The sequence below is a fragment of the Manacus vitellinus genome, unplaced genomic scaffold, assembly GCF_001715985.3.
Source record: "Manacus vitellinus isolate BGI_N305 unplaced genomic scaffold, ASM171598v3 scaffold_23_pilon, whole genome shotgun sequence".
NCBI lineage: Eukaryota > Metazoa > Chordata > Aves > Passeriformes > Pipridae > Manacus > Manacus vitellinus.
In genome coordinates this window covers 10647429-10911957 of record NW_021939718.1, presented here as the reverse complement: position 1 = coordinate 10911957, position 264529 = coordinate 10647429, and the positions used below count along the sequence as shown (strand labels likewise).

At 37.8% G+C, this 264529-nt stretch overlaps 1 protein-coding gene across 1 annotated transcript; it reads right to left on the bottom strand.

The window, feature by feature from the left end:
• Positions 1–26173: 26173 nt before the first annotated feature.
• EDIL3 (EGF like repeats and discoidin domains 3) lies at positions 26174–250416 on the bottom strand. Its single transcript, XM_008923074.2, has 11 exons — positions 250165–250416; positions 186542–186670; positions 158023–158052; positions 136849–136977; positions 118385–118498; positions 94154–94335; positions 77680–77835; positions 76464–76608; positions 71584–71768; positions 36865–37020; positions 26174–26586 (listed from the first exon to the last, which is right to left on the bottom strand). Exons 1-11 carry the CDS (start codon positions 250229–250231, stop codon positions 26437–26439), a joined length of 1443 nt encoding a protein of 480 aa, XP_008921322.1. The 5' UTR covers positions 250232–250416; the 3' UTR covers positions 26174–26436.
• Between the last annotated feature and the right edge of the window lie 14113 nt (positions 250417–264529).

Here is a 264529-nt window from a genome sequence, read left to right as displayed (position 1 = left end):
TGTCATGGTAGAGATAGTTGTGATCATGTGTATAATGTGATATGGTATTTATTTGTACAGTCATTGTAATATATTCCCTTTCCCCCACTTTGAGTCTGGTGTGTTTTGTCTGGAAAAACCCATCTCACATTAGGTTGAGATGTGGGAGGGGGGACGGAGCTAGGGAATTGGATTTTGGGGTTATCTCAAACCATGACAACTGGGTGTACTGGAATATGGGAGTGGAATCCACACAATCTGTCTCCCCCAGTAGTTAATTTTATGACCACTATTTCAATTAACATTATTTTAGCTGCTTTGTTTATGTGTTGGGAGTTTTGGAGTGTTTTTTGGGTTCAGGAATTGGTTGTGGGAAGAAGGATATTCCCATGTGATAAAGGAACACATTATTGCATTCATACCCCTCAAAAAATTGCCTGCAATTTTTTCCTGATTACTTATGTGGCTGTTGTGAGCATGAGGTTTGATTACAAATAAAGAAAATTATGCCACCATATTTTATTTGCATAAAATATATCAAAACATCTCATTTAAGTGAATGATCTCTTGTAGGAGAAGCTATATATTGAGATTATTTTCTAGTAGCTTAGAAGGTATTTTTGTAGAATTTATATACTCTATACAATTGATAGTTGTAAGAAAAAGAGCTGCTTTCATGCCTTTTCTTTTTTTGGCTAAGCCTAAAAATCTCAGCTGTCATACTAAGGTAAACACTACAAAATATGCCTTAGAATGCAGTGCAATTTTCTCTGTACCTTTACTGTATTGACTTTTCAGAGAAAAAAAAAAAGCAACTTGCATAGGACATGGTTAATTAAAAAAAAAATAGAAGGAAAAGACATATAGGTGAGAAGAAGGTTTTTGAAAGCACCAAGTACTGGCCTTAGTCTACTCCCACTGGAAATGTTATTGACTTAAGTGGATGTTGAGTGATGCCAGCATTCATATAGCTCATATATTTTTTTATTTTTCTATTCTATTTTTCTTTTTTTTCTCCTTTTTTTTTTTTTTCTTGTGAAGAACTATGGTTACCAGCTGTAATAAAGGAACATAAAATTGCACTTGAAAATCTAGTAAACGAGGTGAACCGTGAGATGCTACAGCATTGTGTATTTCAAATTCTGCTGCATGTGATGGGGGTGCAACTGGTCATGTCATGCTATAGTTCATAAAAAAAGTGGTTATTTACAAGCCAATTATGTTTCTTTTTGGTTGACTGCACTAAAAACCTTTCTGTAAGAAGTTCCTCAACTTCAGTACAGAAGTCATACAGGGCAAATTTTGTCTGACTCAAAGAGATTTGGTGTTTAGCAACTGTAAAACAGAGCTTAAGTAGAGTACTTTGGAATAACTTACGAAACAGTAGAAGTCCCATGTCCTGCTTTTAAAATGATGTATATTTCAAAGATCAAATCTCAAGACAGTCAGAGGAACTTCTAACCCATTTCATGGCTATGAAAAACTTCCAACAGCAGCTTACGATTCTGGCTTGTTTTTTCAAAAGCTGCATAACATACCCCACATTTGAAACCCTTATTCCAGTTCATATTGTGGTATTGCCTTGCCAAATGGCTCATGTGTGTCTTTGCAGAGCTAAGAGCAGGTTGAACTCTCTTAATTACGCGCATTTATTATTTACACTGCAATCAGCATTTCGGAAGTCTGCAGAAATATTCCGAATATGCATATTTGTGAAAGAATGGTAACATTTCTATATTTTCAACATTTCTGTATTTCCAAGTATTTAAATACTGTAATTTCATCATTGTCCCTTTCTCCTTCTTGTATTTGTCTATTTTCCTTTTTTCACCAATGGAATATTCTTTTACAGTAGGCTTCTGGGTCCTTCTCTTTCAAAAATATACTTTTCACTTTTTTAAATTCAAACTATCATCAAACCTTTTTTAAGCCTTCATTTAAACACCATTTAGCAGTAAGCCCATTCAAACTGTGCTTTCCATGTTGCAATTATCTCAATCGTTTCCAGACTATTCAATCATTTTCCCAATCATATGTGTTTGCAGCAAGGCTGATTCAAACACATAGTCACACACGGAGCTAAAAAAATTTTTTCCTTCTCACACAATTTTTGTTTTCGTTGCTTATTCATCAGGCTAGGCACTGTTTGCCCCTCTGGGCTTCCAAAATAATGGCTGTGCTCTAATGGTAACAGGACCCACAGGTCTGCTGCAAGGTCACTTTGTTGCTGGCGATGTTTCCTGCCTTTGGATGAGACATAATGCACACTGTGTGAACCACCAGGTGATCCAAATTCATTGATATATTATTTGCTACTTCACAAGTGCTGTTGCTTTTTTTGATATCTTTTATTACCTTTTTACTTTTCTATCTTTTTTTCCTTTTTTAGTATTTTTCTTTCATAAGCATTGCTGAGGAGGCTGAGTGCATTTATAGTTTTCTTGGTCCTTCTTTCCATGGTCCTTATTGGTCAGTTAGTTGGATCCTCTGCTCCACTGCACTGCTATTGATGAGCCAAGACACACAACCGCCTTGAGCCACATTTTATTCTTCCAGAGGATAAATCCACAATTTTTTTCTAAAAGTGATTGCTGAGCTCCTTCATTAATCCATTAAACTACCTTAATATTGGGCTGGATTTTTATTGTACTATTGCCAATTACCATACAGCAAACTCCTTAGTGGTTTTGGAGGTTTCTCAAATCACCTTGATTTTCCATGATTTCCAGAAAACAAATTTTACCAAAAATTACTAGAAAAAATACTTTTTATCATTAACTACACTAGTATTCTTTCAGTGTCTATCAGTGATTCTTGGCTTTTGTCTTGGAATGGTCAGTTTTAATCTCCTTGGAACATTATAATTCCTCTTCCTCAAATCCTTTTTTTTTTTTCTGTTTAAGGTCACAGAGACCTCTGTAAAGAAATAAAGGAGAGGTCACATTCTTAAGTTTTATATTATCTGATTTTTGAAATCTAAAATTAATGTAATATTAATGCCTACTTAATGTGCTATTCATTAATAAAAACGAATTTTTATTATGCATTAATTTAATATTAATTATTGCCTCAGGAAGTTGTAGCTGATACTTCTGTGCCTAGAGGGGTATAGTTATGTTTAATTCAAACTCTACCCCCCCCAAGCTGGACTTACAGAATTTTCTGCACAACTTCTCTAAGATGCACCTCTGTGAAAGATACACGTCCTGTGAAGACACTTGGACCTGCTGAGGTAATTGGGCTCGAAAACCACACTAGTTCCCAACCAGCAGTAACAGAGTGATTCCTGAACTTGTGGGAAACACCCCATAATGCAAAATTATTCCTTTTATTTCTGTAGAAGAATGGAATTACCTGGTAAAGTCCCAGCAACTTTGTTTCTTACAGAATCATAGAATCACAGAATGGTTTGAATTGGAAGGGGCCTTAAAGAACGTGTTGTTCCAACCTCCCCACTGTCCATTCTGGTGTTTGTTTATTTAAAAAAAAATTAAGATGTAATTAATATTTTTATTGTTATGATTTGCTGGAAAATGGAAAATACTAATGCCTACAGGCAACTTTTTAGAGTCATGCTTCCTGTTTTGTTATCAAGTCCTAGTAATTAATCTTAATCTTAATAATTCAAAATTGCTATTGCATCTTTTGCATATAGTAATTTGTAGAAGATAAGTCATGTATATTTTTATTTAATGATGCCATGTAATTGAAAGGGATCTTTTCCTCCATATTCCTCCTTGAGGAAAAAAAATTAAATATATTTGTAAGGGGTAGGTTTTCTTCCTAAGGATTTTGAGTGCTCCAACGAGCATCTGAAAATTAAGGATATTCTTTACTATGCACAAGAGTTGAGTGGAATTTATTCCTGTGTTGTTGACCACCAAAAGACTGAGGCATTTGTCAGCCCAGAAATTTGCTTGCAGAGGATGTATGTTGTGAATACAGCATTACCTATTTGAAGTGCTTATAAATAACGGCATCTTGTGTTTCTTTTTGTGTTGCAGTGGAAAACAGACTGAAATCCGTATCCACTGGTTTGGTCATAGACATTTAAAATTATGTATTATATCCCTTTAGCCTGAAAACTTTACATGTCTGGCCAAAGAGAAATAGATAACATAGAAGCTCAAGGAGAAGGAATGTAGTAGCAGAAAATATCTACTAATGTTTAAAACTCCTTATTAACAAAGATAGGGGATTTGTTCTAGTGTTTTATCAGATCCCAAATACAGCAAGACAAATAGTTATTCTTTAGTGAAATATTCCATTAGAAATATTCCACAATACATTTACTTTTTCATATACGCGTACACATTTTACAGCCTCTAAGATTTTACCAGTGGCCTCTGCTAATGTTTTGGTTTGGTTTGGTTTTTTTTGCCACAGTTGATGATGTCAGTTTAACAGAATTTAATATGATATAGTGTAATTGCTGCTTGTGTGGGAGATAAAACAAAAATGTGCACAAAAATGGCAAAATCTGGAATAAATGAGGGGAGTAATGGATTGTGTTCCTGGCAACTTTCTATGGTAAACAAGTTTGTGAAGGACAAGATATATCTGAAATGTGAGATTTCAAAAGAGCAACATTGTTGGTCACATTGACATGGGCAAGTTAATCATTGGTGTTATTAACAGTATTCTCTTTATGCTTTACAGCTGTGTATTTTCAGATTTCACCAGGATAACAAAAGCATTGCTTTTCACAACTATTGTATTATTACAAAAAAACCCCCTGAAATTCTGAAAACTCTGAATTGTCAAGACATTGCAATTATCTGAGCAATGAGCAATAATAATATCAACTTTCCTGTCCTTTTACTGTTAGCTGTCATGAGAATAAAGAGTGAATATGCTGGGTTTTGGAGGAGAATGTAAACAAGGGGCAATCAAGTTTAAAATGAAAGACTACAATTATACTTCTTTTTATATCTCAATTTTTCTTTGCATAGGGACTGGAAGATATTTTTAAAGTCATCTTTTAACTACTATTATTTTGGTCCCTTTCATAATACATTTTAAAGCTTGAATCTCATAATTTTCTTCCTTCTATTCTGCCATCCCACTGAAGCTACATGGTATAAATCACAGACTAATGTGAAATGAACTTGTAAGTTGGTACGTAATAGGCAATTTCTTTATATCTGCTGAAGTAGTTCACATGGGCTGATAAATACATTATACTGAATATGTGCAAGTGGCTTTTGAAGAATGCAAATTCAGAAATTTCTGGAGAAGTTTAAACTCTTGACATTCAGTGTTCTGTGAAGACACAGGACTTTGGGCCTGGATTATTTTGTTTGTTTTGTGTTTGTTTTCCTGGTGATAAAGCCACTGCATAAAAATGAATTTATGTAGTATCTCCCAGGGTGTTTTCACAGCAACAATATCGCCTTGGTGATGAATTCTCATGAATTTCAGGCACATCACAGTGAGACACTGTTAGTGATTAATTACCTCCAGGGAGCCAAGGAGCTCAAAAATGAACATGGCAATCCAGAAAACATTGGTCACTTTCTGTTGTGTTGATGCTCAGTACATTCAGTGAAATGCTCTTTGGAAATGCTTGGAGAAAAAAATCAGTAAAATAACAATAAGGATTTCTTCTTTGTTTCTACTCAGAGACACGGATAAAGACAGTCACCTACATGATGAGAAGAAACCCAAAGACTTATAGGCTTAAAATACAAGTCATATTTGTTGTGACCTTCAGTCCATTTATATCTTTTGGCAGATCTGTTCCCTACTATGCCCTGACTGGCCCAGTCTTGAAGATGCCAGTTATTATTTCCTTTGAAAGGTTATATTTCACCTTACTCAGCATGCAGGAAGCCATTAATAATTGTATGAATATTTCTGATTTGTTTATGAAATCTAATGGTGGTTATTAATGCCAGACAAGGTGAAAAACCTGCAGCAGAAAAGGAGCTGTTTTCCAGAGGTAGCTATATAACCAGGTTTGGGTTGGAAGGGACACTGATGCCTCAGAACTTTTTGACTTTTTTAACTTTTGTAAATTTTAGAAGTAGTTGTGTAGTGAATGTAGATTTTAATGTAGCTGTATTATATCCCTTACCCTTAACATAGTAGTTACCCCACTCCTTATCAATCCTTCTAAATTCCTTATCTTGTTCAAACTTCCCTCAAGGTAGACCTTCTTTCTGTTTAAGAACATTTGCAACCTGGCTTGAACAACAAGATACATCATAGTCAAAGCATCCTTCAAAACTCAGAACTTTGGAGGAGCTCCAAGGGCTGGATGTGCTGTGATGAAGAGGAAGATGGGGAAGAGGGGGTCCCAGAGCCCCTAACTCAATTTCTAGAGGGATGTGCCAGGGGGAGGATCTGGGAGAGTGGATAGATCTGGGATTGGTTGGGATAATACCTTAAATTGTGGAACCTCCTGGACATGGGCATGAAGGTCATGTGTATTCCCCGGGCCTCAGGCCTAAGATTAAAAGACCTACTCTCTTTATCTTATCTCCTACATTAAATTGACCAGGAGCCTTTTTTTTCTCTGCAGTCTCTTAAAACAACACCTTAAAGATCATCATACCATTCCACCCCCCTTCGATGGACAGGGACACCTCCCACTATCCCTGCAAGCTCCAAGCTCCATCCAACCTGGCCTTAGACACTTCCAGGGATGAGGCAGCCACAGCTTCTCTGGACAACCTGTGTCAGGGCCTCACCACCCTCACAGCCAAGAATTCCTTCCCAATATCCCATCTAACCCTGCCTTCTTTCACTTTTTAATGTAACCTCATCTGTGGTCGCAGTATGGGTGAGCCTGAGGTAGAGTGTATAACTAGGTGGTTGCACAGAAAGATAGCTACATTACATTAAATGAGAATTATTTCATGTGTTCAGCCTTTAAGAAAAGGAAATTACCTACTTCCTTTGACTTATGTTGTCCTTTTGAGGCCATTTTTGAAATTTATCAGGACAGTGGGTTTTTTAATCTCTAGTTTGTAGTGGATGATTAGTCACAGATGGACCATTGGCATGAAAAAAATCAGGAAAGGTGTGCATTAGCAAGTACAGAATTCAATAATGCAAAGAAGTGTATCATATGATTGTATGTAAAGAATTTAGTGAAGTATTTCATACAATAGCTGTTAAGATTTGCCCTGAAAAATATAATTCAGGTCAGTTGGGAAAATCACGAAGAGAAAATTACCAGAGGATCACTAAAAATGCCATGATAAACAGTAGTGTTCTGGGATGTTGGAAGGTTGCTATTTGGATATCAAAAGGATTAATACTTATTGTCAAACAGAAAAATATGCACTGTGTTCCCTTATAAGATTCTATGCAATTTTTTTTCTCCCTTGTATTTATACAGCACATATTTGTGTGATATTGCGTTGCAAAGCCATCCCAGTGGCTGGAAGGTGCTGTCCAAAGTAGGTAAACCTTCTGGCTTAGCAGCAATTTATCAATAGGTAAATGGTTTCATGTTTATTTTCCTTCTGAAGCTACTTCTGTCTGTCAAAAACATGACTTTGACAGCAATTAGCACAGTGCCATCAGTGAAAACTACCCTCTCCTTTGTAATATTGAAGCCTTGTCTTTGGCTCTGACAATAAAACTAAAAGTAATCCTCTGCTTCTGACAAAACCCATCTCATGGGATTATATGTGAAAACAGAGCAGGTATACTTTGCTGGTTCCTCTGTGTGTAAAGCAAGTCACCACAGTTGGCAAGTGACAACTTTTTAAAAGCTTTTAAAATATCCCCACAGCTACTTCTGTCTGAATGGACTGATTATTCATTACTGCAGATTTTATAATTTTTCTTAGACTGAGACAGTTTAATTTTATCTGTTGGGAACAGTGAGGAAAACAGAAACAACCCACCCACTGGAACCAGCAGAAGCACTCTGAGGATGATGGAACATAGAACAGTACAGTATGTATGGTCAGGTGGTTTAATGATACAGTTTTGTTATGTCATGATAATTAGTGTCACTTGCATGAAGGCTCATCCTTAAAATATATCGATTTACCCAGAGATGTTCTGCTTCAATGGTACTCTTAAGGACAGCTGTGAGTAACAACAAAGGAAAAACATGTTTGAGCTGGATGGATATTCAGACAGATGGACAGACAGGTGATTTACATGAGCGTATAATATATAAGTTGGGTCCTACTCATTAAAGAAGGAATTACAAAAAGAGAGGTGGTGAATCATTTCTGGTGTTGTGTGGCTGACATCAAAACCAAGTCTCCCCCCACTGCACTCACTGTGCTGCCCATGGGATCATTACCTTCGTGATTCAATGTTCACTTCTCTTTCCATCTTGAATTCCTTATGTAATCAGTTTTGTTAATCTCAGTCTTTCTTCTGTCCCCATTGCCAGTAGTTAGGAAGGCACCTGCACACCCAAGAATAATTTCACCAAAGTAGGGTTATTTCTCATCATCTGAGGATCTGTCAACACTGTTCCTTAGATTTGTTACACCCAGATATTCAAGTTGTAGAAAACAATCATGACCAGCAGCCTTTCCATTTTCATGCTGCAACAGGATAACAGAGGAGCTTTACACCTGATTCTGTGCTGACATACTACCAAAACTACTAGCAAAGTGTGAAGTGAAAAGTGGTTTTAATTTTAAGAAGCTCGGCAAGGGGCAAGGGACATGGTTCACTGTCATCAACAGCAGGGACATAATCTTTGTGGGACAAGAAAGCTGTCAAAATATCTAGGTTTTTACTTCATCCTTCATCGTGATAAGGTGAAAAGGGTTTTACAGAAAAGTACACAATGCACTTAAGCCTTTCAGTAGGTTTGCAGAAGTTTAACAGCCTGGTACAATCACAAGGTTTCACCTGCAGGCAAACACCCTCAAGGTCTTTTACCACCTCCAGTCCTCCTTTGTACCTGGAAAAACATGATGCCACATGCTGTGATGAGCTCCAGCAGAAAACAGAAGCCATCCTGCAAATCCTTCTCAGTCTTAAAAGATTTTTACTGAATCCAAATAAATACACTTTTTGATTGCAACTGCTTTGTGCAGGCAGGACCTTTTCTCTTTCTATTACTTTGGCTAAAATATGCTCTGGCATTTTTGTATCTTGTCCAGAATGCAGAAAAAAATTACTGAAAGAAAGATGCTCCCTTTGAGAATGGAAAATATAAAGCATGTGACAGAGAATACAAAGATGTAAATGACTTTACATGGATGAATGAACTGGAGAGCCATATCTTTTACCCTCATGTCATAGACTTATTCATCATCTATAAAATAATTTTAGTGATAAAACCATTAATCTAATGAATTCATATCATTGCAATCATATCCATATAATTACTATTCAAAATCCCACTGTATTGAAATTCCAACATTCCCCTCATCCCTTTTATTTTTATTTTTCTCCACCTCTACTTGCCTATAGTTCTAAATTGTACACTTATCTCCCAAAAAGATTTTAAAAGCATAATGTATTCATGTAAAAGGAGATCATATTGACAATTGAAAGGATCTCTTGAATTGCATCTCTTCCAGTAGTCTCATTCAAGCTGTGCTGCATCATTTCTTTGTCAAAGAACAAGCAGTGCATAGTGTGTCTTCTGAGCTCCTTGTCCTTAGAGGCTGGGGAGAATAAAGCAAAGTGAACTCTAATACCATAAAGATTTCAAGGTAAACATATTTAGCAATTACCCTCAACATTAGGCAGGAAAGATCAAGCAAAACTAACCCATTCTCCAAACCAGAAATTCAATCTCGCTAAAACAAAAGCAAACAAACATAAACCTGCCTTTATTCTTTCCTCTGCTGTCCACATGGCCATTTTCTGTCTGGAAAAGGGAAATATCAGAAGGAAAATATCAGCATAACATTAAAATAGTGCCAGTGAAGCCTGCTCAGTTAGAACCTGATGTAAAACTGTTCCAAGTTAAGGGACTATTAAACTCAATACTATTAAAACACTAAGAGAAGCTCAGTTTTTCTTAAACCAATGCCAGAGGCTGTGCATTGCTATCATGGTATTTTGACAGATACACATCAGTCCCAGTCTCTCATGGCTCCCACAGCAACTCAATGGCAAAACCACATTTTCTTTGAGCCGATGGAAGTTCCTACAGCTGGTATTTTAGGAATTCCAGGTGTAACTGGGAGCTTGCAGCCACAGGGGCAGTAGATGTGTGTCAGGACCCTGCATTGTGCATGAAGGTCACTTCTCTTTGCCTGCCCATTGTACTTTGGGTGTGGTTTGTCATCGGATTCAGGGTGATAGTGTTGTCAGCAAACCCACAATTTTCCTCCCAAACCTGTCATTTCCAAGGCTCTGTGTTGTCCTAAGACAGAGGTGAAAAATTTATATGTTAATATGGATATTTTTGAAGGAAGCTCTTGTAAAGAACAAACATACTTGTTTTGCAGGACTAACCTTGAGCTACTCAGTTTTTTTATATACAGTCTGTTTAAATAAGATTTATAGTCTCACTGTTTGTGGCTATATTTGGACAATGCTACGTATATAAAGTTAAGTGCTTATAAGCTATTAATTTCAAAACCTTCCATTAATTAGGAAAAGTCTGAAGGTGGACATACATTGTCTAAAACAGGTAAGTCAGCCAGAGTCAGCATTTACACCTTTGCCTTCTTAATACTATTTAATAAAAGGGTTTATAGTTGTGCATCTAAGGTGACACATATCTATCAGTCCAAACTCTTTGCAAATTTAGAATCCATAGATCTCTCAGACAACTGTGATGTTCACTAAATTGGTACATGTTCTTGTTGTTGACTTCACAACCTATGCATTCCCTTTCCATGAAGAAATTTGATTTTGTGCTAATTTTTTTTTTTTAGTACTCACCTTCATACTGGATTACTTGTGTTTGAAATGACCTGGCTCAAGTCTCTATTATATTAGTTAAATCATGTTATAAAAACCATTGAATTAAAGGTCTCCTGTGCATTTGTTTGATGACTTGAGGTTTTGAGGAAGCAGTTATCCATTGTACTTCCTGAATCACTTCTGTTTTGAAGGAGTCACTAAGTTAATTTATGCTTTTAAAACTGCTGTTCAGTCTAGCAGCTGCAGAGAAGGTCAAGGGAGGTAAATTTGTGTTTCTCAAGCTGTAGGGCTTCTGAGAAAGCCTGGGTCACTCACTACTGCCAGTCCAAGCTAAGCATAATGGCCTCCTGCCTCCTGCCTCAGAGAACCTGGCAGTGCCACACACCTCAGGAGAATGAAACACACTCTCTGTCATGCACTCTGAGGTATGAATTGGCAGCCACTTGGGATGTAGCTGGATTTGCCTTAGAATGAAACCCTCTGAAGTAAAATAGCTTAACTGCTTTTCATCAATAATTACACCTGCCATGTCATCATCATCATCATCATGGCTAGGCTTTGCAAACGAAGATTTGGAAAGGGCACTACCCACGTTTGTTGCAAGCGCGTTGGTGGCTAAAAAGGCCAATACGAGATAGACACGTCTGGTTGCAAAAGGCACAGCAGAAAGACTCCTTAGGTGGTATATTCTGCCATGTAAATCAGGGCCTACTGATGCAAGGCAGATGTACAACATTTTTCTTACCAGTGGAGCCCTCAGAATAACAAAGAAGCTGCCTGTCCTGTGTGGGTTGACTTTTCTTCCTTTTGGTGTGACATTTGTGTCCTGCCCAAACTCAAACTAACAGGTTGGTAACATGGTCAATAAAGTCTTCAATTTCCACCTCCGTAGCTGGAACTTGTCGTGCCCACATGGACCAACCAGTCTGGGTGCTGAGAACATTTTCCTAATCACCAGCCTAAAGTTTAATTTGCTTAATAGATCCCTATTTTTCTGAGAATCCCACAGCCTTCACAAATTGTCCATTTCATGACAGAGGACTTTCTGGCCCTGCCTCCCCCCTGAGTTTATGCCTGTATTTGTGAAAGTTCGACTGACGTGGTCCGAAGGGGGGATGGGACACAAGGAAGGTTTCAAGCAGAGTTCTTTATTCAGGCGTGCCCACTCTCCTTTTATCCACTCGGGAGCGGAACAAGCCAGACCATAGGGCGGAGCATGAGACCGACAAGCAGAGGGACAAACCAGCATAGGGACACCGGCAAAAGGGGGAGGAGTGGGGGCAAACTCATGGCAAGCCTGAGCTTGTCCAGGCTGTGCACTGTGCAGTTTGAACACAACAAAACCACATAATAACAGCAAAGTCCACATGACAAAGTCCCTCAATCGCTGCAGGCTTCTCTCCACGCCCAGAACTGTTCCCATCATGAATCGTGTTCCCTCACATGCAACTGTGCATGAAAATATTAAGCAAATGATGCTAGACATTTTCTACACTTTGAAGGGAAACGTTTTCAGCCAGTCATGTGGGAATACTTCAATATTTAATAATAAAAAAAAGTATGTAGTATTGGAAATAATGAAATGTAACAAATGCTGACTGTTTCTGGGTTAAGCTTCTCTTCTGAGGAGGGTTTTTCCTCGTGACTCCAGAACAATAGATTGTGTAAAGACTAAAATAGTCAAAAATAAAATATACACTTCATTATTATTTAGGTAGAGCTTGAATTTACTGAAATGGAGTAGCACTTGGTTGTATTAAAAATATATTTGAAACAAGGGGAAAAGAGTTCATGTTGAACACATACTTTCTCCAAAGAAGTCTTCAGTATTTTTATGCGAAATACCCAGACACCTCTGAAAATGATTTGATTAATAATAATGATTAGAAGAGGAATATAAGAATCTGAACTTATTTTTTCCCCTAGTTTCTATTATTAATCATGTAAAACTTTGCCTGTAGAAATTAACCTTGAGAAGATGTTTTTAAGTGCTTTTCATGGTGCATTGACTATTTCTTTATTTCTTTTCTTTTTTTCAAATAATGGACATAATTTTATGAGCTGCATTTCACATATCTTATAAAGAACAAAATACTGCCTCGATTAGAGACTCGAGCTACAAAAAGACTAGTGTTCAGCATTCCTTGTCTTCCTTCAGGCTGTGAGGATAAGGCACAACCTCTCTCCTGATGGTAATTGTTTTCTGCATTTATCACATTCATTTTTCTTCTCTCTCAAAATATGGCTGCATAAGGATGGAAGAATAGGAATGACTTCGATAAGAGGGACTGAGTAAGCCTTGTCCTGAAACATCACATGGCATTCCACGAAACTGTAAGTGTTAGCCGTCTGCATAATATCTGACTGGAAAATGTTAGACTTTATGAATTTAAACTACATCACAGAAAGTGAAAGAAAGATCTGAATACATGTTTTATTTTTTATTAGTACATTTGAATGATGCATCACTCCAAGGTAATATTCTCAGGAAAAAATATGGTTCTAGAATCACAGAATCTCAGAATTGTTTGGGTTGGAAGGGACCTTCAACATTATCTTGTACCACCCACTGCCATGGGCAGGGGCACCTTCCACTAGACCAGGTTGCTCCAAGCCCTGTCCAACCTGACCTTGAACACTTCCAAGGATGGGGAGTCTATAATCTCTCTGGGAAACCTGTGCCAGGACCTCACCACCTTTACACCAAAGACTTTCTTCCTAATTTATAATCTAAATCTACTCTTCTTCATATTAAGGCAAATCCCCCCTTATTCAATCATTGTGTACCACTGTGACTCTCCAGGATCCTTTTAGGTGCTGTAAGGCTGCTATAAGGTGATACCTAATAGTTCCACTTCCTTAATTCCTGCTTAATTTGTATTAGGATCAACAAACACTATTTAGGGACCACAACACATTAAAACACTTCAACATGTACTGAATTTGAGATACAAGCTAATGGAATGAGGACAGAAAACAAAGTGGGACAAAACAGACCACTCTATCCACAGGTGAACACAGAGCTGATGGCACTGCAGAGGCTAGTGGAAAAAGACCTGTATGTCTCTGAGGGTGTCCTAGGTGTGGCAAAAATCCTGATCTAAACAATGCACAAGCAGAGAAAGGCTGAGTTTGATGGTGAAGTCCAAGCAAAAGGGACACCTACAGATGTGCAAAATACATATTTGACTGTATTTCAGAATCAGTTGGGTTTTAGATGGTGACTTGCACTCTTCACTTATGAGACCAAGGCAGGTACCACAATGGAGGAATAACTCATAAGTCCTCTTTCCTCATGTGATGGGCTGAATCTGCTCACAGCTTCACTGACACCAGGGGATCTGTTTTGCTGTGTTGTCAGGGTTTTGGTTTGGGTCTCCTCAGTGCCCTTGGGGTGTTCCATTTGGGCCCTCTGCAGAGAGAAGGGGTGGTCATCTCCCTCCAGGGCAGATTTCCCTCTTTCCTCTGTCATGGCTCTTGAGGAGGATTAGGAAGGGTGTTGTGAGTGTGCCTCCATCCCCCCTGCTCTCTGTTGGGTCAGTCACACACCCGCCCATTCTGTGCCACATACTGTGGAAAGAAAGAGGCATCATCAAAGCTATAGGGACATGGGAGAAAACCCCTTAAAAAGCTTGTGCTCAGTTGCCACCTTCCCTGAGAACAGTTTATGGAAAGTCCTCTCTCTGGTTTGCAGACAAATCTGATGGTTTTCTTTGTGTCTTGTGTTCTCACCATGTATCTATTGACTGCTTTTTTTTTAAGGATTCACATTGCAAAGCCAAACAGCGTTTCCTAGGTAAATAAGCAAAGTAACACAGAACGTATTAGCATATACTGATTTTTCATTATACTGAAAATTAACTCTCTGGTCTTTTGTTTCATTGTCAGCTGCAAGGAATAATTAGCGCCAGACAAAGATGTAGTGCCCCTGTAAGGAGCAGTGCAGCTGAGATCTCATGTCTCATTTGCAATTATGACTAAGGCAACAGTATCACACAGCAGGCTAAGATCCTGCATAATTAGTTAAGAGACTTCAGTGTAATAAGAATAGAAAAAAGGTAATGGTGAAGATGCAGGCAAGGATGCCAGTCATGCAGCTGTTTCTGCTTCTGCACAGTGCAGTCTGTGCAGGAGTCTCATGCAAATCTGTGCACCTACCTGTGATTAAAGTCCATCACATATGCACACACATCTGTGGTGAAAATGCCTCTGGAAAAATGCATCTGGAAAAAAAATGCCTCTTACCTCCTGCTTCTCAAATAAATCTCAAATTCTGGCTTGCACATTCACTTTTTTCTCTTCCTTCTACTCCTCCACCCCTTAACTTTGGGTTAATAAAAGCTGTGAATTAGTATTCAGAGGAATGATCTTTCCTATTCTCAAAGCAACCAATTCCACTGCATGTATTCAGATTATCTCACAATGAAAACAGATAAAGAAGAGGCCCCTGTGGAATAGTTGAGACTTGTATTAAAACAACACCGACATTTGAAATAATTTTAGCCAGACTTGTGTCATATGAATTAGTCTTCCAAGGAGGTTGGGTATAAAATTAATTTTGTTTAAGTTAGTTAAGGGTAACACAACTGTTCAAAGCCAGACCACACTTCTCAGAGACTGGAAAACCTGGAGAGTCACAGAAGTCCTGGGAAATTTAGTTCAGATAAATATCTACCCTTTTCCCTTCCTGTCCCTCTACAATGAATATTCAGTCCCAGTAACTTGGATAAAAATTGGTAAAACCAAATTTGCTGTTGCATAAACTTGAAGCAGCATTTTTGAACAGGAGATGCTGACTCTGCCCATGCTATTTTTGGCAGTGATGTTCATAGTTCATAGAGCCTCATGGTTGAAACAGCTGCATGCAGGGGCCACTCAATCCTCCCCTCGTCTCCTTCCACCTTCAGTTTCTGTGTGTTCTGAACCACAAAGAGAATGGCAAGTCTATATCATGGGCCGTGTCAGAGATTCTGAGGCAAAGTGGGAGCTGGAGTCATCCTCAGAGTGACTTTGCCAGCACTGCTTACTTGGTCCTAAAATCTCTGCCTGGACTCCTACTGATGGGAGCTCAGTTACTGCTGCACAGCCAGGGAAGGACAGCTGGAACCTCTCCTTTCTCCATTGTTAAAGTGCAAGCACAAGGATCTGTGTTAGATCTACTGGGATCAGGCCTGGTCCATCACCATTTTACTGTAGAGATAAAGGGAAGGACTCTTATTTGGGGAAGAAGATAAAAAGGGATGGTTATCAAAGTGATTGTCCTCAATGTTCCCTGGTTTGAAGTCATGATACACTGGCTAGGAAAGCAAATCCAGACTGTCTTGAGGCAGTAAAACAATCCTAATAAGTCTTTGCCTGTTGTTCCATCAAAACAGTGCTTTGCTGCATTTCAGGAAATAGTCTGGTCTGCAAAAGTGTCAATACTTTCAGTTGATTCACTGTGACATTGGAATACAAACAAAAAGATCATCACTATGTACAGAGACCTCACAATAAGAGAAAAAAGGCAGCTCTGGCAGATTCCTCAGTAGTAAACCAACAAACTGTGTACCAATGGAGGTTTTTACAGGGCAGTGCAAGACAATTTATCCGTCATTTGTAAAAGATGTCAGGTGAGAACTAGGGAGTGTTCATTTGATCCCTGGTGGTACAGAGCTGTTGCATGTGTGCCTGAAAGGAGCATGGCACCCATCAGAAACTGCAGCACCTCCCATACTGGAACATTATTCACACATTTCACTTTCCTTCAGCCTAAACAAGGTCCTTAGTTTTGTGAAATGGTTGCTTGACATCAAGGTGTTGACTGACCATTTACTGGGCTGGTGGTATCAAGGATGTTTCAAGTAGCCCTTCTATTTAGTACAATGAGAATAGTAGAGCAACACTCGACATCTTGTTGTGGACTTTTGGCAGTCCATTATCTGACTTCAGGAGTGTGTTAGTCCATTCAGGCAGTCTAAATGCTTGGCAGACACAAATACAAACAGAAAGCAACCCATTGGAGAAGAAATTAACTGCAAATGCCTGTGGTAGGGGCTGGGGAAAAGATTGTTGAATGTTTAAAAATGCTCAAGCAGTTTCAGTTGAAGTGAAGTCTTTTATGCCACAGAGGGATTAACTAGGACATGTTTACTGAGCCATTTCTGTTCCTCACTCTGTGGTTACAGATGCAAACTGTGCACGCCATTCAGTCAGCTCAGCTGTCGCACTGGGACCGGGCAAATTTTCCTTCCAACCTCATCACACCTTCTTCTTCGGCTGCTCTGGTTTGGAAGTCTGGTTTCTGACTCCCAGAAATATTTAGGGAATGCAACCGTTATGGTTAAAACATGTTTTCAGTGAAAAGTCATTTGTGAATAGATGGGTCTCATTCCCACAGCTGAACAACACTTTCTGTTATGTCTCAGAAACTGGAAAGGAATGGGAAAGGTGGAGGAGCCAATGCAGATGGTGAGTGATGTGCTATATATGTGAATTGTATAAATATTGGGTCAGATTCTTCTGGAAGCCACTTGGACTCCTGAATGTCTTTGTGAACAAGAAAGCCTTACTTATTATGGTCACTGGGCAATGATAGCTTTTTTAATGAACCACTTGCAAATCTCTCAGTAAAGGGAAAAATGGCTTTAAAACACGGAAGCACTTCTGACTTTCAAGCACTACTGCCTGTTTCCATGTGAAAAAAACATCACTTCCCTGTGAGCCTCTAAACCAAGATATCTGTGGACAAACTTTTTAGCAGGGCCTGGTATGACTGGACAAGGGGCAGTGGTTTTAAACTGAAAGAGGGTCAATTTATATTAGATATAAGCCTGAAGTTTTTTACAATGAAGGTGGTTAAACACTGAAAGGGGTTGGTCAGAGAGAGATGGTGGCTGCACCATCTTTGAAAAGGTTGGTTGGACGAAACTCTTACCAACCTGATCTAGTTCAAGATGCCCTTGCTCATGGCAGGAGACTGGACTGGATAACCTTTAAAAGTTCCTTCCCAGTCAAACTATTCTTTGATTCTATGGTAACAAACCAGGGACATAAATAAAATACCTACAAACAAGCACCCTTCCCCTCATCTCTACTTATTTTTGCTTAAATGGAAGAAAATTATATTGGCATACATAAGAAGAAGAGCTAGATTAGGTTGATGAGCCTAATTACCATCCTTGGAATGCTCCTCTTTGTTCTCTGTATTCCCAGATGTAATATGATATATATAGAGCTCTGACATGTAGAAAGTGCACACACATATATATATTTATATAAATATATACACACACTATATTTATATAAGCACTGCATGCTTTATTTGCTCAGTAAAAAATTCTCCACTAGTGTCTTTTCTGAAGTAGCTGTGAATCTGTTTTATTCACATGAGTCACATGTAATAAAGAAATTTCTCCAAGTCAAAAATAGTGAAGGCACATCCTTCGAGAGAAAAATAGAACAGATGTAAAAAGTGAGGAGAGAAGATTCAGACAGATTATTTCTCAGTGTGCATAATTCTGGATGCCAAAATAACATATGTTTTGCATTTAAAGTTGTGTTGGGTTGACTACAAACATCAACCAAGCCCCATACAGCTGCTGGCTTACTCTCTTCCACAGGCAGGAAAGGGTAGAGAATAGGAAGATGAAAATTACATCAGTTGCTCTTCCCTTGTTCACAAATGCTGTAACCCCATTGTAGAAAGTCGCCAATATGATGGATAGTGTCTTAGTTTGCTAGTTCCCTCACAGCCTGCATCCTGTCAGATCCAATGGACTTGTGCACCTTCAGATTCCTTAAATGGCCTCAAGTACGTAGTTCTTCAGTCCCTGCCTTCACCTTCTGCAACTCAGGCAGCATAATTGAAGCACTTCTTGGTGAAGATCAAGGCAAAAAAATTTTGAGTACCTCAGCCTTCTCCATATCCTGAATCTCTTGCTTTCTTCCAGAGTGGAGCCAAATTTTCACTGGTTTTCCTTTTACCAACAACATACCTATAGAAACTTTTCTTATTGCCTTTAATGTCCCTGGATGGATTTGATTCTACCAGGATTTTAGCTTTCCTAACCTGATTCTGGCTGCCTGGACAATTTCTCTATGTTTTTCCCAGACTACCTGTGATTGTTTCACTCTCTACAGGCTTTCTTTTTTTGTTTTGAGTTGGTCCAGGAGCTCCTTGTCCATTCACACAGGCCCTCCTCCCTGAGGGTCTTGAACTTCACCATTTTGTTGTCCCTGCAGCCCAAGCTGCCCTTGAGCTTCATATTCCTCACCAGCCACTCCTGGTAGGTTTAAATTAGATGCTGAGAAGAAATTCTTCCCTGTGAGGGTGGTGAGGCCCTGACACTGGTTGCCCAAAAAAACTGTGGCTGGCCCATCCGTAGAAGTGTCCAAGACCCTTGGATGGCTCTTAGAGCAACCTGGGTTAGTGGAAGGTGTCCCTGCCCATGGCAGGACGTGGAACTGGATGGGATTTAAGGTTCCTCCCAACCTATGATTCCATGATTCTATACTGGGGTGGATTAAGACTTCCATGAAGACCAAGGCTTGTGAATATGAGGCTGCTCCTGTCTATAGAGGGTGTCATCTACTCAGATTTCCCATAGTCTGCAGCATATCCCTGTCCTTGCCCTCCCTTTATTCCTGACCCACAAGCTCTCAGTCAGCTCCTCCTCCATCCCCAGGTACAGCTCCATGAACCAGCTCCAGCTGGTCTCTGGCGTATCGGGTGACACCCCCTCCTTGTCTCCCTTTCTTGTCCCTCCTAAAGAGCCTGTGTCCTTCCATTCCAACACTCCAGTCGCAGGAGCCATCACACCACATCTCTGTGGTGCCAGTAAGGTCAAAGCTCTGCAGATGTGCACATATCTCCATCTCCTCTTGTTTATTCCCCACTCCCCATGTGTCATCATAGGGACATTTAGTCTGGGTCCCCACTGAAGCTGTTTCACTGACCAGAGTGGCTGGAATTCCCTTGTCCCTTGGGGAAATCCCCTTCAGGTGCTCTTCTGCTGATCTATCAACCCTGCTCAGGCTCTGGGCATCTCTTACTGGCACTGGCATCAAAATGGTCAGAGTGGGATGGATTGAGGTTCCCCTTCCCCAGAAACTTTAGAAGGACAAATCAGTCCCAGCCAGACCTTGTACAAGTCCATTGTGCATCGATCTGTGGTGTCTAAATCATATTATCTGACACTTTCACAAGAAAATAACATGTATCACTTTTTAAGGGGCCTTTTATCCCACTTCAATGGATCACATACATATTTTATGTCCAGCAGTTTTTGTACTTGATTGCATTTATCGTGGCCAAGGCAATATATTTCTCCACAACTCCTACTGACCTCTCACAGCATCCTGGAAAACAAACACATCTTAAAATGTTCATTTAGTCTGCTTTTGATTTTTCAGTTGAATGCAAATGGCTAGTGACCTTTCCTACCATCTTTTGAGGGCTGATTTCCTTCATGTAGTCAGAAATGTGCCTGCTGACCTGATGTGTCCAATGTGTGGCCTCAAATAACCACAACCCATCAGCGAGACCAAGACTTGTCTCCATGTTCTTACATTCAGAGGAATTTAAATATATATACATTTACAGCTCACCAGGCACTGATACATGCATCATTGAAAGATAATTTGCAATAAATGTAATTATAATGTTACACAACAAAGCTTTTTGCAAATCTTTTTTTTTTTATATTCTTAATCTAGAGCAGTCTTTTGCATCCTAAAGTATCTCTCTATTAAGAAAATTATGCAAATTAAAAAGACGTTGGATCAGTAAAATTATCTTCTATTTTCATTCATTCATTCATGGTTGGCTTCGCGAATGAAGACTTGAGAAGGATTCTATCCATTCTTGCTACAAGCACACTGATGGCTAAAAAGGCCAATGAGAGATAGACAAATCCGTTTGCATAAGGCACAGCAGAAAGACTCCTTAGGTGGTATCGGCAAGACAAGGTTATTTCTGCATTGTCTTTTCTCCTTGAGAATGATCCTGCATGCGTTCTCAAAAGAAGCAGCAGCGTTATGAATAGTGTGTCTCCCTGTCTCCCAATTGGAGGCCAGAGTAGACCAGTTATGTTGATCAATATGGCCAAGGCTGAGATGTTGTTTCAGGGAGTCCTTGTATCTCCTCTTCGGGGCTCCTCTCATGCAGCAGCCAGTGGCAAGTTCACCATAAAGCAAGATCTTAGGGAGGTGGTGGTCCTTCATCCTTGAGATGTGTCCTGTCCAATGCAGCTGTGTTCTCAGCAACATGGCCTCAATACTCGTAACTGCTGCCTTTTCAAGAACAGATGTATTGGTCACATAATCTGACCAGTAGATGTTTAGGATTGTACGGAGGCAGTGTTGATGGAAGCGTTCTGGGAGTCACAGGTGGTGGCGGTAGATGACCCATGATTCGGATCCATATAGAAGAGTAGAGAGCACAATGGCTCTGTAAACACTGATCTTTGTACTTTTCTTCAAGTGTTTATTACACTAAACTCTTTTATGGAGTTTTCCAAAAGCTCTATATGCCTTTGCTAACCTGTTGTCTATCTCTTTGTCAATCTTACCATCCGAGGAGATGATGCTTCCCAGATAGTCCTATTTTAAAATTGCCTTCTCTTTTTATCCATTTTGCTTTTAAGAAGTGATCACAGGTCACTTAGTGATCACTAAGTGAACAGACTGGTCTCCTGCTGTTTGAATCTAAGGTACAAAGCAAGTGTCATTGTGTTTACCACAGAAGCATCAAGGACTACTTCTTTCACAATGATGTAGAGTGTTGATATGCATGTCAATCCCTTGAGCTCATTAGCAGCAGGTATGTGAGGGTGGGCATTGATAAATAGTTGCTATTCTGAAGAGGATTACTAATTATTTTCTCTCACTGTCTCCTCTAGAATTCCTGGGGTTATATGTTATGGAGAATGAGAGAAAAAAACACTTTTCAATTCTCCAGGAAAACTCCCCATGTTTCATGAAACAGCCATAATTTACAATTAAAAGTCAGAAGGGTTCAAGATGCATATTTTCAGAAATTTATGGCTGAAGTGCTAATATTCATCCATCATTCTCCAAAAGTACTCCTTTTCTTTTTTGTGTATGCAGTGTTATTTTTTTATTTTTATTACTGTCAGAAGTTGGAAAAACTGCAGTTCTGTGACTCTTCTGTAGAAAGACAATATGTTGTTTTGAGTGTTGGCAGACACTGTCACCAGTGCATGGTTGTGAGGGGTTTTTGTCTCTAAAAGACCATTTTTAGTGAAAGGGCACAAGTATGTCTATGTATGGGCTTATTCCAGGAGTCAACCACTGAAGCTCCATCTCCTTTAAGTAAAAAAAAAAAAAAAATATTTAAATTTGGGCATGAATGCCTTTCCATGTACCACTTTAACTGCTAGGTTTCTTCAGAAATTGAAATGACATAGTTAACTAGCCCAGGAAATTTTGGGAAGCAGGCTGCACAGCAAAGAAAAGAGAAGAGAGGCAGAGGCATGAGCAAGAAACATCCCTATTTTGGCATCTCGTAGCAGGTTTGGGCTGCAGCTCTTCTTTGTCTTCTCAGAAATTAATTTGCCTATGCAGGAGTGGAGAAGAGAAGATAACCACTGATGAATACCCGGAAATTTGACTTACAGGAAATGAAATTGTCACTTTACATTTCTGGTGCTCATTCAGAGAGAGGTAAGACAGGGGGAAAAAAAGTATTTTTATGCTCATTGAAACCTTTGCTCTTTTATGTGGAAGACCAAAGGGAACCCACTGAAGTGAGCACAGCACCACCGTTGATTTTTTCAAGAAACAAACTTACCCACCGCCAAGGTCCCACTAATGAAAACAGGAAAATGCCACGTTGTATCTCTACTCTGCATTTGCAGCCAGTGATGCTAAGTTGTATCTCCTTCAAGGTACTGCAACATAAGTGCTTCAAAAAACGACCTCATTTTTCAAAAGTTTTATTGTTAAGTTTGAAGACTAGACAAGGTCGTACTGGTTTTACATCGCTCCACGTGATTTAAGTATATACAAAACCACTTGAATATCACACAGCTTGAAAGGTTTCAAAGGTCATTGTGTCCGAGATACTTCTGTACTTACTGACACATCAGAAGCCAGCACTGAATATTATAGTTCATATTTGTTGTATAGCAAAGATACACTCATCCTTAAGTCTTCAAAACTGAGACTTAATTTGTATGCAGCCATTCCAAAAGAGAAAGTCAACCCCAAAACCGGAGCCAGTTAATGTGATGAGCCTCTAACACAGATAAAACAGAGCTTTATTTCCCAGGCTATAAACGTAGCACATTACCCAGCTACATGAAGGTGAAGCCTACCTACAAATACTTAACTGGTTCGGGGTGAAATTTAATTAGGAAAACATTTTTAGTCTTGTTCAGTGTCATTGTTACAACTAATGCAGAAGTCAAGGATCACATCAGAGCATTTCTCCAGCCCCTCTTAAAGGGACATGCACTATCCTGCACCTCTGGTTTTGTGATGCTGGTTGCTTTCACTGGGAGAGAACAGTCATGTTAATTTATAACTTGTCCCCTATGGCGATGGTGTTCTGCTCACCTAGGACACAAAATAAAATTGAAGGGAAAAAGTTTTATTTTGGACCATAATCTAATTCTTATCTGTTGTGCTAAATCTCAAGTATTTCATGTAAACCACGAGTTATTTCAGACTTAGGCTGCTGGTACTGGGAGTAGATTTGGTACTATGGCTGCACAATGCCATTCCAAGAAAGCTTTTTGGTAGCTGAGGAATAATGTCACGTAGGTTGAAATTGTAAGGGGATCACATGTATGATTCTTTTGTAAATTATCACAGAGTGTTATCACAAGGTATGTAGGATGTGAAGACTGCTGGTAGGTGAGAGCTGGCACAGGACATCAGGATGAAAATATTCAACACTGAATTAATACAAAATAAAATTACTATGTTACATACCATGACAACTCTACATGCAGATGAAGGGATAACAATTAAATTACTAAACGAAGAAAGACTAATTCAAAACCAAAACTGAAGTCACAAAGGATAAAACAAACAAACAAACAAATCACTTAAGAACACAGAAAAAAATTTCAAAATAACAGTAACACAAGTCGTTAAATGAGGGAGCCTAATTTTCTGAAATGGCCTTCTGTTTTTTGGATACAGTCGACTAGAGAAATAGCTACATGCTATTCTTCATATCTGTAATTAAATTCAGGGTCAATTACTCTCCCATAATAGGAAAATGCCTTTGAATCTCTTTAAGAATGGTGTGTGCCTTTAAGAGATATATATTACTAATTTTTTTAATTTTTATTTTTTCTTAGAGCTTAAAGTGCAAAAATGGGGCAGTAGGTAATTTGGGGATAAACTTGTCCTCCATTATTCAGATTTTTTTGCTGGTTAGAAGCACCACCATGATTGACTTTCTCTTTAAAATCGCTCATTATGCTTGAAGACCACTCCATATATACATCATTAAGGAACGCTGTTAACACAGTCACAAACAAGACAGTAACAGTCTAGTGGCTTTTGTTATGCAGCACAAAGTAAAAAATAAAGAACAAACTTAGCAGTGTTGCACAGGACCTCAACATTTCTTACACATACTTTTACCTTTACAGGACTCTTCTTTAGAAGTCTTTAAATGTCTAAGCCTTATAAAATAAATACTTGTATAAATACAGTTTAAGGATTAAGTCATTTTATAGAGGCAGGGTGTTCTGTTCGCTAAAATGTGACAGTTTAAATGACACTATCAGAAAACCGCCACCAATATATCCCCAATTCTTGTATGTAAAATTCCTGGCTGCTATTCTGGAGTCTTTCACAGTTCAATGGATAATATATATTTAGTCTGTGGTGGAGAATGTGTGATTAAATGCAGGTTTTTTTGAAATCCAAACCATTTTGTGTCCAAGGTAAACTTTGCACTTTGCAGACTGTGGGCCAGCTAGCTGTTGGCCTGGGAAGCAATGCCCAGGTTCATACTTCAGAATTTTGGTGAGAATGTAACAGTGACAGAAAGGATAAGTCCAGTGACATTTGCTAAAACATGCAGCTGCATCTCTCTCTCTCTCTTCCTCTCATTCTCTCTCTCCATATCAGCATGTTATGAAATTAAAAGGTTGGCAGTAATCACAAATGCTGTTATTTCAGGTAAGAAATAAAAAGGTCCCTGGCCCATTGTCTCAGGACTTTTTTTTTTTTTTAGACTTAGGTGATACTTTGACATAGTCACAGAACACTTTATTCTAAGGAAACTCGGATTGCTCTTCAAAGGTTGGCATTGTTACCTCCATCGAGAGGGGAAACTGAGTCATAAGGGAGAACACCCCTACTGCTGCTCCATTTTTTCTTCTAAAAGCTACTAAAATTTTAAAGTGGGGTTGCTATAACACTGCTAAAACAGCGTAGCATGTGCAAAGCATTTCTGTAGATGGGGCATGGTGAGGCATGGTAGAAACCAACCTCCTCGTGTGGCTCACTGGTGTGTGTCTGAAAGGACTTTTGTAGGAGTGGAGGGTGACAAGGGCCAAGGTTTTCTAAGCACTCCTACGACACCTCTCGCCTTCTGGGAGGAAGGCTGTGACCTTAAGAAGAGCACATGGAGAGCATTTTCCTGGAATTAAGGGAATCATTCCTCTTGTGTGTCTTTTAGCGCCTGGTTCCTTCACCACATTTTCCTCCTCACAGAAATTCGGGGGGATTCTGAAAAGCAGTAACTGGGCAGGCAGCTTTGTGTAGGGCTGTGTGGTCACCCCTGGGCAAGTAATGAAATGGGATTTCTGATGCACCATGTGCCTTTACCTATATGGGCACCGAAGATGAGACACCACAAGTAGCATGGTGTCTCATTTCTGCCTCCTTGAAAAAGCACATCTCAAGCAAAATTGAATAAACTTTGGCAAATTCATTAATTTCATAATACACTGAGAGCAGATTTGGTTACATATGCAAACAGGTGACCTCTGACAAGGAAAACAACATCAGCAGTGATACTAAACAGAAAAGATGGAGGTCATGTTCTATAGCATGCAAAATAGAGGAGGAAAATGGGGCTAATCAGGAAAACACTCTAAGTGTATGGACTCTGCTGTCCAGATGAAAGTGATGAAAGGTAGCTTGTAACACCACAGGTACTGCGCTCTACAGTACCAAGGAGTATCTTCCAAAATATATATCATAAGTACTGACAGTGTTTGATAGGCACAATTACTATAATGCAGTCATCCCCAAGTAAACTTATTGCTAAAAGCTGCAGTATCACTTTTTGCAAGTAAGATGACAGTATGATTTATGGAGAACTTGTCAGCCCAATGTTCCTAAAGCTGCAAACAAGAGTTGTCACACCATTTCTCTTCCCTTGTAAAAAGGATGCTGCTGTTTGGTTGGTTTTTTTCCCTTAATACATTTCAACTGGTGTGAACAACTCAAAGGAAAACTAGGAGGATAATTCCACAGCAGAAGGGATAAGACTAACAGATTTCAAGGACAAAATTGGATTGGATCACTTAAAGGGCAGGCTTAGACCTCCGTGCGAAAGACAGTTAGCGGCCTACCATAAAATGAGCGAGCACTTGGTTCATGGAACACCGACTCAGCATCCTACAGGCTTTGCACTGTTTCCTCCACAGAGGGACCCTCGGTGGCAGTGGGACCCTCTCAGTTCTCAGCTGTGCAGCCCAGCAGCTCTGACCGCAGTGTGATCCGGCCGTACCATGACCAAGGCAGGATCCGCACGTGCCGCGCATGGATCGGTGGGTCGATGACGTTCTTGCGGTGTGTGTCATTGTCAAAGTTCCCCTGGAACACCTGAAGGGAGGCAACAAGGAGATTTAGGAGTGCGTGGGCTGAGGAATAGCCCCTGATGCACCCATGGGCATTGCTCTGCAATCAACTTTTATCATCTGTGCATTGAACTTAAGTTTTAAATAGACAGAGACAAGGTTTAGATGGGATATTAGGAAGGAATTCTTCCCTGTGGGGATGGTGACACCCTGGCACAGGTTGCCCAGAAGAGCTGTGGCTGCCCCAACCCTGAAAGTGTCTAAGGCCAGGTTGGACGGGGCTTGGAGCAACCTAGGCTAATGTAAGATGTCATTGCCCACAGCACAGGGTGGGACTGGATGAGTTTTAAGGTCCCTTCCAATCCAAGCCTGTGATTCTATGAAATGATGCTGCAAAGAGCACCCGCCTTTACTAAGACTTTGGGATTCCATGGCATGTAATGACACACTGTGGCAGATACAAGCTTTTGATTCACAGAATCTCAGAATATTCTGAGTTGGAAGGGACCCACAAGGATCATCAAGTCCAATCCTCAGCCCTGCACAGGACCATCCCAAAGAGTTACACCATGTGACCCAGAGTATCATCCAAACACTTCTTGAGCTCTGTCAGCCTTGATGCTGTGATCATTGCCCTGGGGAGCCTGTTCAGGCCCAACCACCCTCTGAGGGAAGAACTCTTTCCATGATATCCAACCTAACCCTCCCCTTACACAACTTCAGGCCATTCCCTTGGATCCTGTCACTGGTCTCCACAGAGAAGAGATCAATGCCTGCCCCTCCTTGATTCAAAGCTTAATCTACTGCCAACACTCAGGGCCTGGCCCAAAATTTACATAAAATTCATTAACATTTAAAAAATTAAATGTCTTTCTACTTGGCATTTGTATCATCTCAAATTAATCTCAGGAGATCATGTTATTGTTTCCAAGAAAATAACAATAATTAAAATTAAGAAGAAATTTATTGTATCACTTATGAATGGATGTAACTACACAAAGCCTTTGTAAAGTTGGTGATTATCAAGGATACTCTTCTCATGTCAAGCAAAAGTCAGCAGATGAATTAAGGGCATTTGGTTGTGATCAAATTAAAAAATCCTAGCATAGTACAGGGCATGTTATGATCTTATTTCCACTAGTATTGTTTAAGCAACACATGAGTTCCCAAACTTCTGTCTGTGTTAAATCAGTGCCAGATTTTTCCCCCTGACAGATACTATTTAAATTCAAAGGCCATAACACCAATTTTTGGCAAAATGATCAGATTATCCCCTTGGGTTATTTTCAGTTTTTATGGGAAGTGTTTATTCTCTTAAAATGTCAGCCAATTCACTTCTCATTGGTAAAAAGTGAGTCTGGTGGCTTTTTAACTTGAAACAAATGGCTGTTGTTTGCACCATGCAGAGAAGAATATATGGACCTCCTGGAGGTGTGCTTATATGACTGAATTAATGCAGAATTACAACTTTCCTAGAAGTTCTTGGGAAAATGTTACAGTTTGAGTTCAGAAGAGGCTGATCTACTATTTTAGCCCTTTTGTAACATGTTTACACAGCTTCTGATCTCTATGCTGCACGTCTTATTTGAATTTTGGAAGCCTCCCTCAGTGTTATAAATTTAGCACCCCAAATGAAACATGTGCCCTCCATTAGTGATGCTCTTTCACAAGTGATGAATTCCCCTTCTTGTCTGGCATCTCACTAACATGGAGATGGGAGCATTAAAATATGTAGCAGTTCAGATAAGATGGATAAAATTGCAGAGAGACTGACCACAGAAACACCAGTGTTGTGACTCTAAGGAGAAAAAATATCTATTTACCACAGAAAAAATTGTTTTCTGCCTGAGTACAGTGTTGATTGCATAAATCAGCTGGAGCCTGAGCTAACAGGGTTGCACCTGAAGTTGAGTTTCATCTGTAGCATACAATAAAAGGCAGTAAGCTCATTATTAAAATTACGGAGTGGCAACCCCCCAGCATCCCCAGCTAGGAAAGCTTGAAAATAGTTTTTTTTATATATATGTCACTTCTTGCACATGCATGTGATATATCTGTTGATATTTTTTACCAAGCTAGATGATAAGCAATGCATAAATACAGACAGTTCTTGCTGCAGAACTACTGGAAACTAATTTTATTCACTACTTCATTCCCCCTATGGAAGATGCATTTCAAAGATAGTATTTAAATGAAGGCTTAGGAAAAAAAAAAAAAAGTGGTTTACCAGGAGAACCTCTTTACAGCCCCAGTATTCATATCATAATATAGCTATGCAAAATGAATAAAATTATGTAATGCAAGCCCAGCAACAAATTCACCTGAAGAAGATAGGATTATATAATTTACTTACAGCAGGAAAACAAGAACTAAATTTTATTTTTAGCTTATACATAACTTCATTACCACTTGAATTCAAACTCATCTGTTTCAGAGGTTACTTTTATGCAAATATGAGATTCACTTTCCCTCAATATTCAAATCTGGTTTCAGGGAATAACTAAATGTGCTAGATCAGAGAACAGATTTCAGGGAAATAAATTTACCAGAAAGAGAGGGAAGCTTTGTCAGCATCGACCAATGTGATCAGCCGATATATAACATTCTAAGACAAACGTACTGGATTTTTTTGCTGAGGCCAAATGGCAAATTTTTCTAAGGAAAAAAAAATTTTTGTCACTTTTTATTTTGTTTCAGCCTCAATTCACTAATGGAGTGAAGGAACTTGGAAAGAGTAGGGAGGACTAAGGACAAAACATGACATCTGACATCAAAAAAAAACTATTTGTGTAGCCAAAAGTAACTTTATATTGCTTTATGCCCAAACAGTCAATTCTAAATAAACCACCTAAGCAATTGAAAGCTCTTGAAGAGCTGGTACCTCTCAATGACCACTCCTCAAATTTGTTTCTGAGTAGTTTTTTCGGGATACACTACCTCTGAAGACTGTAATGATTTACCAACATTTGAGAAGCTGATGTTTGAATTACAACATACAGCTGTATGTAAAAATATGCTCACTGACAAAAAAAAAAAAAAAGAAAAAAAGAAGGTGACTGAATAAAGTACAGAATGTGAGTTATTAATGCGTAAGAGCATAAAAACAGCGAAAAATCTTCATTTTGAGCTCTGTGTTGGTGCAGATCTGCTCCTGCCTTATCCCAAATGGCAAATAAATAGAGAGAAGCATCAAGACAGCCACAAGCACTGAAGAATGTCCTTTTGCAAATTATTAAACAGATAAGTCCCTTCAGCCTGAAAGGAGATATTATAGATGTCTATAAAACCCTAAGTGGTGTGAGGAAAACAGACAGTAGGTAATATTGCACTGTCCTCTTGTAATGACAGTAGGGTCATCCTGGGCCACCCAAAGGTCACAGTTCCCCATTCAACACATAATTAAACAGTGGCACAACTCTCACAGCCTTTAACTACTGTTAAAGATCAGATAAACTGTGAGGGGCAAAGCCAGCAGGGGCTAGTAAGGACACAGATAAAAAAAAAAAAAAAGCCAGAAGCTGGGAAAGTGCACCAGGGAAGCATAACAGCCCTACTATTTAAATTTTCTGGTATCTGCTACAGGATGCTCCTTCCTTTGGACAGAGCTTCAGCTTCCTCCCAGTCAGTGACTCTACACATTGCAAGGTACATTTTTTTGGTAAAAATGGACTAAAAATCTCCTGGTTTTTGACACTTCTGTTGTAGAATGTTACAGATTTTATACTGGCTATATCTATTTATGTCAGTCGCATATTTAAAAGGCGTAACTTGCTAAAACATTTACTCAGCAGCTGCAGCAATTTTACACATACAGACCCCACATCCATGTGTAGCTCCGCTGTAGTTTAGTCTCTTACAGCTGTTATTAAAAGAAAAAACATAAAAAATGCATCTGTTGTGCTTTTAAATATGATAACTTAATTCATGATCATTTTATGCAAAAGAGAATGAAAACCTGGAAAATAGGTACTGATACTCTCTGCCAAAAAAAAAAAGGATTTCTGAATTATAAGCAATTCTTGTTTATACTTGTGTCCAACAAGAAATTTGAATGTCTTGACTTCAAACATTCACTGAGATTTTTCAACAGAACTGTTTTATGGCATCAGCAGTAAATCCAAATACTGACAGTGTAAGTTGATTAGAATTTAAAAAAGAAAACTATTCTATGTTTTAAGACAGAATAATTTAGGGAAAATATCTGAAGACTACCAGATTGAGAAAAGTGGAATTTATCACCACTGATGTTTGGTTTGCTCCAAACTTGTATTTAGGGCACATCCACAGGACCTGTTAATAGGTGGCTGTAGCGGGTGAAATAGTTTGTGGCTCTGTGCCAGTGGATGTTCACAGAGGATGAAAATTCAGAGAACCTGATTCTCCAAAGACAGCCTTTCTGGAGCTCATATCTCACAGAAACTTGTATTTACATGAAATGTCTTCATCACCCGTAGCGTTACTGGTTCCTGCTATTTATAATAATGGCTGAGTTGAGACTGAATAATGAGCTCTGAGATGGTAAAGTCACTATGTTGTCTGCTTTAGCTTAACCATATTTTTCACTCTGAGCAGAATATTTTAAACATCTCATGGAGCAGTTAATCCTGCCCATATTAGAAGAAGATTGTTTTATAAAGTGTCTACACCTGACTTTGGAGTTTACTTCAGTGCAGAACATCTCAGTGTTCATATAAATAAAGGGGACATTATTCATTTAAAATGTAAAAAGAATTTGCATGAAAAGCAATTTCTGACAGCCATATTCCTTTTACTTTAGCAACATTTTATATTTCATTACTATTCACCAAAGAAGACTTGCTTAAGCAAGGGAAGGAATCTGCAGATTTGAGGAGTCCAATTAGTTACTTTGAAATTTTTTGCTGCTGGTGGAGTGACCTTTTCACCACCTTTCCACAGGTGGACTACACAAAGCGAAAGAGGTGTTGATTCCTCACCAGAAACAGAGCTACTGTTTATAGGGATATTACATCCCTTGGAAGATGCTTTCCACAGTAAAAGACTGGTGAAGGATTTTTTAATAGACATATATAGATATATAAACACACACATGTAAGTGTGTGCATATGTATTTTGGAGTGCTTAAGAGAAGAAAAAAGTCATCCTTTCCCTCCGTTGTTATACATAAAGTGTATTTATATATGATACACATGATTATATATTACATGACCTTTATTATTTCTTGAGGTTCAGAATAGATACAAGTAGATAAAACCTTTAAACTTATGAAACATATTATCACATTCTTCCTATCTTTCCCATTTAATCTACGTACTGATGGTAATAAAATGGGAATTTAGTCCACTGTTCATAGTTTATAGGAGGTTCAAAGTCAAAAAGAGAAATATTTTGAAGATCAACGTGTCCCCCCCCCAGAAATTCAAGGTAGACTGTTTATATGAGCATTTTGTCTTCCCTCAGCTCTTGGTGTGGTATGAGGGAGACAGATACCTAGAATGAGTATAGCAAGGTTGTCATCTGTCAGAAATCATCTTATTACTGCTGAAAATTATAGAAGTCATTTGCAATTTAAATCAGTGCAGAAAAAAGTCACTTAGAATAGAAATTACAAGTATTACTGTAAATAATAGTATTAAATAGTAATAATAACAATATTGCTAAAACAAAAGCCCCTACCTGTGCCAAGTATGTAGATTATATGTAGGAATGAAATCTACCAGTGTAAACCAGGTATTAAATAATTAAACAACATCAGAAAAACCATTAGCAAATCTAGCAGGAAGACTTTTTAATTTGACATGATCTAACTTTCCATTTGTAAGTAGGTTCCTGTCTTCTATTTCTCTGGCAATATAATGCACATACAAAAGCATATAACTTATAACTAATTCCATCACTCTGTACCCAAATCCAGTGGCCATTTGCATACTGGATATTGTCTACCTGTAGCTAATTGCACTGTTGATGGCTGATGATGACTGACAATGATGCAGACTGCCAGACTCCTTTAGGCTACTTTCAAATGTTCTCATCTTCCTGTAAAAAACAGCCTTTGAAATGCCATTTGACACTGCGGCTGGCCTTGAGTTACCTGCAGCAGGATGTGCAATTTATAAATCACATGTGGAATGTGAATTTAAAAAAAAAAAAGAGGTCAGATTTGGGTTGGATGTCCTTAGCTTTGGAAGCATAGTGAGCTACTGACCTCTAGTTGAGAAAAATAAGATAGCTATTAGCTCTGGTCCTGTTTCTAAAATATATTTTCTTCCTGTGTGACAGCCTGCAACATAGTTTATTTTACTTCTTCGAGGCAACAGGCAAAGCTTTCATATTTTTCCAGGCAACTCATTCAAACCATTTAAAATGAATGAGAAAGGCTTCATTTTCTAAAGTCATATATTTTTTTTATGCACCAGTAAAACTTTTGTCTGTACTCACAGAAATTCAGCACAGATGTGAAATGAAATGACTGGCCATTAAAACAGCAGAAGCCAAACAGGGGCTGGAGGGGACATTGTTCTTGGAGCAGCTTTTCCATTTGAAATGGTGCAAAGAAGAAAACTGAACACTGTATTTACTTCTCCTCTAAACCACTATTTTGTTACAGACTGATCAAAGACACAGGCTGCACACAGTGTGCAAGATACAATATTTTATGCATTTATACAAATATATATACAAGATACAATATATTGTATTTTACACAATATAATACGAGAGACCAATACTTGTTTTTCCTTTGTAAAATCACATCACAAATGATGAAGAGGGAAAAGGGAACAACCTCAGGAATTCAGTGAGGTCTCTTGATATGTAGGACTCATCCTATAAACTGAGGAATAGTGAGATGCTCAGCACCAGACAGGATTAAGTTCTCAGCTCTTACTTAAATGCATTAAAATCACAATATTCATCCACAAATCATTATTGCCAGCCTATGAATATCTCCCTAATTTCTGTGTCTGGGACTTTAAAAATAAGGTTTTTGGGTTGTTTGTTTGGTTTGTTTTTTTTTCCCATCCTGTCTTCCTTTTCCTGAAATGTTTTGGAACCACCTTTCTCCAAAATTTTTGGATGATTATACAAGGATGACAGGATGAGTATAGAATGAGTAAATCACCTGCAGAAGAAATAAGGAATCTGTACATTCTATCCGTCATAGAACAAATCAAGACGTTCAGTTAATAAATAGAAGCTAATGAGGGTGAAGTATGAATAATTTATGCTCGCTGTTTTTGATAGTTGTCAGTATCTACCTTTTACCTCCCTTCTGTATCTCCTGAATACAAATGAAACATTTCACAACAGTTTCACTTTGCTGCAAAAACTTGGTTTCTTCTACAGTGTTCCTGCATTTGGGAACAAATCTTGTGTCTCACCTTAAGATAAGGAAATTATTGTGGATCCTGTGTGAAGATGACACTGTCAGATAGGACCAGTGATGCTATTTCTCCCCAGATTCTCATGGGTGAGGTACAGCATTGCTGTGGTTTGGTGTCTGACTAGGAGGGTTTGCTGGGTTAAATGGACTCCTTTCCCCTGGCCAAGGAAATTTATGTACTCTCAGTAATGAAATGGACAATGGAAATTGATTTACTTGCTATGAGTACAGACGTGATCAAGCTTGTTCCCATTTCAAAAGGTGAGATCAAATTTCGGAGTGGTCTTGGCAAATTGGAGAAAGAACAATATTGCAATTTAATAATGATGAGTAGCAAGCCAAACCTTAGGAAGTCATAACCAATGTCACAGGTTATGGAGAATGATGGAACAGGCAGTAGTTCTGTGCTAAAGATTGCACCAAGTTTGTGAAAACACACTTCAGGAAAAGCTGCTCCAATCAGAATACAAAATAATGATCTGATGTTGAGAAAATAAACACTTTGAGGGAAGACTGAAAGAAAAAGGATTGATTTTTCCCCAAGAACAAACTAAGAAGAAATAGGTTAAAGTATTCCAGCCAAAACAAACTGGAAAAATTAAGATAAAATCAGTCTTTTCTGTCCTCTGAGGGTAGGGTTGCTGTGAGGGGGATAAGCCACTTTCCACCTTTAAGGATATTTAAATACTGGAGTTGTCTGTTTACATTGTAGAATTTTCATCAATATCTGTTTCTGTGAACATATTAAATAATAATCTGATGGAAAATAGTGCAGGATATGAGTCTTACATGAGGTCAAGGACAAATAATTGAATTAAGCCTTAGCTCTAGAATTGAACAGACTTATTTCCCAAATTCACTCACTTCTGTAATGTCTGCCATCAGACTTTTGACTTTTTCAGACTTTTGTGATATGGGAAAAATTAAAAATAGCAAAGATATTCTAGATTTGTGTTTCTGTATCAAAGACCTAGGTCTTGACTCTTACTAAATGATATTTCTTTCCTTTGTACAAATTTAGATTCAGGAATGCTAACTTCTACTTTCCAACAAAGTGTATTTGGTCTTATTCTGCTGTTAATTGCTCTTGATCTGTTAAAGAATCATGATAATGTGCATCTATTTTACTCTTAGGGATGTTAATTAATATAGGATGTGATATGTTTTAATGGGAGAATGATTGAGAGTTTTCCATTGTTCCTAACAGAATATGTGTATAGTAGTTAACAACACAGATGATGACGAAAACAAAAGAATTTGGTTGCTTTGGGAAATGGTACAAACTAGTGTAGACTGGAACAGTGGTGTTAAGTCAGAGTGCATTTTCTTTTAGATTTGGATGCATGTTTTTCCTTTACAATAAAATGAGTGCAATCGTTCACTAACAAAAGTTTGGCTTGGAGAAGACCTTTCACAGTAGAACATTCCCTTCTCTTTTTAAATTACAGGGAGTTAAAATAGGATGCGAACAAAGCACTGAAGTGACTATTTGTCATTTATATTGAATGTATTTATGGAATTCCTATGAAAGGTGAGCTGTTTGTTTTCAATTTTTATCTGATAACCAATTATATCAGAGACATCAATAATCATCAGTGTCAGGACCTTCTAAACTGAAAGTCCTGGCTAAAACAACTGATTTGGTTTTCCATATTAAAACGCCTTAGAATTTCACAGGGAAAAATGTCAGTGTGAGTTAAAACCACAGTGACTTGACATTTGGCTCTTAAGTGGGACTTTACAGATCAGGCACCCATCATCTTTGGGTGATAATCTTACAAACATAACTTGACAATGCAGATAGGGACGTACTGCTATGTACATATTTAACCCAATAGTTTAGGACATTTTCCCCCAATAAATATGTATATATTTGATCAATCATTTAAAATCAGAGAAATTTAGAAGGTGCAGTGGTCTAAACCCTTATCATTAGATCTCCTTGTACTCACACAACACATGTCAATACATACCAAAAGCTTTCTCACTACTTAAAAAAAATTAATTTAATTGACCAATGCGGTGGATATGATTTTGTTTTTCTGAAGAATCTTTACTTATATTAAAAAATACAAGTGTAAATGGGAACATTTATCAACCTGAATACCCAGATTTGAGAAGTTATCAGACATATCAGCCATCTGGTATTTCAATAAATGGACCTCCTGTTTCAATAAGACATAACCCCACTAAGATAACTAATAAATAATTCACATTTTGTCAGCTTGCTTAACTTTCCCTTAAGCGATGCATATGCTGTAATATTTTTCTTAACACATGATATTGTGAATTGAGGTACTTGCAGTATGAAAGTGTTATGCAGTTTAAAGCAAAGGTATAATGAATAAGGAAAGTTAAATGTTTCCAGGTAAATCAATCAGCAAACCTATACTTTCCCTATGCTGCTCATTAAACATTGGCAAAGGAAGTTGTGAAACTTTTTAAAATGCTTTTATTCATTTAACAGTGTAATAAAAATAATATTTTCATTGGTTATTTGAAACCCATTAATTTCGAGAAAGAAAAAATCAGTCCAAAATGGTTACAGGTAATGAGGTACACTAAAGATGTGCTTCACAAAAAATACTGAAAATAGTGCATGGTTACTAAAATTTGCACTCAAACACTGTTTCTGAATATACAAATAAACTTCCATTTACACACCTTCCCCTTTGGAGTTAAATAAAGAAATAATTCCAATAAATGGAGAACTGCAAAGTTTTATGTCCCATATTTAATAGCATTAAGTCAGGTGCATTGCACTGATAGGTGTAATATTGCTGCACTGTGAATGTCATGGTGTTATATGATTCTTTTTTTATCCACCTTGACTTTTATCTGTGGGATCCCATGCAAATGGAACCCCATAAACCAGGCAGTGTGCAATAACCTACAGACTGTGGGGTCAACACAACCCAAATACCAATTTTCTCTGTGCTTTACCTTATCCTTCTTCTGCTTCTCATCTTGGTATATTTTCCAGTGCTCCCCATCATTGCTGTAGGCAAGCTTGTAGGACCCCACAAACTGGACATGACCGAAATCTTTAGCTCCCTGGGTAATGATCCCAGTGATTTTTGTAGGGACGAGCAGGTCGACCTGAATGGAACAGAAATAAACAAAATAGAGGAGAATGTCATTAGAATAGCTTCTGTTTGCAGTCTGACCTTACACCACACCAAAGCAAAATGGTGCAGCTTTCACCATGGCTCTCCCACAGAAAGTAATTTTCCTCCTCCAAGCTCTAAGTCAACCGATTTATTTTATTTTTCATTTTTTTGTACTTATTGTTTTTACTACCTAATGGCACAACAGAGCTAACCTCATGCCACTTTGTAGTGTGTTGAGTGTCATACACGGTCCCAACAAAACAGCGAGCACCACTGGGAATGATGTGTAACTAAAAAGTGTTCCCACGTGCTCCCAATAATCAGATTCCCCAAGTGCCTTTCAATTTCCTTTACAGACCCAGAGCCCATGCCTTACTAAGTTTTCTAAAATATCTACTATCATGCTTCTTTTCCTGCTGAAATTTCTTCTTTCCTTATGCTTTTCTTTCTTTTTTATCTCGAGACCTCAAACTTTCTCATTCCTTGATTTTCAATTTTTTTTTTGAGTTCTTTATTTTGTAATCTTAGCACAAGACTTTTAAAAATGCAAGGCAGGAATCCTAAACTCTAATAAAATCTTAGCTTCCAAGTACCTTTCGTATGGGTCAGCCAATCTGTAATCAGTTTTTTTGAGCCAGAACCAAAACCGGATATAACAGATTTGGGTCAGATGCCTTGGATTAAAATGATCAAGGAAAAGAATACAATAACAGAAGTAAATTGACCTATTAATGTATTTTCAGAGGAAGAATGAAGAGCTGAATTCCCTATCAACACTGACATTTTCTTGAAATGTGAGAGTATAACTTAGGTTTCCTTCTGTGTCCCCTAGAAATGTGGCAAGCCAATAAAAAAAAAGAAAAAAAAAGGTAGATTTATTTCAAACAATAAATGGTTGTGAAGCAGCTGGTATTTTTAATACTGTCCATTAAATCTGGCAAGAGAGACTAACAGTAAAAATATTACAGAAAAATGAGAGGAGGGCTAAATTCCTTGAGAAGAAGATTAATATGTTTATACAGAAAAAAAATACTAAAAAGAGAATGTGAAGAAATTAAAAATCTCTGACTGATCCAAATGCTGAAGATCCAGTGTTGGATTTTTTGGAAGCAGCCTGATCTGGTGGAAGGTGTCCCTGTCCATGACAGGGGGTGGAATGGGATGAGCTTTAAGGTCCCTCCAATCCAAACCATTCTGTGATTCTATGATGCTATAAAGAAGAAAACACAGAAAAGTGTAAGAGTGCATTTATAAGAACAGAAGAGGAAAAAATGACTCTTTGGAGCAATCAGACAGAGATCCCAACATTTGACCAAAGAGTAGAAAATAATGAGTAGTAAATCCTTTTAAGAAAAGAAGTAACTTAAAAATATTGGATACTGAGATACCACAACCTTAACCAGAAAATGTCAGTGTCCATAGATGTCTCAAGAATTTTGGTTTTACCAGAATGAACTAATTTATTGCCCTCTGGTAGGAGCACTGTTGCTCAGGAGAGCACCCTAGGATACGAGGAAAGTATCTTTGGGAGGCAAAACTCTTTTTGTGTTCTCTCTGTTCAATGGAGAGAGAGAGAGAAGAACTCTCTCAGAGCAGTAGTCAGTTTTGGATGCTTTCATGGATGGCCTGATAGGACTTCTTTCTTTCTATAAGGAGTGCAGCAGGGCTTGGTTCTGCAGCCTAAATATGTCTCTGGGAAATGAACACTGCTAATTAGTATAAGTCTTTCATAAATTAATAAACATCAGGTTTCCAGACCTTCCTTCCAAATATTTTGGAGTTTGAATGAATAGTCTGTTTTTCAAAAAAAACCCCAACCCCAGCCTGATCTGGTAAGAAATCACTAATTGGTCAACACTTTCAGGTAGCTTTTGAACTAAACCTTTGAGAGTCAACTTCAGGTTATCTTTATAAATAATTTAGACATTAGCATTTTACAAGTGTAACCTCCTTTTAGCAGAGAATGCTTCTTGTACTAAAAGTCAATGTCTCTTCTGTTAACTTGAAAAAATGCCTCCACAAAACCAGTTGTTTATTTTTAAAATGCTGAAAGTAAGCTGGAAGGATTTCACAAATATTTAACATGGCCATGACACTTGGAGTATTTCTCATTGAAATTCAGAACAGGGAGAAAAAAAAATTCTCATTAAGATTCAGGGGATTCCAAAGGTAAAATCACAATAAATCTCTATTATCACATGATCTAGTGTTAATAAAAATGTCCTACTAATGATTGTTTTGTGCTTATAGGACATATCCATTGGCCTTGTACTCTTGTTCAGGAAAATGATGTGGGAAGCTGGAAGGTAATTTAGCATATGCTCAGTGTTTTTCAAAAAGACTTATATAGGACTATGTAGAATATATGTGTGTGTGTATTATATTAAAAAAAATGTGAAAGAAAAAAGTAGTATGAAAAGATAGACTCTGTTCCAGGTCTTGACAATACAGACAATACCTGTTACTTGAGATGGAGGAACAGAATAAGGGATATAGCACCACCTTCTCCTTCTCATATTTTAGCACCCTTATTTACTAATTTATTCATAAGATGATGTGAAGCTTTCAAGCCACAAAGATCATTATTAACCCAGTATTAAATAAATACAGTTTTTGCTCTGTTGCTTTATTACCTTCTACAAATGGTTAACATTCTTTTTTTTCATTCTGTTCATTGAAACTACTTTAGAACAGAAAGGTGAGAAGAATTTACACCATTTGTAGGCAAAACATCTGCATTAAAGTAGCTTAAATGAAAGTCATAACTTCCCATCAGGACACAGAACACATTTATTCAGTTAGTGCAGATTGCAAGTAACAGACAATCAAACAAATTACTGGGGAGAGAAGTTGAATTAACACACAACCACTATGTATTCTTCAGAGTTGAATGTGATTAGGATTAGAATGTGACTCTCGGTTTTTCAATGCAGCAGAATTTAGAATAAGGTAGAGGCAATTAGTCTGCAACTGATAGGATCATTACCTCCTTACAAGAAGAACCATGGTTTACAGTTAATGTACGTTTCTACAAGGAGCTGATCAAAATGCAGTTTAACATCTTGTGTCTGAAAGAACCCTCTCAGGCTATAACTATTCCCTTTTCCCACCTTGTTTCAGATATTACAGATGATTCTGTGTGATTTGGAGGAGAATTAATTTAAAGAATGTACAAAGATAAATCCACCTGACTGTGAAACATTTTTAACGAACCACTGCCTGGATGTGCAGCATGAACCCCATGTCTGTGCAGTTAGATGTGTAGTGATGAGTACTTGTACTGGAAATAGGTCTTCTGGATCAGGAGAAACAACCCTTCTGTTGCCCAGAGAAGCTGTGTTTGTCCTATCCCTGGCCTGGAAGTGTCCAAGGTCAGATTGGCCAGGGCTTGGAGCAGCCTGGGATAGTGGAAATTGTCCCTGTTCATGGCAGTGGGCGGGACTGGATGGGCTTTTTAAGGTCCCTTTCCACCCAAAATGTCTTGCAATTCCATGATTATGAAAACAGTCACATGCAAGCCTTGCCTAGTCCAGAGCTAATCAACCATAACTCTCAGAACTCGAAGTACAAACAGTAACTTAACACTGCCAAGTCCACCACTAAACCATGTCCCTAAGCACCATAGCTACACAGCTTTTAAATCCCTCCAGGATGGTGAACTCTTGTTCCAGCACTTTACCACCCTTTCAGTGAAGAATTTTTCCCTGATCCAACATGACCCTCCCCTGGCACAGCTTGAGGTTGTTTCCTCTGGTCCTGTCCCCTGTTCCTTGGGAGCAGAGCCTGCTCGCCCCTGCCCCAGCACCCCCCCCAATGCCACCCTCCCATCAGGGAGTTGTGGAGAGTGAGAAGATCCCCCTTGAGACTCCTCTTCTCCAGACTGAGACCCCCCAGCTCCCTCAGCTGCTCGTCATCAGACTTGCAGTCTAGGAGAGCACATGAATAATAAGCCCTGTGTGGACAGGACCCAGGAGAAGAAATGAGCATCTTTCATGAGGTCATGTGTGGAAGGTGAAGAACCAGACAGCTCACACAGTCTCTCCTGGAAACAGAGCCATGCTGCAATTCTGGCTTAGGAGAAGACAAGCCTCAAGAAGGCACAAATGGCAGAAGTTTCCATGACCTCACATATTAATGGGGGGTTTAGATAAGGTCATAGAATTCCAGAAGGCTGGGTTGGAAGGGAACTTAAAACTCATCCCTTTCCAACTCCCTGCCATGGGCAGGGACACCTTCCACTAGACCAGGTTGCTCCAAGCCTGGTCCAACCTGGCCTTGGACACTTACAAGGCAGCAACAACAGAAGAAAGGACCCCAAGTATACAGAGAGCACCAGACCTATTTCACAGTGAAGATAATGGTGAAATGGCTCACTTGACCTTCAGCTGTTCATCTCTTCATTTTAGGATTATTTAAAATGCTCATTTTACTCCTCTCCTTATACAGATAATTATGTTGCTGCTTCCAGTACAGCTAATTCTATGCTCAGCTTCTCTTGTTATTTTAGAGGTGCCATTTTTTTCAACAGGTTTTCTTTTATTTTACCTTTCTGATTTTGTAGACTTTTTTTTTTTTTTAAATCACTTGTCAGATAACATTGATGAATTCTGGGTAGCTGTACTGTACTTGGCCAATAGAAAAGCACCAGGATCAAAAATAAAAAACTTGGTCCAACACAAAGTGGGAAAACTATTGGTTGCTTAAGGCTCTTACCCTTAAGAAATTGAATGTCTCACCCTTAAGAAATTGAAAAAAAAGAAGATTGGCCTAGTCTCCAGCAGCTAATTCACCAAGGTCCAGATCACCAACATCACATATGCTGGTCTTGCAATGAGGTCTGAGATATTTTGGGATGCTGAAGATAATGGCAGGGAGTCATGGATGGGAACCTGAATCCCACCAAGAGAGTCCAATGTACTTAACAGGTAAACAACCTGTGCTGAGCAGGTTATTCACTGTCTATTTAAGACCTCATGATTCCCTTGATTTTTCGAAGGGCAAACTGGCGCACTCAGAGAGTTGCCACCTGCACCCAAGCCTAAGAAAAGGAGGGGCAGGATTGCAGTGTCTGCATCATAAAGGCCAGAAAGGCAACTCTCCTTATCTTATTGCATCAGATGGAAGTACTTTACATTCTCCTCCATGCCCAGACTCTGGAGATACAGGAAAATCAGTGATGGCACAGTAAGGCTTCCTGCAGATGTGCAACATATATGTTTCTAACAATGTTTCAGCAGCATTTCCTGTTTGCAAACTGTGGAGCTCAGCATTTCAGGCTGTGTTCCAAATGCTCATATTAAAAACAAAACCATCAAAGGCAAAGCCAACCCAAACAATTATATGGCTAATTTCATCTAAAAACTTTGAAGGAAAAAAAACCCCAAGCAACTATATGCTCCTTGTAGAGAAATCTAATTTTCATCACAACTTCTTACATAGGAAGGTTTTTTTAGTATAGTCACCTAAATATACACTACTAGGGTAAATATTTATTAATACAACCTGAAAAAATTACAAGAAGAAATTAAGTTTGAGACAAAAGGAATTATTCTAGAAGAAGTCATAATAATTTGATTGAAAGAAGCATTTTGTTCAATATTCTGCTATACAGGATTTTAATGCTTTCTGGGTAAAATAAATTAAAAAAAAGTACGATTTATTTGCATTTAATTGGGTCTGTATTAGCTAACATATGTTTAAAATTAAACTTTTCATGAACCCAGGTAGACGTGGGTTGTTTTCAGACAAAATAAGACTGGAGTGTCATTCTTTTTATTCTTTAAAAATGTGGTATGTGTTTTCCTGGCTTTTTTTTTTCATTTAAGATTAGACCTTCAGCATGATTTTAACACTGTGTCTCTATATTCTTAATGTCTCTAGTCCTTTAGGGTAAGATAATAAATACTGCTCCTATTTTCTTATTACTCTTAATTGTTTTTCCCTCTGAATGACTTTATGGCTGCAGTAACTGCACTAAAGAAATAGGTTAAAAGAATACCATGTGCCATCAGCTGTCTGCAATTCAATTTAAAAGTGATAAATTGGAGAGTGAACCCTGTTTGAAATCTTCATGGACCATAAAAAGTATCTCTTAGGCCAACATGCTGAAAATTTTGGAATGAAACACACAACCAAGCTGACAAGTCACTTGATTTCCGCAAGCAACTTCTTGAGTAGCAGCTACTTCTTGAAGAGTACAGATTGTGTGAATCCTTCATTAGTTTATTTATAACTTAGTTATCTCTGTTATATAGATATTACAAGAAAAGGAGGGAAAAACTTCAGTTGAATTGCTATAGGATTTTTTCATCATTTTAGTAAAAATTCAGTCAAATCAGATGTATATGATAACCATGTGGCCATTTTTAGAGCAGTATTTGCTTCTTTCAGAGCAAGTTTTCATTACTACATTTTACTAAGCCCTGAAAAATCATATTTCATTGATATTTCAATGAAAAAAAAAGGCAAAAAGAAAATTTTAGCCTTAAGGTCTGGATTTTCAAAAATGCCTAGGGGAATCGTCATCCATTTCCTATGTGAACTCACGGCGCTGAGATTCTGAGGTTGTGTCAGCAGCCTGGTAAATCCTGCCTGCAGCTCACATAAGATAATACTGTTTTCATACCCATCCTACAAACCAGAGTAACTCCTGTGGGTCTTGGTAACTCTCACAACTTATCAGGGAGTACCAATATTCCCAAGGGAAATGGTAGTACCAGGCTTGTTCAGGTCTGAAGTAAAAGAAAATTCAGAATTTTGAAATTACAACATCAGTGATGATTAAATCTACAACCTTCCCTCCTGACACTGAATATTTCACATCTATGCACAGAAGTATTTTCACTGTAAATATGATTAGAGGATTTTTGTAGAGATGTCATAGTTGACTGCACCACTAATAAAACAGCATCAATCTCTCTGTCTGCTACGAAATATTCAAAGCTTATCAGTCCTTGAGGATGCTAGAGGATTTAAACTTTTAATTTTTAAAATTTAAAAAATTAAATTACCAGTGATTAAGCAGGTCTAGACATCTGGTGGAGCTAAAAGAAGCCTTTGAGCTGCATTAGTACACTCCAATACTTGACAAAATCTGGAACAATGGTCTGTGTTAGGTCAATCAATTTTCTTATGGAAAAGTCAAGGACAGAACAATACTTAGCCATTAAAATAAAGCAGAGAGAAAAAAATATGAATAGATCATGAGTAGTTCCTGACACAACATGCTGATGGTGTTCTGCTGCTTTTCTGTCAAACACTATTACCAGCAGTGCAGTGCAATTCACTAATCCCAGTACCTAGTTATGAATAGAAATAGATAAGGTAATAGGAAAAAAAATTAATTTACATTCAGTTCTCTATGTAACAGTAAAAAAACAAAAGAAAAAATTGCAAAAAATTGCCCTCGAAATAAAAAAAATTGCATAAAAATGGATGACAGTAAGAAGTAGCTTTCAGGAGTGTAATTTCTTGAAGACCTGATTTAGAGTAGTTCTTGCTGTGCTGACAATAATAGTGAGAAGTTTTGATCAAATGTGTTGGTTATGAGTAAAAATAAACCAGAAAAGAACAATTAAAACAGTAAAAAAAATTAGCTATTTACTTTTTTTGCTTTTCTCTCCCCTAATATATGAGTAAGAAATATGCTGAGATGCTAGATGGGCATGCTCTACTCTCTTCAGACATAGAGAAGAGCAAGATAATTCTGTTACCTCTCCTTATTTTACTAAAATATATCTCAAGTGGATGAGGAAATTTATCAGTAAGATTGACTGTGTGCCAGTTCTGTGGGCTCAGTCCCAGTGTAGATTCCTTAATTTTCTGCTAAGGACCCCTGCAGGGAACCTTGAATGCTGGAGTGGGTAAAAGAGTAGGAAAATACTGGCTAAAATAGAGAGAAGAAAATTTGGAATATAAGCAGGGAAAATGGGGTTTATTTAACAGTAAATTTCAGAATGACATTTAATAGCCAGAAATGTGAAGAGTGAGTTAACATTTTATAACAATGCTTCAAAAAACAGCCAGGAGAAATATAGGTATCTCTGGTTTCATTTGTCTTGAGGTTTTGGTAGATTATGGGTTTTAAGCTGAAATCAAAGGCTGGTGATGCAATGTCTGGGAAAACAAAAATCCATCCCTACAAATGAAATACTGGAACTTCTGCTCGGTCTTCAGTAGGGAGGATAATGTGACACTTTTTATTGGAGGGCTGATAGATATCTTTGTAAAAATGTTGGGATCATAAATGGGCTCACCTACACATGAGCAGCTCATTTTGGTTTATAAAATGAAAAATAATGGCAATATGGAAGTTCATTATTTACCTGGTTGTTTTTTTTTTCCTCAGGCAATTAATCATGTTGCAAATATTTTCTGGAGCAAATAAAAATGTCCCAATAATCTATGAGTATCTGGGCTGTAGATCAACAAATAAACTGGAGACAGGCTGGCACACAAGATACTATAAAGCAACTCATAATTAATATAACTACTGAACTGTTGAAATACTAACTAAAACCTGCCTGTAAGCAAAGTTAAATCTGCCTAGAAGATAAGAGGGGTTAAGGCTGAAAGTTCCTCCTTGGCTGTAAAAGCTCAGACTGCATAACTCTTACTTTCACAGGAAATGCAGCCAAGACAGCGTCATTCAGCCATTCTTTTTAGGAATGACTTTGCCCATCTCTCAGCAGGGATTATTATACATAACCTGTGTGGTCGGGGGAAACAGTTTTTCCCCCTGAAGTTATAAAATGGTAAATCCCCAGGGGGTGGTGACCCTTGAAGATTTTTAGCCAACGAGCGCTTCTGCAAAATATAAACATATCACACTTAGACGGGAGAAGAAAGTAGTTGTAGTTTTGTTGAGAGAGGTGGTCATGTTCTGAGGCCGTGAGAAGAAAGGGTAGGAGCCCCCCTGGGGGGCTATGGCCCCCCCCAGCCCCGTCTGGGGGGCTGCAGGGACTTGGAACAGTGTAAAACTGGGCTAAGTACCTGTAGCTAGAAAGCTAAAGAAGTTTTCTCCACTGTAAGAAGCAGCAGGAGCAGCGTCCAGAGAGCGGTGGCAGAGAGACAGAAGAGATAAGGAGCAGTAAACAGCATCCAGTCAAGGAAGACACAGAGTTGGTCAAGAGAGAAAGAGAGCCAGCAGCAGAGAGAGCGAGCAAGATTAAGCTCTACAGAGAGAGACAGAGTTCTGCGGTAAGAACTGAATCAAAAACCCCCAAACTCCTTTTGTGACCTTTCCTAAGTAGAGAGGATGGACTCCTACTGAATGGAAGTCCTAAAACCGCAGCAGCACTGCAGAAAAGAGCTGAAAAGCTCAGAGAAGGAATGTGGAGGGGGTGACCTTGGCCCCCCCGCTGCCTGAGATAGAGCACAGAGCTCTGCAAAGGGGCTTGAATCCCCTGAAGATACAGACCGTCACGAAGACCCCTGAGCTTTGTTGATATGACCGTGGTGAGACGACCTTGTCCGGGTGAATGTAGCCCATGGAAGAAGACCCTCGCTTGAAGACGAGTGGCTGAGGGGCTTGGATACCCCCTCGTGAGTACTGGCAGAGATCCAGCTACAGCTGCTGCATAGAAGAGAGAGACAGAGAACCTGCTGCCTTAGAGCCATTGCTGCTCTGAGAGTGGAAAGGATCTTTCCATCTTCCCTCCTGGACTTTTATTTGGAGGGGAGAAGAGATTTGATCCATTGTAAATACTTTTATGTCATGGTAGAGATAGTTAAGGTTGTATATAATGTATTGTAGTATTTATTTTGTACAGTCATTGTAATATATAATCCCTTTCCCCCATTTTGAGTCTCGTGTGGTGTCTGGAAAAACCATCTCACACTGGGTTGAGATGTGGGAGGGGGTTTGGACTAGGGAATTGGATTTTGGGGCTCTCAAACCATGACAACTTGTTTCATACAGCTATGCTGCTGTAGCTATAAGCCAAAAATGTCAACATTGTGATACTAGACTTTGGAAACAACAGGAAACTGCTAAGTTTAATTTTTTTTTTTCATTGCGTGTTCCCCTCTGAAATGTTAGGACAAGCTTTTAATTCCAGTGATACACTGTTAATAACCAGCAGAAATGCACAAAATCAGTGCACTACAGTGTAGAAATTGGTTTTGGTTTTTTTTAGCTAGAGAAGTATTTTTCCAGGCTTACAGAAGAAATCAGGTTTCTTTTCCCTTTTAGGCTAAATGGCTTGGCACTTCTGAGGTGATAATCTCATAATGTACTTGCTTGAATACAATTAAAAGGTCTATTAATCTTCATTCTGCAGGACATAAGAAAGATTATCTGTTATTAGTCAAAAGGACACCCTGGAGCCCCTATTACTGAGCTTCGCAAACAGACCTCTGGTCAAAACAAGACTGGGCTACTGGCAGGACAGATCCAACCCTGGAACTCAGCTCCGCCTTTGATCTGACACAGATATATTTCCCTGGCTTTCAAAACACCCTGTAAGGGCTTATCTGCTGTTCACCAACTGCGGAGCCTGTGGAGAGCACAAGGCATGACTGATTTATGGGATTAATGCTCTGCTAAAACTGTTGGCCAGGCCTGGAGTTAAATGGTAAAATATTTTCCTGTTCCCTAGAGTTAAAAAGAAAATAAACAAGTCACTATATACTGTCATAAATAAATAAATAAATAAATAAATAAATAAATCCACATAAGAAAAACAAAAACCAAGCAACTAAACAAGCAAAACCACCAACTCCCTCCAAAACAAAACAAACAAGCAAGCAAGCAAGCAAGCAAAAAAAAAAATCAGCTAAAAAAACCCAACCCAAACGAAACAATAAAACCTCAATATCCTGAGAGATGAAAGATGAAGAAGTTTTTTTTCAAAGAGTTGATCAACACGTTGACCATTAGGTCTGACTGGCCCAGGTGCACTTTCTGTTCCAGGTAATGAAAAAAAGAAGGTCCATGTGAATGGACTTCTAAATGTTCCAGATAAAAGTAACAACTGAATAACTTTTATTACCACTTTTAATATAAATTCCATTCTAAAGCTTCATGACAGAAGTTCCACAAAAAATGATTGACTGGGACTTATCACAGGAATTTTCAACAAGAAACTTGGATTGAATTAACTTCCAAACAGTTCAACCCAAAATTTTGAACTCGAACGCACTGATGTTCTAGCAGTTAATTCAAACTGCACTATATTGAATTAAATATTAAATAAAGCTGATCTGTGACCAGAGCTTTAGTATTCAGAAGTGATAAAAAATCGATTTGTCTCTGAAATGTGAATGTTAGTTTTCACAAAATTAAGTGGTTGACCATTTCAGTAGTAGAATGCATTTCTATTGGAAGTTCAAAATGATCTATAACGTTTTTCATTATCAGAAGGACAGGTATAAAAGTAAAAATATGAACTCTGAAGTATCTTGAATTTCGTGGCAAAACCTAAAATGCTGCATTTTCACTTAGGATGTTTTTCATCTCTTTTCATACAAATGAGAAGAGACCATTGAAAGATTTGTAATTTTTTATAGAAATGACGGCTATTCCTTTCTTTGTATTATTGAACAATTAATCAAAGGGGGGCTTTAGTGCAAAGGTAACAAGGTAAATCAATGGAGACAAGTAACTACCTAACCTTATCTGGACTTTTCTAAGTCTGAAAAAGAAAACAACACAGAAGAGGGGAGGTTTGTGGACATGGAGCATAGTGTTTGAAGTTATGTCTATTTTGGAATTAAGTATCTCTGCTTATGCCTCAGTAGACCATTTTCATTAGGAAGAGAACTGATTGACTGTGAATGGCCCCTATAACTCATATTAGCCCTGGATATTGTTTTTAAAATTATTTTTTCTTCTGTTTTGTAAAATTAAAACACTCTTTTTGCACTCTAACCCATGACGAAACATAAAAAGAACACACATAAAAAGTCCACACAAAGAACACTGGTCTAACCACTTTCAGGGTTATAGAAAAAAAAGAGACTGTGTTTTTTACAACTTAAACACAACCTGGAGCAAGTTCCTACATATAAAGCCTCTAAAAGCCCTTCTGGAATACATAGAATGGACTCAAAGGCTGTTAATGGCCCTATATTGAGATGACACCTGAAAGTTTCTGTTGTAGATATGTTAAAAGTATGAAACAATATTACCACCATTTCCAGTATAAATAACTATATGTATGTTCCAATCATCATTGCTGCTTTCTACGTTTAACATAATATTTAGGTAACAGCAAATTATAGGCCATGTTCTCACTGAGCACGCTAGTAAAACCCATTTATTTTTCAATATATGAAGAGTGCCAAAGATTCCTCAGGAGTATTTTGGCTAAAACTAATTGCAACAACTAACATATTTGAAAAAGAAGAATACAATTGGGGTTTTTTTTTGAAACAAAGACAACAAAAGAGAAATGTATAGCTACGGCTGCAAAGGCATAAACAATCCTTGCAAAAACATAACTGCGTCCTAAAAATAAACAAGGTTGGATCCCAAAGAAACTAATATCTGAAGCAGAGTATTTGCAAATGCTATATTTGCACATACCACACAACCCCTACTGACACCTGGTACAGCTCACAAGGAACTGTACACGCTACAAAGAGTGAGGTTTGCTCTGCTGTAAAACAGCAAAAAGATAGGAGATGATAAATTATTAACAAAGTTGAAATCTTAAAAGTTTTTAACAGCAACACACAGAGAAGTCTATGAAATCATAGCTTTAAGAAATCTGAAAAAACATATTTTCAGCTCGGGTAATGCATTTTTCTTGCAGATCCATCAGATATTTCTTCCCTTTATTTGTTTTTCTCTCGTGTTCTTAATGTTGCTTTCTCAAAGATTAATCTTTTAAATGGTTTCTGCAGCCCTTGCTCTGCCAGGTGGATGTAAATCTAATTAACTAAAACCCAGTGTTTACCATCAAGGAATCTGCATCGTTTTGAAAAGCAAATATTTCAGTCAATCAAAATTTTCAAAATCAGAATTTTTCAGTCAACTTTAAAGCATGTGGGAAATGTTGTGACACATCCACTTTCATCTGTGGGGGGTCAAAATTTTATTTTAGATGTATAACTCAGAGAAATAAATTTGAATAAATTTGCACGTACCAGCAAAAAGTCCAAATAAAAACATGCCTGAATGTAGATTAACTTCTAATAGAAATCAAAGAACTACACTGTCTGGTAGACAGAAACAAAAGATCTTTGTTTTTTTTGCTGCAGCAGACTGTCTGTTAAGGAGTGTTTTTCATCAAGAATTCAAGTAAAAAGTTATATTTTCTCCACTGCCTTTAAGTAGATGTTTCGCACTCATGCATTGCAGCTCCATGGAGTGGACTGTTCCCTAAGTATTTGCTCTGTAGGCAGCAGAAAATATACCTCTATTATTATAACACAAATCAGCAATAATTCTTGACTTGAAGCAGATTATTGTGCTTATATCAGATGGCTCAATGAAAAAACATAATTTTCAAATTTGCTACAGCATCCAATAGTGAAAATGTTTGTTTTTCTCATAGAAAACTGTATTTCAAAAAGCACAGGCATTAATAGAAAATTCATATATTTTGAGCAGCAGCTTCTTTAATATTTTTCCTCACTGACTGATTCCCAGCAAGTCTTTGCAGAAATGTCTTGCTGCCTGCCTTGCCTTTAACTGTTCACCAAGGCTGCACCCAAAGGGAATATGTCTGCTGTGTTTTCCCCAAATGTCACATTAAACTAATCAGCTTTAAGGGCTTTGTGGAATTGAGGGTGGATATTCTGCTTAGAGCAAGCACTGCACTGTGTTTCAGCTGGGATTAAATGGTATCTTTGTTTTAGGCACAAAACACACACAAAAAGGGGCTGGTTAACCTCTTGCACTTGTGCTAATGGAGTTATCCCCATAAGCTTCAGCAAAAACCCTGGCTACAGGTGCACAGGTACATGCATTAGAGTTCCTGAGTTCACAAGAAGTGAATTTGACCTCTTCTATCATGGGCCAGGATTCTCACCCCAAAATACAGATCATCCTCCAAGACTACTGAGTTGGGTATTTCAGTCCTTTTAAGCTGCAAAGCCACTCATGAGGCAGATAAAGATTATTCCTACAGATACTTTTGGTTTTAACAACAGGGGAGGTTTAGATTAGATATAAGGAAAAATTTCTTCCCTGAAAGGGCTGCCCAGGACAGGGATGGAGTCCCCATCCCTGGAGGGATTTAAAAGCTGTGTAGATGTCACACCTGAGGACATGGGGCAGTGGTAGCCTTGACAGTGCTGGGGGAACTGTTGGACTCAATGATCTCAGATCTCTTTTCTGACCTAAATGATTCCATGACTCTATATACCCTTAAGGTTTACCCTGATTTAGAAGTACTTTGTGACTTTCCATGGTAAATGGTCCATATTCTGAACAAGAGAAACAGGGAAGACTGGTAAAACAGAGAAAGTATCTATTACAAAAAGCATTCTTTTCTCAATACAAATTGAATAGCCTGTTCAAAGTAGTGGTTTTATTTGTAATATTGTGGAGCAAGCAAATAATTTCTAAATTAACAACAAACAAAACCATGACGATATACTAATTATCAGTATTTCCAGAATTAGTAATCAGGTTGTATGCAATCAGGTTGTATGCACAAGAGCATAAAAGTCAGAGGATAAATCAGAGAGGAACATTCATGCTTTTAAAGTTATCTTTTCTGCATTCCCTACTTCCATTTTTGATGACACACTCAACTCCAAAACAGAACCTGAAAGAAAAGTAGATTCATTTTCTGTGTATAAATAACTCACATTTGAAATGGACAGTGGCTTTTTAGAAAGGAAATAAAAAAATCCCCCAAACGATCCCTTCCATTTTCTTGAGACATCTCACAGAAAGCTTCATTGACTGGGATGGCAGTGAAATGATCTGCAAGCAGTAGTCTGACTGTATTTTGATTGCACAGAAGCCAACTGGGGTCTTTACACTTGCAGGGTTTTTGAAAGAGCTTTTGTTTGGAATGTTGTAAGATGGCACCTACTCTTGACAGCAGGTGGGAAGAGCACCCTGTAAAGACTCTTGAGCTGTCTACAGCTCAAAACATCACAGATGTGAGTGGTATAGGGAACACAGTTCAGTCCTGACACTACACAAATGACTCATGCAGAGTGGATTACTATAAAAATATTCCTATTTATTTCTAATCTATATCTATAGATACATGTGCACACACAGAGGTATATATACTTAAATATGCAGAAATATATATGTAAAACTTAGGCAATTTTTGCTTAATGGTTTTCCTAATCTGAGAAGTTGCTCTTTGTGCTTTCTCCCCAGAATATCCCTTAATTCAGTTTTCCATCAAAATTCTAAACTATTTGCACACTAAGACTAATCCCTAACACAGCACTCTGTGTCCCTATGCCAGGGTGAAATAGATAGGGATTTTTAAATGTATTTATATATATGTATATACATATAGGAGTATAAATGTATTTATGATAAATTTAAGTGCGATCAGTGAAAATAAATAGAAGAAGAAGAGCAAGTTTTAAAAAGAAAAACGTTGCTGAAAGCAAGTAGGAAAAGTTATTTTCTTACAGTAGAGGAAATCAAAGTCTAGGAGACAGTATGAAAAAATGGGAATAAAATTCTGTGGGATGGTGTGCCTGATGTATCTGGGGCAGCTATAGAAAAGAGTTTACATCCATAGCATGAGAAGTTCCAGTTTCATTTTGGTGCCAAGGACATTTTGGAAGATATTAGGTCCCTAATATTTTTTGCCAAAGCCATGAGAAATGTTAAAAACATGCATTTAAATTATTTTTTGTTTTTATTTTGAAGTGATGCTTCCTCCTGTAAGTTCTGGATGAATACTTTGCATAGGCACAAGCTTTTTAACTATTCCTGTATTTTCCAGTACTAGGATCAATAATTGAGCCATAGAGCTTCACTGTGGAAAACACCTTCTGAAGAACATCCACAAAGGCAGTTTCTAGCCCTGAGCAGACAGGTGACACCTCCCCTGACAAGTCCAAGCCATTCTGTGAGTTAACAGTTCAATATTACTAGAAGCCAACAATCACCTGTCAGTGCAGCTCCATTTCTCCATTTCCTCAATTATTTTCATTTTTGACTTACATTTGAAAGTCCTTCAAAGCAAATCTACGAGCAATAGCCTGTACTAGCCTGTACTAGCCCACCAGGAATCATAGAATCAACCAGGTTGGAAGGGACCTATGAGATCATCAAGTCCAACCCTTGATCTACTATTGCCATGGTTCCTAGACCATGGTACTAAGTGACACATCCAGTCTCATCTTAAAAACCTTCAGGGATGGAGAATGCACCACTTCCCTGGGCAGCCCATTCCAATGCCTGATTACCCTCTCTGTAAAGAATTTCTTCCTAATATCTAATTTAAACCTCCCCTGGCACAGCTTAAGACCATGCCCTCTTGTCCTACTGATAGCTGCCTGTGAGAGGAGACCAACCCCCACCTGGCTACAACCTCCTTTCAGGGAGTTGTAGAGAGTGAGGAGGTCTCCTCTGAGCCTCCTCTTCTCCAGGCTGAACAGCCCCAGCTCCCTCAGCCTCTCCTCATAGGACTTGTGCTCGAGTCCCTTCACCAGCCTCGTTGCTCTTCTCTGGACCTGCTCCAGCACCTCAATATCCTTCCTGAACTGAGGGGCCCAGAACTGGACACAGCACTCCAGGTGAGGCCTCACCAGTGCTGAGTACAGGGGAAGAATCACTTCCCTGGTCCTGTTGGCCACACTGTTCCTGATCCAGGCCAGGATGCCATTGGCCTTCTTGGCCACCTGGGCACACTGCTGGCTCATGTTCAGCTTCCTGTCAATCCAAACAGGTAAGGACCTGGTAAGGTCCCTCTCTGTCTGGCTGCTCTCCAGCCACTCTGTGCCCAGCCTGTAGCACTGCAGGGGGTTGTTGTGGTCAAAGTGCAGGACCCAGCACTTGGCCTTGTTGAACCTCATCCCGTTGGAATCAGCCCAAGTCTCTCTATCCAGGTCCTGTATCCCTGAAAGCAGGGGATACTTGCCAAATTAAGAACATGATCTACCTGTTTATCACAGAAAACATATCAGTTGGCCACATAAGGAATATCTATGTTCTCTACACACCTTGCCCCAGCTGCATTCTCACTGATGCATGCAAGTGATATGCTATTTATTATGCACATCACCACTTTCTTAAATATTTTTGGAATATTATAGGAATAGCCTTCTTTTATCACTGATTCCTGTGCCAGTTTACATGTCCTTACTCTTATAAACAAGTATACTGACTTTTCTGAAACTTAACACACATATTTTAGGTCAAAATAAGACAAAGAAGACTCCATAAATTTTAACCGGGCACTGAAATTGCCTTTAGACTGTTGATAAGTGCACTGTTACACATAAGTTACATTCCGTGCATCTTAAATTTACCACCACAACTGTTAAGAAGTATATTGCATATGGAACACCGTGTTTTATTTGTGCATAATTTCTCAGGCAGAATATCAGAGGAGTCAGGCTTATTTCTATACAGCAGATGAAATGTAATGATCCTGGAGAAATACGGAACTAACCTTTCTGAGGAGAAACCCTGAATTAAAATAAATGAGATGAGACTTGCCAGTACTTTTTATGTACTACATTAACATAGAGCTCTGTAATATATATATTTTTATCTGCACAAACTTCAGGAGCTGAGCCTTTTCTAAACAGGATATCAAATCAATACGAAGCAACGTGACATATGGTTTTCTCTTCCTAAATGCTACTAATGTTACCTTTACTAAACTACACCCTAGTTTTTCTAAAGGTATTTCTGCATGCAAGCAAACAAGATTCATAGCTATATACACAATCCAACTTTAGCTGATGTGCTGCCAGACCAATTCTAAGAAATTGCAATTTCATCCACTGCAAACTAGAAACAGTAGCACTTCAAAGTTGTACCTATATCAACTATACTTTAGGTTGCAAGGAACCATGAGACATGAACCATTTTCTGCCTTTTGCAGAGCTTAAATTAGTGTGGTTTTCACAGGCTCTAAAGGGGAATGCATTGTGTCCCACTCCCAGTTCCCAAAAGCACACAAATTAGCCTTGCACTTCTCTTGTTCCACTGCCTGGAACAAGGCTGGGAGCTGTTGCAGCAGCTACACCACCAGTTACAGGCAAAAACTATGAAGGTTAAGCTTCCTACAGCTGCTCAATTGGGAGTATTCTCATCAGACTGTCTGTTTAATAATTTGTTTCCAAAACTGTTTTATTAATGAAAGGTAGCTGTGCAAAATCCTAGCCCTCTTTGTCCATATTGCAGTCTGCTTAGTTATGTTAAAAAATAAACTGTGATTTTTTTTTTTTAATCCCTGAAAAGTAAAACCAGCAGAATACTTCTTAAAGGAAAGCAATTTTAAAGTGCTATTCACTATTTTTGACTTACTGCTTCAAATTTAACTTATAATATGTTCATCAGCATAAACTATCCCACAGAGATCTGATTATTAAAGCACTCACTTGAATTTAAACATAGATTAGAAATATGTTGACACAGCCAGAGATTAAATACATAAGACTGCATTTGATCATTAAAGTAACAAACTTAAATACAAAGGGAAATAAATTATGATGTAACATGCTGCAATTGGTTTGCCTGATATTAAAATTACTTGTGTCGGAGTAGTTAGTGCTGAAACTTCTCTGGTTTCATAATTTTGCCCCTATTTTTGATGTATAAATGCTAAATAGATATGGATACAGTATATTTAAAGTTTTGACTGACACAAATCTGCACCAAATGTCAGCATCACTGAGATGGATGAAGTGATGGGAGGCAAAAGGACAGTTGGTAAAGATGTGTAAAATGCAAACCTTTATCCTTTTAAGGGGATAAAACATGCACAAGAAAATTAAATTGGGATGTTGACAACACAATTATCTGTTTCAAGACACCACAGTTCTCTTAATATGAATTATTTTTCAAGGTAGTCAGGCTGTACTGGATATTTCTGTAGTACAGCTCACTTAACTTCTAAGTTAACATGAGTCTGGCACCTGTGTCACAGGAAATTGGAAAAATGTTTAAAAGATCGTGCCTTTTTTTTCTTGAAAGTGACATACTTACATTATAAAATCAATATGCATCTCAGGATACCCTTATCAGCTTGCTAAATCCCACAATTTTAGCATAGTAGACAGTAGTGGAAAGGTGTGGATTACAGCTATTGAGCCAGATCTCCCCATGAATTTGAAAAGAAATCCAGATGCCATTAGTGACATTACCACCCCAGGGTAATTCTGATTTAATTTTTATTCTGGCAGTGTGACCAGTGCATGACCGCAATGTACCATCCAATCTAAAGTGCTGCTTCAGATCAATGAATCTGAACACCATATAGAGCTTCAGATGGATTCTGCAGAAACAACAGTCAACATTTCAGCTCTTGTGATGCAGCTAATCAAGTGCAGCTCTTCAGGTCTTGCAACACATTTCATGTTAAATATGTATGAAACTCAGTGAAAATAAAATGAAATGCATTGATGATGTTATTATGACAGGTTAAATATTTCTGCAAGTGTTTGAAGGTTTGGGGTTTTTTAATTATTTTTATATATACATGTAATTTTAATTGATAATTGTTTTGCTTGGACGTGTTCAAGACCAGGTTGGACAGGGCTTGGAGCAACCTGAGCTAATGGAAGGTGTTCCTGCCCATGGCAGGGGTGTGGGATGACGTGATCTTTAAGGTCCCTTCCAACCCAAACCATTCTGTGATTCCATGATTCTATGAAATTTGTAAAAATGTATAATTGCACAAATATGTACTAATTTGGAAACCTGCACAACAATTAGCACAAAATAAATATGAGGAAAATATAAAGTTATAAAGTAAGTTATCTAAACAGGCATTCAAATATTAATTTGCTGCATCCATGCAGTATCCATTGAGCCACTGTACAAAGTGAACCATCACAGGGTGGTGGGGGGGAAACCAGACCTAGAAAAAGTATATCTTATAGGCAACATTTCCTCTTCCTTCAGGCGATGACAGGAACAAACAATGCAGAAACGCTTGCTCTTTGGTGAGTGGACAAGTTCTTATTTCTATGCCAGTTTCCCAATGCTTCTCATGTTCCCTATAATGTTCCCTCAGAGCAGTCTGTATTGTTATGATGCAGTGTCAAGCATTTAGGGTTTCCTTACAACATCTTAGCTCAAATCACTCATTTTTCTTACTTACTGAAAGCTTCAGCTAGTACAAAGCTCTTTCATCTTGAGCAGAGTGGAAAATCTTTCAGCTTCTGTACAAGCAAGAGACTCCTGTGAGCTCTCACAAAAAAATACTGAAGCTCTCTTTGCGTGAAGTTACCCTTAAGTACCTTGCTACAGTGCTCACGTTTCTGAATACACTCAGCTATGCTTCCTGCGATGCCTGTAATCCAACACTAAATCCTGTGTATCATCCTTATCTGTATAGTGTGTTCTGACAAACACATTTTAATGTAACAAACAGGTGAATTTGGTGGTTTTGATACTAAGAAACTCATGCAGACCATGAGTTGAGGAATCAGTTTTAACTCCCTATTTTGTTCCCCTGCTAACATTTATAGTGGATATAGCCAGTTATGGTCTATGCCTTGGTTGTTTACTCATCAATGTGCTGCAAACATGTTTGGATGTTGCAGTAAATTAAGCTTTTTGTACATAGCTTGTTATCAGCATCTTACCTATTCCCTAATAATTCAATTTAATAGTCTAATAATTTAAAACAGGCTGAACACTAACATCATTTGTATAAAAAGCTGCTGTCAGTACTTTTAAAATTTCACTGACCATCAGAAGCACTTCCAAATTCTTCTGTGAAAAACTATCTTTTGTCAATTTGCACAATAATTTTCTGTTCCTTTATGAAGTGTAAACCCCTCTGTGCAGTTTTGCTTAGTAACAGAAAGAATATTGTGAAGATCATTTGTCACCAGCACATATAACGGTAATTTAAGAGTTTAGAAATATTGATAATGAAACTAATTAGGTAATAACAATAAATGTGTCACTGTCCTGGCTACTTGCTTAATTGCTATGTATATAATTCATCGTATGGTGAAGGTATTTCGGCTATATAATGGAAAATACAGCACAGAGCTTGAAAGGAAGTATGTAGACATCCAAAGAGGAAGACATAAACACAGAGGATTTATAAGATATAAGGAAGCCCCTTGTCCACTGGCCAGTGCCCGAGGGACCTTTTTAGTTCAGTGATGCGGATGAAAACAGTAGATCTGCTAAAATCAAGTTCCAAATACCTCGTGCTATCTGTCCACACAACCAGGTTATCTGATTTCCAGGACCTGGATTTTCTCCGTTTCCCAAGGGATAACTGGAAAAGGCATGTGTTAACTTCAGGACGTGGTATGATGGTGGCCCAATACCATTCTTAACACTGAAATTATTGTGTAGGGATATATTTTGGGTTATTAGCCTAAAAATAACAAAAAAAAATCAGTTGGATAGTTATATTAAAATGACTTCAAGTAAAAATACTGAATGGTAAGTTGGGAGGAGACTTTTTTTCTTAAAGGTAAGGTCCTAAACAAAGCTAACCACGTCAACCCAGCAGAGTCAATGGAGACAACAGGATATTCATTTTTTATCTCCCAGAGGCATTTCAGGAAACAAGCAATTGCTCTTTGACTCTGTTTAAGTGAGACTAGGGAGGTGGAATGCCAATAACTTCTTTAGATTTGGCTAAACAGATTTATGAAAAATGCAGACACACCTGTGCACACTAAAGAATCATACAAAAATGAGCTTTTTACAGGATTATAAACCAGGAAACATCCCACCGAAAACCAGAGCAACAGTTGCAGGATATGATGTTGCAGAAATAAACCTGAAAGCTCTATAAAACTTGAGTGGCATCCAAAAATTAGTCTTGTGACACTATTCCAGAGTCAATCCCATTATGACAGCACAGTGGAGAAAACTATTTTGATTGTCGAGACTACACATGTGCCTCAAATTTGGTTTGATACACTGAGCACTTACTTCCAGCTAAATGAAAGAGGTATTTTTGAAATCAATTCTGCTAACAATGGAATTGCACAGATGTCTAAAAAAACCCAACCAAAAAAAAATACAAAAGGCAAAATATATGCATAAATGTGTGTATATATATATGCATAAATGTATATATATATACACACGTATATATTCATACTAACATATTATTCATTCATACATATATATACACACACATATATACATATACATACATATATGTATATACACATGTATTCTTCATTCATTTTTCAGATAAGGGAGTTTCTTGAGCCTCAGTTATTCTGTCCATTTAGCAATTTTTCTAATGGGTCTCTTCCTATCAGAACTGGATGAGATCGTGTCCAGTCTCCCCATGAATTCAAATCATCTTCTCACAGCCACAGAATCATTTGCTGGAGTTTCTCTGGTCTGTCATGGGCTGTGTAAAACCAACCCCTAAAACCTGACTGTTAATATTCTCTAGTTCCTGTTGTACTTCTCCTATCCATGCACAATAGGTAGTGCCTCATTATTGACTTACAGGCAGTACAGAGAAGAAAAGAAGGAGCAGAAAGCATGAAATTCCTAAATCCTGAGTTCATAGAGGCTGTAGGTGGCAGGTGGCATGGACTATCAGCACTGTAGTGAGCTCAATGCTAGCTCTTAATGTGAATATACTCTCTTTTATTTGTATAAAACTCTACCTGCTAATCTTCTGTGACCCCACACAATTCTTATATTGTGAGAAATGCTGCATACTGCATTCCAAACCAACTCTTATTCCGTATTCTTCCCTGATTTTTTTTGTTATGATACATACAGGAAACTTAGAAGATTTGACTGAGAATGAAAAAAACCCCACACATGAACACACACTAGCTGGCTACTTCTACCTCTGCTAATAGTAGACATTGTTTATGTTGAATATTGACCTTCCTGTAAAAAGCCCAACATTTTTTGTAATATGTTAGTTAATGGCAGTTCCTGAGCTGTAAAAATCCTCCAAAATAGCTCCCACAGCAATGTGACCCTGAAGATGGTGTGATAAACTAATTAATGTAACAAAATGACCAAACTACCTGCCTTTTTGTTTTAACCCCTGCTACATGACAGCTAGAATCAAGTGTAGTTCAGCAAAGAGATCTGTATTTTTACAAGCGATGCCTTTTTAGAGTCATGGCATTGAATTTCTTTTTATGCACTTCCCTTTAATCTGTGAAATAATGCGATGACACAATGCAAGGTGACAGATGATCAAATTGTCTAGAAAGCTCCTTGCAGAGTCTCTATTTCAGTTTTAAAGACCACATTGACTAAATGGCTCAAGTGCCATGCTAAAATGAGATTTACAGATCTCTGTAAAACTAAGGAACAGATTATATTTGAATAATTAATTTTAATGTTTTCATTTGTTTTCTTGCATATTAAAGTTTAACTTGCTTATATCTTTTAATGGAAGAAATAAAATTTTCCCACAATCCAGTTCGTGCTTTAGCCAAAATAAAAAGGAAAGACTCCTGCAATGTGTGAGGACTGCAATGCAAATTGGTTAGCCACAATTTCCACCTTCCAAGTGAGATACCATAATAGATGACAGATTTTTTTTTTTAAATCCACAGCGGTGGATGTTACTCAACATGACAGCATTTATTTCCAATTGCTCCATTTTCCCCTGAATGCTATTATTCCACTTGAAATTTAACTTTTCAGAGGGTCAAAAAATTACAGTGCTGAGGTCCTTCTCTACCCATCCTCTCTTGCTGTAATAGAGGGTGTCATTATTGTTTCATTGAAACTAAAAACAGATAACTTTTTATGGCATTTTACCAGAAGAGTGCAATGCAATCAGAAAATCGAAAAAATTATAGTGGAAAAAAATGTGCATCTGCAGAGATATAAAGTAACTCAGACATGCAAAATTCTTAAAAGACCCTTCCTTCATTCTCTTGTATTTTGTCTATGGTATATATTTTAAATGGAAAATTACATTAGAATTACAAAAAAAGATCATGTTGCTCATATATGTAGAATCAGATTCCCTTAGCAACACAAAATTGCATACAGTAGGGTGGGGAATAAAGAAAATAAAGGGAGTAATGTTAAGACTCTCTAATAATAACCCCCAAATAACTCTTAAGTTCTCATAAAAGAGAGATTTAATCTTTAATATCCAAAGACTCTCTAGGACTATAAATTATTGCTGTGAACCTTGGAAAACAAGACTTCTAAGCTCCTCTCAAATAAAAAACAACCCCTCTGATGTATTTCAGAACACAAAGCAAATCCTACTGTGGTCCTGCAATTTATATATGTGTACATTTGGGGGATGTGAAAAGAACAAATGGTTTGGGACAGATGCTGTGAAAAATGGTTAAGCTAATAACTAAAGAGGCAGCTGTTTTACAGCAGCTCTAAGGTGTATTTTGAGTAAAGTGGTCCTCCCAGTGGAGGCAGACCTGCAGGAAAGAAGCAGGCAAGCTTGTCTAAGGAGCAAAATGAATGTGCAATTTGGTTTTTTTAATCACCACGCAACCCTCTATCAATAGTCACCTTCCACTATCCCAGGTTGCTCCAAGCCCTGTACAACCTGGCCTTGGACACTTTCAGGGATTCCAGGGGCAGCCACAGCTTCTCTGGGCAATGTGTGCCAGGACCTCACCACTCTCACAGACAATAATTCTTTTACAATATCCCATCCAACCCTGCCCTCTGGTAGTGGGAAACCATTCCCCCTTGTCCTGTCACTCCATCCCTTGTCCAAAGTCCCTCTCTAGCTCTCTTGTAGCTTCTTTAGGCACTGGAAGGGAGTTCATTAACCACAAGGTCTTCAAAAAGCATCCTGTTAGGTTTTTCTTAACGCTCCTTAGCTGAAAACAGTTATAAGTCTCGTTACCTCTTAACAAGGATGACTCATTAGGATGGGCCTAAATATTTTTACTTTTGCCATTGGAAAATGCAGATCTGTGTTTTCTTTATGAAGGTGTTTTCTTTTCACTAGCTATATATAGAATTAATTTCTAATTGTGAAAATATTTTTCTACTTAATTATACAACAAAGAAAGGTTGGCTTGAAATAGAATTAATATATCTTGTGGTTAATTAAACATGAAGCTTCCAAGGAGATCACTCCAACAACAAAAGCAATTAAGCCTTGGTTATGTATAGCACATAATTAAGCAGGAAGTTCTTGTAATCCCAAGGACCAACTTTTCAAGCATGTATTCCTTTGAAATAACTTATTTTCTGTCTTGTTTTAAAGAAAACTATCAAATTTAAGTATAAACACTGCCAACTCAGGTATCTCCTCAGCTATGTCCTAATGTCACATATGAATTATAGATTAAAAAATATTGCTCTGTTCTGAATTAAATTGCCTCCATTTCTGTCTTTATGCCTGTTGATTGAGTGAGTAGATTTACACAGAGACACAAGCCCAAAAAACAGTAGGAATGTCCTGATGAAAGCCTGTTTTGATACTCTATATTACAAGTCTCAAGGTGCTCTTGAATGAGACCCAGATAATTGGAGAAATGTTTAGTTGCAATGTTTTCATGTCTGTGGAGATTTCCCTTTCAGATTCTTTCTCACCTCCTCTGCTCAGATTTGTCTTTCATGTCATGGTTTCTGACAGGGAAACTGCTCTTTCGTTACTTGAAAATGGAGCAGGATGAATGTTATTAAGCAGACTGGAAAGAGAGTCTCACACAGAACGTTGCTGTCGAGACACATCTGAGTTAACATGGAACCCAAAACTAAAAAAAAAGACAAATATTCTGCGGGGACCAAAACTAGACTATGAATAGGGTGCTATTAGGGAAAAACACATGATGAAACCAACAAGTAGGTTAAGATTCAGAAACAGCAAAAGAAATGTTCAGATTTACTTTAATGTGCTGAGATAAAGTGTTCAATTTTTCTGCTTACTGCTAAGCAAATGTCAGCCTGGTTAAGCACATTTTCCCCTCCTCTGAAGAAGCCTGAAATGTAGTTTGTTGCCTTCTAATTTGGATTAATCTGAAGTTCCTTTGCCACCACTCCTTCTTTGTGTTTAAATCTTAATTTCATTATTTACTTAGCTAAAAGATACAACCTCTGTTCCCCATTTGCCATGCTAGGAACCAATCTGTTTCTATGTACTTTATGTAGGAAACAGAAAAAGTGAAGAGCAAATTTTGAAAAAAGATGTTCAGAAGTCACCTAGGATCTCACAATAAAGCTTCACTTTTGTTCTCAAAGTAGCATAAAAAGAATGCAGAATCGAGTCTTATTCAGTGAAGAATAGCTTTCCTTGACTTTTGTATATTTTACTTACAAGATCTTGACAGCTACTTGAAGAAAATATTAAGTATCTTGCTTAGTCAAGAAGTAATATTTGGGAAAAAAAGCTCAGGGCTAATAAAATATCACATTCTGGTTAATAAAGCACTAAGCTCTTGGAAAACAAAACTAGATTCAGTTCCACTCCATTGCTTCACTCTCACCGTGCACTGACTTTTGCCTCATCTGTACTTCCATCAAGTATTTTTTGCTACTTAAAGATACTTGATCTTGACAAGATTGCCTTGCTTCTCTCCATCATCTGTATTTTCTTTGTCATCCTTTTTTCTTGTCAAGACTCAAAGTATTGTAAGGAAACAACTGTGACCACTTGTGCTTGAGTCTAAAACTAATTCAGAGGTAGCTATGAAAACAACAAGCACTTTTATTAGGAAAAAGTGGATGCTATTTTGAAACATTGCCATGGAAGAAAAGGGCATGAATAAGAAACAGATTTGCACACTTTTTTCTTCTATATTCCTACCTAGACAATTTTGTAGCTATTTCATTACTTTAAGGGAGGGCAAGGAAAATACACTTTAGTTTCAAAAATAGACACAGAACATTATTTCAAACCAGTGAAAATGATAGCTTGGTAAAACAGGCAGGCATTTAAAACAGTGGAAAACTAATGTCTTTCCATTAAAATTTCATGGGTGGTGTTCTCAGAAGATGCTGCTACTGGCATCAAGCAATATCAAAATTTCCACTATAAATACACAGCAATAAAAAAACTCAATTCAGACTCAGATCCTGTGTACATCAAAGTTCAGAAAAACCAGGGACTTTTTGCTTATACTCCCAGATTTTCTAGAGTGAGATCAAAACCTGTTATTGTAATAGGAAATGGGTCATTACTCAATTTAACTGACATTTGCAGGGGAGTGATACACAGAGAAAAACTGCAAGTCAGTAAGGAAACTGACAGTATCCTCTTGCAATTCTTTAGAGCTAGTTTCCTGTTTATGGAAACTTCTCAAGTAATTTTTCTTAGTGATGATGAATTTCTTATGTCTCAAAGACAGGTTCTGAAGCACTGGTTCAGCTCCTTAGATTTTACTGAGGGTTTAACAGAAAGAGTATGGAATATAATCCAATGAACAGACTTTGTGCAATACAACATTTTCCTCCCACAAAATCTTAACCACAGCTAATTTACAGGTGAGATAGAGTCCTTCCTTTGTACCTGTCCATGGTTTAGTGGAAGTGCTGGGTCGATAGTTGTACTTGATGATCTTAAAAGTCTTTTCCAACCTTGACAATTCTATGATTCTATGAAGGTGACATCATACAAATTTTGATCACAGGATATAGAGATACTGTATCTATCTTATACCTATTTCCTGGACATCTTGCAACAAAGAGCTCTTGTAGTCTGCCTGTCCTTCTAATAATCTCTTTGTATTTTGCCAGAGTAAAATCAATGATTCTACTGAGGCTCCAGACTTTGCTACCTAAATGATATAATACAGCCTAAATAAAGCATTGAAAAGGCAAAATAACTCAAGATTTTATGCTGTCTTATTTAATTTCAGGGCTTAAATTCAATTACTACTATAAACATTTCCATAAAATGAATTGCAGAAGAAAGCTTTGCAAAGTCAAAAGCAATTTAGAAAGGGCAAAGCTGAAATGCATAATTTAGTTACATTATTAATGTGAATAATGTATTTAACTTGAAATGATTTAGCGGGAAAAATGGGGTTAAAGTGTGACCTCTGAAATGGCCATCAAATGCTGCTGGAAGATAACTGAGAGTAGGCATACAACTTCTGTGAGATATGTTTTTGTTAGTAGTCTTAAAAACACATTGGCAATATGCAGACAATTAAAAAAAAGATGAAAAAAAGCTTGCTGATTATCTTGAGCTGCATGCTGTCTTAAAAACAAATAGTGACCATCTAGTTTCAAAATTAAGTCTATGGTTTATGGGCACGTGAAGAAGTGAATGAAGAGACCTGTTTGGCATTCTAGCCTAGGTAGTGCAAAATCAGTAAATTCAGCAGTGTGAAGTTTAGAAGTGGGCATCACTCTTTATCTGCTTTTGTCTTTGACTCAGAATTCTTTGACCATTACTACCTTATTCCACTACAGGTTTCTTTTAATAAGAAAATTTATCTATAGTGAGTTTCTGGCAAAATATGGGAAAGAAAATACTAAAGTATCAATAATTTTTTCCCAATCTGCCTTGAGGTGTTGCTGTATCCTGTGAACTATCAGATTGTGAATAGAGTATCACCCTGTGAAACTACTCAAACCAAGGACCCAAATTAAATCCTTCAAGAAGAAATGACTGCTGCCTTGCCAAGGACAGGAAGAAAAGGAAGGTGATTTTGCAGTGAAGAGGTAACATGACCAGTGTTGACTGTAAAGATCTTTCCGTATTCCAATAAAAAGCACAAAGGGAGGTCGATTTCTGCACAACTTCCTTTCTGTCATCTGAAGTCTGAGAATATTAAAATTGTGAGAAATTCTGATAAAAAACCAGTACCAACTCTTCATCTGGAGAACCAGAGACAACTTTTATTACTGTTCCACTAAAGGACATGGATTCCTTTCCTGACCTGTTGGTGATGGCTGTGGTTTATTGCAGCTGCAGAGAAATACATGTCCTTCGTTTAAAATCTAAGTTCACATCTCCTACAGAACACTGTATCTTCCCAAGACTAGTCAGGATGAATGTCTTAGCAGTCCAAGCAAGAAGTCATGCAGTTACCTCATCATGTTAATTACTAGATTGGTCTTAAATGAACATTTCATCCTATTCCAATTTTCTGTCTTCCAAGTCAATATTTAATTAAGTTGTTTTTAAGCATTTTCTGGAGGGCTTTTTTGTTGTTGATTTTGAGTTGGTTTTTTTTTGTTGTTTTTTTGTGGGTTTTTTTTCTGCTGTTGTTTGTTTGTTTGTTTTTCTTTTTTCCCTCCAGAGTGTGGGGGTGTAGTGGGTTTCTGTGGCTGGGTTTTGGTAGCCAGGGGGGCTACAGGGGTAGCTTCTGTTAGAAGCTGCTAGAGGCTTCCCTGGTCCCATGGAGCCAATGCCAGACGGCTCCAGGATGGACTTCCTGCCACTGGCCAAGGCCGAGCCAATCAGGAGTAATAGTAATGACTCTGTGATAACATATTTAAGAACATAAGGTTGTTGAGCAGAAAGAATTCCAGCCAGGGAAGAGCGGAGTGAGAACACGAGAACAACAATGTAGACACCAAGGTCAGTGCAGGAGGGGCAGGAGGTGCTCCAGGTGCTGGTGCTGAGGCTCCTGTGGCTTGTGGTGCAGACCACGGTGGAGCAGCTGTGCCCCTGCAGCCCATGGAGGGCCATTGGGGTGCAGAGACCCACCTGCAGCCCATGGAGGAGCCCATGCTGGAGCAGGTGGATGCATGAAGGAGGCTGTGATCTTGTGGGAGGCCTAAGATGCAGCAGGGTCCTGCTGGAGACCTGCAGCCAGTGGAGAGGGAAACCCACGCTGGAGCAGGTTTTTCATGGGTAGGACTTGTGGCCCTTATGGGGGACCCACAGTGGAGCAGCTCATTCATGAAGACTACACCCCATGGAGGAGTGACCCACAGGACAGCAGTCTGGGAAGAACTGTTGCCTGAGGGATGGACTCATGCTGGAGAGGTCCATCAAGGACTGTCTCCCATGGAAGGGACTCCACAGGAGCAGGGGAAGGACTCCTCTCCCTGAGCAGCAGCAGAAACAACAACTGACCATAACCCCCATTCCCCGTCCCCCTGCACTGCTAGGGAGGAGGAGGGAGAAGGTGTTTTTTAAGACTATTTCTCAGTCTTTGCCTCTTATCCTGTTAGTAATAAATTTAAGTACAATCCCTACTTCGAGTCTGTTTTGCCCATGAAGTAATCAGTAACTGACCTCTCCCAGCTGTTATCTCAACTCGTGAATCCTTAGTTGATTTTTTTCTCTCTCCTCTGTCCGGTTGCAGAGAGCGAGCGAGCGAGTGGTTTTAGTAGGTTCCTGGCATCTGGCCAGGGTCACCCACTACAGTGTGTTAAAACAATTTAAGCTGGTGGCCAGACTTAAATCACTTATTTGACTACTTTAAACAGTACTGGTAGTAATATGTGCTTTGCTAATGACACAATTCAAAAGATAATTAAACAATCCACAGAATTTTCTCATTAGGAGTTGTTTTCATAATTTAGGAATCAATATAGTGATTTCCTATATAAAAACCCTCTAAAATTCTTTACGAATAAACAGGTTAATGCAGCAAAAAGGAGGAAAAAGAGTCAGGTGCAGTAACAGACAAGAAGCAAATACCATGAGAAAGAGGAAACAATATTTTTAGGCACAGAGTTAACACCTATCATTAAAATAAGCTCAGCTAACCAATACTAGATGAAAAATAACCTTCTCTTCCAATAGTTAAAAAAGGAAATATTCACCTTCTGTAACTTTCCTCATTCAAAAATTTGTGTCCTAGCTTAAAATAATTGTCCATCTCTCTCTGTGGCTGACAGAGTAAAGACCCATTTTCAGTCCTGTAAAGTCCTCTCTAAAAAACCCAAAACAAACTGACAAGAAGCTGGGTCTGGCTCAACATTTTAACAACCTTCTCATTTGATCACTTAGAAGCTTAAACACTGTAAATAAGTGATAGAAAATGAACATGAGTAGATCCAATGATGGCATGATAAAGATGGCTTCGTAAATGTATAACAAAAAGAGGATAATTATTTGGAATATAATTTTGCCTTTGTTTTCAAACAAGAGGTATTTTGATGTAAAAAAAGATGGTTGTGTATTAAACTGAAAGACTAATTTGATTGCAGCACTGAGACAATTCTTTTCCAATGGCGTAGATGAAAAAATCTCAGTAATATTGTCTAATACTGGAGTTTAGGTTGGCAGGAAAATACCCAACCCAAATCTATTTTACTGCTGGCAATCATAACATTTTTAAAATGAGTAGGTATGACGATTGCTTTGCCTATTTTCAAACAATCTGTTATCTTTATCAGCAATTGTTTTTTTCTCTTAACAGTGCTTAGCTGATCCCATCACACACAATCAGCAGAAGAAACATTAGATTATGATGTTGCTGTTGCCCTCAAAAACCCACCATATCACCAGTTTTAAGATAAACTACAACAAAACTGTTGTACTATCGTAAAGTTGGGACTAGGATAACACACAAAACAATATATGTAAAGAAGATGGTGGAGGGGGGAGAAGAAAATTAAGAGTAGAGTGGATATGGGTTTGGAGGAAAATGTTAACTCTTTTGGATGACAGTCTGGGCTAGGAAAATGAGATATGGAATGGCAAAAATCCATTTACAAGAGCAGTCTCCAAGCATCTGAAAGATCAGTAGCATTTATTTTCAATAATCTTTATAGACTCAGTGCCTCATTTTTGGGCTTAAGGTAGAAAGTTCTGTAACACTTCCTTTAATGTCAAATACTGAAGAAATGGGGAGTGAGGTAACCACATGGAATAACAGTCCTGGATTGTGTCCAGAAGGAGCCTAAGCACTCCAAAACCTAGCAGCATCATCTTTAAAAAAAGAACAAGAGTGTCTTTGAGGAAGCATGTGGGGGAATTCATCCCCAGTTTACAACTGAGCTACCATTTTGGTCATCTCATTTATTTAACTTTCCCTTCATATCAAAAAAATACTTTCTTCCATCACTAGTGATAGTGTTTGGGGTAAAGGAGTATTGTCTAGGGAATCTGGAATTTGCAGAGCCTAGGTCAAAACAGATTTTCAACAACTGCAGCACCAATACAGGCGAGTATTCTTCTTGTGCCTGAAAATGCACGGTCCGTGCATGGAGACACAAAATACTTCATATTCCCACCTCGGAAGCTGAATTATGAATGCATCGACCGAAACTCCTTTAAAACAAAAAGCCTACTTGCTAATAGCTGCATTTTAAAATACATGGAGGACTCAGTGTTTTCCTTTTTGGTAGAAAACTGAGTAAAAGAATCACAACTCATGACAGAGAAGAATTTGTCTCTAGTGCAAGTGGCATTTAAGCATGACGCAAACATCACCTCTCAGCAACCATTATCACAGCAGGTGCCCTGAGATATATGTCAGCTTTTAAACAGAGGAATAATAGATAGCAGAGACATTTAGGCAAGGATATCTCCCAAAAATTGTTAGTGAGAACAGATCTTTTCAAGCTGTCCATATAACACAACAGTAATTTTTAAAGGCAGTCAGTAGGCTTTTATCCAACTTTATAGTCTTTCTAGTTAAAATTATAAAATATAAACCAAGAAAGACATGTGGAGAACACTCAAAAGGCATGGAAAGCTAACGCAGTAGATATCATATTACTAGGCCAGCTACTTTAGCAAAATCCAGAAATCTGGGTTAAATACCTTATTTTAAGCCTATTTTAGGATACCATGGAATCACTACTGGGCTAATTCCTTGCAATATGTAATGGCTGAGGGAACACGGCATACAGATAAGTTTGCTTCCACCTGCTTTTTCTTACAGATGTGTTTTGATTAAACTCTGTAGAAACAGCATGATGATAAATTTTCAGTCAATGTGTTAAAAGGTTGTAATACAAACCACTGTGTTTTAAGGAAAAAAAACACACCCAAACAAACAAAAAAACAGAGAACTACCAACAAAGAGAACAAAAAGGAACCAACGAATTCAAATGATAGACATGTCTCTGTTATAGAATCATTACTTACACTTGAAGCATGTGAGACCATCTTTACCCATGGACTAAACTGAGAAGAAGCAGCCTACAGTAGAAGCTAATGACCAGCTTAAGCACTGAAAAAACAAGTAGTTTTAGCATCTTTTGGGGTTTGGTTTTTTTTCAAAGAAGTGTTAGGATCCTCTGAAATATCATTATGCAGAATGATCTTCAGGAAAAGGTAAATTGCTCATATTCCTGCAAAGTTACTGAACTGAGTACAGAGCCATATGACAAATTAACTAAAAGATGAGTATTTCTTCACAGCTTCCTTTTTGACCAGAAAATAAGTAGTATTCCTGACACTTCAAGGACACAGAGATTGTGCAAGTGCTCAGATTAAATTTGTAGGTTCAGATTAATTCAAATATATCAAGACTTAGAACAGTATGAAGAATTTTAGAATATAAGGATTAACTCTACAGGCCCTTGCCATCTGTACTTAATTAAAAACCCACTGTTACCCATAGGAGCAAGAACACACAGCAGGAAATTTCTGTCGAGTCTCTGTACACCCTTGGTTTCCCCGATGAGGCTAAATATGAGACAACTGTCTCTCTTTCATGTGGAGAATAATTTCATCCGCTTTTCCACCATAAAACACAAAAATAAATTTTTCCTTTTCTTCAGAAGTTTCTAACTGCTGTTTCAACAAGCTGCTCTAAAAAAAGCTTTTGGTAAATTCCAGGATCTTCAGTTAAACAGACGAGGCAACTGCTGCTTCCTCTCTGCAAAATGTTGTAAACTTGGGAGAAAAAAAAATAGTAATAGCGTTCCTGACTTGCTTAGCAACTGTAGGTAGAAAAGCTAATATGTCATAATTTATATGTGGAAAGATTGCAAGGGGTTCGTAGCCATGTCTAGTGCTATTGAGGCTTCCCACCGAGAACTGCACTGCAAACTGGCAGCTGACTGAAAACACTGCCATCTTCCACAGTTCAAAAAATGTAAATGTGTCACTGACTGGTCAAATAGGCTTCCACACCAGTGATTTATTGCAATTTCTCACATTAGTGACTTGTATAAATCACTCTCGGGCTGAAAACAACCCCATGCACAGTTTTATAATGAATTTGTGTGCTGAATCAGCCTTTCTGGCCCCAGTTGTGTCAGGAGGTGGTTTTGAGCAGCCTCAGTTAGACAAAGATAATTTCTATGAGCAGGATTTGCTAGGGTGCAAAAAGCTGAAAGTAAACACACTTTTCCAAGGAGCTTTGGAAGTACAGAAGGGAAGAAAAGAAAATTAGTGCCTCTCAACAAAAGAGGAAAATTCAGTGAAACAGATCTGCAACTACTGTTTTTGTTCATTAAAAAAGGAAAATTTGTGGCTACTGGGGAGAGTAGAGGCATCCCCCTAGCAGTGTTTTCTGCAACTGTGGTATCAGAGACATGAAGATCAATTGGGCTTCCTATATGTGGCAGAGTTAGGATGGTTACACTCAGAAACAGAAGAATATGGATATAACCCTAAACCAGAGAACCGTCCCCATACCTGAAACACAAAGGAGACAAATATTTGGGAAAATACGCATGAAACTTTACCTGCAGCCACTGTGACTGGTCGTTGTGGCCTGAGGTCCAGGCATTAACCTTGCCTTGCTTGTCCAGCCGGGCCTTCCTGGGCTCCCAAGCAAACATGTCCATGTTGAGCGTACGGAAAACACTGGAGGCAGTGATTTGAAAGTCCTGTATGTGTCCTGATTTCATCCCTAGGGGCTCAGAGCAACCTGCAACAGCAAGATAAGGTCAGGGGCACTATCTACTTATCTCTGTGAGTGGTTTAGATTTTTCTGTTGTGGAAAAAAACCCTGCAGTTCTCAAAGAAAAGGATTTAATCAAGACTATTGTTGAAGGAACAAATAAATGAAAAATAGCCAAATTGAGGCACTTTATTTCAACAATTGCTTGGGTGAGTCAAAACTAAGATAGAGAATTCAACTTATCTTATCCTGGCACAAATTTATGAAGACAAACAAACTGAAAAGACAATTTTGTCTCTGCTTATCTTGCTTTTATTTTCCCATTCAGCAGCTTCCTACTGTTCCCCTTGTTCAGCTTGATATTCTCATGCTTTTATGTCACCCTGCTTCAACCATGTGTTTGTCTACTGAAGAAATATTAATTTTTCATGAAGCCACTGCTGAAGTAAAATGTTAACAATACTGAGATTTTTTACACCTCTAAATTACTTGACATCTGGTTAAAATTCTAGAAAGCACAAAAACCTACTGAAGGAGCGGAAGGCCACAGAAAAACAACTGTGAAGGACGAAGAATAGTTGGAAATTATAACTTAAGAGAAATCAAGAGTTAATGGTTTATTTGTTTGTGGACATCCCACATAATTGAATTATTTTGGTTGTAGCAAAATATAGATCTTAGGCTTCTCCTTTCTCTGTTCTCCATGAAAACAGGAAAAAAAAATCTGTTTTCTCATTTTAGTCAAAGACTCTACATTGTGTTTCTCCCATAGGTTTAAAACACAGAATTAAGTGGAATTATGAAAAGATTCAATCAGGAATTTAAGACCATAGGCCCTTCATAGGCGGCTAACAGCAGGAGCAAATACACGTTACTAGAGACACATAATGTTAACATTATGTTAACATCTTTAATGCAGTATGTCCTGTATTTAAATTTTGAATATTGATGTTTTGTATTAAATTTTTTAAAAAGTCAAACAAAGAAATTAGAAATGTGAGAAAACGCAGTTAAATTTTTTTAAAAAAACCCAGTCTTTCAGAACTGATTCTCAGTGTACAAATGAAATTGCACAGCCTTGTCTGTAGAATGGACTGCCTAGTTCAAAACAACAACAAAACAATTTTCCTGGGAGTAGGAGGGAGCAATTGATAATACAAATGAGACAGATTAATCTATTGCTTTAGAAAAGGACTTTCCTTATTATTAAATTCTGAAGTATCACTCCAGGATCACAAGGGCTGTCAGCAGAGATGTTTCATCCCAGGAACCTGAAGGAGGCTCCTGACACAAAAACAGGGGCTGTCAAAGTTGTGTTTCAGTGCTGGCCCAAACCATCAAAAATAGTTCTATCTTTTCTGAGCACTATTATTGATCTATGAAACAACAGCTGTGTCTGCCTGTGCATGCGTGCATGAATTAATGGGATTTTACACTTGCCTGCCTCCTCCGTGGCCCCAGAGGGAGTGGGAAGACAGTTGTTAAAGGTAACAGGAGAAACTGAGAAGAGCAACAGGAACCAGAAGAGACAAACATGATGCACATGGGTGGCAGTAAAATGCCTTGGTGCTGTGTCACAGAGAGCAACAGCACACCCTGTCTTTTCCCAACTTCAACAGCAGTAGACAATGACAATTTGGATGGTCTACTTTGTGTCTACAGACAGTTATATCTCACAGAAATGCAATTACAATAATGCTTATGTTTTCCCAGGACATCTCCTCCTCACTGGAGGAGGAGGAGATCTTTCAATCTTTCAATTTGCTTTGCCATGTCCCTGTGACATGACAATTCAATTTCCACTCACACTTTTGCCACCTGTTAAAGTTTGTGAGAGCTCATGCAGGCATACTTATGGCTTATGCCCAGTGGAGCATCTTAGCTAAGAATGTTTGAGATGCTTTGGATATCTCCATCTGTGATAAATTATACCTGATACCTCTGTATGTTTAATTCTATCTAGTTTTATCTTATTATACTTCTTATTTGGTCTGGCTTGGGGAAACAGAAGCAGGGGATTAATGAGGATGAGTATGGATTAGCATCTGAAAATTGAAAGAATTCAATTCTTTCAATTTTGTAGTGTGTGGATTGTTGACTCTCCCAAGGGTACAATCTTTTACTCTTCAGCCTGAATTCTGTACCATGACCTTAATCTAGCTCTTCTTTCAAGAAAACTCAAACCCTCGAAGGAAATCTTAAATATTCAATGTAATGAAGGCAAGCTCACAGAGGGATGTGCTTGCAAAGGTCTGCATACATCTCATCTTCGACAAAAATTCACATAGTATTGGCAAAAGCAGCATATGTCAATTATTTGAGGGCAAAGGTGAATTTGTTTTGATTAATACTGTGATATTTTTCTTTTCTAAAAATTGAGAGATTTTACAATTTTTCTTCATGTTAATGAATCATAGAATGGCCTGGCTTGGAACGGATCTTAAAGCTCATCCAGTTCCAACCCCCTGCCAAAGGCAAGGACACCTTCCACTAGACCAGGTTGCTCAGAGTCCCATCCAACCTGGCCTTGATATAATGACCATAGGATTCCTTTTCAGATTAGATAGTGCTGAGGACAAACAAGGAAAGGGGAATGTGGTATTAAATGCAGGTGTTACGAAGTCCCCTTTTGTGTGAGCTTTGTGTAAATGGTACCTATAAATACTGTCAAGACAGAGAAACAGTTACCAGGGAACAACATGCCCAAAGAAAATGAAAGTTACACACTCAGGAGATGCTGTGGGTATCACAAGGGTGTTCAAGTTCTTGGGACCAACACCCCTCTGCAAGAATTGAGAAAGCCAAAACACCAAGAGTTGGCTGAATTGGTGCATAGGCACTAACATACATGATTATTAATAGCATTTGGTAGGGACTGCTTGCATGGACATGGATGTTTGAATTTGTGACTGAATCCATGAGTAAGCAACTGTGTTGTGCGAACAGTGATCTGTTTTTAAAACAGCAGCTTCATGCCGCAGCTATTAATAACAGCTTAATGAATAAAGGCATTCTAATAAACAGTAGCTGTGATCTGTTTCTCTCCTCACATCAATACTCTATGTAGGGAAGGGAATTTAGGACACAGAGATGTGCAAAACACAAGCGAGGCAGGAACACAAGGCCATGAAAATTAATGTCTAATTTATTGATGGCCAACTCCACTAGCATTGATTGTGGTTTTCAATAAGGTCTGACTGTGGGTCCTCGTGAGTAAATCTATTTATGAGACTAAAGCAGATTGTATTGAATATTTTGTTGAAGTTTGTCCTAAAAAAGAATTAGTTTTTATGATGATCTGGTGCTTCAAGTCTCCCTCTGTTCAGCAGTGACCCCCTCCTCTAACACCAGGACATGTTAAAGAAGCCAGAGCTCTCAAAATGCTTTTCTGTCCAAGACAGGCCACCTGGAATTATGAGCAAATTAGTCTCTATAATTCTACTCTTCTTTCAGTAAGGCTGAAATTGTTCTGCTGAGCGCTGGCTGCCCACAGTTTTAAGAAATGATGACCTTGAAACTGTTAGGACACCACTGAAATGAATTCACTGCAGTGGCTTTCACAGTTCTTTGAGCAAAACAATTCCTGGTCATTCTGGCAAGGACTTACTCTAAATTGTGGTTCCAGAAATGGAAGACATAAAAAAATAAATCTAATAGACTAAAGCAGCTAGACAGAAATTTCTATTTACTTTTAAACCTATCTGTATTGGAAAAGGGCTACACTGAGATTAATGTATTAACTTTTCATTTCTGAATCTGGTTTTGATGCCACTAGAGGACTGAGAATTATTTAACTCCAGCTGTTTTGATGTATCATTCGTGAACTGGATGACTATTGTTTGTACAGTAAGCAGGCAGCCACATAAAAATCATTCCTAAATGAATTCAGTGGAGTGTTCCTACCAGTAAAAGGTTTATCTCTTGAAAAATATAAAAAATTTACATGCTTTACTGAATTTGTAAGAGAACACGGTTCATGTAGAAAGTGGCTGGAGGTCAGGCTTTACATTTCAGACCCACTCTACGAATCTTAAGAGGGTTTATATTGGCTCCAATTGTTCATTACTTTTAGCTGCAAGATGCAATCCCTGCTCCTGCTAAATCCACAGAACAAATCCAAACTGAAATCTTGATTAAAGCAGCCCAGTCAAATGTTTCTTGTTGCACTTTGAGTGGTCCTAGAAGGCAGTGGAAGTATGTTTGTCCCCTGGAGGGTGTCACAGAGCACACTGGTGGTGTCACCCAGAAGCTAGGAGGAATTAATTACCCATGTCAGGTTCGATCCCTGCTGCTCCAATGTACAGCCAGCTCTAGAGTCTCAGGAACCATTTTCAACCCTTTGTTTAGGCTGTGCTGAGTGCACCTTTGAGTTAGAGACTCCCTGTCTCGCGGTCTGCTCGGTGTGGGACATTACGAGTACTGATATCCATTGACACTCACTAAAACTGTCATAAACGAGCTTGTCTAGGTCACGTATGACTGGAGGTGCACAGAAAAATTTACCAAGCGTTATTAGCTTGACACAACATTGCCTTACTACTCTTACTGCCCTACTGTTGTCACTGACGTCGCTTAGCTAAGTGTTGCTGGTTGTATAACGCACAGAAAAAGAGGTGAGTAACTGTGTGGACAAACAGGCACAAACGAAACTACGTTTCACTAGGGACAAAACAAGTGCACAGTTTAGACCTGCCCGGTGCTTGACGACTGCAGGAACCCCACCTGTGAGTTCACAGCCCAGGAGCTCCATTCTCAGTGTGCAGTGCCTCCTGCACACCTGAGGGTACAGCCGAATGTACTGGGACTTGATGGGTGGGGTGAAGGAGTTGGTGTAAGGGGTGTTGTTGTCCACATTCCCACGGAACACCTGTGACGAAATAGCACACTCACAAAAACATGCCAGGAGGATTGATGGACGTTCAGTTAATTTTCATGTCTCAAAAGCGTCTGTTTTGACTGCCCCTGCAAACTTTTCCCAAATAGCAGCTGTTTCAGCATCTCTAGCGCCCGATACAAGTTTTTAAGCAAAATGTCCTGCCTTTGAGTCACATCATGACATCTTTAAACCAGGGCTTCTATCTTGTCAGTCCCAGAAGCTGAAGCTATTAATGCAACTAAATTATGCCTTCTTCTCTAATTAGTGTATTAAATAGTCTCAATTCAATCTGGCCTGCAATTATTTACGCTGATTGGCATTTATTTTTTTCCCCCTCAAGTTCAAGAACATGATCCAGCTCTCGCTGAAGTGACTGTAACCCTCCCACTGATCACAGGGGGTGCTGAATTAAACCTATCAGCATTCTTCTATTCACTCCTCACTCTAACCAGATATCCTTGTACTGTGTTTTCTTCCCTCATTATATACCTCCTCACACAGCATTTTAATTTCCTAATAGAGAAGCTATGTGTAATGCTTCACAGTGCATTAGTTCTATGTAAACTTACACAGTAAAGGGGTTTTTTTGCTCCTTTGTATGCATGACTCCATCAAAAATAATTGGTAACTGTAAACTGTATACGCACACATCCCACTGGATGATACGTTTGTGCAGCACAGAGATTAGCATTGATGAATGGGTTCTATGTGTTCAAGGGTTAATGCTAATCTGCCATTGTAATAAAACTAAATTGAAAACAGAGTAATGAGTAATTACTGGTAAACTAATTAAAATGAAAATCAGTTAAGTGTAATAAACAGGATTATTCTAGCTTGGGGAAATAGTATTTATAAAACCATCAATTAAAGTATAAGAAATTCTTAGCAAACAGAAAATGTAAATTTGTTGATGCTATTTTTTTTTTTAATTCAGAGAAAAATAATGATAATGAAACCTATATCATACTTCCAGGCAATTAGGCTTATGTAACACTGACGCCTCATACTTCTAAAGGCAGCTAAAACATAAGAGATATTCAGATACAGATGACTTAATCTTACCATATCTTCCTTTGTGCCTTTTACTTTGTACATTGTCCAAGAATTCCCATCATTACTGTATGCAATTTTATAAGATTTTACGTATTCTGGACTCCCAAGCCTCTTGGCACCTTGAGTTATAACTCCAGTGACTCGCATCTTCTTCTGCAGGTTTATCTGAAATAACAGTACATTTTCATCACTAAGCATCTGAGAGGCACAATTCTGATCCTTGATTCTTTTGATTCTTCTTTTCTTTCCTTTCTTAAATGACAGAAAAAAGCATAGCTGTATCATTTAAATTACTGTTTTTATACTTGCATTAATTCCTTTTGTCTTTCATTAATTTGATGCACAAATGCACACAATGAATGGAAAAAACTGAACTAAAAGCCTGGACTATGCTTATTTCATGTGTATGTGTACACATATATATATACATATATTGTGGTTATACAGAATATTATTGGTGAATTACTGGGATATTGCTATATATATTTCCTTCCTGAAAAATAAATGCAATAAAGTGATAATTTACCAAAGGCTGCATCTTCTGATCTATTAGAAGCCAATTTACAATACCATACAAAAGATCCTAAGTTAAATTCAGGCAAAATTTCTTTGTGACAGTGAAGATACATGGAAGTTCTGAAAGCAAAGAAGTATACTTTTTCTTGATTCTCACTGAAAATTCATATATCTACAGATCAAGGTTGTAATGCTAATCTTAAAACAGTCAATAGCAAAATATCAATCAGTGGATGTAAACATGCCCTGTGTACTTGTCTGAGCCGATGGCAATACTTTGAAGGACAAAATAAAGATGTTCAGAATCAACAAATGAAGAGTTCAACAGTATTCCACCAACCTTAATTTTGACTTCTTTATCCACCTATGGACATGGTAAGTCAACTATATTCCCCAAAAGTTCAGAATGTGGTATTCAAACCAAAAAATGTTGTCACTGTCAGCCTCGTCCCTGTGATGGAGCCAATCGGTGGCAGCTGCACTTCTACCCCTCGTGGGCAGCTGAGATCTGCAACTTTTGCACCAAATAAAGCTTAACAAAGAGCTGTCACATCATGAGAGCTGAGTGAAGGTGTGTGATAAGAGGAGGTGAATGGAAATACTGGAGAGCAAACAACTGGGCCCAGGTAAATAATGATTGAACAGCATTAGCACTCCAAATGTCCAAACATCCTCCTCCAAATGAGTCTTATCTCTGCTCCCCAATTAGTGAAGCTGGTCCAGTGCAATCACCACTGTTGGGAATAGCAGTCCCAGCACAGGCAGATGGGGACTTGGAGACAGATCAGGTATCTGCTGTCCAAACACCTTAACCTCTTTATTCTTTGCAGTGTGGTCTGAAGACTTTCTTCCCCTTGGCAATATAATCTAACCTCTATTAAGGATACAAGATTACCAGACTTCAGTGTTTCAATATCTCACTGTGCACACAGTGGGAAACAGGAGGAAGTCTGGCTATTTCTCTGCGGCTTCTCTGAAATAGTTGGCTTTTGGTGTAGTTTTATCATAGCTCTCCCCATAAGAAATTAATAAACACTCATAAACCTTCTGAAAAACAATGCTTATTTTCGAGGTTTAGACTCACTGAGAGAGGAAAAGCTTCCTATTTAAGATCAGATTTTTTTACAGGATCTTTCCCACAGGCTAGGGAAAGCTGAGGAACATTTTCAGTTCTAGTGAGGAGAATGGACTCATGCCAGGATTTTAGACAGGTATAAATTAGAAGAGATCCATGACTTTTTACAGTCTTGGAAACCTTCTTTTCCCTAGTTACTGGTCTCCCAGGGGGGAAAGCAAACCCAAACAAATATGTTATATTTGTAAAAGGACAGCTATAGAGACTATCAGTCCCATAACTACATAAAAAATATATTTAACATGGAATAGTAAACAGTTAAAGATTTATGGAAGTCTCTTATGCATATTTCACTCTCTATATGGAATTTCAGAATATTAATAAATAGGTAAGTAGACCAATTTTTCATGCATTTACAAAATTGCTAATAATGAAGTGAATACCATCTCCAAAAATAAATTAGAAAGCACACTCAAACAGAAACCAGCCATTGATTATTTGCTGACTGATAGTAACTTCACATTTCACTTAATTGGAAAAGGAAGATATCACGCAACACCAAATAAATTTTCTGTGATCCAGTGATGCATTTAACTAATATTCTTTCAGCTTAACCACAAACTTTTCTTTTTCCAGATGATAACCTTGGGGAGTTTTTTCGGATGAGAACTTATGGGGATTCTTTTCCCTCTTGTTCACCCATAGAGAGTAATTTTGTAATGAAACCATGGCTTTAACAACTGGATGATCTATTCCCACACTGGCTCCTTTCCACACCCCAGTCTCCACATCCAATGCACAAGAAATAAACCACTGCACTTCAGAAGCAAAACAACGACAAAAAAAACCCCACCCAAAAGTAATCTGTCAAAGAGTTTCACACTGTAGTTGAAACTCTAAAAAAAAAAAAAGTCATACTGAATGAAGGGAAGATTTGGCCAGATAATCATGCAAATGAAAGAAAAAAAATCTAATTTTTAAATAATCATTTAATATACATCCGGATAAACATACAAAGAGAACCTTTCTTTTCACAGGAATTCTTGATCAGTACCCATCCTCCAAGGAAAATCCCAGTGAAGGAGGTGTGTGAAATGCTTCCAGATACCTTTGGTTTGCTTATATAGAAGTCCCCACTAGACTAATGTCATGTTCGTGGTAGCTCTGGTAGCTCCTTTCAGTGCATACAGATACACCAGGAATTAACTGTCCCTTTGGGTCTTTGGGTTCTTTTATGTGTTTTAAATTTTTCAAGCCAGAGCACAGTAAAAATTGCAATATTACAACTGTGGCAATGACTACAATGAAGCAGGTGATGAAATCTTTCTTACTTAATGTACTTCTGTAGGAAGCTGTGAAGAAATATGAACTACCTTTTTTAGCAGTGAAAGGTTTTCCAAAGTTGTTTTCCTGTGGCCATTGAGAAGAAAAACAGATTCAGATAGAAAGTCATATATTTTAATTACACGGGTGACTGTGTTTTAAAACAAAGAGGTGAAAGTCACCAGGACAAGAATAAGAGCTTAACATATCTTTTCAGAAAAGGTAATAGCTTATTTACTTGTTAAGGATCCTTTATCATTACCTAAATGAACAGGACAAAAATCAAGGATGATGGAAGATCAATAGTGTTTTGAGAGGTTTACCCCAGTAATTCAGGCAGTAATGCACAGTAAAGACATTGTAAGAAGAAGATACTTGCATAGACATTTGAAGAATCTACTTAAAGAAAATAAAGAAGAAAGAAAAATAAGAGTCTGATCACTTTTATCAGCCCTACTTAAAATTTAGGGTTATTTTGAGAGCAATGAATTCGGACTTGACACTTGACCTCTGTTCATGGACCCCTGTTCAAGCAACAGCTCAGAGGAGTCTCCTGCGTCCAGTAACTTCCACGGGACCTAATTCACCCAAGAGTGCAGGGTGTGACCAAGAACTGGGGAATAAAATCAACTCCCATTAATTTAAGAAGTCCCTGAAATGTCTTCAATTCTCGTTCCTTTCAGCCAGCCCAATCCTCCCAACTCAGTGATTAGACAACTTTGACAATCCCAGCAGGTTACAGAGTCATGGTCTTTCCCAAAAGGAGGAGAAAAAGTAACCAGTGAGCCATGTTTACTGCTGTCAGCACTGATTCTATAGGATTAATTATCTATTAGCCAATTTTCAATGGTATAGTAATGTTTTTGACTGCAATGCACCATTTTCAAAGGCAATTCAGAGCCAGTCCTGCAAATCTGTATTTGTGTGTGCAGCTTGACTTGTAGCTGGGACTAAATGTGGAAGCTTGTTTTCTCTAAAGAATCCAAAGGAGTCCAAAAACAGAGACCATGAATAACTTCTCAGTGTGCTTAACAAACCTCAGAACTGTAAAAAAAAAAAAGACAAAATTCACTGTCATAATATGTGAATGAAACAGAACAGTAGGGATTAGGGACAGGGCAGGTGGAAGATGTTCATCCCCCTCTTCAATTTGCGGTCAAATATCAGCATATTCAGTTTGCAGAAGCTATATACTTGACAAAAAAAATAAAAACCCCACCCAGTTGCACCTCTCTTATCTATATGATTACGTAATGGAGAGAAGAGGGATGAGAAGACAGAGTGCCTCTAGGAAGAAATCCTATCTGATGCGCCTGTACAGAATACATAACCATTTTCCCCTCATCCGTTATCACGCTGTTAGTAACAACACCACTAACACCTCATATGAAACAGGTTTGTCTGAAGTAATCCATAAGAGCAAGCTTGCTAGAAATGCTCAAATTAAAACCTTCATGAAACCTTGGGTCTTTGAGACTTAATATGTAGTTTTACATTCATAAACAGAATACATTTTATGGAGAACTAGGGTGTTTACCTGTTTCAGTTATGAGATAGAATAGCATTACCATAAATAATTTGCCACCTTTTCTAGCACAAAGTAAATATATTTTTACTGCTACTCACCATTACTCCTACAAAAATAAGGTTGAATAAGAAATCAAGGTTATACTGGCATTAAAACAACCTTTCCCCGATGATCTCATCAGTTTTTGAAGGACTGAAGTTTAATTTTTTGTCTCCTTTTTTTTTTAAAAGTCATAATTCTGATAAGGTTAGATAGAAAGCACCCATGGAAGTATTTTGTGGTGAAATATAGGAACACTTGCCAATAGAAATGTTTATAATAAACTCAGGACAGGAACAACCTGAGAAAATTCCTTCAATATTGCGAAATTCAGTGTGTCTTAAAGCTCCCTCTCATGCTTCCTTATCAATCTCCAAGCTCTGGAGCCCCTGAACAGGGCTGAATGTTGCTGTTTCACCCTAATGCCACGTTAGGAACTGCAGAGTTGGACTTGTACGTGATAAGGAGTGGGGAGGTAGCAGCAGGTCACTTACTATTGACTCCCCTGTTGCAAAGTCCTGCTGACACCCGAGCACAAGGTATTCATCTATCTTGCCTGTTTGTGGCTTTTTGATACTCTCCTAATCAGCACCGTCAGCAGAGCTGCTCTGAATTTAGTTGAGGGCATTAACGCAGTCAGTACAGTGGCAGTGATACATGTTTTAACTAGAGCCCAGCTCAGCTAACACAGTGATTTATCCATGGTAGCACCACAGTTGTTGCTGACATGCTGGAAGGAGGACAACTACACGGAGAAAAGCCAACATGTTTTACCTTTTAATGTTCACAGTGCAATGTAAAGTATTGACTTCTCATAGCCTAGGAGAACTAACAGGGTCATTTGCTACAAATAATAATTCCTAATGTGACTGTGGAATTGTACCTGAGGAAAAACAAATTAAATACTTTAATATATATTTACTTTATATAAATATTTTACTGTGTATATTTATAATATATATACTTAATATATAAATACTTTAAAGAAAAGTTTCTGATCCCAAACGATTTTGTGTCATTTAAGTGGATGTGAGTCCAGCAAAGTCTTTTCATAACTTTGCTATTAGATCCTCTGCAAACTCATCCTCCTGATGGTGTTGTTTTCAGTCTGTCACACCTCAAGGTAATAACAAACACAACTTTACTGTACTCAACCACATCTCAGCCCCAGTCAACCCCCTAAAAGCCACTCATCACCTTTGCCATCTTCAACAAGACTTATTTACATACTTCAAATTAGGCATGCTGAATCAGAGACGCAAATTGACCCACTAATTTAATTTGTCTCTCTGTGAAAAGATCAGAATATAGGTTAAACCCTGCTTGTATGGAAAAGAAAAATATAAAGCTTTTTGGCCCATGCAATGCTAATGTGGAGGAACATATGTTATGGGAATTATCAAAAAACACCTATTTCATTTTCCTTTTGTTGAGAACTTTCAATTTATGCCTCAGAGAGCTTACATAATTAGACAGAATAAAAACTGCTTAGTCCATTGCTTCTTCCTATTAAGCCATTATTTTAGTCCCCATAGGTAGTTGTTATGAATGCAATTAACTGGATGACATGAATTATTCAAATACTGGCATGTGGAGACTGTCATCTCAAGAAGAGGTCCATAATCAATCTCTTGTCTTTCAGAGGTTTATAGCCCTGCAAAATTTCATCTTATTTACAAGATATTGATTAAATGAGTATTAACTATCTAAAATTTAAGGTCAGCTAAGAAACACCAAGGTCGTTTATCGCTAGTATTAGTTTCTTCATATAATTTTAACTTATGGATACTCTTCTTGTCTTTGGCATGCTAATGTCTCCTGGAAAGAATTTCCCAAGAATGTCTATAATACTTCTTAAAGAATCAGTCCAAGAATATGTAAATAAGAATGTCTGAAAATATCTGTATGTATTTCCCCTTGTAAAATAGCTTTGATCAATAGGATTTAGAAGACAGGATGTCAGACTCAGGTCACAGAAACAAACAGATACTTTTCTTTTAATGCTACATGAAACCCCCCTTCTTCAGGGAAAAGAAGTGAATTCATGAGGTACAATATTAAAATCACAATGAAAATGGTTGTGCAATAATTTTAAATATCAGAGGTACTTTCTCTAACATACTTTCCATCTACTTTTATGGTACTTTGGCAGATGCGTTCTGCTGACAACTCTGGTGACAAATAACACCTTCTCTCAAAGCTAAAATGGACAACTGAAAAAACTTCCAAATCTGATTTCACTGGGCTTCATCTAGGTCCTATGAACCTTCTTAGACCAAGAAATTATAGAATTATAGAATTATTAATGTTTGAAAAGACATCCAATGTATTGATTAAATGAATAATAACTATCTGAAATCTAAGCTTAGCTAAGAAACACCAAGGCTGTTTACTGCTATAATTAGTTTCTTCATATACTTTGAACTTGTGAATACTCTTCCTGTCTCTGGAATGCTAATGTCTTCTGGAAAGAATTTCCTCAAAATGTCTAGAAGACTTCTAAAAGAGTCAGTTCCTCCTAAAGAATCTTAAAGAATAGGGCCCCTCTGAACCTCCTTTTCCTCAGACTGAACCCCTCCATGTCCCTCAGGTAAGTAAGCAGATGGTAAGTAAGGAGGAAATGTGCCAGAAAATGACAAGTCTGTTGCACAGATGAAGAAATTATCTGCTTCAGTTTTGAAAGATGGGGGCTAAAGCAAAAACTGAAATAGCATGGAACATGCAGGAGTTCAGAGTTCCCTGTCCATGTAAGATCCCTACTGTGAGACAGCATTGCGCATTCCCAGCTTATCTCAACACAGTGGGAAACTACTTAGTTCCTCAACCAGAATAAACTCAGCAAGTGATAATAGTGCTCCCAAATGGTGCACAACCTGTATTAAAATACACAACTTTACTCCCTTTTTTCCATGGTCAAAGTCATCCTAATGAATGTTTACTTATTTAAAATTGTCTTTTCCAATAAGCCTGGTCACCACAGCAGCCTATTATCCTTGCCCATACCACCCTTTTGCTTTTCCCATATATCTGTAAGTGTCTTTTCTAGTCACTGTTGGGTTTTTTGGTTGTCAGTTTATAAAGGATGCTGAAGTTGCAGATGTAATTAGTACTTCTGACTGAGATGGGAATGCTACACATAATTAGGACTGTTAAGACTGTGCCCACAACACAACAAAATTTGTGGGAGAAAGACAAGTGGCAAAGCAAGAGTGTATGAAAACAATCCTTCCCACATATATTGCCATCTTTGAGAATAATCTGTTAGTTGCTATGAGACTGGTTGTGCAGGGAGAGAGGCCAAGGTTTGAGATGGACACAAGAGAAGTGACGAGTTAGATCAGTAAGCACACAGGGGACAGATGGTTTTGTGACAGATTAAAAGATTATGCCACTCAAACAATTTCTCCATCCTCAGATGTTACAGAGCACAAAAGGTTGGCTCAGATGATGAATGTCTCCTGAATCTTGTGTAAAGTACTTGGCTGAGTATTTGTTGAATAATGACAAACATACTCATAAAATATTTTTCATTGTCTTTTGTAATTAAGAATCAAAGGACAAAAGAAATTAATTTCTCTATCTATTGTCTATAACTAAAAGTTACCCTTCCATGAGACTTCCCTTATTTCTCTATGTATTTTTCCTCAAAATTCTTCCTACAGAAATTGTCAGGGAAAAGATTAGATTGAAAACATGAAACATTTCTTGGTTTTGTGATAGACAATTTTTGAAAAGTCTCTTTGAAAGACTCAAGGCTTGAACAATGTCTTTTTATCTAAACCACTCATGGAAGAATAATGTTCTAAGAGTATAAGACTAAAATATGCTCCTATTTTTCAGTCCATAGAACTGATGATTGACTGAAATTAAGTGGCTTTGAGATGACAAACACACACTGCCATTTCCAGGGGAGGCCAAGAGCATGAGTTTACTTTAGCAGAGAAGGACCTGGGGGTCCTGGTGGACAACCAACTGTCCCTGCCCAGCCACAAGTCCTTATGGCTAAGAAGGCCAGTGGGATGTTGGGGTGCACTGGGAAGAAAATTTCCAGCAGATCAGGGATGACTCTGCTGAAGCAGGGAGGTGGTCCCTTCCAGCCTGATCCATTCTGGGATTCTGTATATAGATGTCTTGTACCACACCAAAAAAAAAATTCTAATATACTGTCATATGATTTAACTTTTTCTTGAACTTTTGTTTCCTGAACCTAAGCTATAATGAGGTAGCTTGAAACAGCATTTTTCTAGAAGTCAAGTCTAGCAGGAAAGTAACTAAGAGTTACTTTGCTCAGCCAGTTTTGAAAGGGACTGTTTAGAAGATGACCTGTTTGACTATCATCTATCAACATGGTATCATCTTTCAGATTTAGATCCTGTCCCCAAAACAGGGGGACTCTGATCCTCATACAGCACCACCACATACGTGCTGGGGCATCCATTTTTACTGATGCAAGAAACCAGGTGGAGACACACTTGTTCATTTCAGTGTGTTACCACTTTCTGGTTTGGTTGTTTTTAATATCAGGATGGCAAATGTGGGAAAAAAAAAGTATTTAGCTGAAATGGATGGTGTCACAGATGCAGGAAATAATGTGTTTAAAGGTCCTGTTGCTTCAGCCCTTCATCCACATTACAGGGAGTAATTAAGGAGAGCTGGTACACGGGGTGACAGAGCACATGATGGATGTGTTCACAACAGCATCAAATCTCAGTTGCAATGGGGATGCTGACTCTGAACTGACTGATTTTGTGTACCTGAAACTTCAATCAAAAGTTGTTTGAATATGTCTGTGCATGGGTATTTGTGTGTACGAGGAATGAAACTGGGAGATATGATATGAAATAGATATCAAGATATAGGACTCCAGGGAGTTTATGGATGATTACACTAAGAAATAGGTTCCCCGTCCTTTTTGTTTTCTCTCCTTCTTTGAGTACATAAATTATATTTTTGGCCTGTAAGCTAAGTGTGCAGATACTGAGAGCAGACATTGGTATTGAGTTCAGTGAAGTCACTGAATTTATGGCAGGCTTTGGTTAGCTGACCACCTCTTCTAACTCCTGCAGTTCAAAGATGGGATAGTGTGATAGTTTTCACCCTAGGCCTTCCTGGAGACCAGCTTGTAACCAGGAAGGAACAAGGGTAGCGACCAAGAAAGTATTGGGTATAAATAAGGTGTAGATAAGAGAGCTCGCTCTCTTCTCTTCTGGCAAGGTTCAAGAACGGTAGATCTCTTCATGGTCTTGCTTATCTGAAGTTGAGGCCTGTATCGACTGCTGTTGTCTGCCACGCATGAGGGGAGAGTGCTGGGCCGCGGTCTGGCTGTCCTGCTTTCTCAAGAGAAGTGATGAGATTTTGCCAGTTCTTTAGTCTGCTGGTTACTGGGTTTTTAGATTGTGCATACCTGCTTTGTTTCTGTCCCTTTTCATCCTTTTTTTGTCGTTTTTTTCCCTTCTCTGTTCCTCTCTTCCCTTTCAGGAAGCTATTTGGGGTTTCTGGGGTTATAGGTACATAGTATTCTCACTGTATATATCTATTTTATATGTAATATATATGTATATTGCTATAGTTTGGATGTTTGATTTTTTTTTTCCCCTCTCTGGGAAGCCAGGCTCTGTTGTTGAGTTTTGGAGACTTGGTGACAAGCCAGCTCTAAACTTGCACAGATAGTTTTGAGAGAAGTCAACTGCACTTGCATTATTAGTTTCTGTTCTCTACTGTCAAGGGCTTTCAGGGACTTACTGACACTCTTCAATATCCTCCAAGGAAATTCTTCAATGATATTAAGTCAAATATTGGAGTATTGACAAAAAACTTTTAACAGTTTTTTCAGCGTTTAACTTAGCAGGTGAAGTCTTCCTATGTGGTGGGCATCACTATACGCAATGACTCTGACATTGTGTGTCATAAGGTTCACTGGCCACATTATACCAAGATGAGAGCTATATTAAGTAATATTAAACATTTAAGCTGTGACAACAGGTATTTTTGGAGGCTGATACAACAGTACTCATGAACACAGAAATGAACTTTGACAAAATGAATGGTTTGACAGATGGTAGTTTGCTTAGAGCTCTCATCAACAGATGTCTGAATGAATGTTCTGCAAGACCTCTGTGTATTTTCGGTTTTATCATTTCATTAGCAAATGGCTATCACCTGGTGTATACTTGCTCTTTGGAAGCTCTTGATGAGGAAGCTGTTAATCTTTTTTTCCTTGCCTTTTTTTTTAGATTAAAAAAACACCCAGTACTTTATGGCTTCCTGCTTGAGGGTAACAATGATGGAACCTAGAAAGTTTCTATTACAAGTACTTTTTTTTTGTGTTACACTAGTTATGATTAGGTTGGTGATATTCATAGTCACAGATCTAATTATACCATGGGACTGCAAGCCCCAAAATTGTGAGGCTGAGCACCAGAAGTGGAATTGAAACCAAAAGTGGTGTGGAGACAGTTGTGTAAAAACCAAAATAAGACAGAATAAAAATATAAATCTACCTACCAGAAATAATATTACAGTATATTTAGGCTTTTTTAAAAAAAGCGTTGACAGTAATCACGTCAAAAAACCAAAACCAAAAAAGAAACCAACTAAACAGAAAAACAACAAACCCACAAACAATAACAACAAAACACTAAATAAAGTAATTCTAAATTAGGCAGAAGTTTTGGAAATATTTTGCCCTGAAGCTGCTGGAGTAGATTCCTTTCCATCCCAGATCACCTGTTTTTATTAACAATCTCTGCAGGAAGATTATTTACTTACAGTTTCAAGAAACACGGTGAAAAAGTTTTATTTAAACTGTGAAAAATTATTGAAAAAAGCAAAAAATATTATTTACAACAAGTGCAATGAGCAGGTAAAAGTAAATGAACACAATGTGTTTTATTTTGGAATGGAATGCAAATATATTGAAATTACCAATTAGAAGTTAGACACCTTTTTGATCAAACTATTGTATCTCAGAATATAAAGTTTCATCTGAAACTCAGCACATAGTTTTAGAAAAGCCATTTAGGTAATAAATTAGAAAAAGGCAAGAATTAGAATGCTGTTTTCATATATTCTAAATAAGACTTCTAGATTTCCCTTTTGAAATTACATTTGACTTTTAAAAACTGACCCTAGAAAAGAACAAAAATGTGAAATAGACCTGGAAAGGGATGAATTCTTGGAGGAGAAAAAAATCCCAAACTCAATTATTTTGGATATTCTTGTATTCAATAAAAACTAGAGGAAAAAAGCTAACTACTCAACCTGAACTAACTTTACTTCCCCTTTTTGATTCTGCAACCAAACCAAGCAGTCCAGCTGTTTTGTAAATGAGTCCTTCTACTTATCAAAATAATAAAATAAATGTTTGAATATTTTGTTTAAAAACCCATTCGTAATCACACTGATGTCTCTAGAGAAAGAGTTTATGCTATTTTAATGAAAGATAACAAAATAGATTTCTTATTATTCTATTTAATAACTAACATTTGTATCCAACAGTCTCCCACAACAGTTCAGGTGTTCAATCACATCTCTTACACAATGGCAGGGTACACTGTAGTAAGTGCATTTTCTTAATATTCTCTAAATGTAGGGTGTGCTCAAATCTGCGGTGGCTGTGGGTTAACACCTTGTAAAAACAATTTCCATGTCCAAAAGACCACAAAATACTTAAAAAGAAGAGGTGGTAGTCTCTTAAAAAAAACCAAAACAAACAAAAAACCCCACCCTATAGGCAGGGATCCTCTTCACGATTCATGATTTTGGATATGATACAGACATAACAGAATCAACAATCCTGACCATGGAGATATCTATTCTGATTCATACTGCCTTAAATAAAAAAAAAAAAATAATATAAAAACAAAGATGTGTGCAAGGAATAAGTAGGGATGAAGTGAAATCAGGATGAAACAAACCAACATATTTTAAAGCCACAAATGCAAAAGGATAAAAGAGAAAAGAGAAAATGCTGCTTTTAAAAAAAGAGTTGACAAAAATGACTCATTACTGGACAAGGTAAAGTGACCATTTTGGTTATATTTCAGGACAAAGTAATGAAAAATAATGAGGCCAGACAAGGCCTAGAAAGAAGGTAGAGAGTTAAAATCAGAATATAGGTATAAACAAGAGCACAAAGAATTTGCCAATACTTAGCTAGGATGTACTGCCAGAACTTAGAGATTAGGTGGTACTGTGCACTGGAAGAATGCACACACACCTAACTTAAGTAAGATAAGGGGCGAAATGGGGGCTTGGGTCTAAGAATCTTGCAAAATTCACCATGGAGTCTGCCAAAACCAAGAAAGTTGAAAAGATCATGAAGATGATGGAGGCTGGGCCAGGGCCTCATAAGGATGAAGAACAGGAACGACCCTCCTAGATTCTCCCTAAATTGAAGACCACACCACAGACTCCGCCTAGACTCCGCCTATTATGAATATTATAACTAGATGTTGCAATTATATGAATATGTATGTAAATATGTTGCAATCACTCGTAAAAATTGTAAAAAATCCTGTAATTTCACCGGGAAGGTGGAGCGGTTTTTCCAGGACAACCTGACCGTTCCCCGGGCACTCCGGAGGCCCGTGAAATAAACATACCTCGCTACTTAAGGCTACAAACTTTGTCTCTAAGCAGTTTTTCTGTTCATGCCTTTCTGGGGGCAAAATATTGGCATCAATAAAAGCACGGGATTTTAATACCACTAAGAAAGTGGTAAGCAGAACACAGGTGCTGTTTTATTCCAGCCAAATTGTGAGGAGAAACAGAGGCCAGCAGAACTTTAAAAGGCAGGTATGACTGACTTTAATTTTCTTTTGAAACCATGGACATTGACCCTTTAAATCACAAGCCAATTACAAGCATTGTAGTGCCATTACTAATTACATTCTGAGAGTGTAAATTTAAAATGGTAATTTCAATTTTCAGTTCATTGGGAGAATGCAGGAAAATGAAATTGAATACTAATTCATGTATATCAGACACCTGAAAGATTAGAGCAAAAAAGCTATGCACTTATTACAAGTGAGTTTTAAGCAAAGCACTCAAACCTTTTATTTGCCAGGCTGCATATAAATAAAGAAATTAAATGATAAAGAAAATTGATAATGATGGATCAAGGCAAAAATAGCTACAGACCTGCACATAATCATACTTTGCCTGACTTTGCCAATTATACACAGTTTCCCCTAGAATTTATCTAGCACTGGAAACTACAAGAACAGGTTATTGCTTCAGGTTCACTAAGCTAAATGTTCATTTACATTTCCCAAAAAGAGACTTTCTGATTTTGTAACTTTTCCCACTTTATCTCTGCCAAACATGTACACCATTTTTCATGCTTTCCTGTGGACCAGCTTCTTTGTCACTGGGAGCAGCACGGAAAAGATCCATGTGCAGGCTGCTCACAGTAGGGTCTGGGGAGGAGCTGGTGACAGCATAAAGTAAAAACTCAAGTAGGTACTTGTCAGAGGTTTTTTTCTCCCACCAGACCAGAAGGAAGATAGCTGGTAATTTAGCCCAAATCAAGAGCGGGTTGACTGTTTTGCAACCCTCCACAAACGTTGATGAAGTGTCTCCCTGGCTACCACAGAACCTGTGCAAAAACAAGTTGTAGGATTTCTGCTTCTCCTCTTCCCTCAACAGAAACTGTTCATCCACATAAGGGTCAGGCAGTTTTTGTCTCTTAGAGCTCATTTTATGCTTGAAGAACAGTTCTCTGATGTAAAGAATTACTATGCAGTGTATAAAGTGTGAGTGTGTGGAGCTCTGTTCCCTTGCCAAATCAAAACAGGGTTCCTGCAGAACACTAAAAAGCCCTTTTTTCCCTACAAGTATAATTCCCCTAAAAATTCCATATTTTATGGTCCCAGGTGTTTTAAAGAGAAAAGTCTTCAGAAATGGAAAGAAAGAAATCCTGTTAAGATTTAAAGCTCTCTTCTGAAATTACAGAGTACTTTTAATTTTGCTGGGAACTAAAAAAAAAATAAAAAATAAAAATAGAAAAAATATTTGGCAGGTTTTGTGAAAATTATAGACCAAGTTTATTATGCAAGAAAAGTGAGAAGAAAAAAAAGGAACTGCTTGTTGCTTAGAATACATTAATCATACCACTTAACGCTTCTAGAAAATCCTTACACACTATAGTTGTCAAAATTACAGAATAACCTGTATGGAATAGGGATTACTTAGATTTGATCCATTGACTCCAAAAAAAAAAGAACAAATTGTTCAGATCTGATGCCGTGGGCTGAGATTTATAGACACATTTTCTCCATCAGCCCAGTGTCCCTCCCAGGTAAGAGGAAAGGGAAGATTTTCCTGGGAGCAAAGCCCAAGGCAGACCCAAGTCTGGTTTGGATACACACCTGCACAGGGGTCTGGGAGCTGCCTCCACTGTGGGTTGCGGCTTTGACGAGTGTAAACATCAGTAGAAGCGTGAGACCATCAGACATGCCCATCCAGTTCATCTCCCAGAAAAAGATGAAGTTCAGTGCTAAATGATTTTGAATTTTTTTCCCCAGCTCATTTAATAAAGCCCATTCTCTAAAGAAGCCCAAAAGCTACTGTAATGCTGACATTTTCATTATCCATTAAAGTCACATTAGCTTTCTGCTCCTGCGGAAATAATTCTGTCTGAGTCCCTTAGCCTTACTTTTTCCAGTTCTTTCTCAATGTATAAATTTTAGACTTCCTAACCCCTCTGGTCTTTACGGATGAAAACTGACTTAAGATACATTGAAGGGCCTTTGTGTTTTCACTCTGCAATAAATAACAAATAGTAACACTGGCTTTGTTTTCCAGAACTGACAAAATTCAGCACTCTCATCACCCCAGTTCCAGAAAACTTCATCAAACAGCACTTTGTGTCTGCTCTCCAAACGAGAAAAATGAACAGGTAATCCCTTGTGCTTTTTCCCCAGAGCCGCTCAGGAAAAATCATGAGTGGTAGTCAGGACAAAAACTTGAATGTGACAAATATTATGACATGCTCATAAAGGTAACTTGGAGTAGAGTGTGTCTGACACACCTGAGAGACATTATGGACAGTTCAACTTAGTGCTGACAGACAAGATGCTCAAATACCATGTTTAGCTAAATCCTATGTTCACCGGAAGGGAAGCATCCTCTTCACGTATCGACGATCCCAATTAATGCAAAAGGTTTTCCCTTAAGTATCTAACTTACTAACCTTTATTAACCAACAGCTGAAATTGCCAAAGCTTAGGCCAATTCATATATCATGAAAACCTCATAAAAGCAAAGAGCTACAGCAATCACTAGATAATCATTATCTTCATTAAAATACTGCCACAGGACTTCATATTCACTGCTTCCACTGAAATAATTTGTTGGGCACAGAGAAATCCAGTTCACAGTGAGGGTACCGCCATTTGAATCATTCCAGCAATAACACCCTTGAGTGGGAATGAGAAAATCTGTATTTTTCAGCCCCATGGATGTGGCTGAACTAACAGCTGTTCCAGCCTTAATTAAAACACTTCTTGTTACTTCCATTACGATGCAGATGATACTTAACCTGTGTACCCAGCGCAGCTCAGCAGAGAGGACCAGCTCTTCCTGCAGGCTCTGGTACAGCCAAAACCACATTAAAGCTCTCTAGAAAGATGCCCACAGAAGACTGCACATATCAAGACATCTGCACCGTGAGATATTGCTGTGATATGCTTCTAAGGACCCAACTACTAAATGTAACATCTGTGGAAAGTAGCTTCTTTGAAAGCAGCCTTTATAAACCTGCTTTCCCCATTTAGAGCCACAAAGGAACACATGCACATTTTTAAATAAAAAGATTCGTGCTTTTGTAAAATCAAGATTATCACTGTTTTGCAACTAAATAGTCCCTTTTAGCCTAGGCCACGTTTCTGACAGTGAATAAGAATCTAGCTGTTCATTAACCACTTGTCTTCATCAGTTTCTTAAGTGACACTGGCAATTGAGTCAAGGAGATTTTTTTCCCCCTCAGCTCCATCTGTTACCTGAATCCATGGCCATCTGTCATTCTCTGCAGCAGTCCAGGCATTCACAAGACCCTTCTTATTAAGCCGTGCATAGTATGGGTACCATTTCTGGAGGCCAAAAAGAGCTCGATGGGTGGATGATGCAGTGATTTGTTGGTTTGACACAATCCCTCCTTCTATCCCTAGCGGGCCAGAGCATCCTGCAAATGCAAAAGGAAAAAAGAAATGAATGCAACTCAAATGATCAACTCTTCTGAGCCCCAAGTGGCTGTAATTGCAATAGCATAGAAATAGATCCAAAAAGTCATGCCAAACACACCTTAGAAGGAATTTAAAATACTCAACTAATCTTGTTTTTGCAGAAATTAAAAAAAAAATGTAAAAAATACTTCTGGTAATTAACTGTTCTCCTTGTAAAATTAATGTAATGGATTAAGCTTTTAGTTTGCTCTATCTGAAGAGTTGAGAGTTTGAGTTTTGTGGACACAATTAAAAAAACCAATCCTCAGATTCAAATATTGAAATGATTGCTAAAAGCAAATTTAAAATTCTGCAATTACTGCCAAGTTCCATATTGCTGCTCTTGTCCCAGAGGTTAGCATTTAGCCAACATACCACAAATTGTTATTGCTGGGTTTTTTTAGAAATAGGAAACTAGACACATTATTGTTCAGTTACACCAAAAATATTTAACAGTCTTATACATTTAATCAGCAAACACTAAGTGTGTACTTGACTGTAATGTCCCGGTGTTCATAATTTCATGTGTGGTATTCATCATTAATTTATTCACCAGAAATACTTGTAGACATAAGATTTTAGAAAATCAAGATAATTCTGCTAACATTGTTTTCTGAAGCCACTCCATTTGAGTACAGGAAGAAAAACACTCAGTTATTGTGAACAATCCAAACTGAGAAAATGTTGAAAATTCATTGTATACAAATTTATTGTCAGTCTATCTACTATTCAACACCCCCAACCAGTTCCAAGTAAATGAGATTTTTCTTTACTCAATTCCAATGCAGAATCTAAAGAGAAGGTAAATTCAGGAATTATTCTGGCATCCAATATTTGTCTGTTGTCCAAAAGATCTTCTGCTTTGTAGGTCAACTGCACTTTGTCAATTTTTGGTACCACATGACAGATGTTTACCCACATTTCAGATCTCCTCAGGAACCTTGCAGTGTTTCACCTCAAGTAGTACCCAAGAATGAACTCTGAAATGCCCATGTGGGTAGAAAGTCACAAATAATTTAATTCCTCATTAATTTAAAGGCACAGAGAAGAAAAAGTGACTGTTGCAATTTGCTCCTCTTGCCAGGGAGACAGTGCAGGGAGCCACTGGTAGCACAGTCCCCAGGTACTGTGTGTCACTGGTGATGGAGAAAAATATAAACTAAACTGACGTTTTAAGCTGATTGTGGAGGAAGTGCCATGAACAAGCACTTACTGGTGCTTTGAAAAAAGGTAAACCAAACCTCCCATAAGGGTGGGGTTCAGGGTGTGATCCTTCAACGTAAAGCCTGGATAAAACTTCCAGGATATTCCTAAATGAAATCCTGGCCCCACTGAAATTAATGACTGACTTGCACCACACTGTGATTTCACACATATTTTTAACATTCCATGAAGCTGGGCTAGAATCTACTCTTCTTTATCAGCCAACAATAAAGGCTTTGCATGCAGCACTTGACTAATAATGGTGCTCAGAACATGACAACACACAGCTCTCTCCCATTGCTGTGCCAGGTGTGCAGTAGTGCCACAAGAAAACAAATCCTTTGTCACCAGCACAGGCAGGCTCAATATAGAGTGTATTCAAAAAGCCCATATATGTTGGAAAAGTGTTATTCGTCATTGTATTTTCATCACGCTGTTACTTAAGAACTGAAAGACCTATTCCAAGTCTTAGCTCTGCCTCTGAAATATTTCCATTGAAGTAGAACAAAATTCTTTGGCATATGAACTGCTATATCTGCTCGCAAGTCAGAGGTAAACAACTTTAGTTTTTTAAGGAAAGTGTATATCTTCAAAAGTTTCCTGTATTTACTTATTAAAATACCCTTGCTATTCCATAATGGAAAAGAAATGCACACAGATGTGTCTATGTGTATGTGCAGCCCACAACGCACACAGGATACATGTATGAAATTAACCACCCTTAACAGCTGCAGTCATAGATTGATAATTATTAAAAAACAGAGATGTGAGAAAGCAGGAGAGGTCTCCAAGGGGACATTAAAAAGGAGACGTTGAAGGTGTTAGGTGTGTTAGTTAGTACATCTCTTGTTTGAGATGCATTAAAAATTTTTTGAAAAGTGTGAAATCCTTACAAGAGAAAGTTGAATTTTCCTTTCCAAATTGAAGGCAGTTTAATTACCAAGTACAGCACTTAACTCTTACTTTGACCATATATGCTCAGAAGTGTTTATCTTCCTTATCATTAAGAGGATTATTCCTGAAATTCAAAGCAAATCTCTACCTTCAGGGAATAGGCACTTCATTGTACAAGCTCCTTATTTTCATTGCAGCTCCAGTCATGGTTTGTCATGTTTGTGACTTTTTCAATGTGAGTTAAACACAAAATTTACCACTCTTAAAAGTTACAACCACCACGTTAGAGATATTTTGGTGTTCAGTTCAGGCATTACAACATGTGATGTGTAGGAAGTACGAGACTGGATAATAATTTCTAAACAATATTATAATTATAAGTACATTTCTTAAATCAGAACTTTTTGGTATTTTTTAAATTTATTCAACAACCAGGACTTCAGCAGAAGTTTTATTAGGATACTGTGAGTAAGCTCTACCACTGTTATACATGCCCCTTTACTCATCCTTTAGGTCTTTATTTGAATCAGACAGTATTCAGCAAGAAAACCTTTCAATTTACTTTATTTTATCAGTTAAAATGAAATATTGAACACATTTTTGGATAGTCAAATACCACAGCAAATGGACTTCTCTTAGCCATATGCTCATTAATTTCTTCCAAATACTGCACTAGATTAGCAAGTCATTCTTTCTTCTTATAAAAACTCTAATGGGGCTACTACTCTTTAAATTTGCAAGAAATTCACCTTTCCTGAAAACTCTCAGATGAATGACTTATCTCTGGTTCCATCAAATGTTTTATCTGTAAAGGACTGGTTACAGACTAGGTTCTGCATAAGATATTAAATTTCAGACACAAACAATACTTATCTTCAAGTTAAGGTATCAATTATTTCTCTAAGTGTTTAAGAGCTGTGATATACCATTGACCACTAACAATGAAGAAAACAAGCAATGACAGCTTTTTCAGATTGTTTCTTTTTTAAGGAAAACTGAGATGCATATTTTAAGCAAGTACAGCTGGATTATATTTTATTGTTATATCCCTACTTCTATTAAATCCATAGTTCATTTAACAAAAGTCATGACAGCTTGACAAATAATAGTATCACTAAAGTTTGCAATTTAGACTGGTCAACATTAGTTACTAAATAAAAAAGCCCATTTTTATTAGTTAATGCTGACACATTGGAGTATGACAATACACTTGATGCAAGAAAGATTAAAAAAAATAAATTAAAAAGCAATAAAAAGCTGCCTGACAGGTTCATTATACAGATTCACAAGGAAGATTTTGTCATCTGGAACTTTTGTTTAAGTGTCATTAAAAAGCAAGATACTAACTCATGTAATACTGGTTTTAATCCCACAGTGACAATTACTCTTATGCACTAAATAAAACACCTTTAAGGCTTCTCCTGTTCTCATCAAACACAATTTACTTTATATCCTATATCCATAAAAACTCACTGTCCATGGAGGTAACAGAATGCAAAGATATCAACAACTAAGTGAATGGGAGTGGATCCAGGGAATGATGGGAAAAGCTAATAACATGGGAAAAGTTAATAACATAGGAAAAGTGAATCTTTCCAGTTCTCCTAAGATTCCCCACCAACTCACATGAAGACAGCAATGGTTATAAACCTGCCTTGAAGGATTCTTATACAATCTCAAACTTAATTAGGTCTAGAAACATCATGTACCATTTGGCACTACAAAAAAATTGATTTTTAGTCCAGATTTCACTTGTAGGCTGAGAGTATGGGAATCAAACAGCTCCCCAGACAGAGGATGAGTTCTATGTTTCCACTCTGATCTCTGACAATAATAAATCCCTCTAGTTGAACAATAATATTGGTGTAAAAGGAAGCAGAAGATGACAGTCAGCTTACTGTGTTTTACATTGATATCTCCTCAGGAGAAAATTGAAATAGGGAAATAAGTAATTGAATCTCTCTCTTTATTGTGAAAAGACAAAGCCTTTTATGATAAAGAGTTACTACATTAAGAGATAATAAGCAGAAAGTGCTGGGTAAACATGAGTATGTTCAATTTGAACTTTTACATTTATGTCAGTCCACAAACTAAGCAAAACCTCCAAATGGTTTAAAAATTGCTTGAAAATGTGAGGATTATGCCTCTGCAAACAGAATGAAAAGACTTCTCATTACTGATGGCGAAACATGCCTGATTTCACAGCAAGAATATATTGCTTTTCATTCCCTCAGTTGGTCAGCCTCCAGCCAATATCACCAAAACAAACAGATGCAAAATTGAAGGCAGGTGGAAAACAAATCTTCTTTAGACATCTGCAATCATGCCTTCCTCCCAGCACCTAGTTTTCTGGAATGAGACTACTCTGGCTGTGCTTGGCATGGCCTGGTGACGGTGTTGAATGCAGCTTTTGACAATGGGATTACAGATGACCTCTAGTACAACAGTAATTCATGCTGCCCCCACCATGCCATCCCAGCCTCCTTTTTCTTCTTGTTCCTCCTGCAAGGATGCACACATCCTCGCCCAGTTTGTTCTGTCAAGGATAGCTGTTCTCACTTAACAGTGAGTTTGACTCTTAGGAGCTGGGTAGGTGGATATAGACAGGGGATTAACAGTCTGTTATCAAAGTGCCCACCAATATGCAATAGGATGTTCTTGCAGGGCTTGTTTTTCCACAACCATGATGTGATAATACTAAAATCTTTTTTATAAATCCTAAGTAAAGTGCTTTTGCAGGGAGATGGTCGGATACACACTTTTAGTAACATGACGGTTCCTGGTTGCCAACTCTACCACTGAACAATTGGATTACTCATGACCACAGACATTGCATTAATTAATGCTGATATATGCATAAACTAAACATACAATCTAGTCTTCAACCTATTTCTTCTGTATCTTTCACACAGAGACTTCAGCTTTCTGTCCATAAGCATTTTCTCACACTGGGATTCACCTCCCTCTGATGGACATTCAGAAGGATTTTCTATCTTGAGTAAGTGTGCAAAAAAAATTATGTTTCCAACATAGAACAAAAACATATGGTGATGATAGCTCAGACAGTGAAAGCAGATTATGTCTTTTTTAAACAATGTTGTGATTGAAATAAGAGGGTAGTTATTCAGGACTGATTTGCTTAGTTCTAGTTTGGTAGGATGGATAGGATTGCAAATTCCCCACCAAAACACACAGGGATTAATGTTGGGGAACTGCAACCTACAGCACAGTTGAAAAAGGGACCTATACAGCAGGAGTAAAATTAAAGGAAGATACAGCTTCTGAAGAAACTGAAGACTACTTAAACTGAAGACTACTTGAAGCTGGAAAAACACAATGGGAGAACCATTACTTGATGCTTGTCCATGTTCTTACACTCATTCATCAAGCATTTACTTCTGATCACTGTCTAAGACAGGACTCTTGGACTGTTACCAGACCAAGCATGGTTATTTCTACACTCAAAAAGAAGGTTACATCTAAAACCTCATATCTGTAAAGCTGTAATCAGAAAAATCACAATTTTTAAAGTATTTCTACATGAAGTGATTGTTTTTGTGTTGAGCTCTGTCATGTTGATGTTACTGTCATCATCCTCAGGCATGTTCAAAATGCTTTTAATGGAGCTGGCCTGAGAAGACTCACAGAATGAACACATGCTGTTTGTGTGTCCCTATCTGAGAAAACCACAGCATCAAACCGCCTGGAAAAGTCTCTATCCAAAGAAACATGAATTACATTACAGCCACACCATTCTGACAAATGTTTACTGAATACCTTTTTTTGAAATGATCCAGTAGTGAACATTCAACAACCCCATTTGGTGTTTGAGTAAGTCCAACCTGAATCCTTCTTACTTCATTTGTTATTTCTTGTCCTGATTCTCTGAATGTGGACAAAAATGTCCTCTTAAAATAGCTTAGAGTATGTGTCTCCTGTCGTACTCTCTGATTTACCTGGGGGATGCCAAAAAGTCACAACTTAGACCAAGTACATGATGTAGCACCAGCTGTGAACTATCACAATTCTCCTTGCTCTGTGGGTTACTGGCTAGCTGGAGGCACAACCCAGCATTCAACAATTTACTGATACACATTACCTTTATTTTATTTTGTTGCTAAGCAGCAAATATGAATTTTTGCAAGAAAAAAATATTTTTTTGTAGCGAGGACTTTAATTTCCCAAACTCTGCTTCTGAACTCTCATAGAGAAATACTTCAATCTTTATGTGAAAAATTATTTTGACCTTTAAAGTTGGCACTGTGAAAAATAACATTTCTACCATGTTGGAGTATTGACATTAACCATCGACATAACTCATAGTCACTTAAATACTACTAAAATTAATCAGAATAAAAGAAATTATGGGGCAACACTGAAAAAACCAAACCTCCTCACAAGAATGAAACTGCATTCATTTTATAGAAGGTAAATTCATAGTAGTTTTCAAGTCACCCTGTAAAGTAATTGCCATACTTACACACTTCAGGGATGACAGACACAGAAACCAGAGCTCCTAATTGCCACATAAGAGTAACTAATTATTATTATTTTTATCTTAGGTTGCAATGACATGACAAGATATGTGATTCTGAATTCTGATTTTTTGGTGGATCTGGACTTTGGCAGAGTCCTATGAGTGGAGGAGATTTGGGCAGCTGTGGATCTATTAATTACCACCTTTATTTCTAATGATTACAAATGGTTATGGCACAGGCTACAGCCAATTAACCATTTAAGCACAACTTGGGCATTTAAAAACAAAATTAGGAACAAAACTGGATTTAAAAATAATCTTCTTTATTTGCTGCTGCTGAACCCTGTACTGGCCATGCACTTCTCCCCTCCCTAGGTATGGACAGAAGTATTTCTTCAAAGAATACAAGAAAACTCAACAGCTTTCCAGCTCCTTTAGGAAATTTGTTATTTAGACACAGTGTTCTGAGAAAGTTTAACCTGACTTCAGGAGAGTTGCAGACAACTTCTTTCAAAGTTTCTTGGTTTTGTATTTACATTCACATGTCTTTAGTGATGTGTAGGTTTCTTTTTTGTTGTTGTTTATGGAGCATGTAACAAAAACAAAAGCTTATCTATGTGGAAAATGTAGTGTATCCTCTCCTACCCCTAAGTTCACTCCAAAGGACTTGTTTGTTTTTGATTTTTTTTGACATAAAGCAGCACTACTACAAAAATTCATGATTTTAACCTAAAGTAGCTAAGCAGCTACAGCCGTTTTGAAGGTAGCTCATGACACATGCATCCATATGCTCGATGATTGCTCCCTGTGAAACCTGCCTGTTAGAAAAAGCAACTCTGGAAAAAAACAAAACCCAAACCCAAACCTTGTCTTGGAAGGGAGACTGAAACAGCAAGATATAGTCACACTGAAAGACAATCTTCATTTTTGTAGGAGGTCTACAATGGCAATCAGTGGGATTACAGCACCAGTGTAATTAGTATTCCTGCTAGCCTGCCTGATAATGAGCATGTTCATTTGCCAGGAGAAGAGTATGTGCTTTTCAAGAGGCAGTTCTTATTTTGCTGCCTAGAGATGTTCTTTCTGTCTCTGTGGTTTGGCACTGTTTGTTTTTTTCCCCCCTTTAAGAACACCAACTGTTTCTAGAAATGATAATATTACTTTTTGCAAGATGTGTTCATTGAAATTGCTTAAAAATTACCAGTGGCACTAACATGAATTCTATATTACAATGAATTCTACATTACATGTTCTTCAGAAAGAAGGAAAAAGATGGGAATATCCTACAATATATTGCTGAAGTGATGTGCTAAATATGAGCTATATCCACAATACTGGACACAAACTGCATGCAAATGACTGTTATTTAAATCTGACTACACAGAAACAGACGCTCTTATGGTCTCTAAAGCTGTTTCCATCTTATTCTACAACACATCTAACTTTTTAGTAACTGGAAATTCAAATATCTGCATTTAGATCTTGTTCCTAGAAGCCATTTGATGTAGATATAACCTTATATTCATGTAAAGCAGCTTTAAAAATCAAGGCTTGAAGCCCTGTTAAAAAGACAGAATTAATTGATAGGTCATGCACTTTTATTAGGGTAGGAAAAGAAAATCATAACAAAGATTCATAAAGGTTTCTTTTTATATGTGCAGTGTAATTCTTTCATTAGTATAACAGTGTAGTAAAATGAGATGATATGTTTATGACTCCACGGTGTATTTTAAGCACAAATCTGTAACTCTAGATTTTTTTTTAATATCCCTTAGTTTTCTGTGTATACTCTTAATTTTTTTTCTTATCAACATCTCTTTTTGCCTTAAAAAGAACATTATTCCATTATTCCAGTTTAAACTGAGCAATAGTTAATTGAGCAAAGCAACCATAAGGAATACAATCCATGCAACCCAGCTTCAGCCACCTAAAAGTTCCTTATCTACGCCAAACTAACTGCTCAGGCTCTGCTTGATATCTGTAGAAGGTAATACACAAATCTAAACCACAATTTTAATTATTTCAGCCTTTCTTTAGAAAGCATCTAACACAGATATAATCAGCTTTTCTGTATCTACTAAACAAGAAAAAACCTGGAGCACTATCTTCAACTTAGAGCCTTGATTTGAGAGGCTAAAATTAATTGAAATAAATCCAATGAGTTTTGAAAACATTGCTTTAAAAAGACATGATCATTTGTTTTTCTGAAAAGCCAGATTTACTAGACAATTAGCATACCTGGTCTTTCTGGAAAGATTTTAAAATGGGAAATTCGATGTGAACACAAGAAAACAGGGTTGCTTTTATTTGTAGGAACTTTTTTTGTTTGGTTTATTTGGTGGTTTTGCTGTTGTTGTTATTCTGCTTTGTTTTGTTGTTTGGGTTTTTTCTGTTTTTTTTTTTTTCCTTGGGTTCCATGAGTAAGCAGAACATGCTATACAGATGTGCTTGCAGTCCCAATTTTTTAGCATAAATTTAAATATTCATATATTCATGTATGAATATAGTTCAGTCCCAACTTGTCCAAGTTTGTTAGAATGATACCTGACAAACAAAAAATTCTACTTGTTTTCCTATAACGCATCAAATTTTTGCTGATAGCTGCATGGATACTTGGTATATTTTAAGAAGTAGAAGCTGTTCTAATTGTAGGAATTACATCTTCATTGCAGAAGTTAGAGGCCCAAAGAGACTTTTCATTTTGCCAGAAGATGCTGTCTTTGCATATGTATGCAGATCATATGTGTGAACTTACAACATGACAGACTGAAGAAGAGCTGAAATCTGAAGGCAGTTGAAGTACTGGCTTGGCTTTGTACATTCAGTCATTTTACTTCAGTCATTCTTGTACACATATTTTGTGGAGGTATTGTGAAGGACAGTCATGTATCTCAGATCATTATGCAATTAACTGTGTCATGGCTCTGCTTCATTAGTCCAACAGCACTGATTACACCACACCAGTGCAGCTGGAGGTGACACAGACACAAGAGGTACATTCCTACATACTCATTTTTTTAATGTATTGATCTCCTTTTTTTTTTTTGGCCAAGCATGTTCTCACTGCTATCTCATCTGCTCTTGAGTTCATGACAGTTTTTTTTTCCTCTACTACCAGATATTGCTTCTTATATCGTCTGTTAAAACATCACTTTTAGATACAAGCAAAGCCTAAATCCTCCTGCACAGAAGCAGATTTTCACTTGGAAATAATTCCAAGTTATGCAAGAGCTGTGTATGGAAAACTAAGTTTTTAAAGTTTCAAACTCTGTAGACACATAAAATGAACTTAAAATCACCACTGCTCAAAAGTGATGGTATAATACTGCATTCACATGAGCTACAGACCATTACCCATAATTAAAAATCTCTAGTTTAAGTGTGGTGGTGCTTTGGCGCTTTGGCCTTGGTATTCAACACCTCATTTTATGGAGAATCCTGGTGGTCATAATGTAGCATGCTTTAGCTACTGGTTATTTCAGTCATTCTGCAGCTGATCACATTGTTTGCTTACTCCATGTAGGTCCTTTTTTTTTCCACAATCCAATATTTGATCTGAGAAGTATTAAGCAACTTGGTGGTAGCAACTCATGTTAATTGTTGTCCTGAAGATTAATCCCACAGGCAAGACCAAATCAATGCTTTCATTCCTACTGAAGGAATTAATCAGCATTTCCACTGAGACAAGGCAACTGAGACAAGGCAACAGACAATGCGTTCCTCTTTCTAGTCCATCACAATGCAAAATGAAACCATAAAATGGAATTTGCAAACCCCTTTTTAATTTTTTTTTTTAACGTCAGTAGACTTGGAGAACACATAGTGCCAGGGACTATTTCAGACAGTTTTTGTCTATTACTAGATAAAAATGAAAGTCACAAGGTTTGTAACTTCAAGGTGACTTCTAACTACAGAACGAAAAAACACATTTTCACCCAGATCTCTTAAGTTTATAAAGCCATTCAGCTCTGAAATCTGATTAACAGGAGGCATTTATCTCCACAAGTTTGCTTCACAGATTTAAAACAAAACAAAATGGATCTTCTTAACCTATTAACTTTGATTTCTGAAGTATGACTTAAAAGCAGTTAGTAGCCAGTGTGGTATTGCAGCACTGAGGTGAAGGATATGATTAATCTTGTTTCATGTGTTCACATAAAATAATGTATGTCAAAGGCAACATCTTCACCAATTCGCAGCAGTAGCAGCTAACGAACACACAGACACTTCCAGACAAGTAAACTTTTCAAATGATGTATTAAGTTTCAGGTCTACAGGAGGTGACATGAAAGTGAAGTAATTAATTATGTTTCATGCAACAGAAGACAGCTTTTCAGATAGTAATGGGAAGAAACACCACCTATTTTCTTACATGTCCAAAGAGATTAAATGCTTTTAGTGCTAAGGTAGCATCTCCACCAACAGCAACGCATTATTCTGTTATCACACTGGTCAACATGTGTGTAAGCAATGGCTATCAGAATAAATTAAATACAAAGAAATTGGATGTTATGTTCTACTTCTCAAGAGTGCCATTACTACTAAGTGATCATCATGTGCTTCTATTATCAAACCTTCTCTTCATACTTTTATAGTAAGGTCATAAAATTAAATTTTGGCCTTTACTCTGCAAGCTCCATGATGAAGACACAGATTGAAAAAAAATTAGGTGTGCTGGTTTAAAGGTAAACCAGCTAAAGGTAAACCAGCAGGGGAAATGAACCCAACTCAAAAGAGAGATTATAAACCAGAGTAACAATTTAATAAAATAATAAAATAAGTACGATTATACAGACAAACAATTGGTTTTAACGCACAAAACCCAAATATATAACCCAGCACCCTGGGGCATGAACAGTGTGGTGTTCTTTGGGCCCCCTGAGTCCAAAGTAAAAGGAGACGGGAAAACCTGTTGGTGAGAGTGCTGTTGCAGTCTGGTCAAGAGTGGTGACTGCAGTCCAGTTGAGAGTGGTGGTTGCAGTCTGATTGAGAGTGGTGGTCTGCAGTATTCCTCTGGATCCCACGAGTGGTTAAAAAAGTCCCAAGACTCCAAGATTATATATATCATCCAGTTCAGGCAGGAATGCCCAGTACTTCCCTCAGGGCGGGGAGTTCCACAAAGGGTGTGAGGATGGGAGGCACCCTCCCATCTCGCAGGCCTCTTAGCACCTGAGGAGTCAGGCTCTATAGGCAGAGGGTGTAAATGGTCTATTGATAACAGTTTCTGGGAAATGGCATGGAAGGCTATAGAATACACAGTTTTGGGTTACACCCATCCAGTGATGAACTGGTCCCAGCTGTTTTAACTAGGACATTAGGCAACTCTTAGGTAGTCTGAAACAAAAAAAAAAAACCAACAAACAACACAACCCCCTCATCCTCCTGAACCCTCCAAAACAATGGAAGAAAAAGTATTTCAGACTTCCTTCAGACTTTTTTTTTTTCTAATGAATTTTTCTATTGGTGAGGTTATTTCATGGCATGGTGTTTTCAAGAATTGTGCCTAGATGAAGCAGATGGATTTTGGGACTACAGAGCTCTCCTGATAGATCAGTGCCCCATTCTCATCTCAAAAAACCAGCTCTAGGGTGCATTGTGGAAACTACAGGCAAGTGAGTCCACTTTGGCACCTTGTAAGCTGAAACTTCTATAATTAAGAGCACTAAGAACCTAAGAAAAACTTCAAAAAAGAGCCAACATGTCCCCTGTTAACAGCAGTTCTTCCCAAGCTGGTGAAGTTCTTTAATGGAGACAATATGCAGAGGGATAAAGGAAATACAGTGGAAATAGCACATTTGGATTTTGAGAAAGCATTTGATAAGGTTCCACAAGAAAAGCTCTTGCCAGGGCATGAGGGAGAGGCCCTGCTACAGACAGAAGTCTAATTAAAGAACACAAAGTGGCTTTTCAGGATGAAAAGTCAGCAGTGGTATACCCAAGGGTCATTGCTGGAGTCGGTTTAACTCATCAGTGACCTGGAGGAAAGAGTGAGTGGGGAAACTGTCCAACTTGAAGTTACCAAGCTTTCTTTATGAAATGCCACTGTGATGATGAACAGCTTCAGAAGGACATAGAGAAATGAATGACTGGTTAAAAGGGTGACAGATGAACCCCAAAGCACACAAATGGAAGATACAGCACTTATAAAAAAAAAAATCTCTAAAATGTTCCCATGCTATATTGAACTTGTAAGTGGCCATTACAACTGCAAGGAAGAGCTCTCAGAGTCACCATCATCAACTCTCTGAAGTAATTGGCTCAAAATGCAGTGGCAGACAAAAAAACTAATAAAAATTTAGACACTGAGGACAAGGTATAGGAGTGTTATTTTACAGGTATATGAAATGTGGGTGTGACCACACACAGTGTGTAGTTCAGGTCTCTGCACCCCAAAAAGATGTGGAGCTAAAGAAAGTGTAGAGCATGGCAGTTCAAATGATTAAAGGGAAAAAGCATGAGAAGGAAGTAAAATCCTAGGATTTTTGAAGTTGGCTGAGGAGGGATACAACTGAACTTTACATAAGCATAAGACAAGGTGAATATAGAACTGTTCATCACATTACTGAAATTAGGAGGCACTCACAGAAATTCATAGCAAATCTGCTTAACCCATGTGAAAGAAAGTAGATCTGTGCACAGTGGCTAGTGATCTTCTGGAGCCTTCTTGAGACAGATACAGCACCCAAGGGTTCAAAAAGATTCAGGCACAACAGTTTCATGGATGATGCTAAAGAGGCTGACGAGAGATATACCTTTAATATTCCTGTTAAAATATGTTTGTCAATACCGCAGTCAAAGGTTAAGCCAACCAAATTGTTGGACTATCTGACCTAATACAATGGGGTTTTATGCTCTTAAGAAATTACCACTAACATGGTAGTAGAATTTAACTAAGAATCAGATTATTCAGGTAAATAGCCTATTTAAAAACAAACTCCCCAAGAAAACACTCTACATACATAATGAATACATACAGCAATTTAATTAGAATAGAAACTAAACATTAAAAAGCTACTATTTCAGAGACCATTTCCTTTTAGTACTGTTTATAGTCTTTTGGAGTTCTATAGGAAAACTATTTATCCAATAATTTAATATTATACTATATAATAGAAAAAAAATCAAGGGATTACCACAAGGAGAGTTGTATTTCTAAGCTGACAAATAAAGAAATAATACCCCCTTTCCTGAAATAAAATAAACAAGGTCAACAGAGGCACTAGATAACCATGACTTTTTCATTTCAGGTATTTGGAGAAGAGGTGGAAGGTTTTAGAGAATATCATGTAGTCATACAAATCCAAATAATTTAGCATTTTTCTTGCACAAGTAGCGCATGAATAAATATTTGAATTTATTGTGGAAGAAGTCTTCTCATCTAATTTACAAAGGGCCTAGATGTTTGAAGAAGTACAGTTTGACTTTGCAACTTTCTTTTATAACCATGTAAAGACAACTATTAATAAATATTATAACAAAAGGCAAATGGAAGCTACCTTTCAGTAATAAATAAATAGGTGCAACTCTCTGCACTAATTCTCCTTAATTCAGTAAACTCTGACGGCTGAATCCAGCAGACCTTATTCTGCTGACAATGTCTGCATTAAGAAATTCCAAATAAAGCTGCACAAGACAAAATTGCAGTGCAATTACCATAGCCAAGTTGTTTGGTTCTTTTGATTCTATAAAGTAGCAAAAGCAGCATTATTTATAATAGATATTATTTATCCATAATGACATATTAAAAAACTTTATGTTAAAAAAAAATAAACATTACAGTTTAAATCCCCAAGAATTCTCAGCGCCAGTTCAAAAAGCTCACATGATCCCTGAAAATTCCTAATGCCTTTCTTGTCTAAGCCTCACTAGGTAAATTTCTTGTGGTTTCCAATCCTTTTGTCTTAACCTGGACTACAGCATTGTAATGTTGGATGCCGATTTGCTAATTCATCTGCAATAGAATTCACAGAGCAGGGAAATTTGTTTCTCAAAAGGTCTTGTCTTTTGTAGGAGGACCTAATCAGCAAAACTGACATCGAGGAGGAGGACTGTGAGCACTTAACTACAGTATCTCTTCAGCAGGCATTTATTGGCATTAAACAAGATGGCAAAGGATGAACTGAAGTTTGGAACATAGAGCAGCTTGAGCTGAAGGTTTATGTGTCTTTCAGGACCTGTAAAGTTTAAGTGAACAAAACTGTTAGCTACTTACAAGAGAAGGAGATTCCTTCCTTCCCTGATCAAATCTGGAATCACGTTGTTCCTGCCCCAGCTCCCAGGGCACTGGGAATCCTTGGCTGTGACTCTCAATCTGGAGGTGTGTAAAAAAGCCAGTTCTGTCAGAGTCTGGAGTCTGGTTTTCCTCAGGCCCCTTCTCCAATCACAGAGCAGGACAGTGACATTTCACCTTTCCCGAGAGGAAACACTCCTCTGCATTACATTTTTTAGAAATGGGCAACAAGGGCAGGTACAGCTTTTGCTCTTCAGAAAAATTACTTTTCTCCAATTTTTCATACTGCCTATCTTGCCAAACTCCCTACCCACTAACCCCAAGTGAATTCCTTGGGGTCTGATTCTCCTTATACTTTGCAGCTGTAGCAAAGGTGACACCAATATCACTAGTGTAGGTGATGACTAAAGGCTTTCCACATTTGAATCAAACCCCACAGTTAAAAAAAAGTGCAAAAAGTGTCTGAAATGAGGGCTCTTCCTCACTAAACACGAATTAAACACCCATAAAAATATTGTTTCAATATTTAAATCAATGTGTAATTAATGCTAGAGAAATGTAACCTAGCCAAAGGGGGCAAACACACCACACTTCATGAATAAATCCCATTTTACTTCCAGAGGCTATATTTTTATGTCTAAGACTAAAGCACAGCTTTTAAAGGATATCATGCAACCGGTGCCTCATCTCACCTGTAGAGAACTCAGTGGAAGACCCACCCTACATTCAGCAGAGATGAGGCTGAGTAGATTCCATAGTGTGCTTTGGGAAAGAAATTTAATTCTTGAGGATTTTCCACCTGATATTTTTTATCAAGGAAAAAAAAAATCCTATGACTAAAAATGGACCAAACCCTATACTTACTCAAATTTGCACCTGACAGAGAAGAGAAATGTATTATGAAAGAAACTGTGGAAGGACCAGGAAGTAAGAAAAAGAAGAGGAAAAGATTTCAGCAATCACAATAAAACTCCTATTCAACTTCCTGTATGGACTTTTACTCCTGCAGAAGAACAAGGACATTTTTCAGGAACACTGAAGAAGAAGAAAGAATCCTATTTCCTGATAGTGGACATGAAGATTCAAATTTGCTTTCAAAGTTATAACTTTCCCAGCATTATTTGCCTTTATCTAACTTTGACATAATTAATTACAACACAATTAGTTATTCTGCCACACCTAAGGATAAAATTTGAAAATGTAGACAGATAAAATTGAATTGTGTAAAAATAGGAACAGAGTAATTACAAAATTAGGCTTCAGCAACAGGAGCATAAATGGAAACTGATATTATTAAAATGATAATATTCTATATTAGATATATTACAAACTACACACTGAAACTGATCTTCAGTTAAGGCATGGAATGTTACTATCAAATATACAGATTTGCTGACAAAGGAAAATCATGTTTATGGGTGAAGTCTAATGAACAGATTTTGCTGGGTCACTAATGGATATTAATGTACCCATCAGTTCAAAAGGGTAAAAGTTTTGTGCAATATTTTTCTCTGAAGAAAATTTCTAACTACACTGCATTAAGAGCACTTAGCATTAATACAAGACATTTAACATTAATACAAGAAAACAATCACCAATACAAAGGAAAATCAAATCAAGAGTAATTCAGTCAGCTCTTCTTGACAAAATAGTCTATCATAGTTATGAATTTTTAAAGTTTTAACTCTAATTCCTTTAAAAAAGTCACTTGTACGTTTCTGAGTCCCTGTTTATAATCATCATGACCAAAACACTGCATAGCCTTTCTCTCTCCCTGTTGCATTGCCACTGAATTTTTTGGACCTGCTCATCTCCTTGCAAGTCCTCAGATCCTCTAATGGGATGCAACAAATGATCATGGTGGTGGCTGGGGACTAAAATAGCCATGACCTCTCAGCACCAGTTCTCCCCTCCCACGCATCTCACATGTCACTGCACCAGCAACGGGAGCTCTGCCGGACCTTCCGTCTGTCCAGAGCAGCAGAAGCTGCAAATCATCCCTCAGTGGGAAGCTGGTCACTGAACATATAACATTTACTTCTTCTGAAAACTGCAGGTGGGAGAGCTGTGCTGAGCCTGGAGATTTTATTTCATTTAGGGCTAATGTAACTGTGTTTTGTTCTGGGGTTTTTTTTTCTTTCTTTAGTTCACACGGATTTTTCATCTCTCTCAGCTTGGCTTGGATTCCAAGACTAAATGAAACTCCAAAGAGTGAGTAAACTTTCAAACTTCCAACTTTTGCAAGGCTTATGCCATATTCACTCAGAATTCTACTCTGTGCCTGGTTTGCTCCAAACCTCAAGACAATTCCATTATGAGGAGTTTGTACAGCCCTAAAGATGATTTTATTCTCATTGTTCATTCCTGTGTCCACCAAAGGGAAGCAGCAGACTAGACCAGGCTGACTCATCTGGCCAACCACCATCCATGATTTTATTTTGAAATAAGTAACCAATGTCATATAAACAATAAGTCTTGAAATAAAGTATTTTCCAATTTTACCAGTACCCAAAACAGAAAAAATAGTCCTGCGGCTTGGCTATTGCAAACTTTGTTAAACCTACTGCAGCTGTAAATTATATATTTAATATATCCTTACATATTTATATGTAATATATACCCTTTTAATGTATTATAGTTATCAGTGCTTTTTCATTCCATACTTTTAAGTGATTTTCAGTCATAAAAAGCTATGATTTGTTTTGAGCTTGCTTCTACAGGCTGGCCTTTATTTCTTTTATAGTACCAAACCCTTACCTGCAAATTATTTTCATTTCTGTGAGGACATAAAAAAAAGAATGCGAATTATTGACCATGACAGGAACTTAAGAGCTTTAGAGGCTACTTTGAGAATAATTGTGTGCTGTAATTTTTCTTTCAGGGCTTAGAAATGCTGAAATATTCATTGTCACAGGCTTTGCCACACATAAAAATGCACATAAAAATTCTCCCAACAAAGGAACAGTGGATAATATTTATAAGATAAGTGCTATGTTTTTTGTGAGTGTCTATGATTCTATGTTACTGAAAAGGTAGGGTCTGGCTGCTTCCTCAGTAGCAGGAACAGACAAGTGGAAGACAGGTGGAAGGAATTTCTGGCTCCTCTTTACTGAGGGTAACTGAGGGATACTGTGAGGCAAGGATGACATAAACCCTGAGAAAAGCAGATTTGTAGAAAGAAAGTTGTTACAACAATGTGGTTCAACCTGAAGTCAACAATACAGGGTTGAGTTAATATTTTGGTTATTGAGGCAACCCAAAATCTACTATTACACTTGATGATTCATGCAGTTAGGAGACATTTAAATGTGTAAAATATTCGTGTTGGGCCTTAAGGGCTTGCCTGAGTATTTTACGAGATTCTCTCGGGCATGTTCAGCAAATATTGAGTCCTCCACTGCCTAATCAAAACAAGATATTGAGAAATTAGTTTTCAAAGGGAGACACTACTCTGCAGTACAACTGCAGCAAGATGAAAATGCACCCAAAGGCTCAGGGTTGAGGACTTTGTTTTAACATCAAACACTAAGAGATTAGTCTCATTTTCCCGTTCTTGCTGAAAGGAAGAACTACAATTCTGATCTGCTGAGCCCAACCTTGTACCTTGCATGGGATGCCTGGACAGGGATGGTCTGCAACAGGAGAGCTGAAGTCTGCTTTGTTTGAAGACTCAATATTAGAAATGTTAAAACTTTAATTAATATTTCCCACTAGGTCATTGAAATGCCTGGGAGAACATTTCAATGTTAACAATGTGTTACGTCATTTCTATAGTATTTTTTGCCTCTTGGCACTTCCACACCAACACACTACACAAAAATGCCTGACAGACAATATTCACAAAATAGTGCAGACTCAGCAAAACTCATCATTTTCAGTAAGGGATTCAAGATGGGTTTTGTCCAATGCAAATACAGAAACTGTGTTCCATCTATGACTAGCTAAAATAATTAAAATATATTAAATATTTTTAAATATATTAAATATAATTAAAAATAGTTAAAAATTATATACATTAAATATATAAATACACATAAAATAAAAAATATACATTATATTATAGATACGATATAACATATATAATACATAATATGTAATGTGCATTAAAATATATAAATATATAAAATAAAAAATATAAATGCATATAATTAAAAATTTATATAAATATGTACGTCATTCTTACTACTGACATTTAGCATCTCTTTCAGCATTAATTTAACTTCTTAAATAATTTTTGGTTTTATTCTTATAACATGTTCAAAAAAGGACAAATTACCGAGATTGAGTTGAATTACATGGCCTAACGTCAGATTTGACATGTGAAAGTTTTTCCTCCTGCACTTTCAAGGTGTATTTCTGATATATTTCTGTTCTGAGATATTTCTGTAATCCAGGGAGCTCACACATCAAGTATTACTATTAGTTTTGTATTAAATGGACACAATTCTTTTAGGCACAAATTTTTTTCCATTCTTCCTTTTGTCGGACATTAACCAAAAAAAAAATATTTTCTCCACAGTTAATAATACATGCAGACCTATAAAATCTCCTTAATTTTTCCACGGAAGTCCTAAATTTGTCATCTAAATAAGGATAAACATGAATATACATATTTACTGAATTTTTATATGTTGTACACTTGGTGAGTGAGCTGACAATTCTGGCTTTTAAATTTTATGATCTTTAAAGTGAAATAAAGCAGGAAAAATGTGAAAACTAAAACAAACTCTTCTCTTTGCCTTAAATATGAATTAAGAACACTTTCTACTCTCTTGATTAGACCACAGCCTAATTAACATTCTTTAACTGCTGTTAAGTCTTGACTTCATGCCCAGCCTCTGTCCCCTGCCATTCTTTTGTACCAGTCCAGTATCAGCGTGTCATTAATTACGTTTTTTTTTTTAATTATTTTTTCCCTGGGCCCAGTTTTTTTCATTCTGTGTCCAGTTTTGGTTTACAGCCATTTCCAACTTTATATATAACACCAGTATTTCAGCTCATAAAACTGGCAGATGTTCCAAACAATCAAGAATATGCTTAAAGCCAAACTTCATATTGCATTATTCACAGAATTAGTCAAACTGATATTTTAAGCTATAGGAAAATTTGGTCATCCTAAATCTCATTCAAAGAGGTTGTAACAGTGATCAGTAATTTAGGGAATTCGAGTCTGTGCTGATTCCCGGCAGGTAAAGTGTTTCACAGTGTGAAAATAAGGTGGACGTACACTGCTTAGCAGGATTTCTGACATGCTAGACAAATAAATTGGTGCATATGCTCTGAATTCAGTATCCTTCTACATATGGACATGTTGAATACATAGAAAAGGAGGTGAAGGGGCCATAGCATATGTAAAAAAAAATATTTACAGTTAGTATTCTGATCTAGATCTTTAAAGAAAAAAGCATGAGAAAGTTTGTCGTATTTTTTAATGGCAGCAAGTCTTGGCATTTAGCAAACCACAAGCTCCAAAATGCACAGTAATGATACTATAGGGTGTCTATTGTATAGTACAATCTGTTAGAATAAGAGAAATAATAAAAAAAAAAAAAAAAGAAAAAGAAAAAAAAAGTGATCAAAAATTACCTGTGGAACTGCTCACATATTACGCAATTCACTACCCATGTTGCTCATGGGAGATTTTAACAATACAGATCTGCATCGAATGAGGCAAACAGCCTGACATTGATGAAAGTGGCCGCCTGTTGCTTGCAAGAAAATTCTGTGATCCACAAAACAAAAACTCCAGCCCCAGGAGAATCTGTCTTGAAAGCAATACTTTATTTATGAATAATCCAGAACTAAGGAATGGAGATAATCATAACTGATGGCTTAAATTCACCACAGAGGCAAGAAATTGGTTTAGGGAGTGGAAGAACAGAAGGAGATGAAGCTGCATCAAGGAAATGCTGAGGCCTTGAGAAATGTGGGAAGTAATATTGAATTAATACAGTTTAGATTTTGCATTCAGAGGATGGGGAAAGGTGCTCTCTTCCCATTTCATGTTCACTAAACATTTGCAGGCAAATTCTGTGGAGACTAGATACCTTGTGAAGTATCTCTTAAAAGGGTGATAATCTTATTCCAGAGCGGTTGAGTATGTTTTGAGGCTGTTGGTGGTCTCACACTCCACTTTGATTTTGTCTCATCCTCTGCTTTCCAGCAATGAGAAGCAGCTGGTTTAAATATCATTTATGCCTGAATTGCTAAAGACAGCTGTATCAAGGATGGAAGGAAGGAAGGAAGAAGGAAAGGAAGAAGAAAAGGAAGAAAGAGGAAGGAAAGAAAGAAGGAAAAAAGAAAGAAAGAAAAAAGAAAGAAGGGAAGGAAGAAGGAAAAGAAGGAAGGAAAGGAAGGAAAGGAAGAAGGAAAAGCAGAAGGAAAGGAACTGAGAAAGGAAGAAAGAAAGAAAGGAAGAAGGAAAGGAAGAGAAAAAGGAAGGAAGGAAGAAGGAAAGGAAGAAAGAAAGGAAGAAGGAAAGGAAGAAAGAAAGGAAGAAGGAAAGGAAGAAGGAAAGGAAGCAAGAAAGGAAGAACAAAAGTAAGAGAGAAAGAAGGAAAGGAGGAAAGAAAGAAAGAAAGAAGGAAAGCAATCAAGCAATCAAGCCTTTCCCTCTTATTTCAGGTCCTAGGACTAGTCAGAAGGATTTTGGGTGGGTATCCCACAAGGGTCTCAGGACCTGAGTGTAACAAAATGGTTGTCTCACACCTGAAAAGTGCCACATGTGAGATAAAATGGAAGGGAACTATTTAGAAGATTGACTAAGAGGAATTAAATGGTGGAAGTAAAGCGTAGAATTAAAAAAAAAAAAAAAAGAGGGAAAACTTAGCAGGAGCACTACGAAAAGCAGTCTGGCATAAACTACTGGAAGTTATTGAGTAACATGACAAGTCATTATTACAAAGCACTGGTATTTGGGCTATACTAAACTAGATAAACTATTAGAAAACGCAGTTTGCACGATGCATTTTTTCCTTTTTTAGTCTAGATGTAGGATGTTTTACATATTCTATGATGTGGTTTAGCAATCTTTGAGCTTTGTGAGGTAATTCTGAGACAGCAGTCAGTAACTTACATAATTAGCATAACAGTATTTAATTATATGATTACTGTAAATACGTGTAAAACTCTAATGGCGTAATTATAATGTGTAATAACTACTTGTAATTACATAATTAAGTATGATGACATATCCAAATTTCTAATGGGAAAAAATAGGATATTTACAAGCCCTGACCTAGAAAATGGTATAGTGCACAATTATAGTGGTGGTATAAACCCACAAGTCTCCCTTTTTAATGCTAGTTGTGCTAAAACTACCCTAAAAGTAGATGAATTAACTAAAAGTTTGGAAGCCGTGCCATAGTGTTAGTGCAAATGTGTTAACTTTCCTGAACATGGGCAGCTCAGTGATTACAATCCGTACAAACAGGTGTTTGCATGTGGTAGACAATGGAGTACTGGGTCACAGTTGCCAGCATTTCTCTACAGAATTATCTCCAGAAAGACCATTTCATTATTTATATTGTATATACATATATATTTGTGCCAGTATAATTCTTCCAAAGTATGACTCAGAAAGACAGATTGTAGGTAGCTGTGTTTTGAATTACAAAATCAGTATTTTGAGTTGATATTTTCAATTACAGAAAATTTTCTCTCAAAAATAGAAATATGTAGACATACATTTTGTAATTCAATAGCAGAATTCTTTCACAGTTTCAATAAACTTGAAATTTCTACTTTTTGTACATATACACTTTCTGTCATATTCTCTCAAAACCAGGAATATGTGTGTCTATATATATATATATGCACACACACAAAAAAAACCAAATTCAGTATAATATATAAGATATGAAACTTCACGCATGAAATTATTTTTACATATACATCTATAAAAAAATTAGAAATATAAAATAATAGTTGATGGTTCAGGAAATGCAATGATCACTTCAAGTAACAGCTCTGCCTTCCTCATTTCTAGCATAACAGGAGATTGGATTTATGTGATCTATTATCTGAGCAACGTTCACAATGCAGCCAAAATATAGAAGGGATAAACTCTGAAGAGATGGAAGAGATTCCTGGTAGAATTCCAAATGGCAATTCAGTTGCACCTAGTAAGGAAATGCATGAATTGCTTCAACAGCAAATTTTGAAGAAAACTTTAATAGATGTTCATTTTTTTTACAAACTCTTTCAGGTAGGTATAGAGATCCCTAAACTACTCAAAGCAAATCCTAATCTTCTGTTTCTCTCTAGGACTACGTACACATTATGTTCAGGGCCTCAAATATTTTTTTTTTCTGTGGTATGCAAATCTGGGAATTCACTGAAGCTACTTAAAAAAAAGCTCACATCTTGCCATTTGTGGTTATTTCTCCATCCTGTTTTTGTCTCCCTTTTCTCCCATACATCCACAAAGTGAACACAGGAAAAGGAATCATATTTTTCAGTTTTGTTGTGGTTTAATTTGTTTAGTATTCAACTTCTGACATTTTTTTCTTCTTTACAGTATTTCAAACTCAAGGGCCTCTAATATCTGTTATTAACTTTTAAGGTATATAACATTTCATTCCATGGCAGTTTATTCTACGTCTGGTATTTCTGGTCTTCGAGATTACCTAGTCTATCACACATGAAGAACTTTGTAGTAACAACTTTAGGAATCAGACCTTTATGGTGCATTGAGAGTCAATGCTACTGTAAAATCATATGAGATTTGTCCCAGGACAGATCCTGGAGGAACTCCATAAATGATTTCTCCATAAATGATTTCTCCATAAATGAATGGTCCAAATTTCAGAGGCTATAGACATGTCAGAAAAAATAATTTATATTTTGGCCCTGTTCTTACATTTGTTGATATCTGCTAATAATTACTGTTGAAACCAGGATATTTGGTGAATCCCTTGTTGGAATTTTTCTACTTTACACTATTTAATCCTTCTTCTTTGGCTTTAGATAATGATTTTTCATTTTGCAAATATTTCCACAATATCAGATGCTTTACTTGAATTCAGATTAGGTCTCTGAATTTCTCCCCATTTTGAAAAAACCAAGATGGCTATTTTGAGTATTCTGGATTTGTAATGTAGAGAAATATTTCCATATTTCCATAGTATATTAAAGTCTTTTTCTGCAAAAATAAAATATTATATTTAATTTTATTACATAGAATTTACAAACATGCTGTACTTACTCTGTTGACAGTTTCTTCCCATAAATTCACCTGGGCATTCACAGGAATAGTTGGCAACAAGATCTGTACAGATTCCGCCATTCTTGCAGGGTTCAGATTCACATTCATTGACATCTGCATAAGGTACATGGGATAATGTCAGCATTAACAGAGAAAAGGTAAAAATGGTAAGCACATGTTTGAAAGAACTAAAAAAGGAAGCTTTATTATGTCCCATTATACAATATAATTTAGTGTTTTGCTCAGGGATTTCCACTGTAACTGCCAAGAGGATATGAGGGCAAAGTCACAGTTTGGCCTTAAAAAGACAAACTTCAGTAGTTCTAATGGATTAATCAGTAGTGACCCCTCCAACTTCAAGAAGTGTAGCTACTTCTTTATCAACAGATGCCAATTAAGAATGTCTCTCAGTTCATCTTAATTCATTAAATGTGTAATTGACAAAGTTGTTTAACTGTCTAAAAAATTTCCTTTCTGTGCATGAGTTGGTGGGCAAATTGAAACTAATAACTCCATCTAGAAGCTTGCAAATTTCGTTAAGTTCAAAAGACAGAAAAGGTGGGTAATTTCACTTGAGTTTCTCTCTTCAAGCACACTTTGTGAAACACTGCGAGAATAACACTGTCCTGGTCTTTTCCAATGTAGTAAACTTGAAGTGTAATATAAGATTCTTTCAAATGTGTTATGGTATTTTTCAGTCACCATAAATAAGCAGAGTGAAGGATAATGCCGTATTATAAATAAAATCCTCAGTCTCTGCATTTATTCTGCATGGACTAGAAACAGGTTATAAGGATTTTATACATCATTGCCTCAAAGGGCTGCACTGTTGCTGTTAAACACTTGCAATATGGTAGATGATATGGTAAATACAGTAGATAATATAGTAGATACTAGGGTAAATCACTGGTGAGCGAAATGCCCTATGAATTGAAGTCATAATCCTTGTTGTTGTGTTGTTGTGTTGCTTCAGTCCTTAAAATGTAAATCAAGTTTGTGCTACACACACAAAACCTAAAGAAGATGTTAAAAAAATGTCTAAATCTTATGCATTTCAGCTTGTGCAGAAGAAGCAGAATTCAGTTGTGTCAACAAAGTTGCTTCATTTTTGGTAGTTTGAGCATGTAACGTTTGTACTTTCAATGTGATTTTTTTTCATTTACTAATCATGTATGTTCAAAACCTCAATGTTTTAATACACTCGATAGGATAAGCTTCCCATTTCGGTGAACAGAAATGGAGAAACAGACCTTCAGCTAAATATGAAGGCTAGTTCCAATTGTTTGAACTGGAAAAAATTCAGATTTTTATACCAAAATTGATGATGGCAACTTATCTCTGAGCTTCTTTTTAGTCTCTGAATGTTTTACTATTTCTTGCTTATAAAGATATGATATTATGGCTTAATAAAAAATTAGAGTTAGCTGAATTTCTGTCAATTAAAAAGGAAGAAGAGAAGTAATAGCTTAGAGTGCAAGAAATAAAATCTGCCAAGGGAAATGACTGAAGAAGAGATCTGCTAAGTTCTAAATTAAATTCTTCATATGTATTTATAAAATTTAATAAGATTCTTCAGCTTCCTATTTGCCTTTTTAAGCAAAGCCCATTAGTCTTACATTTTTATTAGCTTATTAATAATTTTAATATAGGCTAATATATTTGTGGGGAAAAAAATATCAAGGTCACAGGGAACTAAAAAACATTACATGAACATATGAACTATCTCTTCCTTGGTGAGATACAGGTGGTAATTTATCCTCTTAAAAGCTTTTCTGTGTAAAGATAATATCTTATTGAGTTGTGGTTTTTTTTCCCCTAATTTGCATTTTGAAATATGTAGGAGAAAATACACTGGTTTCCAGAATATTTCATACTGTCTGTGTGGTGATGGAGAAAATAAAATGAACTTGAAGTACCAGTACTCTCAAAGTAATCCTCATATTTCATCCCCATGGAGCAACTAGCAATGATCAGTGGAGAAATATGGAAGTTTTCAGTTACTATCTTTGTTATTTGGCTCCAACAATGACTTTTTCCCAGTAACTTCAGAAACTTCAGCTCAATTAGTTCAAACAAATATGTCACAGAGAACTGCAGGCTCTGCACCGCCAGTGATCCAACAGCAACCCCTGCCAACCGTGATTAGAACTGCGCTAAAGGACAGAGAAGTATTCAGACTTTTTTTCTTTTGTTTGAAGGGGACTTTTTTTGGGGGTACAGGACTATTGCCTAGTTTTTTTGTGTGTTCTGTTACTGTTCTTGCCAACATACATATATCTTTTAATAAAGGGTTGTTATTTCTTCTGTTTTTTCCACATTTCCTCTATTAAAGCCCCTAATTTTGAATTTACAATTGCTGAGAGAGAGGAGTTTGGTCTGTCTCATAACTCATCCTCTTTAACAAATATTCCAGTCTCTTCAAACTGAGACACAAGGTTTGGTTTTAGTTCAGGGCAGATTCAGATCAGATTTTGAAGTGTTGTTCAGGTAAAAATCTTATACATTGCAGTAACTAAAACACAGAGAGCTATGTATTGCCAGAGAAATCAGAGTTCCTCAGAGGTAGCTAGGTAACAGAGAAATACTGAGTGAAATAGACTCATTAAGAGGTAAAGTCTTGATTTCTAAGTGGGATCCAGGTTAGATGAAAAGAACCCAAATCTCAAACAATTAGAAAAAAAATGAAAAAAAATTTAAAAAAGAAGGTAAAAGAAAACTCAAAAGAACTCCAAACTATAAACCCCCCACCCCCATGCCCAAACCCTCAAGATTTCTGTACAGAAGGTGGATTCTGAGATTGATTTGATGCAGGAATAAGGAAACATTGACCATTTTCTGAAAACAGATTGTTCCTTGAATAACAGCTTGAAGAGCTAAGAGAAGTGATTAGGAAGTAAAGGCTATGCTGAGGTTTCTTTTTATGCTGAAGAGGGTTAAATTTACATTTCCTGTCTCCTAAGATCAATCCATAACTACAAAGCCATTAAGGACACTTCTATCTGAGGCACAGCTGTGGTGCACCCTGAAACACAAATATACTGGCAGAAACTCGGAAAGTAACAGAGAACTTGGCTATATCACAAAGTGATTTGGAGAATCATCAAGAGGCAGATTTCTGTCCTTTTGTCTTCCTTTGATGGATTCTATATGTATATATATTTAATATATCCTCTAAGTATTTAATATAACATAAATAAAACCTACTACTGTACTTGCAAATGTAATATAATTAAAAATATTTAACACTAATTTTGGACTTTACCTACTCAATACAGTCATATGTGTTTTCCTGAAAAATTATCCCACATGGAATGAGCATATAAATTATTTAACTGTTATAATAAAACTTTTAACTTTTACTTACGGTCATTTAGGTTCTTCAGCAAGCTACTTGGTATAAACCTGACTTTTTATAATGAAGAGACCAATAAACTCAATTTACCCGCGTGGGTTTTTTTTCCAACACATCCTGTGTTTTGGCTGCAAATACTCAAGAGTGCCTTGTTCCTGTCCCCTGCTTGCTTGTCCTTTACTCAGCCCAAATTCCTGGTTCCTGCCATCTGGATGCTTGTTTCTGATCCAGGACTGCCTCTTGCAGTACAGACTTCTTGATGTTCCCTCCTGCTAACAAGCACGTTCTTTCCTTATTCTTTGATTTTGGTACTCTTTTTGGCTTCTGGATCACACATGGTCTGCTTCTCTCAGCTCTTACTCATGTTTTAAGTCAGTCCTCTATAGGATAGAAGGTTGACCCATCATACATACAGCTTTTAACTTCAGGAGTCCTTACTGGAAGTCAGCATGGCCATTAAAAAAAACAGTGGTTAAACATAACTTTTATGCTTTACTAACATTGCAAATGTTTTTTTCCCCAAAATAAAGTCAATTAAGCATATAGAATACCTCTGTATCTTAACTGGCTTCTGTGGGGACCCACAACCGTACACTGGATAAAGATCAAGTCATAATCTGAGAAATTTGACACTCCCTCCCATCCCCCAAATTTTAATATTCTTAAAGAAAACCAGAAAACTTCCCTATCTGGTTCTACTTCAAAATAAATTTGTTGATAACTAACAATATGTTCAAATATCTCTGGAAACTGGTGTGGTATAAGGTGGATAAACAGGTGGCATGCAATAATTATCTTTTAGTTGGAGTTTAGTCCAGACTACTCTCATAGATGCTTGATGGCTCTCAATTGATTTTAAAAAAGCATTCTAGCTGTTTTTTCTTTATTATATATTGATCCTCAATGATTTAAGTTATTTACATGAATAAGTCCTATCTCAGTAAGGTCACACAAAATGTTGCTTGCAGAACTTTGTAATATCCTGTTATTATTTAAACTTGAGCTTTCAGACAGTCAAATTTTCCATTATTAATTTCCTATTAAATACCATGAAAGTCAGCTTACATACTATTTTTTTATTATTTGTACCAATTTTAATATTTTTATGAAACACATGATAAAGCTCCATTAAAAAATATAAACTATATTGGTTGTATTCTGAATCAAGAGAAACAACAAAATTTAATATGACTATCTTAAGAGTGAGCTACTCAGTGATATGAAAAAATTTGAAGGATTACAGCAATTCATGTATAGAAGGACATATCTTCTATAAGAGTAGGAGGATTCTGTTAAATTATTTACAAAACGAAAAAAACCATGAAAGCATTCTTTCTCATATCCTACAGATTATTAAACCCCATCTAAATTGTAAAGGTCTCCTAAAGGAGGTTAAACTTGGTGGTTTTTTCTCAAAAGATAATAAGTAAATAAATGTATTTAAACAGAATAAAAAATCATCAGAAAAAAATTCGCATGACAACCCTCAAATTTCTGACTAAAAGATATGGAAAATATAAGTAATTAACATGATAATTTATTTTACACTTTTAAAGTATAAGTTGAAGAAAGTTTCTAACCTTACTTCTGAATAAGTGTTTATCTGTAATTCGTGTAAACAATACTTCAGATTTATTGTTCCTTGATTTAACCAGGATTATAGAAAGATAAGCATTAGTATATTACTGGCTCAATCCCAACATGAAACATTTAAAAAGAACCGGGGCATATTTTTGTGAAATATGTGAAGTTAGTGCATATTATTAAATCTGATCTGGATGTATTCAATGCACATTCAACACAACACAGACATCTCTTACAATTCAGTGATTTGATTGCTTTTTCAAAGCTAGTTTCCTGACCACAGTAGGCTCTGAAAACACTGTGCCAAAAAACCTGCAGGAAACTTGAAGTATAATGTCATACTGAAGGAACTCATGGCTCAGATATTCTTATTATCTGATCTTCAAAATGAGAATAGTTTTACACTTGATACAAAAAAGTACAAACCTCTTGCTCCCCACCCTTAGAGGCTAAACATTGCAATACCCCTACTCTAATAATTCTATGTATAGTTTTCCTCGATCTGCGAGCATTTGGTACAAGATCCTGTGGTAAATATCCTCCAGAGTACTCCATCATGAGGTTATCTACTAGAATTCTTCCTGAAACATTCAGTGGACAAGGGATGGGCTATAGATGTCATTTATCCGGACTTCTGTGAAGCCTTTGACATGGTGCCCCACAACATCCTTTTCTAAATTGAAAGAATGGATTCCATGTAGGTGGATGAGGAATTGGTTAGCTGGTCACATCCAGAGGGTTGTGGTCAATGGCTCAGAGTCCCAATGGACATCAGTGACAACTGGTGTCCTTCAGGAGCCTGTACTAGGACCAGTAGTATTTAATACCTGTGCTAATGACACAGACAAAAGAGATCAAGGGCACCCTCAGCAGGTTTGCACGTGACCCCAAGCTGAGGGTGCAGTGACACACATGAAGGATGAGGCCATCCAGAGGGACCTGAACAAGCTCCAAAAGTGGCCCCTGGAAATCTCATGAGGTTTGACAAGGCCAAAGGCTGGTGGTGCACCTGGGTCAGAGCAACCCCCAGGATCAATCCAGGCTGGGGATGAGCAGCCCAGGAGAGAAGGACTTGGGGATGCTGGTGGGGAAGAGGCTGGACATTACCCAGCACAGAAACCTCCCGTGCCCTGGGCTGATCCCACAGTGGGGGCAGCAGGGCAGCAGGGAATTCTGCCCCTCTGCCCCCTCAGGTGAGACCTCACCTGCAGAGCTGCCTCCAGCCCTGGGGGCCCAGCACAACCAGGACATGGAGCTGCTGGAGCAAATCCAGGGGAGGCATCAATATGATGAGGGGGATGGAGCAGCTCTACTGTGAAGAAAGGCTGGGAGAATTGGGATTGTTCAGCCTGGAGAAGAGAAGGCTCCAGGGTGACCTGACTGTGGCCTTCCAGGACCTGAAAGAGCTACAAGGAAGACAGAGAGAGACTATTTAGAAGGGCCTAGAGTGAGAGGACAAGGGGGAATGGCTTTACATTGACAGAGGGTAGAGTTAGATGGGATCCTGGGAAGAAATTCTTGTCTGTGAGGGTGGTGAGGCTCTGGCACAGGTTGTCCAGAGAAACTGTGGCTGCCCCATCCCTGGAAGGCCAGGTTGGACAGGTCTTGGACCAACCTGGTTAGTGGAAGGTATCCCAGCTCATGGTAGGGGGTAGAATGGGATGAGCTTTAAGATCTCTTTCAACCCAAACTATTCTGTGATTCTATTAGGAAGAGAGTAAGTCAGATAAGAAAGTTCCTAAAGCTGTGTTCTGAACTCAAAAGAAACATTCTAATTAAACGAACATTGGAAATAAAAATAATTCCTGGATGTAATTCAGTTTTTTTCCTTGATGGTGCATGAGTGTTTGAGACACCTTTGTAATCAGCAATATACATTAACACCTAAATACGTAACAAAAATAACTTTGGACAAAATTCAATTGCTCCTATTTAGAGTTCCTTCAGGAACAGCCTCTTAAGCATTCTTACATCATTTTTTTCCAACAATTTTATCTCCTTTTGGGGTTTTATAGACTAATTTACACATTTTTAAGTATGCCTATGAAACTAGCCTTCTTAAAAAAATAAAAAAAATATTGCTACCTTCTAACAATCCATTTTTGTTTCCCATCCTAGTGTTTCTGAAATATAGTTAGGTCAACTTGTTTCAAGAGAAACTGGAACATATAGTTATAATTCTGTTTAATTTGAGTCATAAAAAATCAGAGGTTCTGAGAAACTGAAAAGGAAAGAGTATTTTGAAGGTTTTTTGTTGTTGTTGTTTGTTTTTCTTTTAATTGACACTTTCTTAAATTTAGTGTGGCAAGTAAAAACTTTAATTTTGACAAACCATTTTTTATTATTGACAAAGCATTTTTTATTATGACTTCTTTTTCCAACAGCTAATTTATCATCTTTTCCACCTATAATTTACATTTCTCTTCAATGTTAATCTGGTATAGTTTCAGTGTCTTCCTTTATGGTGAACTTGCCTCTGGCTGTCGCAAGAGAGGAGCCTCGAAGAAAAGATACAAGGACTCCCTGAAACAACATCTCAGCCTCGGCCATACTGATCATCATAACTGTTGTTGTCCTAGTTAGGACAGCTGAGATCAGTTCATCATGGTGGGTGTAACCCAAAACTGTGTATTCTATAACCTTCCATGTCATTTCCCAGAAACTAGACTATTGTTGTCAATAGACTATTCGCACCCTCTGCCCATAGAGCCTGACTTCTCAGGCTATAAACTAGGTGTTAAGAGACCTGTGAGATAGGAGGATGTTTCTGTCCTCACACCCTTTGTGAAACTCCCCGCCCTGAGGGGAGCACTGAACATTCCTGCCTGAACTGGAGGATATATAATCTTGGAGTTTTGGAACATTTTTCAACCCACTCGTGGGATCCAGAGGACGGCTGCATCTCATCGCTCTCAACCAGACTTAGACCACCACTGGACTGTGATCACCACTTCTGGCCAGACTGCAGCAGCTCTCGCACCAGCAGGTTCTTCCCCTCTCCCTTTACTTTGGACTCAAACAGGGCCCAAGGAACACCACTTTGCTCATGCCCCAGGGTACTGGGTTATACATTTGGGTTTTTGTGGGTTGAGACCAATTGCTTGTTTGTATTATTGTACTTACTGTATTATTTTAATAAATTGTTATTCTGACTTATAATCTCTCCTTTGAGTTGAGTTCATTCCCCCTGCTGGTTAACTTTTAAACCAGCACACTGGTCTACTCTGGCCTCCAATCGGGAGGCCTGGAGACACACCATCTATAACGCTGCTGCTTCCTTTGAGAACGCATGCAGGATCACTCTCGAGGAGAAAAGACAATGCAGAAAGAATCGTATCCTGTTGAATACACCACCTAAGGAGTCTTTCTGCTGTGCCTTTTGCAATCGGACATGACTATCTTGTATTGGCCTCATAAGCCACCAGCGTGCCTGTAACAAACGTGGATAGAGCCTTCCTAAATCTTCGTTCGCAAAGCCCAGCCATGATAGTTTCAGTGAATGAGTTGTGGTATCTATCTATAAAATCACAGTTTAAAAAAGGTTTATTACCTATAACATTTCCCTACCTTTCTTTGTGTTCTGCAGTGGTACATCCCCTACACAACCCTCATTTAAAGAAAAATTCAAAACTAAATTTAAAGTTTTGGAGCGAGTAAATTTCTATACAGTAGTAACTATAACCACAGTTTTCAGAATGCGAAGATTAACTAATTTAAAAAAAATCAAGAATAAAGCACGATTAAGTATTTTGCAGAATAATTTTACACTTTAAAATAAGGCCAGTAAAAAAGGTAATAACATCATTATCCTCTGTGAGAGGAAAGTACAGGGGCAACCTTTACACTGTAAAGTTTATATATCAATCCAATACATGTATTTAATCCTTTATGTGCTATGCACACTTTGTAAGGTGGTTTTCCATCAAGAGAGCATTATTAGACTAAAAAATTATTTTCAATTGTTTTACCTAGAAACTAATAGAAAATTAGTAAAAGAATTATGACATCAATTTCATCACAGCCTAATGGAAGCTTCTAGAGAGAGTATAAAGGTGCTTCTTTACTTCAGAGGATTTTAAATAGGTTAGGGGCTTTACAAGAATCTTTTTAACAGTATCTTCTGGCATTCACGGTGATATTTGTGACATTGTTTCATACCTTTTTTTTGGTATTTTTAGATATTTTCTATCCCTATTTCAGTTTTGAAAACCCATAAAATAGATGATACAGAGAAGTTCCACTCTGCATAGGTGTCTACAGCCTGCCTTGCAAAATATTTATGTTTTTGTTATAGCTGCTGAAAAGTTATTACAATTTTCTCTGTAGAGTCACACTTCCAACACTGGACTATGTCAGTATTTCCTGATGTTCTATTTACCTGTTTAAAAGCATATTTAATGGCTTTTCATCGGATGTAATTTAAATCTAATATAATTTTGGCATAACATAGCCAAGCCCTTTCTTATTAGTTTTAGAAGGGTTGGTACTTTAGAAGTTTTAATATAAATTGAATCAGATTTTTCATTTTTAATTACTTTTAATGAATACCTATATGAAAACCGTCATTCCATTGAGTAGCTTACCATTTAATTTTACACTGTAGAAGTATGACTATTCCTAATGTTTCCAATTAACCTTATTAAAGTAATTGTCTATTTACATAACAAGCATTTGACAAATAATTTTTAAACTCTAGTTGAAAACAAAATCTTACTAGAAGATGAATCAACTTGTGAATCATTTTTCATTACAAACAATGCTCCAAAAACCTCAGCTTCACAAGTAAGCTTCAATTATCTGGCATTAGACTGTAATCTCTAATGACTGATTTGTTAAAATAGTGTAGGTGGGCACGTGGCAAGAAGTTCAATTATTTTCTGAGCAAGTCTGAACCTAAATCAGTAAATTACCATTATTTTCCTTCACATATCCCCAAATCACCGTATTCTTTCAAAATGCAGTTGCTTATGCATTTCAAAATAGAGTGAGTGTAGGGTTACATTATTTTCATGTGAGTAAACAGTCATGGCACATGTTTTTAAAAATGTTTTTAGACCAACAAGTCTTGGAGGATATGATGCTGGATGTTTTAAAATGCTGACAACAGATGGTTATATTTGTTTACATGTCTGTATTTGACATACACAGGGTGAAGCATATTCAATTATGGCCCATCTATATAAATCCCATTTAAACTATCATAAAAAGTTGTCTGTGGGACTCCAGTGCCATTACATTGCATAAGTGCACATACCTTTATGTACTACATAAAGGTAACTCCTACTCTCTGCTAATAACTTTCAAATTCACACTCATAGTTGCTCATAAATATATTCATGTTTTACAGTTAATGAATTTTGTTAGATTTGATCACAGGAACAACTAGCACTGTAAACAGGAGAATGGATTAATAATGAATGGATGGCCTAATAAAAGATTAACTGAACATCTGTTATTCACTATAGAAATCACTATGTTAATTATAACCATACATATATCCTTAGTCTAAATATTCATACATTTGTTTATAGTATATGCAGAAGAACAAGAGAAAAGATCTGGTAAACTACAAGTTGGTCAATGTCATCTGACAGCTCTATTATCTCAGGGCACATGCACTCAGGTCGTTCTTCATGTTTGACAGAGAGTTATATGCCCTGCACCAAAAACATGTCTTAGAACTGGAGTTTGTATTTATGGCAGCTGATCCAGACAATGCCACCTTTGCTTGATGATCACATCAAATAAGACCTATCCAAGCAGGTCTGTGCATTTTCCACAACTATGTTTAGCAGCTAAGGATTTGCCTTCCAGTCTACACTCTTAATCTGTACTATAATCTAGAGCTGTGGGTGCTACAATTCCTGTAAAAATGTCCATTTTTGCTGAGAAATAGGAGGAGGTTTTTTCTCTGTTAGAGCACTGAAACCAGAACTAAGCATTGTAAACTCCTAATTTTAGATTTGGGCAAAGGCTTTTTTCACCTTTCACTCTTTTCCTAATTTTGGTGTATGGCTTTGCAGTATTATTCTGAAGCTCCCTTAAATATTAAGTATCACTGACAAAACAAATAGAAAAGATGAGAAGAGAGCAGATTAATTTCTCTCTAACAATGAAAACTGCTGGTATGGAAAAGAATATTGCTTTTAAGTAAACTCTAAAAACTTCATGAGAGTAATGACTGTAAACGTAAAAAGCTCTGCTAGGTACATGAAAGGATAATATAGAATACATTTTCAGAGCCAGATGCCACCTTACTGCCTTGTGTAGAAGGTAAAATGAAACCTGACGAGGTTACAAAATGCCCATTTGCCCACTGGAATGTTTTATATAAATTTCTAGTACGTCAAGTCCTTGGAATTTTAGACTGCCAGACTGTTTTCTTTTAGATTATTTTAATCCAAAGGGATCTGGTTCTTGTGCTCTCAGACTGTTGTCACACAAAGCAAAGCACCGTAAGTGGAGATGATCAAGAGATTTTTTTTTTTAAAAAATACACTCCTGATTCAAACTAAAACACTCATCCAGATGACCTACAGAAATAATTGTATATTATTTAATACATCAGAATAAATGCAATCCAGGAGAATATCCTGGGTATTCATATACAAATGTGACAGGACTGTGAGTTTTCTTGAGATATTCTATGAATATGAAGGGAATTCATTTGTAATGCAGACTAGTGTATATTAGAGTATTATCTCATTATATTGAGCTTCAGGCCCAAGCAGTGTTTTTTCGGGTTTTGCACACACAGGCAGTGAGTCTGATGCAATATCCTTCTCCACCTCTGTATAACACTTGATCACAAAAGTGTATCCACATGAAAAAATACCGCTTATAACTTCAAAGGAGTAGCTACACTACTGAATGTACCTCTGGATCTTCCTTCTAAAAAGTTCTTTGACTTTTTCAAACTTCTCACTTGGTCTGTGGTATAAAAACAACCGCTGATGACTCAATTTGTTTTCTTTCATTTTTCAGAAAAATTGTCACATGAATTGTTCAAGTTCCAAACAATAAGTCAGTCATAGGATTTTTAACTAGTTCAACGAACAGTGGAGATATCAATATTCTAAACAGTATCAGGGTACTGCACAGCCTTAAGCCATCATGAATTCCTAACACAAATATAATGTTTTAATTCCATGTTCTTGACACAACTACACATAGGGATGGTTGAGCACAGTAGTTCTTACACTAACGAGAAAAAAATCTGAATTACAAATCTCCTCTTTTTTTTTCTAACAGCTGCTTCCTACACAGATGGATCAGACTATGCCACTGTGCGACAAAATTCTAAATGATGAGTGTTTTCTCATTAAACAGTGAGATTTCATTTCAAGATTTAATTTCAAGATTTAATTTATCTTCATTATCTTTTTCACAGGAATACCTGTAAAAAACCTATGGGCAAAACACGGACTAAAAGCAGTTCTCTAAAATTGTGGGGTGGCTGTGTTATCCTAAAGCACCACAATAGCTGCAACTGTCTTATAAGTTTCTGTGTCTACCTAAATGGGTAAAAAAAGTGGGAAGAAGGAAAACAGATACTTTGTCCAGCCATAGTTTTCATGTGTTCTTCCTCTAACCATCCATGTCTCTAGTATGGTTTATCAATTGCTTGGGACTCAGTGTATCTTCAGCAAATCATTAGAATATTTATCTTATAAAAGGAAGAAAGCATGATGTAGACATTACAACTGGATAACCATTATTGAATTTAAAATGCACTCTTTATTATTTATTCAATATAAGCTTGTATGTGCAAAGTATCTTCATCTGCTACCTTTTTAATGCAGAACATGAATGAATTTAATTTCCTCCAAAATCAAACAGTAATTTCTATTTTTAGAACATTAATTTCTTTCCATCATAAAAAAAAAATACTAATCCTTAAGGACTATAGTAATTAATTAATGGGACCCACCTACAAAAGAAGTTTATAATGACTATTGACAACCTAAGTGACTTATTAACCGTACAAACATACATCTTCTTAAAAGCACAATTCATTAAATAGTTCAGTCAGTGTGTCATAAGGAATGCAGCCCTCTGCTCAATATCCCCATAAAATGCAAAAGCAATCTGGAAGGTCTATTTCCTCCTACTATTACACCTTACGAAAGAAAGTTAGCCATCACCAAAGGCTGCTTAATAAAAGCCTCAGCTATATATCCAGTTCTGGTTAAAATACGGAAAAAAAAGAAATATAATAAAGCAACTTGTAAAAAATGCCACATGAAAAATATAGAAAGCACTGTAAGGATCTTGTAACAAATAAATAATACTGCTTTATTTTCACGACAGTTCATTGTCGCAGCAAAATACACTACAGAACAAAAAAGATTTTGAGAATGACACCAAGAAACCATTTAAAAGTATGAGAAAAACTATCATGTGAAACAGAAAAGGCAACAATTTTAATTAGTTGCGCAGAAGTAAGAGAGTGCACGACAAATGTCTGCAAGATAATAAGCAGTGTACAGAAGGCATTCAAAATCTGCTTTTCTTCTCATCTTATAACAGACAATGACTGAAATGTTTAAAGAAGCTGAAAGACAGCAGGTTTGAAATTGAAATGGGATATTTTTCAATCTGCTGAAAATTAGACTGTGAAACTCAATGCAATGCATGAGAAAATTTTTAAGATTAGTAATTCAAGAAAAAAAGCTATTTGAAGTGTGTATGAATAAAAAGACTAAACAGTGCTATACAACCAAATGCTAAGAAGAGTGAAAGAAAATTGGCACGGATATTATACTTCCAACCTGTGAGTTTAAGCCAATCTCTGGTTCTTACTGAATGAAATAAAATCTTCCAAGTAGGGGGGCAAGTTATGCCCCACCTTTTCATGACCCCTTCTGAGACGTATCCAATATTGTTCTCTTACCTAAGGTTTAATCTTTTTCCTCTCTAGGCTTTATGTAACCTCAGCTCAATCACCTACTGCTCTAAACAAGATATTTATTTGGACTGCAAGGAAAACAGACATCCTTTGCCAATAGCCCCAAAATTGTTGTCACTGTTGCTCAGTCTCACCACACATTTGCCGTAGGAAGATTCATGAACAAAATTCTCTCCGTTTTCAATTGACAAATTCATAATTTTTTTACCTCATTAGAGTCTTTGTTTTTTCCAGGCAGTTCCACACAAATTTTTTTTTCTTTTGCGAATGGGGCAAACATTTACTGTGCTTCTGTACTGTTACACAACTTCTACTTTAGTCCCTTTACACAACTTCTATTTTAGGAACATTTTACTGACTTTTCTTCCAATAGCCTTTGATGGCTATTTGCTTGTTTTATTCTTTATTGGTGATCTCCCTTAGGTGTCTTTCAAATTACCCACTTCCTCTCACATTTAAATTAAGCAAAATTCTAGAAGGTTCCCAAAAGATCAATGTACATCCTTCCTCCTTCATTTCTTATCTGAGCTCCTGGTCTAACATAACAATAGTTTTCAGACTTCATCTCTACAATGCTTTCAGGAACAAGCTTCCTAGGACATACTTATATATGTAACTTTCTACTATATTATACAGTTTATTACTACTCCATCAAATACCTTATTGATAATATAATTTGTTAAAACTATGCATAGAGCTAATTTCTATGAAAATTACCCTCACTCTTCCCAAAATAAAAAGGAACGCCTGAGTTAAATTTACAGTGCCCCAAACAGACAATTCTTTCCAACGGAGAAACCATAGTAAGTGTTTATCAACAGAGGCATGGGATGAACACCTGGTGTGGTGCAACTGCATGCAGCCCAGTACATTAAATTTGCCCACTTGGCTCTTGTGATGGCTGGCTTGGAACAACCTATATCTGTGTGAGATAACAATCGATTTTAGCCTTCAAAATAAGACAGCTGTAAGAACACCATCTGTGGGGAATTGTTTCTGGAGTGCTGTACCGCCACACCGCAGCGACGAATGGTTTGGCAGGAGCACTCAGCCACTGCAACACACAAATTCCACATCACAGGACTTTCTGCACCTTCTCCACATATATTTCTTCCTGAAAAGTCACTATAGTCACTATAAATCTGCACCAGGGAGGAGCAAGCCTAGGTCTACGGACAGGCTGGCAATAAGGTGCTGGAAAGCAGTGCCGGGACCCCAGAGAATGGCTGGAGCTGTGTCAGGGAAGGTTCAGGTTGGATCTCAGGAAAAGGTTCTTCCCCCAGAAGGTGGTGGGACACTAAACAGGCCCCACAGGGCAGTGGTCATGTCCCCAAAGCTGCCAGAGCTCAAGAATTGTTTGGACAATGCTCTCAGGGGCAGGGTGGGATTGTTGGGGTGTCCTGTGCAGGGCTAGGAGTTGGACTTGATAATTCTTTGAGTCCCTTCCAGTTCAGGAGATTCAATGATTCTATGGTTTGACTTTGCTGGTAGAGCTGAAGCTGTAGATGATGCATCATGTCAACTGATTGAAATATTATGGCCACTGGCCTTTCCAGTTAAAAGCAACTCTTATGAATAGTTGGGATGATGCCTCAATACACAATCAAAATGTGAGTGGGTGCTCTGCCACATGGCCTCCACCTGTGCAGTTTCCCAACACATTTATGTAGCAGATGTGAATATCATAGGCCATCTATGATGTGGTGGTAGGAAGCAGAGAACTCAGTACAAACATTGGGAACGGGTTGTTTACATTATTAAATGTGTTTGATTAATAACCTTTATTCTTGGAGTGCAAGACATTTAATTATGTCTGACAGAGTTAATGATCCTCAGAATATAAAACCACATGCAAATCAAACCACTAAATCTGAACTCTTTATTGTTTCAAACTTGAATTTTCCTAGTAGGATCTCTGTCATCTCAACTAGTAGAGTGTCAGCTAGCAATATATACTGTGACTAATGTTTCAATTTCCTCCTTTTTCCAGCTGGCTATCTCTGTCTGATAATCACAAGAATGCATATTGTATGTATCTTTCAGTGTTCTGGATTTATTTTTTATTTCCTCTGGAAAAAAATGTCCATTTCATTCTTCAGGGTATTACCATGGACTTTGTCTTGTTCTAAGCTGCTTTAATATAGAATCAGAGGATGTTTTGGGTTTGGGTTGTAAGACACTTTAAAGATTGTCTAGTTCCAACCTCCTGCCTAGGTTTCAAACCTGCCCAGGTTTTTACCTGAGGTAGACTTTCCTCTCCAAATCCTGGTTACTTTATAAGCCTTGAAATGGGAAGTTGTGGGTTTTTTTGCCACTGGATAATCAGTCTTTTCAGACAACCATTGCCAATTAATACCAATTTTGTATTAAATCAAGAATATGCAATCAGTGAAATTGCTAATAATATCTTTTACAACTCACATATTAATTATTTACGTGTGTAGGAGGTCAACAAATCTCAGAAATATTAACAGGATGTTTGTTGAAGTGAATAATAAAATAATAGCTTTGGGAATATGTCTCCTGCAAAATCAATCACCTACCTTAATTGATTTCACAACATAACACTAGATATGAAGAAATCCAAGATAAAAAACCTTGTTCAAGAGAATGATAATGTGATTTTTGGAATTCTTGATGTGTAGAAGAAGAGACGTGCCGTGCAATGAAGTAATTTTAATTTATCTTTTTATGATAAATTCGACAGACTTCTTACATGATTTACAGTGAGTTCAGAATTGAATTACCAAACTTTATGAAGCTGAGGAATTTGTATCAAAGGAATTCTGTGAATTGAGCTAAAGTGATATAACATAAAAGAGTCATATTAAGTCCACCACTGAAAATTCCATACTTCTCCCCGATTTTGAGAGCTCCTTGGTTGCTTCTCACAGCTCAGATCCTTAGGGAGCCTCTGAATACCTACAAAGTGCATCTGATTTATTACCAGATCTTAAATCAGATTTTCTGAAAAGGGCTGATTTTCATTGTCCCTCAAAGAGTAATTGTTCACATTAAACTTGTCTTCTCTCAAATTTCTTTAGCTGCCTCCATGGGTTCTGGTCTCCCCTCAGTGAGCTTGGATCAGTTGTGTGAGAGCTTTACTTTGTTCTGAAGCTGATATAAATACACTTTGCTGATTACCAGGATCATTTGCTAACTATTACATATCTCAATATTTTTGAAAGAATACTGGTGACCCAGGAAACAACTATGATAAAATCACTCCAAAATATTTTCATGAGATTAACTCAGTGGAACTGCCTACATTACCTATGTAATTAACTGAGAGAGTGACCAAAGTTAATGAAATTGAATGTCTTTGGGGACACTTTCCATTGGGTATTTAAGGGACATAACGAGCATTAAGTAGTTAGTTGAGCTGGACTGCATTAGTCCCTGACGCACCAAATTATAGACAAGTATCTAAATGGACCAATTAATTCAGATAAGCTGGATTCAGTACTTACTCACCCTGATCTGAATGAGTGAACTAATCTTTCACATGCAAATGGAATTGGATTCTTGAGTTTTACTTGAGTTTTTATCTTCTGAGTAATGGTTGGCTTCCAAATGCAGCAATAATTTGAGATTTTAAGAATTACGCTGCTCTTAGTTAAAGAACCAACTCATGCACAAAATAAACCCCCCAAAATTTGGCTCGTGAGTCTCTCCTTAGGCAAGCACCTGTTCTAAATGAGTTTTGCATATGGAAAAACTCCCAGGTTCTATTCAACTGACAGATAATGCAGGTTATATTTATAGGTTAGCATGTGACCTGATCAGTCACTTGCAGATGAACTCTCTTACTAACCGGTTTTGATCACTGGTGGGGTGGTGTGAGAAGCAGACTCTGTGGAAGCACTACCCAGTAGTAACTAAAACATTCCTGAATTAGCAATGCTGTTTCCAGTATAAATTCAAAACCCAACCCCACACCAGCTACTGTGAAGGAACTTAAGTCTGCTCCAGCCAAATCCAGCACACTCGAGATTTCTTTTCCTGTATGGTTGCTTTTCAGTTCTGTAGCTACACACTGTAAGTCTAGGATTCTCACCTAAAAACAAGAAATGCCCTTCAAATAAGTGGTAAGGATTAGAAAGAGATCCAGAAACTCTGTTGTAGACAGGATCAAATGTCATTCAATTTAAGCCTAGTGCTTCTATCTTTGAATTTAAATGTTGTGAGTTAAAACATTTCTTAATAAATTATAAAGACATAGGTAAAGAAAGATCTAGAAGATCTATTTATTCAGAAATTTCTTTTCAGTATTTCTTTCCTCTTTTTGTCTAGCATTAATCAAAGCAAACTCACAAACAATACTGAGATAAGAGATCTCTACTATTTCAAATATGCTTTTCCATTAAATCCATGTAAAATGTGTTTACTTTGTTGTTACTGTGCTCTAAAGTATGCATAGCAAATTACACACTGTTGTGTCCAGCAGGTAGGTAGGTCCTTTTCTGAAGGTAGCATTAGTATTTAGTGGTATTAGCTGACTCACAATATAAAGGGTAAAGTTTGATATACTTCAGAAAATCAGATTACATGTTAATACTTAACAGACAATAAAAAAGTTCCTATCTATAAATACAATAAAATTTACCATGTGGAACTTACTGTGCTGGCAGTGAATCCCATTAAATCCCTCTGGACATTTACAAACATATCCTATGAATGTGTCGCCTCGGTATGCTTCACTAATTTCACATATCCCACCATTATGACATGGATTAGGAATGCAGGGTCCTGAGAGAGGGGGGAATAAAAAAGAGAAAAATGTATACACACATAGTAACAAGTATAATAATTTCAGTCATTTATAAGCATTCATTAAAGAAATAAAATGCCTTATGGATGGCTTTATATTCCATCATCATCATCATCATCATTCCACTAACCCAGTTAAAACACACCCTTCACTTACTTCAGATAACTTGCCAGCACAGATTTTTATGAACAAGAAAAAATATGAAGCATATTATTACTCATTAATCACAGCATTATTTTTTAATGTAAGAGAAGACAGGAGATAGAGAAGTTAAATCTTGCTCTCCTATTAAAGATAGAGGGCATTCTACACCACTGAAGAAATAGGTATTAATCAAACATGCTTATCATGTACAGAGTGATATGTACAATGTCCCTGAATGATCGCTACATTGCAAGTTAGTAGTCTGAGGAGATTTTTGCTATGGCTTTGGGTGACTTTCTGAATATGTGATGATCTGGGCCAGCACTTTGCAGCTACTAAACCAGCTATTCCTTTTCCACTGAGTGCTTTTGTAGCACATGCACATCAAGATGATTTCAAAAAGCTCTACTGACTAAATATTTTTTTCCCCCAACAAATCACATGCTAGGATACATAAAATTTCAGCAGTGAGATCTAATTTGTTAGGTTTACAATTACTACAACCTTAAATACCTTTAAATAACAGAATTTTTTGCCCTGAGGTCTAAAGTTTACTCATTTAACAGCACATGCTACAAGCTTTTTACATTTTATTATCTTATTAATACCACCTGCAATATGACTCTTACCAGGAGAAAACACTTGGCATTTTGGTGATTTTTTTTTTCCAATCTCATTTTAAAAAACTGGCAATCATTGATTAGAACGCCTCATGTACAAGTCTGTGTGTGAAAAGATTTGTGAATTCAATATAAAGTATATTTGCTACCTTTGCAATACACACAGAAAGATGGTACTCATTGCTTATTGAAATGCAATCTCATAATCATTCAACTGCATACTTATTAAAAAGAACAAAACAAAACCAAAACCCCAAAAAACCAGAAAAGAATTCTATGACATAATTTACTGAAAATCAGCACTAGGAATTACAGAATCACAGAGTCATGAAATCATTGAGATTGGAAGAGCCCTCCCAGCCCATCAAGTCCACCCTGTGCCTGATCCCCACCTTGTCACCCAGCTCAGAACACTGAGTGCAATGTCCAGTCATTCTTTTGACTCCTCCAGGGATGGTGACTCCACCATCTCTCTGGGCAGCCCTTTCCAATGCCTGACAGCCCTTTCCAGCAAGAAATTCCTCCCAGTGTCCAATCTGACCCTCCCCTGACAAAGCTTGAGGCCATTTCCCCTTGTCCTGTCCCTTGTTCCCTGGGAGCAGAGCCCAACCCTGCCCTGGTTCCACCCTCCTGTCAGGGAGTTGCAGAGAATGAGAAGGTCTCCCCTGAACCTCCTTTTCTCCAGGCTGAGCCCCTCCCAGCTCCATCAGCCGCTCCTGGTGCTCCAGACCCTTCCCCAGCTCTGTTCTCTTCCTTGGACACACTCCAATCCCTCAATGTCTCTCTTGTCTGAGGGGCCCAGAACTGCCCCCAGCACTCGAGGTGTGGCCCCAGCAGTGCCCAGCACAGGGACGGGCACTGCCCTGGGCCTGGGACACACCATGGCTGGGATAGCACAGGGACCATTGGCCTCTTGCCCACCTGGGCACAGCTGGATTCATGTCCAGCTGCTGTCACCAGCACCCCCAGGGCCTTTTCCAGCTTTCCAGCCCCTCTTTCCCTACCTGGAGTGTTCCATGGGGTTATTGTGACCCAACACTTCATCATATTGAACCAATGAATGATTGAATTGAGTGATTTAAACCTAAAAGAGCTGTAAGTTTAGTGTTTCTGAAGGTCTGCTGATTAGTTCATGTTTTCAGTTACAAATTGTGGGCTGAGAGATGTTCATAGAAGCAGCATTCATCAAACATTACATTAGAGGAAACCACACTCTCCAAGAAAATATTAATTTGCAGAAGATAAAAATTAACTGAATGATGGCATATTCCCAAGTTATAATTGCCAATGTTGTTGCTGACATCCAGGTGCACATTTCTATTGCAAGTTATGTCATCAGCCAAGACACATCCCTGAAGAATTTATGCTTTGTTTACATCATTAAACACAGGATATGTCTCACTGAACTCAAAAAATAGGGGACACGAATATACAGCAGTTTATTCCAAATGCAGCTGGGAGTTAAAAAGGGCAAAAATCATGAAGATGAAAACAAGGACCCTGGCTGCTGCCTGTTTTGCCTTTCTCCATCCACATTCTGCATTACAATTTAAAAGTAATGGTACACTACATTCTTAATTCTAGACAACATATATCATCAGGTCTAGGAAGGCTTGGGTGTTTCAATTATCACTGCTTCTGTTCATGCTCTTTCTCCTTCAGAATATTTTGGGAAAAATCATATTCCATAACTTGTACTTTTGGTCTCCCAATGAATATAAACTGTGGGGTTTTTTCCAAGTCCCTATTGCAGTGCTGCAATTTGGGGAGTAGGTGCAGGTAACCTCATATATTAATAGTTTCTATGCAAGCAGATCTCTAATCTTCCAAGAACAACAAATCTTTTAATGATTACTTTTTCATTTTACTTGCTGCTTGTCCATATAGCTTGTTAAGTATGTGTTCAGCCTACTTCCATTGATTTTCTTTATATTTTGCATTTTCTCAGATCAGTCCAAAGTACAAAGGCTTAAAAGGTCATTTGAGGTGCACAGTAATAAGTATACTGGTGCATGACAGTATTTTTAACTAATGTTTGTCTTCTATGATGCCTTCCTTCTGGAAAAAAACCCCCACAGTAAGAATATGGACTTTTTTCCCCCTAATTATGGTTGTTATTTGGTTATAGATAAATAATAACATTATTTTCAATGTTAATGTTAAGTATTTTGCTTTAGGTATTTTTGTTTGCTTTTATTGTTGTTGTTAATAGAAACTGGTAGTTCAAAAATTATTTTTAGAGTAACAAAACATCCTCATTAAATGTACTGAAATTAATAAAAAACAATCACCTTTCACTAGTTAACATTCATTTATTAATAAGGACATGGGTTAGACTGATCTGTGTTCTAAAGTAATGATTGATTGAAAATTAAAAAGCTTGTATCATCCTACCTCGTTTCTCCTAATTCTCCAGAGAACTAGCCTCTCAGTTCACACATCTTCAGAATATTTAAATTGCATGAACACCCAAACATATGACTTTTTTTATTTATTTATTTTTTTTTTAACTGAGTGTACAAGATCCCTGATACAAGTTCTGTAGCTTTGACTGTCCTGAAGGATTTGGGCCCTAATCATGCCATTGTTCCATTTAAGACCCCAAAATGGTATGTAAGGTCTAGGTACAGCTTCCAGATATGAGGGGTTCCAGTTAGCTTCCATAGGGATATGTAGGTTTTTAAACAACATGGTATTGAGCGCAGTATAATTAATTGCCTCACCATCTGATTAATGTTTTCTCTTACTCAGGTCTATAGCAGCAAGTTCAAACCCATACTTTTTTTTTTTTTAAACAACAACCAAAAAGAAAAAACCAAAGCAACACAAAAAAACCAAGAACACAAAAAATCCCTCCAAATAAACCAAAAAAAAGAAGAATTCAAACCTGTCAAATAATTTTGAACAACAGTGGACTTCAGGGACTGGTTTTTTAAAATCAATAGTGTTGCAATACTTTTACAAGTAATCTTTAAGTGGCTTCCAACACAAAGAGAACAGCATTTGATCAATATTAATGAGCAGAGGAATTCAATGGTATGGTTTCCAGGCATTTTTATCTGTGTTCATATAAAATAATGTCAGCAAGATTAATTGTGAACTCAAAGTAATAGATCTATTCACTTTTGCTATTCTTTTCAGTACTTTGTTCATTTCCAGGGGTATTAGCCAACATAATAAGTGGAGTCCAAAATATATCATTTGCTTATTCAGTTGAAATCTCATGCTGTTTTTGAAAAAAATATTGAAAGTTAACTTACAACATAGCAGGTTTTAAATTTTAGATGTTCTCATCAAAAACCTCTGAGATTTTATAGATGCATGAATCAAAAAAATACATCCTCAATAGAGTTGCAAAGTGGTTTAAGACAGAATCATGTTATCTATTTTCTTCTCTGACGAGTACGGTCAACTGAAATTTCATAAGAAAATCTTGTATCATGCAATACTGAAATGCAAATTACATATTTGAGAGAAACCATTAGTTTTCTTTTAGCAAAAAAGCCAGGAAAGCAAAGAAACCAGTTCAGTGATAGTCATCTGTAAAATAACCCATTTCTCATGCTTCTAACAAATAGCATAAGCTTTTTTTTTCTTTTTTTGCTAAATATAAAATCTGCTGATGCTTTGAAGACATTCAAAAACACCAGGCAGTTTCAGAGGATGTCATTAAACAAGAAATCTACATCAATCACATCTTCTTCCCAGTGTTATTCCCCATAACTGAAAGTGAGCTAAAACAGGAAGGTGATCAAACATAAAAGCCTATCATTTCTTACTAAGTCAAGATTAAATGATGAATATGAAAAATATAAAGAGAGAAAAAAAAAGAAATATGTACTCCAATGGAGTAAAACATGCAAAATCACTACATTTTTTAAAAGTAAAATTAAAGACAGTGAAATAGAAATGTTAACACTTTTAATAGTATTTATCTATCCATTTTCTCTTCATATAGAAATAACGCAACTTTTATGAAAAATACTAAATTTGATATTGACCTTGATATACATCAAGATGAAGATACTGTTAACAATTGCTTCATTTATTTTGTGGAATACTACTGAAGTAGGACTAATAGGTAATGTTACTCTCATGATATAATAAGCTACAAATGCCATCAAAATAAATATTGGGAGTTATCATCAAACTAATAAAAAGTATCAAATTATTTTGGTTTTCATATTTAACAAAACCACTCTGTAGCTGCTTGCCTTTGTAGCACTAGCTTATCTGAAGTCCCTCTTGGCTTTACACAAATGTCAAAGAGGGTGTTTTCCTCCCACTGATAAGTTTGAATCTTCATCAGAGAGCTCTCACACTGTTATAGCATCAGTAGTTTGAAGTTTTCCTCTATGTTCTGATCATACATGATTCTTTAGATGCTCCCTCTGCCAAAGTAAATTCTTCAAAATAGGCTGTGACAGAGATCACTCAGCAAGAGCTCCTGTATTTTGAAATCAATATGTGCAAAAGCAGCCAGAATTAGCCTCCCTGCTGCTGGAGCTAGAATGGCCCAGGCTTCCCATGAGGAAGAAGTTAAGGATTATCACACTGAATTAAGTTCAGTGTCCAGGTAATCCAACACTCTACCCTTTCTGCTTATCAGTTCCTGCACCCTGACAACAAAGATGAAGGACCCTGCAATGGGAATGAGTGAAAATCTGCACTAGATATCTTATAAATACTTGAGATGAGCCTAAGCTCTGAGTCTTTATATTTGACATAATTTTCTAACGTGTATGTTTTTTTCACACTGTTAAAAATCATATCACCTATATACGCACAGATGATAGGCCACCTTTTTTCCGAAGTATATTGACCTATTTCTTTCCTCATCACCCTTTTAAAAACTCAAAATGAATTTTTGAAAGGTCTGCCCTTTCAAATGTGAGATTATAGAATTCACACTTCAGCAGACACAAATCCAAAATACAACATAATCCTATTCAAAAGAGACTGTCTTCCACAGAGACACATTCAAATTCAGCAGGAATGTTCCTACAGGTTCTAACAGAAAACTGCTTTATTGTACATAAAGGGCAGGAATATAACAAAAGCTTGTGAGGGTCTCTGATCTTCCCCACATTTACTACTTTGTCTAATAATTCAGCTTTGTAGTGAAGGCTTTACCTGACACAGGGGCTGGTTCTGAATGCCCCCAGCTGTGTTCCTGTGTGGGAGTTGTGATGCTTCAGAGACTACTTTAACAACTTGACAGAAATGATCCTGCATCTGCTGAGCTCTGGGGATCAATAAATCATACCAAGACACGCACTTATATCTCATCTTGCCTATACATTCAAGCACACAATGACACAGATCCATTCCAGCAATGCAGTGCAAGAGTCAGGTCCCACCTCTACCTGCACCTTGAGCCTCTGCACCACCTTTGTGGTTAAGACTAAGCTTCTGTTCAGGTATTTTGTAGATTTCACCTGCATATAGAAGAAAACTACCATTGTCCAAGACCACTCTTCTTGTCCAAAGCATAGCATATTTATTCACCACATTTCAGCTGCCTGCTTTGTAGGGCACAGCTTTGAGGGCATTGGAAGAACATGTTCCCAGCAGATGTGCTATTGACCTTCTGCCAGAAGGCACTGCAATCAGGAAAATGTCTTCCAGAAAATATGCTTATTCTACCACTTAAGGATGAAGCATCTGCAGCAATGATTGAATATGCTGTAGTGCACTATTTGTTCTTTCTTACTTAAATAAACATCCAAACATTTTAGGGCCCAGCTCCAGTTATACTGGTGCATCATGACATGGCTCTAAGAAAATAAAGGAGTCTCTTGGTTTAACTAAAACCCATGGAAGTTGAACTTGATGTATTTTGAACTATCTCGTCCTTCAAATCTTCTGAAAATGTAATATTCTTGCTTGTCCAGTAAACTTGAATATTTGTGAAACAAAGAGATAAAGGAATAAACCAAGCCACAGTAGCTCCTTCGCATCAATGTATTTTGCATGATTTCCTTTTCGGATTTGCTACCATTGATTCTATTTTACTATTAGAATACGAATGTACTTTGTGTCAATAAATACGTATTAGACCTACAGCTCGCTTTTTGTTTGGTTATTTTAACTTGAAAAGAGTAGGCACTGCAGAACACCATTCATAGTTTATGTGGAATATTGATAACATTAACTGATAGCTATATGTTATTCCAGTTAATGTACGTAAGCTGTAAAACAATTAGGAGCTACAAAAACTGTTATCTCATTAACATTCTCAAGATACCAGTTTTGGAAACAAAAATAAATAAATAAATAAATCTATTCCGCCTGGTTCATAAGTGAATTAGTATCGTATTAGATTCTGTCTACCTATTATAAACTAATGGCACCAATCCAGACTTAATTGCTCTGTGATTAAATATTTATCTTGTTTTTAATACGGGAAATGGAGTGTGCTGATTATAATGATCAAGGTGTCTTTATCTGGATGCAGCAAAAGCTAAGGTTCACCCCTTGAGTGCAAAATGCTTTAGGTCACTTCTGCACATTCCCTTCTAATTCTACTCTGTAGAATTCTGTTACAGGGAAGACATTTAGGATGATTGTCCAGCCATCTCCCAACCTTTTTTTTTAGCTGAATAACTAGAATATTTTCTGAAAAGATGCAGTTTAAACTTGATGGCTACACAGTGCCTTCCTCAATAGTCTTAAGCTTCTCACCTTACTCTGTCATTGATTGAGAAAGGCAGATTATACCCAAATTTGAGGCACGGTCAGTGTAGCCGGTGGTGTAGCGATATCACTTAGGATGAGACATGACAATTCTCTAAAAGTTGGGGAAAGAGTTCAATGCACTACAAGACATTTTCCCCAAGTTGTCTCTCATTATTTCTCCCCATACTCCTCAGCTTCCAAGCCTGAGAACTTTCCTTCCCCATCTTCAAATCTGTTTTTCACCTCTTTATACCCTTTGTCACCTAAATATGTGTTTCTGAATAATGCCCAGAGTATTCTTACCCCACCAGCTCTCTCACAAATCTCCTTAGCAAGTTATTGTGTGACTTACTCTGCATCTCTGCATCATCTTCCACAGGAGGATTTTACTTCCCCAGAGAATACTTGCTCTGTTTACAGAAAATACGGGTTCAGGGCCTTTTCCTTCTCTTGCTCTAACTTTACAGTCAGGCAGCAGCATCATTATTTTTTTTCCTAGATGATCCTATTTCCGTCATGACTTTTGCTCTTGCTGACCCAAGTGTGGCAGATTGGTTGTTACACTCCATTTTTTGTTTTTCACTTTGTACCACTGTTAAAGCAAGCTTAATTTTCCAACTGAAGTTAGAAATATTTTGCAAACTCATTTTTCAGTTGTTTCTGAAAAATCAACTGTCCAAATACAGAGAATCTTTCATTTTGTAAAAAACTTTGCTGAAGAATTTCAAAGACTTGAATTTTTAATGTTGGAACATTGAGAGAAATATTACAGTTTTCAGGTGGGATGTTTGAGAGATTCAGTTCAAAAGAGCAGCCCTGATAACCCTAACATCTACAGATTCTACATGAAAATAAACTCTCAAAATCCATTTTCTATGTGATTGAAACAAATTCATATCTCTGTTTATTGCACTGGTATTTTGTTTAAGTAAAACAGACCCAGCAATAAGGAAATTATACACAGTTTGGTGCCTAACGTAGAATCTCAATGCTAATTGGATTTCTGCGCAACAGTGCTGTTTTTATCTTTGTAATTCTTGTCATCGTATATGAAGGTGTCAGAGTCCATTGTTTCACTGCACTTTAAACTGCCAATGATCAGGACTTCCCATTCTTTTTCATCATGTTCTGCTAATTACTGGAAAACAGAAAAAACCTACAAAGCCTATGTGAACCTTAATTATAACAGCAAATAGATTAAAATCCAGTTAGTCCTCTTGATGAGCACTCCAGCAGGAACTAAAAAATGCAACAGCCTAAACTTAGGCTATTCATATTTGTATGAGTCAGGTCCTAATTACTAATGTTGCGTTAATGACACAGAAACAGCAGAAGAAAATCTCAGAGGGTGATTATCCTTAGGATATGAAATATTATTAAAAAGTGATGAAAGAGAATCACTAAATGTGAAATATATATAGCCCAAATGGGCATAAAGTTGTCCACAGCAGAAACCAAAGGAAATAGACAAGACTTACACTCCAGTCATTTATTTCCCTGAGGATGTAGGACAGAGGAAATATATTCTTTCCTGTTCCATCTTTTTCCCAATCTGTCATCAAAACCTTCCAATTTAATGTAAAAATCTAACCATAAATCCCTCTGAATTCCAGATTCTGTCAGTATTCTCTAACTCCTACTCCTGTCTGAGGTAGATCATTGTTCTCTTTTCTTCTCATCTCCCATTCTTGCTTCATATCTGTCTCTTGTCAACTAAGAAAGCCACACACTGACTAAGAATCCCAATTTAAAATCACAACCCATGTTTGCATTCATGAGCCTTCAGACTGGAAGATATCTGTTTCCTTAGCACCAGCAACATCCACAGCACAAATATAAGTTAATTGTTCCTGATTAATATGGTCCTCATTGAGTTAGTTGCACCTGGGTGAAAATACTGACCTGTTTTAGTGGGTACTGGTAATAATTTCTGTTCAGCAATACTGGAGATTGGTAGTTTCTGATATACAATGCTTCAATTTAAAATGACAATTTGTGTTATTTGCACACAAGGTAATAGTTTGTAATAACAACTCCAAGTACAGTTCTCTGCACAGGTAAATTCTGCCTTCAACAGAGCCTTGTGCAAGGGCTGGGGCATAAGCTGCAGCATTCCCAAGGCCACTAATATATTCCTTTAGGGAATGGCATGGCAGAGCTCCTCTGGAGCCACACAGTCTTTTCTGGTGCCCACCGTCAGCTGTGTAGCTCATCAGGCACATCGATCTGTCCCCTGGTTTGCAAGATGCAGGGATCTGTGCGCAGGTATAATGATGGCATTATTCACCTGAGTGACTCCAGAAGATGAGGACATGAACTAGGCATGAGTAACTTCCCCTCACCGCAGGATAGATGATCTGAGTGCATGCTAATACTGTCTCTCTAATCTAGTCAAGTTGGTAGCTGGACACGGTTCCTGAAAGGGGACCCATAATAGTGGTCATCTGGTTATGGAATGGAGTCAGGCACAAAGAAGGATGTCTGCTTGAAAAATGTGGATCTGCAGCTGGGTTTTGAACGATGAGGAATAAGACCAGCAGGAGATGCTATGAAAACAAACCTAGCTACATGAATTAAACATTTTGAGGCAAGTTCTTTATTTGGAATTTCGTGACATATTATCTGTATTCTGCTATCAAAATTTTAGCTGGGAACAAGACTTGATGATAAATACATTGCTTTACATCTTCTGCCCCTGCCCCTGCTCATGGGAGGTTAAAGCAGAATGCACACCTGACAGGATCATTGATTTGCATTTTTAAAAAAAAAAAGCCCAGTACCCACTGTTTTGCAGGGGGGGGGGAAAAAAAGTAGAAAGATTTTTTTCTTACTTAGGAGGCAAGATTAAAAAATGAAAATTGAGAAATTCCAGGTCAACATGGAAAAATTAAGAATCTGATATTGAAATGCTGTCACTCTTTCCCTTGGAGTATATTAATAAATAAACTGTTCTGCAATTTTAACAGGATAAAATACTGTTGAAAAGTTGAAACTAATGAAATTCATGAATAACTGTAACACTGACTTGTAATATTACTGTGGAGTGTTAATTCATGCTTTGCAAGTAAATGTTGAAATATGGTGCTGCAGGCAAACTGAACATATAAATCTCTATCCAGACCTTTTTGTTCCTGAGCTATGGCTCATTCATTGCAGATAGTCATTCCAATAAAACTTATGAATTCCAAGTTATTTCTCAGCTTATTTCACACGATTCAAATAACTTCTAAAGTATATAAAGGTAGAATTCATTTTAACATTTTTTTTAAACAATAGATAACTGGACATTCATAGGAACATGCTACATTTTAATAATTATTACTTTTATCACAACAGTTGTCACACAGACACAAACTCCACATTGGCCAGTGGAAGTTTTGTCTTAAATAAGTAAAGAAAATATATTTCTGGACAGGACTGTGAAAGCTTTTGGCCTTTTCTTTACCTCTAGTCATACTGATAGTTTCCATTTAGCATTTTGTTACTTTGCAGTTCAGTGGATCTTATGCAAATTATTTTGCTATGATTTTGTTTTGAAGTCTCACAGTATTTATTTGTAAGGAAGACTAATGAAGGTAACAGTTTTATATAGGTGGAAAAAAAAGTTGTTTCCAAAATAATATTTTTGATTACTACAATTGTATAGATGTGATGAAATGAAACACGATACATCAGAAGACAGCTGAATGCCAGATGTCCTTCTTTCTTTCAGCCTATATTGGACATTCATGCTCTGAGGTAAAGCACTGTTTATCTTAAAAGACTTTCAGTGGAAAACAAAAACAGACTTAAAGATCTCAACACCACAGTGATACTCCCGGAGTTCAGCTGGTGTCTCATGGATCAGTACAGACTGGTGAAAGACTCAAAACAGTTTGGGATAGCAGGGATTTTTTTACTTGGGAGTATTAGAAATAGGCAGAAGAGCAGTAAACATAGTGCAGTGCAGGGGGAAACTCATTTCGATGAGAACTGGGTACGAGATCAGCAGTTGATGAGGCACAGATTCATAACCTAGACCAGATGGAAGAAAACAGCCCATGTCAAAGCTACTTTAAACCCTGCTCTTGGTCCTCCAGGGTGCTTAATTCCCCTTGTAGATAATTCCATTATCTGCCAGCTACAACATTCCTGGGCTTTGATGCACTAAAAATCCACACCAATGGAAGGTATTACGAATATCCATGATCATGATCAATAAAATACTGCTGCTTCAGACATGAAGAAATACTCTTTTGTCTGATATTTATCCATTTTTTCTGATGTTTATGAATTTCACCTACCAGCTGGTTCAATAAGATGTGCTACAAACCTTTGCTTCTCACAGCCCTCTTGCAACCTACGAACCCACACCAGAAAATGATCCTGAATGTCACATCTTTCCCTGATAATACAATCAGTCTCAAAGGAGTCTGAATTTAACTGAAGTATCACATTCTCTCAGTTCAGCCATGCTGTCTCTACTTTGCCACCTGCAGAGAGCTTTCCTTGGCACTTCCTCTGTACTTGCTTTAGCAGTTATCCAATCTGCTCAAGCTTAGGCATATGCATAAGTTCTTTTAATACCCTGACAAAATATGAATTACTGAAAAAGTATGGTTATAAGAATTCTCTCTTTTTTTTTTTTTTTAGGGATCAGAGTAGATTTTTGTACATTTGCTTGTTTTTTACTAGACAACAGTTATAGATAAAAAATAAATTTATTTAATGACAAGAGATATGAAATGTTAGAAGAAGGTGCCAGAACAAACATACAAGACACATGATTGAACTTATCATTAAAGGTTTTCTTGACTGTTTCAGAATGTCAGCCCAAACACAAAACTGTAGAGCTTATGCAATAGAGGCATTCCCAAGGGAGTTATTAGAGAGGGAGGTTTCCCATTCATCCTGCTGATTAACATCATAGCATAGGGAACAATAATAGTGATAACATACAGTGACAATTTGGTTTAAAATACTGGGCTTTGTTTCTTTTCTTCTCTTGCTTATTGCACTGGACAGCACAAAACATGAGCTTGCAATACGTAAATCTTTACATTCATCTCTAACCTGATTAATTTCCTAATTTTTTTAATTGATTTTATCATATTCTCAATTTAAGGCTTTTCTGGTACCCTTCTTCAAACATGACACTGGAGCACAGCAGCCATACCAAGGGTTTTTGCAAGATTCATACTGGTTCACTTTGCTCAGAATCTACAAATCTTATGTTGAAGTAGTCAGCGCCAAGAGTATACAACTCCCATCTCAAAACCATTAAATTTCAGGAAACCTTATCACAGCCACTCTTGTTTATTTAATATAACCAGAATTATTAGCACCCTGATCTTTAGCAACCAACAGTACAACTCTACATGGATCCAGATTTCTGTAGGCTCAAAAACTTTGAAGTACAGAACAATCAACATGCTAAATATATATAATGAAAGGAGATAACACAAACTAATGTGAGGAAAACCAGATTGTAAATATAAGAAAGCAGCAGCTATACAAAAAGTGAGATCCAGAAACCTCAGGATACAAATCATAAATATGTGCATACTCATATGTGCACAGACACCACAATACTGGGCCACACAAATTCAAGATTCACTTGTAGTCCTTCCCAGAGAAACCAGAAAAGGGGATTCACTTAAATTCTGAATTTCTTCCTAGCTGACATTAACCAAACACACTCCTATAGCCATACACTACATCTACATGTAGAGAAATAACTACATGTAGGGAATAATTGCTCTTTTTGTTTTAAATATCTAACTTACTGGGATGACTCATTCTCTACAAGTTTGTGTTTCTTTTCTTTGGCTGCAAAGACTGACATAAATTGGACTCTTCACTCTTGAAGAGGAAATCAGAATGAGATGACATCTATGCATGCTGTTGCTGTTCAGCCTTCCAAAAATAAGACTACTGCCCAAACATTTCTGTCACAATTTAGTGCCAAATGCGCAACTGCCAATAGTGAGGATTTCAAATCTGTATGTATGCCAAAACTAACACTCATAAACATATATTCCACCACTAAAACCTTACAGTAATTAATATTATTATTTGGATTAAAACATCTGTCATGGAAGGGTTCGGTTCGTTGTCCAAAAATATGACAAACATATAAAAAACATACTTAGCATCTTTAAGAGTACACTTAATTTACAGCTTTTAACTTTGCTATCATGGTGCTATCTTGGTGCAGAACCAGTCATTCTACAAAAGGGTCATTATTAAATACATCCATAGCCTACTGAATTGATGTGCAACACAAAGCCTTAGTAACTAAAAACCACTTAAATCTGTATTGTAAAGGAATAAAATTTCTTCCTCAGTACTCTTTGCTTTCACATTCAATCTAAAGCTTTTAAGATGGTCATAAGACTTTAACGCAAGCACAAAATAAGGCTCTTTGTGATGCTATTTCTTGACTAGAGTCCTTTTCATCAAGCTTGTTAACCTGCTTCTAAATCCCCAACCAACCACCACTCTTCTTTGGTTTGCTTTCATTAGTATTTGCCTTTTTTTATTTCACTTCCCACACATCTAATGCCTGGATGGGAATCTTTGAGTGCTTCAATCCAATTTAATTACAGCGTCTCACCGAAGATGGTTGTTGAGTTTTTTTTTCTTCACTCTAACTTTCACCACACATTTCCACTAAACCCCCTTTTCCACTGAGTGCACACACTTGACTTCACAGCAAGATAGATCAAGATGCTAAACCAAATGAACACTGGCTCTATCAGAGAAATTGCATTATGGATGCGGTACTTCCAACTGGAACAGAAACCTGATGTAGCTCAACACAGGTGCTAACACAGGCACAGAGGAGAGAGGAAGAAAGCATCGATGTGCTGGAAGAAGGGATAAAAAATTAATGGATGATGTGAAGGAAACAACACTCGTAATGGTAGCCAGATCCAAGCAGATCAATCCACTGCTGCCTCTCTCTCTGTTTGCACATCTTCAGACTCACTCCCTCTGTGCTCATACTCAGCTCACTGATCCCATTTTTTTGCCTGTTAACTTCCTTTCCCAGGAACTTCTTGTCTCAGTTTGCAACACTTCTCAGAGGAAAATCTGTCCTGTAACTTGTAACTTGTTATCTGTTCTCTGCCATGCTTAGCCTTTTCACGGAATTACAGAATGATTTAGGTTGGAAAAGTCTTCCCAGACCATCAAATCCAACCTGTGACTGATCTCCACCTTGTCACCCAACCCAAAGCACTGAGTGCCATATCCAGTCATTTCTTGAACAACTCCAAAAAATTGTGCTCCAAAAAAAAGAGGTGCTTTTTTGTCATAATTCTCCTGTACTCTTCTTAGAAGCACAGACAACTCAAGGAGCAGCAGAGTACACTGAGATCCCTACAGCAACAGGAACAGCAGTTTGTTCATCTTGCCTATTCCTTCTCCATCTTCAGAGGATGAAGCAATAAATATCAAATATTAATCTCTGATTTCTTTAATCATGTCTCTCAAACTGCTATTTCACCTCTTTTTATCAGTCCTAACAAGGTCCAGGCACCTGCAAAGCCTCTGCTTGGAGAACACTGCTTCCAGATGGAAAAGCACCTAAGTAAAGCTAACCTGTCATATAGATCTGGTATCAATAAATATTATGTACAGATGGTTTAAGAGAATCATAGAACCACAGGATGGTTTGGGCTGAAAGGGATTTTAAAGCTCATCCAGTTCCACCTCCCTGCCGTGGCAGGGACACCTTCCACTAGACCAGGGTGCTTAGACCACCATCCAGCCGAGCCTTGATCTGAGCTAAGTTCAGTCTGAGGCAGATGCCTGGTATGAAAAACTTCATCTTAGAAAACATGTGTCTCAAAATTCAGGTGAGAAAGTGAAAAGAAATCCAAAGAAAAATTCAACGACATAAAGCAGTTTCTATCTTGAGGGATACTGTATGATCTTCCACTTGTATTTGTACGCTAGGATGAATATTTTATACCTACCAAAAATATAACTCTCAAAAACTATGCAGATTATGGAAAAAACCACATGTATGAGTTCCTCAGACATCTGCCAGCACTGCAGGCTAACCTTAACCTCCTAGCTCCCTTTTTGTCAATCTTGAAAAGAAGTAGAGCCATTTAGCCAAACTGTTGTTTTTATGATCTATGGACAGACATTCACTAAGGGATATGCTGAAAATACTAATTAATTTCCATTTCTGACCTAAGCAAGATTTCTTGCTTTTAAATGCAACATGCTACTCTAATGGCCCTCAGTACCACCTGGCATCCAGAATATATTTACTGCATATGCCTCATTTTCATCAAAATAGGGTTTAATATGACCTTTATATAATTTTCTGATTTAGTCTATATTTTGCTTGAAATAGATGGAAAAGTAATTAACAAGTTAGATTCAGGCACTGAAAAAAAAAATCAGAATATGCACTTCAAGAAGAAGAAGAAGAAAAGGAATTTGAATTGCTACAAATATGTAAACCAAGTTCAGCAGGAGAGCAAGTCCCTGCTACAAACCCTGGGAGAATGGCAGATCCTTTCCCTTGGAATAATTCTGAAGGGTGATTTTCCTCTTTGAAATGTGTTAAATAGAAATAGCTTTGCACACCACAGCAAAATCACTGTGACCCAAGAGACAGCTGCCACAAAACCACAATGCTTCTACAGTGGGCAGAAAACTGAAGTCCTTGAGACTGAACAGGATGCATCCTTGACATTTTGTAGGTGACACAGAAAGCAGATTAAGTATCTCATGTGTGGGTTTTTTCTTTTTAATTTTCATTTCAATGACTTATAAACAAAATCTGGTTTGTTGTTTTTCTTTTCTGATAACCACAGAATGGTTTGGTTTGGAAGGGACCTTCAAGATCACCTGGCTCCAAAAACCATCACAGTAATCATTAAAGAAGTTCTAATTTCAATTTTTTTTACAGTCAATAAAGGCCATTATAAATGACATTATTTTCAGGAAGAAATCTAGTTTCAAACTCACAATCAGTTGAGTATTTGTGGAGAATACATATGGTATAGTTATTATACAAGGATATATGGATAATTCCTGTGTAAACATCAATGTCAGTAAGATCTCAAATGTTTTCGTTTGAAGTCATAATGTGACTCTGAGAATCACTGACTCATGTCCAGAACTTTAACCAAATGGATCTCATCTGCCTTTTGGTGAGCAGTGCAGCAACAAACGGTAAAAACATTTTCTGACATGGAGGAAGGAAAGACAATGAAAAATTGGCTACAATATTAATCTGTTCAAAAAAAGACCTATTGAATATTTGAATCATAGAATCCTAGAAGGTCCTAGATCATCCAGTCTCACCCTGTGCCATGGGCAGGGACACCTTCCACTAACCCAAGTTGCTCCAAGCCCTGTCCAACCTGACCTTGTACACTTCCAGGGATGGGGCAGCCACAGCTTCTCTGGGCAACCTGTGCCAGGGTCTCACCACCCTCACAGCCAAGAATTTCTTCCCAATATCCCATTAAAATCTACTCATTTTCCAAACTATCTAATATAAAATTATTTTAAACTGTCCAATATAAAGTTATCTAGAATGGTGATAAGTAGAACCATTCTAACTTCCATCACAAATAGTTATGGAAAAACAAACCCATAAAAATTTGATATTATGAATATCAAAGTGAAATTAAACCGGTACAAGGTAAACCCCAGGATTTTAATAATATTATGTCCAGTCTTTTAAAATGATAATCCAGTGAATTTTTAAATAGAAGCATATTTAGAAAAAGAAAAAGCACTTTTTTTGCCAAAACTGTGGCTATTTTATAACATTTTTATAATATAAATTCAATTTTTTATTTGTTTTTGCTTGTTGGTTTGTTTGGTTTTTTTTAAACTCACCATGTCCCAGGAAGAAAGTTATTTCTGAGGAACCAATAATTTTATGAGAAATACCCTCATAAGAATAATTCATAAGAATCAAAGCCTCTGTTCAGTAAGTCAGCTTTGAAGTACCTATTGACCAAAGTAATTTATAACTACTTTTAATTTTTCATCTTTTTCAATGTATTTTTCTTTCTCCAAACCATAGGTTTTTTTATTCTGCAAGTAGGTTCCAAGAGAAACACTAAGACAATACACTGTGGTGCCCTTCTTTAAAAGGCTTCTTAAAGACAAGAAATCCAGGGAAAAAGCAAAACAATAAAGAAACCCAGAGTTTTTCCTAACAGAAACAAACAAAACACATAACTTTTAAGTAATTTTGATTTCAGATATTGGTTAATATCATGCTCCTAGAGTAAGGAGAGTGGGCACTTAAAATTTTTAGACATCTATTTTTCACAACTTTGATAACTCTCAAGTGTTATGTCTGGTACAACTTTTATCCTGAAACTTCTGGTACTGTGCTTTTCCATTCTAATTCCTTTCTGAAATTCCTTTAATTTTCTTTTCTGAATTAGACTTCATTCTAGAGATTTTTCCAGTTGAAGTCTCAAGGCATTTTCAGCTTTTGTTGGGTTTCAAAAGGGATTGTCTATTATCCCTTGTTATTTCCTTATTCAGGAAAGACATGCTATAGTAACTTTTATATAAAAGTTGAAATTCTAAATAAAAAGGGAACAGATTAAATATCACAGGGAATTGTAGAAGAGTCATATTATTTTTAAAGGGAAAAAATAAACTGGTTGGAGATATTCAATGCAGCTGTCCATACACATACATACACCTACATACTGTGCCACAAGGTCTTTGTAGGGATTATTTTTAAGTAATGTCTTCAAAAAAGAAGTTTCTGTTATATATTGAATCCTTAACCTCTACAACAACTAAATTAATTGAAAACAATATTAAACTCACACTGTAAAAGACTGCAATGGAAAAAGATGTCTAGACCAATGCTTATGCAGAAGAAATACTAAGGAAAACCTTGTTGAAACTGTGAGGATCATCTGAAAAGCTCCTCTGTTTATCTTTTGTTAAAAAGCATCTTGGATGAAACACATTTGATGGGTTATAATTACAGTTAATTAGACTGAAGCATTCTGATGGAAATATCCTGTGAAATATCATTTCTATAAAGAGAGAAACACAGGGCATTTAATATTACAGGATTAGTGACCTTCAATAGTAACCTTCAATAGTAAACTTCAATCTAGTGCCTGCAACACAGAGTAAAATTTTAGTAACTTCACTTCGACAAGATTCCTCCTGGATGATGTTGTCAGAGCAGCTGGACACCATCCAAAAGAGCAGAGTATGGAAAATAACATTGTTCTACCCCTCTGATCAAACAGGAAAAGTAATTCTAGTTTTGATCCTGATGACAGGTCAATTAAAAGTTTATAATATTCATAAGATGCAGAAATAATATTCATAGTCTTCATAAAGCTATTAGCTGCAATTTGTCCCATCTCATGTTCTGTCATAAGTAAAGGCATTGTTTGGAAAAATATGTGTATGAATAATACTCAGATACATTTCAGAAACTGGAGGAAACTTTCTGCTCTTTTTTTAAAATTTCTTTTGGAAAAAAGCAAAATCTAGTATTTGATAGAACGGCCTGTACCAGGTACATCCCCCTGAAATTACTGTGGAAGTCTCTAGGTAAGTGCATGAGGCTTTGGATGCAGTTTTTATTTATTTTTCAGCATACCTACAAATTCCAGACTGCATGGCTGCCTTTCTACTCTGAGGAAGAGGAATGTGCTTTAAGCAGAACACACAGTTTTGTAAATGTCAATACAAATTGAGAAGTTGTGTTAAAACAATCCTGTAAGAATGCACTGACCTGTTACTTTCAACTCAGCAACATCTAATAGCAAAATCAATAGAAACTATAAATTATTAAGCATCTGAAGAGCTAGTACTGTTTCTAAAATTTTAAGACAGAAATTAATATTAGGTTGTACTTTATTCATAAATTTATCTCCTAGAATAGATGATATCTGTAGTGGAATCCAAGTGGCTGTCTTAAGAATTCCACTTCCCTCCATTTACCCATTTTCAGCTGATCTGTCTGGTTAGCTTGGTCAGCCCACAGTTATGGGCTTTCAGAAAAACATCACTGATGTTCAAAATGCAGAGACTGAGGCCATGCCTTCGTGAGATGATCCACTGATCACAACTGAAATGATGGCTTTACAACACACAACCATAGCAACTCTAAGAAGTATGTGCATTTAAATCACCTCCATAAAGGAAAAAAGGCTGGGTTTTTTTGCTCTTTCCTGTGTAAAAACATCTCCTTTTTTGACCGGCACTTCTATTGAACGGCTGCAATAGGTTTCTACTCAGATATTTTCCATAGAAATTTCAAGACTGACAGATCTCTCAAGAAATGTACAGTTGAAAGTTGATGCTCAGAAATTATAATGTGTGGTCCATGGGGTTGTGTTAGTGCTCCTCAGTTCTTCCCCAAATTCTCCCTTTCCCTGTTTCACAGCGTTTTTTTTCTCATCTCAATCATGGTTCCTGCTCATTCCTCTGCTACACTTGTGTTAAAAGCTCTCTTTTGCTTCTTTCTGTATTCAGTGCTAATCTTCACTATTCTCCCTCTCTCATATTCTACTCTTCGCTTTGCTCTCTGTCCTTTATTATTCTCTGCTCTACCCTAATTATTTATATTGCTCCCCCATTGTAGCTTAGCATGTAAACAATGTTCAGTCCTTCCTTGCCATCTTCGTCTCCTCATTCACTTGTCTTACTTTTTCTCTTTTGGCCCTCTGGGGGCCTTTCCTTCTTTTAACAAGCCACTGTAAAGTGATTCCCCATTTATTTGATGTTTTAACTCACCGAGTTTGTACAGTTAAGCTGCTCAGTGGCATTCTTGTTTGGTGCATTGTCTTCTTTTTTCCTTTAAATACTCCCCAGCTAATGGATTGCCAATTAATTAGAAATAGTAAATCTTCACTCTAGAATAAACACTACATGTTTGTGAGTCTTGAGGAGCTCCTAAACTAATTTTTATGGCTTTGATGGTAACCATTCCCACTCCTTGGCAGCTTGTCAATGGAAATAAAAGTTCTCTGAGCAGATACCCAAGCCATCATTTGGAGAATGTTTTCTTTGAGCAGGATGCTCCTGCATCTGCTGTCCTTCTCCTCCCTCACTGTTTTTTTCCCTATTATCTTTTAAGGATGTCAGTTTTGAGGGGTCATGCAGATGGTTGAGTTTCCCCAGGATAAAGACAGGTGAAAAACTAACGCTAGAAAATAAAACAAAAAATGCCAAACAAAAAAACCCCAACCCACCAACCAATCAAACAAGAAAAACCCACAAGCAAAACAAAACAAAAAACCTGCTTGGTTTTTTTTTTTTTAATTCCTGATTGCCTTTGACCTGTTTTGCTCTCTGAAGCCCAGCGAATATGCCATCTTAACCAAAGAAGAGACAAAAAGGAAGGAAGTTGAAAAGATTTTTAATGGCTACTGGAGGAGAATATCTCCTGCTCTTCTCAAATTGAGGGGAAAAAAGACAAAAGGAAGTGGGACCAGACAGAAAAAGAAAGAACCCAAATCTGATATGTCTATTAAGCGTGTTATACATGAAGTAAACCTGTTCAAAATGGTTTACAAGGTGCTTCTCAAGAAATGTTTACTGTGAGCCAGATGTAATATAAATTATTCATACCTGATGAGGTTGGTTCCTCTTCAATTGAGGCTGTGCAGAAAGGCATCAGGGATGGAAAGGGTGGCAGGGACAAGGAAGGGGAAGGGAAGAGACAGGAAGAAAAGAGAGAGAGAGAGAAATACAAATGAAGAAATCCTATAGTTTTAATTGTTATATTATTTACATTTTTTAATATAAGTAGGTATTATAAAAAAATTTATTCTCTCCATTCCACACCCCTTCTGTTCCCTTCAGGTCCTTGGCAACCACGATGGGGTGGTGACAGCAATGAATTACTGATTCTGAAATTGAGTAGTTAGGGAGCAAAAGCGGCAGTTTTGAGGTGGGTGTGTGTGTGTCAGGGACACAGTTACCCACTGGACTCTCCATTCTAGCTGTCTGGGGAAAGTGATAAAAATCCATATCTTCACCTTTCCCTCTTATGGATAGATAACTATCTATAACCAGCACATTCAAAAGAAGGGAACAAGCACGTTCACAGTAAAACTGCATTTTAAAAGTAGGTCAGTGACTGAGTTCTTTTCCTTCCTGTAGTCAGGATGTTTTGTGTACACATGCATCACAAAAACATTCTTTTCACAGTCTTGCAAATTTCTCTGTGACAACAAAAGCCACGTTCAAGTGTTTCTCACTTGGATACTGTGAGAGAACCTGGAGGTGAGACAACTCTCCATAGATAAGATATAGAGGCTGAGATATTAAACACATGCATCCATACTTTTATTTTTTCTTCTCTTTTAACAAACACCTTGTACCAGTGGCAATGGAAGCTCCTTCTCCTTGATTTCTTGCAGAATCAGTTCAAACCATACTCCCACAGCCATGACAAACACTGACCCATCCTGACAGCCCTCAAGCTTGCACTTGGCATGGATAAAGATTTCAAACATTTTCTCAAAGACCAGCACAATGCTTGGTAAACTCATTTATTTTCCTTCACTGTCACCCCCATCTATTTTGCAGAGAGGAACCAGGACAGGATCAGGAAGACCTTCCCTCTTTTTAGTGAGAATTTGTCAACTGTGTTTGAGGCCAGCAATAAATCTTGGTTAATTCAGTACAATATTCTATAAATGCAACTGTATGAGGTGACTAACACTGAACACATCAGTTATTCCTAATGCAGAGTAGTATGGTGTCCTTTTGTGGACTGTCAAGTCTAATCAAGACAAAATCATGAATTACTGTCTAAAGCACCAGCCAAGCATCTTGTCTCTAGCTGAGACAAATAGGTGATTTTTATTTCTAAAGCTTGGTGTTCAGATAAACCATGAAGAAGGGTACACAACAACACAGCATTATGAAGTACATAATCTAAAATGCCTTAAACAGGACGCTTAGCTAAGTCTTCGCTTTTGTAACTCCTTATTTAATGTTTGAATGTGTATTCGGAAACTAGATTAATCCGTTATGCAGTGTATGTAAAGATCGCATTAAGCTTTCAGCAAGTTTTTTTTTACTGTGTAACTGCTGAATTTAAGTAAAATCTGTTTGTGGTAGTAGAGTTTCAAGACAATTCAAGAAAGAAGGAAAAATACTGTCCTACTGTTTTTAAATAAAACCAATCAGATAATCTTTAATTCAACAACATGACAACCGATTACACAGACACAGAACAAACAAACAAAAAACCTCCACACCTGAATATTTGAATCTCAGAACAACAGAATCTGAAGTAAATAAATAACAGAATTCGATTGCAGCCAACTCCCTGCCCGTGGTTCTTCAGATTAATCTTGGCCACGCTGTTCCTCTTGGCAGGAGGAAAGAGTGACCAAGTTCCTTCTCTGGGTTCCAGGGCAAAAAGTCCTTTATTCGGAAGTCCCACAGTTTATATCGTCTTGGGGGGAGGGCTAGAAGGAGGAATGTGATTGGGCCACGGTCCGGGGGAAAGGGAGTGACTTGAGGGCTCCACTAAGCAATAGGGGAAACAGGAAGGACCGAGGTCCCATAATAAGCTCAGGATTGGGGAGACGGCCAATCCTGTTTGAGCAGAGGCAGGGCTGTATTTGGGGAGAGGAGACAATATGGTTCCAAGTGGGGGAGGGGGCCACGCGGAACAGGGAAATACATAACTCAGGGAAAGACCATACAATAAAACACAAGTAGTGGTTGTTTTTCTGCTTTGCTCGGTCCCAGGGAGCTGCCACTGTGATGGACCCTAAAGTCGCTCTTTTCAGGTTTTGTAATCCTGGCGTTCACCCACAAATAAACAAACTACAAACTAAGTAAATAAAGTAGGTTGTAATTTGTCAAGGTGCCACTGGAAGGGAGGACTACACAAACAGAACAGAACAGAACATGAAAGTTGGAAGTTCCATAATTAAATTTTACAAATGCTCCAAATCTGTATTAGCTGCAAGCTCTACTGCTGCTTGAACAGCAAATAATTCAAACTACTAGAGACTGTGTATTAAAACTGGTTAAACAAAACTGCCTAATTATACAAAGAATATTCATTCCAGGAACCATTTTCTTCAGACCACTATTTGAATAATATTCTTAGACTTAATTTTCGGGATGAAAACCAGCATTAGCAATTCAAAGCTGAATTCTGTTACTACTGTGATGGTTGTTTCAGAGGGACCACTCTGTGATTAGGTACACATCTAAATAAAACAGTATAGTTCAATCTCAGCTGAATAAATTGCTCAGATGCTAAGACAGCTAAGCAAATAATGTCACTTTTCTTTTTATTTAATTAATATTGGCTATTTGATTGTTGGTTTGAGGTCTTTCAGGAATAGGTTATGTTCTTTTCTTGTCTGAGCTGCTGAGAACTGCTTTTGCAAAAGCCCTAGTTCTCTTGTCAATATTGTATTTCTTAACTCCAGACAGAAATTAAATATGGATATCAAAATCAGATATGAAAACGCAGTTATGAACTTGTTCATACTTCATACAAACTTTTATAAAAAATCAAATTAACTTAATCTCTTGCTTTATGTGACAGGATATTTTCACCTCCCATAGCTTTAGAAACTGTGTTTAAAAAAACAGCCTTCAGAAAGCTATTGAATGCTCAGAGAATACACCGCTTTTGTTATACCATACCAGTTCAAATGCAATGTCAGCACTTTGTTTTCCATTCGTTAAGGAAATATATTAAACTACCACACCAAAAATTTCCTACACAACATTACCTTTTTTTTTCCATCAGCAGTGATTTAAAGCATTAAGTTACTTTTAAAAGCTATTCATCTCCGTAGTAATTATTTGTATTTTACTTTTTACTTGTTCCAGAGGAGTGGAGAGGGAGTAAGCTGGAACTGCCTTGAGCAAGTGGGATGGCACAGGCTAGTGATTCACTGTGGTGGGTGGTGGATCCCCATCAGCCTGGTGTTTTCCTCTTGACCTCAGAGAGGTGAGATTCACACAGAGTAGCCACTTATTTAATAAAAAAGTGCCCCAAACAGTCACAGGCATCATCAAGTCTCATAACAGCACTGCGTGACCTTAAAATGTAAACTTCTCTGAAGCTTCAATGCATTTTTGACAGCATATTTCTTCCCCTTTTAATGCATCATTGACAAAATATAATAAGACATATGGCAGCAGAAACATTAGATTTTATCTTCTTAGGGAAAATCTGATTTTCACTTGGGAAAAGCTGATCTTTTTTTCCTTGGAGGTGAATAATACTGCATGACATTAGTGAGAGGAAAAAAGCCATGAAGACATGGGCAAGTTTGCAAAGCCTATACCAGGACACGTATCACCCAACATTAGCTTAAGAGAGATAATACAGGAAAGCAATGCTTGAGTAGTATCTGAATATCTATGCCAGATTCCTGATTATTTCTCTTACTGTGGTAGAAGCCTTGATGGGCCTGGGAAAAAAAAAAAAGAAATTTGAAGCACTAATAACATCCTCCTGTACTATGTTATATCTTATGACATATTACATTAGTTTTGTATTATATTGAAGTTTACGTTAATTTTATATTAATGTGAAATATGTTTGCCTTTAGCATTCAAATAAAATGTAAGTCTCCTATATAAAAGAATAAACTTAGATATATGGTACTATCTCTATGGGGAAGTCTATGCAAGAGCTCTATAATATTACCCAAATGAACAGCAAGATCCAAGAACAAGTAACATTTTTCAGAATGTGACATCGAAAATGAATTATATGTTGCTCATCATCAAATCTCAGAATCTCAGGGGTCCTGCAATGCCAGAAAGACTGACTTGATTGACTTCCTATAAGGATTCAACATCAGTCATTAAAGGTGTGATTTTACTGCTACAGATGTTTCATTGAAAATATGTGTTTAACAAGACTGTCTTGTCACTTGCTCCCCATTTGACAAGCTACAGCATTCAGAGGGCCTTGGAACAGGGTTGTCTTCAGCTGGCCAGGTTGTGTTTGCAATTATGCTTGAGAAACAAAATAAAATGAAACAAAAAATACACACAAAAGTCCCCAAAAAATAGACCAAAAAAACCTAACCCATCCCAAACCAAACCAAAACCAAAAACCTGTCATAGGTTTGACAATAGATGCTGGAATTTTTTCCTGGTGTTGCTCCCTCTCCCCTCAGTCTGTTTCTTCCAGGATGGGGAGAGTTAGGAGAGGGGCCGCCTCCTTTTTTTTCCCTGAGGGGAAGTTTGTTTTTTTTTTTCCTTTTCCCTGCTGGATACCCCGTGGAGATCGACTGAGAGAGAGACCTGAAGACGCATCTCAGAGCAAGGTAACCTTCCCCTGGGGCTGCATTATCAGCGCCTGAAGTGAAACTGCGCCTGTGGGAAGAAGAACCCTTTCCATGCTGGTTGCTCACATGGCTGCGAGCACCTATTGAGCTGCCGAGGACAATTTACCCTCAGCTCCCAGGTTTGCTGTGGGCTTCTTTCCTCTCTGGGCAATTAGGACTTTGTTTTGTTTCTTTTGAAAGTTTTGGTTGCACCATTTGTTGTTTATTTGAGTTTGTTAATAAGGAGCTGTTCTCTTCCTTTTCCACACTTTCACTTGAAGCCTCTTAATTTCAAAGTTGTAATTTCGTTAAACTTAGACAAAACCTAAATGACAAAACAACAAAACCAAACAAATAAAAACAAAGCGAGAAGAACACACCAGGAACTGCTCTAATGCATGTGACAGATAACTCACTATGAACTGATAAAACTCTGCCTGGGTGACAGATGTTCTATGGAAAACACGTATATTAATTAAGAAATTCTAATTAGGCCTGTGGAGCTTAGTAGAGGAATTGTATCACTCTTCATGGGTTTACATCAACTCAAAGCCTATGAAAAACTTACTCTTTCTTCATTGTTTTATTTCAAAAAATAAAATTTTTAATAAGAAGTTGGTATCTGAGCAAAACTTCAGGTATTATTAAAATCTAGAATACTAATATCTTAAAATGACAGTGTTAGAAAAGCCAACACGGGAGTCTAATTCATTCTCATTAGTCTTCGTTTTTTTTCTAAGCATTGAGGCCCTGTGCTGAATGAGGACATGTTTAAACATGAAATAAAAGGTTTATTTAGGTGAAAGTCTGCATTTTGCAGAAAACAAGATTAGATAATGATTTTTTTTTGTAAGTGCGTTCATGTTTACACCCCTGTAGAACAAGGCAGTCAGTGGAGTGGCCCCCTGAGCCTACTATTTGGCAGGATGGCCTTCATAAGGAAAAGAGTGTAAAAAAATATTTAGCTTAAAAGCAATTCCTGAGTTCTTAGTCAGTTGCAGTTCTTGCCAAGGATTCATGTGCTGCCAAAGACATGATACTACTAAAAGTTGTAATTCTGAAGCCAGGAGTAGTCTGCCATGACTTGAAATATCACACAGTTTTACACAGACTCACACACATATGCTGTGTGTGAGAAGATGTGAATGTCACAAAAGAGAGGAGAGTGTAATGAGAAAGTGTCCTAGAACTTCTACACCCCAAAATGAGTGTACTCAGATAGCTGAATGAATAAGACTATAAATCAGTGTACAGTAATTTTTGTTTCTTTAAATGCCGAAGAACATTCTCCATCAATCAAATGCATGGTCTTAAAATTAAATGCTAAAAAAGGTAGCAAAATATACTTATGGAAGTAGGTACCTGCTAGTGTCTGTTACACTTATGGATGTGAAAACCTACCTGAGATATACCCTTAGTTATACATAGAAAGCTTTACCTTTCAAGTCAAGCAATTTTATATTTTCACATTTCAGTCAGTTGCCTGAAGCTTTTCCTCTCTTTATTGTTTTTGTGTGTTTTAGGGAAAATTTTACTAGCTATTCTTATATGAATGGAGAATTTTAAAGTAACATCATATACCACACTGCAAAGTAATAATGATGATAATATTTTTTTTTATTTTATGGATATTCTCCCACTTGGGAAAAAAAATACCATAAAATCCCCACTCAGATGCTCACAGAGTGTTTGAGTCTGGTTATTGACTGGTGTTAGACTCTGGATTAGCTCTCTCACTGAAGACTTGATCTGTACCCAAGTGCTTACTACCGCACCACTTGATCCTCCAATATCCAACATCCAACAGTATAAGTTAAAAGACAAGAAAAAAATGCTCAAAGTGAATCAGAAAATTGCAGTTAAATAAACCTGCAGCCCTTAACATCAGATGCCAGCTTTAATGCCTGAACTTTCTGTGACACTATCTGTTCTTATTTCACCCCAGAATGACTTCAACCATCTGTCCTGCTGCCAACGAATTGCACCTAGACTGCCCATCTTGCCTCTTGGGAATACATAACTGAGAAGTTCAATAAACACACAGGAAAACCCAGTGGATTTCAAATACTAAGATTTCAGGATAAATACGTATCCTGCAACTTTCAGTGATTTCAGGGATTTTGCCAGTTGTAAAGATAGTTCTGCCGTCCTTTCTGGGGAATGAAGCTATATAAACCAACTAGAAGGCCACAACTTTATCACAGAATCCTTAAGACTGGGAAAGACCTCTAAGATCATTGAGTCATGATATGAAAAGCCTTTAGATTGCAACCAGACAAAATGAAAAGCACTTAATAGTCACTGTTTCATAGAAAATACAGCATAATAAATAAAACTGCATAGAATCAAGGACATACAGTTCTCAGTGCAAATTACTCACTTCATTCACAGGCCCTACAAAGGAATTAATTTCTTTTTTTTCCCCTAAATCCAAGTCTGTAGTACTCTGTTCAGCATGACTGAGGGCCTGCATTCTGCTTAACCAAGGTGATTTCCATGCAACACAACATTCATCATGGGAAACTTCAACTGTAAATTGCATATTGTGTCAAGAGGAGAATTCAAAGGAGCAGATGGCAGGTAAAATGAGAGATGTGGTGTCTAAGGAGTCCCATGCAGGGAGACATAATGCTCTGATGCAGTGTGTGTTTTTAATCGTTTTTTGGTGACTTCAGGAATGAAAAAATACCCCACCATAAAAGTACAGGGCATGAACAGACATGGCAAAGAGAAGACTTGAGTCCTGGTGTAAGAAAAGCAAAGCAGATATTTTCAAATTAATAACAGTATTTTCATTGCTAAGGCAAAGTTTGGGGACTGGAATACATTTGAGGAATAACAGACACACCAGTATTCACTTCAAACTCTTTTAATTGGACAGAAACAAAGGGAGATCGTATGACCTTTGCATCTAATACTGGTTTTATATTTAACTCCAGTACAATCACAATAAATACCTAAATACATCTGAATCCATTATTGCTTAGTATTGAAAAATGTGTGTTGAAAAATATGTGTGATGTAGACTGTGGCAAAACAGTGTCAATAATATCCAGTTTCAATAAAACACTGCCCTTATCTAGATCTCAAAGAATTTATTAACACATAACTCTGTTAACAACAGTGACAATGGGTCGTATATCAATTTGTCTAAGGATATCTGCAGAGGTCTACTGAACCTGGACCTCTCCAAAACTAGCACACTGTTCTGCCCTAAAATATGATTGATGAAGAGTGTTTACTTTAAACCTGAGGCAGGTTGTACAAATTGCTGTGCATTTAGCACGCCAACTTCTTTGCTGACAACTCTAATTCGACAAAGAGAAATTTCCAAATGGGAAACATGCCTAAACACAAGTGGAAAAGGAGACGTTTTGTTGACACTAACATGACTTTGCTATATGCAAACAAGGCAAGAGATAACACTGTGATAGGAGGTAAAAATTCACACCAGGTGTGAGATTTCTTTATTTTTTTCAGAAATGCTATGTTCCTAGCCCTTGTTATCTACATACCATTCCTAATTTTTCAGAAAATAATTAAAAATTGAATACTCAAGGCTTTTTCTCATGAACAAGTGAAGATAATTTACACTGATTTTTCTTGTTTTAGTGAATAAAGCCACTAGAAGTCAACAGTTTATCAGCCTCTGAATTCACCCCGAAAGAAACATTTTCTCAGCAGTCATCAGTCAGCACTCTGGTGCTCCTCCATGCCTTTCAGTTTTCATTAATGTAGGAGTCAGGCCTATTGATTTTGAGCTTTTTATTTTTTTTTTAAGATTTTTTTTTTTCATCTCCAGTATATGGATTTTTCTGAGATCCACCTCACCCCTACTTTCCCATACATTCCTCAGAGCAGATTTATTCATTTTCTGTATAGGATTTTGTGCTGTCAAAGGATGCTCAGCACCCTCTGTGGTGAATGCATTTCGGAAACATTCCCAACCAGCACCTCCTGCCAAGAGAAATAAGAGCTGTTGGGCTCTTGGTGAGCTGTGCTGAAATTCTGTCTTTCATTCCTTTTCATTTTCCCCTCTTCCCTTCTGCAAACAGATGGTAAAACCTCTTAGAGTACTTCCACACATCTCCATCTCCACTGCAGCCCACAACAAAAACAAGGATTGCCAATTGCCACCCTTATAATCTGTTCTTGGCACTGGAGATGTTGGACATGCTTTTTACTTGGGATATTTCAGGTCAAAATAGTTACAATCAACACTTTTATCATTGTTCCTGCATTCTGTAATGCCTTGTTTTCGTAAAAAGGCATACAGGAAATGCAGGATGCACAAAGGAAGATGAACCACTGAGTACAAAGCAACTTTACCAGGTGGCAAAAAGCAAGTCAAAGGGGAAATGGCCTCAAGTTGCACCAAAGGAGGGTAAGGTTAGATATCATGAAAAATTTCTGCACCAAAATAGTGGTTAAGCATCAGAACAGGCAACCCAGGACAGAAGTGGACTCATCATCCCCGAAAGTGTTCAAAAAATCAGTAGGTGTGGACTTAGTGCTGTGTTTAGTGGGCATGGTGGTGTTCAGTAATAGATCAGGCTTGATGATACTGGAGATCTTTTCCAACCTTGATAATTCTGTGATTCTATGAAGACCCATAATCTTACCTCTTATCTGCTGACGTGGCACTTTTTTGTTGGGCTGTCAAAGTGCTGGACAGGCAGGGAGTTGGAAATGGATGAGCTTTAAGGTCTCTTGCAACCCAAACCATTCTCTGATTCTATGATTATTGAAATATGCTACATTTAAATGACTAATTATAAATACAGTGATGGAATAATCTCTAACATTCAAAGGAAATACATTTAAGTGCTCTAAGTGTGTGATACTGGAGATCTGGGAAAATGACAGGCAGATATCACATATTTAAGAAAACCTGGAATGGAACTGGATTGATTTTCATTACAATTAGGTACACTAACAAAAAAGAAATTACTAGCTTTTCTTCTCCATCATTAACTGCTTCAAGACAGAACCTGAAGAATAACCTTTTGTTTTTTGTTTTTCTGGTTTTTTCCCCCTATTTATCTATATATATATTTATATATATGTATATATATAAACCAGCATATATTAAGCAGAAGTGAAATTATTTGTATTTGGATCAATCAAAAATTTCCATGCTTGTAGTGAAACATCTCATCTTAATTTCAATCCTTTCAAGAAACAAAATAAAAATTTGACCATTTTTTAACACTTGGAATATTTTTTAAAAAAATTTAAAATTAGGCATCAACAAACACTGTCTCACAAAAATTAAAGGGAAATTCAGTAATATATTTTCCTAAATATTTTCCTAAATTTTTATGGTAAACTTTTCTTCTGTTACTTTTTAGGTCAAAGATATGTTTTGTTTTTAAAGTTAAAAATTCCTTCTGAATTTAACATGAACGTATGAATAATTTGCATGGCCCCTGTGGCATTTTCCAGTTAATATTCATGCAAAGAAAAGTTCAGGTTCAGAGATGGGTGATCTAAATGCTAACAGATGCAATTTTATTGCATTGTCAATTGCTCAACTTTATACAGCATTTTTAATGTTAACACGAAATACTGACTTACTAAGTCAGTGGAGTTATTTAAATCTAACGAATACTTAAATTAAAGACAAAAAGTCAAAAACTAATCCCAAACAACACTAATTTTTCCCCCCTCCAAAACCTTTTTTCACCAGGAATTTTATGATGACTTCACCCAACAGAAAATAATCCTCTTAAGAAAATGCATTAGAATATAAAATTAGAATATTAAAATTTACCTTAAACCATGTATTTTAAAGTCTGTGTTAATCACTATGTGCAGCATTCTGCAATCACACTCTACATTGAAGATTATTGTGACTAAGTACAAGATATGTTGAAGAAATAAGACATAAAATATAGTAGTCATGAAATATTCATCTGGTGAGCAAATCCTTCTGCTTCATAAATATTCCATGTTGTAATCTAGTGAATTTTATCCATGACTCTGCATTAAAAAGACACAATGACATGGTATAGATTTAAAAAAATACATGCACATAACTTAGATAGAAGCAAATACTCCTACTCTGTGTAGGCTGAAAGAGCAAAGTGTCTTATTGCTAAAGCAAAATAGCCAGTATTTGACTGAATTTCCTCCCCTTATGTATCTTCTTCTTGATTCTTTGTGCCACACAAAGCTCTTTACATAAGATCCATTTCATAAATGCAAAAGTGACTGACTGAATTTATTGTCTCCTGCTGACCTGGAATAAATCAGTAAAATACACATTTATATTTACCTTCCACTGGCTGTGTTTCTTTTACTGTACTATCTTGCAGTTTGAGAATTATTCAAATGTCCCCTCACACCACTCAGGGACAGACAATTAAGACCTATATATTGCAGATATCCACTGATATCACTAAAGTGTAGTCTAGCTGGGACAAAATTTGAGCTTACAGCTCCAGGATAATTAATTCCTCTGTAATTAGGTCAAGTTTTCCCAGCAGAAAATGATGTAAATGTAAATTTTGCTACAATTTTGCCACATGAAACACAAACCTCAATGAGCAAAGAGATTTGTGAGGTTCTTTCTAGTTGTTTTCCAAAACATCTTCAATCTTTGTTTCATCTGTGGCCCCACAAATTTGGGTGAGGTCTTGTAGTTGCTGGTCTGTGTTTGGCTACTGTGCATCAGCCTGGTCAGTTAGGTCACAGGAGAGGGATTCTTTTTTTTTTCCTTTTTTTTTTTAACTGCCAGAAGCTTCTGTCTTCCTCAGCTCAAATTAATGAGCTTTCTTTTTCTTCTGATAATCTTATACCTGATTTATCAGGCAACTTAAAAAGTGACAGGGGACTGAGCAACTTGGTAAAAACCAAGGAATAGCAGATGATGTTTCCTTCCTAATAACATTAAGGAGGAAATATGTTAATAGTAGATCCATGTTATACACTAGAAACTGAACCAGCAAACTAGAAACAAGGAAACAACAAAATCAAAATGCTTTCTGGCCATATTTCTTCTTCTTCACCTTCTAAAGTTCTTTTGCCTTTCTTAGTCTCCCTGAAGCCTTTAAAGGATAATTCTAATCAGCTTTCCATACACATCATGTAGTCTGCATCACCACTCAGAAGTATGAGCCTGTCACCTGCTGCTATTCTGCAATAAAATTATACTTATGGGTTGAAGATGCTCAATGGTACTGGAGAAATTAAAATTTCTCATCCAATTTCATTTGGGGCACACTATAATAAGTGGATAACAGCCATTGCTAATATTTGGTTTTAAAAATGAACACATAAAATTATTTTGGTGTTTCCTATCATGCTGCTAAACCAGACTGTATTAAAGTAACCAGTTCCTGTGTCTACATTTCAGCAGAAGCTTGAAAATACTGAAGAAAAAAAAAATTAAAGACAAATGTTGCCAGAACAGGAAACACTAGATATAATAAGAAATAAGGGGTAGAGAATTCTGTCACTCAGGTGATGAAAACACAAACAGAGCAGCACCTGGGCAGAATTTATATATAGAAAATAAACACCATGCTGAAAAGCTGCCCCTTTTTTTTTTTAACATATTATGCTGGCAAAGATAACAAAGTTCAGTAAATTGGAGACATCCACCTCAACATATGAAGTGACTTCTCTACATGAAGTTGTAACTGTATATTGTACCACAGTGGTAGCCATATAAAGGGTCAGGGAAAAAAATACTCTGAAATATGCATAATCTAAACAATTTTCCAGTTATTTTTAGAGTAGAGACTAACAGCTATTTCAGTTGGGCTTCTCTCACCTCATCAAACTCCCTACTCTGAAATCCTCTCTTCTTTCTGGGTGTATCCCATTTGTAAGTTCTCTGAGAAAGCGAATCTTTATTGGGCTCTTTGGGCTGCCTGCAGCAATATTTGGGTGTGATGACATTCTGGGATTTACAGAGGTCAAACTGCAATTCCTAATGGCCCTATTCTGGTCCTAATGTTGATGAATCCTCAGAGCCAGTCAGAAATTTAATTCTATTCAAGTGGCATGCTTGTGAATAATGAACCGTGAACACCTGTTAAGGGGCACATAGATTATTTTTTATGATTTTTTTTAACTTGTTCTTCTTTCCCTGAAGAATGGCACCTGTATTTTCAGCCCCTCTATCACCATTTTGCCCTGACAAAGGGTTTGGGAACCCATCTGCAGCCTAAGAGTTTTCTGTACTCCCAAAGAGTGGAAATTTGTGGTCCTGCAGACGACACAGTCCTGCAGACGACACAATCCTACAGATCACTCACACCACTTACTAAACCACAAGAAACTTAATTTTCCTGGAGTTTCTTTTGAGCTGTGGAATCAGTTCCCTCCCCTTCTCTTGTGATGCTGCTGAGCTGCTTTATTAGGTTGTTTTGATGCCTTTTATTCAGGTTCCCTTCATCACTTTGATCTCACCAGGTAGGCCCTTGCTGTTATGTTTCACTGTACTGCACTCTGGTTTTCTATTAATCACATCCTCTTTGCTGCTCCAGTTCTCACCAGACAGACTGTTGCCACACTGGGTAATGACATAAAAAAAAAAATCCAATGTTTATAAAGCTAAATTGTCTCTTTACTATTCAAATATGGTTGTGAAGACTGTAAAGGTGCAAACAAAGTAGATTTATTGAGTTTTGACCCACAAGTCCCATCCCCACCCCCACTTCACCTATAGACTTCTCAGGTTCCAGGTAGACCTGTCACACCAAGATAAGTGACTTTAGCAAAGAAAATGTAGTTTTCTTCTTGGGCAAAGGCTTCTGCCAACACCACATGTCTCACAGAACAATCAGCCCTACAAAGCTGAAGTAGACAAGAAACTTTGCAAAGAAAGGCAACAAACAGGGCTGAGATTTAGGGCTGTCAAGTCAAAGCAAGACAGTGCAGCCACTATGGACCACTTTTGAATGAACAAAGTTCATGAGAAACAGATGCAACACTATTTGTTACAGAGTATGAAATCAAATTCAGTGGAAAATGAAATTGTATAAAAAATACCCCATTTAATTCAATGCTGATTAACTAGATTATTGTAGTTTTAGTATATATTTTTGCTAAGCAAGGATCAGATATTTCTCCTAAAGTATTTCTATCAGTTTGGTTTCTGCAAGGCCAGAGAAAAACTGTATAATTTAATTCTTTCTCTATTTAACTGTGAGATGCATGAAAGAAATGCTTAACACATCCCAGTTCTAAGCAGTATCAAGATTCATAGCCTGTTAGTTTAATATTCACACTCTTTATTTTAGTAAACTTTTTATTTCATGGTCTTTGGGCATTCATATATTCAGCTGCAATACTCAAAATGTAACTATTCTATTTCATCTTGAATTACTGATTCTTTGGAAGTGTTTAGGTCCCTTCTTCCACCCTGAAAGGGCAAGTGATGAACATACTGATGTTTCAGAAGGACCTGATATATTTATTTACTTTGTTTATGTTGCATTGGTCAGGATATGTTGTTTTAATGTAACCAAGGCTGACCCCAAAGACACCACTAGTGAGGACAAAGTTAATCCACTGCTCGTTTTTGTTGCAGACTTAGGCTAATGTATTGTTCAGTTACAAGCTAATGACTCCTGCAGATGTTTCTTATTTCATGCCAGAAAAAACAGAAGCTAAAATTAAATATTTTCTTTTTTATGACTGTCATTGTTCCCCTTATAAATTACAGCCCATTCAGTCATATTTTTGAATAAATCAAGTGACACTGACAGTTTTCTCATCTGCAAAAATTAATCTTAAAGGACCAAATTCTGTCCTCATTAGAGGATGATTAAAAAGTTGACCTGCCTAAGAAGGTGAGGAAAGTAATAGGAATTTTTAATCAAGACATGCCTCTTTTTCTCAATTCCAGCAAGAGCATATTTGTACTTAAATATGTTGACATGTCTCTATCTTCATGTTTTTTCACACCCTTACTGCCCTCCTCTTGCAAATGGAGAAACTAAGGAACACCTTCAAGAATGTTTTTTGTTTAAAAAATAAAATTTGTTGTCAATTCAAATTGAATTTGCCAGAACTGGTTATGCTACTTTATATTTCTAGATAACAGGAATATAATACACTGAGATTGACCTCTTAAAAATGTTTTTCTTCCTGGTTTTTTGGGGCTTTAATCTTGATCCACAATCATGATCCTGTTACAAGCCTTGATCTCATCACTGCCTGTGCCTATGCAGATCTTGTACTAACACAGGGCTGCAGCAACTCCTCAGAACCTTTTCTCAAGTGTATCTGTGTAGCTCAGATTCCTTACTAACGATGAAAACTCCGCCTCAATAGGAACGTTTTTAGTTCATATTGTCCCAACATGAGAAAACTGGTTAATGTAAAGGAAGGACTCATCTACCATAAGAACTGGGTTTTTTGTGTGGAGAACTGAATACAAAAAAATGGTTTTGAAGATCTGAAAATGGCATGGTTCAGGTATTATGGTGCCTTTTAAACAACATTAATACTTAGACAAGTATATTCTACTGAGCCCTATAGTACTCACTTTAGGTTGTCATCTTAATTAAGTGCAAGCTGTTGGAACTGAGCTTTTCACCCTTTCTAAATCTCTAGTTACTTTAAGAGATAAATAAACTAGGAAACAAACATTTTCTAATGAATATATATGTTACTATCACAACCTAGAAGAACTGGACATAGGAGATCTCAGTTCTTCTGTTCTGGTACATTTCTAATAACATCTTACCTTTTCCTCAGGATCTTCCTTTCTTGGCACTTCCCCATTGATGGCTTTTGCTACAATACATCTGACAGTCTGGGGACTAACACACTCTTTTTATCTTACTTTTTTGTGGGGTTTTTTTGTTGGTCTGGTTTATAAAACACATTAATTGTTGATTCATAGCAATAAATATGCATTTAAAGCTGAAGTTGCTTCCAGACTAGGCTGGAAATGAGACCAAGGCATTTCCTACAAATGAGGAACTTCTCTCTTGTTTCTGTTTACATCATGAAAGGTACCAGACTCCATGAAAACTGCTAAGTATGTTTAGAAGAAAAATTAATTCTAAGGCAGTTACCACAGCAGCAGCTGTTCTTTTCTCTCTAATTTTCCCTACACTTGCAGCTAGAAAGACCAGTTGAGCAAACACAGTCAACAGAAGCCAAATAGTTATTGCTGTTCAAAGCTATGAGGAGCTACAAAAGGTACTGGCTGGGATTTAGAGAAAGGACTCAGGAATTTACGGATATCCTGGACTTTCCCTCTGAAGCTCTGAATCCATGCACAGGTGTATCACTCCCAACCCTACCTTCCAGAGAGTGGAATGCTACACAGGATAAATAACTGCAACCCATGATCTTTTTGGTGGTTAAAAGAAATAAAAAAAGCATTACTCAGATTGAAACACAATATTTGAAACATATCCATGGGGATTTGAAGTCTCAGCATTTGCATCCCATAGTCTATGCAGAAAATGCTTGTATGGCAAACACAAGTATTCCAGGATATTTTGACCAGCCCTGTTAGTTTCTTAGGAAATAAGTGTAGGACATCATTAAGGCTGAGAGAATTGGGATTATTCAGCCTGGAGAAGAGAAGGCCTTGGGGTGACCTAATTGTGACCTTCCAGTACCTGAAAGGAACTGACATGAAAGATGGAGGGAGACTATTGATTCAGACTGACAGAGTGGGTTCAGATTAGATATTAGGGAAGAATTTATTGGCTGTAAGGGTGGTGAGGCCCTGCTATAGGTTGCCCAGAGAAGCTGTGGCTGCCCCATCCCTGGAAATGTCCAAGGCCAGATTCGACAGGGCTTGGAACAACTAGTGGAAGGTGTCCCTGCCCATGGAAGGGAGATAAAATAAGATGACCTTTAAGGTCCCTTCCAACCCCAACCAGTAATTTATCTGTCCATGGATACGGACAGATAAACAAAGAAATTGTATATGCATGTCTTGTACCCATCCATTTCTAAAACCAAAACCCTGCTTGTGTTCATGCATATTTGAATTAGATTTCTGTTGAAAACATAGATCAGAAGAGTGAAACTACATATATTTGCACCAATTATGCATGAAGCAACACATAAACTGAATAGAATCATAAATACCAAGGAATCTGAAGTGTGATTTCACCAAATAATGAAACCTAAATTCTACCTCATTCTTTTCCTAGTTTCAGAGACAAAAAATCTAAGATTATGTCCAAATCAACCACCCCTTGCACATGCTTTTCCAGACTTCAGAATGGCCTGACTTACAGTGGTATCAAAATGAAGATGGTATGGATGACTGGAAAGTTTGTACCTCAAATCAGTATTCTAATATTACACATATAACCACAGAGGACCAGCTGAAATACTAATTTCAATCTCATTGATTGTTTTCTTCTACCATAAGAAATAAAATGTTTACTCTTCTAACTCATGGTGCAAGAGCAATTCTCAAGCAGGTGTTCAGCTCAAGTAGTACATGTAAAATACTCATTCTGCAACCATAATTCAGCATAAAATCTGATGCCTTAATAAATTTGGTCACTAATATACTATAAATATAAATTAATTACTCTTAAACCTTATTTTATAGCATCATCAAATTGGAGAAAGCTGTACATCTGTGATAAAACCTAAAAAACTCCCATTATCTCTAAATTAAATTATTCATATGCTTCATATAGTCAGCATTTCACTTAGGTCCTCATTATCCAGCAGTCGTGAGGGTATAGGAAGATGAGCACATGGCACATAGTGTCTTTTCACCCCAAACAACCATCCGGGTTAATTTACTAGGTAAACCCACAAACTTATTATGCAGGTCCTGTGATTATACTTATATTGGGAAGAGAAAAATAAAGAAAAAAGAAAAAAACAACAAACCAAACCAATTAGGAACTAAAACATCTAGTTATTTCCCTTACCTAAGTAAAATGGTATTCTGTGAACAACTGAATCATATGCTGAAAAAAGTAAAAAACTCTTTTGGTGTGTGCCACTCAATTCTTGTACATTCAGAGTTGTGCTCACTTCAACCAACAGTTCTCATTCTTCAGCATACTTAAGAATAAGGTATGTTTGTTCAAGATAATACTAGTTGTATATATTCCAGTTTAAAATCTAAAATAAAAATCATTTAGTATGCTGGAACTGCACAGGAAAAAAAAAAAAGAGAGTAGATAAATTATTCTACACTGTTTTAAATGCTTAAAGGAATTTTGCATCTGGATGATGAACAGCAAAGACTCTTAAGCAAATGACTTAACAGAGATTTTAAATCAAAAAGTAATAAGCATAGGAAGGCATCAGATCACACAGTTATACCCTGAAAAGAAATTTCTGCGATACTCATAGAAACTTTTCCCGGTTAGAAATGCTAAATTTATTCAGAGAAACATTTGGGCACTCTCATTCTCCTACTTCTGAACATAAGTATTTTTGTTACTGGAGAAAATAAAAAGGATTTATGAACTATTGCATTTGTTTTTAGGATCAAAGAAATATTTCCTTAATTCATCACTGTGGTGGGGGAAAAAACAGTTTTCCCCCTCGAGTTATAAAATGGTAACCCCCCAGGGGGTGGTGTCCCTTAGGGTTGAGACAATGAGCGCTTCTGCAAAATATAAACATACCACACAGACTGGAAAAGAAGGTAGTTGTAGCAGTTGTTGGAGGACAGTGGCCATCTTGTAAAGCCATGAGGAGAAGGGGCAGGAGCCCCCCTTGTGGCCATCTTGTAAAGCCACCAGGAGAAGGGGCTATGCCCCCCCCAGCCGGAGGCTGGGGGGCTACAGGGACTTGGAACAGTGTTAGGCTGGGCTAAGTACCTGTAGCTAGAAAGCTGAAGGAGTTTTCTCCACTGTGAGTGGGCAGAAGGAGCAGTGGCAGAAACTACACTGACCAGAGGCTATGGCAGAGAGCCAGAAGAGATAAGAATAAGCAGCAAAGACAGGCATGCAGCAACACAGAGAGAACTCCTGCAAGGAGAGAGAGAGAGAAAGAGAGCTGGCACAGAGCAGAACTAATCTCTATGGACAAAGTTGTGGGGTAAGAACTGAAAACCAAAACCCCCAAACTCCTTTTGAGATCCCTCCTAAAGTGGAGGGGGTGGACTCCTACTGGATGGAAGTCCTAAAATGCAGCATGCACTGCAGAGAGAGGAGCTGAGAAGCTCCATCCTGGAGCTGGACCGGGATGGCCAGAACGGAATGCAGAGGAGGGTTTTGCCCCCCCTGTTGCTGCTAAGCTAGCAGCCTAAGATCAGAGCACGGGAGCTCTGCAAGGGAGTTTGAATCCCCTGAGGATAAGGACCGTCACAAAGACTTCTGGTGAAGTAACCTTTGTCCACGGAAGAGAAAGACCCTCACCTGGAGTCAAAGGGCTGAGAGGGGCTTGGAGGTCTCCCTCCTGTGTAATGATAAAAAATCCAGCCACAGCTGCTGCATGGGAGAGAGAGAGAGACTGCTGCCCTAGAGACACTGCTGCTCTGAGAGTGGAAAGGATCTCTTCCTTCTTCCCTCCTGGACTTTTATTTGGAGGGAGAAGAGATTTGATCCATTGTAAATACTGCTTTATCATAGAAAAGATAGTTAAGATTGTATTTGATGTATTATAATATTTATTTGTACAGTCATTGTAATATAATTCCTTCCCCCCATATTGAGTGTCGTGTGTTGTCTGGAGAACCCATCTCACACGGGGTTGAGATGAGGGAAGGGGGCTTGGACTTGAGAATTGGATTTTGGGGCTCTCAAACCATTACAATCATTTAAAAACAAGTAAACATACATGGAGAGAAAAAGGTAAGCAGAAGTGATTCTAAATCATGATGAATTTTGCTCAGCTTAATGAACCCTTTATATAAATAGTTTAAAAAAAAAAAGCTGGAAAAGAACTTAAAGGGGAAAAGAAAGAAAAAACAATAATGTCCATCTGTCTCTGGCTTCAATATTCAGCTTTTAATTTTTTTTCTTTTATTCTGGAAACTGCACTGCATTTAGAACTTGTATTAGCCTGAACACCACCAAGTTTTTGATCTGATCATTTTTCCCTAAGAAGACTAAAATCTTCTAATCTGAATCTCCTAGGTTGCCAGAATTAGTACTCATTAAAGACCAATTTGCCTTTTCAGCTAAAGAATCAGCTTCCTTCTGGAATTTTTATTTTAGTAAGTAGCTTCCGTGCTGTTCAGTTACATCCTTCTACACAAAAATCCAGGAGAATACTATGTTATATAAAACAGGAACATAAACAGGATCAGAACTTTAAGAATATTTCTTAAGTCTAAATTTTATGAGCAAATTATGTTGTCTGGTCTCTTCAAAAACACCAAAACCAGTTACTTAACATTAGCCAAGAAACTAAAGAAAAAGAAACTATAACTATCACCCCACTGCTGGCAAAAAAAGAAGAGTAATTAATCGCTGAGCATGATGATACTTAATTATCCCTAATCATCAAGAATTATTAATTCTTAATGAGCAGTGTATTTTAAACGTATAAAAAGTCTTGCAATGCTTCATTTCTTTAGAGTCAGACAAGATATATGAAACTCTTATTTTAATATTTTGCAAAGATAGTGGCAAACATACAAAAATAAGTCTAATACAAGAAACTGTCTGAAGGGCACTAAAACCCAATTAGTAATAATAAAATATGTGTGTTTTCCATGATTATTTAAAAAATAATAGTATTATGATGATCATAATAACCATAACATCAATAATATTTCTATTGTTATTGTTTTTATTCTTAATAATAACAGAAAAATATAATAGTAACAATAGTAACAATAACAATAATAAAGGTGGTGAGAGACCTATTTTAAACACCAGGAAAGGGATACTGAAGTACAAAACCAACACACCATGGAACATCACTACAAACAGCCCAGCACCTGTGTCAGAGAGTCTCACAGGCACCTGGACCACTTCAGAGGCACTTGTGGTTGTGAAATGTGCATGTAGTTGTGTACCAGAATATTTATTTCATTAGACTTTGGCATGTCATGTACTCTGCTGTTTCAATCTGCTATAGCTGCTGCCCACCAAGACCGCACTCTTTCAAAGTGGTTGAATTATTCACATGTTCTCTTTCCAGACAACATTAAGAGCATCTATCCAAAGAGCAATTTCCCCTCTCTGTCAACATAAGCTCTCCAGGTTTTTATATGCCACCTATTTCACTGGCAGATCCAGCAAAACACAACTGGTTTATTCTACCTACCGTTTTTTTGAAGCTGGTTTAAAATATGTAAGACCACAAATACATCACATTCCTAGGAAAATTATTTTTTTTTTTTTTTTTAATTCCTATTCCTTCCTCTGCCTTCCTCTGTCTCTTTTTCACCCCGCAAAGCACAGCAAAACCCAATGGAAATGCAGCGTTGGAGCTCTTAATCAAAACATGATGTACTACTTAGTCTTTTATCTCTCTGATTGAAAGCAGGGGCTGGAGATGTTTTGCATATGAACGGGTGCTCACAGACCCTGTTTATCTTTGCAAGGCCTAATCCTGATCAGTAGGCCTGGCAACAAGAGGCTGGATGCTTTCCATTTGTCCTTTTAATTAGATGCATAAAAATGCATAAAATCTCCTTCATCACTGCTCCTTTGTCAAACACTCCAGTGTGTGACTGGAACTGCTCATTCCTTGCCAGTTTGTACTTTCAAATAACAAATTTGTAAATGGAAAAAACTAAGAAATATTATATGAATTTCAGCACAGGGTTTATTTGATGGGCTATTTTTCATGAAAGTATTAAACTTCTCACTACCTACAAACACTGTGTATGGTCATATCAAGATCAATGGTATCATGTAGGCTTTTAAGGTATGTCGTGTATTTCAAAATGTTCTATGAAAGACATAATCTGATTAAACTCAAGAGTGTATTAATCACTTTTTTTTTTTTTCAATTGCCAATGACATTTTGGGCTGCACAAGGCAGAGCATTGCCAGGAGGTCAAAGCAGGTGATCCTTCCCTCTACTTAGCACTGATGAGACACATCTGCAGTTCTGGGCTCCCCCAGGACAAAAGACAGAAGAACATATTGGAGAAAAAGCCCACAAAGATGGAGAAGGAACTTTCACACAGAGTCACCAATAAGGGCATCCTCAGCAGAGATAAAGAAATCATTATCCCACTCTAATCATTGTTTGTTGGGTCACACCTGAAATAGTGTGTTCAGATTTGGTCTCTGCTGTGGAAATGAGATGTGAATGGGCTGGACAGGGTCCAGAGAAGGGCCATGAAGATGATCTGAGGCTGAGAAGTCTGACATGTGAGGAAAGGCTGAGAGACCTGGGTTTGTTCAGCCTTGGGAAAAGAAGGCTGAGGGGAGACCTCACCACCATGTTCCACTATTCAAAGTGTGGCTACAAAGAAGATGGAGACTCCCTTTGTACAAAGAATCAGGTGGAAAAGATGAGGGGTCATGGGTACAGAATACTCCTAGGCAGCCTGTGGTTGGACACAGGAGGAAAATTTTTGCCAAGAGAACAATCAACCATTGGAATAATCTCCTGAGGAAGTGCTGGATTCCCCAACATGGGACACTTTTAAGATTCAACTGGAGAGGGTTCTGGGTCATCTTGTCTAGACAGAGCTTTTGCTAGAAAAGTTTGGACCAAATGATCCTTGAGGTACCTTCCAACCTGGGGTTCTGTGATTCTATGAATACCCATTATTGAAGCAGTCTCACTAATTGTGACTTGAGGCCTTATTTTCCCAACAGATTTACTGGCAATCAACACCAAAGGCAATTGTTTTGGCAGAAACATTGCAGAATTATGATTTACAACATTTTCTGCAGTGCATTCAATGTCATTTATTAAGCCATTCTGCTTGCATGCATTCAGATTACTCAATTTAAATTTCTGTGCATTATGCACTCTTCAGGCTACTCGGAAACTAAAAATTAGGGCTTAATTCATCAAATTATTTTTATTATTTTGTATTGATTGCTTTTAACAGCATTTCATAACCTTTAAGAACATCTTGATTATGTGATAATTTCTATTTAAAATATGTGGTTCGTAGCTAATTCCACATAAAACACTTCTATAACAGAAATGTGAAACTATAGGCTATAGGCTTCAGAATAGAATACTGAGAAATGCCCTCAACATACTGAATGTTCAGCTGCTATAGACTTACTAGGAGGAATATTACCAGTCCATATTCATACTGCAGAATCTAATCATAAGGAAAGTAACACAGAAGTGGTTTTCAATACCTTGGGTGTATTTCCCACCAGAAACACAAAACCAGAAATCAAATTCACACAAAATCATTTTAATTGGGTGCCATACTGATAGGGCTCCACTTTACTTTCATTGCTCAGAACTGGAAGCACTCACGCTTTCATGCTTTGCCCACAAAGAAAGACAGAATCAGCACAGAATTGAAACAAACACCACAGAGAGAGTCCAGCAGGAAAAAGTTTGTTTTTTCAATCCCTCCTCTACCACTCCCTCTCACTCTTTTCCCAGAAGAGACCAACCTTTGACCATGAAACCTGATTATTCCTCTTCAGTTCAAATAAACACAGGCCCACCTCACCAATCTGATGATGTACCTTTTTTTTTACCAATAGAACCACTGAAATAATCTGTAAGAATAAAAATATAAACAAACAGAAAGTCATCTCCTTTTCTATTTTTCCAAATAATAAATCAAGAGTAGAGCATGACACTTCACTGAAGAAGAACTCACAGCATTATAATAAAATCTCCCTGTTGACAGTAAGAAAGGTGGTGAATAAGTCTTTACCTGGATTCTGTCACTATAGAAATAAATATAGTCAATTTGGGTGACATCACACATTAACAGATGCAGAAATCTGGAGTCCAAACTCTATTTTCCAATATCCTGGTCAATCTGCACCTAGGACTGTATTCTACTAGGGAGAACATTGCCAACAGGCTAGGTGATGTGGTTATTTCTCTGAAGTGAGACTGTCAAGCGTGGGAAGAAAAGTCTCACAGAAATAAAGATGACAGAGCCCAGGACTTCTCAGTGCTACCATAGTGACAACACAAGAGACAATGAGAAGAAACTAAATTTCACAAAACTCCTCTTAAACTTATTTGGGTGTTTTGGGTCTGTCTGCTGTTTCCTTGCTTTTTTCACTGTGCAGGTAATTAAACACTGGCACAGATTGCCATGACAAGCTGCAAAGTCTCCATCCCTGGCAATATTCAGAACACAACTGGACATGGTACTGAGAAACCTGCACCCCTGGATCATCCATGGAGAAGGGGGGTTAGACTACAGACCTCCCAAAGTACCTCACATCTTCAACTACTCTGATTTTGTGAGCCAGTGCTTTAATTTGCATTATTTCAGGCTGCCTAATTTAGAAGTAAAGCAGCTACTTTCATAACAACTGCACACCAGCTTCACATGACAGACAAGAAGTTATTAGAAGTCTTTTGTTAGAATGGTTTGATTTCACTAATTCCACCTTAGAAAATCCATTAGTACATATGTTCAATATGTGGTGCAAGCAACCCTCCTTCTTTAAGAAAAATCACGTATTTTAAGACTATAAAAACATCTTTGAAATCACTCAGTCATTTCTGCTCATAGCATTAAAAAGAATCTGCAATACTGACTGGAAACAAATGACAGGAATTTTATCTGTACTAATTTTTTTCAGAAGCCCTTTTCCTGTCAGTGTAGAGGTCAGGACAGCAAAAACAGAGAGTTGGGTTGTATAAACAAAGAGACAAAGCAAGCAGATCAGAGCACTCTGGGTCTAATCCAACTCACTGAATTTTTATTTAGCAGCATGAAAAGGGAGGAACTCCTTTGATTCCTGCGTCTCTGGCTCAGAGAGAGCAGCTGTCAAAGAAACAGTTTCCTTTGGATTTTGGAAACAATAAACTGATATGGGAAACACTGCAATGTGATAAACAAGGAACCCACAATCACTTCTTAATCACTTGGCAAAATAAAGATATCAGCTGGCATCTCTGTTTCACCTTTCAGCTCTCCTCCCTTCACTCAGCTGCACTTAGACCCACGTTCCCTGCATTTTATAAGATCATTAACTTGCCTTTCCATCCTTCTAAAATGCACACAGACATTTTTACCATGCTTTTCAATAACAAGTTCCTCTCAGCAAGTACTGAGAGTTGATGTAAAAGGCACAGACACTTTCCAAAAGGACACCAACAGCCTATTTGGCTTGGGAGAGCGTTCCCACCTCTTCTCTAACATGCTCATGGCTCCTCTACCCTCCTTGTCATTTTACATCATTTATTTCTCCACTTACACAAACCAAACATGTTTGCCAGTTTATTCTCTCAGATAGTTACTGAATTTCAGATTTGGGAGATCAAAACTGAGTGATTTTAAGGCGCTTATTTTTCAAAAGTGAACAACATCATCACTTATGGTCTGAACTCTGGTAACCTCACAGTACACTAAACTTAGCTGCTCTTTTTTCATCATCGATCATGTATTTCTGTCCCCGTTTTCACCTGTGCACATACTAAACAAAACTGGAATAATTTCTATGTCAAAAAACCTTCCACCCATATAATTTCAATGTTTACAGACACACCATCATTGCTCCCCCCATATGCTGTCCATGGCTAACCTGGTTTTCCTTCATCAACTACCCATGATGATCAGGAAGCACATTAAGAGTTTTTTAGAACAATATTAATTAAAGATTTCTAATTGTCTGTAACGGTTGTTGTTTATGGTATTTCTCTAATTTACACAATTCCTGAGAATTACTCACGAGTTACTTAAAGGATGTAAAGTCTGTCAACTTCTCTGTAATACATTTCAATGCTAATGTTAAATAATTAAAAATCTTTTTCAATCTAGTTTAAAATTAATGCTTCCATATATCTACATAGATGTTTGTTAAAAAGTTAAATCATTATCTTTGGGAAACATCCTGCTATTTGGGATGCTTGATATAATAACCTTTTACTCTTACCTGTTTAGCTAAATCCTTTTCTACCTTGCTGGAGGATGTGCTACACTAAAAAGAACTACAATGTACATTTTCCAATCTGCCTCTTTGTCAGATATTTAGAATCTGTTAGGATACACTGACCACTGAAATGACCTGGCTGCACAGATAAGGTGATATTACAGATCTGATGCCTGATCTCAACTCCTTTAGCATGATTAGGTACAGTATATAATATAAGGAAACATAGGAAATAAGGTGGAGTTGCTCTTAGAGAAAGAGTAGGATCAGAATAGGATTAGCAATTTCAAACATACAAATTACTATGACAAACATTTTACAAAAATTTTGGTTGTTTTAGATACACTCAAAGTTACAGGATCAGAAAATATGGAGTATGGCAGAAAAATCATGATTTTTCATTGATAAATGTGTAAAAAAACAGCAATAATTAATATTCTTAGACTGAAATAAGGTATTATGATCAGGTCAGATTATTTTAAATCTTAGTTCTATTAAGATAGCAAAGGAGAGCTACATTTTCAGACTTTGAACTATTCATACAGCTCCCAAACTGTCTTTAGTCTTTGTTAATCTATTTAGCCTTTACATGAGTTCATAACTTCCTATCTGAATGGGATTCCTTTTATTTACCCACATTACTGCATGAGTAATGCATTAATTAATCCCTGTTGTCTTTTACTGTGAAATCCTCATATTTTAAGGTATGTCCCTTGAAAATTTGTGACTTTCCAGCTGGTGTCCAGAGATCAACATTATATCCTATCATCAGGGCTGAATAAAGTCCAATAGTGGAGTCTCTAATGAGGGGGGCACAGAGAACACTTTGCTTTGAGAGCATTCCTTCTTAAATCTTTCATCCAATAAATACTCCTAGTTAAAAGTGATCACTCAGGGTCTGGCACTCCTGGACTCCTCACAGACCCACCTTTCAACAGGTTATTTTACTTGAAACAGTCCCATGTTTCAATTAACAGAGTATAATTTACTAATAGCTTACATTTATCACCATCATTTTCATAGGAAAAAATCAAAATATTATCTTAAAACACCATTTTTTCCATGACTTATATGACTCCCTAGAGGAACATAATGCTGAATACCCTTTTACTAAAAAGTAAGAGAATATTTCAAAACTTATTTTTAAAGTTTTTAACGAGGTTAGACTGTGAATCCATACATGTAGCATAATCACACAAGACAAACAGAAGCTACATCAACACTTTGGATTTTAGTTAATATAGAAATATTAGTAAGTTCTTTACTTAATCAGTCTTTTTCAGTAGATATTCCCTATGGATTTCAAACTAGAAATGCAACATCCTGCCTGTGTAAGTGCTGTGATTACCACATACTGTCAATGTGTTTACTTATGCTTTACTCTGTTTACCAAACTGAGTTGTCGCTGAAGTGCTTAAGATTTTAGTCAAGTATCTGTGTATTTTTTAAAGCCCTGTTAATACTCATTTGTTAATTACGGTGGCAACTCTCACAGTACCCTTTTATCTGAGATTCACTCATGCCATCCTCCCAGTTAAGTGCAATGCAATTTCCTGCCAACCAAGCACACAATAAATCCAAAAGTTTCCTGAAGTAAAGCCATGTCAAGGCCGTTTTAAGGCAGTATGACCTACACCTGTAGGATAATTTCAGGCACTTCAAGCACTCATAAAAATGATAGGGAAAGGGATGGAGAACGGGATTTTGTTGCAGTATCTTCTGGCTTCTTGTATGGCTGCACTAAGGGAACAAGCACTTTCTTGTGCAATTCAAATGTTAGATAGTAACCAGATACAGTGACATTTTAGAGACAGAAAAAAGTGCAGGTGGTGTCTGACAAAAGTTGGCCAATCACAGGAATTAATGCCATTTGTTTGTAGAAAGCTTATCTTCAGGCAAATCAAACTAAATCCAAACTTCCTTAAAATTGCATTGTGGAGACTTAGAATTCACTCTCAGAACAGTGGTAGCATCATTTTTAGAAAAGAAACCCCCAAAAAACCCCATAAACAGAATAACCCTGCGTTCCTGGACTGAGTTCTGCTTACTGTCTCTCATGATATAGATATACTTAATCCTCAGAGCATCATATTCAGGTTGTGCCTGTGTAGAATTTATTTATTTATTAAAAAATGAGAACCGCACGGATTTAGGACAGTTGCAACCTTAGAGAGGTGCTGAGCCCAGCTGTGACATTTTAAGCATTTTGCTCCATATACATCTTTGGGGTAATATAAGAATTCAGTCAACTTGCAATGATCTGTCTACCATCTTTTCCTTAAATTTTGATTTAAGTTTTCTTAAGAAAACACCCGACCTGCCAGGTGTTTTGGAGCTAACACTCATATTTAGGTTTACTCTGAGTCAAATGCATATCACAGAATTTCTGTACATTTGCCTTGCACTCTATGGACTCGTCTAATGATTAATTACAGGCTCCAGATGGGTAACTGTTTTGAAATTCAAACAAGTGTCTACTAAGTGTTATTCTGTTTTCTCCTGTGCTGTTGCTGTCACTTCTTGTGTTTAAGTAATTAATCTTTACTCTGGACATTGGCATAAAACTATCAGAATTGGCACTTTAAATAGCCATTGGCTGCAGGAGGATACACAGGAGTATCTATTTATATTGATCTTTGAGAAACATTGGACATTTTGGGACACCACTATGATCTTTTTGTGAAGTAGAGCACTGAACTTTCCTGAGTTCTACAGATAGTCTCAAATGCTGTTTTAACTGCTTGTTGATTATTATGTAGATATCTATGATGCAGATGTAAGGTTAAACAAACAATAATGAATAATGTAATGAACCCATTGCCATAGAAAATGCCATGGATGTGATCACTGGTTGGGCAGTCACAGATTAATGGAGTATTTAAAACAACTATTTCAGAGTTTAAAGTTTTCACTTACCAACCTCCACAAGGCTAGAGCAGTTCGGGTCTGTGAAACCCTCAGGACACTCACAGGAGTAGAAATCATCACTCAGCCCTGATAGACAGATGCCACCATTCTGGCAGGGGTTGGAGTCACACACATCTGCTGTGGGATAAAGGGGAAGAAAAAACAAGGTTATTGTTATAAAAGTCACCAAAAGTTATGCACAAGCTCCACATATGGCAGATTACTTGTAGCCAAGAAGAGAAAGGAATGAGAAAGTCTATGTCCCTTGAATAACTTCTGGCTAATCCAATTTTATATTTATTTAACAGCACACCTCTGTGTAATCATCTTCCCCTAGTCTTCCATTTCATAAAATTTCATTTCCTTAGACTCAATGACAGCTATTCACTTACAAATACAATGGCAAAAGGTAATCTTTTGCTTTCTCTTGTGTAAAGGCATGTATATAGCCTCGGAAAGCAATTTACCCAGAATTTTACTTCTCTTCATTGTAAAGCTGAGAGGTGATTTCAATTCAGGCTATTGGCTTATCACCTGGTTTGTGAGCAAACAACTGTGACTGTGGTTACATCACCATGTGCTCCACATTTACACACCCTGAAGTCACCCAGTGGCACAGCTTTGATTCATATCAGCCACTGAATTCAGGCCAGCAGACCCACCAACTCCATTGCAGGGATGGAGGCAAAAGAACCTGAGAAGCCACAGTCCCTCAGTGCCCCTCAGCAATGCCCTCCATGTCCCAGAGAAGTCTGACAAGTTATTCCATAATCCATTTTGACTGCAGAAGCAGAAAAAAATAAAAATAAACAAAGCTATGTTTCACATCAGTTGTTCAATTAGCATCAAAGTAATCAACAGATGCAAATCCTTAAAGATGCATCACAGGGTTGCTTTAAAATTCTACAAATACAAAGAAATGCAGGACTGAATCCTCACACCAATAGGATAAGTGGAATTAATCCTAAAGAATGCCCTAGACTTTGCTCAGTTTCAATTTAATGCTTTTTCTTAGATAATCAAACATGTATTTAGATGCATTTTTATTTAACTAAAACTTCGTTTTAGAAGACAAATTTGTACTCTCAATTGCTCAGCATTGCTTTTAGAAATACTAATAATTTGTACAGTAAATGCATCTGAAAGAAAGATCTGGTAATTATTAAAAAATAAGTACATTATTTTGCATGCTTTTTAAATTGAAAAGTTGCCAGTCCTTTAGCCATGTAACTGAAAAGAGTTAGAAAAATTCCCTTGTTTATGTGAGTAGTACTGACAGTATAGCATGTTTTGGACTATAGTGGTGGTAAGGGAACTCAGTATTTCAACATCTTTCTGGCACATAAACTTCAGATTAGTGCTTCAATTTTAACAATCACTTGAGAAATGCAATTGACATATGAAACTGCCTTTACAAATTCTGTGCATCAGTTGCAAAAAACCTTAGTTGTTCTGGGTTACTTTTAGTTTTATTTAATTTTAATTTGTCTGCTTTAATCTGCCCTTGTGAGACAGAGAATTGTAATGTGCTTACGTACTTGGAATTAACAGTTTTGTCTTGAAGACTGCCCAGCTGACAGAGAAGTAAAGCTATTTGAAAATAGTAAAGGACATAAAACATTACCTGTCTAAGGATCAGACATTATTTGTCTTCCTAACTAAATCTAGATAAGTCAAGACTTTTCATTTTCTCCTTTTGTTGCATCATTGAGGTAGCAAAGGATGCTTGTTTATTCCTTTATGGGACTTAGACATTTGGTTGTGAAAGAACAGATAATATCAAACAAATGCTCTGAGAACTATATTCCCATACCTCTAATTAAATTAATAAACTAAACAGCATCTGGAGCAGGAACACTTATTATGCAAATCCATATGGATATTCTTATTAAAATGAGAGAGGACATATTTGCTACGTATTTCCCAATTCAGTGTCCTTCTGATTTTAATTATGCTATTGAGAAAGAAAAAAAAGAAAAAAAAGGAAGATAAAAAGAAAAATACTTTTTCCATTTGTAAATTTTATATTAATTGACAAGCAGATTGCATACTCAGTTTTCCACTATATTTCCAGAAACTGAAATCTCCTACAATGACCAAAGTGTGCACACTTAATTGCGTAGTTTTCATTTTTCTGAAAATCCATGCTGGCTTTTTCAATCTGAAATAAAGTGACCCGACCTGCAGTTTGGGACTAATAAAGCAGAGGCTGTCCTCTGTCAACAGTCATTTATTTCCTTGTTCAGGAAATAACTGCACTAACTGATCTTTAGACACACCACCTTGGATTGTCATTCATGGGCGTAATTTTTATAATGACATTATATCATGCTAGAGAAATAATATGAATACAGCACACATCTAAACACAATGGGACAAAAAAAGGAAGAAAACGCAAGGGACAAAAGGATCCAACAAAAAAAAAATTGCCTGGCCTGTCTCACTATGCTAAACAGGACTAAAGAGGGAATGGTTAAAATACACCATGGTATGAAATCAAATATTTTGCAGTCAGAAAAATGAGAAGCTGTACAATTCTAGTTAAGACAAGGTATGAGGCTGTGCAAATTTTGATACTTAGATTAGTAAAAAATCACAGAAAATATTATCTTCCTCACATATAACTTAATGTCTGTGAAATTGTGCTGAACAAAATAAATATCATCTTTGAATCAACAATATTCCCCTTGATTTACATTTTGTGCCTATTGAGAGGATGTTCATGTTGAAATATTGAAATTAATTTGTTACACATTCCCCTGAGTTTGATGAACAGATTTTGATGTTGAAGGCTGTTCTTAATAAGAAGAGCTTATATGGATGCACTTTGTCTTAACACAACTGATGAAGGGATTTGTTACCATTAAAATGCAACACAGCTTTTAACACAACAATGGTTTTAGAATTTCACATGAGAACCATCGTGAATGGAAGAATAAAATAAACTCAAAGAAATATATCCTTTACAGTAGCTCTTACAGAACTGTGCTCTGTGCTGATGACTTTCTGCAGTGATAGGCAATGTGCTATTTCTGTAACAGACTGTGTAATTTGACAAATTTCTGTAAATTAAACAAACACTCTAAAAGAAACTCAATTATTAAAAATAAAAAAAAAAATAAAAATTATTATTGTACATAATTAAGACACTCTGAAAGGAGTCCAGTAAGATGCAAGTGTCAAATAAAAACAATATTTCATACTTTTTCTTTCCTATGTCTGACTAACCCTTCACTTTTCATTAAGTGGTTACTCAAGTGTAAAAGTGTGTCTCAAGACTGTCATTAACCATGTGCTACAGCTATTGCTGCCTTCATGTCATCCCTGGGAAATTCTCAGACAGTAAAACCTCATTGCATCAAAGCTACTGAGAGTCAGTGCAGGGACTTGTGGAGCAGAGTCAGTGAAGGATGAGCTCACACACCCTCACCTTTTTGCCCCCAGACTGGTAGAAATCATAATCACTTTGAATTTACCTCTTTTAGGGAATGTTTGCTTTGAATCAATGTTATATATGAAATTTATTTTATAGATTAAACTATGTATGTATATACATACACTTTTCCTCCTTTTTGATGACATAATTCATGGACTCACTCACTCACTCATGGCTAGGCTTCACAAACGAAGATTTGGGAAGGGCTCTACCCACGTTTGTTACAAGCACACTGGTGGCTAAAAAGGCCAACACGAGACAGGCAGAAATGCAATCTGCATTGTCACAGAACTTACTGTATTGAGGGGCAGACAAAACATTCCCAGGATCAGAGTATACTAAATTTGGGGGATTTTTTTTTTTAATTAGTATTTTTCCTCACATTGTTTATTTTTTCAGAACTTTTTAAGTCAAATAAATCCTCGAGTGAATTGTTCATCCTCTCTTTGGAAACAGCAATTGGTTAAGAATAAAAAGAGCGTGACAAAAAGAATAAAATTAAAGTGGAGATCCACACATACTCAAAAATTAGAATTTTAATTAAGACACCCCCTCCCCCCAATTCTCCAAACTCAGGAAAAACTATATAGCAAAACTCAAATAAAATGCTCTCTAATAACAACTAGAATTTTTTTTTAAGACCATAATGTTTTTGTCCTTAGTGAATAACTCAATCAATGAACCTGGATCTCTTTTATAGAAGCACTTGGAGAAGAACTGTTAAGTCCATTTCACTCCATGATGTACCTTCACATAACCACTCTTAAACCACATCCTTTTCAATAAAATACTGAATTGCTTCTTTCCACAAGCAAGCAGTGGTGAGGAGCTGGGTAAAAACTGTAAACCCAGTCTTTGTTGAACTTTAAGCTTTTATATAACATATTATTTTGTCCTACAAAATGCCACAAAAATTGTGTGATTCTTGACTGAGGAATGCAATCCTTCACTTGACAGCAAAGGACAACCTGAAAAAAAGGAACTCAAGTCTTCCATATAAATAATGCAGCACACCAAGATGTTAACAGTTAGCCCATCAATCCTTGTCAAGAACAGAAATTCACAGTTTATGGAAACAATTTTTGTAGTATAAAGGCTAAAGAAAATGCACTGGGCCAAGAGAGAAGTTCCATCCCACAGCTACTTGCATTTTCACGAAGCACTCCTTGTTGTAAAAGTACAGAGAACAGCCACTATACACTAATTCATTTGCAGTTCATTAATATTTGTCAAAGAAAAATATGAAAAAAAATTCCCTCAGCTATCTTATAACACCTAGAATGATAACTACTAGGATTTCTGGTAGAAGTGCTGCTGTAAGAAACATCCGCTCAAGACAACAACATGATAACAAGGAAAGAAACATCTTTAAAGAGTCCTGTAGATTCACAACATTTCAAAACTGTAAGGAAAGAAGTGACTGAAGAAAGACCATTCAGGTGTTCGGGCCAGATTTGCTTACATAATTCAAAAACAGAGAATGTTGCATGAAACAGAAAGTGTACATGGAAAAAATTCGACCCTATTTCTGCTTTCATATAATGTACATTAATATAAATATGAATAATACACTAATATGCATTACATAATAAGGCAGTGAAATTTACAGTAGCTGATACTCAGCTAAATGCACTGGTATTGTACTTGCAAACATAATGACATATGAGTTCAGGATGTTAGCCACACAAGTTTTTAGGCAGACACAATGCTCTTTACTGGTAAGCTGTGTGATGAGTGTTATAAAGTTCAGGCATTTAGTTTCACCATTCAAGGCAAGAGGTGGACCATCATTCCTATCTAAAAAGCAGCTATACTTTTATTCAATTTTCTACATGGCTAATGGAAATAAGGCTTATTTTTAAAGCTCTTTCAAAAGAAATAAAAATAATAACCATTCCCTTTCATGAGGATAAAACTAGTTCTAAAGAAGAAATCTCCAGGTGGCATCAAAGAACAGCCTTGAAAACAACCAGTCAAATCTGGTCTAGAGACAGTAAAAATGAGCCTCAGTTATGAAGCCCAGAAGAGCACATAAACTTCAGCAGAAGACTGACAAAGTACTTGCTACCTGTAGCAGTTTCACATTAGAATCAATTTTCAGGAAGAGAGCTTTACTAGTTTTTTGATTTACAGAATCATCTGTCCAGTGCCCAAGTTCAAACCTGTTTCTCCACAGCTAAACTACTGCTTAGAAGAAGAACCATTAATCATGTTGAATATTACTGTGAAGTCTGAAATCTGAAATCTGTGAAGAGATGCAAAATGTGAACATAGAAACAAATGAGTTCTAAGGTTCTTTTAAAGAAATTTGTAAGCTGTTTTTTTTCAGATTTTATGATGAGACAGCTAATTTATTTTTTCCTAAGTTAAAAAGACGGAATAATTAAATTATCTCCCTTATTATTTGAAAAATAAAGTTTCTATATACCAATAGCTCATCTACACCTCCTTCTGCTTGTTTTCTAGGCTGATTTGCTTACTATGCAGGTAAAAAGTTCAGCAAACTTGCTAACTAGAATAATAATGGCACACTTTAAATGGTTTTAGAAAATGCATGAACAGGTAACATCAATCCTTAATGTCTACACATGAATTGGAAAGAAAAACTACATGAGATTGTTAATCTTGTAGTAAATTCATGATTTTATCACAAGTCTCACAAAAATCAAAGTAGTTACTTCTGAAAGCCTCTGAGATCACAAGAGACTGTATGTGCTTGAATAAGCTGTAGCTTGTAGTTGTGGTGGAGAACTCAAAAGTGCTTGTGTAAACTAGGTGTAAAAAATTTCTCTAATTTTTACTTCTGGTCTTGTAATCTGAGGGGATGCACAGGCTGACTTCTCAAACCCTGATCTGATAGTATGAAAAGAAAATCAGATTATTCTAAGCAGAGAATTATCATTTGTATCCCACTCTGGAACTCAGCTGAAACATTAATCCTGGGTGAAGATGAAGTGCTGACTTAAGCTTTGGATTTAATCTAATAGTACAATACTGTAAAAATGTGTCTCCACTTTAAGAGTTAGAATAGAGCTCTAAAATAATATCTGCAGAGATTAATTTCTATTATAATAAATCCCCTTTTGACTTAAAAAAATATAATCTCTTCCCTTTCCAAAGGTCTACAGTATGAGCTAGTTTATTCATTTGAATGTGAAAGCCAGTAGGCCACTGCACTTCAACCTGCTGTTACAGATTTTTATAAGTATCTAATGTTTGACAATATGAAACACAACTAGAAACAGAAAACAGCTTAAAAAGTAAACTCTTCTCTCTTTCATGGGTTACAGAGAGTTCATTTCTATGCCAACAGGCTCTTTAGGGAAAAAAAAAAATGAAGTATTCCTGTCATCTCACATCTTTATTAGTATAAAGTGGATCAAAAACGATTAAAGGGGGGATGTGTGGTTATATAACACACTTCTGAGTATTTTTACAGCTTGTGGGAAATCTTTCATGCTCATGCTGTCATGTGGATTTGGGGAGAAGCTGTCACCAGCCTAGACACTGCTTTATCAAAGGAAAAAGAGATATATTCCCCCTCTGATTGATCAGCTGACGGTACCAGTGACACACCAGCCCCCACCACCAGCAGTGATACTTCCCACACGAGAAGGGAGAGAGCTAATAAATGCCTTTAATGAAGATACCCCAGTTCCCATCAACACAGTCTCCCACATCTTTTCTCTCTGCATGCTCAGCAAAGCTGGCAAAAAATTACCCAGGCACTCCTTGCAGATATTCCTTTGATTTATGGCTGTCACACACATCACCTATGTTAACATTGTTATTTGCCACTTGCTAACACTCAGGTGGGTAAACCTGAGTTTCTGCATCTGTTCAGGTTTGTGGGATGAAAGGAGTTTATGAAAAGGGAAAGAATAAGAGTTTAAATTGAGACTTCTTGCACAAGGCACTTAGTCTAAACTGTCATTAATTTGTTTCATTCAATTAAATCTTTCAAAAGAGATTCCGAGTCAGGATGTAAATATCATTTCCTGTCACTTGTCCTTTGCTTTTAAAGGTGGTGAGGAGATTTTAGCATTATGTTGTTCCCTTGAAGTTTCTCAGTTAATAAAATATTTACATTTATTGCAAGAATTACTAGGCTTTGCAGATCTCCTGAAACAGTTTTACTGGTTTCTGCCAAAAATCTGCTGGACTTCTGCATGCTTCTCTGCTAGCTGTTAGTAGGCTCCACCTCTATATCCAGACCAGGTGGTCAATATAGGAATCTGGATTTCTTATTTGACTTAATCTACATTAAGCTTTTGGTCATCATCTTTTCCTAAATCTTTACTTAAAGTACTCATGGTTCCCAAGGCTCTGGAAATGCCTCAAACCCCTGATCAGGGAAGAACTCAGATGCAGGGCAGCTTCTCTCTTGCCCATCCCCTGTTTTCCACAGAGAAACAATCCACACCTACAGTCTAATCAGCATCACAGTTCAAAGAGTGTCCTTTAAAATTAACAATCTTAAAGTTTATGACCTTCCCATCCTTCTTGTCCTTCTGGGTTGAAAGCATTCGTATACATATTCATACTGATCTTGACAGTTATTTTCCAGTTTCTACTTTTGCTTCATCAGAGAAACAAAATTATTTAAAACAGAACCCAAATGCTTATTGTGGAATTATCAATTTTAAATAAATATTCCCAATTTGCATCCACAGTTTTCCTTTCCATTCCTCTTTCTTTATGCTCCACAGCATTTGAGGTTAGCAACTGGGAAGCACCAGAGTGTGTGTCTATGTTTATACATAAACACACGTATATACTCATACTTACATATTTATATGTACTTCATATATATGGAAATGAGTTTTGTTTGTTCTACCTTTGTATTCCCTATATTGGATGTATCCATTGACTGGTTGCTAGGCAATTATTAGTCTCAACACTGGTGAATTTATCTTTTCCCATCCTAAGCAAATCCAAATTTCAAAACTGAGCAATTAAAAAGTCATCATTAACAGTTTTCAAGACTCTGATTATGTTTCATTATACCCTTCTATCTTCACCAAAATGAAATACCTTAGAACACAAATTCTAAACATATTCTCATTACATTTTGAAAAGTATTCACTGACTTCTAGTTACTTCTGTTTTTGGATATCCACTCTTAAATAGCTTCTTTGGTGATATTTTCTTACAACAGATGCCAACACTATTGAAGAAATGGTTCTGAATCCAAAACACAGTTTATGAATCTACACTATGTGAAATCTGTGGATTTTGCTTCAGATTTAATCGTTTCCCTCCATGTGATCCTAAAGGTGCCATGATGACGTGGTATTAGTTGAGAAGGCTCAGTAACCATTAGGGTCTCCACTTAAGTTCAACTTCTAGGTTGAGTCCTTGGGATTAAATCAAGCTCTTCCAAATCCAAACCCCTCTGCAGGCAGGAATAAAGCAAGTGTAGGACGTGGAGGCAACCAAAGGATTCCTTTCCAAAGCCCACCAACACATGAGATGACCATTTTACCAAACACACGAGCACTGAACATGCTTTCCCACAGACACCCTCTAAAATGACGTCTTCTCTTACACCAAACCCTGCAGCTAAAGAGAATAAAGCAAAATATTCTGTAACTTTCCCTTGTTATAATTACCCAGTCTTGTTGCATTCATTTCATGCATTTTTGGCCCCATGGATATTAAGATCCATCACCACTAAAGTCCTGTCACCATCAAAAAAGATATGTCACTTGAGGAGGTAAAACAGTATTTTTGATTTTCATAATTTGCTTTCTGGCTTTATAGGAAGGTGATTCTACTGATCACACTCAGAATTAATCAGGTCCTGCAGATATGTGCCCCTCTTGTGAGGGATATTAAATAATAAGGACATTACAACTATCAGCTACAGTAAAGAAGTGATTCTGTTTATTCTGGACAATGCGGCTGGCAGTAGCATGTAAGCATCCCATGTGGATGAATGATGAAAATCCTTTAGGTCATTTCCGCTAAGAGTCTCAGGAAAGGACAGATGCAATTTTTACATTATTGCTTTCACCTTGTTCTACAAGTAGAATAAAACCTGAAACTTTCACACATATAAAGACTCCTGTATAGATTCTATAATCTGTACAGCAGCATGTGACACACAGACAAGGATTTAGCCAAGGTGGTAAATTGGATTATGACAAATTCCGTCTCACTGTGGCCACACTGCAGTAACAAACCGCATTCTTGGCAGTGGTTTTTAATTTAATTTTTGTTATCCGTTGTAAATTGTAAACTAAGCTAAACAAATGTGGGTAGCAGCTTGTATGCCCTTGTTGCTACTTATGGACAATATCTGAAAATGAAGAGCTGGGAACAGTAATTGAAAAAGAATGAAAAAGGATAAAGTCTGGCAGAGAACAGTGTAAATTAAAGATGTTCACAGGGTGACTGAGATTGTGATGCTTTTAGTACACTTAATGTAAGAGGATCTTAACAGTTATTTTAATAACACATACAGATCCTTGACTAGTAAGCTAAATAACTCTCCTCTTTCAGCTTCTGAATACAGAAAAACGTTCTTAGAGAGGTTCTCATCTGACATTGCAAAATATCTATCTGGAAGAGTGAAGTGCGTTATAACTGCTTCTAATTTCAAGGCCAAGTCACTTACCTGCCCTTCAACATCCCAGATACACCCCAGATGCCACAGCATGCCTGGAGGAGACCTGGAAAGAAAGTTGGTTTCCCACTCTGTCTTACTAGTGGGAAGAAACATGAGGTAGGTTTACTTAACCTATCTATTTTGGGGTTTTTTTTGATTTATCTGCAGCTTTTCTTTCTTAACTGCACCTAGATAATGTCATGTAGTTGTAACTAGTGTAATGCAATGTTAACATGGTTAAGTTTGTATAGAATGCCCACACTGTATTGTTTGAAATTCAATTGCTGTTCTTGCACACTTAATAGAGTCCTGAGTCTGCATGCACGGTATGTATTTTTAAAACACAGGACTAAGTAGAAAGTAAATCCCAAAGGAAGGAAAAAATACTAAAAAGGAGCTGAAAATACTGGATATTATGAATACACATACATAAATAAATCTAATCTGTTTAAAAAAAAGAACAAACAAAAAAACCCAAAAAAACCACAGTGCAAGTTAATTCCTTTTTTTCATCCAGTGTAGAGGAACAAAGGGAGGACGGTGATTACAGTTTAATAGATAAAAATAAAGCCATAAACCTTTGGCACTGTATATTAATGCCTTCTGATCTTTTCCACATTCCTATAATTTGTGAACATGGGATGCCACAACAGAGGACAGTAAATTTTTAAGAGTAAGAATGAGGACTTTACATGGATTTACATGTTAGCACCACAGTCATACAACATGCCTATTATGTGTACATACATATGCTTGTAACATAGATCAAAATATACAAAATGTAAAGTATACAAAACAAATTATATAACACAACTAAATGTAGATTAAGGATCCAGAATGGAAAACACTTATGGACATGAATATCTTTTCTGTCAGAAGACTTCATTTGAGAATAGTTTCTGATGGGAATGAAAAAAAATCATTGAAAAATCACTTTGCTTTGTAAAACTTTAAAGCCCTTCCAGTTGAAAAGATGAAAGAATGATGATTTTACTTCTCAATTAAGTCTGAGATATAAGTAGTTTAAATTTATTAAATTTAAAAACAAAGTATTAGAATACTGCTGTGTAAGGATACTCAGGCCATTGGATTGCTGTAGAACAGTAAATTGAGATTTAAAAAAAAAAGGAATAATTCAGATAAGAGCACTAGTTTAAGTTTTAAGAAATAGTATTTCTAGATTTTATCTCTAAGGAGTTTTTAAACCTGTAAAATACAGAAATATCATTACTTGAAAGAGCTTGAGTGTCATCAACACTTTCAAATATACCATTCACAATTGTACTTGAGTTTATTGTCTAATTATCAGTAAATATTTATGGTAATTATTTCTACAAAAAAAATTAATTAATCTGAAATTTACATAATATTTCTAACAAAAATTCAGTACACTTTGTAGTGACACGTTTGAGTTTCTCACACTGATAATAAAATATTTCCTAATAAAAACTGAAGCATTATACATCTATGAAGACTTCCAGTTTCAGCAAATCAACATGTACAGACATAAAAACTATTTGTGGCATGCTCCTGAGAAGTAAAGTTTGCCTTCTAATGAGGACAATTTCTCTCTCTCACATGCTATCACTGTTATAGATAAGGTACCTTAAAATACTCTCTTTAAATTCATCATAAATCCTTTTGCTCAGACATCTACAGAAACTAATCAGATAAAGTACATAAAAGCATAAGGCTTGAATGTAGAAGGGCACACTTTGGGGACGATGTGCTTTTGTATACAAGTGTAAAGCTCTGTGAGTTCCACAGAGAGGTTCCACATAAAAGGCCAAGATCATAGATGAGGAGACTGAGAGCTCCCTCAGCAGGTTTGCAGGTGACCCCAAGCTGACAGTGCAGTGACACACCTGAAGGACAAGGCCATCCAGAGGGACCTGGAAAAGCTCCAGAAGTGGCCCCTGGAAATCTCATGAGGTCTGACAAGGCCAAGGGCTGGTGCTGCACCTGGATCAGGGCAATCCCCGGGATCAATCCAGGCTGGGGATGAACAGATGGAGCAGCCCTGGGGAGAAGGACTTGGGGATGCTGGTGGGGGAGAGGCTGGACATGGCCCAGCACAGAAACCCCCCATGCCCTGGGCTGATCCCACAGTGGGGGCAGCAGGGCAGGGGGGGATTCTGCCCCTCTGCCCCCTCAGGTGAGACCCCACCTGCAGAGCTGCCTCCAGCCCTGGGGGCCCAGCACAGCAAGGACATGGAGCTGCTGGAGCGAGTCCAGAGGAGGCATTAAGATGATCAGAGGGATGGAGCAGCTCTGCTGTGAGGAAAGGCTGGGAGAGTTGGGATTGTTCAGCCTGGAGAAGAGAAGGCTCCAGGGTGACCTAATTGTGGCCTTCCAGGACCTGAAGGGGCTACAGGAAAGGTGGAGAGAAACTATTTACAAGGGCCTGGAGTGACAGGACAAGAAAGAATGGCTACACACTGCCAGAGGGCAGGGTTAGATGGGATATTGAGAAGAAATTCTTGTCTGTGAGGGTGGTGAGACCCTGGCACAGGTTGTCCAGAGAAACTGTGGCTGCCCCATCCCTGGAAGTGTCCAAGGCCAGGTTGGACAGGGCTTGAAGCAACTTGGTCTAATGGAAGGTGTCCCTGCCCATGGCACGGGGTGGAACTGCATGATCTTTAAGGTCCCTTCCAACCCAAACCATTCCATGATTATATAATCACCACCAAGCTCATACTTCTTACTGTCCTTGTACTTCAGCTTATTTCCCATGTGTTCATAGAATTAACTTTATTCAGTTTTCTTTCTGTCTTTAACCAAACACAACCAGGTGGTTAGAGAAGCCTCATTATTCACCACAAGAACATACAAAGGAGTTATTGTGACTGCACAAATAGATTGCTGCAGCCTGATCTTGATGAATAAAGAGACTACAATAATAAAGACTGATAAATAGATTATAATATTGGAGCCTGGAATTCAACATATTTCTTCTCAAATGAAGGTGTTAATGACAACCCAGAGGCTCATTGGAGAATTCCTTTGTTTTTCCCTCTATTTGTGACCTTCATTAAGAGAATCGCCTGTTATTTTGAGCATGCTGTAGCTGTGTGTTCGCTACTGGAGCTTTTTATTTGTTTCAGTACAGGCTTAGATATTTATTTTTTTAAATAGATGCTGATCGTTCCCCTTCCCAAGGTCAAATTATTGTCCTTAGCCCTGTGCAGGCCTCTGTATTTCTAGGACCTGTGAATCAGAATCACAATGGGTTAACTGCTGCCATTTCTCTGCTTTGATATCCTTGACCTCAAACTAACTTTCTGAAAACACATTTTTTCACTGAGCTGGCCCAGACCACTGCCTGCCATGAGACAGTTCCACCCAGAGTTAGTCACCACTGTGGGGCTGGGACATTATCCTTGCTCTAAATTCAGTTTTCTCTCCCTGGTTTGGCACTAGCCCTGTAGCAATACCCAGGCACTGCTCCCCCTGATGATCCTGCCTCATTACTGGCAAAGAGAAGGAGTACATAATGCAGAGCAGTGCTGAACATCCTGGATGATAAAAGTATTATTTGCACACTTGGCGCTCCTGCAGGTTTTAAGGACTAATAAATCTCCCAGTGAAGTTAAAAAGTAAAAAACTCTTCCAGAAATCTGGATCAGTATCCTGGTGCTATGTCAGGAGCTGTTATACAAGAGCTTTTAAAAAGATCAGCAGAATCAGTTTAAATCCAAAGGCTACCTGCATGTGCCAGGCCAAATTAAATCCATTAATTTGATGGTGTTATTCCTGTCCAATACTGTCAACAGCATCTGTATTTGAATTGTTTTCTCCATCGCTTAATTTAACCACCAAAACAATTTTTAAGACAATTTCTTAGGATTTAATTTCCTCATAGTATAGCTTCTGTCCTCTCCTCCAATTTCCTGTCTCATTTTTCAGCCCAGCAATGTTTAAACCACATTTCCTATTTCTCATATTTTTCTGATTAGTTCTTCACTTTTTAGCCAGATTGATTTTTTTCTTATTTCAGCTTCAGTCAGTAGTGTTTTTCAAGTCGTGTACAGCCTTTTATGATTTTCTACTTGCTACTTATCTGTTACAACTTTCTTGCTATGAAGTTCAAAGCTTTTATTTTTAAGAACCATCTGCTCTCCAGTCATTTAGAGTGTTCTAGTGGCATATCAATTTTATCTCAGTAGTATTCCTAATTGACAGGTTACTAAGCCAGAAACTGCTGCAAATAGCTCCTGCTAGTCTTCCTCTAACTAAAAAGAGGTATGAAAGACAATTTAGAGAAATCAATAAATAAACATTAAACAAAATACCCCTAAAAGGAGTCAGGCGTTTATTACACTGGACAAAGGTATTTGCTGAATTCTCCTCCTATATTATTCAGAAATAAAGTGATTTAGTTTATGAAAGCTGCATTTGAAGTATCGGGATATTGCAGAGAGTTCAAGACAACAATTTCAGCATTTTGCAACCTTGTTCTTCTTTATACAACTACCCTGGTATGTGACTGAAAGGAAGACAATGAGACATGAATATTTTCCTTTCAGCAGCTGCCAAGGAAGCCTAAGGACACTGTCTGAAAAGCTCAACAATTGAAAGTAATCTACAAGGTATGACAATAGAAAGCATTTTGGGTCATTATTGATCAAAGCCAGGTACTACTTCACTCCACTGCAGTCCTATTGAAACATGCCATAAATGAATAAAGAAAAGCAAGCATGAAGTAAATTTGGTAGGTTTCACCATCAGAAGTGCAATGAAGACAACAGGTCTTCTCAGATAAAACATATTAGCATATAAATTAGATTAAAAACCACGATGAAAGTAGTTTAAAAAAAACAATAACATAGAAACCATAATATTTATCACTAGTAGAGATCTCTGTGCTAATAGTCAAAATCACTGGTTGAAAATCATAGCTGTAAGCATTTCTGGAAATGTTTATCTATTCACCAGCATGAAATCTAAGTCGCATGATATTTTAGTTCCTGGGGTACTGCACTGCTTCTGTTTTTAACTGCAAAATTCACAGTACCTCCATAATCATCCTCTTCCTCACAAATGCGCCAGATACCTGGTCTTAAAGAAACCAGATACTTTTTAAGAGATCAGGTCCAAAGCTTATGGATTTGTGTTTATTTGGTTAGGTTTTTGGGGGTTTGGGGTTTTTTTGGTGTTTTTTTGGTTTTGGGTTTTTTTGGGGTTTTTTTTGTTTTGTTTTTTTTGTTTGTTTTTTTGTTGTTGTTGTTTTTTAATTGGTTTTGGTTTTTTGGGATTTTTTTTTTTTTGTAAGAACCCCTGATCTTGCCGCAATAGAAACATGAGTAAACAGAAAAAAATGATGTGTGGAAACAGCAAACACATCTCTGCTTTTGGCCATCCTAAAACCAAACCAAACCACTCAAACAAAAAAAAAACTCAAAACAACAAAAAAATCCCACCAAAACGTAATGAGGCCCATTAATGAGTCCCCATAGGTGACTCATCCAGTTTTGTCTATTACCAATATGAGAAATAAATAACCTGGTTTTATTATAAGCAAAATAATTTTAGTGGAAAAACAGAGGGTGGCAAGACTTTTTTTTCATTTAATTCCAAGGTTTTTTTAGGTACGTCATGGAGACTGTAAGGTGAAAGGCCCATCTGGGCCTGAATCCAGGAAAACGTCGTGGTCAGGACAGGGAAAAAATATAAAAATGGAAAATATACCCTGGCCACGTGGCTGGCCTTTGTGTGCAGAGAGAGCCCCCTGTACACGTACAGGGGGATGCGTCATCAATCAGTCAGGAGGGAGGGTGCCACCCCCTCCCGAATTCGAAAAATTACCTTTTAAGGTAAAATACCTGTTACCTGTTGAATATTTAATATCTTATGTAATCTAGAGGGTACAAAAAGAGTGCATTTTTCAAACCACATGTGCTTTCCAGGCCATGTGACTTGGGATTGCATCCAGCGCTGCAATAAAGGATTTCTTGCTGCAATTTTCCTTGTCCTGCAAGTATTTTTTGCTGTTTCATAAATTGAAAGGAAGGATTTTTCCGACACCAAGTCTTCAAATCTCACTGTCTTCCAATCAGTGCCATGCATTGTCCAAGAGCTGATAAACCTCTGATATACCCAAGATAGGTGATGCACCCAAGCTATATCAAGGAGAATCAAGAATTAAGCAGTAGAGGCTGTGATAGCATTATACCTGGCTCTATATAATGAACCTATTTTATTATGAGTGACATAGGTTCTGTGCACATCAAAAATCCCCTTTCTGTGGTATCAGATTCTATGATTGCACAATTCTTTATCCAGTTTTTCCTGCTGCTGTTATAATGAAGGGACACTACATTTCTCTTCTAAGTGTATTAAGCACTTTTGCTAATGAAACCTGTAGATTTTAATGAGATTTAATTGTGGTTTTTTTTCCTTTCTGAACAAATTTGGCAAATGCCTGGATGTTTTCTGTTAGCTTGGGGTTCGTTTTGTTTTGTGTTCTGCCTGCTCTTCACTGTTAACATTCAGGTCTGGGTTTCAGGTGAGCATAATACAGAAGCTTAACAATCATCTGTTCAATGACAGACTACAGCAGAGAATGTAAGCAGGCCATTTCTTGGGGCAGAACAAAACCAAAATATGTCAGTAGCCATAAGGAAAGGAGATCACAGGGCACCATTGAGAACACCTCTTATGTGTGTCCTCATTTCAACCCAAGAAAGTGAAGTTCTTTGGTTAAACTATGATGACTGAACTTTACTATTGTTCTTTGGCAGTATTAACAAATTTTTGAGGCTTTTTTTGTCAGTTGGGTTTATTTAATTTGGGGTTTTTTAGTTGTTTGTTTTATTTTGATTTTGGTTTGTTGCTTTTTTTTTTTTGAGGGGGGCGTTTTTGTTAGTAGTGGGTGGTTTTGGTTTGTTTCTTGACTGGGGATTATTAGGCTTTTTTTGTCTTCCCCCCCACACTTTTTTGCCTTTTTCTGCCTTTTTTTTTTCTTTTTTTATTAAGAAAGGCAAGGGGAAAATACAATACCTTTCCATTCTTCTCCATACCAAGGCACATTTATATGGACTACTGCCCTGTTGCAACCCACACAGGAAAAAAGAGATCTTATCAATTGCTAAGAATCCAGAGAAAATAAAATAAAATAAAATAAAAAAAGACAAAAATACCAACAACAACAATCAAGCATATATCATGCTAGTTGGCTATTCAAAGAACGCTATTTGAGATACAGCTTTAGGAAAGTCTGGTGTTCAGCCTTTCAGAAAAAACACTTCAACAAGTTTAGAGGCCTTGGCAATTGAGCATAGAATGGCCAGATAAATGATTCTTAAATTTTAACTTCCACTTCCAGATCTGCTGAATGAGAAGGGTTATAATAATCCTAACATTTCAAAGATTTACCTGACTTAAAGCACAGCCTGTTACACGTGCATCAAAGGGTCTCTTCCAAGGCCAAGCAGCCTCACTAAACTGAGCGTCTTGCAGGCTTTGTGCTCCAGGTCTTGGACACCAAATTATGTGGGAACCAGGATTACAGGTACTCCCAAGTCACTTCTATATACACATAGTTAATTTTAGTCCTGAAATTCATAATTCTGCAGAAATTTAGTACTTATTATCCTTTTTGCATTCAAGCCCTTTAGGTAATGCCACTACCTTCCCTGGCTGTTTGGACACAGGAATGTGCTCATGCGTATTAAGGAACAAACTCTTCCTCTCATTTCCCTGCTTTCCCTCTCTTTTTCTTTTTAAATAAACAAAACTATCAGGATGTGCCAAGACTTGATTTAAATGTCCACATGGCCAACATATTTCACAGAATCCCAAAATCAATAAGGTTGGAAAAGGCCTCCCAGCCAATTGAGTCCAGCCTGTGCCTGATCCCCACTTCATCAACCAGCCCAGAGCATTGAGTGCCATGTTTTGTAGTTCCTTGGACACCTCCAGGGATGGGGACTCCACCACCTCCCTGGGTAGCCCCTTCCATTGCCTGACAGCCCTTTCCAGCAAGAAATTCCTCCTGATGTCCAACCTGACCTTCCCCTGGCACAGCTTGAGGCCGTTTCCTCTCATTCTGTCCCTTGTTCCCCAGGAGCAGAGCATGACCCCCACCTGGCTCCACCCTCCTATTAGGTAGAAAGGAAGTTGTCTACCTGAAATGTTCTGCTTACTTTAAGCTGGACTGCATTCTGAACCTCACTTTACAAAACCAAAAGTAGTACTGGAGTAACAAATGGATAAGCAATATTATAGATTAGTCATTAACAGCATCATCAAAAATAAAGCATATGTCTCTCCTCCTATCTGAGGCTACTTGGAGAGAACATACTTGTTTCCTCATCTTTGTCCCTGTGTCCTGCTCTTCCTTTTGCTTTCTTAACTCCCAGCAGTCCAAATAGGAACCACAGAGAACAGGCAGGTGTTGTGTCAGCAGCACAGCTCACACTCTGCCTGCAATACTCCAAAGTGGATTTAGAATGCCAAAATTAACCTAATGCAAAATTCAAGCTTGAATCCAACAAGGACCTTGCCCTTTGGTTATTCATTTTACAACACTGGTGTTTCCACAAAGAGATTGATCTGAATTTCTAAGATCTTCCTATCTAATTCCCCCTTCTGAGAGAGAATTCCACACCATATTTAATCTGCAATGTTCTACTCCCATGTAGTAAATAGGCAGCAATCTGAGAATATATTTCATATAAATGTGTGATAACTGACACTAAAAAATTATCCTGGGAGAAACTCCAGCAGAGCAGTGGCTGATTCTGTGTCTGCTGCTGCCCAACCTTCCACAGGGATGCAGAGGAGAGATTCCAGCCCCCAGGCCATGAGCAGCACCCCGTCAAGCCACCAGCAACCAGAGGAACACCTTTACAGAGAACTAAATGTTGACACTTCTCATTATCAAGTAGAAGGTAGACCTCCTCTGGGGTCTCCTGGAATTTCATGATTAGTATGTTAAAAAAAAAAAAAAATGTGAGAACTCATGATAATTTTAGTTTCTAAATATGAAATGCACTGAGAAGTCAGTGCCTATGTTTGTATTGCTTATTCAAGAGACTAAAAACAGACTACAGAGTTTGTGAGATTCTCTTGAAACTGTTTTTTTTTTAATAACAATGCTCTTGTGAGACTTTCTTTTGGTAATCATGAATCCCATGGGATGCATTTTTATGTTAGATGGTGAAAAAAGTTATTCACATTCAGGAAGTGCTAATTATACATGATAGATTCATAAGCCTGTTGTTACTTTACACTTCAAGGCCAAAGGGATTAAAAAAATAAAAGAAAAATGGGGATGCACTGCTGACTGGTTAGTGATTCCTTAATTACATACCTACAAGCCACAGACTGTTGCTTTAATTAAGTAAATAGGATGTTTATTCAATTAAGAAAAACTCAAGGAGAATGCTTTTTCAGTCTGAAATATAAATCCTTGCTTTTATTTCTTTCAGAATGTAAAAAGATATATATACCTTCCATACTTACTCATACCTTGATTTTCACCTGTTCTATATCAAAATACAATGTGAAAAATCTCATCAATGTCACCAGAAAGTGTTGATTGAGGAATAAATGTGGTATGAGGAAAATAACTGAACTCATTCTCTTCAAACTTACAAAGAAAATGAGATGCTCACTAGTGTAACAAAGCACATATTTATTGTAAATAACTCACCATGCTCACACCTGGTCATTATTTTCAGTCCCTCCAACAACACTTGCCAGACAGAACATTAAACTATGAAAAATCCTATTTAAATAATCCTTGTATACTCTTCATGTCATGAGCCAACAGCATCATTTTCACCCATAACACATCTCTTTCATCTCTAGTCCTATCTCAAATTTCAATTTTTCTTCAAGCACATAGAAATTAAAAGGGGGGGGAAAAAAAGCAGAAGGCAGTAAAAGATAACATTAGATAATCAAAACTCTGAGTACGAAGAGATTTTCAGTCATCTAACAGTTTTGCTGTTATTATCACCCTCTCCGTGGCAAAAATCAAAAAAGATTATCTGACCCACAATTAAGGATAGATTCTGAAGTGTTTGCTTTTTGTGATCAGATCATGTTGTTCTCTCCATTCCTTTAAAAGGTCAATGAAGATTATTTAAAAAAAAAAGTAAAAACTGAAACTACCGGTGTATTACACAGAAGCACGTGGGAGAAGCCAATACAGGGGACTGGTAGCTTGTTCTGAGATCTTGTGTTGGCACAGCTATGAATGTTGCTACAACACAACATAAATATAATATTAATTCAGTTGCTGAATTTTTCTGTTTTCAATTCAGTATTGCTTGGTGTACCTCATGCACAGTCAGCATAATGTCCTGCATGGAAATGATCTGGAAAATAGGGTTTGTCCCCTAAACTTGACATTAAGTTATCATTACTACATTGTGGTTTTAGGAAAAAAAACCAACAGAATGTCTCACGGGGAACTTGTGTTGATGTTGTTATTAATTCCAACTCAACGTGGCAACAAGTGGTGGAAGAAATTTTAGTGAGATGATTTTAGCTGGAAATTTAGTTAGATGACCTTGCTGGGAAATTCATTAAATGAAAATCACCCTTGGTATGTAAAAAACACAAACTGTCACAGCAATCAAAAGGGCGGTTATTTACCTGTATTATAAATACGCTGCATTTATAAAATGTATAATTATATATATTTATGTGTAATTATGCAAATAAATACATTGCTAGTTTAATTTTCAAGGCAACTAATCAATTTACTATTTCAATCAGTAGATTGTATTTTACAAGAAACTTCATCACTGTGAGACATAACTGATACTGGAATAGTATTTAAATATTTATATGGCTTCTGAGAATGTAGAAACATTGGCCTTGTGTCTAAGCTATTCGAGTAAGATCCTTTATGATGCAAACATCTGGCTTTGATTTAGGCTATGGGGACTTGCAATCTCTTAGTTTTCTACAAAGAGTAGCAGTGTAAAAACAAATCACTGCAATGACTACAAAATTTAATTTATCATTAATACAATAAGGCGTGACAACTGACGGTCTGTAAGTAATTGCATCGCCAGTGAAGTCCAGAAAACATATAACCTACATCTGAAATAATGAACAATCATGGCAATTTATGATGAAATATGATTAGTATGATGAATCATGGTAATTTATGATGAAATTCATAACTCTCCAGGGCTGACATGAAAGCCTGCTGTGCGAGATGATTGCACAGCATTAACTACATTTTTAAGCTATTCAAACTGTTTCTTACAAGCTCCTAATCCTTGAAATTCTGCATAACACACCCAATGGCATTTTGTGGATACAGGTGTAGAGCTCTCAAACTATATGATTTTGCACAGAGTTTGAGTTTGGTTTTTGTTTACTTGTTTGTTTTTGTTTTGTTTTTGGTTTGGTTTGGTTTGTTGGTTGGTTTTTTCTTTGTTTGTTTGTTTTTCTGAAGACATATAAAGAAATTATCTAACCTCAGTTATCCATTGCATTTGAATGATTCTTGTTGATAATCCATCATACCCAAAGTATGTGAACTACTAACGTTAATATGCAGCTCTTTTATTATCAGCCCAGTGCCATCTAGCCCAAAAGACAGGTAGGAATCCAGAATTGTATCCATTTCTTCTCAGTCCACTTACCCTAGATATACTTCTAAACAACAATATTAGACCTTTATATTATATTTTTTTCACACATGATTCTACCACTGAAAGCTTTTGCATTAGTATAAATTTATCATAAGCTTTGGGATGAGCCTATCTTAACTGTCTCCTTCAGCCAAACTCCTTGTTTTAAAGAACTGGAAAGTGGTGCAGCTGGATGAAAAAAAATCCCACCGCACTCAAGCCACATCGTAAGAAAATGCAATTATCAAACAAATATGCACAACAACTTCCAAACACTACTTTGCCAAAACTGAACTACAGATATGACTCAATTCTTTGTTATGCAAAACAATGAGAGCCTGCTGTGTTGACTGTGCTCCCACACAGCACCACCAAGAGTCTTTGTCCCAAATTTTAGAGGTTTTAGTGTTTTCTTTAAGTACCTCAATACAAGCAAGGAATTAAGTGTCCTTCTCAAGTAGTATGCTTCATAAAATTAAATTCATAGCTCATATGTGAATTTGGAAAACAGAGATGATCATAATCACAATCAAGAAATTAAAGAAAATCGAAGGTGCATTAAAAGGCTCTGCTTTTCAAAAGGAGGAAAGTAAAATGTGACTTAAGCTTGAGTCATGGTGCGGAAAAACTTATGATTTTTCAAAAACACTAATGTAGAGAATGCCATTCTATTATAATATTCAGTTTTTACCAGAAAAATTGGTGATGTACAATGGATTATGTAGGGACTGAACTTTCCTGGTGCTAATTAAACACAGAAAGAAGCAGCAGTGTGACAGCAGCCATGTACCAAAGGGGTAGGAAAAAAAAAACCCAGCCCAAACTCCTAAAGTTAAAAGGATATTAATTTTTTTGCAGAAACGAAAAATTAATTCTGAAACTTACTTGGTGTGTTTTCTAAGGGCCTAAGGAGTCAAACAAGCAATCACAAATATAATTTATCTAAGAGCCCATCCATTCCCATTAAGTAACAAATACGGGAATGTTATACAGCATCAGTTAGTTACCAGCAAGAAGTGACACTCACGACATGGAGATATTCCTGGGTGCCTACTTCTTATTAATTGCTTTACAACAAGCCAGCAATTAATTATTTACAATGATTATCTTTTTTAAAATTTAGAAGCCATGTGAAACATGCAACACAAATACACTGCTGAAACTGCATTAAAGGAGGACAGAACACACTTCTTCCTCTCTTCAGATTGAAAAATACAAATAATCACCATTCCAGTCAATGACCAGGAAAAAAAATGAGTTGGGAATTAAAAAAAAAAAAAAGGAATGTTTGAACTAAAATTAAATAACTGACAGTTGCACTGATTGCTTACTCAGCTTAGCAATTCTCATTTTGAACCAGAGGTTCCAAAACAAAACTCTAAGGAAAAACTGGGAGAATTATTAAGTTGATCACATCCTGACTTCTAAGTCTTATACTGATGATCCTTATAGGGTCCATATTTTAGTTCACTGTAAAGTTACAAAAGGCACCTTGGGATTGATGATATGGAGTTAAGAATTATCCTGCAAATATTACTAGAGTTTCTGGGGAAAAATTATAACATTGTAATTATATTCTGCTATTTTCATCTATATCCAAAATATAATTTAGAAGTTTTGCTCATCCTCTCTGTTTCCCCACTTGTAGTGACCCCTTTCCACCTACCTTCCTTGGAAGAGTATGGTTGATAAAGTGGCTTGTAAAAATAGACAGTATTAAAATACATCAGGCAGGCTGACTTTCTATATAAAAAACTTGACTTTTAGTAAAAAAAAAAAAATCTCATTTTACAGAAAACTGAAGTAGAAGCCTTCATTCAATCACCTCGTTTCGCATGTTACATTGTGCGGGTTTTGGCTGAGTTACTTTGGTTCATGACATACATTACGCAATTAATGTGCAGGTTTCTACTCAGTTCTTAAGTCCCGATTCTTGTTTGAAAACACACATTTAGCTTTTGGCAAAACACATCATAAAGAGGGGTCCAGCTGACTGAGCCAGCACTGACAGGAGGAGGAAACTCATTTCACAGGACATATGTTTTCTGTGGCAAACAAGGCCCATGGAATTACACACACAGATAGATAGATACAGACAGGCAACTCCAAAGGCCCAAAGGAGTTAATCTGACACATTTTCCCCAGGCAATCAGATGCATGGTAAAAATTCCCCCAGAAAAAAAGAATGAAGTCCTGTCTCCTCCACGTAATACCCTGTCAGAATAGGTTGCAGAAAGATTAATGTTATTAGTAAGTTGTCATACAACAACTCTATATTAATTTGAGCCTCAACCCTACAGTCTGTCTCCTCGAATGTGTGTTATAAGTCTCATTAAAGTTAATGAGGTTTTGACGAGGCTTCAAACTTAGAGATTGGATTTTATGATTGTGCACCTGACATTTAAATCAGCCTGGTTTAGTGCCACCTTGCTTTGAAGTTTGTATCTTCCCCTTCGCAAAGTTATTTCCCTACAGTGAATTTCAGGCATCTGTGTCTTTACTTATGAAGTCAGCTTACTCACATGAATACAAATACTGTATATTCATGCTATGATACAGCATTTATTTTGAAATGTCTGCTGTAAATACCACTTCATGGGTTTTTTTTGCTATCTAAAGACTTCCACAGGCTGACTGCAATGTAAGTGGAGCCTGCAAGTACACTGGACAAAATACCTTCTGAAAAACTTCCCAAACTAATAGGTGATTAATATTAATTCACCATTAAAGTGTCGTTTTCTAAAACAAACACCTCCCCGACAAAGTAAACCAAAACTAAAGAAAAAAACCCCACAAAGAAACTCAAAAGCAGCAGAATCCATCTCTGTGACAGTGCTACACCTCAATGGAAGGAAAAAATTTGCCACAGTCAGAACATCAGGACTTTGCACAATTTCATGCAGGAGAATCCACAGATGTTATTCACTGACTTTTATTATTTTGGTATGGGCACTCACCATTTTAAAAAATGCATTATGGAATTATGCAGATTTTCTCATTAGAAGTGCCTCATCACGTCTTTGAAACTGTCACCAAAGCACGGATTAAAGCGGTTCAAAGAAACTCTGGAAATAGTTGTCGAAGATCATTGTTCTGAAATTCAGTGGAGAAGGGAGAACTGCATTTTACTCAATCTGAAAACTCCAACAATTCTTTCAAGATATGAAATATATTTCTGCAAAATGAGGAATTGATCTGAAGTTTTTTTATGTGTCATCACAAGAGCTAAAAGAGCATTAATCAATTAATATATTAATATAGATCTGGATGCTCAGGATCATGCCTGACTTTCTGACCTCACTCTCCTCTTTAGATGGTTTATGAGGTAATTTTAAATATATGATTTCTCACCCAACAAACCTTAACATATGTAACTTTGTTGGTGAGCAATTCTCCACAAACAAAGGCCTCCTAAATCTTAGAATCTAGCACTATTTCAAATTCTTCCAGTTCACCAGACAACCTGAAAGATTACACCCATTTAAAGTTGCCTTCTGGTGGAACTGAGGAAAATTCTCACTTAGTGAAAATAGGAAGAGATGTAGGAATGTTACCCATCTCACCTAACCTCAAAAGTCTTTGCTATCATGTTTGTAGCTAATTGTTTGGCTATGTTCTGTCCTCAATTAAATTTTGCAACCAAAAACAGCTGCAAAATTCAACCGATTTATCTACTGTAACTTAGATATATTTCCATTTGGTTTTGAGGGGGTTTCTTTTTTGTTTGTTTTGGTGGGGTTTTTTGATTGTTTGTTTTGTTTTGGGGGTTTTGTGGTGTTTTTTGTTTGTTTGTTTGGGTGTAAAAAATTCAATTAACAAAAGCTTATTTCCAGAACCGTAGAGTAAATCTGACAATTTGCACAGAATCTTCTGGCAGAACTAAACTCGGAGTAGAGCCTAGCACTCCGTCTGTGACAGCCTCGCTCATAAAAAACATCCAAAAAGCCAAAAATCATCACTTACTCTGAGCAGATAAGAGCCAAAAGGTTTTTGTGAGTTTTTAAAAATTATTTAGTTCTGAAGCTACAATAATGAATTGTCCATGGCCAGCTTGGACGGGGTTTGGAGCAATTTGGTCCAGTGGAAGGTGCCCCTGCCCATGGCAGTGGGTAGAACAAGATGATATTTAAGGTCCCTTCCAACTCAAACCATTCTGGGATTCTGTGATTCCATGATTCCATGAATTGCATCAAATCCGTGCATAACTATGCTGTCAGATACACAACGAAAGATTACAAAAACCTTCCCTTGATTCAATTTTGTCTGCTTTTATTTTGCTTTAGTTAGAAAACTAACATTTATTAGAGCAGCTGCCTTCAATTGTGTAACTAACTTAAGGCAGCTGCATACAGGTAGGCAAACACTGCACTGTAATGTGAAATTAGGTCCCAGGTGCTCAGCAAATATTGAATATGTAAACTGTACTTGTTGTTTTGTATTAGAGATTAATTGCTATTTTTGTGTGAATATGCTTCATAGGAAATAAAAGAAAAAATATACAAAAACTTAAGTAACTGAAGATCTAAATATTAACTCTGAGATGGGTACCAAATAAATAATAACTCTTTTTTTAATTTTTAGATATGCAACAGCATTGACAAAAGGAAAACTAAATGCTATCTGTTTATATATTACCTATAAATAAACCATATTTGAGAAACGTTTCTATTTTGGGAAGTGACTAGATTCCACTGAGAATACTGGTGAAAAACAGCAAGATAGAAGTAAAAAGAGTACAGACAAGTATGACCCCAACCATCATAAAATCCTGGGTGACAACTCTGTGAGAGCAAACAAAAAGAAAATTTAATCTTAACTTGATACTAAACATTTTCTTACTACCTTAATGTGAAAACACATATTTGAAATAAAATTCAGCCATTACAAGTAATGATTGTGAAGAAATTATTTTTCAAATCTCTCTAGCAGCAATTCCTGAATGACATACAAATATTAGCATATAAAATGTACTTATGTTACATGCTTTAAAATGTTACATTGCATTTAAAACAACAAATCTGCTAAACTTGTACAAGCTTGAATATTTCAAACTAAGGTGTAATAATTATGTACCCTAATCAAAATTCATGAGTCATATGGAACCAGCGACTATCCATACCTAAGTATGTTAAGGATATGAGATTGGACTCACTTCTCTATTTTTAGTTTTCTACAACTTCTAACCAGCTTCTCCCTAGGAACTTTCCAGGCTTTCATAAATCAGCTTAATTAGCAGACACTCAGCTGGATTGTACTCTGTGCCAATTTTTCAGCTTTAAAAACAGACAAATATTCATAAAATGTATGCACAACATCATTTTACCTTAGTGGATAAAACTGCATCTACGCGTAAATGCAATTCTTACTAAGTCCTTTTTTGGACTATGCATTATTCAGGGGTATTTGGAGACTTAAATGGTGTAACAACTCTACCTCAGGAAGGACTAAGGAAGGACAAAGCCTTGGAATAGCTTCCCTGATGCACAATTTTTAATTATTGTTATTGCTGTCATTTAGAAAAGCTTTTAAAATGGATTATTTCCTTTTAAATCTCACATTGGTTTGCCTGGCTTTCAGGTTCATGCATTTTTTTAAGTAACTACTATCAAAGATTATGGCCACAAAAGTAAACAAAAACTTCTTTTACCAACAGAAACTCCTAAAGATCATTGCAGTATGAGCAGAACTCTAAGATTCAAGACAGATGCCTGTATCTCTCTCCTGAAATTCCTACTTGATAAAATTCTGAGATGTCTGACCTTCTCAAAAGTGCAGATTCAGAGCTATGTCACTCTATATTTGCAACATTGCTTTGACTTTTCAGGGTTATTCTTACCAGTCAAAATAAGTCTGCAGTTACAGCAATCTAAAAAAGCACTACAAAAATCCATTTATTTGATGATTATATTGTGCACACAACTTTTTCTACCTTGCAGCAACAACAGCATACAAATGGCATAAGAAAGCCAAACCATACATTCAGGAACAGCATTGAGATGGTAGTACTTGCTAGAGGAACTATGTGTTATAAAGTCAAAAAATAAACAATACTTCTGTGCTGAACTCTTATTTTTATCAGTGTTGTCAATAAAATATTTTTCAATGTTTTGACTTTCCATAACAGTCTTCAGATGACTGGTCAAAGTATAGACAAATACAAATCAAACAGCTTGATATGATTTAACTTCAATCTTTCAATCTGTCATTTGTAAGAAAACACATGAACATGAAGATATAAGCAGACAACAATATAAAACTGAATTTAGATGAAATCATTGATGCATTGGTGACATTAATTCCAATGTAATATGCTTTGAGTTCAACAGATATGCAACACAAAGGAGTTTCTGTGCCACAGCCATTTCTTTGGAATTACACTGATAGTGGATTCACTGTTCCCTCATCCATTTTCTCCTAAGCATCCTATTTCAGTACAGTTAAGGACATATTTGAAAAAATGCTTCTCCTGGAAAGAAAGTAAGTCAATTTTACAGTATTTCTGTCTCCTGCAGAAATAACAAGCCATCCAGGAGCACTCCACATTCCTTTTGGGAGAGAAGATTTTAGAGAGAGGAAGGTTAGTCCGCATCACACCCAGTGAACAGCGGGTAGCAGTCCAATACTTGATAGTGAAATCATTATCATTTACTCTTCCTTGGTCTTACTGTCACTCATATCAGCAACACCAGTCAAAAAAAAAACCCAAAAAACCAAAAAGAAAGCAAAATAAAACAAAAACAACCCCCAAACAAACAAAATAAACAAAAAATCCCCAAACATCAAAAAACAGCCACAAAACCCAACAAGGAATCAGAATGGGTGGTAGGAAGAATGAGTAATCAATTAAAACACTGTAGTAAGTGCAAGACAGCACTTACTGGGCAGCAGAAGGACAAACCAGCACATAAGAGCCATAAAGCTCAAGACCGGTCCTAAGTGTGTGGGGACACATAAGGAGAACAACCCCTTGCTAGAATAAAGCCAGATGATTTCAGGTTTCTCAGCCAGCATTTGACAAAGTTGATAGCCTGAATTTACAGAATCGCAGACTAGCTGGGGTTGGAAGGGACCTCTGGAGGTCACCCAGTCCAACTCCCTGACTAGCCAGGGTCATCCAAATCAGCTGACACAGGAATGTGTTCAGGTTGGTCTGGAATGTCTCCAGATAAGGAGACTCCACACCCTCCCTGTACAGCTGTTCCAGGCTCTGCTACCTCCACTGAAAGAAGTTCTACCTCATGTTGTGGGGGAACTTGTTGTGTTTGAGTTTATGGCCTTTGCTCCTCGTCCTGTCTCTGGGCAGAGTCTGGCACCATACTCTGACATCCCTTGGGGATATTGGTGTGGATTGATGGGATCCCCTCTCAGTCTTCTCCTCTCCAAACTAACATGGCCCAGCTCCTGCAGTCTCTGTTCATCAGGAAGATGCTCCAGACCCCTCATCATCTCTGTGGCCTCTGCTGGACCCTCTCCAGTATCTCCTGCTCTTTCTTGAACTGTGGAGCCCAGAACTGAACACAACACTCCAGATGTGGCCTCACCTGGGCAGGCCAGAGGGGCAGGATCCCCTACCTGACCTGCTGGTCACATTCTTCCTGATGTACCCCAGGATATTACCTTTATTCAATTCTAAAAATCTTTTTCAGTTGGAAGATCAGTAGAGTAGAGGCTCAGATATATCTTTTTTTAAATTTCTACACACAACCACCCTGCATTTTCTGCCTTTTCTTTGCAACTTCAAATCTGTTGCCAAGCACCTTAATATCAAGACGCTAAATCCAAACAGATAGGATATTTAAGGCATTATTCAGAAACGAAGTTGTAAAAATGTTAGTGCTTTGGATCAATTTCTGTCACCTTTGAAAGTTGGACAGAAAAATACCAATGAGTGCTTCCAGTTTTCTGAGAAACTGCAGTCTATTTTAGGTAAAAATTTGATTACATACTTTATTAGGTTATATTTTGCTATCTGTACTGATTGTGTCTTCTAAGAAATCCAGTTTCCATTTTAAGAGCTTCAAAAGTATTGCTGTTGTACCAACAGATGCTCACAGAACACCAATAAGAGACTTCCACCAGATGGAGAAAAGAAGGAACTACGTGATGCTGAATTGTGTCTTTGGGATATAAATCCTATGTCTTTGGGGTATCAATTTAAGACAGGTACAACAAGTCAAGGATTAGAAAATTCTGGGCTTAGGAGCTCTGAGATTTTTAGCTACTCCTGGTAACAAATATTTAATGTGGGGCATATGACCACATATGACAAATTAATTACAATTTCCTCACATGTTAGTAGCTGAAAGTAAGAGAAAGAAAATGTAAAATTTCAAACCATAAAAATGGTCTTAGTGTTTGCCACTTAATTGTGTCTAAATAGCTTCTGAGCTCTTAACACTTATTTTTATCACAACACTTTTAAGCACATGCAATAGCTTGACTGTCTTCCAAAATGAGTCTTCCAGGACACTTAGGTCTTGATTTTAGGATTAAGACACCACTTCCAGAAATTTAAATTCTGTCTTGTGGTTGTCAAAACTGTACTTGTGACTGTATCCACCCATGAACTCCCTACTTGTCATATAAATTTTCCCTCTCAAGTTCTTTCTGTGAACATTTAACACTGCTGGCTCTTCAAGAATACAAGCTTAACTGCAATACATCTGCTTTTTAAAAATGTGTAATCTGAATAACGATATTGTTAGAAATCTTCTTCTGTATTTAAGTCATATCCTTGGTTCTGTGTGATGAAAAATTCATGAACGGCAGATGAAAAAAAAAGTATTAAGTAAAAATTTCTGTGAGCACTTCCCAAATCTCTTGAATCTTGCAGTTGTTATGGTCTCAAGATGTGAATTGGAAACAGAATTCTCATCAAAGTCAGTAGTGCCTTGCCTGTCCCCATTCCCACTTCTCTATGTCCTAAAAAATTCTGAAATCTCTACACAGTTGTCCACATTGTGGATTAAACACTGAATCACCCAAAACTACCCCTTTTGGAGAGCAATTCCAGGAAAGTAAGTGTTCAAATCCATTCCTGCTGATTCCCCAAGAAGACTGCTTCTATCCTTCTTGTTTTCCCTTGTCCTGGATTACCAGGTAGGATGGGCAGAGCTGCTGTTTACACAGATGAGAAAAGGCACAGGAAGAAAGAACACAAAGAATAGAAAAAAGATAGTGTTTGCAAGGTAAGCTGATTTTAAAAACTGACAACAAACCGCTGTGGTCATTCTCATGTTCCTGTCTGGGCACCTCCTGTCACCAGAGACAAAATGATGAGGGGACACAAACAAAAAAGGTCTCAGCAGTGCAGGGGAAGAAAGAATACTGAGTAAGAGTAGGATCTCTCTATTCCCCTGACTGAATCCTTAAACATCTAATTTAAAAGAAAAAGACATTAGCAAAATCCTTGGAGGAAAGAAAAATGCTTTCTTAGCTTTTTTCCCCTCAGATTACTTGCTCTGCCCTTGCCTGCTGGGTTTTTCAGAAAGAAGTGCATTTGCAAAGGCACACTTGTCCTCTGCCTTAGAGGTTATCACAAAATCTATGTTGGAAACCACACCTCAAGCTTCCAGATATCTACTATTTTCCCCTCTTTCCTATCTGCACTAAGCAAATGACAATTTTTCTGCATGTTTTGCATACCTTTTCTTTTTCAAGGAAATCTATGCTCAAGTTTTCCATTGCAGAGACAGCAAACTGATTTTTTTGGTAGTAGTGGTAGTACCAAAGTATACAAGAAACCCTTTCAATCCTGAGTGTTACACCAGTCAAAGAGAGGAAATTCATCCTGGTTGACACTGTTGTGTCTTTAGTTTAATTCTAAAATTGGCACCTTCTCAGCTGAGATCCTTCTCGGATTGCCATACATATTCTCATTTTTATCTTGGAAGCTCGCTGCATCCCTTGGAAATTAGTAAGACAGAGTGGTACGTGCTATATCTGAATGGATAACAGCTATGTCAACACTCTGCATTGCCATCTGAGAACAGAATGAGGTTTTGATTGACACTTACTCATGAAGCAGCCAGACTCTCTCATGATTACTTTATCTAAATATCATTTTTCCTTCTTCCTTCCTGAAATCCTCACTGCATTCACTTTTAAGAGATAACTTATCACTTCCACTGCTACGGTTTGCAGTTTGTCCACTGCACATCCATCATGAGTTTAATTGTAATAGGTATTCCCAGATAACTCCAAGTATGGGCAATTTCACCCATTTCAGATTGATCTATAAGGGCTATAAGAGCTATAAAAGTTATGTGAGGAGAACTCCTCAGCGTGATGAGACACACAACAGTCTTTCCCTATTCTCTATGCACTTACACTCACATCCCTTGATGCTAAGATAAGTATTTGTCTGTCTGGAGTCTCTGAAAGAACTTTCTTAGTGGATAAAGCAGCAGTAGGTTGTTATGCAAACACAGAAAAATACATTTTGGTTACTACTTGGTTTTGTTGCTTATGTGGTAACATCTTGAAATTTGATAACTCAAAATAAATGCAAAATATGCAGTAAAATTAACCAGAATAGGATGTAAATAGCAGTTTCAAAGTAATTGTACAGGATTTTGATTTTCACTGTTGTTTCTAGCAGCTTTGCCTGCTGATGACCACAATAAAAGCCCACTAGAAGTCCTTGTCTGTGAAGGATCTGAACCCCCAGATTCCAATCTTGCAGCACCCCAGCTACAAGTTTCGTTCTTCCTTCTCACCACTGGATGGAATACATGGTTGATTTTCTCTCTGTTGAAAAGTAGGGGTTTATTATTTTCTGGTGCTACTTGAATAGAAGAAATAAATGCATTTATCTACATGAAAGCAAGCATATTGCAAGATATAAAGCCTTAATTCTGGATTTAGGCACTAGGGTTGCTTGATATGAGCAGAAATATTTGTATGAAAGACATGGATTTCCAAAGCCATGTCACAGTGCGTAAAGAATAAAAGATTTTAACAGCCTTTTATACTTCCTGCTAATTCACCATCAAAGATGTATTACCTGTTTTCTAGTGTTGCTGTAGCACTGGTTAGATAATTATGGGGATCACAGCAATTTACAAATAGAGACTTTTCTTGTGAAAGTATGTCTGTATTGCTTTTTGAACCTGAGCAAAAGCTATGGCAGCAGAACATGAAAATATGTCACTTTTTACCAAAATACTGAATTAAGAGGCACTTCCATCCATTTGCTTTAATGTGAGACCACCTAATCCAAGAGTACAGGCAGGAGAATGAGGTGTGCCCACAACACAGTCACCCCGTGACTTATCACATGCCTTTCTTTACTGGCAAATCTCTAAGTTCTGCCTAATCTTCTGATCAACTTTGATCCAGGAATAACTTTTAATACCTTTGTTTTGGTTGTTTGTTGTTTTTTTTTTAGATTCCTGTACTGATCAAAAAGGTTTCACCTTCCCTGAGCAGCATGTACACATGCCCAGATATTTGAAAGAGAAGGACAAAAAAATTTGATTATATCTGTAAGCACTATATACAAATATTGCCTATATATACTATATAAAAATACTATATACAAATAACAGAATTCTGCATGACCATTGAGATCATTGCATAACAGCTCAAAACCTGCTGTAGAGACACCAGTTACTGAATGAGGAGATGAACTACTAAGTGAAAAAACACCCACCACTGCCTTGTGCCATGATAAAAATACCAAATTTTAAGACAGAAAACAGTATGTAATGAATTCCAATCACTTATGACATCACAAGCCAAAGACAAGCTAAATAAAGGCAATTCAGACAAAGTTAATTTTTGTGTTTTCTACCTTTGTAGTGCTTGTCTGACTTTGCAAACTTAATATTGTTTTAGTATTTTTTTAATTTGTAGATACTTTATTTTTTTTTTTTAAGCAGAAATTGGAGCAGCTGAACAGGAAAGATGTATCAACTCAGACTTGATGAAAAGCTATAAAAATTGAATGAAACTGACTAAGGGGAAACACAGAATTTTCTTCCAGGGACAGAATAAATTAAGTTTCCTCAGTTCCTAAACCTAAACCATGGCACTTAGTTATTTCTGTAAGCCTTAACTTTAGACTAATATTTAGAAATCATTAAAATAATCTCTAAAATTTACTATTATGGTATGGCTCACTGGGAATGAAGCACTCAAATGAGAACACATTCCTGAAGGGAAGCAAATTGAAATGGAGAGCAGGAACAGCCCAATGTTAAATGAATTTTAACATTCTTCAAGGTGGTATCATCTAACTAATTAAACTTGAAAGGCCTAGAGATAAATTCTTAATCTTAAGTAGTCTTAAAAACCTTGATTATTAATCTGCTAATTGTGTGAAGGCATTTGCTATTAACTTCAGCAGTTCAGGAAGAGAAAATAAAGCAACCTTTGTCTATTTATCAGAGCCTTTTAAAATAATAAAGTGAATTTTTAAACTCTGATTCCCACTGCAGTCACTGATAGTAAGTAATTGCATTCTTTATCAGAAAACAAATTTAAAGTTAACAGAAGGATAGTTAAAACTATTCTCAGAGTTCCAAATGATACTTTTTCTCATTCCCATTCCAGTGGGAAATATTATTCATCACAAGACCTGTTTGGGAAGGAGTTTGTCCCCAATGTGGTCATGATCCTCTTTACTGTGAAGGAGAAAGTTTTGTATTTAATGTTCTTAATCCTATTTATGACCAAGTCTAAAGAAGCACCATTATCACTGTGACCAAGCAAGAAGTATTATCTGAGTTATATAAAAGTGACAGTGAACAGTAGGAGGAGGGAGGAAGGTACCAATATCACTACAGGCTCCTTACAAGTGAACTATTCTTTCAATAGATTAATAGGTTCTACTTAAATTTGAGAAGTAGCTTGAACCCAGCTCTGACTTTTTGGAAGGGTTTTTCTTTTACTGCACAATTTCTCTGAAGGTTTCAAAGGCAGAAATTTATTTCACAAAGACCTGGCACATCTCCCTGCTAATAAGGAGGACTCTCTCTTGGTTTCCCTCTATCAAATACAAGATGGGGAAAAAACACTTTTGATGTTCCCTTTTGTTTCAGAGCACACTACAGAAAGATGTGCCCTCTCTTCCTATATTGTTCATCTCTACCTTCCAACTCTCTCTTCCCCCAGGGCTAAACTGCCAGTAAACCTAAATATATAACCTATATAGTCCTGTCAGGTATAGCTCTTCTTCCTGAAGGATGAAAGAAGGATGGGGAAATTGGACATATTTTTATGATTATACAGACTAAAGCTACTCTTGAAAGTTCTCAAGTGAAAAGGAAAGGGCAATGTGGACAGAGTTGGTTCCATGCCTTGTGCAACATCCCTTGCCCACACAAATGTCTAGACCTCAGATCTGCAGCTCCTCTTGCATGTTTTCCTTCCCAGGCATAAATAGAACCTTACTTCGGTATGATTGGTCAGGCACCCCTGCACATCTCCAATTTCCAAGGACTTCTTTTTTCTGCTTTTCTAAGCAAAAAGATATATGCCCTTTAATTAAACTAATTTTTAAATACACATCAATTTACTTAGTCGGATATTAAAAAATTCAAAATACTTACCTTCTTAGTAGTTTTGTGAAAGTATATGGCTCTAGATAATTTATTTCACATGTTGTCCCATCCCCACGCCAAAATATGCAGCCCAAGTATACATCATCAGTTATCAGGCAGCACACTTTATAAATATGCTAAATACCAGTAGCAGTTTAAAATCCGTTCTTGCAATCAAAATACATAATTAGAAAAGTTTTTACAGAAGTATTTAAAATATTTTAAGAACCCTTTCTGACAAGCCAAATGTGATTTACAGTGGCAACACAGAAATACATTAAAAGTTGGTTAAAAATAGAGGGGGAAAGCTAGATAATCTATTCACATTTATTGCTCACAAAATGATATCCGAAATGATACAGTTATTTGAATGGAAGGGGATATGCTGTTGATATCTAAAGAAAGCAACTGAAGTCCATGTAAGTTCAAAACAAATACTGTGGCTGGTTAACAGCTCTCTGTCAATGGTCTGTTAGGTGCCAGTCAAGGGTTGTACGAGAATTCTTAATACCCACACTTCATTTTTATTAAAATTACCAGAAGCAGATTTTCTCAACCTGCCAGTCTTTTCAGAGATAAATCAAAAGGCTTCTTCTGACATCAAGCCTTGGAACTGTCTCTGATGGAGAATAGGGGCTGCCACATGATTTAAATTTTAAAAAATTAGTTACCTCATTAAGAACTAATGCATGTTCAGCAAGAAGACAATACTATACAGTGAGAAGTGATGTGGGGCAGATGATTAAGCTGAAGAGCCAGCAGAATGTGTCTTCCATTTCAGCAGGAAGAATTCCTGAGCTAAACTTTCCAATTCCTGAGCTAAACTGTTTTGGTTTTTAATCCCAGTTCTCACAGAGGAATTACTACGTAATAAGGCAGACAAGGCTAGTGAGGCTTCAGTGAGTAGGTGAGAGAATTAAGCAACATCACCATTCCTAAAACAGCTGAATGTGCAGGGATAGAGAAAGAAACAGTAGATCTTGCAGGTGGAAACAAGAAAAACATATTCTACCATCTACTCTGGAGTTATTCAACACTTGTAACCCACAGATACAAAGTACAAGAGGTCCATATTCGTCTGCTTCACTCTGTTTCCTGAATCTGTTCTGAACTTCTTGCACAAGCAGCTGAAGAAAAAATAAAAATGCTGAAAATTTACATCAAAAGTGAGACACAAATTCAGTTTTGTTGCTGCTGTACGCTGCCTAAGGTAAATTACTTCCTTATGCAGTTTATAAAAAGGATTTAGGGAGCCAGAGTCTATAATACTGAAACAGAGAGCCCAGAATACCTTCACACAATTTCTTACCTTTCAAGAACTCTGGCCTTGGAACTACCAAAATTCACACACAAGCCAGATACGCATAAATAAAAGCACCTACAAACATACGTTTGTAGGTTTTACAGGTATTATTAGACCACAGACTTCTTGGGTCCAAGATCCTCTTTTTATGTTAAGCATAATGTGTGATTAAGCATAATGTGTGATAAGAAATACTGTGATCTCTGTAATGTCTTTATGTCCCTTACTGTACATTATTTATATGTAAATGTATAATACATCCTAATATCTGTCTGGACAGTGGGTTCTCCACATCCTTTATATAGTCTGAGTGTATTAAACCACAAAGGACGTTACATTTTACTTACACACTTATAAACCTCCATGTTTATACTCTGGAAGCTGCCAAATGCCAGTTCCCTGGAGTTCAAAAAAACATTTGGTGAAGTGCAGGAATCCACATAAATGCTAATATAAATGTGAGGTTTTAAAAAAAAGAACCTTCTACACCTATTTTTTATGATTATTTTGCTGTTTCCTGTTAATCTTCCCTCAGCTGATAAGAAGAGGGTTTTAATTTAAACCTGTTACTAGTTAGATACTAGATTAAATATTATTTCCATATATATTACAAAACAGTATCACTACTACTGGTTTGTTATGGAATTTTAGTAGTTATGAAGCAATAAAAGGTGCAAGAGATTATTTCTCTAGTACATTATGATAAGCACCGGAAAGCAGTAAATGTTTCCTGACATCTGAAGGTCTTCCTAACATGTCACTGAACTCAGCAAGACTGTTTATAGTATAAGTAGACTCAGGATTAGTTTTAAAGTGACAATTCATTCCACAAACTTTTTTAACAGACCTGTTTCATCAGCCATATTCCATAGGCATTTGAATTGTGTAGTTTAGTTGCTGTCATAACCAGGATCAGAAGGACAAGGAACAGAAGAAATTGTATCAAAAAGATAAAAAAAAAAGCCTCACATGAAATTTGACAATGTTTTGCACAAATGTCTCTTGGAGTCATAAAGGAGTAGGCATGGAAAAAGAAGATAAATCAAATAAGAGAAATATTCCTAATGAGTGATGGAAAATGCTATGCAGAAGCTAGTTGACGTAACAGCTATGCTAAAGAAGTGTGCTGTAAAAAGACAGAGCTGTTGATTAAAATGCAATTGAATCTTCTCTCACTGCCCCAAAAGGAGGCTCAAAACAATCTAAAGAAGGGCGAATGAGCATCTGACACTTCCCCTAAGTACTTTTTTTCTGCCTTTTTATTGTGCTCTCAACTACTTTCCATATAAATTTCTTTATTCTTTCACTTGGAGAAGGATCTCTTTTGTTCGCCTTCCTCCTCCCCACCCATGACTTTTCTTCTCTAAGCAACAAACTAATAAATAAAGCTAAAGGGAAGAATAAGCTGAAGATTAGAAAGATACTCTGTTGTATCTGTCTTCAACATTCTTCTGTAACCACTTCCAAAGAAACCTTTTATTATGATAATATATTTTATGTTGATACCATTCCTCACAAAAAGGTAGATGACAACAGCATTTACGAGCACATCTGTGTTGCCCTTTTGCTTTTTTTTTCTACCAATTCTCAGGCTGATGCCATAATTGCACTGGACACCTGGAGACACAGTCATATGTCCTGGATATGACTCTCCCAGAGTCATCAGCAATCCTCAGCTTTGCCTCACACATTCCACCTATCACAGGTGTGCCAGCATTTATGACAACAAACATCCTGCCCATGCCTCCCAGCTTAATTAGAAGTGTCACTTTCCTGGACTCAGATGCTGTGCAGTGAAATTGTAATGAGTCTAATGCATGTCTAAAACCATCATCTTTACAACAGACACAGAAATACATCATTATCGCAACAGGTCAACTACATCCCTGTTCTCCATATAATTTAATTGCACCTGCTGCTCTTTGCACAACATGCTGGAAGACTTATACCCACCAGCTCTGTGCTAGCAGGGCCTCCTGTCAGCATCATTAGCAAAGACAATGCAAGGTGAATCTAGACTTTGCGTGGATAATGAGCACCCTGAAAAGAGTAACTCCAGCAAAGAGACGCATTGTTTCTGAAACTTGTCATTGAATAGGTCTTTTTGTGTTTCCATTTGCAACCCTGCTGGTGGTACAAAGCTTGGGAATGCTACCAAAACTGAGGCACACTAGCATAGCAGAGGAATAATTGGATGGACTCAATGCAGTAATACAGATGAGACAGCATTTACAAAAACAACATGCCAGTTCTCAATATGTTGGGATTAATATGTCCCTCTGAGCTGCACGCTCAAAGAGCTAGTCAATCATATTAATCTATCATATGATCCATACTGGTTTTACTCCATGAAGAAGGCAACTGGCATGTTGAGGTGGTATTAGGTGAAATATTTCTGGTAGAAGTGGAAAAACCTGAGTATAATGCTGAAGATCTCACTTAGCTCACATCTGGACCATTACAAACAGTCATGGTCACCGATAAAAAGTGAATTTAAGCACACACAGAGGAGCAAAGTGCTTACCACAAACATGAAAATAAGAGTGGGGAAAAACCAACACCACATTCTGATTAATTTCAACCACTGTTCTTTCCTGATGTTTACCCTACATGTTTCTTTTACAGAATCGCAGAATAATCTGTGTTGGAAGGGACCCATTACCACTACTGACTGCCTGTATGTAAATTATTCATACTTAACAGTCTGAAAATTGGAAAAGGTTTTTGCATATTACTTTGATGATTACTAATACTCAGCTTAGGAACTGCTGCATTACTAGTCAGTAAACATTTTAACCAAATCAAACGAAGGAAGGAACGTATTTCTGTTAAATGGAGCAAATGATACACAATTTATGTGACACACTGGCAAAAGGAGCAGGTCTATCAGAGCACCATTTATGCCAGAGGTGGGAAGGTCAGATGTGGAACCAAAAACCCTAAGCTTGTATTTATTGTGCATCAAAAATTATGGTTAAAAAAAATAAATAAAACAAACCTCCCAGCTCCCCTCCAGCAAAACAAAACAAACAAAAACAGTCAACCAACCAAACCAAACAACCAAAACCCAGAAAACTTAATCAGGTAGCTGGTAGCCATGTATGAGAAATATATCCAGTGCAGGTACTACAGTCCTTATTTTACATTACAGAGAACATGGACTTGCTCTGCTCAAGGTGTCCACAACTCACCCGTGTCATGTTCAGCTTAATGTAATACATATGCCTTTTACACCTTCCCAGTCTTCCCTAAACCTGTTGATTTTGATCAAGGGCACACATTCACAGGTTTTTTTGGCTCATAAACAACCCATCTGGGTATGGACAATTGTTACCTCTACATCTACAAAGGAGTAGAGAAAAAGGCACGTGAGTTACTTAAAACTTCTAAGCATGGCTTACCTTTCAATCTAAGGACTGATGGCAAAGCAGCTTGGATCAAGACATTTTGTACTTTTCCTAAAATTCTGGCTCCCACAGTAATTTCACTCTGTCCAAACAAAATGGCAGAGTGCACAGGAAAGACCTGAAGTTTGACACAAGGCAATCACTGAATAGAGTAATTTCCATTACCATCCTCTGTATGCACACCAAAACCTGTAAAATAGACAAAGATGCTCTGCCAAACCCATTATCACAGCCTGGAGTACTGTACACAGTAATGCTTAGAGAGTTTGCACTTTTAAAACCTACCTATTTAGCTTACACATCAGTTACTTAGAATTTCTAAAACAATATTTCTGCTTCAGACATGACTAACAGGAATAACTAAAATTCACTTAGTGATTTCCATCATAAAAAACCACCAAGAAATCCCACATGCTTGAAAGTGGAAAATTTTACTGAGTGTTTACTTTATTTGCTTCACTTGCTCTCATATGTTACCGAAGAACTGTGTGAGAAGCACAGTCAGATTATGAAATTCCTCACAGTTTTTAACATCTCAACCCCAGGTGACCAAGACTATCAGTTTATTGAAAGGGCAAAAACAAGACAGTGAGTTCAAAAAGACAAAATTATTGCTCCATTATGAAGAGCTAAATAATTCAAGACAGCATTTATTAGATTAAATATTTTTTTCTAAATTAAGAAACCAATCTGCAGTAACCGTGAAATTTAATTTTTTCATTATGAACATGGCTGTAAACAGGAAAAAAAATAGTATTTACTAAATGGATAATTAAAAGAAACAATAAAAAGGTCATTTTACATAAAAATGGCCTGTTCCATTTAGATATTTTATATCGTGGTACAGTTTCTAAGTACACAATACTTTGCAAAACACTCTAGGATTTAACAGCAAACACTTGGCCGTTCGATAACATGACAAGCATCTCTGATTTTATACAGATAAAAGAGCCTGGTGATCTTTTTATGACCCTCTCTCCCCTCTGCTGACTCATGGCTTATAAGTACTTGGCAAAGGGCAGCTTTCAAACTTCCTCCCAGGATGCTATTCCAGCTCCATCTGTCCCAGTTAACACCCTTCACATTTCATTACTGAGTCAAGGGTGTGTGTGTTCATGTGATGAGAAGGAACCTGGGAAAAAGGAAGAAAAGGGACAAGAGAGCAGAAACTACAGAACACAAAATCTTGACAGTGTTCTGTGCCTTTTGGTAGAGCCCCAGGCTAAGAGCAACACTGGGACACTTTTTGCAGATGACACAACCCTGTGTGAGGCTGTTTCTCTGTGACAAATTTGAGTTTTCCATCTCAACGTGTGTAATGCAGAGTTTCATCCACTCCTGTGTGCATATGTCTTCACACACACCTTGATTTCTTTTAAAAAAAAACACAGCAAACTCAAGAAATCTAACTGCCTCAAAACTTCCCATGACACACCAGCTCTCTGTTTTAAGTAAAGACCTGCTCCACACAGACTGTTTGCAGACGTGACCACCCTGCAGTATTGATATCTTCCATGTCATTGGCTAACTGACAGGCAAGTTGTGCATAAGTCAAAGAGCAAGCTGAATATAAACAAATATTTGCCCAGATGTTACTAGATAATGGCAGTAGTTACATGTAGTTAAGAGACAGAAAATGCTATTTATACTTCCCAGTTTACTTTCCTGTTTTCATTGGACAATTTTAATTTAACACATCAGAAAATATTTAGAGAAGGTCTGTGCTGCCCAGAGTTTCTCACATAAATCCAACAGCAAGAAAATCCACACTAGCCCTGAAAAGAGCAAGGGCAGGGCAGTTCAAGTTGTGTGGGTGTGGTGCAGGTGTACCACCACATGGCATCACAGTGCAACATGTGCTGGGTAGCCAGCACTAACCTCAAATAGTGACCAAAAATTCCTACCATCTGTAGTTAATCTCTTTGTGCAGACTTTTGGCAAAGTCTGTCAAGAAAAGGGTTTCTTGACTTTGTTTCACTTTCCTTGCAATTTCACATATCTACACCAGTATCTTGAGTTCAAAACCACCAAATTCTTCTCTATGAAGAAGCTGGATATTGCACAAGGCACCAGAGTTAGGAGGAGCAAGAAATGCAACTTGTATAAGGAGATCCAAGAGTTTATACTCTTGAAAATTTGACCCCAGGGTATCGAAATTATATACAAAGTGAATGAACCTTCAGTCCCTCAACAGACCACAAGGAGCCACAGGAAGTTTTGCGCATATCTATTGCTCTGGGTAATGAGCTGTCAAAGTACTTTACTATTCATGAAATAGGTCTTCATCATGAAAAATACTTTAAGAATACAAAACAAAAAGTAATCCCAGATGCAAACAAATACCTGGAGTCCCAGGATAAGGGAAAGGACATTTTCACCAATTACCCTGGTGTGAATGCTTCAGTTTGAGATGACTTTTATTCAGGTAAGAGTCCACTTTTACAAGCAGTCACACCTGACAAGTGAAACGTCCTTACTTTTCCTAAAATCTGTAAAAGCTGCATAACGTTGATCCCCATCTCCTGCTGTTAATGAACATGGGGAAGCTATTCACTGTAATATAGGGAGGTGCAACGGCAGGTCTAAAGTACAGACTCATCAAATTTGTTCACAGATTCATTTCCTATTGAATTTATTTGTATACTCATTTGGTGATGTTAGTTTCTTTTCCTTAACAGATTTAGTTTCATCCTCAAATATGTGTTTGTAACATGTAGCTAAAATTTCTTTCTGGTTAAAGTCAAAAAAAATCCCAGTGTACACATTTTAAGGAACTGCATTTGGTTAGAAAGCATTTGATTTACTCTTTAAATGCCTAACATGATTCTGTTATTGTCTATGCTATTAAGTTCTCTTTTCCCTTTGACTTCTCTATCCTAGTCTATCATTTTGATGATTCTGCTGTCCTTGGGTTTTTCCATCGGAATAGTCCTCAACTGAAATTGTGTCAGATGATTTAAATCCTCTTGTGACAACACTAGAGAAAGAAAACACTTCCTCCCCATCTCAGATCACCACATCACTGCTGAACTTGGGGAACTGTCAAGCCAAAAAAGCCACCGCTGAAGTGCAGTCAAAAGTTCATCTTCCATCTCAAAAAACAACAAGGGGAATACTGGAGTGACTGGGTGTTTGTTCATAAATACTAGAAGGAATATATGTGCTTATCTTTAGGATTAAATACACTCAGATATTAGTAATTTTCATAGGTTTGTATCACTTGAGGAATATTCAAAGTTGCAACCTTGATAGTCACTAAGACCTTAGTGAGAGGCAGTAAGATTTTTTATTCTAGGCACTGCATTCAGGAATACCCCAATTCTCATGGCACATCCAATATGAATTCTCATCTTTTCTTTGCTCTCTCTCTCTCTCTATGCCTTTTATGAGGAGCAACAGTTTCATCTTTTTGTAAGAAAATACATACTATATATATTCATTTTCTTCAACAGATAGCTGTGGAAGTCTGGAAATTCATTTGCTTCAAGAAACTCTTCTATTACTCAGTCCTTCTAATTGCAAATTTTAAGCTGACCCAACATATACATCTAAGTATCTTCACATGAAAAAATGCTTGTAATTCCAGTGCACAAAATTACTATTTCTGTTTAATGTAATCAGCATGATTTACCTTCTTACTCCTAAAAACTTCAGTAGCTATGAAGTGAATGAAAGAAATAGGAAATGGCTTAAAAATTACTATAAAACAGCTGAAATCAATGGAGTGGTTTGAAACCTCTGACTTTGAAGGACAAATATTTGAAAGCTGTAGGCAGGTCTTGGTGATCAAGAAACAACCCCTTCAGGTGTTAATCTTGGAACTGTCACATGTGTCTAGCAATTTGGTGGTTTTACTTGAATTTACTGACTTTGGTGGCTTGAGAGGAATATCAGCAGAAACTCAAAAAGAAGGAGGAGAAAGTTCCTTCTTCTGGATGAACCAAAGGTTGTATTTCTCTTTTCTTTATTGAAATGCATGGCTTCAATAACCTCAGTGAAATTCCTATGAACACTGTATCAGGGATTAATTATGCTGATACTTTTGGTCTGTGTTTGGCCCCACCACCTGTGAAAGTTTTGCTCTTTCCCTGCCAAGTTATGGGAAAACAAGCACTGATAAATGGGAAAGTTGTCCTTGAAGAGAGTTTCTTGTATTAACTGTTTTAATTGGTGTTCTGTGATTGGCTAATTGTCCTCCAAGGTCCCTTGCAGGAGAGATTGAGGAGGAGAAGGACGCCCCCAGACTCATTTGGAAGAGACCCCCCCGAGTACAGTACGCAGGCGCAGGGAAAGCCACGCGTGCACAGAAGAGATGCACTTACATAATAGGGGGTGGGACTGAGGGCCTCTGGCTGGGCAGTGCTGGCCACACCTGGGAGGTTGTGGTCACTCAGTTAATTGTATTAAAAGCAGATAGCTCTTTCTTGGAAGAGAGTTAGCTTTACCTCAAGGACAATGTTGCCTTTTGGCAGGGATGCCTGCCAGTTTGTGAACTTACTGACTCCCCAAGGATGCAGCTTCTGCTGTTGGTAATTATAGGCATGCTAGGTCGGTAAGATAACTTTATGGGCAACAGCTGGGTAACTGGGGAGGTCGTGCTGGGGGCTTATTTCTCTCCTCCTTCCTCCCTTTTGGGTTTGTTCATTTTGTTGGCCACCTCTTGGAAATAAATATTGGTTTTTGTTAAGCTTTTAACGGTGTCATGGTTTCAAGATTCGGTATGGTTTGAACCCTCCCTAATACAGAACACAATCCTGATTTCTGATCAGAAATACAGATGACCTCAAAAAGAGGTCATCCTGCTCCCTCCTGCTCCATGAGAATGTAGAGTAGCCACACAATTTGCCCGAAACATGTTTGAAAAAGTAAGACTTTTTTAAGCAGAGTGTATTTACTGATAAAATCAGCTTTTTATGAGTAGGTAGAATCCAGAAATTTAATGACAAGCCACAGCTTTCCTCTCATCTACTGTTAGATCAAAATTCACCTTTGCTAATTTCTAAGAATGACACAGGCAAATGTATCCTGGCACTTGAGTTACAGCAAGTTCAGCTGTAACCTTACTAGAAGACCAAGAAGCTAGCATACAGAGAGCCATATAAAAAACACAGGGAATGTAGCCCAAGCAGGAAACTCTCCAGGCAAGCTGATATTAGTGAATATCATATCTAGTTGCCTGAAACATTACTCATACAGTAAGACTTCCCAATATCATCATACTCGAGGGCATCTTGTCTTTATTATACTATTCCTTGATGCTTTACAGCTATTCAACCTATTTCCAGTCCCTTTTTTTAAGGTTACATGAAATTATTTGAACACAGTGTTTGTTTTTAATTTTGGGGTTTTTTGTTACCTATGAGTTAGACAGATGCTCAGAAATGGTACTGCGCAAATAACTATGGGAAGAAGACACCAGCAAAACATTACTTCCCTGCATGTATTAGAACTTTGCACAACTCAGAGCCATAAAAGAAAACAGAGGAAAGGAGCAGCAGCTGCTTTAAGGTGCTGTTTTTGTCAAAAATCTGCAGCCAGACTCTCAGCTGGTGGAGGACAGAGATGCTACAGAACTCTGGCTTTCAACCAGAAGCAAGCAGGGCTACTTCTGTAAACAGCAACTGCTGACACCAAGATATGGAGAAAAAAGCATAAATAACCTTAAGTTACTTCTACTTCTGTGGCTCCTTTCCTCTGAGACTCTGTTATCACTATTTCCACAAAGGTATTCTGTCATTTTATTTTTTTCTGCAGGACTGAGCAAAAAAAGAAATTCAACAAAGCTGCCTTTCATCTTCTCAAAACTCATCCTTAAATCTCCCTGTGTCACATGGTATCCCTGACCTTTAGTTACACCAGGAGATCACTATGACCACTTCAACCATCACAGCCTCTTATTTCATTAGGCTCCATCGCTGCCCAAGCAACATTTTCTTTTATCCTGAGGCTACAATGTTTGAGATTCTTTCATTTTTCTGCGTAGTTGGTTAACACAATGCTGTGGTACCAGCCAGTATGTCCCTAGTCACCGTGAGAACAGAATTAGACAGATCTCTTTCTCTTTTTCTCTTTCTTCTTCTCCTTCTTTCTCTTTCTCTCTTTTTCTCCTTCTCTTTCTCTTTTTCTTTTCCACTTTATCTTTCTCCTGTCTTACTCTGTCTGGGCAAAGTGCAGCTCTCACATTCTACCTCTTACTCCATACCAAAAGTTTGTTAAGAGGATTAGGAGCTTGTCGAAGTTGTAAAAGCTGAGAGCTATTGTTACTTGAAGTTCGTTGCAGGAGTTGGACCTTGTTGGAGCTTGTAAAATTTAAGGGTTTGATAGCCAGCACTTTTGAGACTAAATAGTGTCTAGTTGCCAGAGAGAATGTAACTATATCATAAAGCATGAGAGTTCCCTTATACATGGACTGGTGTCTTTGTTCAGGCTGATGAGAATTTATAACTAACATCATGCCTCCTACCAAATGGGTCATGACATTTGGGACTCTTAGCCTGTTGCACATTTTTCTGAGAGAGAATCCTTTTGTGAGCATTAGAGGGAAATGCAGAAATCTGAGCATTAATCCTGAATGCAATCCTTAGTTGATGGCTTTTTGTGATAAAAGGTGAAATGGTATGTCTCAGAGCATATTTTCCAAAATCCAAAATTGCAAAATTACACCTTTTTTTTTTAAATTCTAAATCCTATTGAATGCTCTCAATATGTAATGAAGGCAATCAGAGGCAATGAAAACTGCCTGCTTATTGAACCTACACATTCTCATTTTTCAAACAAAAGAAGCATTTCAGACTGAACTAAGGGAAACATAACTCATGATCAATGGTCAGTAATCAGGACCACTAAATTTATGCATATTTTTATTTATCTTCTTATGCAGATTCTGCCATATACTGATCAGCCGTGTTTACATACTGCTTTCGTTAATAGACCGGTGCAGGGTACATTCATTTTACTGGCTAATTTGCTTGAAACTAATTTCTCGAGGCAGAGCCCAGTGAACTAAAGTGCCCATAGGTTTTGTGAAAAGTATAACAGCACTTTCCATTAGTTTTAAAGATCAGCTGCTTTATTATACAAAATACCTCATTTCTTACCTCAGTCAAGAAATAGGGACATTTTAAATTAGATAATTAATTATTAGAAAGTGTCTGCTCTTCCCCCAGAGTGTAACCAAAATGAATCGCCATTTCAGTTCATTTTAACTTCTTCCCTTAACACTCATATAAGCAGAGTTGTTAAACTCTTAGTGTGATCACTGAATCTTAAATCTATAAACCTCAGCAGGAGGTTTTCATCCGAGGTCTCTTGAGCTGAACCCAGATTGCAATTTAAAATGCAGGCTCATAACTTCATTCTAATCTGCTTGGAGGCCATGGTTTTCTGTACCAGTCTGGAACTTGGATATTTCTAATATTACCACCTCCAGGAGAAAAACATTCAAGAAGAATCTCCACATATTGCTACCCAGTGGGTTTGGTTTTTTTTCACTTGTATTTCATAAACAAACATAAAGGAAAGTTAATAATGCAAGTAAATCTTTGTTTTGGGGTTCTTGCTGCCAGCCCACACAACTGCAAGATGATAAAGCGAAAACTGCAAAACAAAAAACCCCACAAAATTGAAAATCACAGCTTGTTTAATGTTGCTTAGCCTACTTCATTAATGATAAGCAACAATTAAAAAGCAAATGAGCAAACAAAACCAAAAAAACACCAAATGCACCTTGTATGTCTTAAATTTTATTTTGCCAGCATCTATATGAAATGCAATCCTATTCTTTAAGTTGAAAGGAGAGACTATTCTTCAAAAGGCAGTTGAACAATGCTTTAAGCTCACACAGACACTCGAAATGGGGGTTTATGAGGGGCATGAGTCTTCATCCTCACCCCCAGTAATCGTCATATTTACAGAGAAAGTGATTCTCACTCTCCTGCCATGCACTGCTGTGAGGAGTCTGCCTCCGTCTCCTCAACCTCCCCCTTCTGCAGGCAGTGGGAGCTGCATTTTGCCCCTGAACCTGCCCTGTCCATGATACAGCCCTGGTCCCACAAGTCTCCTCTGTGTGCAGGGCAGGGGAGCCAGTCCCCACATGGTCTCCCTGACCTCACCCCCAGTTACTCAGGCCTTTCCTAAACTGGGCATCAAAAATGCAAACATCAGTGCACTCAGAGGGGCTGAGTGCACAACATCCACTGCTCTCCTCCCATCCTCACCCCAGCCATTTCTTTCCAGAAGGCCCTCAGGCAGGTTGGGTGTGATTTACCCCAACAAACCCATGCTGAAAGCTCCCAGGTACCTTGCCCATCACATTCCTAGAAATATGCTCCATGATTCTCCCACGAACCAAGCAAGGTTAATTAGCCCGGAGCTTCCTCCTTCAGCCAGCCTTTCTGATTTCATAGGATACAGATGCAACACTTGCCTTTCTTTGGTCATGGGGGTCCTCCCTGGACCTCCCAGAGGTTCCAAATGTCCCTCTCTGCAAAGGCACTGTCCAGCTCCCAGCACCCTTGGATGCAGCCACTGGCCCAGTGGCCCAGGGTGAGGTTGTCTCAGCCACCCCAGCTTGATGCTCACCCAGTGCTGGTTATTTCTCTCCTTGGCCCACCTCTCTAAGCACAAAGGCCTGCCTGGGGAGGACTCTGCCACTATGAGTGGTTAGTTCCTTGCACACCCACTGCCACACCACCCACATATTCTCTGTCAGAGCATCACTGACCACAGTCTCCTTGGACCGCCCTAAACTTAAGTGCCCCAGACAAGACATCACCCTGTCTTTGTTTCCTGCAGGGGAGTCTTCTTTAACTATCACCCTCCTTCTTTTTTTCTCCCCTTTGCTCTCTTACCTGCTTGGTACCTGTAACTGAAAAACCAGATGTGGGGAAGAGAGCTGAGATGTGACATCAGAAATTATGAGTTTCCAACCTCCTCCATCAGAAATTATGAGTTTCCAGCCTCCCCCATCATGGAATTTTCTAATCACAGCTCATTTGGGGATGGTGCCTTAGACTTCTCTCATCATTTGCAGTGAGCTGTTGGCTTTGTGGGGTCTTTGCAAGACCCTGTCAGGCTCCTGTTTGTCACACAGCACATCCTGACAGGCACCACTGCCCCCACCCTGGGCATCTCTACAGCCCAAGGCTGAGGCAGCAGCATCCTCCTTCGAGGTCTCTGGTATTCCAGGGAAGATGGTCCAGCCCATGCCAGAGCCAGACTTGTTTGGCACATCAACATAAATATTCTTGCAGGAGAAAACAGCCTTCTGCAACACTTACATTTGAAAGACAGTGGAGTTCATTTTGGATACAGTGTTACTGAACAGGTATGTTGCAAAAGGACGACTTGGCCACTTTGCGTTAGAAAAAGTTGATAAATATTTTATATAATTGCTACCAAGCAATCCAGATTAAGGGGCCCAGATAGGATCAAAAAGAGATTCTCAGTTATTAAGGCACAACACACCTAATGCAGTGCTGGCAGTTTTTCCTCTCTGTTTTCGCATGAGAGACACGAATCCAAACCTGAATATGTAATCTAACAGCCCAAAATTTCAGATAGGTTTTATCCCATTCTCCAGTAGGCTATAATACATCTGGTTTTTTTTCCTGGAGGTTCTCTAAAACTATAAAATCCTAAACTATGTTTATAGTAATAAAAAATTGCACATCTGATCTGAAGATTTAATAACTTAGTTTGGACGTGAAGTGACAGCTTGCAATACAGATAATAGTTTTGGCAAAGCTGCAAACATTAATCTAGGGACAGCTTTGGTGTAAAGTTATTCTGCTGTATTCAAAAGAGGTGTCTTTGCATTACTAAAATCAAGAGAAGACACAAAAATCCATATTCCTTAAAAAAATATATCTGAAAAACAACCTACTTTCAATATCAAGTTTGGATTAACACGTATCAGGGCCTTTGGTCTTCGAACCATCAACTGAAAAATCAAAAATCCCCAAGTCCAAATTAGTTCAATTTACAAATGGAAAAAGAAAATAAAATTAAAAGAGATAAAATAATAGTCCAGAGAAAAGAAGCACTGGGTTAAGGTATAACATAAAGCTGAAACCTGAAAACAGTTTCAAATAACACCATGTTTGACACAGTGGAGTCTTTTGTCTGTATTTCCTGCCCTGAATGTACTGCAGCTGCAGCTAACTCTAGTTCTTGGCCATTATGACTTGTAACACTGTTAATGTTCAGAATTATTAGAAGGCTTTCAATTATCTAAAGAGTTCCTGGACAAAATAAAAACTCCATATAAAGCCTTTGTGCAAAGGGTGAAATTAGGACCTCATGAAAACCTCAGGCTCCAAGAAACAAAAAAAATCCAGCCAAACACAAGAGAATTACACCTCTTCCCACAAAAATACATGAATAAATAAATAAATTTATTCTTTACTCTCCCAGACAACAGTAGATGTAGTCTAAAAATTCAAGGTAGTTAGTACTAAACAAACGAGATCACTACAGAGATACCAAGGATAAATATATTTATTTTTAATGCAGGAAAACATTCCCTGGAAATTTTTTGACAGCCTGAGATAGCTGTACTGAATGCAGAAACCTGCAAACATCCCCACCACTCTTCACTTTTTGATGGATATTGCAGAATGTAAATACTATATAATGACCTGCCCTGTGTTAGTACTCAGAGATGTGTTAGAAAAAGCCAAAAGCCAACAAAAATATTACATGGTAGTACAGTAATGACTCATCCTCCCTAGATAATACATTCTTGTACAATTCATGCACTGCTGTTTATAACCAGACTACCATGAGATCTGACAGGATCAGGTGGTGACACATCCATTCTGCTCCAAGAACAGCATTGACAATACACTACAAATTCTACAGAGGTGTAATTTCTTCAAAGTCCTCATTTCCACCAGGAAAATAAGGGTTCTGCTGTTCCTTAGAGAGCATCAAGACTAAATACTCTCCTTTTTCCCCTTACAGCAATAGGAAGCACATGGCACAGGAATGACCCCATTCCTTCCTCAGTCACTGAAGGATATCTACATGTGGAATGATGTCTACCTGTGGAATGGTGCCAATCTCTGGCTGTTCCCCAAAGCCCAAAGTCCAGGTGAAGCTAAAGAGCAGGGGTGATTCAGGGAGGGTACTAGTCAAAAGAACTAAGTGTTTTATTTTTAAACCACATCAGTTTTGAAGCGGCACCTTTCATAAGATCAATTTCAGCAGATATACACTGCAGCCTGTAATCTACTAGAAATTCAAAGAACAGGTGTAATATGCCTAAAATCCTCAGTAGTTTTTCTTCTGTATCTTAACAGAAAAATGGGGCAGAGCAAAACTAGACCCTTTCCAAAACTGCTTTTTCTACAGAAAATTTGTTCTGAAATCCTATATTATATTAAAGGTTTTTAAAAATTAGTCATAGAATCATAGAATCAGCTGGGTTGGAAAGGACCTCCGAGATCATCAAGTCCAACCCTTGATCCAACACCGCCGTGATTACTAGACCATGGCACTAAGTGCCACATCCAGTCTCATCTTGAAAACCTCCAGGGACAGAGAATCCACCACTTCCCTGGGCAGCCCATTCCAATGCCTGATTACCCTCTCTGTAAAGAATTTCTTCCCAATATCCAACTCTCCAGCCTGTCCAGGTCCCTCTGCAGAGCCCTCCTACCTTCCAGCTGATTGACATTCCCCCCCGCTTAGTGTCATCTGCAAATTTGCTGATGGTGGACTCAATTCCCTCATCTAAATCATCAATAAAGATATTGAACAGAACTGGGCCCAACACTGATCCCTGGGGGACACCACTAGTGACCGGCTGCCAACTGGATGCAGCCCCGTTCACCACCACTCTCTGGGCCCAGCCATCAGCCAGTTCCTAACCCAGCACAGAGTGCCCCTGTCCAAGCCTTGGACTGCAGCTTTTTCAGGAGAATGCTGTGGGAGATGGTGTCAGAGGCTTTGCTGAAGTCCAGGTAGACACATCCACAGCCTTCCCCTCATCCACCAGGTGGGTCACCTGACCATAAAAGGAGATCAGGTTTGTCAGACAGGACCTGCCCTTCCTAAACCCGTGCTGGCTGAGCCCAATCCCTTGTCCATCCTGTAGGTGCTGTGTGATTGCACTCAGGATGATCTGCTCCATAACCCTGCCAGGCACTGAGGTCAGGCTGACAGGCCTGTAGTTTCCCAGGTCCTTCTGGCCCTTTTTGTGGATTGGCATGACATTCACAAACTTCCAGTCATCTGGGACTTCCCCAGTGAGCCAGCACTGTTGGTAAATGATGGAGAGCAGCTTGGTGAATTCTTCTGCCAGCTCCCTCATCACCCTTGGGTGGATCCCATCTGGACCCATAGACTTGTGGGGATCCAAGTGACTCAGCAGGTTGCTAACTGTTCCCTCCTGGATTACAAGAGGGTTATTCAGATTCTTATCTCTTTCTACAAGCTCTAGAAGCCAGCTGCCAGCTGGCTTCAGAAGGTAACTGTTACAGAAGACATATACTATGCTATAAACAGATTGGGCACTTGCAATTTCAATTTTAAGAGCTTCTTGCACATCATTTTGAAAATGAAAAAGAAATTAGGATCTCCTGCATATACAGTGATGAATGAGAATAATACTGAATGGCATTAACAGGGTTCTCCTGAAGCAGCAGTTCCAGATGATTCCCTGTTTATGAGAGACCTGAAACTCTTTTTGTAAATATTTCCACTATTCTAACACTTCTCTCTCTCACACACAATGAGATGTGTATGCAAGCAGTTGCTGTGCTTGAGCTGGCACTACAGGGGATCTAATACTACAGATTTTAGCAGACATAAGTCATCAAATCTCATTATTCCTCTTAAAAGTAGATGCCTTTTTCCAGTGATGCATTGAGCTTTGTTTTCAGATTTCAGGTTGTATAGTCTGGGGCGTACAGACATGTCAAGAATATAAGGTGGGGGACAACAACACAAAAAAGCTTGATGTGACCCAAGAGAAAAAAGATTGTTATGAAAGATGCTAGCACAAGGCTTCATGATTATCTGCCAGACTGGACCATTCATAGGGTGAAAGTGGAGCTTCTTGAAACTCAAAAACCATTAAAAAATGAAAAATGTTTTTTTGCTAGCATTCTTCACCTCTGTAAATGTTGCCCCTCTAAAGACAATAACTACAAAAAAAGTTCAGAAAAATTATTATAATTAAAGTTCAGTGAGCCTTATTCCAGTGAAGTTGCGATACAGTTTTGGAATAGTCCTCCTTCCCTCCTCTGCCTCAAAAGGAAATTTATACTTAGTGTTTAAAACTCTGTTAGCATTTAAAACTCTGCTAAGGTTTTTCTACAGGTATTAATGCCATAACCACAACTCATTACTGCTGGAAAAGGAACCAGTGTACCTATTTTTAATTATTTATTGCTTTTACAGGAATTTTTTTTTTAAATATTTATTAGGAAAAGCAAATAAACAAAAACAACAAAACAAAACTAAAAACAAACAAAAAACTAATTGGTCAAAATTAGTCAATCACTAGTCTCAGACATTTTGAAGAGTTTTCTCTTTATCCTCCTGAAGTAACTGAAGCATGCAATGATTTTATTCATTTCGCTTATTCTTTCTTCCTGCTCAGCCTTCAGCTGGTCTGAGTGGAGGAGCCAGAACCACATTGACTCACCAGTACTTTTAAAGCAGTTTTCTTTCTTAGAAATAAGCCAGAGCAGAATTTCTAAGACAGGCAGCTCCTCCTGTTCCACCGAGAGTACACAGGAGCTCTGGAGCCTCCTCTGCTTTGCAAGGCCCAGGAGGGATCTTTATCCACTGGATGAATATTTGCAGCAAAATACTTAGGGAAGGAAAACACAGTAATCTGCCCTCAACAAAATAACCTACTAGGTTAGTTAACCAACACTGAATCTGCCCCAGTATGGGAAGATGGCCACTCAGGACTGGGAGATGGCTGAAGAAATACAGAATTTGCTCCTCTGCCTTCATCCCTCCAAGGAAATGCAGACAAGAACCCATGAATACTCATGGATCTGAACTCTCAGTGTATTTTCACAGTGGGACATACAGTGCTCTACACAAGGCAGGAAGAAATCTGGCATTCCATGCCTCAGGGTCAGTCCAGAAATCTATTCCTTGGAAAAACATGTGTAAAACTGTCACTGAGAAAACTATCTGTAACTCCTCTTCTCTGAGGGAACCAGGTGAGGACACATCTGGTGTCCAACAGCCCTGTCCAATCCACTCCCTCCTCCCTGTCCCCACTTCCCTTCCTTGCACCATCAGTGGCACTTGGCTGGTCCTGACCTGAGTTATCCCAATGAGATAAAATACCAGGAAATTTTACTGCTTTGCATAAGACCATCAGCAGTGTTGAAATCTGGGGGAAGTCAGTGGCAAAGGAATTAGATGGGCTTGGCCATAGTGTCAGATCTTACAGGGCATAGCTACTCATCTCAGCCATGTCTGGCAGTAAAAGAATTTGGAGATTTAGGAATTTTACTATAGATCAGACACTTGTTTCACTCCTCTGTGTCCAAGATGTTCTGAGCCACATGTCAGAGCTGCACCTTTTACTTTTCCAATTTTATTCACAACTCAGCATTTTGGTTTCAAACTGACAGAGAGAAACTCTTCCCTGTGAGGTTGGGGAGGCTCCGGCACAGGTTGCTCAGAGAAGCTGTGGCTGCCTCAGTCCTAGAAGTGTCCAAGGTCAAGTTGGACAGAACTTGCTGCAATCTGGGATAGTGGAAGGGGTCCCTGCCACTATCCCTGCCTGGGATAGTGGAAGGTGGCAGGGATCTGGATGGGCTTTAAGGTCCGTTCCAACCCAAATCAATCTGTGCTTCCATGATTCAATGATTTTAAATGTGTATTTGCATGTAATTGTTCATATACAGTGAAAGACATTGAGGCATACTGGAGTGATCCCTGCTCTTGCTGTGTAAAGCCATATAGATGTAGTATTAACGTTAAGTCAATATACATAGTCAATCACACTTTATTCCAGCTGATTTCAGAATTCTCATTCAGAATGTCGCTTTGATTATTTTTTTCTTCTTAAAGGATTTCACAAAAGAAGGGATACATCTGACACTGCATTGTCAGGTATGCCTGACATTTCTTAAGTTACCTTTTTTTCTTTTTTATTATGACTTTAGTGATGGGTTGAACTACAAGACCCACATTTGGAGAAGCGTTTAAGGTTAAGTAAAACTGCCATTGGAAGGAACCATAGTGTAGAAGAACAGCACAAAAATACAGCATTTCTAAGAGAAACTTCTGAAAGCAAAATACACCTGAATAAGGACACCAGTTTTAAGAGCAGTCTGGTGAAGACAGCGAAGATGCTAAAATAGAATGGGCTTGATCACAACCAGGAAAATAAAGGCCATTGTTTAAAAGGTTCCTCTTCGTCCTGGAGGACTATCTATAATTGATGCATAATTTTGTATAGGTCAGAAGCTAAGCCATAAAAAAAGACATCAAAGAAATTAGACAAAATCATAATTGAAGGAACATATTTAAGACACACCATGGAAGAGAACTACTAGGTCATTTTAGCTACCTCCTGTGACAACAATACTTCATTCCTCCATCCACACTGTACACTGTTCACAGTATTAATCTAATATTCCCTTGAAATTGTTCAAATAAACAGCATTCTGTGAGTTTAAAATAGTATCTGAAAGCAATCAGCTAGTAGGTCTTACTTTTTAACCTAGAAAAAACCTTGTGAGGCAATCCTGTGCAATTCCTCACACAAGTAAGGAGTCTGACAAATTACATTGCATATAATATTTTCTCCATCTGTATTTCAAAAGCCTGAGCTGAAAAAGGAGTAAAAAGAAAAAAAAATACATTTTGGAGCCCTGTCTAGAACACACTGTCTAGAAACATAATAATAATTAACTAGAAAAACAGAAAACCAAAAATAACTGACAAAGAAATTAAAGTGCTGTAGTCTATAGGACTGTAACACAGAATAATTAGGGAGGAAACTTGGATTAAATTGTCTGGTTGTATGCAAGGATCATAGAATCATAGAATCAGCTGGGTTGGAAGGGACCTCCGAGATCATCAAGTCCAACATTTGACCCACTACCGCTACGGTTGCTAGACCATGGCACTAAGTGCCACATCCAGTCTCTTTTTAAAAATCTCCAGGGACAGAGAATCCACTACTTCCCTGGGCAGCCCATTCCAATGTCTGACCACCCTCTCTGTAAAGAAATTCTTTCTAATATCTAACCTAAACCTCCCCTGACACAGCCTAAGGCCATGCCCTCTTGTCTTGCTGATAATTGCCTGGGAAAAGAGACCAACCCCCACCTGGCTACAACCTCCTTTCAAGGAGTTGTAGAGAGTGAGGAGGTCTCCTCTGAGCCTCCTCTTCTCTGGGTTGAACAGCCCCAGCTCCCTCAGCCTCTCCTCACAGGACTTGCGCTTGAGTCCCTTCACCAGCTTCGTTACTCTTCTCTGGACCTGCTCCAGCACCTCAATATCCTTCCTGAACTGAGGGGCCCAGAACTGGACACAGCACTCCAGGTGTGGCCTCACCAGCGCTGAGTACAGGGGAAGAATCACTTCCCTGGACCTGCTGGCCACACTGTTCCTGATCCAGGCCAGGATGCCATTGGCCTTCTTGGCCACCTGGGCACACTGCTGGCTCATGTTCAGCTTCCTGTCAATCCAAACTCCCAGGTCCCTTTCTGCTTGGCTGCTCTCCAGCCACTCTGTGCCCAGCCTGTAGTGCTGCAGGGGGTTGTTGTGGCCAAAGTGCAGGACCCGGCACTTGGCCTTGTTGAACCTCATCCCATTGGAATCAGCCCAACTCTCCAACCTATCCAGGTCCCTCTGCAGAGCCCTCCTGCCTTCCAGCTGATCAACACTCCCCCAACTTAGTGTCATCTGCAAATTTGGTGATGGTGGACTCAATAACCAGCAGTGACAGAAGCCGTTGTAGATGAGGGAGAGACAGACTGAAAGAAGTAAATGCTAAACAAAAAATAAATCAAACATCTCCTGTTTCTTATTTTTCATGCTCATGCTTGGTGTGTGCAAGTCCTATCCAAAAGTATTTCTTGTGTTGTCTGTTGTAGCTTCACGATTGCAGAAATCCAAGACATGGGTAGTCAGATGGCAGAAATTACTGTTATTTATACACTGCTGTCAGAGCTCTCCATAATTATGCAGGTTGACACAGCATCTTGACAATGATAAGAAAAAAAGGCAGTTTTTGTAGAAATTTTGTCAGCCTACTTACACAGCAAATAAAATTACTGTAGCTAAAAACTGGCAAAGCAGTCATCTCTTTCAAGGTTTTTTTGTCTGTCAAAAAGTTACTATTATGAGAATACTCAAAAGATATATAAAAAACCCCTCTCTGTCTAAACGGTAGCCAGTAGGGCCACAATCTGGCTGTGCACAAATGCCTTGTGCTGTTTAGAACTGAAAACTACCAAAGAAATAGTGAATTGCAAGTGGAGAGGGACAAGAAGAACAAAAGAATGTTATCTGCAAAAACACTAAAAAAGAAGTCCTGCTCTTTATTTAAATTAAAAAATTGGAACTCTCAGGTTCAAATTCATGGTACAAAACACTTTAATAGTCAACATGTGCAGTCCACGTTCCATGTGGGCAAGGTACTGTTGACTGCTTAAACTCTTGTATGTACAGAATTATAGTGTTCTGAAAAAAGTATTTTCTTGTTAGAAATCTTCTCAGTAGCTTTAACCAAGAGTCATCACTTGATGCAGACACTGCATCCTGGGTGGGTTGTGCCTCTGGATCTGACCCCAGACTTCCACACACCCACCTGGGACCAGAGACAACAGAGAGCACCCCACATCCAACATATCCAATCTCCTATCTCCCCTGGGGGAGGTCTGGCTTCCTCCCCTGCTCCCTGTGGTCTCCAGGGTCTCACACAATACACCCGTTTTTTGCTCGTTGGTTTCCTGACAGGATGTGCCAAGGACCCAGCCCTGGCTCTGCTCCAGGAGCGCTGATCTGCCTGATCCTGCTTATCCATCTGCTGCTCCTCCCTGCTGTCATCTGCACACTTCCAGCTGGCTGTTTTAAATATTGTGTTTAAAAATTGTAACTCCTCAAAACTGAAAATTTGATATTCTGCTGCTGCAGGTGGATGAGCTTAGATAGTCCAGGATTCTCCATTTAAACAGCACAGATGAACTAGTACTTTCTTCTCTATTTTCAGACAACCAAATTTTTACATCTATCTATGCCTTAAAAACAAACAAACAAACAAACAAACAAAAAACACTCAATTTTTTGCCTACAAATGGTCCCTTATTAAAAAGTTTTAAGGGAGCAGAGTGAGGAATACTATCATTATTCTCAAAAAAAACCAAGGCATTTTTTGGTTGTATATAACTATACTTTTGTTGTATATAAAATCAATTTTTAGTTGAAATACAGAGCTCTGTAAGCTGAGTTCACAAGATGAAGAGATCTTATTACTAAAACTTCTAAGTATCAGATCAGATGTGAGGCAAATAATTGGATATAACTCTCTAAAGTGAAAATATACCCAAAATACAGTATGTATGCAGAGAGCCACTACACATTATGTAAAATTAAGATGTTTTCAGGTGTGTTTCACATGATAATGCATTCACACACATGACATATTAGCTAGATTAGCTGGAGACTTTATTAGATAGTCATAGTTTGCTTAATTTCTCAGCTTTTAAAATTTAAAGTATAAGAGTACCCCCACTGTGATGAAAGGTAACACAGCTTGCTGATTAGAGGGAAGAAAATCCACACAAAAAAACAAACAGGAAAACCCTGCAAATATATCCAGTATATTCCCACAGCAGCAAGACTGGGATTTGATAAAACCTCAAAGCATGAGGAGATGGTGCAGGTTCTGTGCCTCCAGATTTGTGGGATACCAGGTGACAGTTCAAATCCTTGCTCTCAGAGCACCCTGGTCCACAACTGCGCTACTGTTTTTGGATGGACCCATGCTCTGGTCCTGCAATGCAAATCGACAAAAGCTGCTCAACCATCTACACATATTGTTAGAAAATCAGCCAAACCCTGCTGTCACTACATACTATAAGTAATTCTCCCTTAAACATAAGATCCAAGTCTTCTATAAAGATAATAACCTAGACCCATCATCACTTATTCCTCAGGCTGACAAAACACACTGACTTTAGGGTCCTGTTGCCTTTCCCCTAGGTTCTCCCCTTAACTTTAAGTGAAAATTGTGTGTAGGTCATACAGTATAAGACAGTATTTTCCAGAGGTTTTAATTTTGCAGATGTTGATGTTCTTACAACCCTTCTTTGGGTTTGAATCTTTTTTTAACTCATCTTTTATTTTCTAACAGATCATCTGACTAAGGTTTCACTGTATTTTCACTGTGAACATGTTTTGAAAGTTGAAATAAATTAATACCCGTTTGTTGTTCAACTCATATTTATTCAAACTCAAGCTGGGCTTCAAGTGTGCTACAAACAAGCCCAGTATCATAGAATCACATAATCATAGAATGGGTTGCGTTGTGAGGGACCTTAAAGATCAACTCATTCCAACCCTTGCCATGGGCAGGGACACCTTCCACCAGCCCAGGTTGCTCCAAGCCCCATCCCACCTGGCCTTGGACACTTCCAGGGATGGGACAGCCACAGCTTCTCTGGGCAACCTGTGCCAAGGCCTTACCACCCTCAAGCCAAGAATTGCTTCCTAATATCTAATCTCGCTTCTAATACAACACTAACCATCTGTTAAGATTCCACAAATACTCCTGGCTCTGTGGCTTACCTGAGTGTGAAATATCTAAGAACACAAGAGGATTAAAACAGTAACATACTAACTCCTATGTGACTCACAGTAAATTTGAGAATAACATAGACTTATCTCCTGACTCTTGTAGTTTCTTAAACTCCACTTCCCCGGACATCTTCACTCTGAAAGGATATCAGGGTGTGAATTTTTTACTGCTGTTGTATGGACACGTGCTGCATAAACAGTTAATTTAAGGCATAAAAATCACCCTCTTAATAGAAGGTCATTGTTTTTTGAAATAATTTTCAAAGTGGATCATTTCCTTGATTTTGAACCTGATGATAACTGGAAAAATGTGGAGGAGGGAAGATAAGACAGTACCCCTTTTCACTATGCTGCCATTGATACACAATCTCGTATGAAGTGTACGCCTTGAAAAAAGACATAAAGGATAAGGACATAAAGGGTAGTGAAACAGGTAGCTGGACACATAAAAAACCCCAACTAATAATACCAAAACTATTAATTCCAGTTATAACAATGCATGGCTTGACACCAAAATCTGTCCTGGGCTGACCAGACATGTACAGAATGCAATAGTATATCCTCTATATGCCTTCTGGAGGCTATACAAGCAGTCATGGAAAATCAATTTGAATACAAATGTAATTTGTTAAAAGAACAGTGAAAATCATTATGCAGGGTCACACTGTCAGCAGTTTGTGGTGAAGCAATTGCTGTCCAAAGATGCAAAGACACTTGGTAAAACAGAAGGATCTTGGTCTTTAAAAGTCTCTGTGATCTTTTCAGCCTTTTAGTATAGTTATATGAGAACAAAGCCACAGTTTACCTCTCATTTTCCAGCACTCTTACTCCTTGCAGCTCATTCCAGCTGCAGAAAGAGGCTTTATAGAAACTTCTAAGCCTCAGAGAGAGTGAAGGTTCCCACTGAAATGGAGAAAAAGCAAAATCTTTGAAACTGCTCCTTCCAAGTTGCAAAGTATTTATCTTGGGCTGACAGGACACAGACATAAAATAAAGAACTAGGCTTGACTGGTTTTGGCAATGTCAACATCATTTTTAGACACAGCACGCATAAAAATTCAGCAGCCTGCTAAGTGGAAAAGGATGATACAACTTAGGGATCAGCTTCACTATAAAGATGACTCAAATGGTAATTTTTCAGAAGGTCCTGTTGCAAAGCCATTTATCACCAGGACATGGGATATGCCGATTTTCTGTGCACTTACAGCATCATTACCATAGCTGATCAGCTTACCCTATGGCCTGAGGTAAATCTGGAGACTGAAACAGCCATCGGTTTTAAATTATGTTTTCCTTTCCTTTGATCGCAATATTTACTGACTGTTCTGAAAGGTATTGACTTATTTGTCCCTAAAAATAATACATGGTGGGGATTAAGGAACCTGTATTACAGTACATGAGATACGCTACATTTTTTCCACCTGAAATAATCTCTTGTAGTCTGTGTACTCACCCTGGTAGTTTCTGTCTCATCCACTGCAGAGCAGAACACCAGAGTGGTTCTCGTTCAAATTTGACCAAGGAACAACAGCAACAACAATAAATGCAAAAGCTTACAGCTGTTTTGAAATATGTGTAAAAGGACATTGCTTATTAAAAATGCACCTCCAGCTGTCTTGCAAACTAAGGGGTAGAAGTCACTGCACCCTTGAAGCCCAGTTTCAGCGTGTATTTGCATATAAACACCTCTGAAGATCAGGCTCTTGTTACAGTGCATGAGATTGCAAATTTATTAGACTGGCCAGGAAGAAGAAAATTACAGTCTCCCATTGAGATGACTTTTTCAACATCATCATTATCTCTCAATTTTCTCACCCTTCTCCCTCCCTTAAAAACAACAACAACAAGACAAAAAAACCCCAGACTTGCTGATATACTATGTATTTGTACCAAACACAAAAAGCAAAAGATGTTTTTAAGACATTATGAGTAAATAGGATTTTGACTTCCATCATTACTTTGCAGAGCCCCAACAAAAAAAGCAGTTGGTATTGTTCTTTAATAGTAGGCTTGAAATGCAGGTCAGTAATGAAGTCTATGACTTAACTTTGATCTGCACTTGGAATTTACCCCAAAGGGTGGGGAAGAACCAGCCACTGCACTTCCACAGATTTTCATTGTACACCGTTATTACATTAATGGGCTCGCCAGCAAGTGATGTTGAAACAATGTATAGGCAAGTTTTGTATTGTTCAAAACCTGCTTTCTAAAGAGTTTTGACTTACAGAGTCATTGTAACTTTCAAAGGATCTATTAAAAGTAAACGTTATGACAGCCTGCAAAATTAACCCAGTATATCAGACCTGTCAAGCAACATTTTGCTCTGTTTCAGCAGAAAGAAAAGACATAATTTTCTTCTGTTTCATTTGAAGAGCCAAGGACAAACCTTCAACTGAAAAGCTTAAGCAATCACAGAGCAAATGGATTTTTTTCCTTCCTATTTCACTCCTGTTAGAAAATCTATTAAGTTCTCTCTGTTCTGAAGTTACCTAAAACCGTGACAAACTGTAGAATTTAATGAGAAAATGTCCCAGATGTGAACTACAGTCCTACAGAAGCCCGATGCAAAGCACTTATGACAAGTCTAGACTTTGTGGCACACACAGCTATCTTTTGTTTAAAAAAAAAATAATCTGCAGGTACAAGGACACATTGCATAAGCTATCACGTGCTCACTGTAACTGTATGAATGTTACCGGATTTTGAGAATCCACCGTGCTGAATAATTTAAGGTCTAATAAAATATTCAGCTTTACTGATACACTGGTTTCATTTAAAAAAAAAAGTGAGGGGAGCAGGTCTAAAAGTCAATGGGAATATTCATTAGGACAACAGTTGTTCTTCTAAGCTCGGGAAAGGTACAAGTGGGAGGATAAAAAGGTCTCCAAGCCGGGTGGAATCCCAGGGAGGGACAGAACATCCGCGGCACAAAGAGATGCTCGGAGGTCGCAGAGGAGGAAAAGGCCCCGCGGAGGGACGCGGGGGACAGGAGAGGACCCTTGATGGTTCCGAGGGAACCCAGGGTGGTCCCGGAGCCCAGCCCAGCCCCTTCCTTAGCAGGTGTCCGAGCGGGAGTCATAGGTTGGACTGGATGATCTCAGAGGTCTTTTCCAACCTAACTGATTCTGTGATGCGACGGAATGGGCAGTGCGGGATCGCCCACCGCCCCAGGCGGTCCCTTCTGCTGCGGGGGACCGGTCTCACACCCCCTCCATCGCAAGATGAGCTCCTACAACTTTTTTAATGCGAGGAGGGAAAAACCCTCATAGCCCGCACTAACTAATTATTATAAATAATAAAGAGAACTCCCAAGAGCTCTAAAGTTATCTTTCAGGGTTAGGGTTGGCTTTCTAATTCTTTTATTTTTTTTTTCCCCTGGAAGGGGGTGAGACACCCAGAAGGCGCCGTTGGTGTTTTAGGTGGAGATGCCCTAATTAGGAGGCAGCAAAAGGATCGCCTGGCAAGAGCTACTCGCTGCTGCCGAGATGCTGAAGCCCCTGAACGTGTTCGCAAAGTGTTCCGCGGTTTGCTGGATATGTGTCTTGGAGCTCAACAGCCTCCAAATTTACAATGAAGACTGGTGACTGGGGAGGGTTGGCGAGGGGAGGAAGGGAAAAAGAGACGTGGAGAGCTCTGCGGATATTAAACGTAATCCAGACGAGAGGCTGGGAAGATTTAAGCTCTCACGCCGTTTCTTTCCCCTCTATTTAAGCATAGTTTCAAAAACAGAACGCATCTGAGGACGGATCTTCCTCCGGCTTGTGTTTCAAATGCAGATATTTAAAAAAAACCCCATACTTATCTACGGAGAAAAAAAAGGAGAGAACAGACGGCGGTAGCCGGCTCTGAGCTGCCTCCCCGCACTTGCACTCGGACTTTGCGGGAGCTCCGGTGTGACCCCAATCCCCGGTCCGTGCCCGCTCCATCCCCGGCGGCCCCCGGGCGCTCACCTCGGGCGGGGCGCGGCGCCGCCAGGCTCCCGCAGAGCGCCAACCAGGCCAGCACCGCGCGGCTCATCTTTCTCCTCTTCCTCCTCCTCTCCGCCGCCTTTGCCGAGGGATGAGAGTGGTGCCTCCGCCCGGCGCTGCGCTGCGAGGATGCTAAGGGAGGGTCCAGGTTCCCCGGCCCAGTGCAGCCTCCGCTACGCTCCCACGGCCGCTTTCAGCGCCCTATGCGCGGCGCGGAGCCCGTCCCGCCGCCCGCCCGCTCTGCGCGCCCGCCAGGTGCCGCCGCGCCGCCAGCATGGCCCTGCCTCCTCCTCCTCCTCCTCTCCCTCCTTCTCCTCCTCCTCCTAGGGGCGGTGCCGCGGGACACACCCCGGCCGCTCCCCGCCCGCGATGCGGTGTGGGACGTGGGATGTGGGATGCGGGATGCGGAATGGAGCGCCCGGACAGGGATGGGAACCCCTGGCTCATCGCGCGGATGCTCCCGCAGCGCCCTGTTTGTGCTCCCTGTATCCTTGGAGTTCCCCTCCCGTGGCTTAGTCCCTGTGAGTACCTGCCCTCTTCTATCAGGTTCACGCAGGTGTTTTACCCTCCACACAGGTGTTTTGCCCTCCACGGAGGTGTTTAGCCCTCCACAGGTGTCCCGTAGGTGCTGTCCACGTCATGCACTGCCTCAGCTTAAAACTCTTCCTGAACATCTAGACAGGGAACCTGGATAGAATCACAGTCATGAAATGGTTCGAGTTGGAAGGGACCTCAAAAGACATCACATCCCGTGGGCAGGGACACCTTCCACTAGACCCAGAAGATGTCTGTTCTTCCACTCCTCTCCCTCCCCAGGTAGGATGCTGTCCTGCCCGCTACTGAGAGGAAGTTAAAGCAAAAATGCAAGACGTGGTGAAATTTCAGAAGCAGTGCAAGGGGAGGACAGGAAGGTCTGCTGTCAGACCACTATGCACTTTTTTATTCTTATCTCTTTTCCCTAAGTGGGTATATGGAGCTACAAGAGTGAAAAAAAAAAAAAAAACAAAACTAATTGCCCAGTGGTCATCAAAAGTCTCTTCAGATATTTTACGTCTGTAATTTGCATCCGCTCTACATTCCCTCATAGCAAAAGACACCAAATTAATATTATATTAAGATATAATGCAATTGCCTAGTGAGAAGGATGTACTGAACAGCACTGCGTTGTTAAGAAGCATTTCGGCAGAAGCTGTGGGCTGGTTGCATGACAACAAGAAGAGAGATCGTGAAATTAGGAGTGGAAACGACCCGTTAAGTCGTTTGATCTGTTGGTTATTTTGGCTGGCACCTCAAAGTAATTCCAGCATTTCATTTTGCAACCCCTTTGTCTGCCATTAAACGCCTGTCAGTGGCAGGGTGATAGCCCTTCCCTAAAGCTCTGGTTTTACATCTCAGCTAGCAATTAATCGCATTTTTCTTTGACACTGAAAGTGTTTTGGTTTCAACACACTGCATTGTCAGTAAAGATTTAAAAGGATCAGGCTTTTTTGCGCTGGTTAAACTATGAAATTAATAGAAATAACACACCTTCATAAAAAGCATTTGACATCCAGAATCCCAGAGCATTTTCTGCTTGCATGCAGACCAGTGGTGCACACACCAAGTGTGCACTGCACCCTTCATGAGGGCACAGGCCTCTCCAGTGGCCCTCAGCCAGCAGTGGTGGGGCACTGCAGAATTATCCATCCAGTTAGGACAGATAAAGGGAAAAAAAAAATCTCCCTTACATTAATTCAGCCCACGCCGGTGGAGAAGATACGTTTTCACAGGCTGCAAACCAGCGTTTCTCTGTGGACACTCAGTAGCTTGTAACATCCACCAAAACTTCCACTGTCTTCACTATAATGTACACAATTCACCTGGCAGCACTCACGTGGGCTGCAGTCATGCCTTGGTTTAGCTGCACAGACACACCTACGATTGCATCACTACCTCCACAGCAACTTGGATTTTACATGTTAGTGTCCATGTCAGAGATCTCCCTGAAGAACTGCTGTCTGGAAGGAAAATACTTTTATTTCTCCCCGAGGGTTGCTTTGCTGTCAATACAGAGATAGCGGAAATTTAGGAAGCCTTAACAAACCTCCTGATATTAATGCATCGTTTCTCCACAGCAGTGCTAATTTTACTGCTTATATCTGTTTTACAACCAAGAATCCAGCTGTCATAATTGCAAGGCAAGCTGCACTATAGCTGCTGTGGCAGCCCAGCATGCCTGCACCCCCAAGTGGCAGGCTTGCCTGGTTTTTTTTATTTTTCTTGAGGGAATAATCCTGTAATGCACCCTTTTTATTCCTCCAATTAGGATAAATCTAAAGGGCCTAACTACACTCGGTACTGGGAAGCCTTTTTCCGTTGAGAGCCCTGTGCAGCTGATTAAAATGACACAGTAATAGTTTCTTCAAAGCCAGGCATTGTTTATTCAGCCAAAAGGGATGAAACAACAAAAGGCTTTTATGTCTGGTTCTTACCTAAAGTGCAATGTGGTTTTGTTTTCAGATTTTCAGTCAGTTTTATTCAATAAAATCCATTTCCCCACCTCAGAGTAATAAGACTGTTCCTGCAACTTTCTTGCTGCCACACTCTGCTGAGCTTCTCTTTATGTGCTGCTTCCTCCTGCTTGTTCTCCTGTGTTCCTGGAAGGACCTTGGCTGGGGGCTGCTGCAGGAGGTCTCCTTCATCTGACACTTTCCTTCTATCCCATTTGCTTTGCTTAGCACAGGGTAACACATCACCCAGCTCCAGTTCAGCGCTGTGAGGATGGCTCCGAGGTGCAGACTGTCCCTCACAAATCAAATGTAGTAATGACTTGTACCTAGGTTTTCTTAGTGTGGATTTCATGATATGTATAAGCCAAACTGTGCTACTTACTGTTCTAGCCTGAGTTTCACCCAATAATTCCTTCGCTGTTGTGCTGTGGGCTCGCAGTTCTTCAGTGCTGCATAGCCAGTATTGTCATCAGGGTTGTTGTGGTTGCAGCATCTCCCAGCACTCTCCTTCTACAGTGGCCAGTCCCTGACCTGACCTTCTCAGTGAAGAAGTTGACCCGACGTCCTTCATTGTCCTCTAAAGTCCAGAAAGAGTGTATATTTGCCATTTCTAGAGTATGCTTTTCTTGAAGCAATAGCCTCATTGACAGCAGGAAAACATGCCTTGTGACTGTCCTTTGTAAATACTATAGGTATGCAAACATCATTTTTATGGGGGAAAACCCAAGACCAAAGGCATCCGGACAGTTCTCTTTCCCTTATTCTGTTACATATCTGCAAATCCTTATTGTGTTCCCAACAGTAAAGGCATTTTGCTGAAATATGGACAAGATGGGACTGGGATGGCACAAGCCATTGCAGCTGAAGCTGATATTCTCACCTTTTATATCAACATTAATATTTATACTTAATACATAAACACTTTTTTATATTTGTTTTTTTGATATTTAACTGCAAGGTAAAATTCTTCCTTCAGTCATCTGAATTCATGATGTACTTTATGTCTTGGAATTTTAGACCAAAGTGGGCTCAAGAGCTGCCAGATATTAACCCTTAATAATTCTATCTTCCTTTTTTTGCCATCCATAGCGTGAACATAGGACATGAAGACTACTTTTCATTTTCCAAACTGTTTCCACTCTTCAGGACAAATTCTGCTGAATTTTACTTAGCTGCATTTTTCTACTCAAATATTTATTTTATTTGTTTACTAGTCACTCAGGGTCAAGAACTCCTGTGCACCCATTTTTTTGTTCTTACATCTAAATGATCATCACTTTTTAAGCACTTTTAATCAGGAATTTCTGCCTAACAGAATTACCAGACAAGGGACCATGGGGACTGCCGTGGGGATCTGCAACATCCCTCCCTTAGGCTAAGGATCCCTATTGACCTTCCGGAGTAGAAGAGGTAGAGTGGAGAGACAGATCAGCTGCTATTTATCTAAGGCAAACCCCCAACATTTTCAACTGGGAAAGAGCTATTCCATGGCTGCTAATGTCCCCAGTGTTTTCCTCCATCTTACTTTGGTGAGTAGCTTATTTTTCCTGCATTATTTTCTGTCTTGCCTCACATGCTCAAATTAACCCTTTGAAGTCCTGTAGTATATTAAACAGAAAGAAATTATATCCATTAGAAATACAGGCAGCCACAGTGCCCTTATATAAAGAGCCATCAGTGAAGGAACAAGAATAACAGATCTGAAAGTGTGACATGAAGATGTTTTTAGCATAAGAAACAGAATAATGGTTAATGTTCAATAGGAGTGGCATCAGGTCTAACACTTGTTACACAAAAGATGAACCAAGTAACTCCCATCTGTACTGCAGCAGAGAGAGAGTAAGAGCTAATCCTTACTGTTTGCCAAGCTCTTGCTGATTTTAACTGTCATCTAGACAGGGTAAATGTAACCTGCCAATTACCCTGTAACACCTTTAGGGTATCTTGGATACGGGCTTTGTTTAGGAGATTAGCTTTATCACCGCCTGCCATCACAGCACTGGCCAGATTGGAGCCTTTTTAAAGAGATATCAGGACGGGTTCAGAGACCAAGGCGCACAGACAGAGATTATATTGCCACCTCCGTTATAATTAGGGCTATAAAATCCGTTGCTGCACGCTGCAGAACTCCCCGTAATGTTTTCTAATAATATGCACTTTGTTCTTGGGGGATTTGTCACCACAACCGGCTGCTCTGATTCTGCGAGCCTTTGCTGTGTATTTGAGAAAAGTAGTGATAATGCATCTGTCTGTCACCAGGGCAGCAGCGCTGCCAGAATTATTCTTGGGGTTGACACTGCCTCTAAAAATGGGAGCAATCCGTTCTTTCATCTCTTCCCAAACACAGCCTGATCCCCCACTTCTTGAACATGAAAGGTTTCCTGTTAAAGTAAACGTGGGTTTTGTGGAAGATCCTGCTTCCCTCAAACTTCTCTGGTTCAAAAGCGTTGTCATGTAATATTCCATCACAGGAAAGGGAGAGAGGCTGTGCCACACAAGGAAACACTCAAACTACATTAAAAAAAAAAAAAAAAAAAAGAAAAAAAAAAAAAGAAAAAAAAAAGTATTTTTTCCTTCAGTCTTTTGCAGCACAGATTTTTTTGTTACTATTTATAGAAATAAGCCAACAAAATCAGTGTCATAGTTGGTTTTGATTACCTTTCTTTTATTTTGAAAACAGGCCTTTACTGTCTACAGAGGACTACATTAAAGAACCCTGTCTAAATGTCTGAGATTGTTCTAAAATGAATCCTTTTATTCCCATAAGATGAACTTGTAATGCCCACAAGAACATAAAAGAGGAGAAGGGTCCACAGGGTAAGGTGTGAGCATAAACCCTGAAACAAGGTACTCCCATGTTTTGTTATATAAAGCCTTTAGGACACCACTGAGGCTGTGGAACCAGGAGCTAATTAATTTCAGCTGAAATTATTCCCCTGCCCATTTGTGAAAGGAATTTAGATTTGTGGATTCTTTCAGCATAACTAAGATGTGCAGAAGCTGAATGTGTCTGTTTATGTGTCTATTCAGTCCCTCTGCACACAGTTTGTCACCAGCACCACGTGGTTCCTCTGTGAGAAATATCTCTAATTAAAATTTTGGAGACGGCTAAATAAAGTGAAACAAAGAACTTTATGATCAGCGTGCTGGGTGCATCAGACTTGGGGTCAGGTCTGAGCACACCCCGAATGGGAGGGGGGAGCTCTTTTAGGATCCTTTGATTTACATAACCACTCCCTCGCTCCTCCCATGCCAAGCTCCACTTCTTTTCTTCCTTAAAAGGTGATATCATCTTCTTCTTGCAGTGCAGTGGTTGTTTTAACCAACCTATCAGGTTGTTTCCCTGCCCTGGCTGCATGGTCCCCTGTCAGTGAGCCCTAACTGGTCTTACTGCCTTACATACATTTTCCGGCCCACCCTCACACCCTAACTGGGAGCAACAATAAGTAACTGTAAGCAGCCCACCAGTCCTCGACCACAAAATGGCTCCCCAGCTCTTCAAACAAAATGGCTTCTAGGTATCTCCACACGAGGTACCCATGGAAACCCCTGCTTGTAATAAAACCGCCTTATTTATTTCCTGCACCTCCATTTTCTAAGTACGTCAGAAATCTGAGCTAAGGATTAATGTCACTCCTCTGCGTGGCTGAAATTAAAGTTAAAAGGTAAAGTCATGTGCCAAACTGGAACCCCAAAAGTGGGGATGAAAATCATTCCCCAACCCCCCAGGACACCTAAATTGGGCATGAAAAGGGTTCCCTAAACACAAATTGGGGTTGAAGGGGGTCCCTAATCCCCCAAGACACCAACCTGGGAAGGAAAAGGGTTCCTAAAAACATATTGGATCCCAAAATTACTGGTAAAAGGATCTCTGAAATCCTGGGACCTTCCAAATGTGGGCAAAAAGGGTCTCCAAAACCACCTGGTAACTGCAAATTGGGGGTGAAGTGTCATACAAGACCCCAAGGCCCTCAAATTGGGGCTGCAAAGTTTCCCCTGAAACACCTGGGACCCCCAAATTATGGGTGGAAAGGGTCCCCCAACCTCTGGCAATCTCAAACTGGGGGCATGGGGGGGAAAGGGTCTCCAAAAACTTCTGTGACCCCCAAATCAGGGGTGAAGGGGTTCCCCAAACCTCTGGGAATCCCAAACTGGGGGAAAGATGTCCAGAAAGACATCTTGGAACCCAAAAATTTCTGCTTAGGCCTCTATGCCAACGAGTGGTGATGCTGCCAGTGATGCTGCGATATGCCTACTTTCAGCTGAGCTCAAATCCCTTGGCCAGAGGACTATGGGGTACCTGCATTTGTGAGAGGTTGATGAGGACCCGAGAGTGCCTGAAACACTGCTTCTTCCCACACTTTGCCACCCATGTCAGTTTTTAAAATGCTTTTCCACTCCACGGTGAGGAGAAGTCTGACTGGTATCTCAGATATTGTGTTCCCATGCCTTCCATGGCCTATGTATTCCAGATGCAAATATGAAAGGAAATCAATCAGTGGAAGAGATACTATCTGAGCAGACCTCAGTTCCTTACAGAACCAAGTTAACACACACGTCTCTCCTCCAGTTTGTCTCTCTCTCTCCACTGGCCCACAATTCCCTTTTTTTCCACTTGCACAGTGTCTACCTTGGACTATTGAAGATTGTTCTTCCCCACAGGTTTTCTTGTGCTGCCTTTTACAGCAAAGCCAAATCACCATCATCAATGGGAATGTTGGAACATTTACACCTTTCTAAACAGCTGTTTAGGGAAAAGGGGCCAAACAACTCTGAAATCTCTAACAAAGCTGGCCTTGCCTCTCATGCCTCAATATCAGGACATATTTCCACCCTGAATCATTGCAGACACATCTCTGAAGCACAGTGCGGTGATCCAGGTTTGCAGAAGACACAAGAATTCCTTCTCTTCAATATGTATTGCGGTCTCAGAAATCAGAGTTCCCTGGTTTTTGCTAAGACTTGATCAAATCAGGCTGAATTTCTACAAACTGCACAAGGGCTGTGCTGGAAGAAAGTTGATAAAATTCCAAATACAGCTTTTCAGAGGCAAATCTGAAGTTCCCACATTAAATTTGTAACAACCAAGGTGTTGTTTTGGTTTTAATGCTGAAGTTGCTGTTTTGCAAAGTTAGACATGTTGTACTGAGCTCTGCATCCTACTGTTACTTATAACAGAACTTTAAGGAGAACACCATGAATGAACTTGGTGAAAGAGTTTATTTCAAACACCTACAAAACATATTTTCATCTTAGCAAGAATATGCTTCAACCATTTAAGCTGTAAGGAGTTCTTAGGGTGTCTGAGATTGTGCGCTGTTGCATATCTTTGCAATAAATAAGAAGAGGTGGGGGTTTTTTGGGTTTTGTTGTTGTTGTTGTTGCTAATTTATTTTACTCTGAGGGAGAAAAAAAGATTTGAAACATGATTTTAGGAATTTTAGGAATTACTTTGTCTTACTTTCAGCACTAACTTTCAGCACGGTTAGTTGTAACAACTCATCGACACGGAATTTCAGAACCCAGGGGAGGAACCATTACAATACACCACAATAAAGTATTTAATGGTATTGTGCCATCTGCATCTCAAGGACTCAACTTCAAACTTTGCCAAAAATCTCATGATTTCAAAATAAGGGAATATTATTAGAGCTACAAGGTTTGGCTCTTGATCTTTTGTGGTGGAGTTCATTTCAAATCAACATTACAGACATGTGACGGATTTCAATTATTAGTTTTGTACAAATCAAAAGAACAACTAACCAACATTGTTTCTTCCATCTGCTGATACCTGGCAGTCTAACATGACAGTCTGTAGGTAATTCATGTTGGAATTTGACAATGTGAGAGATTTTAGAAATAATTTTTTGTGGTACTGCAGTGAACTGACAGAGCCATGCTGCCTCAGTGTATGACAAAAATTTTTTGTCATATAAAATTATTCTTAAGTGTTCTTGGGTTAGTGGTTGGTTTTTTTTTCATTGGGTTGTTTGATTTTGTTCTTGTTGCTGTTTTTGTCTTAAGGTTAAGACCTGGCAACTGTGTGTTAGAAATTGATATTCATCACACAGAGATCTCTAAAAAAAACACTAACAGGGAAGGAGATGTGCTAGTTCTAGTTAAATTTCTGAAAGGTAACATTTTTCATGACCGGTGGAACATTTTTTTGTGAGATGGAAAAGGACACACTCATCTAAAGAAGACAAGAGATCCTCTTTTCTTTTCAGGTTGTTAGCGGTGTAGCAGCCAGAAAACTTGCCTGACACAAGAGGCTGAGATTCTGACCCATGCTCTGACTCAGGCAATGCAGCCGCTTCATCTGGGTTTCTGGTATATCATTTAAATATCTTGACTGTTTCCTTTCCACCAGGGAACTCCACTTTTCCAGTGAGTACTCTGGCTCTCACGATCATTTTGAGAAATCTTCATTTTGTTTCACTTGATTTTATCTCTACTGACAGTCAAAGCATATTTTCCAGGCAGCTGCTGTACAAGATCGGGTGCAACAGCAACAGGCCCTTCTCTGGAGAATTCCCAGTTTAAGATTGCAGGCAAAGCCACAAATTACTGTAGAGAAACAAAGTGAATGGGAAAAAGAATAAGTATAAAAAAATTTTTTATGAAAAAATAAGACATATACATGCAATTCTCTCTCTGTTTGTGGTGTCAGTTGTGTTGGATTGGGTGGTTTGAGTTAAAAGCTGACATTTGTATTCTCACAGGCCCTGGAGCACCAGCAACATCATCTCTTTTTCGGGGGTTCAAAATTCACCTCTCCTTGGAGCAGGAGGGTGCTGCAGTATTTTAATAATACTGATACTAATAATAAATATAATATAATATAATATAACATAACATAATATAATATAATAATATAAATTATTATATAATTATATAAAGTATTATATAAATAATGTTAATAACCATAATAATAATAGTTGTGGTAATAATAATAATAGTAGTAGCAGCAGTAGTAGTAGTAGTAATAATAATAATAATAATAATTCCTCTAAAGGAAATAAAGAGAAACTCAGAAAGCAAACATATATTTAAGTATAGGAATATATAGCAAACAAGTTTTATATTTAAATGTACTCAAGAATCAGAATTTTGACAAAGGTAGTTTTCTTTCAACTCTTTTGGTTCCATTCAGCTAATAGGAAAGATTAATTCCTGCTGTAAAATTCAATTATAAATTATGGATGGATATAATATGGAATTTTATTATGTGTCAACTTATTTTTTAATATAAGGAGTCAAATATTTTAGTGTTTTGTAAATTAGACTGGCTTTTACAAATCTGGTGTACTCATTCGCCAGAGCTGTAATGGTGTATAATGTCCATTGAACAATAAGATTCTGTAGCTCTGTTAATTAAATAGACAATATTAGAGCACTGCAACCATGGAGAAAAAGAACATTAATTCTCAAAATCCTTCTTTTCATGGTGGGAATAGGAGAGAGGAAAAAAAAAAAAGCAGAAGCAGATAAGAGTAGCCAAAGATACACTTTACAAAAATACTTTAAAAGATCTTGATCACTAAGCATTGACAAGTTGGTGATTAAAATGCAGCACTTCAACCATATATATGCATACAACCAAAAAATGGCCCACAGATTTTTTCTGTGTCAAAACCGCTTCTTCAACACAGACAAGGTTTAAATTCACTTTCATAGTCCTCAGAGTAACACAAGAATATTGTATTTGAAATAAAAAAAAAATGGCCTTTGAACCTGAAGAAAAGTCAGATTCTATCAGTTGGGCAGAGAAGACTCGTGCTTGAATAACAAATGTTATTTGTTGACTCGCATATCATTCCTGTTTCTGGCAACTAAAGTCCTTGGAGATAAAAGGAGTGCCTCAACCCACCAGTCCTTTGTTTTATTCATTCTGTTTATCTGATCATATCTGATGATACAGAACTGGGGCAGGAGCTGATCCACCTTGAGGCTGTGTTGTCATTCAGAGGGACTTGGACAGGCTGACAAGTTGGGTGGAGAAAAACCTGATGAGGTTCAACGAGGGCAAGTGCAGGTCCTGCACCTGGGGAGGGATGACCCCGAGGACCAGCACAGGTTGAAGATGACCTACTACAAAGCAGCTCTGTGGAGAAAGATCTGGGGGTCCCCTGGTGGATGACAAGTTGACCATGAGTTGGCACTGCCCTGGAGGCCAGGAAGGACAATGGCATCCTGAGGTTCATCAGGTAAAGCATGTCTAGCAGATCCTGCCCCTCTGGCCTGCCCAGGTGAGCCCACATCTGGAGTGTTGTGTCCAATTCTGGGCTCCACAGTTCAAGACCAGGAGACACTGGAGAGGGTCCAGCAGAGGCCACGGAGATGGTGAGGGGTCTGGAGCATCTCTCTGATGAGCAGGGAGTGTGGGAGCTGGTTAGTCTGGAGAGGAGAAGACTGAGAGGGGTCCCCATCAATCCACACCAATATCCCCAAGGGATGTCAAAGGACAGTGCCAGACTCTGTTCAGTGATGCCCAGGGACAGGATGAGGAACAATGGCCATAAACTCAAACACAACAAGTTCCCCCACAACATAAGGCAGAACATCTTTCCATGGAGATGGCAGAGTCTGGAACAGCTGCCCGGGGAGGGTGTTGAGTATCCCTGTCTGGAGACATTCCAGACCCACCTGGAGACATCTCTCTGTCACTCGCTCCAGGGGACCCTGCCTCTGGCAGGGGGTTGGACTGGATGATCTCCAGAGGTCCCTTCCAACCCCAACCATTCCATGATTTTGATCTAGAGATGCTGTTATTTTGTTATGAGGTTGAAAAATGCACCCTTTACACTGAGGTGCAATGACACATGCGCTCATTAGAGAGTAAAAACTACACTTGTACCTGATCCACGTCAGACTCCCAAAGCTGAACTGTACAAGGGAAATTTGCTGCATCTCTCTAGTTCACAGTATTTGTAAATATTTTTATATTTGTCATGTATAAATGATGTTCTGAATAATAAACTCCTTTCAGTTTTTGGAAGAAAAAAAATCACATGGTTTAGCCTATTTGTTTTGGATTACAAACACAGAATTTGTTTGTTAAGTTTCAGAAAATCTGGAGTTGAATGGCACCAAATCGTGCCCAGAAGTCACCCAAAGTTTTACTCTTATTCCTCCAAAATTCCTCAGTCCTTTTGTAGTTTGGTTTGTTTGTTCATTTGCTCTGTGTGTGTGTGTGTGTGTGTGTGTGTGTGTGTGTGTGTGTATGTATGTGTTGATTTGGTTGGTTTGGGGGTTTGCTTTGGGGTTTTTTTCGTGGGTTTTTTTGTACTGTTGTTTGTTTCAACAAGATGCTGAAACATATTCCTTTAACACATATTTCTTACCCCATTTTCTTGTTGGGTATGAGACTTCTGGAAGACCATGCTCCCACAGTAACTCCAGGATTTTTCTCTTCAACAATTTAAAATAACTTCTGCAGTCTGGTGTGGGTGAACGGCAGGACTACAAGAGCTGGAAAGAACAGCTTTAGAAACAGGCTCATTACAGCGGCAGCTCCCTGGGACCAAGCAAAGCAGAAAAAACAACTCCTTGTGTTTTTGCTGTACTGGTTTTTCCCTGATTTACATACTTCCCCTGGTCCACGTGCCCCCCCTCCCTCCCCTCAGAACCCTGCGGTCTCCCCTTCCCACCCCCGATCGTGGATCTTGTTGCGCCGCCCCTCCCCAGACCCTTGTCGGTCGCCGGAACACGATCAGCCCGTATCTCCCATTGGTCAGTGGCTCCCAAGCCACTCCCTCCCCCCGTACCTCGACCCAATCACAGCCCTCCTTCCTGCCCTCACCGAGCCCGTATGAACCGCGCGAGTTTGACATTAAAGGTCTTTCTGCCACGGAACACACCAGGGAAGCTTGGTCTTTTTCTCCCCCTGCCACATGGGGCAGTGCGGCCGAGCTCCGCTCTGGGGAAACCAGCAGAGAGTTCACACACAGATCCATTAATTGGCGCCCCAACGTCAGATTGAGACCTGGTGACTGTCCTAAAACACTGGGAAGATCAGCTGCCAACTAAAGGTATTTTTTTTTTCTCCACAGGCAGAAAAACATACACATAATTTAGGCAGCAATTGCTCACACTGGTGGGAGGATGCAGAACAATCATAGTAAGGAGGGTAAGGAGGTCTTTCTCCATGAAAAAGAAAAAAATAAAAAAATAAATAAAAATAAAAATATAGATATTATCATGGGAAGCAGGAGAAAAATCATAGGCTCCTTTTAATTGAAGTGCCACAGAAAGCAACTACAAATATCATTAAAGACCAAAGAAATTAAAAGGGGGAGGAAATTTAAAGGAGACTGAAATACTGTGATATGGAGAGAAATAATAAATTATTGGAAAGGAGTGACATGATGGTCCTGCAGTCTGGCTTTATAGCAGAGGACAGAGATCATCATGAATGGAGTATCATGCAGACACTGCAGTTGATTTTCACAAATCAAACAAAAAGACCCCACAAGACATGCAGAAAACTAGGCATAATTAGTCCTTTTGCTTACAAAGGAATTCTTTTTTTTAATTGGTTTTAAATGCACATGCTTTTGAAAAGGAAATGTAATACATTTGGTAAATAGAGTTACTGGTCGTAGAAAAAGCAAAATGAACCTTTCTCTCTGTTTTTATCTACAGTGACAAAAGAGGACATGGACAAATGTTAACATAACACTTTGATGACTTGCAAGAAATAAACATTTAGCCAGCAATTTTAAAGACTGAACTACTACACGTAATGTCGCTGATATCATCTCTAGCAAAAATAATAGATACCATTGTAACAATATAGATGACCAGCATTTATTGGATTCCATAGTTAATGTTCTGGTTGAACTTCAGGTGTTTTATACATCCAATTTGCAGCCTGTTTTTTGGGTTTATTACCTCTCATTTCCATCAACTTAAAAAAGTTACCCATTGAGCTCACTCTTTTAAGACAATATTTCCTCTTTATATGATTCTGTTTCATGGAATCATTGATCCTGGAATACTTTGGATTGTAATGGACATTAAAGATCATCCAGTCCCACCCTCTGCCAAGGGCAGGGACACCTGCCACTAGACCAGTTGCTCCAAGTAAAAACCAGTCCTTTAAAACATGCAGTATCATACACAACAGCAATGAAAAAGCAATTTCCTCCCATCTTTGATACCGTTGATAATTTGATAGTCTCTTCAATTAAAAAATTGAAAAACACATTTGGGTTTTTTCGCCTAAACTGTAAGGGCATTTACAACATCTTTCCTTTTTTTTTCCAACTTAAAAATGCTGTTTCATTTGATTGCAAGAAAGAGACACCTGTTATTACAAATAATCAAGCAAGCGAAAACTCAAAATAAGAGATGGATATTCCAGTAAAAAAAGGTCAAAATACTTCCTTGAAATTTAAGCACAGGCAATTAATTTTCATTCAACACCATGGAAGTTAGCTGGAATAATGAAGAGTAAAAACCTGATTTTACTTAAGTAATTTTTAAAGGCAGAAAGCTAATAAATGTGTTGAATAGAGGATATGTGTTTACCAACACCTGTAATTTGCCAGCCTTTTATCTCTGTTGTTCTTTGAAAGGCTGATTGACTGATTGATTGATTGATTGATTGATAATTGGCTGATAACCTCCCTTAACATGCCTGTATCTTGTAATCTCCTAATCCACACACAAATGATCCTAACACCTGGTGTTAAAATATGTGTGCAGAGCACTCAGTCAAATTAAAACCAAATGCAAACATTGTGGAAAACCATAGCCTGTTTTCGCTGGACAAAGCTGAGGATGTTTCTGGCAGACATACAATACATAAATAAAAGCAAAAGACATTCTTCCACGTTGACTATAAACCCACACAG

Bases quoted from the DNA above. Each gene is read 5' to 3' on its own strand.
- EDIL3 (XM_008923074.2), bottom strand. From the start codon at position 250,231: ATGAGCCGCGCGGTGCTGGCCTGGTTGGCGCTCTGCGGGAGCCTGGCG. The intron at 186,671-250,164 runs GTGAGCGCCCGG...TTTATCCCACAG, and splicing joins GGCGCCGCGCCCCGCCCGAG to CAGATGTGTGTGACTCCAAC. The intron at 118,499-136,848 runs GTAAGTTCCACA...TACCTTATGCAG, and splicing joins TGGGATTCACTGCCAGCACA to ATGTCAATGAATGTGAATCT.